Genomic DNA, 288,358 nt, shown 5'->3' with positions numbered 1-288,358 from the left:
CCACCACGCCAACCCAGGCCGGTCTGCGCCACGGCCCCGCCGCCCAGCCTGCAGGTTGTATGGCCCACAGATTTGCGTAAAGATGCATTTCAAACCACGTCTCTGAGCCCAGTGGGGGGCCCTGAGCCAAGAGCTGCCCTGTGAGCTTCGACTGCTTCAGCCTCTGCCACGTGCGATTGAAGCCCACCCAGGATCTGCCCAAAGGGAAATGCTTCTGGGGCTCAAGCCTCCAGCTGGGTGCCAAGCACTGGGCGTGCGGTGGGGACGACAGCGGGCAGGGGACAGAGTGAAACCAGACCGCCAGCTTTGGGGAGCTCTGCGTGAGCTCTGAATGGAAAGGGCAGGCACGAGATGTAACAATTTCCCCAGACCTCAGTTTACCTCCCCTGTGACATGGGGGCGTCCGTCCCTCTGCCCCACCTCCCACCCAGCCGGGCAGCTACAAACACACACTCTCAGTTCCACAGCCGGTTGCCCAGGGCGCCTCCGGCGGGGCAGCCCCTAGAGCTGGGACTCGGCACACCTGTCCTTGGCTAGGAGGTAATCGAGTCACCCCAAGCTTGACAGAGCGTCACAGATCTCGGAGCAACCCCACTGCTGCCCCTGCAGTGGGGCTTCCAGACTCAGAGTCTTGGGCTCCCACAGCCCAGAGGCTGCAGAGGGCAGATTTGAACTCAGGGCCATGCAACATGCAAGCCCAGCTCTCCCCGCCGAGGGAAGGAACGCGGTCACCGAGCACACAGCCTCTGGGCCACTCTGCCCCCGTGGCATCTTCGTCCGGCCACCTACCAACTGCGTCACCAAGGGTGAGTCATTGCCTCCCTGTGCCTCAGTTTGTACAAATAATTTTTCTACTTATAAAATAGATATATGCACCTTATTTGGGAAAAAAACTGATTGTATTTGTGAAAGAGAATAATAATAGCAGCACCTACCTTTTGGGATTACTTTGATGATCGATGGGGTTGACTAAGTTAGGTGCGTGTGACAGCGCGTGGACACCAAGCACGGGGCAGATACCAGCTGGCATCGCTGTTGCACCACCAGGATTGTCACCCACACGGTCCCCTCCCCTCTGAATAAATCTCAATCTCCTCAGAGAGACCCAAGGTGAACAATACAGCCCAGGTCTGAAAACTCCCGGATGGCAGAGTGTTTGCAATGGCCAGGACATGTCTAGAAAATAAATCATTTACAGAGGGTGTTTTTTGTTTGTTTGTTTTGTTTTTGTTCTTGTTTTTGTTGTTTTGTCTTTCATTCTTTCAGAGCTCGAACAGGCCACTTGAGAAGGAAAAGCAGCCGGCGGGTATCAGCAAATAATTCCGAGAGTTATAAATAGTCTTTGGATGCCTGAGCAGAAGAGCACTTGGAGGGAAATTCATCTAAGCCCCCCGTCCTACCGGGGATACCCCTCATCCGGGCGGAGAGACAGGGCCACCCAGTCGCCAGCGGCTGGTTCGCTCTCCTTGCCTGCGGAGGGATCAAGGGTTTTTCTTTACATTCCAACCGTTTCCATGTCCACACTCTGTCTTCGTAGAGAAACGTACCACCTGTTGATACAGAGCAGCCCGGGAGCTCCTGGGGCCCCCGGACCCTGGGTCCTGCAGCCAGGAGGGGAGGGTCTGATTAGATAATAACTGCAGAGCGCCAATGTCAAGGACGTGGGGTGGGCACAAAGCCCTGCCTTCCAGGGTCCAGCTCTTGGCTGTGAAGTGTTCTGGGTCCGGTTGACTCATTTCATTCGTAACTGCCCACGTCCCCTGGGAGCCTGTGCCCGGGGCCAGGTGTCCGCTCCAGCAATGTCGCGCTGGAGAACTAGTGTGGAAGCCTCCCTCAGCCTTGCTGAGCGCCGTCTTCACCCGGAGCCCAGGGAAGCCAGTGCAGGACGGCTACGCCGCACAGGACAGTCAGGGGCCACTTCTCGGAGGCCTGGAAGGAACAGGGAAGGCGACAAGGGGAGCTGCGGTGCGTGGGAAGGGGCACATTTTTGGTGGGGCAGGAGATGGGAGGTTTATTTGGGTTGTTCAGAGACCAGATCCTGGAAAACGGGTCTCTGCTCCCCTGCTTGTGGCTATGTGGCCTCAGACAAGTGACTTAGCCTCTCTGTGCTTTGATTTCTCCTCTGAAAACTCAGATCAGAAGTGGCACCTACCTGCTAAGGTGGTACACGGCTCACGTAGCAAGGGCTCACTGCCAGTCACCCGCTCCTACCATGGAGGAAGGCCCGCCTTGGCCTCTTAGCAAGATGCTCCCACCCCGACATGGGGTGTTAGTAGCACCCACTAGAAGGCTCATGCTGGCCATGGTTGGGGAGGGCAGGTGGAGCGGTTCAAGGGAGTCTGTGGCAGGTGTCTGGAATGTGCATGGAGGTCTGTGTGGCCAGCTGCTACCCAGCAGTCTCGGGAGACTGAGTCAGGGAGAGCCAGAGCTCCCAGAGAACTGTGGACTAGAGGGTGGTGGGATCTGTAGAGTCCCTGAGGATGGAGGGTCCCCAGGACCCAAGGGGGCACCAGTCAGAGGCCCTGGACCCACCACCCCATTGTGGGGGGACCTGGCCCCTACCAGAGCTGACAACGCTGGAATTGTCACCAAAGGCTTCCGGAGCCAGGGGCGGCCGTGCTCCTCCCCAGACTTGGGGTAGTCCACAGGCCCAGCCCCATCCTCTATCCCCGAACAGCCCTCCTCCAGGGCCTGGGTGGCTCTTGGCTGTGTACAGTGTGGCTTCTTGTTTCCAAGAAGTTCAGAAACATCTCCCGGCTGCCCACGGCAAGCAGAGAACTCTGCTTACTTAGATATAAGTAGATGTGGGGCGGGGAGTTCAGAGCCCGAAGGCAGCTTCTGTGCGGAGCAGAGCAGAGGCTGCTGAAGAGTGAGGCCGCCGTGTTCCCAGGACTCCCGCGGCTCAGCAAGCGCGCACAGCACCCATGCTCGCGCGTCTCCTCCCAGCCACACACACAGACACGCACACGCTACGTGCAGATACATGCAACCACGGGCAACACAGGCAGGTGTGCACACACAAGAGAGTCTATAGAGACCCGGGGGCACACACACACACCCGCAGCCCCAGACTTGCATGCTCAGCTTCCTCCAAGGAGGAACAGGACGGGAAGGTCCCCTCTGCAGGGGCCAAGGGCCACCTCCAGATGCTCCAGTGATGCTCTGCATGGCCCCAAGGGAGCCAACCGCATAGAGCACAGTGGGAAGGGCACCCCCAGGGTTGTGTCATGCTAAGGCCCTGGGAACACTGGAGCCACATCCCCTAGTGTCATAACCAGGGAGTCCACTTTGCCATTCCAAATATCTTGCCTGCAACTTTTGTCAGCTCTGTCCCAGACTCTATCTATATTTTCAGTCCTGGACTTCACAAACAACACCCTGATTTCTGTTCCCTATTCCAGAACTTACTCCGGAGAGAACTTATTCCCGGAATTGGGAGCTTGGGCCTGAATGGGCAGGGGGCAAATCCATTCAGGCTCTGCACCCTCCCTATTCTTCCCCCGTCCCTGGCCTTCTGGAACAGAGCCTGGGGAGTATCTGGGTGAGGTTACGGGGCCCTGAATCCTCACCGGGCCCTCTTTCAGAGTCGCCAGAGCTCAGAGTGTGAGTGAGGGACATTTCCTGACCCAGAGGCAAAAATACTGGGCGTCTTTGGAAGAGTCAGAACCAGGTCTGGAAACATGCTTCTCAAATCAAATAGCCTGACTCAGGAAGCTCCACCCATCTGTCCTGCCATCCAAAAATCCACCACCCAGCCACCCACGACCCATGCATCCACCCACACCTGCCCAGTCCCTCCGCCCCCGCCAAGTCAACCATCCAGTTGGCTGCAGTGGGGAAGACCATCAGCTCAACAAATAGATCAGGGCCCCTGTGCTCTGGGCTCGGCCCTGGGACTGAAATCATTAACAAGCCCAATATGGTAACCCTCCTCTACCCAAGCACTCAGAGGTCACCCGGCCTCTTGGCCTCCCCTGGAGAAGAGTGGGTTGCAGCTCCATTAGGTCCTCTGATTTTGGCTGTGAAACCCTAGGAGAGTCGTAAGGAAATGGGATTCCTTCCACATAAATACGCTTTACACATCCTGGGGACCCCATCTGTGCAGCAAAACTCCCTCCAGCCCTTCCTCGCCCAGGTTGCCGGGTGGGGCGCACGTGCAGCCCCCGTTCCCAGAGGAGAAACATTTTTATCACTTCCGGAAATGAGACAGAGCTGTCAAAAGCTCATGAACTCAGCTAGTAAATTGTGAAACATAAGTCTCAGCTCTGCTCGGTGCCACGGAAAACATGACAGCTGGTATCAATTAGAGCGGTTTCTGCCTGGAGTCCTGGCTGACTCCGCGGCAAGCGGGTTTCCTGCCGGGGAGCCGGGAGCAGGGGGAGGTGGAGGGGATGGGGCTGCCCCGCTCCACCCCTGCAGGGCACCTCCCTCCTGGTAGGGGAGGGAATTTCCCAGAAGCCCCAGCAGGGCGGGGTCGTGTGACTTTCCCAAGCCAGTCACTTGCTGGTGGGTTGGGATGTTGAGATGTTGGGGTTTGAGGGTGTTGGGGTTTGAGGGTGTTGGGATGTTGTTGAGATGTCGGGATGTTGGGGTGTTGAGGTGTTGGGATGTTGGGATATTGTTGGGATGTTGCGATGTCGTTGGGATATTGGGATGTTGCTGGGATGTTGAGATGTTGGAATATTGGGGTTTTGGGGTGTTGGGATGTTGTTGGGATTGTTGGGGTGTTAGGATGTTGGGATGTTGTTGGGGTGCTATGGTGTTTGGGGGATGTTGTTGGGATGTTGGAATATTGTTGGGATGTTGGGATGTTGGGATGTTAGATGGATGCACTTCATGGAAGGGAGGATGGCTTCAGGGGTCGCCATTAAGGAAACCTGAGAAATTTGCTTCTACCCCGTCCTGATAATCTGTGTCCTACACTCCACGTTTTAACTGAGCAGTTGGAAGTGAACATGGTTTTCATGTTCCCCAGCACCCCACCGCTCCTTCTGTGGACAGCATGCAGTGTGGCTCGGGGGGGCTGGTCCCAGCCACGGCGAGACAAGGCCCATGACCCAGGCCGGGCCCTGCAAACTTGCTGGAGGTTTGCTCTGTGGACCCTTGGGAGGTTGGTCAACTTTAGCTGTAACCATAAATTGTGACAAAAATATAGTCTGAAGCCTTTTTTCCCTTTTGTGCAGAAAGCCAAGAAAGGTGAGCAGGAAAGTGACAGAGAGAGAAGCTCAGTCCCAATGACACTGGTTAAACTCCTGGATTCGGCTGTTCCTGAAGCCAGAGCTGCAGAGACCTGACTTCTCACTTTAGGAAGACTTTTTTTTTTCCTTAAACTAGTCTGAGTTGTGTTTGTGTTGTTTGCACGAAGGTCTCTGATACATTATGGCTACGCTTTCCCAGTCGATAGGCATTTACTGACTACCTGTTGTATGCCAAGGTGTGTGCTAGGCACTGTCAGACAACAATGAACCCACTTTGCCCCATACAAACGATGGCATCCTTTTCCTCCCTCAAGGGGGGAGCTGAGAGCTCTGGCACCCCCTCTGTGCAGAGTTATTCCTGACACTTTTCATACATCTTCTCCTATTTGTTACAGCATCGCCACTGGGCTGTTGGGGCGTTGGGGTGTTGACAAGCCCCGCGAGCTTACGGTCCAGTGGGGCGGAGGGGCAGACCCGCAAATCAGCAGCAGGACAGCCTCCCTAGTGGTAAACAATCGTCATGTCTCTTCAGGGCCCGCCAGCGGGGAAGGTCTCGGGCAGGAGCCTGGTGTTGATGGATGGCCAAGAGGTGCCCAGGACATCAAAGAACCAAGCACCCACGGCAAAGAGAAAGCGGAACCAGAAGTGGGAATTAATATCAAAGGAGGAACCAAGTTGCATGAAATCCGTGCTCCAGCTCCATATGGTCCAGCTCCACGCACACGTGTGCTGATGTGTGCAGCCTACAGATGCGGAGGAGAAAGAGTGGAAGGAAGCACAGCATCAGCTGTGGCTCTCTCTCTCTGGTGAGAGCAATTGCAGATAATCCTCATCTCCTTTTTTATAGTGCGTACGTTTTCCAAATTTTCTATTATGGAGCTAGTTGGTTTTTGTTTTCTAATAAATAAAGCAGCACGGGACCTGCAGGATGGAACCCATCTTGGGCAACATCTGAGAGCCCCTTGCGTCCCTTCTTATTCCAGCCGCAACTGTGGTCACCAGCCCCACACGGCCGTAGCTCACCCGCATTGGGGCCACCTGATGGGGCCTCATCTGTGGGCCCCCCCCCAGTCTCTCTTCCTGCCCCCACCCTGGGCTTTCTCCTGGGAAACCCATTCTGTATTACGTGTGTCAACACAAAGTGCAGGGCACTTAGCACCCCATGGGCGACCTCTGACCACAGGACACAGCCGCGAACACTCCCCCTTGCTGCGGTGGAGGGTTGCACAGGATCCTAAGACATCATCACAGCTTTCTGGAGCATCTTGTGGGCCTGAGCAACTGGCACTCAAGGTGGGGACTCCCCTCCCTCCCATATCAGCCCCCAGCCCCACTCCCACCTCTAGGCCACCTCCCAAATAAAGCCCTCCCTGCACCCAAAGCTCTGTTTCAGGCTGCGCCTTGAGAGGCTCCGCTCAATGCCCAGATCCCACCAGCCAATCCCATGCTGGTGTCGCCAAAGCTTCTCTGCTCACTGTGCCCAAGCCACCCCCCACCCCGGCCCTGGAAGGACCCAGGCGGACTTCTCCTCTTCAGCTGTAGACATCTCTGAAACAAGTTCAGCCAGGGAAGGGTCTCCCCATCCCCCAGGAAGTCATCCTGTGTCCAAGTGGTGGCAGGTCTTCACCAGCCTGCACCACGCTGCAGGGACAGGGGAATGAGGCCCCTGACCACAGCGGCCAGTTCTGCTCGAGGGTAACTGTCTGCGTGGATCCCTAAAGCAACCCTGAACAGCCAGAGCAGTGGCCCGAGGGCGAGGAGGGCTGGGAGGGCCTGCCGGGGCCCCCCTCTAGGAACCACTGGCCCGGGCCCTGCGAGGAGGCAGGGCGGCCGGGGGCAGATGGGGTGGCAGCCTGGCGATCTGGGCCAGTGAAGGGACCTCCGTACCCCAATGGCAACCTTGGGCGCTTCCTGGCAGGCCACGGGAGCTCAGAAAACAGGCCTGGAGGGGTTCAAGGCAGGAGGCAGAGGCGTCAGTGGGGTTCCAAGGAATCTGTAGGGATTTCCTAGCCTGGGGTGCTGGGCTCATAGTGTGGCTGCCTTAGGTCCTGGGGATTTGCTGTTTTCCACGAGCGCTGACACGATCCAAGCCCTCGCTGCTGAAACGGTTCCACGCAGCCAACTTGCCCTTAGCAGGTGCCAGAGACCCAAGGCTCCGCAGCCTCGCGGGGCTGCGGCCAATGCCCATTGTCCCTGTACAGTGAGCCGCGGAGAAAAACATGCGTGTGCTGTCGGGGCTTTGCCGGGCGTCCTGGTTGCTTAGATTCAGCTGAATGCTCGCAGCTCCGAGGGGGCGCGACAGGATTTGGAGGCAGCAGAGCTGGCCCGGGTGCGTGCAAGCCTTGCCAGCTCTGCGGCCGGGGGCAAGCCAAGTCACTGGTGAGTCAGCCGCGAGGACAGGGCGCCTTCGCCCTCCCGCCCCTACGGATGTGGAGCCTTGGGTCACCCCGCCCGCCCCAGGCCTCCGCTTCCTCTTCTGTAGAATGGGGGCAGCCATCCCAATAAAAATCCCCGTCCCTCGGGGCAGGGGGGACACAGAGGGACATCATTGTCATAGAAAGCCAAGTTGATGACCTCTCCCGGCTGTGCTGGGCAGTGTCGTGGGCAGGACAGCCCTGGGGCTCTCTGGGGCGCCTCGGCTCCTGCCCCACCTCACACCTGGGCCGGAACCCCTTCCAGCCCTGACACCACACGGCTGCTGGGCACTCGTCTTCCTTCCTCCCTCCCTTCCTCTCCTTTCCTCCTTTCCTTTCTACTTTTTCTGTCTCCCCCACACCCTTCATTTCTCTATCACACTCAGCTGCAGAAGGTTGAGTGAGCACACGCTACTCACAGCACACGCTACTCACTGGTCCGTGCACGGCCCTTGGCGTCTTCTCCAGGCCTCTCCTCCCTGCCGGGTACAAAGGGCAGCCCTGCCCGGGTGCTCGGTGAGCCCCGTTTTGATTGCATGTGCTCGTGCAGACTGGTTCTCTATGTTTTGTCTGCATGTCATTTCAATTTACATAAACAGCTCTCTGTAGTAGCTCACATGCTTCTCTTACATTTTCCATCCAGCTCGGTGTTTTCAAGATCCATCTGTGTTGCTGTGTCTGTTTGGTTCCAGCCGCTGCTTGGTCTCCGTGGGGTGCGTCCCCACCTCTCACCTCCCCGCTCCTGCCCCCACCCACACCTCTGAGATGGACATCCTGGTAACTGCCCCGTGTGGGGTGGCTCAGGATATTTCCAGGAGCGGATCATTGTGCAGGTGGCGGGGGTGGGGGGCGTGTGGGTCATCCCCCCGCATCTCTACAGAGGGGCCGCACCAGTCTGCAGGAGGCCGGGGCAGCCATGCGTCACATATCCCCACTGACGCTGGCCTAACTAGCAAAGGTGACACGTGCAATCATAACAGGAGTCATGATCATACCAGCCAACGTCTGAGAGCTGCCAGGGAGCCAGACACGACCACCACCTCATCTAATCGGCACAACACCATAGAAGGCAGGTCCTTTCTTACCCCATTTTACGAACAAGGAGATCCAAGTTTGTGAAGGCTAAGGGCCCAGTCCAGTGCTTCCAATCCTCTCTCCTGCGGCCCCAGGTTCCCAAGTCAGAGAAAATGAGGAACAGAGGGCCAGGTTTGGAAGGAACTTGCCTAAGGCCCCTGGGTGAGCCAGCCCTGCAGCTAGGACAGCACCCAGTGGCTGCCTGCCGGCCTTCCCGGGGCCATTCGCCGCTTCTCTGAGCAACAGCACCCAGGCCTGATGAGGGTGGAGGGTGCATTTTAAGGCTTAAGGAGAGCAGTGCTTAACAGAGCAGTGAGACCCTAAAGTGGGGCTTCAGCTATGTGGCCAGCTCCCATCTGGCCCTGTCCCTCGCCAAAAGCAGGGACCCTGCACTGTGTAGCCTCTTCCAGCTTCAAGATAAAGAGGGAAGTCTCTCATTTCCCATGCAAACCACTTTCCCATGCAAATACTTGCATCCCTTTTCTCCTTTAAGAGGGGATCTTGCAGCTCTGGCACCAACTGTGGAGTGGGAATTATGTTGACACTTTTCATGCATTTTCTTAGCAAGAGAGGCACTGTTAGCCCCAGTTTACAGATGACACTGCAGAGACCCAAGAAGAGAGTCTTGAGCTTGCCCAAGTTTGCACAGAAAAGGGATCAGGAGTGTGGGAGGGTCAGGGGTGGGTCATGAAGACCCTGGAACCAAACCAGCTCGCTTTCCCCTCAGGACCCCAGGGTCACTAGAGGAGGCATTGAATGCAGCCTGGAGAGGAAGCACCATGTCCTGGAAACGACTCAGCTGTTGGGGTTCAGGTAAGAGGCAGTGACGGACCATGGGAAGGGAGTTAGCCTCAGATCAGCCTCGTTGAGGCTACATCAGGGGTCACAGAGGCCAGAACCCACAGACAAGCCCTTCAGAAAAGCCAATATCCCATCCCCAAGGGACCTGTGTCCCAGCATCCAGACCTCAGTCTCCGGGCACCACTTTCCACACTCTGCAGGAAGACCGAACATTCCCACAGGTAACTTTTCCAGATTGAGAACATCAAAGACAAAACCAATTTGGGTTAGGTGGAGGGGTGCCTAAGACAGTGCAAAGCTGAGGTTTGCACCATCTTCTGACAATGGACACCTAGGCCCAGGGATGTGACAGGGATGCAGTAGTGCTGTCTGCAAAGAGAGGACCCCAGACACCTGTAGGGACTGGGCAGGTAGAGGCTCTGTCCAGCCTCCCAGCCAACTCCCTCCTCTGTCCAAACCCACTTCTTTTCCCTCCTTTTTTCATGGGTGATAACCATCTTGCACCCCAAATCCATCTCAGCGTCTACCTCCAAACAAGACAGTTGGCACCAGGCAGGCCCACAACCGGCACTGAGCCCCTGACTGGTGGCAGGGACACAGTGGGTCAGGTGTTTATGCTGCCACCAGGAAGAATCAGGAGGGCAGTGGTGGGAGGCGAGCTCTGACATGTGTCACGGATCATGCATTTGAGACACGTGGAGGACACAGGAGACATGAGGATACTGGGGGTGGTGGCTGTTGCTAAGCACCACGGTACTCTATGGCAAGGTGACGAGGGCTGCGGGTGAGTAACAGGAGATGGGAAACCCGTGTGAAAGCCGGGGGCCTCTCTGAGGCTCTTGCCTCCTGCGAGGGCAGGACAGAAAAAGCCACAGACCAAGCCCGGGACCCAAAAGTCTGAGTGGTTAAAGTTCAAAGAAGACTAAACACCTGGCCAAGGCCAGGAAAACAGGGATCCTGACTTGTGGGAGGTAGGCAGATGCCCCTGAAGTTCCCATCCCCGGCACCCCTGACCCCTCAGAGCCTGTGGAAGCAGCTCACCCAGCCCTCCCTAACAAGAGCTAACAGTGAGATGCTGAGGGGGCCTGTCCCTCTCACAGCAACTCAGGCCCCCTCGGGAACTGCCACATTCCCGTCCTCCAACCTCCGCCCATGAGGGTTAAGGTTGCATTGGGCTTGATAAGGGAAGAAATGGGCTGTACCCCAAAGGGGCTTCAGGATGCCGCCTGAAGACAACACATGGGACTCCTGTTTGATCAGAGATTGAAACGTAGGGCTGTCCGGGAGGAGTTTGGTGATTCGATAGCAGTCTCCTGAGATGCAGAATTAGCTCCAGGAAGGGCCCAGGAGCTAGTGCAGACTCACTACCAGGCAGCTTCTGAAGCCTGAGCCGGTGGTGGCCCCTCGGATTGAAGTTGAGATGCTTGGCAGACAGTGACGAAGCACTCCAAGGCTGGGGAAATGTCCCCCCCCCCCCCCGGAGCGGACACACTATGTCAGGCCAGGTGATCACGTTCCAGGGAAAGGCCTGGAGATCTGAGGGGTGCTGGCATCACTAAAACATTTGTGGGGGCTTCCTCTGGCAGGAAGCCAGGGCTGATGGCAGGAATGGCGGTCACTGGACCTGGCCTGCTGATAGCAAGGGGGATGATGTAGGACCCAAGCAGTAAAGGCCAGGTGGCAGCCCCTATGCCACAGGAGCCATCACAATGGTGGGCCAGGTGGGAGGGCAGCCACGGAAGCTGGGCCTGCAGAGAGTTACCATCCAGAGGCCAGAGCAGACGGGACCAGGGCACTTCTGTTTTGTTCCAATAGAAGAAATCAAGTACAGATGAACCAAAGGCTGAGGGAGGACCCAGAAAGACAAGACCACAATCTCTTGCCCGATTTCCATTCCCTAGTCAATCTGTAGATGCAGAACCCATTGGCTAAAGGATTGGCTAAGCCCCAAGGAAGGGGGCCCCACAATATAACAGTAAGGACACATGGTAATATTCCCTCCAGTCTTTCCACCAAATGGGCCTACGGCCACTTTCTCAGCTAATAATGCAGTGGGGAAAAGGGGTCTCCCAAACATTTTGAGGACAGTTGGTTGCAGATCTGGAAGCTGATTTGATACCAGACACTTGAAAGTCCCTACTATAGCGGGACCTTGCAGGCCAGGGGATAATGGTGTCCCATCCGAGGTCCACCTTTCTGTGAAGCCATGGAGGCCACAGACCCACCTAGAAAATTTCTCTGATCCTCAGGTGAGTTGTTGGAATTGACATACTTAGCAATGAAAGCATTTCCTACATTGGGCTCTTGGTCTGTGGGGTAGGAACTGTAGGAGTGGGGGAAGCCAAACGGAAGCTGGAAACAAACCCCTCCTGGGGCACCTGGGGTAGGTCAGTCGGTTAAGCCAAGTCCGCCTCTTGGTTTCAGCTCAGGTCTTGATCTCAGAGTCATGAGATGGAGCCTGTCATCAGGCTTGTGCTGGGCGTGGAGTCTGCTTGAGATTCTCTCTCTCTCTCCCCCCCCCACCCCCATGCCACCCATGCATGCTCTCTCTCACACTCTCTTTTAAAAAAAAAAGGAAAAAAAGAAAAATTAAGCAGAAACAATGCCATATCCCAGACAGAGGATGACAGATTAGTGCCACTTTTAAGGAAATTAAAAAAAAATGCAGGTTCTGGTCCACATCACATCTCTGGTCAATTCACCACCCTGGGCCCTGCAGAGACCTAGAAGATCCTGGAGGATGATGTAAGCCACCGTGGGTTCCACTGAGGAACGGCCCGATTACATGACCATGTCAGAGGTGGTGCCTTTGTTAAAGCAAGCTAACATGGCCTTGGGGACGTGGTATACGGTCACTGACGTGACAAGTGCATTCTTTTTCTATCCCAGGCAAAACGGGGCTGGGGGAGGATCAGAAATCATGCACATTAAGATGGAATGAACAACAGTTCCATCTCCAGTTTCCTGGGGGCTGTGCTAACTGTCCTGCCCTCTGCCATTATATAGAACGAAGAGTCTAGACTGCCTTGTTCCATAAAAAGAAAAATCACAGTGATCGGTTTCATCAATGGGACCTGAGCAAGAAGGAGCCAGACCAGTAGGGGCTCAGACAGACACAGACACTCCAGAAACCAGGAGGAACCGTGATGACTCAGGGACTGCCGTGTCATCCTTTAAAGGGTGGAGTAGACAGAGGCATTCTGGGCCATCCCTCCGAGGTGAGAGACGAATGGTTTCACCTCGCACCTCCTGCCATGAAGAGGGAAGCAGAGTGCCCCATGAGTTCAGGTTCTAGAGGCAGCGTGCTCCGCACGGAGGGACACTGGTCTTGCCCACATCCTGCGCTCGGCCAAAGGCTGCATGTCCCAGCTGCAGTGCAAACAGCCTGCATCTTGGGCCACAGGATCCAGCAGACTCACCGGGGCGGAGGTCTCCACGGCAGGAAAAAGTGACATTGGTGTTGGTGGCAAGTCACAGTAAGATAATCACAACACAGGCTCCTGGGCTACTGAAGCAAGGCCAGGTCTTCTACAACAACAACAACAAAAAAAATCACATTTTAAACAATTTTTAATTTTATTTTATTTAAATTCAATTACCTAACATACAGTGCATTATTCGTTTCAGAGGTAGAATTCAATGACTCATCAGTTGCATAGAACACCCAGGGCTCACCACATCACCTGTCCTCCTCCATGCCCATCACCCAGTTATCCCATCCCCCACCACCCTCCCCTCCAGTGACCCTCAGTGTTTCCTAGAGTTAAGGGTCTCTTATGGTTTGTCTCCCTCCCTGATTTCATCTTATTTTTCCCTCCCTTCTGCTTTGATCCTCTGTTTTGTTTCTTAAATTCCACATATGAGTGAAATCATATAATTGTCTTTTCCTGATTGACTTATTTCACTTAGCATGTTACCTCTAATTCCATCCACATCATTGCAAATGGTAAGGTTTCATGTTTTTGCCGACTGAGTAATATTCCATTGAATGTGTACACCACATCTTTATCTGTCCGTCTGTTGATGGACACCTGGACTCTTTCCTTAGTTTGGCTGCTGTGGACATTGCTGCTATAATCATTGGGGTGCAGATGTCCCTTCAGATCAATACATCTGTATCTTGGGGTGAATACCTAGTACTGCAATTGCTGGGTCGTAGGGTAGCTCTATTTTCAAGTGTTTGAGGAATCTCCATACTATTTTCCAGAGGGGCTGCACCAGCTTCTTTCATTCCCACCAGCAGTGGAAGAGGGTTCCCCTTTCTCTGCGCCCTCCCCAATACCTGTCATCTCCAGCCACTCTGACTGGTGTGGGGTGGTATCTCTCTGTGATTTTGATGTGTATCTCCCTGATGCAGAGTGATGTGGAGCATTTTGTCATGCGTCTGTTGGCCACGTGTATGTCTTCTTCGGAGAAATGTCTGTTCATGTCTTCTGCCCATTTCTTGACTGGATTATTTGTTTTTTGGGTGTTTGAGTCTCATAAGTTCTTTGTAGATTTTGGACACTAGCAAGAATTATACTTTTGAGAAACAGCTCGTGGAGTGCTATTTGGCCTGATAGAGGCAAGATGCCTGACCACATTACACCAAGTGACCGGCTTCTCCAATACCCACCATATGCTCTATCAGATGCAACAAGTCATCAGATCAAATGAGCCGAGCAGCAGGCCCCCATCACAGGGAAATGGTGCAGCCAAGACCAAACGCCAGCAGGATCAGAGGGCACCCACTGCGGAAACAGATGGCCAACACCCCCATGGCATCTCCATGGGACCCACCCTCCCCCTGTTCGGGCCTGTGCCCATGCAGTACAGGAAATGCCTGAATCCAGTTCACAAATGGGTGGGTTCAGTCTGAGAATGTGAGCCAAAGACAGACACCGGCTGCTCTACACCTGCACTCAAGGATGGCCTTGATATCAGCAGCTCTTCAGGTGGTCATCTACCTTGCATGGAGAAAGAAACGGAAGTTATATATGGACTCATGAGTAGGGACAAGTGGCCTGGCCACTTGGTTAGGATGAATAGGAAAAAAAAGCCGGGGGGTGGGGCATTGATCAGAGGCAAGGGATTCTCAGGCAGAGCCATGACGCACATGTAGGAGTAGACACGAAGGGCAGACCAGCAAACAGCCAGCGTAAGAGAGGCCCCAGGTAAACGAGGAGACAAAATAACCCAGCCGCTTGGCACCAGCCAGCCTCTGCCATGGGCCACCCCAGAGCTGCCACAACTGGCACATGGATGAAGCGACCATGGTGGCCGAGACGCAGGGTACACACAGGTCCAATAGCATGGACTCCCACTTATCAAACCTGATAGCTAGACCTACCGCCACCACCGAACGTCCAGCATGGCAGCAGTGGAGACCGTCGCCGACCCTTATTATGGTGCCATTCTCACAGGAAACCAACCAGCCACCCAGTGGCACCTTGATTACACTGGGTCACCTCCATACCAGCAAGGCCAGTGGTTTGTTCTTCCCAGAGTAGACACCTATTTCGGGCATGGGCTTGCCTCCCTGCCCTCCAGACCTCAGTCAGCATCGCTGTCCGAGGGCTTAGTGTTTAACCCGTCAGCATGGAGTCGCATCATTCGCATCAGCCCAGGGGAGCCACTGTATAGCCAAAAGGTTGTGGGAGGGGGCCCAGGACGGGGGACCCTATGGCCGTGTCTCGCACCACACCTTTCAGAAGCTGATAGCCTGACGGTGTCAGATTGCCTACGAGAGGCGCCCCTGCAGCGCCGGCTTGGAGGCACTCGCACTCTGCAGGGATGGGGGGGTGCAGTCATCCTCCAGAACACAGCATATGTGCCACATCCACCTTCTCTGTGGCACCTGTGCCCAACAGGTAGTGAAAACCCATGGGTGCATCAGTCCCAGGATGGAAGCCAGGGCCCGATGACCCACTGGGAACTTTGTGCTTCCCGCTCCCCGCCTCTGGGCTCTGCAAGGCTGGACGTCCTCATTCCCTAAAGGAACAGCCTTTCACCAGGGGCCACAGAAAGTGTCCCATTAAATTGGAGCATGTGACTGCTGCCCGGGCAGTCGGGCACCTCGGGTCCAGCCAGGCAAGAAGAGCTACCCGTCCCGGCAGGATTGACTCGCATCCACAGAAAGAGGCAGGGCTGCTGGTACACAGCGGGGGCAGCAAAGATGACATGTGGGACCAGGTGAGACCCAGGGGCACCTCTTCGGGCTTCCTTGCTCAGCTGTGGCCACAGAAGGCTTGTGGACCCCAGGCCTCTGGGTCAGGCCTCGGGGCGAGTCCTGAAGCTGCACTACCAACAGGTGGGGGGTGGGGGGCGGATCTAGAACAGGTAACGGAACGGAGACGGGCTCGGTATCAGCCGTGGCCCTGAGACGCACTGTGGTGTCAGCTCTCCTCTGCCCCTAACCTCCCTCCTCGGAGTTTCCCCTCACGAAGAACGGTCACCAGGGATTCCGTTCCCGAGGTGTGTGCGGTGGGGCCAGGCTGAGCCCCAGGTGCGGCGGGCACAGGGGCGCCCTGGCCGGTGTCCCTTCCAGGAAGGACCGGGAGCCCAGGGTAGCGGCATGGCCAGGGGACCCCCCACAGCAGGCAGCCCCCGCAGGAGTCAGCGAGTGCGAGTGGGGCCGTGTCACCGGGGCCATCGGGGCCCAGCTGGGGGCCCTGCAGTGGGCAGTGCCTGGTCTGATGGAGGCACTTTGGAGTCTGCCACGCCCGGCGCCGCGGCCTCTCCCTCCACCCGGTCCTGTCCCCACCCTCCGCCTGTGGAAGCTGCCAAGCCCTGTTCCAGGGTCGGCCTCCCGACAACCCAACCCACGACGCTGGCCAGGGGATTGGCTCTAGCTAATGATTTTTTTTTTTTTTCTGGGGAAACTGACTATGTGCCTTTTTTTTTTTTAATTTTTATTTATTTATGATAGTCACGGAGAGAGAGAGAGAGAGGCAGAGACATAGGCAGAGGGAGAAGCAGGCTCCATGCACCGGGAGCCCGACGTGGGATTCGATCCCGGGTCTCCAGGATCGCGCCCTGAGCCAAAGGCAGGCGCTAAACCGCTGCGCCACCCAGGGATCCCTAGCTAATGATTTTAAGGAAGGGGACAGTGGAGGGCGGAGGGTGACATGGTCGGGTCGGCAGTTCAGAACATTCAGTCCACCGCAGCGAGAGGGGTGGGGGACAGGCAGCCAGAGGAGCCACAGGGAAGCAGCAGGCCCGGAAACAGTGGCCCCCTGGCCAGGGGGCAGGACGGAGGAAGGAGAGCAGGCACGTGAGGCAAAGTGGGCATCGAATCCGGGTCGAGGTGATGGACTGCATGTGGGGTGATGTCCTGTGATGTCAGGCTTGTCACGGGCTGCAGGGCCACCACTGAAGGCAGGGCGGGCAGTCAGGGATGGGCGACATTTGAGGGTTTCGAGTCGTCCAGGCAGAAAGGTCCTGGGGCAGGTGCACCTGCAAGCCCAGAGCTCAGGGCTCGGTCAGCGGGGCTCCGAGGGGTGGGAGTGAGGGAACGACAGCCACCGTGTGCCGGGCTCTCCCAGTGATGCGTGCCGAGGGCCTGACGCAGAGCGCCAAGGGGCTCCAGCGTATGTGGCTCGGGTCTGGGAAGAGCTCCTCTTCCCGCCGGGCCCTGAGTGGGGGGACAGAAGCTTCAGGCCACGCTCAGACTCGCTTAACCCCGCATCGCTCATTCGACATGCAATTACAGGGTCCCTACCGTGTGCCAGCACCCCCAGCCTCGACGTGGCCGGGGCACAGGCTGTAGAAGAGTCCAAGCCAACCATGTCGCGGCTCATGTCCTCACACCGAGGGGCCCTCGTGGTCTCTGAGAGGAAGAGGCTAGCGCCCCTTCTGAGGGCAACCTCAACACTGCCGTGTTGGGACCCAAGAAAAATAAGATACGGGGAGCCAAGGAGGGAAGAAGCTGGAGAGGCAGCTCCCAACCCCAACGTGACTCTCCACTGGGGATGTCCTCGACCCCTTTCCTGCTCCCAGGCACCTGCCCAGCCCTCCTCCAGAGGCCCGGTTCTTTGACACAAGAACTGAAGTAGCTCACAGTGTCCCCACTTCCATGAGTTTAAAGGTCAAGGCTACAGGGGCGCCTGGCTGGCTCAGTCAGTAGAGCATGCAGCCCTTGATCTAGAGGTGGCGAGTTCGAGCCCCACGCTGGGTATAGAGACTGCTTAAATAAACTTTAAAAAAAATATTTTTTAAGTCAGGGGCTAGAGCTCAGACATGTGGAATCGCAGATTCTCGCATCCCCAGAAACAGTCCTTTTTTTTCCTCCATGAAAACACAGCTTTGCGATGTTCTGTGTCTGTGGACATCTGAGATCTTTCAGAAGCAGAAGAGGGGAAGCTTACAAATACCGGGACATCACAGCCTTTCCAGAAAGTTGGGTTGGTCCCATTTCCCGGGTTCCAGAGGCCCAGGGAGTTGGGAATCCTGCCCCCTAGCTGATACCCAGGCGTAAGGAGAAGCTCAAGAGCACCTTCTGGGGAAGGATGGGGGGAAGAGGTTGTCTGGAGGACTGGGGGGGAGCCCGTCAGTCAGCACCCCTCAGCACCCCCAGGGAGAGGAGGGATCTGGAGTGAGGAGAGGAAATAAGAACACTCTTCCCTGGTTCCCACTGCTGTGCGCTGGACCAGGGGGGCCCTCACAGAGCCCACTCCCAGGGCGGTAGAGAGAATGGAGATTCCAGAAGCCCCTGGGACCAGGAGCATTTCTGGATGGAATCCCTGGTTCCAGCTACAGATACCCATGACAGAGGTGGCTCGGACTGAGTGCGCAGCCTGCGTCCAGTTCACCAAATCTACACTTGCTTCTGCCGAGGGCAGAGCAGCACCCGCCGGCCAGCCTTTTCTGCACCAGCCCCTCCCTTCCCACAATCCTCAGAAGAACTGCAGAAGAAGATGACATTTCCCCCATCTTAGAGAGAAGCAGGTGAGGCTCTCCTGCTGTGTCCCCAAGCGCGTGTGAAGTCAGAAATAGAATAAGATGGGAACGAATGTAGATAAAGGAATAAGGGCAAAAAGTCCCTAAGAGTAAAATTCCTAAAACTGGGCTCCAACTTTGGCACCGAGCTCCCTAGCAGCCAGAGCAAAAACAGATCCACAGTCTTTTCTGAGATTTATATTGCCCACAGGATGGAGGCCGGGCAGGGTCTCAGGAGAAGCCAGGGGCTCTAACTTGCCGGTGGTCCCCCAGCCCAGGAGTGTGACGGGTAGGATGTAGATCCCAGTCTCTCAACGGGAGCCCCAGGCACGCATCGGCTGCTTTGCTGAGCCCCTACAGTGCCGTGCCAGGCTCTGCACCACTGCAAGTGAGTCAAGCAGAAGCTTCCTTCTCCTGCAGGTCCCCAGGCTACCATCCACCCCATCCCACCCCTCTCGGCTGTCGGCTGCAGACCAGATGTGTGGACATGTCCAGGTTGCGACAGGAAAAGGAAACGCTGTGCTCAGGTTTCTGTTTCAAGACCCCTGGTGCTGATGAGGTGAGCAGAGGAGGGCCCAGGGTCCCTTCACGGCCATTTGACTCTCTGCGACAACCAGAGTATGAGGGTGGGGAGGGTAGCTCAAGCCTGTCACTGCCCTGCTTTGGGGACTCTGATCCCAGAAATGACCCCCCAAAAAGGAGGGAAAAACCATTGGCTACAAGATGAGACAGCAGCACAGCCCACCCCAGGAAAACTAGAAATTATCACAGCCCCGGAGGGGGGGGGGGGCAGGGAGCCCTGGATTCCCACCTGGAGAGTGGCTCACACATGCTGTGCGGTGCAAGGGGCTGTGCCTGCCAGAAGGTGGGGTGGGGGCACCAGGGGCAGGCGCAGAGACCCTGGTGGAAGGGAACCTCTCCTCCCCAAACTGATCCTGGCCCCAGAGGAATCCATTGCCTCCACCCTCACCACCCCAATCTGCTGCTCGGCCCATACCCTTGTCTCCAACAGAGACTTCCGGTTCTCTTTTCCCCTGGAGAATAGAACCCCTGATTCTTTGTGGGGCACACGGCCAGCCACAATAAAGACTACATTTCCCAGCCTCCCTTGCAGCCAAGTGTGGCCACGTGGCTAAGTTCTGGCCAATGGGATGTGAGCAGGAGCGCTCTCAGCGGCCACCTCTGGGTCATGCTCTTAAAGGGGCAGCGTGAGTCTGCTCCTCCCCTCCCCTCCTGCCCTCGCCCGCCGCGGGAGTGCTGCCCGGTGGGAGCCCTCCGGGACCAAGCCGATGAGGGCAGGACGCCAGGGATGCCAGGGGCCCTGACAGCTTCACCGAGCCCCGCTGGGCCTGCCCTGGAGACCTCTGCGGGGAGAAGCCAGGGCCTGCCTTGTGTAAGGCCCTTATTCTGAGTCTGCCCCAACCGATGTCCCCGATGCCCCCCTGGTGACCCAGGTCAGACCCCCAGGAGGTCTCCATCATTTGGCCAGACCCGTCAAAGAAGCATCACGACTGCCAGCTCCTGCGTGTTTGTTGCACGCGCTGAGGCCCTCACCTTTGCTTCCGCGTAGGCTTCTTGCCAACCCAAGAAGGAGGCATCGGGGACTCTAGATTGACAGTGGAAAAAGGCTGAGCCGAGCCTGGGGGGCTCAGTGGTTCAGCGACTGACCCTTGATCTCAGCTCAGGTCTTGACCTCGGGGTCATGACCTCAGGTCAAGCCCTGCATTGGGCTCCACACCTGGTGTGGAGTCTGAGAAAGCAAAAGGAAGGAAGGAAAGGAGGGAGGGAGGAGGGAGGAAGAAAGAAGGAAATGCCGAGACTCAGAGAGGTGCAGCAACTTGCCAAAGTCACACAGCAAATGACCAACAGGGCCGCTAGACTGGCAAGTCCATTCTGCTAGTCTCCCCTTCTGCATGTCCCTCAAGGCCACCCGCTCCTCTCCAGCCCGCCAGCTGCTGCCCTGGGCCTGGCCACCACAGTCTGCTCCCACCTCGTGGCCGCCTCTTACCCCAGCAATGCAGCCTCCACGCCCCAGGCAGTGACCTTTCAAAGACAATCTGAGGGCATCACCACCGCGCTTGAGCCTGCCATGGCTCCCCATTGCCTCAGAGCAGAGACACAAACTCTGTGGCCCTTGGTGGCCTGGTCCAGACCCGCCACCCCACAGCCACTCTGACCCACACCCCCTACCCTGCCCCACCCCATCACTTCCCATCATGGGCTGAGTCCTGTGCTAAAAGCCATGTTGGGCAGGGGCTGCTGTACCCACTTTACAGGGGAGCACACTGAGGTGCGCTCACCGGGGTTGGCTGGTTGGCTCACCGGGGACCCGTAGTCATGGATCCCAGGACCCGGGACTCGAGCCCAGTGGCCTGTCTTGTGAGTCCACTCACTTCCCATCTCACCTGATTCAGGAGTGAGGCCCTGAGCAGGGGCTGCGGGGCGCTTGGGTCCCCTTACGCAGGATAGGAGGCTCAGGGAGGTGAGGCGGCTGAGCAGGGGTGCACAGCGGGGGGCACCCACGCACCCCTGCCTGAGGCCGGCTTCACCCCACTTGCCTTGATTCACTCAACCAATAGTGGTCTGGCCCCAGGGAATTGTGGGTCTACGCAGAGAAAACACGCACCTTCCCTGTCATCCTGCCCCAAACCCAGGTAAGTCCCATTAGTTCTCTGAACCTCCAGTTCCCCACCTGTCACGGGGGGGGGGGGGGGGCGGCAGGGGGGGAGCCCTGCACACAATCGCTGTGCCCAGAGGACAGGGACCCAGGCGGGTGCCCACAGACCATGGCTGGTGGCTCCCGCGTGTCCCCAGGCCTCCCAAGGCGCAGGCATTCCCAGCAGGGCCTTGTGTGTGCAAGGGCGCAGGGCACAGCCTGGGTGGGGGGTGCGCAGGGGGAGCGGGCTTGGCAGGCTCCCCACTTAGCATTAAGCTCTCCCCGTGGGAGCCTCTGACCCTGGAAGTGCCCCACTCACTGAGCTGCGGGCTCCTGCTCAGACTTGCAGTCTGCCCCGCGAGTCATGCTCCAACAACGGACGTGCACGCCCTCCGGGCCTTCCCAGCCAAGTGTTCTGGGCACCCCCACCCTCACCTGAGAGTCCTGGGAGCGAGGGATGGGCAGGAGGTAGCAGGAGGGCCCAGACACAAGAGGGCCTCTGGGAGCCAGGCCAGGCACAGACCCCCTGTCTCCCCAGCTTCTGCCTCGGGAGGGGGCTGCCAGAGGAGACACAGACCCACTCCATGCCCTCTGGCTGCTCCCCATAGCTCAGAGGCCTCGAGAGCTCCTTACCCCTCTGGGCCTCAGTTTACCTAACTGTGACACAGAAACAGCAGGCCCTGCCCTGCCCTGCCTGAGGACCACCTGGGTTTAGAAGCGCCCAATGCCCCAAGCAGGCCACCACACAGCACCCTCCTGCCAAGAGTGGCACCCACAGCAGCTCTCACCCCCTCTCCTCCCCTCCTCTCCACTCACCCCTGCTAAGGGCTTCAGGGAGCACTGAGAGCAGGGACAGGGCCATGGGAGCATCCTGGCTCCCAGACCCTGGAGAGATGAGAAGGAGGAGGTGGGGCTGCAGGAATGGCTGCAGGCACCCTGGGAGAGCACAGGCTCTTGTGAACTCTCCTCAAAGTTGCACTGCCTCCTTGGCTGGCGGGAGGGCTGGGGGGGGTGCAATGTCACCATGGGGGTGACCCAGGGAGTCCTGACAGGCAGGCCAGTGGAATCCAGGCTCTCTGGCTGACACACCCCGCTGTCTCTGGGCAAGGGGCCCCTGCCTCCTGGCCCCACGATCTAGGAATGGAGTCTGCTCTGCAGGCTCCAACGGGGCTGCACAGGGAGCTCGATCCCAGGGGCCCACTCCACACTTGGCCCTGGGCCCCAGGACGTGAGCTGGGAGCCCAGAACCCGAGCCTGGGAAGGAGGCAGGAAGGGGAAGAGGGAGAGACTGAGGGAGCAAGTGATTTTTGTGCCCATTTTACAGATGAAGACACCCAGGCCCTGAGGAGCAGGGGCCTGGCAGGGACGCCCAAGGACCAAGGTTACTAGGATCTTTAAGCACTGCATATCCGCTTGCAGCCTTCTTGCTAAATTGAATTGACTGTGAGCCCTGGAAGGGAACAGAGGTCATCTGAGGACGGCCAGGGCCTGCCCACCGCACGCAGGGCCCTCCCCCTGCTTCTGTCCAGACTTAGGGCTGATCCTCCTTACAGGAGTTCTTCAGCCCTGGGTGCCTGACCTCATGGCAGGGACCACCGGGCAAAGAGAGGAGGAGGGAGGAGAGAGGAGGAGAGAGGAGGGCAGGAGGGAGAGCGAGGGGGAGGAGAGGAAGAGAGGAGGCAGGAAGAAGGGGAGGGGAGGGAGGAGAGAGGGACGGAAGAGAAAGGAAAAGGAAAGGAAAAGGAGGTAGATCAGGGTCAGTGCTCTCCCCTGGCTCTGAGGCTCTGAGATCCAAGTCCCTAGAGAAGCTACAAATCACAAGTTCCAGGTGTGGGGCCCTGCTGGCCACTTGACCAGGCCTAAAGTGGTAAGTAAGCCCTTCCCGTCCCCTGGACCCTTCCTCCGCAAACTCTTCTCCATTCACTCCTCCCTTGGCAAAAATCTCATACCTTCAAGGGCCTGGAGGCACGTGGCCTTTTGACTCATTCTTCACAGATAGATGGTTTTTCCTTTGGCTAAAATCGATCTGCCCCATAACTCTCCACCCTCACCCCAGCCCTGGTTCTGTCCACAGAGGACACAGAGAACAAGTCAGATCAATTTGTCCCTGAAAGTTTAAACGCTTTCGGTTTCTCCAGCCTCCCTTTATGAACTTCTATCAGAAATTCTCCCAATGGCATGTTTAAAACTTCTCTCCAACGTCATGTTTAAATCGTTCACAGCAAGCATGGCTCAGTCCGTTAAGTATCTGCCTTCGGCTCAGGCCATGATCTCGGGGTCCTGGGATCGAGCCCTGCGTCAGGCTCCCTGCTCAGCGGGGAGTCTGATTCTCCCTCTCCCTCTGTTCTCTTTCAAATAAATAAATAAAATCTTATTTAAAAAAATCATCCACCGTGAAGTTCTCTCTGTGGCTCTCATTTTAATCAGAACACATAAACCAAATTTCTCAGTCAAAACATACATTCGGGGAGAAGGCGCGAGACCACATAACTTTATGGTTTTACTGCTCAAACTCACTGCGTGACTCAGGTCACAAAATCCAAGACCACCCCTGCAGTGATCTTTTTAAGTTAAAATTTTAATTTGCTCTATTCCACAAACATAATGATGGCAAGATCTGAAGGCCCAGCCACACACCAACACTCATCCAACAGGCAAACAGGAAAACATGCGCATAAATGCAAAGCTCAAAGGGAAAAGCAGAGGGCACGGGTGATGATCACGATCTCTTCTAGCCTGAGTAAGCCCTGGCAGGTGGGGAAAGGGTGCTCCTGGCAGCAGGAACAGCAAGGGCAAAGGTTCAGAGTCAGAACGAGCTCAGCATGTCCCAGCAAAGAGGGAAGTAGAAGCAGGAGAGGTGAGAGGGCGGGTTGGACAGGGAGAAAGAGTGGGTCTCCATGGGAATCAACTGTGCGAATAACGAAGGCAGGTTTTCTCATCCTCGGGGCAGAGAAAGTGGATTAAAGAAGGTTCTGGGTGGGAGGGTGGGAGCACTGAAGTTTGCAGAAGGGATGGGCCCAGATCGGGAGGGCAGAGACCGAGGCATAAATCAAGACCTGCTCAGAGCTCTGGATGGGCTCCAGAGGCACCCCAGCCACTACCCTGGGAAGCTGTGGGCGACCCACAGGGTACCTAGAAGGGAGCTCAGACCTCTTCCCTCAGCAGAATGAGGAGCAGTAGTGAAGACCTGGGGTGGGGCCCTAGCTCTCCTCTCTCTCCGGAGGGGGTGGTCCTGGAGCACCCCCATTCCAGTTCCTCTACCCAAACCTTGCGGCTGCTCCATGCACCAGATTTCTGGCTCTGGCAGGACCTCCCCACTCTGGCTTGGCCTCTGAGGCCCAGGAAGTGGGAGACAGCTGTTTTGGGCTCAGATCAGGTCACCAGAGAGGCCGGAGCCCCACTTGTGGAGGTGCCTGATGATGTAGGGCCTTACACCTCCAGCCACACCTGCTTCTCTGCTTCCCACCTCCTTCACCTCCAACCCTGTCTGCAGGATTATGCCCTTAGCTCCTAACTCTGTCTTTCTGGCTGTATCTCTTGATGCTGTCTCGTACGTATTTCTAGGAAACTTGACTCGCACCTCACTCTCTCCACGCATTTGCTTGGCTCTTCCCACGGCCTAGAATGCCTGTACCATAGCTCCTTCCCCAGGAAATTCTTATTTATTCCTCAGAGCCCATCTTCTACAAATATCCTTTCTCAATCCCCACCACACCCACCCAAAAATGGCTGTGGTGCCTCCCTCCCCAAGGTCCTCAAGATCCTTACTGGATTCTGTTCTGACATTTCTGAGTTTTCAGAACATAGTGATCAGAACATAGTGATCACCATATAGATGACTACTGGTCACTAATTTTTCAGTGGGTTTGCAGGATTTTTATTGTAACTCTTTGTCTATTCTAGACATTAATCCCTGGTCAGTTTTGGATGTTGCAACTATATTCTCTTCATCTGTCACCTACCTGTTAAATATGCATGTGGCACAGATTTGGAATCATCAGATCAGCAATTTATTTTTTTTAAGATTTATTCATTTATTCATGATAGACATAGAGAGAGAGAGAGAGAGAGAGAGAGAGAGGCAGAGACACAGGCAGAAGGAGAAGCAGGCTCCATGCCAGAAGCCCGACGCGGGACTCAATCCCGGGACTCCAGGATCACACCCTGGGCCAAAGGCAGGCGCTAAACCACTGAGCCACCCAGGGATCCCCCAGATCAGCCATTTAAAATGACTGTGATAAGTATGCTGAGTTCTACTAGAAAAAGTAGACAACATGCAATAAGTGATAGGTAATGTTAGCCGAGAGATAGAAACTCTAAGAAAAAAATCCAAAGGAAATGCTAGAAATGAGAAACACTATGACAGAAAAGAAGAATGCCTTTGATGGGCTCATCAGTAGATTGGACATGGCCAAGGAAAGAATTAGTGAGCATGAAAATATGCCCATAGAAACTTCCCAGGCTGATATGTAAAGATGAAAAAAAAAATGTAAAGAATGAAAAAGAGAGAGTAGAATACCCAAGAACTGTGGAGCAGTTTTAAAAGGTGTAATAACTGCAACACCACAAGGAGAAGAAATAATGAAGCAGAAAAAATACTTGAAGTAATAATGGCTGAGGACTTTCCAAAATTAATGAAAGATAGCTAACCACAAATCCAGGAAGCTCAGAAAATACCAACCAGGAAAAATACTCAAAAATGTATACTTAAACATATCATATTTAAGCTGGGGAAAAAAAAATTTTTGAAAGAAGAGGAAAAAGGTGCTTTACCTAGAGAGGAAAAAGGGATTAGCATTACATCAGACTTCTCTTCAGAAAGCAAGAAGAGGATGGAGTGAAATATTTAAAGGACTTAAAGAAAAAGCTCACTGACCCATAATTCTATATCCAGCAAAACTACCCTTCAAAAATAAGAAATAAAAAGTTTTTCAGACAAATAAAAATTGAAGGAATTCATTACCACGAGATCTGCCTTGCAAGAAATGGTAAAAGAAGTTCTTCAACGAGTGCCTGGGTGGCTCAGTGGTTGAGCATCTGCCTTCCACTCAGGGTGTGATCCCAGCGTCCTGGGATCGAGCCCCACATTGGAATCCCTACTCAATGGGGAGTTTCTTCTCCCCCTCCCCCTGCTCATACTCTCTCTCTCTCTCTCTCTTTCTCTCTCTCTCATTTGCTCACTCTCAAATAAATTATTGGAATATTTTTTTAAATAAATAAATAAAAATAAAAGTAGATTGAGCAAACAAGACCCAACTCTATGGTATCAACATGAAAACCTACCCTAAATATAATGACACATACAAATTAAAAGCAAAGGGATGGAGAAAGTTATACAATGTTTGTGCAAATTAAGAAACTGATGTAGCTTTATTAATTTCAGACAAAGCTTCAGGGCAAGGAAAATTATCAGGGATAGGGAAAGAGGTTACATAATGATAAAGGTATTGATTCTCCAAGAAGTTGTAACAATCCTGGATGTGTTTGGACCTCACAACAAAGTATCAAAACACATGAAGCTGAAACCCATAGAACTCCATGGAAAAATGGACAAATTCACTATTATGGTTGGAGATTTTCAACACCCCTCTTTCAGTAATTAATACATGAAGCATACAGAAAATCGGGCAGGATATAATTGACCTGAAGAACACTATCAATCAACTCGATTGAAAGTGTTCTGTATGATATATGATACTATGGTGGTGGATACATGACATGCATTTGTCAAAACCCACAAAACTATACAGCACAAAAAAAATGAAATCTAATGCATGCAAATTTTTTTAAAAATCATTTAGGATGTCAGAGGATTCCAGGAAGGAATGCAGATTCTAAGAACAGATCTAGGTGTATTTATCAAATGTATAAAACAACCTCAGTGAAAGGGATTGAGGGAAAATATGCTAACCCAAAATAATTTTGGAGATGAGTGGAGCCTGTAGATCTAAAAGAAACTACACATAACACTGTACTCTTGTTGACCGCTGTTTCCCAAGGTGGGGCAGTATTAATTCTGATACTGCTATATGCGTAGAGTAGGACTGCACAATTAAGGCAAGGGTTGGTGGGTGGTGGGATCCAGGTTTCTCACTGTTGGAGTAGTAGAATGTGAGGAGGCTAGAATGATCCATAGGGTAGTGGATTGGATTTGGAGGCACCAGAATGAATACATGTTGAGTCCAGGATAGATACAGGTGGTTATATATACACGCACAGGTACGTGTGTCTACGCAGGTTCCTATGCACATGCATATCCCTTGTTATGTCAACTGAGGGGGGCCTTGAAGCAACAGTGAGTACATCCAGTATGCAGATCTTGGTTTTTGATACCATTTTCCAGTAAAGGGAACCATGGCTCCTTGAAACAATGACCAATCTGGAGCTGGGGTAGGAAGTATACAAAATGAGTCTGGAGCATCATATAGTGCCAGGAAGTAAGGAAGTGCTAACACAAACAAACAAACAAACAAAAACAAAAAACCTACCTGCATTGATGGGGCAAATGACACAGGAGCTCCTGTGTCCTGCTCATGTGTCCTGCTCCTGTCTCCTATTGGAAGAGCTCCCAATAGGCGAAGCGGAAAAAATGCAAGCAATGAGATTGATCACTAGTGGATTCTAATCCAAAGTACAAATAAATCTTCATGAGTCCTTACTGATATAAATAAATGATTGAATAAATAAATAAATGTAGGAGAAGAGACAAATATCCCTTGCAGAAGAATTCTAAATAATTTATGTAGATGTTTACCCTCAGGGAGTACACTCCTTGAGTGTGGTGGTGTCCCTCTTTACAATCACTATGGATAGGAGGAGTGGGTGACTTTACAATGGAGAAACCTGATAAATATCTCAGCCAGGTGACTGAGGTCGACATCAACAGTAATAAGTTGTATCAATACCGTGTACCCTTGATAGAATATGATGAGAATGGTACATTTGCTTGGTCTTTTCCCCAAAACTCCAGTCTAATCCCAGAAAAACATCAGAAAAATCATAACTGAGGAGCATTCTACAAAATATCTGACCAGTACATCTCAAGAGTACCAAAGTCATCAAAAACAAGAACAGTCTGAGAAACTCTCACTGCCAAGAGAAGCCTAAGGAGACATAAAAAGTAAGTGGTCTAGGACCCTAGGACAGAAAAGGACGTTGAATAAAAACTAATGAAGTCCAAATGAATCAATCACTAGTTAATGCTATGTGCCAGTACTGGTTTATTAAGTGTAATGGAATAAAAGAGGAAAGGGTCAGTAACCTCAAAAATTTCAATAGAAACCAGAGAGAAGTAGGGTTGAAAAGAAATGAACAGAGCTTCAGGGACCTGTGGGGCAATGCCCAAAGGCCATCCATAAGTATATTTGAAGCCACAAAAAGAGAAAGAAGAGAAAATGGGGAAGAATAAATATTTAAAGAAATAATGCCCAAGATTTCCCAAATGCAGTGAAAGGCAAAAATTTGATGATTCAAGGAGTTCAGCAGACTCCAAGCAGAACAGTAATTCTTAAAAAGTGCCTGAGCACACAATAGTTGAACTGCTAAAAGTAAAAAAGGAAAGTCGTAAAAACAGCCAGAGGAAACCACGATTGCATACAGTAAAACAAAAAGTCAAAAACCACTGATTTCTCACCAGAAACTATGGAGTTGAGAAGATAGAATAAATCTTTAAAATGCTGAAAGAAGAAACTTTCCACTCAGAACTCTATAACCGAAGAAAGTATCCTTCCAGAGTGAAGGTGAAGTAAGAACATTTTCAGAGGAAGAGAATTTGTATCCAGCACACCTGCCCTGTAAGAAATCCTACGGGAGGTTCTTCAGGCTGAAGAGAAATGATACCAGATCTTTGGAAAGGATAGAGAAGCTTGAAAATGATGAGTATCTGGTAATTTGTTAACTTCTTATTTCTTAAAAGTAAATAAGGCTTTTTAAAGCAAACTCCATTTTCCTGTTGTTACAATGCGCGTTGATAGATTACATATAACAACCATACATAAAGTAGAGGGGAGTGACAAATAGATGCATATGAGGTGCAAGATTTCTACATTGTACATGAAGTGGTAAAATATTCATTCTAAGTCAACTGGCAAAAGGTAAGAATGCATATTTTAATCCCTGGAACAACTACTTAAAAAAAAATTTAGGGGCACCTGGGTGGCTCAGTCAATTAAACATCCAATTCTTGATTTCAGCTCAGGTCATGATTTCAGGGCTGTGAGATTGAGCCCTGCACTGGGCGTGGAGCCTGCTTAGGATTCTCTCTCTCGCTCTCTGTCTGCACCCTCCCACCCTGCTCTCTCTCTCTCTCTCTTTCTCTCAAAAATAAATAAATTTTAATACAAGAAGGTAGAACTAAAAATGCTGATAGATAAGGGGTTTTTTTTTTTTAGATTTTATTTATTTATCCATGAGAGACACAGAGAGAGAGAGACAGAGACACAGGCAGAGGGAGAAGAAGGCTCCATGCAGGGAGTCCGATGTGGGACTCGATCCCGGGTCTCCAGGATCACACCCTGGGCCAAAGGGAGGCGCTCAACCACTGTGCCATGGAGACATCCCTGCTGATAGATAAGTTAAAATAAAACCATAAAAGATATTCAAATTATCCAAATGAAGACAGAAAGGAGAATCACAGGAAACAACAACAAAAGGGATAATCAGAAAACAAATAGTAAAATGAGAGACAAACATGAACTAAATACTACAATTAAAAGGCAGAGGCTGTCAGAATGGATGCAAAAGCAAATATCAACTATAGGCTTCTAAAAGTGATATTCTCTAAATATAAAAACACAGAATGATGGGAAGTAAGTAGATGTGAAGACAGAGAGAAAAAATAAGTGTAAGAACACTGGAATCATTATATTAATATCAGATTTTTAAAAAGACTTCAAGACCAAAGGTGTTACTGAGATAATTAAGACCAGTTCATGGGATCCCTGGGTGGCGCAGTGGTTTGGCGCTTGCCCTTGGCTCAGGGCGCGATCCTGGAGACCCGGGATCGAATCCCACATCGGGCTGCCTGTGCATGGAGCCTGCTTCTCCCTCTGCCTGTGTCTCTGCCTCTCTCTCTCTCTCTCTCTGTGACTATCATAAAAAAAAAAGACCAGTTCATAATGATAAAAGGGTCACTTCATCATAAAGACACACAAACACAAGGGTATTCATATAATAATAATACTTCAAAATACATGAAGCAAAGTTTCATAGAATTTAAAGGGAAAATGTCAATTCTTTAATAATCATTAGAGATTTGGGGCTCCTGGGTAGCTCAGCGATTTAGCACCTACCTTTGGCTCAGGGCATGATCCTGGAGACCCAGGATCGAGTCCCACATTGGGATCCCTGCATGGAGCCTGCTTCTCCCTCTGCCTATGTCTCTGCCTCGTTCTCTCTCTCTCTGTGTCTCTCATGAATAAATAAAATCTTTAAAAAAAATAATCATTAGAGATTTTAACTCCACTCTCTCAGACCTAAATGGCATAGGCGTTCTGAACAATACCATATATCACCTTGGCCTAACTGATATTTATGGAACACCACATCTAACAATTACAGAGTCCACATCCTTTTCAAGGGCATTCATCAAAATAGACCACATACTGACCTATAAGACAAAGTTCAATAAATGTAAAAGGACTTAAATCAGACAGAGTGTATCTGATCACAGTGGAATTACATCCAATAATACAGTACCTACGAAACCCACAGATATTTTGGAATCAAACAACACACTTCTAAATAATCAACGAATAAAAGAAATCACAAGAACTGAACAATGACACAAATACAACATGTCAAAATTTATGGGATTTAGCAAAAACATCACTTAGATGCAAATGTATAGCTTTAGATGCTTATAAAGAGAGAAGTATAAAAATCAGTGACCTAAGGCTATAAGAAGCTAAAACAGAAGAGCAAGGAAAGTGAAGAAAGAAAGCGGAAGGAAAGCAATAACATGGAGCAGAAATCAACAAAGTAGGAAACTGTGGAGAAAATTAACAAGGCCAAACACTGGCTCTTTGAGAAGATGAACACAACTGATAAACCTATAGCCAGACTGATCATGAAAAAGAGAACATAAATTACCCATACCAGAAATTAAACAGAGATTATCACTACAGACCCTGCATACAACTTTATGCCAGCAAACCCAATAACTTCGATGAAATGGCAAATTCCTTTAGGAAAAAAAAAAAAAAGTTGCAACTTATCGAAATTGACATAGATGAAATAGAAAATCTAAACAGTCCTATATTTACGCCAGGCCCAGATGTTTTCATTGGTGAATTACATCAAACATTGAAGGAAGAAATAATACTAAGTTTATGCAAACTCTTTCAGAAAATAGAGGATAAAAGGAACACTTTTTATTTTAGAGGTTAGTATAACCTTAATCCCAACCCTGATAAAAAACATTGCAAAAAAAAAAAATCACAGATCAGGATCTCTCATAAAAATATAGAAACAAATATTCTTAAGATATTAGCAAATAGAACCCAACAACATATTTAAAAGGCCCAGGGATTTATACCAAGGGAATAGAAATGTTTTAACCCTTGAAAGCCAACATAATTTATGCTATGTCAAAACAAGAGAGGAGAACATTTAAAACATGATCAATTCAACACACATGCTTGATAACAATCTCAGAAAACTAAGAAAAAGAGAATTTCCTGAGGGGCACCTGGATGGCTCAGTCAGTTAAGCCACAGACTCTAGGCCTCAGCTCAGGTCTCAATCTCAGGGTCATGAGTTTAAGCTCCGCATTGGACTCCACACTGGGTGTGGAACCTACTTTTTAAAAAGGTTGGGGGGAGGGTGGATTTTCCTAGATCCAGTCTAAGAAAAGCCTAAGGTAACCTCATATTTAATGCTGAAATATTGGCACTTCCCACCTAAGATTGGGAACAAAGCAAGGATGCCCACTTTCACCACTTCCATTCAACATTATCCTAGAGGTCCTGGCATTGTAATTAGGAAAGAAAAAATAAATAAAAGGCATCAAGATTGAAGACAGAATGGCAAAACCATTTATCTGGCAGATGTCATGTGTGTTGACGCAATAGGACACTCTCTCTGGCCAACCTGAGTGGGAGAGCCTGGGAGGCTGAGACCTGGGGTTGCCGGGAGGCAGGAGCTCGGTCCAGGGAGGAAAATTTGGGACAGAAGTCAGACCCTCTGACAACAATGAGGAGGAGGGAGCCCCTGTCCCCTCACTTGGGAGACAGACCAGGGCACACATGATGGGGAAAGGACTATGTCTCTCCTCTGCGTGGGCACCAGGTAGTTCCAAGCGGCAAAGTTATCATCACCACAGCACGGGCTGGTTCCCATTTTCCCGCGCTGTCTGGGTACCCACGTTCCAGGTCATCATCAACAAAGGACGGCCACAGCCTCTGGCAGCGGTGGAAGGGCCATCCCCGTGGGGTCGTGGGGTTGCATGGTGCTGTCAGCATTAAGTAGACGGTATCGGGGACCCACCGGGCCAGATGGGGGCTGTCAACCTTTCAATGCAGTTTCGGGGGGCCCTGGCTGTGAGTCCTGATGGCATCGTTACTGCTTTCTCCAGGTGGGAGGTCAGGAACCCTTACCTGGAACAGCACGGTTGACCCAGGGTGTGCAGAGATGGGTTGTCCCCAGACCTGAGCAGGAAGACACAGGTGTGCAGCCCAGCACCTTCACCTGCATAAGAGGAAGCACGTCCTCTCTACCCAGCACCAAACCACTGGTTTCTAATCAAGTTGCTGGTATAGACGGAAGGCCCACGAAACACATTTTTCCTGGGTCCTGCACACAGGGAACAGCCCTGGTTTCCTAAGCTGAGAAGTGGGTGAGCAGCATGCCCTCTCAATGGCGTGAAAATTGCTTGAAGGAGGAAGGTCGATGCCAGCAAAGAGGGCGCTCAACAAACACTAGTGTGGCTGCCGTTCCTGCTCCCCTACAACGGGAGCCCCTGGGGAGAAGGAGCCCCTCAATCAGGAGAACACCCCCTGCCCGACCCCACACCACTGCTCCTGCAGTTTCTTTTCCTGAAATGCCCTCCCCGCCTCTACTGCTTGGCCAAATCCTGTTGCTTCCTTCAGGCCTGGCTCGGCCATGCCTCCTCTGGGAATCTCTGTGCCCCCTGAGCAGGCAGGAGGAGGGCTGGCCATCTTGCACGCCTTGCACGAGGAGGCCCAGCCCCACTCCGCCCCACCCCCTGTGCTCATCCGAGGCACTGTCCTAGCCCAGCCAGTGAGGCCAAACCTGGATTCACAGACTCTGGGCTGTGAGATGTTGAAAAGCCATCCCCCACCCCCTGGGAACCCCAGCATTCACATGAGGGCCCAGAGGGATAAGACCCCACTCCCAGGGGCTTTGAGAGGATCGGGCAGGGTGGGAGGACAGCCTGTCCACCTCTGACCCTTCAGATGATGCTTTCTTTCATCCCTGCTGAGTGCCAGACCCAGGGCAGGCCTTGGGATAAGAAGCAGCCTCTGCCCTCGGCAGGGTGAACATCAACCAGAAAGTATCATGAAGTGTGAGGGCCTGAGGCAGCCTGGGAGGGCTTCCAGAAAGAGGTGACACCTGAGCCTCTCTCATACATTCAAACTTCTTAGGCATTGTGCCCGTGTCAGGTGGGTTATCTCAGCCATGCCTGCCAGCACCTGCAAGACAGGTACAATGATTACTGCCCCTGTTTTACAGATGGGGAAACTGAGGTTCGGGGGGGGATGTCCCTTGTTTGGGTCACACACGTGGTGTGTTCAGAGTCAGCTAGAAGAAGGTAGGCGTTCAAGGTGGAGGGGGCAGAGGGAGCAGCAGTGTTGGCAGGGGAAGAGCCTGGGTGCTGAAGGGGAAGAGGGGCCACTCTGGGCGGTTTGGCATGGCCAGAGCAGGGGGCACAGGCCAGTCTGGGCACCGGGGTGCAGGAAGCCATAGAGGGTGGTTGGCAGGGAGGCAGCTGGTCAGGTGGGTTGTTTAGATAAATGGGCAAGAGGCACCATCTCAGAAGGGAGACGAGGGAGAGGACCGGGTGGGCCTGAGGAGTGGCGGCCTGGAGGCTGAGGGTCACTGCTGGCTCTCAGGGCAAGGACGGGGCAAGGGGGGCGGGTGGGGAGCATCTGTTCCCAGCTCCGAGGAAAGCTTTAATTTTCCATCACTAGGACCACATCACCCCCAGCTCCAGACCCCCCGCCTGCGGTCGCCCCATGGGGTGGTGAGTGGGCAGCTCAGGCCCAAACCTGCGTCCCCCAGCCCCTCCCACCCTGCGCCGTCCCCGCCCTCCTGTCTCAGCAAATGGCACCTCCTCCCTCCCAGGGCTCAGACCCAAACTTGGGAGTCACCTTGGAACTTCAGTTTTTCACCTCTGCCTTCGACCCACCACGTCGTTCTGTTGTCTCCTCCGTGTCTGAAGTTCACCCCAGATCTAACCAGTCCCCACCTGCACGGCCGCCACCCCGATCTGAGCCATCACAGTGCCCCCCAGCCAGCCACCTGCCTCTGCCTCCCGGCACCCGGGAGCACCCTGGAATCCTAAGTTAAACCACATCACGGTGCATGGTCCTCACCCTATGGCCACAGCAGGGCTGCCCCCTACCCCACCCTCCCTCCTTGGCCTCACCATCTACCACTTTCTTTCTTTTGTTAAAAAGTATTTTATTTATTTATTCATGAGAGACACAGAGAGAGAGTCAAAGACACAGGCAGAGGGAGAAGCAGGCTCCATGCAGGGAACCTGATGTGGGACTCGATCCCGGGACCCCAGGATCATGCCCTGGGCCGAAGGCAGATGCTCAACAACTGAGTCACGCAGGCGTCCCTTCATCTACCACTTTCTTTCCCCACCATCAACCTCCTTAGTTTGCCTCACACCCATTGAGCAAGATCTGCCTCAGGACCTTTGCACTTGCTGTCCCTTGCCTAAAATATCCTCTCCTGAGACAGACATGTGATTTGCCCACTCTATTCTGTTTAAATGTCACCTCTTCAGTTCTTCTGGGACCTCCTTTCTTATTATCCTCCAACCCCTCACCTAGATTTTCTTCTTCGTAGCACTTAGTCTTCACATTTCATTAGGTAATTGTTTGTTTGTTCCCTGCCTGCCTCTCTTTCTGTCGATTGTCAGAGTCCTGACCTTACTCATTGCTGGAACCCCAGCACTTAGAAGGGCTCTGGCACATGGTAAGACAGAATATATAGTCATTGAATGAATGAATGAATGAATGAATGAATGAATGAATGAACAAAAGAATGACAATTGCAGTTGGCGTTCCTGGCTCTTTCTTGTCCATAGCATGGTTTTCCTGGGTCACCATGAGGAAAGAGAGGCTCACAGAGCATGAGAGACTTGTGCAAAGCCACACAGCTTAAACTCTGCCCCCCGAGTCTGCTTGGGCATCGTGTCCTCCCCTTGCAGGATTCGGGGTGTGTTTGGTGTCCCCAATGGCCTGTGGAGTAAGGAGAAAACTCATCTCATGCTGCAGGGGGCACGGTGCTGCCCCAGGGACACTGGGCAGGTGGACCACAGACAAGAGCCAGGCTGGAGGTCCCGCAGGCCTGAATTCTTGGTCCCTGGGCAAGTCTGGGTTCCCTGAGTGCCCATTTCCTCATCTGTAAAATAGAAATTCCTGCAATAAGAACAACACGATTAAGAAGAGAGAGCGGGCATGCCTGCGGGTTCAAGAGCATGGTTCCTGGTGGCAGGCTGCCCGGATCCCCCACCTACTGGCCACATGACCGGGGCTATGTATGTAACCACTCTGTGCCTCAGTGGTCTCATCTGCATGGTGGGCAGAGTGATTTGTACCTACCTGACAGGGCTGATGAGGATTAAATAAACTGATACACGGAAGTGCTCAGCATAACGCCCGGCCTGTGATAAAAACTCAGAAGATGTTAGTAATAATAATAATTATAATGAGAGAGAGACTGCACGTGGCTTTGGGTGGATTGAGCCAGAGGGAGCTTGGTACTGACTCCTGGTTAGTTCTCAGCAGCTCTTCAGGGCCCCAGAGAATAACCGCCACGCACACGGCGGCCGTAGCTCCCATTCATTCCCTGCCATGCCCCTCCAACCTCGTTGTCCTGACCAACCCGGCCTCCCCCACCCAGGTCAATCACGGCTTGTCTCCTCTGTGGTTCAGAGTAGGAAGCAGGGCGGAAGACACAAGGACTCACCCAAGGTCACGAGGGGAGTGGAGTGCCAGTGGGGGCCAGGGTTTATCCTCCTGAGAAAGGGTCCTCTGATCCCTGCCCAACCAGCTCTGGTGTCCCTGCCATATGCCCTTATAACAGCCTAATCCTCGCCTGTTAGCTCTGTCACCACACCTGCGGTCATGTCTTTACAGTGTGACTTCCCTGCAAGAGCCAGAGCTGTTCATGCAAAATTCCCTCCACTTGGGCCTGCCCCGAGCTGGTTCTCAGTAAACATTTATTGAATGGATGGGCAGATGGGCAGGTCAATGGATGCACAAATGACTGGAAGGCTGGATGAGTGGATGGGCAGGTGGATGGATGGATGGATGGATGGATGGATGGATGGATGGATGGATGGATAAGTGGGTGGATGGATGGATGGATGGATGGATGGATGGATGGATGGATGGATGGATAAGTGGGTGGATGGATGGATGGATGGATGGATGGATAAGTGGGTGGATGGATGGATGGATGGATGGATGGATAAGTGGGTGGATGGATGGATGGATGGATGGATGGATGGATGGATGGATAAGTGGGTGGATGGATGGATGGATGGATGGATAAGTGGGTGGATGGATGGATGGATGGATAAGTGGGTGGATGGATGGATGGATAGATGGATGGATAAGTGGGTGGGTGGATGGATGGATGGATGGATGGATGGATGGATGGATGGATGGATAAGTGGGTGGGTGGATGGATGGATGGATGGATGGATGGATAAGTGGGTGGATGGATGGATGGATGGATGGATAAGTGGGTGGATGGATGGATGGATGGAAGGATGGATGGATGGATGGATAGATGAGCTCCTGAATGAGTAGATGAGTGGATGGATGGGTGTGTAGATAAACAGATGGACTCCAGAAACAGTGCTCTCCCAGCGACATCTCACTGAGCCTTTCCCCAATATGTGAAACACAGAGAGGCTTGAATATTCCCTCAGATCTAAAAGAGACTCTAGAATCTTATGGGTCAAATGTGCCTGACCTCAACGGGCCTCCCTCAGTCTCCCCACATGTGAGAACACAACCAGCCCGCCTATATTTCCAGATTCCCAGGATGACCCGGTGAAAGGACGAGCACAGCAGCACCTGGAAAACAGTAAGTGCTGCAAAGAGCTTGTCAGACGATAATGTCAGCTTTGGCCGGGATGCCAAGGGCGCGTCAGCGAGCTGGGCCTGCCAGGCCTGCCCGGGGAGTGTGCATGGGCGTGCCCCGCTGACGGGCACTTGTGCTCTCTGACCCAGTAATTCCACTTCTAGGAACAGACCCTAAGGAGGTAATCAAGGATTCCCGCAGAGACCTAAGCACAGAATGGCCACTGTGCGTTGTCCACGAAGGGGAAAGCTTCAAACAATCACCGGCTCAGCCTCAGGAGCACCGGGCATGGCTCTGCTGGAGAATATTATGCAGCTGTGCAAACCCAGGTGCTTGAAGAATGGCTCAGTGACATGAGGAAATGCTTGGAAAGAACACTTGTGAGAAAATCGAGATAGGAAATTGCACATGGAGTAAGGTCTCATGTTTCTCGGAAAAGTCTCTTTTTGAGCATTTGCATGGATAAAGTCCTAGAGGGATATACACCCAAATGCCTGGCTGTCGCAGGAGTGGGTTTTCTTCCTGGGAGTTTATCCATATAGGGTGCAGACAAGAGGGGTGGCTGTCGATCTCTGACTTTATCCCTGGGGGGGGGGTGAGGGGGGGCAAGCAGGTGAAGACCCTGCCCTGCTCTTCCAGAAGCAAGTGTCTAAGGTCAGGTAGCAGGACAGAGGATGGATGCCCCTCTCTGCCCTTTAAATAGAGACCTCTCCCTCTCAAACCTCGGGGGTATAAACCCCCAGACCCCACCACTGTCTCAGGAGATGAGATTACGGCATCTTGCTCACTTGCCTGCTTTGCTGTCTATTTTGCTTTTAACCTTCCACATTTTTTACAATAAGCATGAACAACTTTTGCTGATCTGGAAAGAAGCAAAGCCACGGTGAAGCCAGCCAGGGGCGTTGGCCGGCTCTGGATTTATCCAGACCCCCGCCGCCCTCACGCCTGCCTGCACCGGGCCTGCTCCAACCTGCACTGGGGCAGAAGCAAGAACCAGCACTGGGAGCCAACAGACAGTGTGGAGCCTGGCTCTGCCCCTTGCCAGCTGAGGGTCACGGAGCTCCTTCCGCCAAGACTCAGTTTCTCCATGTGTGCAGCAAAGATACACGCCAACACTCAGTGGATATTCTTGGAAGGAAAGCATGAATGAAAAAAAGGGCATTTCTGACCCTCCCAGGCCTGGGGGCAGAGGCACACTTCCCAGCCCACCCATCCTGCTGAAGGAAGCTAGCCCAGGGGAGAGGTGGAGGAGAGAGGGAGAGGGGGCTTGCCTGCGAGGGGGTCCGGGATGGGAGGGAGGATGGGAGGGGGGACAGGGAGGAGAGGGGGATGGGAAGGGGAGGAGGAGGAGGGGAAGGAGGGGTGAGGGGGAGGAGTGAGAGAGGATGAGGGGGGACAAAGAGGAAAGGAGGGAGGGAAGTGGGAAGGGGAAGGAGGGAGGACAGGGAGGAGAGGGGGATGGGAAGGGAAGAGAGGAGGAAGCAGAGGGGTGATGGGGAGAGGAGTAGAGGGAGGGGGACAGGGGGAGGAGGGAGAGGAGGAGGGGCAAGGGGGACAGGGAGGAGAGGGGGATGGGGAAGAGGAGGAGGGGAAGGAGGGGGACAGGGGAGGAGGGAGGGGAGGAGGGGCAAGGGGGACAGGGAGGAGAGGGGGATGGGGATGGGGAAGAGGAGGAGGGGAAGGAGGGGGACAGGGGAGGAGGGAGGGGAGGAGGGGCAAGGGGGACAGGGAGGAGAGGGGGATGGGGATGGGGAAGAGGAGGAGGGGAAGGAGGGGGACAGGGGAGGAGGGAGGGGAGGAGGGGCAAGGGGGACAGGGAGGAGAGGGGGATGGGGAAGAGGAGGAGGGGAAGGAGGGGGACAGGGGAGGAGGGAGGGGAGGAGGGGCAAGGGGGACAGGGAGGAGAGGGGGATGGGGAAGAGGAGGAGGGGAAGGAGGGGGACAGGGGAGGAGGGAGGGGAGGAGGGGCGGGGGACAGGGAGGATCAGGGATGGAGCAGAATCAAACTGGAGCGGAGCCACGGCCCCACCCGCCCCCTCCCCTACATGCAGGGGGGGGGCTCTGGAAGCGGGAGAGCAGCTGGTTCGGGGCCAGAGGAAGGCGGACCGGAGGCCCCGAGCGCGGTGGGGGCCGGAGTCTCCGTAATTAACGCTCCGCTGTCTCCATTTAGGCGAAATATAGAAGACGGTGTAATTGCCTTTGTATTTTGGACACTCATTAGGAGAATAATAAACGTCGATATTTATTAATAGGGCAGTGAATCTTTCAGGTTTTTAAATGAAACATCAGAGCGCTCACAAATGCAATGGAGACCCCGGGCCGGCGCCAAGGAGCGGCCTCTGCGCCCAGGGCGCGCCTGGCCCTTTAAGCAGGCAGGGCTGCGGCGGGGTGAGGCGAGGACACGGCGGCTCGTGGGCACAGCCCGCCTCCTGCCGGCCGCTCGGGGGCCTGCGGGCCGAGCCGCTGGGGCGCGCAGAGCAGGTGCGGGCGCCCCCCCCCCCCGCCCCCCTGCAGGGCGCCACCACCCGCCCGCAGCTGGCCCGCCTGTGACAGCCGCCAGGCCCTGCAGCATCCTGAGGACAGGTGCGGGCATCCCCACCTGACCCAGGTGCACAGCCAAGCTCAGCGATGCTAAGTGACTGGCTGAGGTCACACAGCCAGGAGCTGGTGGGCCTGGAGTGCCAGCGCGCAGGGGGGCCCCAAGGCTGTGCTCTCCTGCTCCTGCGCGGCGGTCAGTCCCCGGCCACCCAGGCCCCGTTAGAAGCACACAAGCAGAGAACCCTTATGACCTCCCGAGGGCTGACTCTGCGGCAGGCACCAAGCCCCGGTTGCTTCCCAACGGAGTGGGCGCAGAGCCCTCTGCCCATCTCACAGACAAGAAGGCTGAGGCACCGACAGGCTTGGGTGCCGTGCCCAGCTCAACAGGGGGGACGTGTGGGAGGAGCTGGAACTGGGTCTTGCCAAGCGGGGGGCCTGACCCCTTGACCACGCCAAGACCAGACCAGTTCCTTCTGGTTCCCCAAAGGAGGAGGGAATGGCCCATCCCTACCACAAACACAGGGCCCAGGGCCCTCCTGCACCCTACTCGGGGAGCCAGCTGAGTTAAACCAAGAAAATGAGTCACTATGGACTTAACCAGCTCACGATTTGGGGCCCCGTGTCATTTCCAGCCCCCGCTGTGAACAGCACAACTGTGGCCCTCTTTGGGGAAAGGATTACTTCCCCCCCCCCCCCCCCAGGTCAAGCTACTGAAACCAAAGGTTGGCACAGTTACAGGTTTGGGATGCAAGTTATTAAATCGCCTTCTTGTAAGAGTATGTCAACTCACACTCATGGAGGGGGTCCTTTGAAGAGGGGACCCCGGCCTCCCCAGCCATGGTGAGCAGCCTCTGGAAGATAGTTAGCTGCCTTCCACAGCCAGGCTGGCATGCTGCAGAAACCCGGGGTGTCCATGATTCAACTTGTGGTTATTCGTGCCAGGTTTTTGGAGACAGGTAGGAGCCCCTGGAACCTGCTCCACTCACCCCCACTCCCTCAGGGGGTTGGACGTGGACTGGCACAGCCACGGCCACGGGCGGTCCCAGACACCCTCACTTCGCTCCCACGCTTGCTCCCCAAGTAATCCCAGCCACCCTTCGGCCCTTGACCACGGCTTCCCCATGTCGACCCCCCCCCATGTGAACTTTCAGGACTCAGTCGATTTAGGGAGGGTACCGTCCCCGTCTTCCTCCCACCCAGCACACTCTGCGTCCCCTACATTATCGTCATCGTGATTGCCACCGAGTGCTCAGTATTTCCCAGGCCTGGGGATCATAACAAGTTACGGCCAAACCGCAGGGCCGAGATCTGACCCCAGAGCCCATGTCCAGGCCACTTGGGTCCCCACTGCCTGCCCAGGCCAGGGCACAGCCCCTCGGACATCCTCAGGAAGTATCTGCGGAGGAAGAAGTGAATGAACACACGAAGAACTGCATTCTCCCCCAGCAGGCTGGCAGCCCCTTGGCACGTGGGATTGGACCTGCTTTGGGGCACACATCACCCCCACAGGGAGCTGGGATGGGACCCGGAGCCGAGTGCCTGCAGCGAGTCATGGCTCCTCTCTGGACTCGGGCTCCCCACCCAGGCGATGAGGAAAGCAGCAAGCTGTCCCCGCTGGCCCTGCCAACGCATTGCACGAGCTCGGAGAAACGGGGGCCCCAGGGTCCATTCCAGCCCCTTCCCGTGTGTCCTGTCCCCCTGGCCCTGGGATCCGAGGTCCCCGATCTCGTCTCAGCGCCCTCTTGCCCCAATACCCAGCTTGGAGGAACAGGCTTCTCAGCCTGGTATGACTGCTCTCTGCCCCCCTGCCCCATGCATCCCAACCCAGGACGGAGGGGACTTCGCTCCTGCCCCCACCCGCCCAGGTCCCCGCCTTGGGGAGGGGGACAGACAGAGCAGTCCGTGTTATTGCTGTTATCCCTGGGGGCTGTTCAGACGCCAACTCATTTGTTTCACTCTTGTCCCCTCCCTTATTGATCAATGCTGTAACCTAGCTTTGTGTTAAATGACTTGTTCCCATGGCAACCATCAGATACACGCACGGATCTGATGTGCCTGTTTCCTGAGCCAGATCGCCTCCTAAGAGCTCGGAGGGAACAAATCTCCTTTCATATCCGCCGCTGTTTTCTGAAAGGCACAGGATATTGTTCAGAACAAGTCATTTTTTTAAAAAAAACAATATTAAAAAAAGAACTTAACCAGGTTTCTCTGCAGATACAAAGCTGTTTCATAAGGTATGTCACTCTTAAGAAATATGAAATCAGATTTTTAAAAAAACCTTTGACCGAGTTTGTCTTTCTTCCGAGCCTCTCTCCTTAGGAAGTAAGCTGAAATCCGGGCACGGCTGTCTGCATACAGATACCAGCCGCGTCGCTCACAAAGAGAAAAATTGAGAACAGCCTAAAAGTTCGACAACAGAAGACTCCAATAAGCTGTGGTTCACACGCTCGCAGGATATTATGGAGATGTTTGAAATGCTACATAGAAGAGGGAAGCATATGTGTCAGATGATGTGAAATGAAAGAAGCAGGATAGAAAACTGTGTCTGCCAGGAGATCATAATGAATGTAAACAAACCTAAACGATGCAAGGGAAACCACTCAGAGAAAACACACACACCAAAATGTTGACAGAGCTGTTGCTTGTTGGTGGACCCGTGCTTTTTTCCCCTGGTTCCCTTCCGCAGATACTGCCACCACCGCCCCCAGCGCTTGCTTAGGGCTGGCCCCCATCGGGGCGCCAGGAGCCCCGCACTTATTTCTGCTCCTGCACTTTCCCAGATGTGTTTAGGGAAGGTGTGTTGCCTGTAACACTTTTCCGGTTGTTTTTTTTTTTTTTTAAAGCCTGGGTGCATGTTTCATCCGGCAGGTGGGCAGCAAAGTAAAGACCTGCTGGGCCCCAGGGGAGGATGCGGGGCCGCAAGCCCTGCTGGTGGAAGTCGGAATTGCAGCCACCTGTGCCCGGAGAAGTGAGCCCCCCACACACACAGGCCTCCCGGGTGCAACTGGGAGTGAGGCAGCCCCAAGTTGACACCTGCTTGTCTCCCTGCACCTCCGCGAGCATCCTCTGCAGCGGAGGAGAAGAAAGTGCTGGAAACTGGGCACCACCCGGGGCAAGGGCGGCATGTGGAAGTGCAGGGCGGGGAGGCCCCAGGGGCACGTGGGTTTGGGCAGGCTCCCATTCCAGGCTCCGTTGCCTTGGTGCTCCGGGGCAGCTCCCTTCACCTGCCTGGCCTCGGTTTCCCCATCTGCACAGTGAGGGCAGAGAGGCCTCCCTGCAGGCTGCCCGTGAGGACTACGCGTGTGCTTCCACGAGGCACCCACCCCAGGGCTTTGTTTTTGTTTGTGTTGCTCTTTGCTTCCTGAATGGGAACAGCAACAACAGTAGACTCAGGGTCACCGACAAGCTGCGAACGATGACCTGACCTCTCTCGTCGTTTCCTGCAGACCCTCAGGGGCCCGGAGAAGGGGTCTGGCCGTAGGAGGCCTCCCGGTGTGGGGGCGCCGAGGTGAGGAGCTTGCCCCGGGCCGGGCTGCCAGCCCTCGCCTACAACATGCACACTGTCTGGTTTTTCGCAGCCAGCAAACTCCCCAGCCTGACGTTCTCTGGTTTTGACACACAAGTTCCAGTGGAGAGAGAGAGTTCCTTTATTCCCAAACCTGTCAACTTCTCCTCCAGTCCCGGATCCGAGGACCACCAGCTGCCACTCCAAGCCCCTGTCCCCTCCAACCTGCCAGCGGGGGCCACCTGGGGCCCATTTGCGTGCTAGGTTTGTTCAGCTGCTCCAGGTTATGTGAAAACATAGAAAACCTTTTCTTTTAAAAAAGCAAAGTCCCATCTTTAATGGGAATGTAGTGTTTTCTTAATAATCCCAATGCAACATCTGCAGGAATTTTCCAGACTTGAAAAGAGACGAGGGAAGGGGTAGGGGGAAATATCACTTCTGGTTTCTGACAGAAGATGCACAATCCTGGCTGGAGTCTAGATCTAGAGCGAGGGGGAAGCGGGGCAGAGAGAAAGATTCTGGCTTCCGGGCCAGAGCTCCACCCTGGATCTCGATTTCGTAGGACGACCCTCCTGGGCCTGGCCCTGCTGGAGGGCTGTGATTCAGCGGTGCGAGCCCCAGAGGGGACCGGCATGAGGACGGAGGAGGGACGGCAGGAGGGAAGGTGGGGAAGCAGACGGTTCTTCGAGAACTTGCCACGTCTGTTCCACATAACGGCAGCCGAGGACCCGACCCTGGGGATGGGGGTGCCCGGCGTGGACCTGACTCTGAGCTGGGAGGACCTTTTCAGGCAGGTCCCTCCGGCCTTCCTGGAGGGCTCTAGCACCTCTGATCGCAAGCCTTAAAACCTGGCACGCCCCTGGATCCTGCAATTCCACCTCAAAGACTCCATCACCAGAAATAAATAAAGACAGGCAGGATGATGTAGCTACTCCCAGGATTATTGCCACAATGTTCCAAACGGGTGACGTGGTTCTCTGTTGACAAGAGCCCGAGCTGAGCAAATGCTAGTTCAGCCATACCCTGGAATACGAATAAAACATATTGTCGTAGGTGGTGCCGTGAAAAGGTGGTCTCACCAAAGCCTCCAGTGAGAAAAGCAGGTTACAAAGCACTGTAGACGGTATGTCGCCGATCACGTGCCATAAAATAGAAGGGCTGTCTAAGTCTCTAATTGCTGTGTAGGCGTATAAAGCTGGTCATTTCTGAGTGGCTTCTCGTTTCCAAGCCTCTGCATGTTCTGATGTTTCCCACAATGAATGAATGCATCTTTTTGTTTATTTTGGAGCAGGGCCTGGGAGACAGACCGCCTGGGTCTCGCCCTCTCTGTGTACCCTCGGGCAAGTTACTTAACCCCTCTGTGCTTCCGCTTCCTACCCATAAAACGAGGACAGCACCTGCCTCGTGGGGTTGCTGAGGTTAAAGCTAATATATGCAAAATGCTTAGCTCGCTGCCTAGAAGATAATAAGTACCCAAATGTTAGCTGTTTTTATTATTCACTTGTTTTTCTACATATAAACATGTCATTGCGCTCGGTGCTAAGAATCCGGCGGTGACAGCTAAACTCCAATAGAGACAGACATTAAACCAACACTCATGCACGATTAATTCACTGCAGTTAGGAGCAATGATTAATTCATTACAGTTAGGAGCAGTGCTATGCAGGCACTTACCAGGGAACCTTGTTGAGGAGTTTGACCATTTTCTTAAGAGCGGTGGGGAACTTGACGGTGAAGAGTTTCAGGCAGGGCGATGAGATCAGAAATGCAAGGCTCACTGTGCCCCAGGGAGGCGACTTCCAAGGAGGTGCTCTGGGGTGTGGACCAGGGAGAGGAAGCTTCTGGGACTCCACTGGGGACAAAGGCAGATGAGGCCAAGTGAACGGACGCCAGCGTCCTGGAGGAGGTGGGGTCCGAAAGCCTTGAGTGAGGTATTTGGAGGAGCTGGGGTATAGGGGTGACCCCAGGCTTCCAGCCTGATGGATGGTCCCCAGATTTGGGAGACACCGGGGGAGGAGCAGGTTTGGGGGCCACAGAGAGTTGGGTTCAGGAAATGCTGAGTTTAAGGTGAAGGGTGTCTAAGGGGAGAGGTCCTAGAGGCAGTATCCTCTGTGGTTGCTTTAAAGTTAGGATCCCACTGGAGGCCAGGGGCAATCCCACTGCACGGAGGAGACCCCCAGGGATGCTGACTCATCAAAGCCAGGATGACCGAGACCCAAAGCTGGGACCTGACCAGAGCCCATCAGGGAGGGTGCAGAGCCCAAATAGGGCAATGGGGCCTTTCAGACAGGGAGAGGCACTCAGGGCCAGGCAGGGACAGGAGTCAGGGGTGCAGGTGAGCTGGGCTCCAAGGGCCTCTCCCCCGGCCTCTAAGCCCTGCAAACACACGGGACAGCTCAGTCCAGCCTGACGAACCCCAGTCCGGACTGGGACACCCCGACACACACCCCGGCTGCCTCGGTGAGCATGTGGTCCTCATCCTCCTGGCCCAGGACTCTTCCCCAACCCAGAGCGCCCCCTGGATCCTTGCTGCCTTGTTCTGACGCTGCCAAAATGCCACCTCCTCCCACTGCCCTTACCTGACTCCCAGCTACCTGTCTCCTGCGCTGCTCTTAACCTCCCTTCCTGGGGGCTGGAACCCCAGGAAGGTGGGACCCCTAAGCGTGTTCCGGGTGGCACTGGGGGAGGGCCAGTGCCTGGCACCTCGTAGGTGCTCAGTGAACATTTGTGGAGAAATGACTGTAGATACTTGAGGGAAACAGAGATTTCCAGAGAGAGGGAAGCTGGAAAGAAGCAGCCCACATTGTTTTCAGCACTTCTCTCAGGGGGGTTGTGAGTAATTTTCTGTTCTAACTGATACACACCAGCACTTTCCAAATTTTCCACAGTGAACTGGCGCTTCTGATCGAGTCAGAAAACATGGGTGTCCAATCGTTGTTTTCGAGTGTGCATCGAACACCTGGATGCCCTGGGGAGGGAACCGGGCCCAGGTCTCACTGTGGGAGGTGAGGGGGACGCTCGTGGGGGCCCGGCCTGCTCCTCCCCTGCCTACAGGGGTCTGGGCACCCTTCTCAGCACCCCCGGAGTGGTGGGTGAGGGGCCCTCCCTGCAGCCTCATTCTGTTCGGGGATGCACGGACCCAAGGCCCCCGGAGCTGGCCGTGTCTAGAAAGGTGAGCTCCCCCCGCCCCCGCCCCGCTTTCCCAGTGGCTTATGTGTTTTTGTTGTTGTTGTATGTGTGTCACATGCACATACCCACGAGGACCCGGCCCCTTCCCTCCGGGTCACCCAGGGCCCAGCGTGATGTCACCTCCTAGAGGAGCCCTGGGGCTGTACCAGTTAAGAGCATGGACCCAGGACCATACTGTCGGGTGTGACATCCAGCTCTGGGACATCCAAGGACACCCCCACCCCTGCCAGGCCTCCTTTTCTTTAAACAGGCCTCACCCCCTGCCCCTCCGAGGGGCGGGAGAACTGCTGCCGGAGTGAGCGGCGAGCGCTGGGTGCCCAGGGTGCTCCTGCTCTCGGGGAGGCTCAGGATCAGGTGGGTGGACTCGCATCGGCTTCCCCCAAACTCCGCCTCCCGGGGCTTGCGGGGCTTTGCGTTTTGGCCCAGCCGGGCTGGAAGTTGTTGAGGATGACGTATGTCCCGGGGAAGAACATTTGACAGGCTCTGAGACAGCCGTGACAAGTTAATGAATCCTGCCATGGTCACCCAAGGCACACGTCTGGGCCACGCAGCCCGCCTGTCTGTGTGCTGACCTTTAAAGGTGAGCATTTAATACCCACCAATCACTCATGGTCTGATCGAATGTTCGGAAGATGAAATCTGTCTCCGAGAAGACTGATCACTTATTCCCCTTCCCGCCCCCACACAAAAACACTGTCATTCCTTTCTGAATCATAATAAAACTTTGCAAACCTGGGAGAACTAAGGCACTTAGTGGCACACCCGCCGGCAAGTGCCAGCCTGGCAGGGCTCCTTCAGCCAGCAGGACCCACACCAGCCACCTTTTAGGGAATGGGGTACTCCAGCCGCTCCACACGTAGCTTTTAGTTTAACTTCTTAATCACCTTCTTCTCACCCAACTTCCCAGCTATCTACTGAACATTCATTGAGGAGTCTCTGGCTACAGGAACAGAAAACATCCAGCTCAAGTGCAAAGGATAACAACACATATTCATATAAAAGATCCCAAAATCAAGCAGGTTTCAGGGTGGGCAGATGCAGCAGCCCTGCGTTGAGCTCAGAGACCCAGTTTCTTTCCATTTTTGTACTCTGTGTTCCCCTCTCTCTTTCTATTTGGGCCTCGGTGTTGTTTTCCAACTGAAACCAAGATAGTGGCTGAGTCTGAGTCTTCACAGCTGGCTCAGCCACTTCTTTCAGTAACTTCTTTTCTTTGGGAGGACCCCAGACTAGAGAACCTTCCATAAGCTACCTAAATCAGTTATCACTCTGGCACCTCGGACTGTACCTCCTCCAGCCCCTAGAGGCTACGCCCAATGGCATGACCCTGGCCTTCACACCAGTCAAAGTCAGATTATGAATTTACTCCCCCACTGTTTTATCAGTGAGATCCTCTGTTTTCTAAACATATGAAAATATTTACTTTTTCACTCGCTTTTATAATTTTTAATTCTATCATCAATGGTCAAATGATATTTTTTTCCCCTTATCTGAACGAGGGTGATGAATCTTGGTGCTAGGTGTTTCCAAACAAAGCCTGATCGACTTTGTTAATTTTCCAGATTGCTCTTTCATTTTTTCATTTATTTTTAAAAGCTGAAATTTACGATTAGCCAAAGTCTAATTCTTAATAAAATTTCATAATGAATTATTATTTGGTTTTAGAAATTAAGAAACAATGCTTATACATTTAAAAATAATTTAACATGCTTTAAGTAAGTCAATTCATTAGACGGGACTGAAGGCATTTGCAGCACTCGGAAAATCTATCTTTTCAAACTGTATTTCATTATACATATGTGTAGGTAATAGTCATATTTTGTGAATTTTTCAGAAATTTAATTCCTGAATTAAATACAAATCAACACTTAATACAACCTATTTTGTTGACTCCCGCTTAAGTTTATTTTAATTTGTATTTATATTTTTTAAACACAATAATGCAGACTTTAAAAAAAAAAAACCTTTGAAAAATTTATTTTCAGAAGCTGCAAAGGCCTCAGATGTCCTTAAGTATTTCATATCTAAATGGATGTATTTTTACAGATATTTATATCCCCTCCACAATGGACAACTTTTTAATTAAAGCTGGAAAGTTATCATCATCACAAGACAAGCAGCAATTGTGCCCAAAAGTCTAAGTCGTTAATTAGGCAACATAATGAGAATTGTCACACGTTGGGATCGTGTGCCCTGACAATTACCACCCCCTCGGCCTAAATGTCTTATTTGGCTGAGAGAATTACCCAGCGAGGAAGGGAGCCAAGCAGACCTCGCCAGCACCTCACCGGGCACCATGCGTGTTGCGCAGAAAAAAGCCTTGACCTTTTATCAGCATCCACAAGCAGGAATTAAAAAACAAAGTTCTTTGCTGAGATCGATTGCCCCGGTATCCGATGGAGCCCAAAGAGCTGGTTACGAGGTCGAGCAATTAAGAGCTACAGCCGAAATGACTCACATAATTGCAGAGTCGCTCATTTTAACAGCCTGATTGGAAATTGTCAACACCGTGTCTGAGTTTAATGAAGCAAAGGGAATGGAAAAGGTGACATTTTCGAATAATATTATTAGTAAACGAATTGACAATACGTCAGATGACAAAGATAACGCTGATTCAGGGGCTTATTAAGTCCAAAAAAGTTTTCATTGCAGATTGATGAATCTGTATATTAATGCGTCTAATTGGGCTCAATTAATAGCGCCAATTAGAATCTCTGAAGGAGAGAAACTGGGGAGACGCCGTTTGGTCCCCAAACAAATTACTGGGAACGAAATGTTCAAACTGGTAAATTAATACTTTGAGATGCAGATCTCACTGCAGAGGCCCTGCCCTGTCGTGTACAGATGTGCTGTGATGTTGGAAGGTATCACGGCGGCACATCGGGGGTTTGTTCTAGAAAGAACCGAGATTCAAGGAATGCATGGCATTATTCGCAGCCTCTCCTATAAAAAGTTTGCGTGCAGATCTGACTTTCCTGCTCAGTGACATATCAAACGGGTGATTCTAATACAACCCGAGCTGTGATAGTACTTGTGTTTCGACATCACCTGGGGAAGAGCGGCATCTGAATACCAGGCTCGGCTGTTCCGCACCAGCGTGGCTGTGCAAAGAATGGGATGATGTCAAGAGTTTAGGAGCTGAGAGAAGAAAAGCATGTGGAAAAGTGGCAATGACTCACTTAGCAAGTCTCCCCAGGCTCTGACAATTAACCGGGCCCCGTGGGGTACCTGCAGGAACTTAACTGGAATTGCAAGGATTATCAGGCCAAGCTGTCCCTCAACTACCAAGGCTGTGAAAGAGTCTCCAACTCGGGCAATAGCGTCCCGGCCAGCCCCCTTCTGGAGGAATCAGCTGGAAGGCTGGTGGCCAGCACTAGATGTGTTTAACTGTGGGTCTAGAAGAGTAACACAAAACTGTTATGTGTTCTGACAAAATAGAACACAATTTCAAAGGGGCGGGGAATGGAATAAATGCACCGGCTGCCACAGAAGTGACAGGTGTGAGGCACAGGACGTCACCAACGCTGCCACACCAGATGTTGGGCTGCACCTTCTGAAACTGCCAGTGTCTGACCATTTTTGACCTACAAAAATGCCACTTCTATGGGGCTCAAGCTAATTAAATGTTAGGAAAAGATATTAGAATAAAGACGGCCCCCACCAAACAAAAGCACAGGCTTCCCTAACTTGCAAAAGGGTTGCAAAAACAAAGCCATGTTGCTACATGGATACAGCTTGAGAACATCAGGCTAGGCAAATAAGGCAGACCCAGAAGGATAAACTGTTTGTTCCCCTTGTAAGTGGTACCTTAGAGTAGTCAGATCTGCACCCAGGAAGTAGACTCCAGGACCCCAGGGGCTGGGGAAGGGGCACTAGGGGGTTATTGCTCACTGAGCACAGGGTTTCTCTCTGGGGTGAGGAAAAGGCTCAAGGCTCTGCACATGGCTGGTGGTGATGATTGTGCAACACCCCAAATGTCCTTCATGCCACTGAATTGTACACTTGAAAATGGTTTAAATGATATTATATATGTTTACTACAAGTTTTTAAAAAAATTAATACTGTAACGTACCAAAAACCATTGAATTGCACACTTTAAATGGGTGAGTTGTAGGGTATGTGAAATAGATCTCAATAATGTTGTTTAATACCACCATCCCCAAAAAGAAGAAAATATAAGGATAAAAGAAATTGTGCTTTTAAAAAAAGGAGGGGGGAATCCCTGGGTGGCTCAGCCATTTGGCGCCTGCTTTTGGCCCAGGGCGCGATCCTGGAGTCCTGGGATCAAGTCCCACGTCGGGCTCCCGGCATGGAGCCTGCTTCTCCCTCCTCCTGTGTCTCTGCCTCTCTTTCTCTCTCTATGTCTATCATAAATAAATAAATAAATCTTTGGAAAAAAAAAAAGAGGAAAGGAAACGACACGTAGAGCAAGAAATAGAACAAAGTGCCGGATACATAGTAGATTTAATGGACAAGTGGCAGGGTGGACACCAGCCCATCAGTCATGGTGAACACAAACGGGCTTAATCACCTCTTAGGAGAACAAGATGTTCAAATCAGAGTGTAGAGCAAGCCATGCCCCTACACAGAGTAATTTAGGAAAATGAAAATCTAGGAGCCAGGCAAAGGTATATTGGGTCAGTGGAAACTACAAAAAAAGCCGGGGTCTGACTCTGATGTCAGAGAAGGTAGAATTTGGATCAAAAAGCAATAAATGTGATAAAGAGTTATGTCATTCGGGCCAAAGGAGATCTAACAGGAATTCCTATGCAACAAAGAGCGCACAAGCACCCTGACAAAGCAAAAGCTGCAGGAGATGTAGGAGGAAATGCACAGAAACACACTGCTGCCTCTTATCACGCCACTCTTGGTCAAGTAAATAACAACAACAAAAAATACAGAAAAGCTATTTCTAAAACTAAACAATATAATCAATAAGGAAGATTTTATGGTTTTGTGTGAAATTTACCTCATAATAAAAAAAGATATCCCTGGGGCCCTTGAGTGGCTCAGTTGGTTGAGCATCCAACTCTTGATTGCAGCTCAGGTCATGATCTCAATGTCTTGAGATCAAGCCCCACATGGGACTCCAAGCTCAACACAGAGTCTTTTTAAGATTTTCTCTCTCCTTCTCCCTCTGCCCCTTCCCCTACTCACCATCTCTATAAATAAATAAATAAATAAATAAATAAATAAATAAATAAATCTTAAAAATAAAATAATATCCTTTCTTCTCAAACATACATAGAACATTCACCAAGATGGAAATTTATACACACACACACACAGTCACAATGCTTTTTACAAAGTGGATATGATACAGACTTTGTTGATTAAAATGCGTTAAAAGTGGAAATTAAAAACAAAACAAAACAAAAAAAAACAACCAAATTTTCTCCCTAGGAATTTAAATTCTCTCTTAAACAACTCTCAGGTGAAAAGCAAAATGCAAACTGAAATTGCAGGGTTTCTTTCAGAATAATGACAATGCTACATATTAGTACCTTTGGGATACTTTTAAGACCATTGTCAGAGAAAAAAATTCATGATTTCAAATATTTTTATCAGTAAAAACCAAATAATGGAAACAAGGAAACTGAACCCCCAACTCTAAAGAAGGTGAGCAACGTAGGATACCAAAAGAATGCACAATAAGGACATAATGGAGTAGCAGAAATTAATGAGGTAGTAGGACTGGAAATGAAGCAGCCACTCTGGGAAAAGTTGGGCAGTTCGCCCAAAAAAGATAAATGCAGAGTTACATATGATTAAGCAGTTCCAGCCCTAGGTATCCACCCAAGAGAAATGAAAACACATGTCCAAGTAGAAACTTGTACATGAATATCCATAGTAGCATCATTCGTAACAGCCCCAAAATGGAAACAACCCAAATGCCTACTGCACTGATGACTGGAGAAACAAAGTATGGTCTGCCCACACAATGGAATAGCACTCAGCCATAAAAAGGAACAAAGTACTCATGCATGCCACAACTTGGATGAGCATCAAAAACATTCTGCAGAGTGAAACAAGGCAGACACAAAAGATTACAGATTGTATGACTTCCTTTTTATGATAGATCTGAAATAGGCAAATCTGTAGAGAGAGAAAGTAGATTGCCAAGGGGTTATGGGAGAGGAAAATAGAAAATAATTACTTAATGAGTACAGAGTGTTTTTATGGGATGATAAAAAAAAATGCTAAAACTCAAGAGAGAGGGGTGCTTTGCACCACATCAGAAACACTTGAAAATGGTTCGTTGTGTGTTGTGTGAATTCCACCTCAATTTTTAAAAAGAAAAAGAAGAAATTAATGAGTTGAAGAGAAAAGCCATAAAACTAATTAATAAATCGGAATTCTGGGGACACCTGGGTGGCTCAGTGGTTGAGCGTCTACCTTTGGCTCAAGTCATGATCCTGGGGTCCTGGGATTGAGTCCTGCATTGGACTCCCCACAGGGAGTCTGCTTCTCCCTTTGCCTATGTCTCAGCCTCTCTTTCTGGGTCTCTCATGAATAAATAAATAAAATATTTAAAAGTATTAATAAAAAATAAATCAAAATTCTGACCCTTTGATAATAAAATAAAGAAGCCCTTCATGGTCAAGAAAAAAGGGATGAAGCACATGGATGCAAAATAAATGATAAGGTAGTCCACATTGCAAGGGAGGGATTTAAAAAAATCATAGTACAGTTGACCCTTGAACAACACACGTTTGAATTAGATGGGTCCATTTATACATGGATTTTTTTGATTAATACTGTACTGTACATGTATTTTTTCTTATGATTTTCTTATTAACATTTTCTTTTCTCTAGCTTATTTTATTGTAAGAATACAGTACACAATAAATATACAAAAATATGTGATTATCAACTGTTCATGTTCTCAGGAAGGCTTCTGGTCAACGGTAGGCTATTGGTAGTTAAGTGATATGTGGGGTTTTGACAGTACAGGGAGTTGGCACCCTCAACCCCTGTGTTGTTCACAAGTCAGCTGTGGGCTACTTTACACAGCTCTATGAAAATAAATGTGAAAACCTTAGATGAACTGGACAGTTTGCTAAGAAAGCACAGTTTACTGAAATTGATCTAAACAAGAAGTTTAAACACCCTAATTTCACACACACACCACACACACACACACACACACACACACACACACACACACACACCAGAAAATCAGGAGGGTCTGCAAAAAGAAATACAAAGAATAAAACAAAAACCAATGAAATTGGGTAGCTCTAAGAGCAGAAAACCTTAAATGTATTTTTAAATGCTAAGACCTGCTCATAGTAAGGGAAAATGAGATTTCTCCAAACCCTTTTAAATGGTTTGACTCCTGGATCATGTTATTATATTACATATTCATAAAATTAAATCAGCAAGATTTGGGAGGGAAACCCCAGAAATTGAATACAAACAGAAACAAATGACTATAAGTACATGTCAGTTTGATAACATAACCACATAAAAGAAAAAAGAATTAATCCAAGTACTTTAACACAGGAATCTGTTTGCCTGAGGATAGAAGAATTAAAAGAAATTCTGAACTTTAATGAGAAGTCTGTTGTTGGTAGTGAATTTGGGGCTGCAATTCTTAAACGATTTACTGTGTATTGTAGGGCTGAGCAAAAAAAGTAAACATGGATGTTATTAAAAACCAGGGTTCTTTGTATGGAAAGAGAGATGCAAAAATGCAGTGGGGAGGATTGGAAGAACCCCAAGATGTTGGGATGAAATTAGAACTATCAATATGAACTAATTTTTAAATATTTACTTGTTAGCTCTCTCCACTGAGTGGCCTAGAAGTTGGTAACAGGCCTGGAGCAAGAAAAGTCAAAATTATTTGTGCCAGAAAGTAAGGAAGCATTCAAAACTCATGGAGACATGTCAAAATTTTATAAGAATTAGCCCAAGGAGGCTCCCATTAGGCAAATTGGGGGGTATTTTATCATCAAGGAGCATAAAGCATTGAATTTAAAAAATAAATTACAAAAAAATAAAAATAAAAAATAAATTTTAAAAAAGGAGGATTCCAGCTCCAGCCATAAGAGAATGCTTTGTAGAGCTAATCCTCTTATTTACAACAACTGGAAAAGGTGGATAAAGAAGATGAAACAACCATGGGAAGACACTAGAGAACAGCCAAGGCAGACAGAAGTTGATATAACCCATGAGAGGAAGAAGTGCGTGATAGGAATTCCACAAGCATCCCCACTTTTTCTATAGGGGCATTTCCATTTCCTAACGAGGCGATACCAAGTTCAGCCAGAAAACAGAAGACCTAGTGGAATGAGGAGACAGAGTTTGGATTTAGAGCTGCCAAATCAGCTGGGACTTGAGGGGTAAAATTTTGAGGTGGAGAAGACCATTCCTAGCATAAAATTCTCTGCACAAATTCCTCTCAAGTCACTATCTCAAGTTGTGATTACTTAGGGTGAGATCCTAAGACATAATGCAAAAAAAAAAAAAAAAAAACATTTGGTAGGCTAAGGAAGTAAGGAAGGACACACCAGCCATAAAGAACTGTAGAGGCAGATATTGGAGTTCACACCCTACAAGACTGAGAGGGTCTTTGAAAGACCTTCTGGACTTGCAGATGAGACTGCAAAAGAGCCACATCTTAGAAGCAAGGGCAATACTCCAGGACTACGTATCACATCAAGGAGTACAGATTATCCTAAGAGTGAGGGGAAATTAGAATAAGCCAACCCTAGCAGAGTTTAAGACCAATGCTCAACAAAGTCAAGGAGATCTGGTATCCTGCATACCAGAAGAAAAAGCCTCTTCAGAGAAAAACAACATTTTGCAGAGTCTCTCCACCTTTATAATATCTGGCATCCAAACAAAAATTGTAAAGCATATTTTTTAAATAATGGTCTAAATGACTGAAAACCAAAGGTTTCATTTTGGTGAAGAGACAAAATGGCAAATGAGACAAAAACAAACAATAGGTTTTGAATCAGAAATGATTTTTGTGAATTTTTGAATCATAGATGATTCAGACATTTGAGCTAGCAATGAAGGAATTTTAAAATAACTCTGATTCATATGTATAAGAAAAGAGAGGAAAATTCACTGAGAGCCTGAAATTTATACTTTTAAAAGATTCTAATGGAAATTCTAAAAATGAACAATATTAAAATTAAAAACTAAATAGGTGGTATTAAGAGCAAAAGAGAAAGAGAAAATCCAGAGTGAATCACAGATATTAAAAAAAAGCTTGCGATGTTTACATACCAATGTCCTGATGGAGAAAGAAGTCTCTCATGCAAAGAGAATAAATTACACCCTCAAGATATTCAAAACCAGAGGTGAACTCAAACTAACTAGACCAGTAATCCAGATCTGACCAAGGTCCTAACACTGCCTGCCTAAAAGAAAAAAGGGTGCATGTTCTCTGGGGGGAAACTAATATTTATTTCAGCCTTTATAATTTTTTAAAACAAAATACCTAGCATAAAGTCAATATTTGCAAGACATGCAAATAAGCAGGAAAAGGTGACCCCTGGATCAGGGGAAAAAAACTGTCAGAGGAAACAGACCAATAGATGACCATGATGCTGGATTTAGCAGTCAAAAACATTTAAATACTATTAAAAAAACATTAGGAAGACAAGATGGCTAACAAATATTAAAAGATGGGGAACTTCAACAGACAATGGAATCTCTAGAAAAAAATGAGATGGATAATTAAGAATTTAAAATATTATTATCTGACACAGTCATTAAAAAAAAGGATTAATGAAATGGAAGACAAGTCAATAGGAATTAACCAAAATGAAGCCTGAAGAACTGGAGAAAAATGAGAATACAACAATGGCATATATGAGACAATATCCAGAATATCTCATTCATGATACCCAAGATATCCAGAATACAATAGAAAATCCAGCGTTATACTAGAACCAGGAACACCTCGAGTGAAGACGAAGGCAATCAGTAGATGCTAAGAAGGAGATGAGAGCAATGTTGGAATTATTCAGCAAGGATTTTAAAGCAGTTCATCATAATGAGCAACTACAACCATACTTGAAACAAATAAAAACAGAATCTCAGCAAAGAAAAAGAAAATATAAAGAAGATCCAAATGAAAATTTGGAGACTAAGGGGTATAATAACCAAAGCTAAGAACTCACTGTATGGAATCAACAGAAAAATGGAGAGGACAGATGAAAGAAGCAGTGAACATGAAGGTAGAATGAGAGAAAACAACATACCTGAACAGAGAGAAAATGATGCAAAAGAATGAATAGACCCTCAGGGACCCATGGGATAACAACAACAACAAAAATCTAACATTCATGTTATTGGAGCCCCAGAAAGAAAGGAGAAAGAGCACAGAGCTGGAAAAACATTCAAAGAAATATGGCTGAAGTCTTCTCAAAGTTGGCAAAAGACATAAACCTACACATTCTAGAAGCTGAGCAAACTCCCACCATGATAAACCTAAAGAAATTGACACCACATCTCATCATGATCAAGCTTCAGGTAACTAACAACCAAGGAAAAATCTTGAAGCAGTTAGAAATGACATGTAACCTATGGGGAGAAACCGACTTGAGTGACAGCGATTTTCTCATCAGAAACCAGGGAGGCTAGAAGGAAGTGACCCATTTTTCAAGTGCTGAAACTAAAGAACTGTCAACACCAAATTCTATATTTTAAAAAAAATCCCTTCAGGAACGAATAGGAAGTAAAACAGTCTAAGATGGGGGTACCTGGGGGCTCATTTGGGTAAGCCGTCTGCCTTCAGCTCAGGTCATGAGCCTGGGGTCCTGGGGGGGAGCCTGTGTTGGGCTCCCTGCTCAGTGGTGAGCCTGCTTCTCCCTCTCCCTCTGACCTTCACCTTACTCATGCTTTCTCTCTCTCTTGCTCTCTCTCAGATAAATAGATAAAATCTTTTTAAAAAAAAAAAATTCTAAGATGAAGGAAAGCTAAGAAAATTTTATACCAGCAAATCTACCTGAAAATATTGGCCAAAGGAAGTTCTTGAAAAGGAAGGGAAAAAAAGAAGGAATCTTGAAACAACAGGAGGGGAAAAGGAACAACATAAAGAGTAAATAACAAGTATATATAATAGAGTCTTCTCTCCTGAGTTTTCTTTTTTTCCTCCTTAAGATTGTATTTATTTATTCATGAGAGACACTGAGAGAGAAGCAGAGACATAGGCAGAGGGAGAAGCAGGCTCCCCACAGGGAACCTGATGTGGGACTCGATCCCAGGATCCCAGGATCCCAACGTGAGCCGAAGGCAGACCCTCAACCACTGAGCCACCCAGGTGCCCCCTGAGTTTCCTAAATTATGTTTGATAGCCAAGCCAAAAAGTGTAACACTGCCTGATGTAGATTTTGATGCATGTAGAGGAAATATTTAAGACAATTCTACTTCATGTTTTTAAAGATTTTATTTATTTATTTGAGAGAGTGAGAGAACACAACAGGAAGAGAGACAGAGGGAGAGGGAGAGGGAGAAGCAGACGCTCCACCGAGCAGGGAGCCCGATGTGGGGCTCGATCTCAGGACCCCGGGATCACTACCGGAGCTAAAGGCAGACACTTAATCAGCTGAGCCACCCAGGCACCCCAGAACAATTCTATTATAAATGAGGGAGACCAGGGACTGAAAGGAAGGAAGTTTTGTGTATTTCCCTCAAGGTGACAAAATACGGAGCCCAACAGATCTTTGTGGTGATGGAAAGGTTCTGTATCTGGATTTCAGTTATGATGACACGAATCTCCATGTGCGATAAAATGGTATAGAGCTATATATACACATTGTACCACTGTCAGTCCCCTGCTTGCGATACTGCTCCATAATTATACAAGAAGTAATTACTGGAGAAATTGAATGAAGAGTACATGGGACCTCTGTGTGCTATCTTTGCAACCTCCAATAAATCTATAATTATTTCAGCATAAAAAATTCTTTTGAAAAAAAGAAAGAAAAAGATGAAGGTGACATAAAAGAAATTTTCAGACAAACAAAAGATAAGTAATTTTGTTACCAGCATAACGGCAGAACAAGAAATAATAAGCGAGTTTTTTCAGGTCAAATGGAAATAGCCCCAGAGGGAGGCACAGACTTATGGGAAAGAATGAAGAATATGGGAAGGAGCAAATCAATGGTTAAATATATAATTATATCATTTTTACGAATGCAGGTTCACTGTTCAAAACAAATAATAATGTGCCGTGGCGTTATAAAAGAGAAGTAAAAATATGTGAAAACATTCGTGTACAGAGCAGAAGGGGGGAAGCGTAGCTAAACTTTTCTAAGGTTCTTGCACCGTCTGGGGGGTGATCAACTGAAGCTAACTTAAGGGAGACTTTAGTAAGCCAGGAATGCATATTGAAATCTCTAGTCCATAAAAACCACTAGAATGAATTAAAAGTGTTTGACTCAAGATCTAATAGATCAAATGTACTAATACTTGATTATTCTTAAATAAAGTAGGAAAGGCAATTAAGGAAGAAGAAACAGATGGAACATATAGCAAACATGGTAGGATGGTAGACTTCCAGCTAGCTACAGGTTAATTTTATTAAACATAATGGAATAAATATTCCAATTAAAAAACAAAAATGTCAGACTGGATAAAAAATCAAGACCCACTGTGCAGTGTTTGGCACGTGCACATTCTACACAGAAGAATATCTGAAGGACACAGAAAGGTTGAAAGCAAAAGGCAGGAAGAAGATGCCATCATTAACCAATAATTCTGTCTTCTGCTTTGTCTAATCTTTTGTTAAATGCTCCTAGTGAGTTCTTTTATTTCAGATATTGTCTTTTTCAGCTCTAGAATTGCTGCTTGATTCTTTTTTAATGGATTCCAGTTCTCTTTTGAAATCCCCCACGTTTTCATGGGTTTTCTTGATCTTTTTCCTGTTGCCTTAAGCACATTGGTGCTGGTTACTTTAAAGTCCATGTCTGCTAAAAATAAATTAAGAAAACAGTCCCATTTATAATTACACCAAAAATAATAAAGTACCTAAAAATAAACTTAACCAAAGAAGTGAAAGACCAGTACTTTGAGAACTATAAGACATTGAGGGGGGTGCCTGAGTGGCTCAGCAGTTTAGCGCCTGCCTTCAGCCCAGGGCGTGATCCTGGAGACCTGGGATCGAGTCCCACATCGGGCTCCCTGTGTGGAACCTGCTTCTCCCTCTGCCTGTATCTCTGCCTCTGTGTGTGTGTGTGTGTGTGTGTGTGTGTGTGTGTGTCATGAACAAATTTAAAAATCTTTAAAAAAAAAAAACATTGAGGAAAGAAATTGAAGATGACACAAAGAAATGGAAAGACATTCTGGGCTCATGGATTGGAAGAACAAATATTGTCAAAATATCTATATGGCCCAAGCAACCTACAGTTTTAATGCATTCCCTTCCAAAACACCAACAGTATTTTTCACAGAACGGGAACAAACAATTCTAAAATTTGCATGGAACCACAAAAGACCTCAAATAGCCAAAACAATCTTGAAAAAGAAAAACAAAACTGGAGGTGTCACAATTCTAGACTTCAAGCTATGCTACAAAGTTGCAGTAATCAAAACAATATGGTACTGGCACAAAAATAGACACATAGATCAATGGAACAGAATAGAAATCCCAGAAATAAACCCCCAATTATATGGTCAATTAATCTTCAGCAGAGCAGGAAAGAATATCCAATGGGGGAAAAAACAGTCTCTTCAACAAATGGTGTTGGGAAAACCAGACAGCGGCATGCAGAAGAATGGAAGTGGACCACTTTCTCATACCATACACAAAAATAAATTCAAATGTATTAAATGTGACACCTGAAACTATAAAAATCCCAGAAGAGAAGATGGTCAATAATTTCTCTGGCATTGGCCATAGCAACATATGTCTCCTGAGGCAAGGGAAATAAAAGCAAAATTAAAGTATTGAGATCACATCAAAATAAAAGGCTTCTGCACAGTGAAGGAAACAATCAACAGAACTAAAAGGCAACCTACGAAATGGGAAAAGATTTGAAATGATGTATCCGATAAACGGTTAGTATCCAAAAAATATAAAGAACTTCTACAACTCAACATCCAAAACACAAATAATCCCATTAAAAATGGGCAGAGGACATTGAACAGGTATTTCTCTAAAAGAGACATCCAACTAGCCAACAGACTCATGGAAAGATGCTCAACATCACTCATCAGCAGGGAGATGCAAATCAAAACCACAATGAAATATCACTTCACACATGTCAAAATGGCTAAAATCAACAACACAAGAGACAACAGGTGTTGGTGAGGATGTGGAGATGGGGGGACCCTCTTACACCAATGGTGGGAATGCAAACTGGTACCGCCACTGTGGAAAACAATACGGAGGTCCCTCAAAATGTGAAAAATAGAACTACCCTAGGATCCAGTCATCACTCTCCTGGGTATCTACCTGAAGAATACAAAAAAAAACTACTTTGAAGGGATATATGCATCCCTATGTTTAAGGCCGTATTGTTTACAATAGCCAAGATGAGATAGGGAGGCAGACCAAGTGCCCGTCAATTGATAAATGGATAAAGAAGAGGTGATGTGTATGTAAGATGGAATATTATCCGGCCATAAACAAATACCATGTGATTTCACTCATATATGGAAGTTAAACAAAACAAAGGCACAAAGGGAAACAAGAGAGGGGGACAAACCAGGATTCAGACTCTTAAGAGGACAAACTGATGGGACACCCGGGTGGCTCAGCAGTTGAGCGTCTGCCTTCGACTCAGGGCGTGATCTCAGGATCCAGGATCGAGTCCCGCATCAGGGTTCTGCAGGGAGCCTGCTTCTCCCTCTGCCTGTGTCTCTGCCTCTCTCTCTCTTGTGTCTCTCATGAATAAATAAATAAAATCTTAAGAAGAAAAAAGAGAGCAAACTGATGGTTACCAGAAGGGAAGGGGGAAGTAGGTGACGGAGATGAAGAGAACACGCTTATTGTGACGAGCACTGAGTGATGTATAGAATTGGTGAACCACTATATTGTACACCTGAAACTAATATAACCCCGTATGTTAACCACACTGGAATTAAAATTTAAAAACTTGATAAAAAGCGTCTGCTAACTCCAGCACCTTGGTCAACTTTGATTCTCTTTCTGCCCAGTTTTTGCCTTGGTTACCAGCTTAGAGCTATTATAAATAACATTTTCATCAATATATATAAACATGTGCGTAACACGCTCGGATTTTTCTAGCTTAAGGTAGAAGCCGAGATTGTTGATCTGAGACCTTTCTTCTTTTCTAATTTATATGTTTACTGCTATCAATTTCACCCTAAGTAGGGCTTGTACAGCGTCCTACAAATTGAATATATTGTGTTTTCATTTGCATCCAATTCTAATTTCTGTTTTGATTTCTTCTTTGATCCATGGATTATTTTACAAGTGTGTTATTTAGTTTCCAATTACATGGGGATTTTCTAGAGATTCTTCTGTTGCTGATTTCTAATTTAATTCCATTGTTGCCAAAGAGCATATTTGATACGACTTGAATCCTTTTTAAATGTATTGAGCCTGGTTGTATGGCTCACAATAGTCAGTGTTGGTAAACGGCGTGTGTGCCCGTGGAAAAAAAAAATACGTGTATTCCGCTGCTGTTGGGTGGAGTGTCCTATAAACGTCCGTTAGGTCAATGTGGTTGATGGTGTTGTTCAAGTTCTCCACACCCACGCTGATTCTCTGTCTAATCGTGCTCGTAGGCGGTTGAAAGGAGGTGTGAGATCTGAGTGTGGTTGCGTCTCTATCTCCTTGCAGTTCTTTCAGACTTCGCTCCGTGTGCTTCAGATCTGTCATTCGCTGTGTACAGGTGTGGGATTGTCATGTCTCCTTGATGAAACGTTTCTCTTTGTAAAATGAGCTTCCTCATCCTTGCTAACATTCTTCACTCTTAAGTCCACTTTGTTTTACATTATCGTGCTGACCCCAGCTTCCTTTCGGCTAGTATTGGCGAGGCATACTGTTCTCTCTCCTCTCACTTTTAACCTATTCATCCATCCATATACGTAAAGCGAATTTCTTATGGACAGAAGATCGTCATCTCTTACATTTTTATCCAGCCTGACAGTCCCCGACTTTCATTTGGGTGCTTAGATCATTTACATTCAATTGTAGTTTTGATCACATTTAAGCTTATCTTGCTCACTTGTTTTTTTACTTGTTTTATCTGCTCTCTGTGCCCTTTATCCCCCTTTTCTGCCTTCTTTGGGATTACTTGTTTTTCATGATTCCATTTTATCTCTTTGGCCAATTAGGTCTCTGTTATTTTTGTGGGTGTTTTGTAGATTATAGTAAACATCTTTACCTTATACAATCTAGATTTAATGATCTACCGTTTCACGTATAAGAAACTTACACCGATACCTTCCATTTCTCTGCTCGTGATCTTTGCACTACTATTGTCATGCCTTTATCTTTAAAAATGTATAAAACCAACGATGGGCTGTTACTACATTTTTTCACCAAAGATTTAAAGAATTATTTCAACCTTACATACCTGCTGCTGTAGGTATGTAATATTTATAGTCATACTGCTCTTCCTCCTGTTGGTGGATCTGCATTTCTGCAGGGCACCATTTTCGCTCTGTGTGACGCTCCCCGTACCATTTCCTATAGTACAAGTGTGCTGCTCACCAACTTTCTCAGCTTCTGTATTTCTGAAAAAGTCTTTATCTTGCCATCATTGTTGAAAGATACTTTACTAGATATAAGATTGTAGGGCTTTTTCTTTCAGTATTTTGAAGATGTTGCCTCACTGGCTCCTTGCTTTGATGGTTTTTTATGAGAAATCTGCTGTCATCTTTAGCTTTGTTCCTTAGTACATAACAAGTCTTTTTTCCCCCCTCTGGCTGCTTTAAGATTTTCTCTTTATCACTACTTTAGAGCAATTTGGTTATGATGTGTTTAAAGTAGTTTTACTCAGGTTTCTTATGTTTGCAATTCAGTGGGCTCTGGAAGGTGTGAGTTTATAGTTTTCATCAACTTTGGAAACAATTTTAGCTCTTATTTCTTGAAATATTCTTTATGTTTCTCCTCTTTCTCCTCTCCTTCCAGGACTCCAACTACCTACCTATAGCTCACTGATTCTCTTTTCATGTTATAATTCTCTTTTCTCTGTGTGTTTCATTTTAGATTATTTTTATTGCCATGTCTTCAGGTCTTCCTCCTAATGTTTTCTTCCGCAATGTCCAGAAGTCTGCTGACACCGTTCACCTCACAAATGGTTGTTTCATCTCTAGAAGTCTGACTTGGGCCATGGATATTGTCCCTGTCTCTACTTGACTTTTGAGTATATGAAATATAGTGCTGGCAACTTTTTAAATACCTTTGTCTGCTAATTCTAACTTACATAGCAGTTCTGGGCTGATTTCAATTGATTTACTGCTCTCTTCATTATGGGCTATTTTCTTCTGTTTCTTTGTATGCCTGGTTACTTTTGCTTGGATAAAAAGTGTTGTGAATTAGTTGAATGTTGGCTATTTTTGTATTTCTGTAAATATCCTTGAGCTTTGTTCTGGGGTGTTGTTAAGGTCCTCAGAAATAGTATGATCTTTTGGAGTCTTCCTGGTAAGGTTTGTTAGGTTGACCAGAGCCGTGCTTGCTCTAGGACTAATTATTTCCCACTACTGAGGGAAAACCCTTCTGTGTGTTCTTCCTAATGCACCATCCATCTCTGAGGTTTTCCAGTCTGGGTAGTTGGAGCAGGCTCTATTCACAACCTGGTGTGAGCACTGAAGACTAGTACCTCTAACCTTTGGGTGGTTCTATCCACAGCTCAGGTCATTGCCTCCCAGGTTTGCACTGATCACTACTAGGCTGGGTACTGTGGGAGAGAAGGCAGGGGGAGATGTCCATGCAGGTCTCTGGGGTTCTACCCTTGGGCAACCCTTTCTTGTCAGGCCCTCTGTCCTGCAGACACCCAGTGCCCTGTCCTCAGACTCTTAGCTCCATCACCTCAACCCCAGGAGCCCACCCAGCTCCACCTCAGAAGCTGTCAAGGCAGCATGCTGGGGCAAACTCCATTAATTTCTCATCTCTGGAGGGATGCCTGGTGCTCTGTGTCTTGGAAGTCATTGCTTCACATATTTTGTCCATTCTTTGGCTGATTCAGATGATGGGACATACCTGATCCCCGTTATTCCATGTTTGTTCCAAGAAGAACTCTCTAGTCATTCATACATAATTATTAATATATTTAGGTTCAAATATACTAGTAATTACTGGCATGTTTAGGTTTAATAAATGCTTTACACTCTTCCACTTGATCTATATTCCCCTTGCTCTCTCTGACTACCTACTTTTGAATAAATTGCTTTTTATTATTCCATTATTCTACTCTATGACCTTGGAAGTTATGCAGTCTTTTACTTTTCTTTCAGAAGCTACTCTAGAGATTATAATTTGCTTCCTGAACTTTTCAACATGTAACATTAAATGATACCTTTATGAAGAATGCAAAAATGTCAGAACATTGTAACTCTACCAACCTGCTCACAAATTACAGACCAATGTCACCGTGTATCTTCAACTTCTCCATATACTTCACCCAACCCCGTATTATTGCTGTTACATACTATAAACATCCACTAAGATCCATCTACATATTTACTGTTTTGGTTTTTTTCTTTATACCTTTGTGCCTCTTTATTCTTCCTGAGATCATCCTTTTTCCTGAAGAATACCTCTTGGTATTTTCTTTAGTGTCGTTCTTCTTATGCCAAACTCTCTCTGTCTTTCCATCTGAAAATGTCTTTATTTTACCTTCAGTGTCGAAGGATATTTTCTTTGCATATAAAATAGTTCAACAGCTATCCATCTTGTAGCACTTAGAGATATTCTGATGCCCCCAAGTTCCTTTACTTCTGTTGAAAATTAGCTATCAGCCTAAAGAAAAGAGATGGGTGGTCTCTTGCTTTGGGTGCAGACCACTAGCTTGGTGTACAGAGAACCCAGAATTGTTCCAGGCTCTGAGGTGGAGGGGGAGTAAAATTCATCCCTGAATCATCTTTATACTCAAAAACTAGATTAAGGTAACCATAGAGTTTTGGTGCCCCCTGGTGCCTGGCAGAAGCAGACCTCAATCACATGGAGGAAGACTTCCTCTTGCATCCTGAAGTATTTCTATAATGTGACAAATACAAAGTCTGTCCCACAGTGAGCCTACAAGGGGACAGGACAGAATGTGTAGATGTACAAGTAAAAAATAGTAACAAGCCCATGGGCATCCATATATTTATATTATCATAAACTAGTATACGCATCTCAAAAAATATGTATTCATCAAGTAGATAAAAGGCAAGATTGAGAATTTTGGCAGAGATCTGAAAACTATAAAAAGAAAGAAATAGAATTGTATCATATGCCTCTTAAGATGAGTGCCGGCTCTCTTGGCTGTGCTCGTCCCAGAGCATGTGGCCATTGGTTTTGCTTCAACTGTCACGGTGGTAACCAGTCCTGGGCAGCCTCACCTGACTCATGCAGGTGCAACTCAGCATCATTGCACGTCAAGCCTACCCTGGGCACCACTTAGTTCCAACCCGAGGTCTTCTCAGTTTCCACTGCAGCATGAAAAGCTGACTCACTCAGCAATCACATTTGTACTATGTAAAGGTGGGCGAGTTAATACTCCCTGGGATGAACTTATGATGAGTGGGATTTGGGCACTGGCTTGTAAGTAAACTATTCCCCATTCCTCCTCCTGAACAGAATATGCTGATACTCGGCCTCTTGGAAGATGTTGCAATGAAATGGAATAACCAGTTGACTGATCTCCAGTCCTGCCTCTGCCACGCCCTGTGTCACTCCTGACTACCTGATTTCTCTCTCTAATACAATAGGAGCCCTGAGCCTTTGCCTCACATTTTCCTTCCCGGGTGTGTGAGTGTCCTGTGGCCGCCATAACAAAGTACCACAAACTGTATGACTTAAAATAACAGAAATGTCTTGTCTCACAATTCTGGAGCTAGAAGTCCAAGACCAAGGAGTTAGTCAGGCGATGCTGTCTTCAAAGGCTCTAGGGGAGAAATTTTCCTTGCTTTTTCCAGCTCCTGAGGGCTCAGGCATTCCAGGCTTGGGGCAGCAACCCTCTGTCTCCCTCTCCAGGTGGTGGTATCCCCTGTGCCCCTCATTGTCCTCCCTATGCCTGTCAGTCTCTGGGTCCAAATTCCCCTCTAAAAGGGGAACCAGGCATATTGGATTAGGGTTCACCCTAATGACCTCATTTTAACTTGATTAAATGTTGACTAAATTTAACCCCTATAAAGACCCTATTCCGAAATAGGGTCACATTCTGATATACTGAGGGGTGGGTAGGACTTCAATATAGTATTTGGGGGGACACAATCCAATTCATATCATCAGGCAACCCTGGCTAGAATCCAAATAAATAAATAGAAATTTCAAAAAAATAAAAATAAAAATAAAAGAAATTTCATTAACTAAATAATAATAAAATAACTGAAATTATAAATTCATTTGGTGGGCTGAGTTGCAAATTTTATAAGCTGGAAGAGAATATCCAGAATAAAGCACAAGGAAGGAAAAGAATGGAGGGGAGAAAAAAAGAGGTACTAAGATCTTACCACTCCTATTCAACATGGTCCTGGCAGTCCCAGCCATAGCAATCAGGCAAGAAAAAGAAATAAAAGGCATCCAAATTAGAAAGAAAAAATTAAGGTGATCTGTTTGCAGTTGACATGATCTTACATACAGAAAACACTAAAGAACCACCCTACACACACAAAAAAAAAAACTGTTGGGAGAACTAATCTATGAATTCAGTAAACCTGCAGAATACAAAAATTAACACACAAAAATCCAATGTGTTTCTATAGACTAACAGTGAACCCTCCAGAAAGGAAATTAAGGAAACATTCCAATTTAAAATAGCACCAAAAAGAATAAAATATTTAGGAAAAAAAAGCAGTCAAGGAAGTGAGAGATTTATATACTAAAAACCGTGACACTGATGAAAGAAATTAAAGAAAACACAATGTTCATGAATCAAAAGACTTCCCATTGCTAGAATGTTCATATTACCCAAAGTAGATTTGACATAATCTTTTTTTTAAAGATTTTATTTATTTATTCATGAGAGACAGAGAGAGAGAGAGAGAGGCAGAGACACAGGCAGAGGGAGAAGCAGGCTCCATGCAGGGAGCCCAATGCAGGACTCGATCCCCGGTGCGGGACTTGATCCCTGGTCTCCAGGATCACACGCTGGGTCAAAGGCAGACGCTTAACCACTGAGCCACCCAGGGGTCCCTTGACGCAATCTTTAGCAAAATCCCAAAGGCAATTTTTCCTGAAGTAGAAAAAACAATCCTAAAATTCATGTGGAACCACAAAGAATCCTGAATGGCTAAAGCAATCTCCAGAAAGAACAAAGCTGAAGGCATCACACTTCCTGATTTCAAAAGATACTACAAATACACAATAATTAAAACAACATGGTACTGGCATAAAAACAGGCCTGCTGGGGCCCCCAGGTGGCCTATGACCTGGTTTCAGCTCAGGTCATGATCTCTGGTTTGTAAGATGGAGTCCTGTGTCAGGCTCCCCACTCAGTGGGGAGTGTGCTTGGGATTTTCTCTCCCCATCACTCCCCAGCCAGCCACCCCCACCCCCGGCATGCATGCACTCTCTCTATATATATAAAATAAATAAAGAAATCTTAAAAAAAAAATACAAGCAGATCAATGGATCAGAACAGAGGGACCAGAAGTAAAACCACATATGTACAGTCCACTGATCTTCAACAAGCGAGTCAACAATACGCAATGCAGAAAAGACATTCTTTAGCAAATGGTGCTGGGAAAACTGATATCCACATGCAAAAGAGAGAAATTGGACCCTTGTCTGGCACCATATACAAAAATCAACTCAAAATAGATTAAATATTTAAATGTAAGACCTGAAACCATAAAACTCCAAGAAGAAAATATAGGAAAAATTTCATAACATTGGTCTTTTGGTCTTGGCAATGATTTCTTGGGTACGACACCAAAAGCACAGGCAACAAAAGCAGAAATCAACAAGCAGGACTACATCAAACTAAAAAACTTCTTACCATAGAGGGAACTATCAAAAGAATGAAAGGCAAGCCATGGAATGGGAGGAGATATTTGCAACTGTGTCTCTGATAAGGGGCCACTATTCAATATATGTGAGAATCTCTTAAACTCAGTAGCAAAAAAAAATCAAAAAACCTGATTAAAAGTGACCAAGGGATTTGTCTAGATATTTTTCCAAAAAAAAAATATACAAATGGGCAACAGGTACATGTAAAGATGAACAGATACATGTAAAGATGCTCCACATCACTAATCATCAGGGAAACACAATTCAAAACTATATGAGAGAATCAGTTCAAAGATGGTGGAAGAGTAGGGACCTGTGTTCCATCTGGTCCCTTGAATTCAGCTCGGTATCTATCAAATCATTCTGAACACCTGTGAATTCAACCTGAGATCTAAGAAAATAATTGCTACAATTCTACAAATAGAAAAGCGACCACTTTTTGCAAGTGGCATGAAAAACCCTCAGGGAACAAAAGCCAGATAGAGCAACCCAAAGCAGCTTACACTGAGCCCGACCCCCTGGCAAGGGCTGGTACTACCCTGTCCAGGCAAAGACACCTGAGAACCAGTGCAGCAGGCCCTGTCCCCAGAAGATCAACAGGAATATCAGGGGAATATCAAGTTTATGGATCACACAGAACTAAAACGTCCTGAGCCAAGGAAAAACAATATATAGAATTAGTGGGTTTTTTCTCATGAATCTTTAATCTTTCCATTTAAAATTTTCTTTTTTCTTTTTTTCCTTTTCACCTAGTTTCTTATTTTATCAACTTTTTGTTCTTGTCATTTTTAATTTTCATTTTATATTTATTTTTTATTTTTTCATTTTACATTTACATTTTATAGATATATTCTGCACTTTGGCTTCCTTTCACTGTATTCAATTTTATTTTTGTGTATATAAACAATTTTATTTTGTATATATGTACATATATATGTACTATATATATACACACACTATACGTATATGTTTTTCTTTTCAATTTTGGGACTTAGTGTCTTCTTTGTGTGTGTGTATATATATATATATACACACAATATCTATACTATATATATACACACACACAAAGAATATACATATACACACACATATATATATACATACTTTTTTTATTTTATTTTATTTTTTGAGATTTAGTGTCTTCTAACAAACAGACAAAAATATACCCAGGACCAAATAGATCACCCTGTTTTGTCTACCTATGAGATTATAGTCTCTCTTTTTTCCCTCTTTTTTTTTTTTTTCTTTTCTGTTTTGGTCTGACCTCTTTAGATTTGTCTAGTATGTATTTCACTGGGGTCATGGTTGGCATTTTTTATTTTGTTCTCTCATTCATCTATTCTTTTCTGGACAAAATGACTAGAAGGAGAAACAACAACAACAACAACAAAAGAAAGAATCAGAGGTAATACTCTCTGCTATAGACCTAATCGATATGGATATAAGTAAAATGTCAGACCTAGAATTCAGAGTAACGATTGCTAGCTGGGCTTGAAAAAAGCATTAAAGGAGGGCACCTGGGTGGCTCAGAGGTCCAGCATCTGCCTTCGGCTCAGGGCGTGATCCCAGGGTCCTGGGATCGAGGCCCAAATCGGGCTCCCCACAGGGAGCCTGCTTCTCCCTCTGCCTATGTCTCTGTCTCTCTCTTTCTGTCTCTCATGAATAAATAAGTAGAACCTTTTTTTAAAAAAGGCATAAAAGACTCTAGAGAATCTCTTGGTACAGAAATAAAACCTAATCAGGCTGAAATTAAAAATGCTTTAATTGAGAGGCAATCTAAAATGGATGTTCTAACAGCTGGGATAAATGAGGCAGAAGTCAGTGACATAGAAGACAAAATGATGGAAAGGAAGGAAGCTGATGAAAAGAAAGAAAAACAACTAATGGACCATGAGGGGAGGCTTTGAGAAATCAGCTATTCCATAAAGTGAAACAATATCAGAATTATGGGGGTCCCAGAGGAAGAAGAAAGAGAAGTGGCGGGCGGGGTGGGGGACAGAAGGTATATTGATCAAGTCATAGCTGAGAACTTCCTGATCTGGGGAAGGAAACAGACATTCAAGTCCAGGAGGTACAGAGAATCCCCTTCAAATTTAATAAAAATAGATCAACACCCTGAAAAAATATAATAATGAAGCTTGCAAATTTCAGAGATAAAGAGAAAGTCCTAAAAGCAGCTCAAGACAGGAGATCCTTCACCTACAAGGGTAGAAACAGCAGCAGACCAATCCATAAAGACCTGGTAGGTCAGAAAGAACTGGCATGAGACATTCACAGAACTAAATGAGAAAAGCATGCAGCCAAGAAGAGTTATCCAGCAAGGCTGTCATTCAGAATGGAAGGAGTGATAAAGAGCTTTCAGGACAAGCAAAAACTAAAAGAATTTGTGATCACTAAACCAGCCCTGCAAGAAATATTAAAGGGGATCCTGTAAGGGAAGAGAGAGCCCAAACATAACACAGACCAGAAAGAAACAGGGACAATATACAAAAATAAGGACTTTACAGGTAATCCAATGGCACTAAATTCATATCTTTCAATAGTCACTATGAATGTAAATGGGCTAAATGCTCCAATCAAAAGACACAGGGTATTAGATTGGACAAAAAAGCAAGACCTGGGGCACCTAGGTGGCTCGGTCAGTTAAGCATCTGCCTTCAGCTCAGGTCATGATTGTAGGGTCCTGGGATCAAACCCTGCATCAGGCTCCCTGCTTGGGGTGGGGGGGTCTGCTTCTCTCTCCTTTGCCCCTCCCCCTGCTTGTGCTCTCTCTCACTCTCTTTCTAAAATAAATATATAAAATCTTAAAAAATTAAAAAGGCAAGACCCATCCATACACTGTCTACAAGAGACTCATTTTAGACCCAAAGACACCTGCAGACTGAAAGTGAAGGGGTGGAGAACCATTTGTCATGCTAATGGACCTCAAAAGAAAGCTGGGATAGCCATCTTTATATCAGACAAATTAGATTTTACACCAAAGACTGTAGTAAGGGATGAAGAGGGACACTATATCATACCTAAAGGGCCTATCCCACAAGACGATCTAATAATTATAAATATTTATGCTCTTAAATAGGGAGCAGCCAATTATATAAACCAATTAATAACAAAATTAAGGAAACTTATTGATAATAATACAATCATAGCAGGGGACTTTAACTCCCCATCCACAGCAATGGACAGAGCACCTAAGCACAAGATCGATAAGGAAACAAGGACTTTGAATGACACACTGGACCAGATGGACTTAATGATATACACAGAGCATTCCATCCTAAAGCAAAAGAATACACATTCTTCTGGAGTGCACATGGAACATTCTCCAGAGTAGATCACATACCGGGTCACAAATCAAGTCTCAACAAGTACCAAAAGATTGGGATTATTCCTGCATATTTTCAGACAACAATGCTTTGAATCTTGAACTCAATCACAAGAGGAAATTTGGAAGGAACTCAAATATTTGGAGGTTAAAGAGTATCCTACAAAAGAATGAGTGGGTCAGCCAGGAAATTAAAGAAGAATTTTTTAAAATTCGTGGAAACAAATGAAAAGGAAAATACAAGTGTTCATACTCTGAAAAAAAAACAAAAAGAAAATACAACTGTTCAAAACCTTTGGGATGCAGCAAAGGTGGTCCTAAGAGGGAAGTACATGCAATACAAGCCTTTCTCAACAAATTAGAAAAATCTCAAATACACAAGCTAACCTTACACCTAAGGGAGCTGGAGAAAAAACAGCAAATAAAGCCGGAACCAAGCAGGAGAAGAGAGAAAAATAAAGATTATAGCAGGACTCGGTGAGATAGAAATCAAAAGAACAGTAGAACAGATCAATGAAACTAAGAGCTGGTTCTTTGAAAGAAAGAATAAGTTCGATAAACCCCTAGCCAGACTTTTCCAAAAAGAGAGAGAGAGAGAAAGGACCCAAACAAATAAAATCATGAATGAAAGGAGAGATCACAACCAACACTGAGAAAATACAAACAATTTTAAGAACATATAATGAGCAACTATATGCCCATGAATTAGGCAATCTGGAAAAAATGGATACATTCCTAGAAACTTATAAACTACCAAAACTGAAGCAGGAAGAAATAGAAAACCTGAACAGACCCATCACCAGCAAAGAAAATGAAGCAGTAACCAAAAATCTCCCAAGAAACAAGAGTCCAGGGCTGGAGTGTCTTCCCGAGGGAATTCTATCAAACATTTATTTTTTTAAGATTTTATTAGTTATTCACAGGAGACACAGAGAGAGGCAGAGATGCCAGCAGAGGGAGAAGCAGGCTCCAACGTAGGATTCGATCCCAGGACCCCGGGGATCACGACCTAAGGCAGAGGCAGACACTCAACCACTGAACCACCCAGGTGTCCCTCTATCAAACATTTAAAGAACTAATACCTATTCTTCTGAAGTTGTTCAAAAAAAGAAAGGAAGGAAGGAAGGAAGGAAGGAAGGAAGGAAGGAAGGAAGGAAGGAAGGAAGGAAGAAAGAAAGAAAGAAAGAAAGAAAGAAAGAAAGAAAGAAAGAAAGAAAGAAAGAAAAACAAAAGGAAAACTTCCAAACTAATTCTATGGGGCCAGCATTACTTGGATCCCAAAACCAAAGAACCCACCAAAAAGGAGAATTACAGACCAACATCCCTGGTGAACATGGATTCCGAAATTCTCACCAAGACTAGCCAATGGGATCCAGCAGTACGTTAAAGGGATTATTTGCCACGACCAAGTGGGATTTGTTCCTGGACCACAAAGGTGGTTCAACATTCGTGAATTGATCAATGTGATATAATACATTAATCAAAAAAAAAAAAGGTCAAGAATCATATGATCCTCTTAACTGATGCAGAGAAGGCTTTTGACAAAATACAGCGTCCTTTCTTGATTAAGACTCTCCACAGTGTGGAGCTGGAGGGGACACACCCCAATATCATAAAAGCCATATACAAAAAGCCCACAGCAAATACCCCTTCAACGGCTTCTCCCCTAAGGTCAGGGTCACGGCGGGGATGCTCGCTCTCCCGCTGTTGTTCCCCAGAGTTCTGGAAGTCCGAGCCTCAGCAATCAGACACCAAAGAGAAATAAGATGCATTCGAACTGGCAAAGAAGAAGTCAGACTCAGCCTTCGCAGATGACATGACGCTCTGTGTGGAAACCCTGAAGACTCCCCCTCGCAAACTGCTAGATCTCATGCAGGAGTTCAGCAATGTGGCGGGATATAAAGAAGGGTGGCTGCGAGGGGGGGGGGCGAGAGACATGGGGTGCTGCTCCGCAGGGAGAGTCCAGTTCTAGGAGCCGGGAGAGTCCTGGAGATCTGCTGTAGGACGGGCTTTCTACGGCTAATAATACTGTTCTGTGCATGTAAAACTTCGTTGCAAGGGTAGGTAGGTCTCAGGGTGAGTGTTCTGGTTTGTTTGGGTTTTTTTTAATTAAAAAAAAAAAAAAGCTCCCCTCATCCAGCTGTCGGTGAGCCACAGATAAGAAGTCAGGAAGTGGGGCGCCTGGGTTGCCCAGCGGTTAGCGCCTGCCTTTGGCCCAGGGTGTGATCCTGGGGACCCGGGATGGAGTCCCTAGTCGGGCTCCCTGCATGGAGCCTGCTTCTCCCTCTGCCTGTGTCTCTGTCTCTGTCTCTCTCTCTCTCTTAAATAAATAAATAAATAAATAAATAAATAAATAAATAAATAAATAAATAAATAAAATCTTAAAAAAAAAAATTGGGAAGGATGGAGCCCACACATGGAGGTGGTGAGGGCAGTGGGAAGATCGAAGGCTCCGACCAGGGAAATGGGTGGCCCAGGAGCACCACCTAGCGTCACCCGGTCCACCTACACCTCTAGCTCGGTACATCTCCAGCCTTCTCTCCTGGAAACAGCCTCTCCCCTTCAGCCCTTCCTCCCCGGTTCAAACCCACCATCCACATCTGCATCAGCCCCCAGAGTTGACTCCATGCTTGAAAATGTTGTGGATCTCGCTCCCTGTGGCCCGGAAAATAAAGTCCCAACTCCTCCCGAGGGTGGAGCCTGTAGTGAATGAGGAGAGAGCTGCTGGCCCTCGTTCTGCACCCAAGAGGCGGTGCTAGAAGCCCCCTGCCAGGAGGGCCAGCAGGAGAGAAAGAAACCAGGACACACGGATGCTGGATCAAGCCACACCTGAAGTTGGTGCTGGAGCCAAGGAAGTCCTTGTATTGTTTAAGGCGGTTTGAGTTGGGTTTCCTGTCACAACCAGGAATGGTTGTACGGCCCCATTACAACACAGACTCCAGGACAGGACTCTGTCAGCCTTGGTTACCCTGTAACCCCAGCACCTAAAACCTAGTAAGTGCTAAATAAAAGTCGGTAACATGAGAGATTTCCTTAGAAGGAGGCTGAGGGGAGAGAGGCCCAGAGCCGAGGGACAGGGGGTGTGGGAGGGAGCCTGAGGCTCGCGCTGTCTGGTGCACCCCCCCAAAGCCAGGGCACTTCCTTCTGCTCCCTGGCCTCTGTAGCCAAGTTCTGATGCACCCGGGGGCCAGGCCCTTCCCCGGCCTCCCTGGAAACCTCTCCCAGTTCCCTGACACCCGTCTGATCACAGGACACTGCACCGCGGCGGGAGCTCGAATCAGAATCCGCATTTGATGACCAGGCCGTGGGACCACGGTGCGCGGTTTGAGGAGCCCGCCGGATGTCACAATGAAGCGCTCTTGAACCTGAGCAGGCTGCTGGGGCCGCCGGGCCCCCATCTCACCCCCACTCAGCAACTTGGGCTCTGCTGGGTGTTGGACACCCCGTCACCTGGCCCCAGGGCCCTGTCTTCGCCCAGGTGGGTATGGCCAGGGCCTGGAGCCCCCCCCCCAGGGCGGGGAGACGGCGGGGGGAGGGGGGGGCCCACTGTGGCCCAGAGCTGGGCCTCGCCCTGCCTGACCCTCGTCATTGTCCCAGCGGCTGCCCCCAGCCCCCGGCAGCCCAGCCTCCTCCCCGCCCTCTAGGGAGGCAGCAGCGTGGACCCCCTCGGACCGGGTGAGGAGGGAGCTGCTGTGTTCCAAGGGCCACCGATGCACAGCCAGCCTCAGGCAGGCCTCAGGGCACCCCCGGGGGGTGGGGGTCACCTGGCCGCAGCAGCTCCCACCTGAGAGCTCAGCCCACCAGGACACCCACGCCCATCCCTGCGACAGGCACAAAAGCGATTCCTCCCCTTAGACAGTCATTCCTTTGTTTTACACTTTCAGCCCCTTTAAAGGCGGCTGTCCCTGAGAGCGGCCACACAGCTGGGTGCCACTTGGGAGGCTGAGCAGGGAGGAAACAGAACAGAACATGCCCACCCAAGGGGCTCAAGGAGGTCAGGGCATCTCTGGGGAGAGTTTCCAGGTGGTCGCTGGCCCCTGGGGAATAGAAGGCCAATGAGATTCGGGGCCCGTGGTCAGGTCCCAGGCACTGGGATGACCAGAGGGTGGCTGGGGGGGGGGGGAATGACCCCAGGAACGTGGTCCCAGCTCCCCCTGAGGGAAAGCGAAGGGCATGTGCGCCCTCTGCCCGTGCCATGAGGACCCCGTGGGTGGGTGGGCTCTTGACCCGGGACCAGGGGACAGATTCCTGAAGGGCCCCAGTGGCCCCCAGGGGCTGCCCACCATCACCAAGCGAGGCGTCTCTCTCAGCACCATGGTCACCATCTACCTGGGCAGAAGGGGGACATGTCAACCGCCCAAGAGTGGGTGCCTTACTCAGGCCAACCCAGACACAGGTGCACCTGGTTGAAGGGAGACCTCCAACGCCCTCATGGGGTTCACAGTCCTAACCCAGGCCCACTGACCTACCTACATGCTCTCTGCTCCCCAGTGAGCCCTGGATCTTCCAGCTTCCCTGAGGTTCTCCAAGCTCGTGTCATCTCCATCCCAGGACTTGGTCTCTCCTTCAAAAACAGGGAAGTGGCCTCTGTGACCTCCCTGGGGCTGTACAGTTCAGCCTAGACACTCCTTACCCCCAGGGAGGACCCTGGCCCCTGGGTCAAGGTCTAGGGGTCAGGAGTGGAGAACCCAAGGGAGCCCATGGGCCTGGGATCTATATAGGAGCCATGACTAGCAGATTGGGGTGGGGGAGCACAGACTGGGGAGGAAGCACCCGAGGACCCCGTGACACCTTAGGGGCACAAGGACACCCCCCCCCCGACTCAGCAAATGTTCGCTGCCAACTCCTGGAAGCCAGTCCCTGGGCTGCGTGCTGGGAACACCATGGTGGAGCAGGCCATCCGGGGAGGAGGGACAGACTGCGACACAGACCCTCCTGGAAGTCAGATGATCAGAGAGGTCGCCTGGGAGGAGGTGGCACCGGCCAGACCTTGAGGGATGGGAGAGATCTGGCCTTTACAGGCGCACCCCGGAGACCCCGCAGGGTGGGTTCCAGGCCACCGCGAGAAGGCGAGTATTGAAACAAAGCACGTGAGTTTTGGGGGCTCTGCTTCTCCCTCTGCCTGTGTCTCTGTCTCTCTGTGTGTCTCTCAAATAAATAAATAAAATCTTTAAAAAAAAAAAAAGAAAGAAAGAAAGAAACCTCATTGCTGAAAACGCTCACCGTCATCTGAGCTCTCAGCCAGTCATAACCTCTTTGCTGGGGGGTCTAGTCCCCACGGGGCTACCTGCCGGCTGGTCAGGGTACTGGGTGCTGGAGGCTGGGTGCTCGGGGCAACTTCTTCAAATAAGACGAGAAGGAAGTTTGCAGCATAGACGGGCCCTTCCTTCGGGGACGATGTCTCCGCAGCGGGCGGCCTGCTCGACAGCATTTTACCCACAGAACTTCTTTCAAGGTGGGAGTCGATCCTCAAACCCTGCGGCTGCTCTTCCAACTCGGGTCACGCGACCTGACCAAGTCGGGTCCTTGGTTGTCATCCCAACATCTTCGCAGCGTCCCCACCAGGGGTAGTTTCCATGTCAAGACGGCAGGCTCCTTGCTCGGCCCAAGAAGCCGCCCCCCATCCCTTGAGGTTTCATCACGACATTGAATCTGTCCCCTCTCCCGTCCTCGGGGCCACCTCTGGGCCCGGTTCTCTCGCTGTCCCCACTGCGGCTGCGGCGACTCTGCCCACTCAAGACTTGAGCCCTCGATGTCACCCACGAGGGCTGGAATCCATGTCGTCCACACCCCTGGGAATGGTGTAGCTGTCCCGGGAGTCACGGAGGATTTTTTTTTAAGATCTTATTTATTTATTAAGGAGAGACACACAAAAAAAAAAAAAAAAAAAAAAGGAGAGACACAGAGAGGCAGAGGGAGAAGCAGGCTCCCTGCAGGAGCCTGATGTGGGGCTCGATCCCAGGACCCCGGGATCACACTCTGAGCCGAAGGCGGACGCTCAGTCACTGAGCCCCGCGGTGCCCCAGGAGTCACGGAGGATCGAGGATCTCACCCGCACCTGGAGCGCTGAATCCCCTTCAGGAGGCTTCCATTTACCTCGCCGAGACCCACAGAGGAGTCACCAGGTGCGGAAGCCACGGCCTGGCGACATGCTTTCCTCTTAATAAGACTTGAAAGTCAAAATGACTCGGTGATCCTTGGGCTGCAGGACGGGGTGGCGGGGGCAGGTACGAAGGCTGCACAGTCCCGTGAGCATCCCCATTGGAGCTCCGGGGCGCCCAGGTGCACCGCCCCGGAGCTGTCAGGCTGTGACTGTTGTTTCAAGGTTGTACTTAGGTATTTGAAAGGGGGGGGCAGACGGAGGGGGAGAAGCAGGCTCCCCGCTGAGAAGGGAGCACATGCGGGGCTCGACCCCAGGGCCCGAGATCGTGACCTGAGCCGGCGGCAGGTGCGCAACCACTGGGCCACCCAGGCAGCCCTGAGCAGTGGGGTTTTGTTTTGTTTTTAAGATTTTATTTATTTATTCATGAGACACAGAGAGAGAGAGAGAGAGAGAGGCAGAGACACAGGCAGAGGGAGAAGCAGGCTCCATGCAGGGAGCCTGATGTGGGACTCGATCCCGGGTCTCCAGGATCACTCCCTGGGCCGAAGGCAGGTGCGCAACCACTGGGGCAGCAGGTCTCAGCAGCGGGCTTCCAATATTCCATAAACCACGTGGCGGACAGCTGCGCCGTCCCCGAGGCTGTGTCCCGGCGGCAGAGCACGGGGTGGGGGGGAGCAGGTGCGGCGAGGGAAGGGCCTGGGGCCTCGAGTGATCGAGTGACCGAGTGACAGCGGCGGCCGCGGGGAGGCCCAGCTGCAGGGCGCCCGGGAGGAGGTCAGCCGTCCTCGGAAGCCTGGGGCCAGGGCCCGGCCGGCTCCTTCACCCCAGGGAAAGCCGTTTGGTCCCGGAGGCCCCGCGACCTCTCCAGGACACCGAGCTGGGCCTCTCCGTGCACTCGCATGGCCAGCAGGAGGGCGCATGGCCCGCGACAGGAGAATGAGCCACCTGTGCGCAAGCTCGGGTGTGATGCCAAGTCCCCACACCAGATGGCGGGTGGTGATCATCTTTGCTTTTAGCCCGCAGCCCAATCCTACTCACGCTGTCGCAGCGGAGGGGACGGAAGGACTTCTGCTTTTTCTTTTCTTTTTTCTTTTTTTTTTTTTATTGGAGCTCAATTTGCCAATATATAGCATAATAGCCAAGTGTCCTCCTCAGTGCCCGTCACCCAGTCACCCCAACCCACCACCCACCTCCCCTTACACTACCCCCTGTTCGTTTCCCAGAGTTAGGAGTCTCTCGTGTTTTGTCACCCTCAGTGATATTTTCACTCATTTTCTCTCCTTTCCCCTTTACTCCCTTTCACTAATCCTTATATTCCCCAAATGAATGAGACCATATAATGTTTGTCCTTTTCCGATTGACTTCTTTCACTCAGCATAATGCCCTCCAGCTCCATCCACGTGGAAGCAAATGGTGAGACAAGAATCCATCAGAATCCTAGAGGAGAACACAGGCGACACCCTTTTTGAACTCGGCCGCAGCAACTTCTTGCAAGATCCATCCATAAAGGCAAGGGAAACAAAAGCAAAAAGGAATTATTGGGACTTCATCAAGATAAAAAGCTTCTGCACAGCAAAAGGACTTCTGCTTTCTGATTGCTCCACACGTGCCAGACACTAGGGCGAGTGTGTTTCTTCTTGAACCCAGGCCTCACAAACACCTTCGATTTGTTGGCTGTGGCCGATTTACAGATGAAGAGCCCAAGGCTGAGAGAGCCTCAGACACTTGCCTGAGCTCACACAGCAGTGAGTGACTCAGGGGAGCAGGATCAAACCCACACCTCGACTCCGGAGTCTGCAGTCTGTACCCATCGCACGGCTTCCCATTTGCCCTCTGTGAGGTCTCAAGCGTTCGAGTTCGTGCTCTAGCAAATCTCTCCCTAAAATGCCGAACTGTTGTTTGAAATGCTAGGGGATGAGCAGCATGCACCAGAGGCAGGCCCACCCCCCACATCCTCCTTCCAGTGCTTGCGGGGGGCAGGGCAACTGGGATGGGGGGACAGGCAGGCTCAGACACAGGGCAGCAGCAGCAAGGACAGCAAGGTCCGTTTGGGGACCTGCCCATGGTTCCAGGGAGCCGGCATGGGGCGTGGCCAGTGCCCAGGAGGGTGAGGCTGCAGCGGCAAAGGTCCCCACAGGAAGCCACGGGGAGGAGCTTGGGGGTGCCCTGCAGCAGTCTGGCTCACAGAGCCCACCATTATTTCCAGGAATTCCACAGACCAGTTGGTAAGCACAGCCACTATTAAGCACTCAATTATGCAAACTTACAATTAAATTACACTTAATAAGAGGTCATACATACTCAAAATGTATTGCTTCCTTATTGTCTTACCACGCTTCGCTGTGGTCTCTACCCTTGAGGTTATTTGCAGCTGCTCATCTTAGAGAAGCAATACTACATAAGGTCTTGCGGAGTGCCTTCCCCGCCCCACCCTCAGGGACCTCAGGGCTGTCCTCTGAGACCGCCCCGCGGGCACATTTACACCAGGAGATTGGCAGATGCTGCAAACGGGCTTTCTCTCCAGGGTTCAGCACTTATCCACAGCACAGCACGCCCGCGTGTAGGGTACAATACGGTGAGATCTGCACTCTACAAAGGTCTTGAGAACAGAGGGGTCAGGAGGAAACTTTCAGGTTTGGGAGCCGAGCAGTGGAAGCAGGATGGGTTTAGCCCATGCAGTGGGGCAGGCTCTGTGAGAAGCTGCTGGCTGACACCCAGACCTGGGAGCCTAAGCCACCCCAAAGCGGGTCTTCTCTTGGCCACCACGACATTGTGACAGCTGGCTCAACTTTCAAACAGGTGCCCCCACGGGATCCCAGCCTGCTCTGACATCTGTGTGCTGCTCCGCCACCCTGGCCAGCAGGCTGGGAAGGGGGCCCTGGGCCACCCCCCACCTCCACCTCGGAGCGTCAGCACCCACGTCTGGGGGAAAAGTCACTGGGAGGCCAGTGAATGCTTCCTCTGGCTGCCCAGATGCAGGCGGCCCTGCTGGTGAGCAGCTCAAAGTGGAAGGTGAGGTCCCCATCCCCCCAGGACACCTGTCAGGTGCCTCCTGCAGGTAGGGTACCCCCACCCAGCCGCATGCAGTGGGGCCCTGAGTTCCACTTCCACTTCTTGATCATAGTGTGACTCCTCTTTCAGCCTGTTTCCTCCCATAAAATGAGAAGTGTGTAGTTTTTAGATTTTTATTTACTGATTTTTTTTTTGCCAGTGTTTATCAGTTTTGAGACACATTGGGTGGCGTTTGGTGGTATCCTTCTGGGGGACCCCACAGCGCCTGGGTCCTGCTCTCTCAAAACCATCCTGGGCCTTCCCAGGAAGACATCCTTTGGGAACAAGGACAAGAAGGACACAGAGAGCTGTTGGGTCCTGGTGGCCAGTGTCCGGCAGGGCCTTTCAAGAAAGCCAAGCTCAAGGGCACTGCTTAGGCTGAGCCGGTGCTGGCCTACAGTCGGGGGGAGGGGGGGGTAGGGCAGCCACCATGTAAAACCAAGGGAGTGGCAAGGACACTCAAGGGCATTCGTCGGGTTCCCTTGTCCGCCTGCCTTACAGAGATTGGAGGCCACACAGAGCCATATGTGACCCCCTTAGAGTGAGAGCAGAGCTGTGGGAAGGGGTGGCAACTTCTGGACTTATCAGATTTCCTTCTAGGCCATTTTTTACAACAGCTTTAGATTCACAGCAAAACTGAGCAGAAGGGACAGAAATGTCCTGTAAGGTCCCTGTCCCCACACATGCACAGCCTGTCCATCACCAGCATTCCCACTGAAGTGGAACATTGGTTACAATCAATGAGTCTACACTGACACCATCAGCCAGTTTGCATCAGGGCTTCGTCTTGCTTTCGTACGTTGCGTACGAGCAATTATAAAGCGACACATATCCATCATTACGGTCCCACACAGAGTGGTTTCACTGCCTTGCAAATCCCCCACGCTCTGCAGTTTATCCCTCCCTCCCCCCAGCCCCCCTCGGCGACTCCTGATCTTTTTACAGTCTTCGTGATTTTGCCTTTTCCAGAACGTCACACAGTCGTGTGTCATTTTCCGATTGTCTTTCACTCAGCAATATGCATTTAAGTTTGCTCCGTGCCTTTTCACGGTTTGATCGTTCATTTTCTTGTTAGCACTGAAAACCATTCCCTTGTCTGGATGGACCCCAGTTTATCCATTTACCTACTGAAGAACATCTTGGTTGCTTCTGAGTTTGAGCAATTATGAATAAAACTATTGTGAATATCTAGTGCAAGTTTTGTGTGGACATAAGTCGTCAGCTCCTTTGGGTAAAAACAAAGGAGCACGGCTGCTGGATCACGCAGTGTGAGTATGTTGAGTTTTATAAGAAATTGCCCAAGTGCCTTCCCCAGTGGCTGCACCATTTCCCATTCCCTCCAGCAGTGAATCCTCATCAGCTCCACATCCTCACCAGCACTTGGTGTTGTCAATGTTCCAGATTTCAGCCATTCTGATAGGTGTGTCATGGTAGCTCATTGCTTTTGTAATTTGCGTCTTTCTGATGACATGGGATGTGGAGCAACATCTCATATGTTTATTTGCCATCCATATATCCTCTTTGATTAGGTGTCTGCTAAGAAACTTGGACCATTTTTTAAATTGCATTGTTTGTTTTCTTATTGTTGAGTTTTAAACGTTCTTCGTACATTTTGGATAATCCTTTATCAGATGTGCCTATTGCAAATATTTTCTCCCAGATAGTGGCTTGTCTTCTCATTCTTTTGACAGTGTCTTTCACAGAGGAAAAGTTTTTTTCATTTAAATGAAGTCCAGGGATCCCTGGGTGGTGCAGCGGTTTGGCGCCTGCCTTTGGCCCAGGGCGCGATCCTGGAGACCCGGGATCGAATCCCACGTCGGGCTCCCGGCACATGGAGCCTGCTTCTCTCCCTTTGCCTATGTCTCTGCCTCTCTCTCTCTCTGTGACTATCATAAATAAATAAAAATTTAAAAAAAAAATAAAAATAAAAAAAAATAAATGAAGTCCAGCTCATCAATTATTTCTTTCACAGATCAAGCCTTTGATGTTATATGCAAAGTGTGGTCAAACCCAAGGTCATCTAGATTTTCTCCTATACTATCTTCTAGTTTTATGGTTTTGCATTTCCCATTTAGGTTCATGATCCATTTTGAGTTAATTTTCGTGGAGGGCACAAGGTCTGTGTCTAGATTTATTTCTATCCATGTGGATGTCAAATTGTTTCAGCACCATTTGTTGAAGACATTGTCTTTGCTGCATAGTATTGCCTTTGCTGCTTTGTCAAAGATCAGTTGACTGTATTCACAAGGGTCTGTTTCTGGGCTGTTGCTTCTGCCCTATTGATCTATTTGTCCATTTTGTTGATAATACCACATTGTCTTGATTACTGTAGCTTTATAGAAAGTCTTGAAGTCAGATAGTGTCAGTCCTCCAACTCTGTTCCCTTCAACATTGCGTTGACTATTCTGAGTCTTTTGCCTCTCCATAGAAACTTTATTTTATTTTTTTCCATAGAAACTTTAGAATCAGTTTTTCAATATCCACAAAATAACTTGCTGAGATTTTTATTGGGACTGCATTTAATCTATAAATCAAGTCAATAAAAAATAAATAAATAAATAAATAAATAAATAAATAAATCAAGTCAAGAACCAACATCTTAGCAATTGTGACTCTTCCTATTTATGAACATAGGATATCTCTCTATTTCATTCTTTTTTTATTTCTTTCATCAGAGTTCTGTAGTTTTCCTCATATAGATCGTACACATATTTTGTTAGTTATAAACCTAAGTATTTCATTTTGGAGGAGGTGCTAATGTAAATAGCATTATGCTTTTACTTTCAAATTCCACATTTCCACCGCTGGTATATAGGAAAACAATTGACTTTTGTACCTGAATCTTATATCCTACAACCTCGCTGTGATTGTTTATTTGTTCCAGTTTTTGTCAATTTTTTTCATATGTTCTATATAGACAACCACATCATTAGTGAACAAAGGTAGTTTTATTTCTTCCTTCCCAATCCGTATGCCTTTTATTTCCTTTTCTTGTCTTATTGCATTAGTCAGGACTTCAAGTACTATATCAAAAAGGAGTGGTGAGAAGGGGCATCCTTACCTTGTTTCTAATCTTAATGGGAAAGCTTCAGCTTCTCGCCATTAAGTATGATGTTAGCTCTAGGTTTTTTGTAGACATTCTTTATCAAGTAGAGGAAATTCTGTCTGTATTCTAAGTTTACTGAGAGTTTTATAAAGAATGGATGTCAAAATTTATCCATTAATTTTTGATCATTGAAATGATCATGTGATCATTTGATCAAATGATTCTTCTTTAGCCTGTTGGTGTGATGGATTACATTAAATGGTTTTCAAATGTTGAAACAGCCTCACACATCTATGAAAACTCCCACTTGATCAGGGTCTATTCTTTTTATACATTGTTGAATTTGAATGTTTGGTAGGATTCACCAGCAAACCCATCTGGACTTGGTGCAGTTTTGGAAGACTATTAATTGTTAATTCAACCATTTTAATAGATACAGTCTTATTCAGATTGCTATTTCTTTGTGTGTGAGTTTTGGCAGATTGTGTCTTTTGGAAAATAGATCCATTTTATCAAAGTTGTGAGCACAGAGTTTATAGCATTTCTTTCTTTGTTTTCCTTTTTTATTGGAGAGTGAGTGAGAGCACCAGGAGAGAGGCAGAGGGAGGGCAGAGAGAGAATCTTAAACAAATTCACTGCTGAGGGATCCCTGGGTGGCGCAGCGGTTTAGCGCCTGCCTTTGGCCTAGGGCATGATCCTGGAGACCCGGGATCGAATCCCACATCGGGTTCCCTGCATGGAGCCTGCAGCCTGCTTCTCCCTCTGCCTGTGTCTCTGCCTCTCTCTCTCTGTGACTATCATGAATAAATAAAATCTTAAAAAAAAAAATTCACTGCTGAATGTGGAACCCAAAGAGGGGCTCGATCACATGACCCTGAGATCATGACCTAAGCCAAAAGCAAGAGTCAGACACTCAGCTACTGAGCCATCCAGATGACCCTCCTTTGTTATCTTTTTAATGATCTGTAGTGATGTCCCCTTTTTCATTTCTGATATTAGTAATTTGTCTTTTCTTTTTTCCTTGGTTAGCCTGGGTAAAGGCTGATCAATTTTCTTGGTAGTCTCTAACTCTCAAACTTTAAATATGTCACTCCACTCTGTTCTTGCATGATTTCTGAAGAGAAATTGAATGTAATTTTTTTAATTAAAGAATAATTGACATGTAAGGTTATATTAGTTTCAGGTACAACATAGTGATTCAATATTTATATACATTACAGAATGGTCACCACTACAAATCTAGTTATCATCTGTCACCATATAAAGTTGTTACAAAGTTGTTGACTATATCCCCTATGCTGTACATTACATCCAGGTCTTATTCATTTTAAGGATATAATTCTCATCTTTGTTCCTCCATAGGTAAGGTGTTTTCTCCTTTGGCTTCTTTCCGGGTTTTTTTCTTTATCTTTGATTTTCTGTACTTTGAAAATGAAATGCATAGATGCAGTTTTCTGGGTATTTATCCTGCTTAGTACTCTCTGAACTTTGTAGATCTGTGGCTCCATGTTTGGTGTTAATTTGGGGAAATTCTCAGTCATTCTTGTTTCAAATGTTTATTCTGTTCCTTTCCTCTTTCTTCTCCTTCTGGCCTTCCCATTACACCATGTCACACCTTCGTAACTGTCTCACAGTCCACAGATATTCTGTGGTATGTTTTTTGGTCCGTGTTCTCTTTGCTTTTCAGTTCTGCGGGTCTCTATCGAGATATCCTCAAGCTCAGAGATGCTTTCCTCAGTCGTGTCCAGTCTACTAACAAGCCCATCAAAGGCATTCTTCATTTCTCTTACAGTGCGTTTGATCCCTCCCATTTCTTTTTGGTTCTTCCTTACGATCTCCATCTCTGCTTCCATGGCACACCTGTATTTGCAGGCTGTCTACTTTATGAGGGCCCTGAGCATATTTATCGTTGTTTTAAATTCCCTGTCTGATAATTCCAACATCCCTGCCAAACCTGAGTCTGGTTCTGATATTTGCTCTATCTCTTCAAACTGTGGGGTTTTTTTTTCCTTTTAGTATATTTTGCAATTTTTTTCTTGCTAGCAGGACACAATGTACTGGGTAAAAGGAACCGCTGCAAGTAGGCTCTAGTGATGTGGTGGTGAGGTGTGGGCAGGAGAGAAGACTTCTGTAGTCCCGTGAGCAGGTCCTGGTTTTTGTGTGAGCCTGTGCTCTGGACTCTGAGCTTCCCACGTGCTTCTCAGCACTTCTCCCTTGGGTGGGACGGGCTGGCTAGAGCCGGCTGGAGCTGGGTGTTCCCCTGCCCCCGGGTCAGTTAGGCTCTGATAAAACCCCAGCAGGTTAGGCTCTGGGTAACTGGTTCCTCCTGAGTGCAGGCCTTGTGCTCTGGGGTACTTCAAGATGGTTCGTTTCCCCTTCTCCTGCCAAAAACACGAGGGGATTTCTCCCCGATGTTCCTGGTAAGAACCTGGAGGTGAAAACTTACAGATGGGGGAGGGCCCTCCTTGACGGGTCCCCCTGGAGTTTTGACTCCAGGGTCGTCCACACTGAGCATCCAGCAATTCAAAAGCTCAGGTTTTCCTAACTTAGCACTGGCTCCCACAGAGGTTTCTGCCCGTGGGCCCCTGCCCAGTACGTTGGGATTCTCTGTATTCACCTGCCAGTCTCTCCAACTATAGGGGCAGCAGTTTACCCTGTGACCTCCCTTCTCTTATATATAGATCTAAGTGTTGCTGCTTTTACCATCGGTTCAACTATTTACTTATTAGGACAGAATAGCAACTTCAAGTTCCTTATATGCTGGACCAGAAACCAGAACCCTTTACCTACTATTAAGGCATTCTGGATGTTCTTTTTGTTTATTTGAACACAAATAAGCATGGAGTCAGCTAGAGGTGAAAAGCATGGAGTCAACTAGAGGTGTGGTTAATCCTCTACTGAAAGAATCCATTCCCACCTTCTCATCCACATCCTCCAATGCATATTTACCCAGATTCCTTGGTTTTCTTCTAGAACCAAAGAGATGTTCAATTCTGATGTCCCCAAAAAGCCTCTGAAATGGATCAAAATAGGACGTCCATTATCTTAATTCTAAACCACACCAAAGCCATAAAAATTCAATCTTACCTCCTGCTTGTCTATCTCCCACCTGAATGATCCCCAATATTGGGGGAGTCAGGGGACAGCCCAGCCCAAATTATCCCAATGCCAAAGCAAAGCAAGATGAACCCCTGTGATGCCCCTCCCAGCAGACTTTACCATAAAGAAGTTAAAAGTCAAAAATTCCCCCACTGAAGTTAAAGTCGCAGTGGAATGAAAGCCTCCTGAACCATCTGGCACAGAGACTCATCTATCAGGATCAGAATGTGGGGTGAAGCCCAGCGGGGGCTGGGGCTGAGTCATCTTTCACTAACCAGGTGGTTTCAGGAGCACTCCCACAGCAGGAATTAACCCAACCTCAGTTCCCCAGAGTGGCCAAGACAATAGGGAGAGGCCCCCACATCAGATTCAGCCCAAGGGAGGCCAGGGTCTCCCCTCTGCCCTGCACAGAGCAGGGGAGGGACCAGGGACCCCCTGGGTGGAAACAGGAAGCCAGGAGAAGGGAACCCCTGTGCTCATCAGCACCGAGACGAGACGCCAGTTGTTCATAGTTCACACCTTGTGAGCTTAAAACTCAGAAGAAAATCTCCAACCAGGAAGCAAGCTGTGAACCACCTTTATGTGGCTGCTTCCCTCGGAAAACAGGATCCAAAACATCCCCCCTTCTTCAGTGGAATGGGGGATTTTGCCACTGTAGGTGGTACCTCAAGCCCGATTTCACCTCGTCCTCTGAGGTGAGGGTATCTGCTGCTTTTATGCCCCAATATCAGTCCTCACGGCAGCTGGACCCCACTTTCCCTTAAGGAACACCACTCTCTCTTGGCCATGCCTGTGGTGAAGCCACTGGACTAAAAGGAGGTGATGACCCAGGGACAACAATCTAGAACATTCCATCTGGTCAGGAAGGGGCACAGGACCCTGGGCTTCAGTTTATAAGATTCTGCAGCTACAGGGCCACTGTCATGTGACCTAAAGAAGCCCAGCTGAGATCCCTGCTGACCCCCCTGGAGCCCCAGTCAAGCTGGACCTGAAGCCAGGTCTAGGCTTTTCCAGGTTTTGTGAACAAATAGATTCACTTTTCACTTAAGCAAGGCTGAGTCAGATTTTCTGTGGCTCATACAGCTAGAGAAGCCTTTCTCCTCACAGTTCTGGGTGTCTAAAAACTCTTTTGGGGACACCTGTGGGGTCAGCAGTGGAGCGTCTGCCTTTGGCTCAGGTCGTGATCTTGGGGACCCAGGATCAAGTCCCACGTCGGGTTCCCTGCATGGAGTCTGTTTCTCTCTCTGCCTGTGTCTCTGCCTCTCTCTCTCTCTCTCTCTCTCTCTCTCTCTCTCTCTCTGTCTCTCATGAATAAATAAATAAATAAAATCTTTTAAAAAACACACACACAACCTCTTTTTATTTCCCCTTTAACACACCTCCACCCACATACAACGTGACACATACATATATACCCACAACAAGAAAGCCTCCAAGGAAAAGTTCTAGACCTCAAGGCCCCTGAGCCAATGGCCTGCTATGCCTCTGTGCTTCCCTGTGGTTCCCTCCTCTTCTAGAATATTCTTTCATAGATGAGGCTGCCCCAAGGCAGAGTTCTCTAGTGGCCCAAATTCATCCTCATTGGAAAGTGACCCTCTGTGTATTGACTCCCCACCCCCCACCCCCCACCCCGACCTAGCTGATGCTCAGCTCCTGAATTTCCCTTGAATTTCCCAGGGGCAGCTGAAGCCTCCTCCTGCCACTTCTTCTTCCTGCAGATCTGGGCTCCCCTTCTGTTCTTCCCCCTTCTCCCACTGCTCGGGACATCTCCTTCTGCTTCTGCACCTGCCACATGGACAAACGGGATGGAGGGAACAGTGTTGCTCCTGTGTTCCCCATCTCTGTTTTGCCTGTAGGACCAATTCCTGGTTTTAACTTGGACTTGGTGCCCCCCAGAGAGGCTGGTGTCCTTCTCCTCGTGGCCAGGTGAGTTTGTGTGTGAACCACCTTCTGGGGCCTTCCCTGCTTCTGCATGGCACACCTGACAGGGGCCGATGGTTCCAGCTTTGGGCCTTTTTTTTTTATTTTTAAGATTTTATTTATTTATTCATGAGAGAAACAGAGAGAGAGGCAGAGACACAGGCAGAGAGAGAAGCAGGGCCCATGCAGGGAGCCCGATGTGGGACTCAATCCTAGGACCCGGGGATCATGCCCTGGGCCAAAAGCAGACGCTCGACCACTGAGCCACGCAGGCATCCCAGCTTTGGGCCTTTTCAATTCCTTTCTTATGTTTTGGGTTTTGCTAACGTTCCCTGACATGGTCCTCTGCCTCGGCCCAACAAGCAAACGGGAGGGTCAGTGATATCTTTTCCCTTTACCTGGTCGTGAGTTAACCACCCACCATACCCCTGGGGCCCGCACCCACAGACCGCATCCCAAGACGAGTGACTCTTCAGTCAACAAGTACTCACTGAGGGCCTGCTATGTGCCAGGCACGGTTCCCGGTGCTGGAGCTGCCTCTGTGAACAAGGCAGATAAAGAACCCCACCTGCACGGAAGCACAGACAACAGACCGTAACCATAATTAACCTGCCAACCCTCCGACGGGCTCAGTGAGTGCTACAACAAAAACAGCGCTGGGGAAGGGGCACAGGGGCCGGCATCGGGCTGGTTGCAAGGCTGAGGTTGGAGCACAGATTCGCAGGCGGCAGCACTGGCAGGAACAGCAATGAGAGCCAGGCAGTGGGAGCCCTGAGCCAGGCCAGGGGCTGGTGGCCAGCGTGGCTGGAGCCCAGGGTGACAGATTTTCAGGTGGTTTAAAAGATTTTGATTTTTACTGTTTTTTTTTTATTTGTTTTTATTGAAGTTTGATTTGCCAACACACAACACCCAGTGCTTGTCCCATCAAGTGTTGGTTTTTACTTGGAGTGAAGGGAGGAGCCATTGAAGGCTCTGAGTACAAAGGCACATGAGCTGACTTGCAATTTAACAGAACCAACCCCTCGACCATTAAGAAATGAGTATGATGCCTCCAGGATCCAGACCGGAGACCACAGCGGCTGGACCACGCGGCAGCCAGGGGGGTGGTGAGAAGTGGCCAGATGCGGATGCGGATATGTTTTGAAAGAAGGCCCAGGGGGGTTTCCTGGTGGCCTCCACATGAGGCATGAGGGAGGAGAGGGGGAAGGAATGGCGCCCTGGTTTGGGCCTGAGCACTGGAAGGGGCGGAGGTGCTATCCATTGCCTTTCATTGTCAGAGAGGTGAGGCTGCAGGAGGTGACACAGCTGGGTTTGGGGTGTGAAATATGGGACATCATCAGCCACAAGGAATCAACAGCTGGGGTGGATGGGAGACGTCAATGTGGGTGCGCTTGCCATACAGATGAGACCCCCGAGGGGTGAGTGTAGATAGGAACCAAGGACTGAGGATGGAGAGGAGCTGAGAGGTGTGGAGGCATTGGTGGGAGCAGAGGACCCCCCTCAAAACAGCTCCGTCCAGGGCTGGAGACGCGCACCGAACAGAAAGGGGACTTGAGTGAGGGGGGCACGTCCTGCATATCGGGGGTGCCATAGACCACCGACGGGGAGGGGGGAGACTGGGATGTGGGGACAAGAAGACAAGCCTCTGTGTTGGGCTCACCAGTCCGCAGCCCGCACCTGAGCTCCGCCTTCATTGAGATGAGGTCTCCCTGACCCCACAGCTCCACCCCGCTGTCCCCTCTGTCCCCGCTGCCCTGCAGGGTGACACAAGGGAAAGACCACCTACCGGGTGCAGAGAGGGAACCGGCCCGGCCCCCCGGGGGCCTACCTGGAGCCCTGGGGGGACAGCAGCCCAGGCCCTGGGGACAGGTGCCAGGGCCAGGCCGGCTGCCCCTCTCCTGGCCTGCCCGCCGGCAACTCAGGGTCCAGGGAATGGGAGGGCACAGGTGGGCTTACCTGCGGAGACCCCGCGGACGGCCATGCCCACGCAGACGGCGGAGCCACCTGCGACTCCTGCAGCCAGTCCCATGGGCGAGGTCCCCCCACCGGAGCCGGGGCCTCTTCCCCCACCAACAGCACAGGTGGGTCCCAGCAAGACGCAAGCGACAGAGGCGGAGCTGCCAGGCTGAGAGGCCAGGCCCCAACCCCCCCCACCTCACCCACCACCCCACACCACCACCCCACACCCCCACCACCCCCACACCCCACACCCCCACACCCCCACCCCACCCACCACCCCACACCCCCACCACCCCAGCCCCCAGCCCACCCACCACCCCACACCCCCACCACCCCCACACCTCCACCCCACCCACCACCCCACAACCCCACCACCGTACCCCACCCATCCCACCCCACCCCCATCCCTGAACTCCACCCCACCCACCCACCCCCAATCCCACCACCCACCACCACCCCCCATCCCGCGCCCACCCGGAGCCCACTCTCCAGGAATGTCCCGGGTGCTCTGCCGGTGAGAACGCTGGAGCCCAGCCAGTCCTTAAACCCACGCGGGCAGGTGGAGCCTTCACTGCACAGAGGAGGAGACCGAGGTTCAGAGGGGTCAACTCATGGGCCTGGGGCACACGGCCCTGGAGTAGCCGACGGGCGTCTCCACGGTCCGGCTGGTTCTTTACGCAGTTTTCCTGGGTGCTCCTCCCCAGGCCCAGGCTATCTGCCTGGGAAACTCATGCTTGGTTTCCTCTAATTATTTCTTATTTTATTTTATTGTTTCTATTGTATTATTTTTAGCACCAAGAGCCCAGGGCTACTTCCTGTGCCTACCGCAGTCACCGCCCCGCATTGGGCACCAGGGCCCAGCCTGGCATAGGAACCCCGGTGGGTCAGCTCTGCCTGCCTCTTGAAGGCTCATCCGGTCATTGGATTTCTATCATCAGGACCTGTCCTTGAGCTCCCACCTCGGGTATAAAATTAAACAAGTAAAATGTGATTGTACCCAACCAAAACAATGCGAGCAACCCAAAGGAAGCTGGGCTCTCACACCTCCGGGAGCTGGGTGGACGCCAGCCGGCCGGTGCTCTGGGCTCCCATGGCCAAGGGAGGAAAAGCTGACTCCCAGCCCCAGGAAAGGCTCCACTGGGTGCTGGCGGCATCCTCCTTAGCTGCCTCCAAGGGCGGCTCCGGAGGCTCTAGGCGCCCAGCACTACTGCGTCCCCTTGTCATTGGGCCCTCGCTCACTATCTCCAGAGGAGAGGAGGGAGAGGAGGAAGAGAGGGAGGGAGGGGCAAGGGGATGAAGGAACCCAGGAAAATGAAAGCCAATCAGAGCAAGGTGTCTGGGGTCACAGGTGGGAGACGTTCCTCTGTCTGGGGAGCTGGGGCAGCCAGGGGCTCTCACAGAGGCGCAGAAGCTGGGACTCAGCTGGTATTTGCCAGAAGCTTCCCCAGTGTCTGGGGCGGCCCCTGCTGCCCTGGAACCCAGAGGGGCGGGGGGGGGGGGGGTGTACGGCCGAGGGAGCAGGTCGGCTCAGCCAGGTGGCCCCACAGGTAGTCTCACACGCCACCACATTTCCTTCCCACTCTTTGAACAAGTCCGTGAGAAGATGCCGGGGATCCCCGGGCGCCACTTTTTGGGGCTGAGAAAGATTGATTCTAGTTTCGGGTTGGCCGCCCACTGCCTGCTGGGGATGTTAGTGAGCCCCTCTCCCAGGACAGCCCAGAGCTACAGCGTCCTCAGGCTGCTACCGAGCCAGTCTGAGCTGAGCCGCATTGTAAATGCAAGATACACTCTGGAGTGTAGACTTTGGGGGGGGGGGGGGGATGCAGAATTTCTCTTAGTACGTTTTGTATCGATTGCATGTTAAAATGATGTTTGGGGTGTATTGGGTCGAATCAAAGATATATTAAGATTAATCCACCTGTTTCTTTGTCAATGTGGCTACTACAACATTTTAAGCTACATATGAGGCTCTCATTCTATTTCTGTTGGATGGTGTGGGTCTAGAGAGTTCTAAGGTCTTTTGATGTGAGTGTTGTATGAGCTATGCTACTCCTCCCCGCCCCCCCCCCACACACACACACACAATAAGAAGAATCTTGATCTTGTTTGCTGGTTGTCTGATGAGTTAAGTAAGTGTGATGTTACAGTGGGAAGGACCAGGCAGCCGGGATGCAGCAGGGCCGTGAATGAAACTTTAAGAGGTTCTTGCCTACACGGGAAAGGGGAGAGGCTCCTTGCCTTTCTCTCTTCTGGGTCTTCCCTGGGAAGGCAAGGGGAGGGGCTGGGCATACCAGTAAGGGCTGGTGCAGAGAGAAGCATCCAGTTCTGGGAAGTCTGTGGCCCCCAGCAGTCCCCAACTCTTCTCATGGAGGGGCAGAGGGTGTCCAATGGCTTAACCTTCCAGAGAGATTTTCCTGAGGAGGTCACTTCCTTCCTATGTTCTAGAGCAGGGCCCTGTCTACCCACAGCCTGGCCAGTGCCAGCCTCACAGGGGCGGGAGGTCACGGCCTCTCAGCCTCAAGGTTCATTCATCCCAAGGTAGGCTGGTGGCACAGCTTGATAGATGCATGTCTCCAGGTCCCAGGAACCCAAGGGTGGTTTGGAGAAGTGGAGCTGCCCCTGGAGAAAAGCCTAGTTCAGGGGTCAGGGCACCTGGGTGCACAGAGGTACCTCAGTGAAACAAGACTGGCTGGGGACAGGGTCCAGGGAGAGAGTGTGGGCAGAGGGCCTCCCCTAGCAGGAAGCTAATCAAGCCCTTCCCGGGCTCAAAGCAGACCCCTCTGGCCAAGTCAACACGCAAACCAGGGGCTGGACACCTTTGCACACATGCTGGCTATGATTTGTCCTTTCCATGCAAAGTTACTGTGAGATTTTGGTCCTCCCCATCTTTCACCCAGTGGCCACTCCTGGGGAGCATCCCTCAGCTTCCAGAATGCCTGCCTCCGACCCCTCCTCAGCTGGCCTGCAAAGTCACTGTGCCAATTAGGAAGGGACACCCCTGGATGGTTGTGGGGCTCGGATGCAGAAGGAGCATGGCTGGGAGTCAGCCCTACACGGCGCCCACTGATGCACAGCCCACCACGCTCTTTGCCATCTGCTCTTCGCGTGTCCGACTGTGGGCCCTGCCCTGGCAGCGATGGGTCTGCTGTGCTCACCGCTGGCTCCGCAGGCACTCGGCAAAGCACGTTGCATGGCAGGGCCCAGGGGATGACTCAGCAGGAGTGGGACGGTGCGGGTGCCCCCAGAGGGGCCAGCCCGGGAGACGCTGCTGTGTGGCAGGGTCCAGAGCACACTGCTGGACTTGTGCAGAGCTGAGACAAGTGACCATTTAGAGACAAATAAATTAGAGACTACGCTGAGCTGCCATGACAAGCACCACAAACTGAGTGCTGTTAGGGGCTGAACAGCGCCCCTCCCCCAGCCCCCAGGACCTCAGACTGTGACTGTTGCTGGAGATGGGGCCTATAAAGAGGTGAGCAAGGCTGAATGAGGTCACGTAGGTGGGCCCCGATCCAACAGGACTGGGGTCCCTTTAGGAAGACGAAATCTAACACACACAGAGACACAGCCGTCTGCAAGCCAAGGAGAGAGGCCTTGGGAGGCACCAGCCCTGCCAGGGCCTTGATCAATCCCAGACCATTAGCCTCTGGGACTGTGGGAAAACAAATGTTGCTTCAGCCACGTGGTCAATGGTATTCTGTGATGGCAGCACCAGCAAACTAGCACCGTGGCTTCCAATAACGATGTATTGCCTCAGAGGTCTGGGTGTGGGAACTCCTAAATCCAGGTGCGGGCAGGGCCACCTCCAGGCCTCCCTCCCAGCGTCTGGTAGTTGTTTGGCTTGTGGCAGCTCCATGCAGTCTGCATGTGGCATCCTCTCTGAGTGGGTATCTGTGTGCAGGTAGACACTGGTCGTATTACAGTAGCACCCACCATTGTGACCCCCTCTTAACTTACTTATGTCTGTAGAGACCTTATTTGCAATAAGATCACATCCTGAGGTGCTGGGGGTTAGGACTTTAGCACATGAATCTAGGATGGAGGACACAACTCAGCCTGTTATGGATTAACTTGTGTCCCCCCAAAATTCATATGTTGAATCCCAAACCCCCACTGTGACTATATTTGGAGTTTGGGCCTTTAGAGAAAAATGAGGTCATAGGGGTGGAGACATAATCCTACAAGGCTGGTGTCCTTCTAAAAAAAAAAAGAAAGAAACACCAGAGATCTCTCTCTTCATGCACACACACATAGAGAAAGGTAAGGACACAGCAGGAGGGCAGTGTCTCCAAGCCAGGAAGAGTGTTCTCTCCAGAAACCCTCCCTGTCAGCACCTCAGTCTCAGACTTCTGGCCTCCAGATGGTGAGAAAATCAAATTCTGTCGTTGAAGTCAGCCAGCCAGTCTGTAGTGTTTTGTTACAGCAGACTGAGCAGATTAAGACACACACCGTAACGGAGTCTTGTCCAGCAGATAGTTAGTTGCCAGTGACAGAAACTCAGATTAAATCACTTTAAACAAAAAGAAAATGTCTTAGGTCAATGACAGAGCAGTCCAAGATCTGGGTGCCCCAAGACCCAGGATTTCTTCTGGCTCTTTCTTTTTCTCTTCTGCATCTGCCTCTCCTGGCTCCTCTTTCCTCATGCAGGTTCTGTCCTGGGGTAAGTCTCCTCAGCAGCAGTTTTGCAGAGGGGAAGCACCTCCTGTAGGGGGTCAGGCCCACGCTGCTGAGGGGCTTAGAGGCCAGGCCAATGGGCTGGCAGAGGGGCAGGGTTGTCCTCTCAGAACACAGAGGCTGACCGTAAAATGCAGAGCTCAAAAAAAAAGATTCCAGCAATGATGACAAGGAGACCCTGGAGCGACGGAAAGAGCTCCCAACGCCAAAGGCGGATCCATCTGAGCAACAAAATAACCTCATATTGGATTAGAACCCAAAGTAAAAATAAATAAATAAACAAACAAATAAATAAATAAATAATCCACGAGTTTATATTGCTATTGATGATCAAATAAATAAATGTGACAAAAGAGACAAATCACCCATGCAGAAAAATTCAAAATAATTTGTATTTTGAATACAATAATTTGGCAGATACTCCACCCTCAAGGAGTTGGAGCATGACTCCCCACTCAAATGGGGGCTGCGAGTGACTTCCTTCCAAAGATAGCAGTGTGGATGCGGGGAGGTAATGTAGTTTTTGTCAGGAGAAAGCTGACACACGTCATCTCAGCCAAGGGCCCAAAGTCAGCATCGACAGTGATGCATCGTGTTGATAGGACGTCCCTTGAAATGATGTGATGGAAGTCAAACTTGACTTCTGTGCTCTCCTCCCCAAATCCCATAACCCCAGCGTAATCACAAGAAAGACATCAGACAAAACCCAGTCGGGGGACATCTTAGAAAACATTCAACGAATCGTTCTCAAAATGTCAAGGTCATAAAAACAAGGAAAGTCTAAAAAACTGTCACAGCCAAGAAGAGCCTACGGAGACGTGAGGGCTAAATGTAATGTGATTCTTGGAGCAGAAGGACAATAGGGAACAACTAAGGGAATCTGAATCACGTATGGAATTTGGTCGATAAGAGTATGGCAGTAGAGGTTCAGTAACTGTGACAAGTGCACCATATCATAACAGCCAGGGACGCCCTGTGGAGCGTATAGGAACTCTCTGTGCTATCTTCATAATAATTCTGTAGCTGTAAAAGGGTCCTCAGGTAACAGGCTTATGTAAAACTAAATAAAATCAGGACCAGGTCCTGTGATGGTTACTTTCACGTCAACTTGACTGGCCACATTAAAATTATTTCTGGGCGCATCCAAGAGGGTGTTTTGGGATGAGATTAGCACTTGAATCTGTGGGCTCGGTGTAGTGGATGGAGCGCTCTCCCCAGTGTGGATGGGCACTGATGCAGCTGGCCACAGTGAGCCCCTAGATTCTTTTTTTTTTTTTAAGATTTTATTTATTCATTCATGAGAGACACAGAGAGAGAGGCAGAGACACAGGCAGAGGGAGAAACAGGCTCCATGCAGGGAGCCCAACATGGGACCCGACCCAGGACTCCAGGATCATGCCCCGGGCCAAAGGCAGGCACTAAACTACTGAGCCACTCAGGCATCCCCGAGCCCCTAGATCCTGATGTGTTTTCTGTACCAGTGGAAAGAGTCTCCCCACCCATCAATGGTATTGCCTCTCCACCCAATGGTATGGGACTCTCCACCTCCATCTGGGGGGATGAGCCCTGCATTGTCCGAGAATGTCATAACCATCCCCCCCTCAGCAGGTGTCATGCAGGACCATGCTGATTCTCAGGAGCCACCTCCCCAACCCCCCATCTTTGCTTCTTGACTTTCAACTAAGCTCTAGCTCCCCCAGGTAAGATTTAAAATGTGATTCACAAGGAGGTGTGTTACATCCCAAGACAACTGCCTGAATTTTCTAATTTGTACATATGGAAATATGGGGAACACATGTGGGAATGGACCCTAAGGGTGTGGGATACGGTGAAAGGAACATAAAGTTGGTCAAGCCCAATATTCTGACATGTGCTCACTAAGCAGAGCTTTTGCATTTAATGTTGCAGCCGGGGATGTTAGGAGGGGCTCCCGGGCCTTGGTTGATTAATGGGCTGAAACACAAGCCCAAAGGTGGCCCAGTGTGGGTAAACCAGACTGTGCTTTGCTCTAATGTGCGGAAAGGGCTCAAAGGTCCCGAGATATGGGGCAGTTGGAATGGATTGATCATTTAAGATCTACTCACCCCACTGGGAGTGTCCAGAAGTCACACCTCTCACTAATACTTTGAGGAATGAATTGGTTAGGGGAGCCCCTGCATCCTTACAGAGCCCTGTGATTGTCCTTGTCTGTGGGCCAGCCCTCCCAGGGGGAACTCTGGTCACTTATCAAGGAAACGTAACTGCCGTGGGAGTGATGGGAACCCGGGTTGGCGGGGACCAAGTGGCGGCACACAGCTGCCAGAGACCAGGTGGGCGTGCTTACCGCAGCAGACAGCAGCGTCAAAGCAGCGATGAGAACAGTCTGACTCCGGCAGACCCAGGCTGTTGGCTAAAAGATCACGACGTTCCTGGAAGTGAAATGGAGCCTACTCCATTCTTACTGGGTCTGTATAAGCAGAAAACTTCTAAGTGAACAAAGGTCTGATCTGAATCATAAAAACAGAAAGTCACAGCCCGTCAATCAAGCACCGGCCTTGAGCTGGTTTATAGACTCAGGACCCCTTGAAGCAAGTGGGGGCCAGGGCCCCTTGAGGAAAGCCCCAGCACACTGCTGAAAATGTGTCCTGTCGAACTTTCTCCCAGACTTCCTCAAAGGGACAAAGGGCCCCAAAGGGTTTTTCCCAGGGTAACTATACATCAAGGAGGCAGTGGGGGTGGGAATATCAGATCTTCGGAGGACTGCTGGATCCGGGTTCTGAATACTGATTCCACAGAAAAGACCGCGAATAGCCAGGGGAATTTTAAAAAAGAAAACCATAGCTGGGGGCATCACAATGCCAGATTTCAGGTTGTACTACAAAGCTGTGGTCATCAGGACAGTGTGGTACTGGCACAAAAACAGACACATAGATCAATGGAACAGAATAGAGAACCCAGAAGTGGACCCTGAAATGTACGGTCATCTAATATTCGATAAAGGAGGAAAGACTATCCATTGGAAGAAAGACAGTCTCTTCAATAAATGGTGCTGGGAACATTGGACATCCACATGCAGAAGAATGAAACTGGACCACTCTCTTTCACCATACACAAAGATAAACTCAAAATGGATGAGAGATCTAAATGTGAGACAAGATTCCATCAAAATCCTAGAGGAGAACACAGGCAACACCCTTTTTGAACTCGGCCACAGTAACTTCTTGCAAGATACATCCACAAAGGCAAAAGAAACAAAAGCAAAAATGAACTATTGGGACTTCATCAAGATAAGAAGCTTTTGCACAGCAAAGGATACAGTCAACAAAACTAAAAGACAACCTACAGAATGGGAGAAGATATTTGCAAACGACATATCAGATAAAGGGCTAGTTTCCAAAATCTATAAAGAACTTCTTAAACTCAACACCAAAGAAACAAATAATCCAATCATGAAATGGGCAAAAGACATGAAGAGAAATCTCACAGAGGAAGACATGGACATGGCCAACATGCACATGAGAAAATGCTCCGCATCACTTGCCATCAGGGAAATACAAATCAAAACCACAATGAGATACCACCTCACACCAGTGAGAATGGGGAAAATTAACAAGGCAGGAAACAACAAATGTTGGAGAGGATGTGGAGAAAGGGGAACCCTCCTGCACTGTTGGTGGGAATGTGAACTGGTGCAGCCACTCTGGAAAACTGTGTGGAGGTTCCTCAAAGAGTTAAAAATAGACGTGCCCTACGACCCAGCAATTGCACTGTTGGGGATTTACCCCAAAGATTCAGATGCAATGAAACGTTGGGACACCTGCACTCCAATGTTTCTATCAGCAATGGCCACAATAGCCAAACTGTGGAAGGAGCCTCGGTGTCCATCGAGAGATGAATGGATAAAGAAGATGTGGTTTATGTATACAATGGAATATTACTCAGGAATTAGAAACGACAAATACCCACCATTTGCTTCAACGTGGATGGAACTGGAGGGTATTATGCTGAGTGAAGTAAGTCAATCGGAGAAGGACAAGCAGTGTATGTTCTCATTCATTTGGGGAATATAAATAATAGTGAAAGGGAATATAAAGGAAGGGAGAAGAAATGTTGGGAAATATCAGGAAGGGAGACAGAACATAAAGACTCCTAACTCGGGGAAACGAACTAGGGGTGGTGGAAGGGGAGGAGGGCGGGGGATGGGGGGGAATGGGTGACGGGCACTGAGGGGGACACTTGACGGGATGAGCACTGGGTGTTTTTCTGTATGTTGGTAAACTGAACACCAATAAAAATTAATTTAAAAAAATGAATACTGATTCCAGGAGACCCAAAATGTCACTGTGGCTCACCAGTCAGAGCAGGTCAGGCAGTCCACTCACTTTTAGCTCAAGCATGTCCCACAGTGGGTCCAGAGGGGCCCCAAGCCCACCTTGTGTTTCTTTCCCCATTTCCAGATGGCACCATTGGAATTGATACACTTGGTAGCAGAAAGACGTCCCCCTCCCCTGCCAGTGGCCCATGATCTGTCTACAAGAGCTAGCATGGTGGGAAAGACCAAGTGGAAGCCCCAGGACCACAGCTACTTGGAAAAATAGTATACCAAAAGCAATATCTCATCTCTGGAGGGATGCAGAGATGAGCGCCACCAACAAAGCCTTGAAAGATGCAGAGTGGTGACCCCCATCACTTCCCCCACTCACTTCACCTATTTGGCCTGTTGCAAAGACAGATGCATCCTTTTTTTAATATTTATTTATTTATTTGTTTATTTATTTATTTATTTATTTATTTATTTGAGGGAGAGGGGACAGAGGCAGAAGGAGAGAGAGGATCTCAAGCAGACTCCCCACTGAGCATAGAGCCCAACGTGGGGCTCAATCCCAGGACCCTGAGATCCCAACCTGAGCTGAAATCAAGAGTCAGCCACTTAACCCACTGAGCCACCCAGGTGCCCCAAGACCGATGGATCCTGAGAATGACAGTTAATTATCATTGGCTTAACCAGTTCATGACTCTTGTTGCAGCCACTGCACCAGATGTACTTTCATTGCTTGAGCAAGTTAACACATCCACTGACTCCTGGAATGAGCTCTTGGCCTGGGAGATGCACTTTTCTCCATCCCTGTGCATAAGATCCAGCAGAATCCAGCTGCTTTCAGCTACCAAAGCCAGCCATGCGCCTTCACGGCCCCTTCCTCAGGGATGTATCGGCTCCCTCATTCTGTCATAATTTAGTTCACAGGGATCCTGACTACTTATCCCTTCCATAGGATGTCACACTATTCCATTTTATCGATGACATTTGCGGATGGGACCTATTGAGCAAAGAGCAACAACTCCTCTAGAGTTATAGGTAAGATGCCTGAGAGTGGGAAATCCAACTCTCAGGAGGCTTCTACCTCAGTGAAATTTCTAGAAGCCCAGTGGTGGTGGAAAGGGAGGTGGGCAGGGGATGGGGGTGACTGGGTGACAGGCACTGAGGGGAGCACTTGATGGGATGAGCACTGGGTGTTATGCTATATGTTGGCAAATTGAACTCCAATTAAAAAATTTTTTTTAAATAAGGTAAAGGGTAAGTGTTGCACCTGATCCCTCCTACAACCGAGAAAGAGGCACAATGCCCAGTAGGCTGCTTTGCGTTTTGAAGGCAACATAGTCCTCATTTGGGTGTGTTGCTCTGGCCCATTCACGAAGTCACCCAAAAAGCTGCTAGTTTTGAGTGGTGCCCAGAGCAAGAGAAGGCTCTGCAAAGGCCCACGCTGCTGTGCCAGCTGCTCTGCCTTTTGGGCCATGCGATCCAGCAAATTCAATGCTGCCTGACGCATCAGTGACAGATAGGGATGCTCTTTGGAGCCCTTGGCAGGCCCTTAGAGGAGAATCGAAGCACCGGCCCTTAGGATTTTGGAGCAAGGGTCTGCCATCATCCACAGATAACTATTCTCTTTCTGAGCAACCGATCCTGGCCTGCTATTGGGTCTTAGTAGCGACTGAACACTTGCCCATGGGCCACCATGTGCCCTGAGTCATCCACCGTGAGCTGGGTGTTATCTGACCCGCCGAGCCATGGAGCTGGGCATGCACTGCAGCACTCCATCATCAGATGGAAATAATAGGTATGTGAGCAGGTCGGAGCAGAGCCTGAAGCCACAAGGAAGTTACCTGGGGAAATGGCCAAATATCCATGGTCCCCACCCTGCCACACTGCCTCCTCTCCCAACTTGTACCCCTGACATTACTTGGAGATCCAAACAATGAGTTCACAGGGGAAGAGAAGACTTGGGGCTGGTTTACATATGCTTCTGCACAATCTGCTGGCACCCCCAGAAAGGGGACAGCTGCAGAACTACAGCCTCTCTCTGGGACATCCTGAAGGGCTGTGGGGAAGGAAATCCTCCCGGGGGAAGAATGTTGAGCAGTAACTTAATGGTTCACTTTGCTTGGATGCAGAAATGTCTAGACATACGATTATATCCCAGTTCATGGGCTGGGAGACAATGGTTTGGCTTGATGGTCAGGGACTTGGATCCTCACCAAAGGATGGCCTCAGCAGAGGAGCATTTTAATAATCAAGTAGGTAGATTTTAATAATGAAGTGATGGCCACTTTCCCCAGCCACCCCTGTCGTGCCCCAACAGGCTTGTGAACAAGGTGGCCATGGTGGCAGGGATGGAGGTTATGCGTGGGCTTAGCAGCACGGACTTCCACTCACCAAAGCTGATCTGGTTACCGTCTGGCAGAGTGCCCAATCTACCAGCAACAGAGACCAACATTGAGCCACTCATATGGCGCCATTTCCTGGGATGATCAACCAGCTGCTACCTGGTCACGGGTTGATTACATTGGACCATTTTCCCTGTGGAAGAGGCAAAGTCTTATTCTTACTGGAAAAGATGTTTACTCTGGGTATGGATTTTCCTTCTTTGCACACCCTGCTTCTGCCAAAACTACTACCTATGGGCTTACAAAATGCCTTATCCACTGTCAAGTTGCTTCACGCATCATTGCTTCTGGTCAAGGAACTCACTTCCTAGCAAAGAAGTGCAGCAATGGGCTTGTGTTCCTGGAACCCACTGGTCCTTCCATGTCCCCACACTGTCCTGGGGCAGCTGACTTGAGAGTGGGGTCAAATGGCCCTTTGAAGCATTAGTTATGGTGCAGCTAGGTGGCACTACCATGCAGGGCTGGAGCAAGGTTCTCCAGAAGGTTGCATATGCTCTGGACAACATCCAAGACATTGCGTGATTTCTCCGATAGCCAGGACTCGAAGGTCCAGGAATTAAGGTGTGGAAATGGGAGTGGCACCACTCACTATTATCCCTAGTGACTCGTGAGCAAATGTTTGCCTCCTGTTCCCTCAACTTTATGTTCTGCTGGCCTAGAGATCTTACTTCCAGAAGGAAGAATGTTTCCACCAAGAGACACAATGACTCCACTGACCCGGAAGTTGGGTTGGCACCCAGGCACTTTGGGCTCCTCGTGCCTTGGAAACAACAGGCAAAGAAGGCAGTTATGGTGTTGGATGGGGCGATTGATCCTGTCCTCAAGGGGAAATTAGGCTACTCCTCCACAGTGGAGGTAGGGTATGGGACGCAGACATACTAAGGGCGTCTCTTAGTGTTACCATGGCCCACAGTCAGAAAACTGCAACAAGCCAATCCAGGCAAGACTACCAGTGGCCCAGACCCTTCAGGAATGAAGGTTGGGGTCACCCCACCATATAAAGAAACATGACCAGCTAAGGTGCTTACTTAAGACAAAGGGAATAAGAATGGGTAGTAGAAGTAAGGCATTATGAATACCAGCCATGACCACGCGACCAGTTACAGGGACAGGGACTATAGTCATCATGTATTTCCTTCTTATTTTGCTATGAATGTGTGTGTATGTGTGTTTTTTCTTTCTTATTCCATTATCGTGTTACTTAAGATATAATGACTCTGTATCCTAGTAGTTAAGAATTGCTAATTTTAGGGATGCCTGGGTGGCTCAGGGGTTGAGGGTCTGCCTTCAGCTCAGGACATGATGCCGGAATCCCAGGATCAAGTCCCGCATCAGGCTCCCTGCATGGAGCCTGCTTCTCCTTCTGCCTGTCTCTGCCTCTGTGTGTGTGTGTGTGTGTGTGTGTGTGTGTGTGTGTGTGTGTGTGTGTCATGAATAAATAAATAAAATCTTTAAAAAAAGAATTGTTGATTTTACATCATGGTATTTATGTTACAGAAAATCAAGGAGAAGAGCAAATATCACTCAAGGATATTACCTCCTCATCTGGGGATGGAGTTGGCATGTTTTCCGTTGTACACAGGATAGCTGTATTGTGTCGGCGGAATTATGACCTTGTTCATGTTTGTTCGGAGATAAGTATGGTTTAGGAGATTCAGATGCTGCCAATTTGACCAAGGGTATACTGGTGAAGGTGAATTTTATGGCCATGGGGTGCCCAGATTAAACGTTATTTCTGAGTGTGTCTGAGAGAGTGTTTGTGAGTGAGATTAGTATTTGAATCAGTGAACTCAGTATAGTAAATTTCTCTCTCTTACGTAGGTGCCCACCATCCGATCCACCGAGGCCCTGAATAGAACAAAAGGTGGAAGAAGGAAGAATTTCTCCCTTTTCTCCTGCCTCTCTGAGCTGAGACATCTCACCTCATCTTCTCCCACCCTCAGACTGGGATTCGCACCACTGGCTTCCCTGGCTCTCAGGCCTTCAGAACTTCACCTTCAGCTCTCCCGGGTGTCCAGCTTGCAGACAGCAGACCATGGGATTTCTCAGCCTCCAAAACTGTGTGAACCAATTCTTCATAGTAAATCTCCCTTTATATACGTGAATATCCTATTTGGTTCCACTCCACTGGAGAATGCTGACTGATAGAGTTCCTAAAGTCATGTTGGGCATTCAAGAAACATGCAAACCTCACATCCAAATAAATTCTGGATTCTATATAGATGTAGGAGAAATATATATATATAAAAGTACCAAATGAAAATGGTGGTAAACATTTGCAGAATCTTAAAAGAAAGAAGTTTTTCCTGAATATGTCTCCAAAAGCAAAACCCACGAAAGCTGGCTATGAGTATCTGACGTATAACCTCTGTGTGGCCGGTAAGAAAAAATAATACAGGGATCCCTGGGTGGCGCAGCGGTTTGGCGCCTGCCTTTGGCCCAGGGCGCGATCCTGGAGACCCGGGATAGAATCCCACGTCGGGCTCCCGGTGCATGGAGCCTGTTTCTCCCTCTGCCTGTGTCTCTGCCTCTCTCTCTCTCTCTCTCTCTGTATGACTATCAAAAATAAATAATTAAAAAAAATAAAAATAATACAGATACCAATTTTTAAAAAGCAGATAATTATCTCATATTCACTGTACTCCAGGAACTGTTGTAAGCACTTTATTAAATCATCCAATCCCCGTAACAAGCCTACAAAGTGTTAACTCGACTTCCGATTACAGATGAAAAATAAAGGCTCTTGTAGGGGAAGGAATGTACCCAAAGTCACACAGTTAGGAAGCGATAGGGCAGTGTGACTGCGTGTGTGCTCTTAACCACAGAAACACACACCACAGACTGGAAAACCTGAGAACATTTCTTGAACCATACACAAAAAGCAAAGATTGGTATCTTTATGACGGTAATACATATATGCACTCTTACCAACGAGAAAAAGACAAACACTTCAATAGAAAAACAGGCAAAGGAAGTAATATAAGAAGACAATCCACACAGGAAGTAATTCAGTGAATGCTTGTTAAAAAAAAAAAATCACCCCCCCCCCCCAAGTTATCAAAGAGAGGCAAATTTAAACAAGGCAGCTTTCCACTCGATTGAACTGGCTGAGATCATAAAGAATTTGTCTCCATGGCAGAGAGCGTTGCAAGTTGGGTCCTTCCAGAAACAGAGTCTGAAATGGAGTTAGTGAGCAATGGGGTATTTATTAAGGACTGGCCCTTGGATCAATACCTGTGGAAGGGAGGTGAGGGAGGCCAGGTCAGAGAAAGAAGGAAAACTTTGACACAGACATGGTGATAGCTCCCACAGGGAATGCCTGAGCTGGAATGACCCATGAGCAGTGTCCTCAGTTGGGTGGAGTTGGCTGATCTCTTTGCCCCTGCATTGATATATCACTGAAGGGAGCTGCCCGGTGGAACGGTCATGACTTTGGATGAGGTGGCTCTTTGCAGCTGAGCAACCTTGAAGAGGCTGACAGCTGAAGGCACTCCCAGCAGCTGGGGTGACAGGTCCTTCCTGGAAGAGGAATCTGGGTGACTCATCACAAAGATACAGAAAAATGCATATTGGAAGTCCTTTCAATATGCCACCCATTTCTCCATGCTCCATGACAGAGTTTAATGGGGGCTAGACTTCTCATTCTTGTAAGACCTCCTCTACTTCTGCCCCTCTACTCTCACATCCCACCATGTCTTCTCTGGAGACAACCAGGGCCTCTCCCAAGATCCCCCGTACCTAGTGCTCCACTTCTGGGAACAGCGTGTACTGTTGGGAGAGCCAATTGCTCCTTTTTCTGACATTCTGCATTCTGGTTGTTAAACCATTAGTAGCTTAAAATGAGCCATTGTAGGAGTATTTATACCATGGAAATGGGCAAAGGCTGTAAGTCAAGTCAAAAGAGCATTGTTAACTGTTCAGTTCTGTTCTCCTCATGGAGCAAAACTGCCCAGGCTTTTGGACCATCTCTAGGGACCCTAATCCCCATAAGGCTCTGCCCATCTTGGAATCCAGCCCCATCCTCTATCCCTCCTCGACTACCAAAGGCCTTTACTGTGCCCCCTACACCTTAATATACACCATGAGCAAGAGAATCTCTCTCTTCTAAGTCTTCTCCATGGTCTTGCTCTGGCTGGAGCTCAGCCCTCTATGGCACCACCCTTGCTCCTCATGTTTCCTTCCAGATTACCACCCCCCCCCACCTTCCCCAAACTCTCCAGCTCCTGGTTGCAACTGTCTGCTAATCCCTCTTACTTGTTCCTAGAAGATTTCCACTCCTGGCTCATTGTCACTTGTCCTAACCGCTCCTGTCCTAAATCGTGGTGATTTAACTATCTACAGAGATGACCTCTCCATTCTTTAACCTCCATGCCTCCAGTGATCTTGTCCTCCACACCTTCTTAGCCATTCTCCCCACGGTCATTCTCTAGCTGTGTGCTGTCCAGCTCAGGGGCCACAAGCTGCTTGAAACTAGTCCAAAATGAGATGTGCTGTCAGTATAAAATACAGATTTCAAGGCTTAGCATAAAATGTTTTAAAATATCTCATTAATACTTTTGAAAGGTCTTGATTAGTCTTAAGATTTCTTAAAACTTTTTTCCAGCTTTAGTGAGGTATAATTGATGAATAAGAATTGTATATATCACAGTGGATGATGTGATGCTTTAATACACGTGTGCATTGTGGGAGGATCACTACAATCAAGCTAATTAACATATCCATCACATCATATAGCTGTGTGTGCGTGTGTGTGTGTGTGTGTGTGTGTGTGTGTGTGTGTGATGAATGAGAACATATAGGACCTACTCCTTTAGGGGCCTCTGGGTGGCTCAGTTGGTTAAGTGTCCGACTCTTGATTTTGGCTCAGGTCATGATCTCAGGGTTGTGAGATCAAGCCTCAGATCTGTCCATAAATAAAGGAGTCTGCTTAAGATTCTCTCCCTCTTGAAAATTAGCAAGGCAGGAAACCACAAATGTTGGAGAGGATGTGGCGAAAGGGGAACCCTCTTGCACTGTTGGTGGGAATGTGAACTGGCTCAGCCACTCTGGAAAACTGTGTGGAGGTTCCTCAAAGAGTTAAAAATAGACCTGCCCTATGACCCAGCAATTGCACTGCTGGGGATTTACCCAAAGATACAGATGCAGTGAAACGCCGGGACACCTACACCCCGATGTTTCTAGCGGCAATGTCCATAATAGCCAAACTGTGGAAGGAGCCTTGGTGTCCATCGAAAGATGATGGATAAGAAGATGTGGTCTATGTATACAATGGAATATTCCTCAGCCATTAGAAACGACAAATACCCACCATCTGCTTCAAAGTGGATGGAACTGGAGAGTATCATGCTGAGTGAAATAAGTCAATCGGAGAAGGACAAACATTATATGGTCTCATTCATTTGGGGAATATAAAAAATAGTGAAAGGGAATAAAGGGGAAAGGAGAAAAAAATGAGTGGGAAATACCAGAAAGGGAGACAGAACATGAGAGACTCCTAACTCTGGGAAACGAACTAGGGGCACTGGAAGGGGAGGTGGGCGGGGGGTGGGGGTGACTAGGTGACGGGCACTGAGGGGGGCACTTGATGGGATGAGCACTGGGTGTTATTCTGTATGTTGGCAAATTGAACACCAATAAAAAATAAATTTATTTAAAAAAAAGATTCTCTCCCTCTCTCTCTGCCCCTCCCCCTTCTAAAAAGAAATATCTACTCTTTTAGCAAATTTCGAGTATACAATAGAGTATTATTAACTATAGTCAAGTTGCCGTGCTGTACATCTAAGCTTTAGGCCTTACTCATCCTGCATAACTGAAACTTTGTAAACTTTGACCACCATCCCTATTTCCCTCATCCCCAGCCCCTGGACACTACCATTCTATTCTGTCTCTATGACTTGAACTTTTTCAGGTTCCACATATAGATGAGGTCATGCAGTATTCATTTCTGTGCCTGGCTTATTTCACTTAGCATGATGTCCTCCAGGTTCATCCACATCGTCACAAATGAGAGAATCACCTCCTTTTCTATGGCTGAATAATATTTCATCATGTATCTATATCCCATTTTCTTTACCCATTAATCCTTTCATGGACACTTAAGTAGATCTCATATGCTGGCTATCTGAGTAATGCTGCAATGAACACGAAAATGTGGAAAACTCTTTGAGATACTGAATTCATTGGCTTTTGATATATACCCAGAGTGGGATTGCTGGATTGTATGGTGGTTCTGTTTTTAATTTTTTGTGGACAGTGGGTGCACCAGTTTGCATTCCCACAGTGGGTGCATCAGTTTGCATTCCCACCAGCACTGTGCAAGGGCTCCCTTTTCTCCACATCCTCGCCAACTCTGGTTATCTTTTGTCTTTTTGGTCATTCTAACAAGGTGAGGTGGTATCTCGTTATGGTTTTAATCTGCATTTCCCTGATGATTAGTGATGTTGAGTATTTGCTGACATACCTGTTGGCCATGTGCATGTCTTCTTTTGAGAATATCTATTCAGGTCTTTTGCCCATGTTTTCATTGGGTTATTTGGTTTGTTTGGTATATATATATATATATATATATATATATATATATATATATATATATATATAGAGAGAGAGAGAGAGAGAGAGAGAGAGAGAGAGTTAAGTTCCTTATACATTTTGGATCTGAACCTCTATCAGATGTATGGCTTGCAAGTATTTCCCCCCATGCTGTAGGTTGTCTCTTCATTCTGTTGATGGATGGCTCCCTTCACTGTGCAGAAGCTTTTCAGTTTGATGCAATCCCATTTATCTATTTTCACTCTTGTTGTTTGTGCTATTAGGGCCAAAAACAGCACTGCCAAAAGCAATGTCAACAAGCTTTTTTCCCTATATCTTCTTCACTAATAATTTATAAAATTTAATTGCATGTTGGAACGATTATCTCTGGGATGTATTGAGTCAAGTAAAACGTGTTATTTAAATTATTTTTGCCCATTTCTTCTTGCTTTTTTAAAAATTTTATTTATTTGTTCATGAGAGACACAGAGAGAGGCAGAGACATAGGCAGGCTCCATGCAGGGAGCCCGATGCAGGACTCGATCCCAGGAGTCCTGGGATCACGCCCTGGGCCAAAGGCAGACGCTCAACCGCTGAGCCATCCAGGTGTCCCTCTTTTTGCTTTTTTAATGTGGCTACTAGAGAACTTCTAGCTGCCTATGTGGCTCACATTTGTACCTCCCGCAGTACCTCTGTCAGACCACACTGCTCTAAGATCTTGCCATTTACCCAAACTGTCACTCCTTCCATAATCTCAGTTTCAAGCATGCCACCTCGACTACCATCTCTCATCATTCCAACTCACGCCATTAGTGCCCTTATATCAACAACTTTCAAGCCCACTGAGATCTACAAGTCATCAGTTAGCCTTTCCACTTTTTACCACCACTATTAACTCTATCTTATGTCTTCACTCCCGTTCTTCCCAGCTGGAATTCTGCCGTCTGTCATCACAGCCCTGTCTCATGTGTATCTTTCAGCTTCCTCATCTGTCTCTCACTGCACTGGAAACATTTGGGAAAACCTCTAACCTGGTTAATTAGAACACCATGCCAGCACCTGTTAGGCTGAATGAGGCTGCAGGAAAACTCACAGACATGGTGACTGGTCTCATTTTAAATTTCATATGCTGAACTCAAGTACTCCCTTAATGCAGACTGGCCATCCTACTACATTTCTACTCCTTTCTCCTCAAAATCCCAGCATTTCCTTCCCCGTTTCAACACTTCATGCTCAGCTGATGACTTATTTCCTATTTCAGTGAGAAAGGGAAGTGAGACAAGGAGAACAATGAACAGCTCCCCACCACATCTGCCCAGCCACCCTGCCCCGTCATCTCCTGGCTGTGCCCTAAACACCAACCCCTCACTTATAAACTAGCTCCCCACCCCCTTCAGCAACTTTCTACCATCCATCATGTTCCCTCTCTGTTGGATAACTCCCATTATATCCCATTTGAAAAAAAACCTCTGGATTTCTCATCCAACTTCCTCTTTTCAGGAAGAGTCTTTGAAAGTGTCAATTCTCACTCTCACCAATTCCTCTCTTCCCATTTTCTCTTAGACCCATTTCAGTCAGGCTTCTGCCTCTTACTGGTGCAATAAAACTCTTCACTGACTCCTCTATTTCACAAAAGCTAAAGGACAAAAGCTAAAGTCCTTACAATGGCCCATACGCCCTATATGATCCCTACATGATCTGGTCTCCCATCATTATTTCCCCTCAGCAGCCACCATTCTATGGAGCAGTCAGGCCAATTATTTTGCACCCAATATCAGAGAGAACCTGGAAAACATGTGTGGGCCAGAAGACCCTTTTTTTCTAGCCACAAGAGGACTCAGAAACCGCCCACCCGATATGCCCCCACAGCCTCCAGTGGAGGAATGGAGGACATGGGGCTGTAAAAATCTGATTGACCATGCATTTTAACCTAAGAAGCATGAGTTTCTTAAAGAACTATTTGGATTATTGTATTAGACTAAGGTCACTACACTGGACTCTCATTGTCTCCCCTCCTTATTACCCAGCAGATGGTACCTCCCAAGAAAGATCAAATTAAGTAGGAAAATAAAGAAACTCTGTTTTCTTTGTACATCTTATATATTTGTGAGTGATTTTGTGACCCTGCTACATGTACACATATGCTTAGGGGAAAAAAGGTGACAAAATATAGACCAAAATGTTAACAGTGGTTATGAATGAGTGGTTATGTTCTTCTCTATCTTTTTGTTATTTTCTGATTTTTTCATGAGTGTGAGCTAATTTTATAATTAGAAGAGTATTTTCAATTTTAAAAGAAAATGGAAGCTTTCACCCTCAAACAAAATGAAGTAATAGACACTAGATTTACCCTCCTTCCTGAAACAACCAAAATAACCTGGACCAAGTGTATGAAATAAAAGTTCTCGACTCATTGGGTATCAGACAATAAAACACAATAATATTTGAGAATGTGGGAATAAGTGGCATGAACTCCAAATTATCTAATCTTTCTTCCTTGAGAAGATTTCCAAGCCACAACAAGGAAAGGGGTACCCAGTAGAATTTGGCAGACTTCTTGAGTTGAGGAGACAGAGTGGAGAGTCTAGGGAGAACATGATAGCTAGAACTCTTAGGGTAGAATATCAGATAAGAGAGAGCTGAGCAGAGATAGAACCCAAAGATCTGCAGAGTCCCCCTCAAGCATTCAGTAAATAATTGATCAGCATATGCCTCTGAGAAAACAATCCAAAAGGGGATTGCAGGAACCATCAGAAAGGACTAGGGGTGACAGTGCCTGGTATTCACACAGGGCTGAGAATAGTCTCTCTTCCAACTAACCAGCCTGGAAAATTCCTACCTATAAAGCATGAGGTAAAATATTCAAGAAGACCTTGCCTCAGTAGTGGGAAATAATTAGGCCTAAAATAAAAGCTATTATATGCCCACCTAAGGTATCATAAATCAAACCCAGAGGGGGTCAAACTGTGTCTAAGTAACTTAACGTATTCCAAAACAAAGTTAAAGAACACTTATAACAATATAAAATATCCAGCACCCAACAAGATAAAATGGATGATATCTAGCATCCGATAAAAAATTTCTAGACATGCAAAAAAGCCAGAAAACACAATACTGAGTATACTTGGTGCACCTGGGTGGCTCAGTTGATTAAGCATCCAACTTTTTATTTCAGCTCAGGTTCTGATCTCAGGGTTGTGAGATCGAGGTTTGCGTCAGGCTCCACATGGAGCCTGCTGAAATTCTCTCTCTCCCTTCCTGCCTGCCCAACCTCCTCTCTCTCCCTCTCTAAAAAAAAAAAAAAAAGGAGGAGGAGGAGACTACTCAGTCAATCAAAATCACCTCAGAACTGAGATAGATGAAAGAATTAGTACACAAAAACAGTAAAAGTTATTAAAACTGTATTCCATATGTTCCAATGTCACGTAGAGACACAGACATAAAAAAGACCCAAGTCAACTTTTTAGAAATAAAAACTAAAATATGTGAAATGAAAAAGAACACTTGATGAAATTAATGGCAACTGACATTAAAGAAGAAAAGATTAGTTAATTCAAAGACAGCAACAGAAACTATCCAAAATAAAACACAAAAGGATAAAAATAAAAGTGAAGAGAACATGAATAAGCTATGGGCAGCTTCAAGTGGCCTAACATACATATAGTTAGAACCCCCAAGTGACAGGCAAGAAGGTTCAGAAAATTTTTAAAAAATAATGGCCCCAAATCTGCCAATTTAATAATAACTATAAATCCAAAGATCCAAGAATCTCTCAACAAATCCAAAGTCCAAATAACAGGATAAAAACTCGATGAAATCACATCATATTCAAATTGCTCAAAACCAGTAATAAAGAGAAAAATCTTAAAAGCAACTAGAGGAAAACAAACACATCATGCGCAAAGAACAAAGATAGAATGGCAGCAGATTTCTCACCAGAACAAATGCGTGCAAAAACGGAATAGAGCAACATCTTTAAATTACTGAAAGAAAATACCTGTCAACCTAGAAGTCTAAAGTCTATGCTGAACAAAAACAATTTTTTAAGGAAAGCAAAATAAAGATAATTTCAGACATACACAAGCTTAAAGAATTTACTAACAGATCTGCATGATAGGACATGTTAAAGGATGCTAGTTAAGGGGAAGGAAAATGATTTCTGGTAAAAATATGGATCTACACAAAGGAATGAAGAGCACTGGAAAGGTTTACATGAATTAATAGCTAAGATTTTTTTCTTATTCTTTACTATTCTTTAAGATGTAATTTATTATCTAAACAAAACAAAAATGATGTGTTGTGAGATTAATAACATATGTATGAATAAAATGTATAACAACAACAGAAAGGCCCCAAGGAGAGCTATGGCAGTATTCTTATATGGCAGGGTTCTTATGCCATATGTGAATATACATGACATAATATCACATGGAGGGAAACTGTAAAAAACAGCAAGATTATCTAATATCAAAATCGATAATCAAAAATCACACTATATGTAAATGGTCTAAACACCCTAATTCAAAGGCAGAGATGGTCGGATTGGATTAAAAAGCAACACCCAACTATTTGTTGCTTACAAGAAATGCAACTTAAATACGAAGAAATTAATAGGCTAAAGGTAAAAGGAAGGAAATACCCATACCATGCCAACACTGGTCAAAAGAAAGTTCAAGTGGCTATATTAACATCAAAGTAAATTTTAGAGAAAAAGGTATTTCCAGTGATGAAGGAAATCATTTTGTAATGACAAGGTGCTAGTTCATCAAAAGGACATAAGAACCCTAAGTGCTGATGCACTTAATAATTGAGCTCTAAAATACAAGAAGCAAAAACTGCTAGAACAGCAAGGAGAAATAGACAAATCCACAATCATAGTTGGAGATTTCAACAGCTTTTTCAAGAACCAATAGAATAAGTGGACAGAAAATCAACAAGAATACATCAGATGTGAACAGCATCATCAACAACTTGACCTGACATTTATTAAACACTTCACCCAAAACCCAGAAAGGTACACATTCTTTGCAAGTGCACATGGAACATTTATCAAGATAAATCATATTCTCGTCCAGAAAACAAGTATCAATAAATTTTAAAGAATTCGTGTATGCTCTCTGGCTACAGTGTTATCAAATAACAAATGAATAACAGAAAGATATCTGGAAAATCTCCGGGTTTTTGGAAGCTAAATATACTTCTAAATAACCATGGATCAAAGGATAAGTCCAAGAGGCAAGCAGAAAGTTTTCTGAACTGAAGGAAAATGAAAACAGAATGTATGAGGATTTGGGGGAGGGCAGGTGCCGCTCATTGTGGACTGAATTACGTTGCTCCAAAATTGAAGTCTTGACCCCCAAAGTGACTGTTTTTGGAGATGGGGCCTTTAGGGGGGTGATCACAAGTGTTAAATCCTATCATGACAGGGCTGGTGTCCTGAGAAGAGGGGGAAACACCACAGGCTTCTCTCTGCACACACACAGAGGAAAGGCCATGTGGGGACCCCGCAGGTCACTGGGAACAGAGCTCTCCTCAGAAGCCAGCCCTAAAGTCACCTCAATCTTGGTAGTGTAGCCTCCAGAACTGTGAGAAAAATAATTTCTGTTTTTAAGCCACCGGTCTGTGGTATCTTGTTATGACAGTGAGCTGACAAATATACCATTAAAACGGTACTCGGGGGAAATTTATAACATTAAATGCCTAGGCTAGAAAAAAAAAAAAGAACAATCTCAAATTGATGACCTAAGCATCCACTTTTAGAAACCAAAGAAAGAAGAGCAAATTTAACCCAGAGGAAAGAAAATAATCATGATTAAAGTGGAAATCATCGTAATACAAAACAGAAAAAAAAAACATATATTAAAATCAATAAAACCAAAAGCTGATTCTTTGAGAAGATCATGGAAATGAATAAGCCTCTCACCGGACTGATCAGGGAAAAAAAACAAACAAAAAAGACACAAATTACCAAACTCAGGAACAAGAAGGGTGATATCACCAAGGACCCTGCAATATTAAAAAGATAGTTAGGCAATATTATGAAAAATTTTATTTTTTTTAAGATTTCTTTATTCATGACAGCCACAGAGAGAGAGAGAGAGAGAGGCAGAGACACAGGCAGAGGGAGAAGCAGGCTTGCAGGGAGCCCAACGTGGGACTCGATCTCGGAACCGCATCACGACCTGAGCTGAAGGCAGATGCTCAACCCCTGAGCCACCTAATCGCTCCTATGAACAATTAGACAATCCAGATGAAATGCGCAAATGGCTTGATTGACATAAACCATCAATATTCTCTAAAAAAGAAGTTGATAGCCTGAATGGCTTCTTCTATCATCTGTTTTTCTATCTAGTCTCTATCCTCATCTTTTTTGACGAAAGAAATAGCATCGACAGTGAAAGACCTTCCCTTAGAGAAAACCAGTGAACTCTACAAAGGAGGCGACCACACTCATTCTATAAAAATTCCTCTGGAATACCTGAAAAAGAGATTTCCCAACTTATATGAAACCAGTATGACCTTGATACTAAAACCAAAGGTATTACCCCAAAAAAAGGAATAAAAGAAGAGACTCCAATATTCCTCCCACACCTAGACACAGAAATGCAAACAAAATTGTAGCAGATGGAGCCCAACCACCTACAGAAGAGGACAGCATGTCACGGCCAGGTGGGGCTCCTCCAGGATACAGGGCTGCGTTACTGATACGTGCTCCCATAGAGATGAGCCTCAAGGTCATGATGCTGAGGGAGAGGAAACAGACGTAAAATGAGGATATACTCGACTTATGTAAAATTCTAAGAAATTCCATATAATATATAGAAGAGAAAGCAGATCAATGGTTTGCCTGGGGTTGGGGGACCAGGAGAAGGACAAGGAGGACCCTAAACATAAGGAAACTCTGGGAAGCCAAATCTGTTTGTTATCTTGATAATTCTAAAGACTTCATAGGCGTGTGTCGATGTCAAAACCTAGTAAATCCAGGGCGCCTGGCTGGCTCAGTGGGTAGAGCCTGAAACTTTTGATCTCGGGGTCATGAGTTAGAGCCCCACCCTGGGTGTAGGAATTACTAAAAAAAAATTTTTTTTAGTAAGTTGTACACTTTGAATACATGCAGTTTCTTGTACATCGGTGGATTAGAACTCAATAAAGCTATTTGTAAACATAAAATGAAAGATCCCACACAAGAATGTTCTCTCCTGACTCCTAACTCTGGGAAACGAACTAGGGGTGGTGGAAGGGGAGGAGGGCGGGGGGTGGGGGTGAATGGGTGATGGGCACCGAGGGGGGCACTTGACGGGATGAGAACTGGGTGTTATTCTGTATGTTGGCAAATTGAACACCAATAAAAAATAAATTTATTATTAAAAAAAAAAAAGAATGCTCTCTCCTGTCCAAAACCTGCCTCCCTGGCTATCTGCTCTTGAATGTTGAATCATTGGACAGGCTGACCCTAAACCCCCGCCCCCCGCAAGGATGCCTGCCCTCCACAGGTTCCCAGGGGGATGGGGATGGGGCAGGGTGCACTCAGGGCCCAGCTTTCATTTGGTTTAAAAAGCCAGAGTTCAGGGCACCTGGGTGGCTCAGTAGTTGAGCATCTGCCATCCACTCAGGGCGTGATCCCAAAGTCCCGGGATCGAGTCCCACACCAGGCTCGCCGCAGGGAGCCTTCTTCTCCTTCTGCCTGTGTCTCTGCCTGTCTCTGTGTGTCTCTCATGAATGAATAAATAACATCTTTAAAATTAAATTAAATTAAAAAATAAAAAGCCAGTTACTTATTTCTAAGGGCTCTAAACCTGAGGCTGCCCACAGTTAGGGCCAGACTCTTTTCTCCTTACACTTTGTACATTTTTCTTCCGGAATTCCTGATGGCTTTGCACCTCCTCCCAGAGACGATGATTTGGGTGTAACTCCAAAAGAACCCACGCCTGGCTTTTAATGCTCTTGGCGATGACAGGGACCAGAGCTCATCCAACTTTGGTGCCCATCGGCATCAGAGCTGGGGGTGGGGGGATGCTGTTGAGTAAAAGCTCTGCGGTAGACCCAAGAGTGTTTGTTTTAACAAGCTCCCCCGCAAGAGATTCTGTTTGCAAACCCCTCGCTTGGGATCTGGATGCCCAAAACCAGTGATCATGGCTTTGTCCCTGACTACAGTGTGGAAATAGGCTACGTGTCCCTGAATCCTCCCCTACGTGGAGGCCCAGAAGATGAGCCAGAGGAGGCCAATGTTCAACAATAAAAGGAAGAATTGCTTCAGTGGAAGCATTTCAGGCATGAGTCACAGGCCAGGGACATGAGGGGTGTGGGAAGAAGATGGGCTTCCCAATGCTTCAGTGCCCAGCAGGGACCAGACAGCTTCGGGGTGACCAGATGGAGCCCATTTTTACCTTTCAGGTGGAAGAGAAGGCCACCTGTTGCTAGCAGAACCATCATTCTCCCTCGCCTTCCTCATTTGTAAATGCTTTTGAGAGGTGCCAGGAGGGAGCTATAGGCTGGGACATACCCTTTGCCCACCTGTGAAAGCAAAAGAGGAGCAGCCTGAGAGACACACGAAGGCAGTAGGATGGAGGTATCCCCAAGTAGCAGCAGATGCCAGTGGGTTCCCACCATGTGGCCTATGCCCTGGAGATGCTGCAGTGCCAGCAGCAGCCAGCCACTGCCCATCCTGCAGACCTGCCTCCTCGGAAAGTGATGCTTCTTCCACCTGGACCCAACAGCCTGCTGTTGCCCATCATACAGGAAGACCTTGGTGTCGCAGAAAGATCTCGGACTTTGCATCTGACGCTCCCGGGCCCAAATTCCAGCGTTATCATTTACAGGCTCCAAGGTGCACTTACTGGGAGCTAAATAAGCTTTACTGTGCGGCCCCTGCCCTCCACCGCCTTCCCAAGGCCCTGGACCTCACTTGGTAATTTGCATTCTTTCCCTGCACGGATCCTCCCTAACTTAAAAGCTTTAGGACCCACAAACCTGGAGCCACCCCTAAGAGGTGCCCGGGTCTACAGTATGGTGAGATAATTACCATCTTGGAGGGTTGTTCCGGGGACCCACCAGAAGGCCTGCGTGCTGGTGCCTGATGTCTCACCAGAGCGCACTGCATTACCCTTGAGCACAAGGATCCATGTCGTTTGGATCTTTCTCTAAAATCTGAGATGCTGGAGAGAAATCACATCGCAGGGCTACCTTTGCCAGTACATCTCAGCAGCTTTGGGAGGCAACACGTTTCAATATTTAGACACCACGGTCTTCTAATTGGTGCTGGGACCGGTTTGCAAAGGGAGAAGAATAGAAATCAGCAGATTTATTATTTCACAGATTGTTCCTCTCAGGTAAACATGCCTAATAATATCTGCGTAACTGATGAACCCTACATCTACCTCCACATCGTCTCCGGGGCCGGTGCTCCACGGTGCTCTGCATCTCCATGGCAGCCCACACCCACCCGCCGCAGAGCGCCGCTGCTAATTATGTGGGGCAGATGCAACTAGGCGTCTAATGTGCACCATCGTGTGTGAGAGCTGAAGCGTGGCCCGTGTAAACCACCGGACACGATCAGCCGTGCTCGCTTGGCCGGCTTGCATTCTATTAGCCCCATGTCCATCGATTCCAGTTACTTATTACTGCCTAACGACTCACCCCAAAACTTAGCAGCAGAACAACAATAAGCACTTTACAATTAAGAATTGTGTTATCAGCTCCCGGGCGTGGGGAGGGGGTGCAACTGGGCTGGACCAGGCAGTTCTCGCCCCCTCGGGGCCTCTCGGGGACTCTGAGGTCTGGGGCCAGGGTTAGAGCCTCCAGAAGCCTCCCTCACCCATGTGGCTGGGCTGTGGGTGCAGCTCCCCTGTCGGTTGGGGTCTCAGCTGGGGGTGCTCCTCGTGGGGAAGGCATGGCCTCCCGGCCCACACAGGAACTTGCACAACTCCAGGGGAAAGCTGCCCTGGTTTTATTAAGCCTGGAGTGAGGCACGGGATGGGGGTAAGAGATGAGGCTTAAAAGCCAGCAGAAGCCAGGTGCCCAAGGGCCTCAGAGGCCCAGCCAGGGGGCTGACATCATCCTGAAGCTGCCAAGTTTCAGGTGGGAAATGACACCATCAGATTTGGGCTTTGGGGATGGGAGGGCACCTGGGTGGCTCAGTGGGTTACATGTCTGCCTTCAGCACAGGTCACGATCCCAGGGTCCTGGGATCGAGCCCCGTGTCCGGCTCTTTGCTCAATGGGAGTCTGCTTCTCCCTCTCCCTCTGCCTCTCCCCTCCGCTCATGCTCTATCTCTCTTTTTCTCTCTCTCTTTCAAATAAATAAAATCCTTAAAAAAAGAAAAAAAAGGAGAGAGAGAGAGAGATTTGGGCTTTTGATGGGTGGTTCTGGCCCTGGTGCAGTGAGACCAAAGGAGAAAGGAGTGACTTTGGGGGAGGGCCGGATAGGCACTGAGAAGCGGGCAGGATTCCCGGTTTGAGAAGCCATGGTGAGCATCGGATCCAACACATTGGAATATACCCTCCAACTACACTTAGATTTAATTCTGCTTTGTGATAAAATGTATCTGATTTTTTTTTAATTTGCTTTTGAAATTCTTTGGTTGGGAGTAACACACTCCATTGAGTCTTGGCTATAACTCACTGACGGATTACTGTGCGTGCCTGCACACCCGCTCCTCGCGTCTGTGAGGCCGGGGTGAGAGTGTGGGTGGAGGCAGATCCCCGTCTACGTGGCCCTCATGCCCACATTCCAGCACCTTGCCCCTTAAGCGGCTGTCCCCTGGCCCTCCGGCCTAGGCTGGCGCGCCCAGCGGTGTGATGGTTTCTAGGAGGACCCTGGAGAGAGAGAAGTCTCCCTAAGTAGGGTTTGAGAAGCAAGGAATTGCAGGCCCCAGGTACCCAAAATGTGGTCTAGAGGGGCACGGGGTGTGGGCTCCCCGTGGGCTCGTGCCCCAAGCCCTCCAGGCCAGCTAGTTCTGCTGAAGGTGCTGGGTCAGTGTGGAGCCCTCAAAAGCGCTGGGCCCTGAGCATGAGCCCCCAAATGCCCCCAGGTTTCAAGGAGGTAATGTTACCCTGAAGAATCCTTACAAAATAGGAAAATCTAACCCAGCAACTGTTTTCAAGGTAGCTTTCTGCTAATACTCAATATAATCAATCCATAAAGTTGATGTAACATCAACATAGGTATTTATCGGTCCCCGACTTTCGTGGAGGCCCCTGACACACTCAGCCCCTAGTGTCGCGGTGGCCTGGCTGGGACCCCAGCTAGGGAGGCTGACGCGGTGACCCCGGGAGGGGAGGGCTGGCAGCAGGAGCTGAGCTGCCGTGCTCGGGCTTCACCACACGGTGCTCGGAACACCGCCTGCCTCTAAACCCTGTCGGCGTTCCTAACCGGTCACAGGCACTTTGCAGAGAAGATGACATCTGTCATCTTCTGTTTGCAGTACCCTGCCCGCTGGTGGGGGAGACAGGGAGGCAGGGCTCCGTGGGCTCCCGGGCGGCGGAGGGCAGGAGGCCTCTCCTGTCTGGATGCTGCTTCGGACGATGCTGGGCACACCGGCTCTCTTCCAGCTTGCAGCACCCTTCCTGGAGGGAAGGCTCCTACCTCCCTCCTCTCCGGAGGAATTCCTTCTGCCTCCCACTTATCACCTCCAGAAAACCTCTCCAGCCCATTTTATGACTTTGAACTCTTCCAAGACTTAACTCTGCTCGAGGTTCAGGGCGTGAACTATTTTCTCATAAACTACCCCTCCCTGTCACCTTTGGACTCCTAGGCAACCCCTCCCCACCTTTCCCCCACTTATATCAACTGCCTGGGGCTCCCCCCACACACACACACCCAGGATTTAGAACTCGGTTGCAAAGGAGTTCCTACCTGAGAGAAACCATTCCCACACTCTCGATTGCCAACATGAGCTCACCTCCAGGCAATGTTGGGGATGTGATGCGGACCCCACTGCCGGGGCCTCCTCTCCACAATGGCTCATGCTCCCTCAGGGCGCACTGTCCCCCTGCCTCATCTGCATGGAGGGGCCTTGTGGACGGTGGAAAGTGTGGGGACTCAAAGCAACGGGTTCTCATGTAAACTCATCCTAGTCATGTGGCCTGGACCAACTGTTAACTCTCTCTGACCCCAAGGCCACCAGGTCACCTCTCACACTGTTATGGGTTGAATTGTGTCCCACCTCTCCCCCCAAACTACACGCTGGAGTCCTGCCACCTAGCACCTCAGAGCGAAACCATATGTGGAGATGGGGTATTTGTAGAGATGATCAAGTTGAAATGAGGTCAGGGGCACCTGGATGGCTCAGAGGTTGAGCGTCTGCCTTCAGTTTGGGGCGTGATTCTGGGGTCCTGGGATCAATCCCACATCGGGCTCCTCGCAAGGAGCCTGCTTCTCCCTCTGCCTGTGTCTCTGTCTCTATCTCATAAACAAATAAAATTTTAATTAAAAAAATTGAGGGCAGCCCGGGTGGCTCAGCGGTTTAGCACTGCCTTCAGCCCAGGGCCTGATCCTGGAGACCCGGAATTGAGTCCCACATCAGGCTCCCTGCATGGAGCCTGCTTCTCCCTCTGCCTGCATCTCTGCCTCTCTGTGTGTGTCTTTCATGAATAAATAAATAAAATATTTTTTAAAAATTGAAATGAGGTCATGAGGATGGGTCCTAATCCAATAGGACTGGTGTCCTCTTAAGGATGAGAAGCTGGGACAGACACACACGGATAGTGGGATGACATAGGGAGAAGATGGCCATCTGCAAGCCAGCGGGGGGTGGGCTGGGACGCCTCCTTCCCTCAAGGCCCTCAGGAGGCAAGCCTACTGACACCTTGATTTCAGACCCCTCGGCTCCAGAACTGTAAGCCAATACATTCCTGTTGTTTAAGGACCCCATTTTGTGGCATTTTGTAATAGCAGCCCTGGGACACTAATACACCTGCCCTGTTGACATATGAGATAACCACATGGAGGTGCTGGGCAGGGTGAGTGCTGTCAATTCATTCATGCCAGGAGCAACCATGGAGCACCTACTGTGTGCCAGGGCCTGAGTCTGGGTGCCCGGGTCTGCAGGACCGACTTCACGATGTCCTCTATTTGCCCCTGACATGAGCCCCTCTCCAGCCACCAGTGAAGTGGAGCCCATGGAGTCCTCACAGTTCAGAGTCCACCTGTCAAGTGGAACCAGGAGTCCTCACGGCCCCTGGCTCATCATCAAGCACAGAGTAGGTATTGAACAAATGCCCATAAAATTGATTTAATATGGATTTGTAACAGCTGCAGGTTATTCAGCATACAAGTCGTATGTGGGTGGGCTGAGTATTTTATAGCCTTCAGCAACATCCAGAAAAACTAATCATAGTTTGGGTCCAAAATAGCCTCGTTTATTTTGTGCCACCACAGGCCAGCCTCGTTTTGTGGGGTGTAGGATATTGGGCTCCGAGTGACAGCATCTGGCGCACTCTCACGGCCTCACCCCACCTTGCACGGGGCAGATCATGGCTTTGGAGCATGTTTTGAAGTGAAGTTATGTCTCTGGTGTAGCCTACTGTAGATTAAAGGCATTTCACGTGATGCTTCATGCAGAATCTTAATAATTCAAATACCTCTGGAAGTTATTTTAAACTGGTCTTTTGAGAGCTCTGCTTTATTATTCAATAAAAAGGAAAGGAAAGAAGAGGAAGGGAAGGGAAGGGAAGGGAAGGGAAGGGAAGGGAAGGGAAGGGAAGGGAAGGGAAGGGAAGGGAAGGGAAGGGAGCAGATGAGCAAATATTTGTGGTGAAAGCAGCCCCTGCGGCGGGTGGACACTGAGTGATGCCGGGCAGAAGGGTTTTGGGCACGACGAGAACGAGAATGCCAAGCGCATAAATTAGAATGCCATCTTTTCCCTGCAGTGAATAATTATAGACGCCGAGCATCTCAGGGAAGATCTGTTGGGCATATGGCCCCTCTTTCCCTTCATGCCACTTTTCGATGCTCCTGCGGGATGCAAGGAAACCAGCATGAGTCAGCAGTTGGCCACAGCGTGCTGACACATAAGTGAGGCCATGGCTTCAAGTTCCAGAGGAATGCACCCCATGTTCAGTGTGAAACACATTTACTGAGCGGCTACAATATGCCAGGTGCCATGGGAATACAGGAAGCATCTTTCATGCAAGGAGCACACGACTTGCCTGACAGCTCAGTTCCACGATCGTTGACTGGGCAACTTCTGCATACCACACACGGTACTCGGAAGGGGAGGGGTGGGGTGGGAGGGGTGGGGAGACCGAGATGCGTGTGCTGGGATTCCTGCCCCTAACAGAGTTACAGATGCATCAGGGAGAGAGATTCAGAGTCACACCTTGTCTTTTTCATTCCAATGTCTACAGGAGGCACAAATATTATGCCCATTTTACAGATGTGGCAACCGTGGCTAGAGGTCCAGCCTTTCCCTGCGGTGGGGGATAGGAAGTAGAGAGCTGGTGTGCGGACCCAGCCTGGCTCTGCACAGCGGGCTGCAGTAGTGAGCCCAGCACACAAGAGGCGAGAGATCCCAGGCAAGAGATGGGGGGTGGACAGGTGAGAAGCCCACAAGAATGCCGGAGAGGGCTGACAGGTGCTAAGAGGAGCTTGAAGCCACAGAATAGGGAGTGGCTCCCAGAGGAGAAGGGGACAAGTGGCAGGGATGGAGTGGACTTTGAGCCGAGTTTGAAGAACAAGGAGGATTTCAACAGGTCAGGAGGCTGGGGAAGCCCAGCACAGGTGGAGGCAGGAGCAGACCACGCTGGTGGCGGGAAGGGGGGGTGGGGTAGCCAGGAGGGCAGTGGATGGAGCTCGGGCGGGGGCAGAGCTCACAGGGCCCTGCTGGCATGCCTCAGAGTTCGATGTGTCTTGCTGGTGCCATAGAAGATGCTGAAGATGGATGTGACCCGATCCAGCCCGTGTCAGAGGAAGGCCGCTGACAACAGTGGGCAGAACTGATCAGGGGAGAAATCGATGGATGTCCAGGGGCCCCTGAAAAGACTCCTGATACTTCAACTCTTTCTTCTGGGGAGTAGATGACCAAACCAGGACGCTGACCGAGGAGACTGGGGCCGGACCCCAGGGGTCAGAACAAGGGATGTTCTACCCAAGGCAGCCAGTGGTGGAAAGATCTGGAAGGAGAGTCTGAGCCAAGGCTCCCCTTGGCCACCAACGCTGAGTCAGGGCATCCATGTCCACCAGCCCAGAGATGCAAACAGGAGACTCTGGCAGAGTCAGACATGCAGGGCTGGAGGATGACCCTGGACTGGAGCCCCTCGTGCCCCTGGAGGGTCTCTACATCAGCAACGTGGTGGTGGGCGGTGTGAGATGCACATATGGTCTCGGAGAGGAGCCCACTTGGGGCTCAACAGAGGGAGAGATTAGGGGCTCCGATGAGGAAGGGGAATAAAGGAGATTGTGATACGGGGGCAGGAGATTCCAGAGAAAGCCCATTTCCTGGGCAGGAGGGTCCACAGACTGAGCCGCAGGAGCAAGTCTCGGTGCCATGACTCACAGTTCAGCTGTGGAACTGCAGGGTTAGTGTGATCACATTCATGCCACACACACACACACACACACACACACAAACATATATGCACTGGGGAAAAAACTAGAAACACATACACAAGACAGGGAAAGCAGTCTTCAGAAGATGGGGTTATAAAAAATTATGAACATTTCTTTCTCTTGTTTAGCTGTGCTTGCCCAAATCCGCACGATCTGTATTTTCCTTTTGGCATGAGTTGGATTTTGAAAAAAGAAAAGGCACACGGCTGTAATGAGGCCTTCCCCATCACGTCAAAGCCAATTCAGGCGGCAGTCTGTAAAATGCATACAGTATTACCATGCTGGTCAGTGTCCTCTCAGCAGCAGAATGAGCCCGAAAATAATGAGGACGTGAAATTATCCAGTCAGTACCAGCAGCAATTTATGATGGAAAAAATAGCTCAAGTCAACTTGATGCCCAGCCACGATCGCTGTGAAAGCTGCCAATTAGCATCCCAGCTTCTTCCACCCACCCTCATCCACATCTGCCCTGGCCCTTCAGCCAAAGCGACGCTTTCATGGTCTAAGTCAGACTGCACTGCCGATGTCAATTTATGCCTCAGGGCCTTTGCACTGGTTGGTCCTCAGGCTGCAATGCTCTCTCCTGATACCTGACATGGCTGACTCCCTCATCCGACCTCCAGTTGGTTTATTAAGGAGGCTCCATGGAGCCCAATGCGAGGCGTGAACTCACAACCCTGAGATCAAGACCTGAGCCGAGATCGAGTCAGACGCTTAACCCACAGAACCACCCAGGTGCCCCCAGTTTTTCTTTAAGTTAGCTTAGAGCGGTTCCTATTCCTTGGCACGGAGGAAGCCCAAGCAGTGCTGTGTGCATGCCGGGGACAGAGCTCATTGCAGATCAAAAGGGTAAAGCACGGAAAGATGGTCCAAACGGTCCTACTTCTATCTCAGCATAGATGCGTTACGCACTCTTCTCATAGAGCAGATTTGCATTAGGGCTACGTAAGCAGGAAAGGAAGGCACAAAGGGACGTCAGGGTCACCCAAGGAAAACTTGCTCTTGCTTCAAAATTTTGACTCAGGCCAGCATCTGGAGTCACCATGAAAAGCTGAGGGCATTGCTGTCTCCAGAAGCATGATCTCGAGAAAGATGCAACAACCTCAAGCAAATCAAAGGAAACATCAGACAACGGAAATTAGGAATGTTCAAATATAAAATGGGAGGAGGTGCTGTACTCTTTTAAAATGTCAGTATCAGGGTCGCCTGGGTAACTCAGTCAGTTAAGCATCTCTTGATCTCAGCTCAGGTCTTGACCTCTGGGTCATCAGCTCAAGCCCCATGTTGGGCTCCACACTGGGCATGTAGCCGACTTGAAAAAAAAGTAAATTAATTCTTTAAAAGTTTTAATTAAAAAAATAAATTGTTAGTATCAATAAAGACAAAGAAAGGTTATAGAAAAATTCCAGATAAGGAGGCTAAGGAGACATGACCATTCAGGGCAACACCTAACCCTGGGCTGGATCCTACGCTGGAGGGAAACAGTGTGGTGGAAGGTCTACCTTGGTCAACTGACAAAACTAGAATGTGAGATGTCGGTTCCGGTATTGTATCAATGCAAACTCATGTGTCACGCTTATATAAGAGAATGTCCCTATTCTTAGGACATACAGACTCAAGTATTTGGGGAGAAAGCGCCATAATACAAGTGACTTGTGCTCATATGGATCAGAAAAAAAATTGTAGACAAAGCAAATGGGGTAAAATGTTAACAATACGTGAATCTAAGTAAAGGGTATATGGGTGTTCTCTACACTGACTTTATTTTTGCAGCTTTTTGTAAATTGGAAGGAACTTCCACACACACATGTGGGGCCCCTTGTCCAAAAACAGTAATAATTTCAAGATGATAATGTCTGAGCATTAACCAAAGCATGGTGCGTTCTGCACGTGGCCCAGAGTGACCACACAGGTCACAGACCCATGAAGCCAGCTCTGACCAGACCTCGCGCTGGGAACTCTATATAAGTTTTTTCTCATCTCTTACAAAGATCTTCAAGGGGGCATTTTTTAAAATTTTTATTTTAATTCCAGTTAGTTAACATACAGTGTGATGTTAGTTTCGGGTGTACTATATAGTGATGCAACACTTCTGTACACCATCTGGTGTTTATCACAACAGGTACACTCCTTCATCCCCATCCCATTTCTCCCTGGCCTTCAAGCGGGCATTTTTAATCTCCATGGAGTTGATGAGGAAGCCAAGCCCCATAGTGATTAAGTGAACAAGACATGGCTAGTAAGGCTCAGTAAAGAATGAATGGGTGGCTGGAGAGATGGATGAAAGTGGGATATGGCTCTAACTTCAAAGTCAGTGCTGTTTTGGCACATCACAGGTTCACTGAGGAACACCCCTGAGGACTCTAGGAGCCCTGTTGGGCCAGTTGGTGGAATCCTGGGTCCAGCTGTTTTTTTTTTCTAGCCTAGGTAGGTTATCACAACTCTGAGAAACCACAGAAACTCAGCCCTGCAAACTTGCACAAGATGTGCAAACAGCAAGTGGCAGGACTTGGGATCCTCTGTACCAATTCTCTGTCTTTCCCATGAATTCACAGCTGCCAGGGCCTGCTGACCTCCCTATCTGGGCGCTTACCAGATGAAAGACCTTCTGTCATTAGTCCTGGATCTATCTGTCTACTGTGAGTCAGAACTCATGGTTTGATAAGGCTGCTGCACGTCCACGTCCTATTACATACCTGAAATGGTGGCAACTCTTCTTTATCTTCTGAGTATATTTGCTATCTGGAGACACCAGAAGTCATTGTATGCCAAGTTAAGTTGAGAATATTGTCAAGGTTTGCTTGTTTTTGTTTTCTTTTTTCTATTTAAGAAGAAAATGTACATGGCAATAAAGTAATGACTTCAGAGCTTACTCTTCCAAAACCATGTTCTAATAATCTTCTGAGGAAAGTACATGGTTATAAAAAGTGCATAACTTTTGAAAGTGAAGGACTAGTCCTCTGGAAGGGAAATTTGTTTAGATGCAGAAGTTAAAATATACATCCTGAAAAGACAATCTCATCGAATCAACAATCAAAAACCTCTTGACAAAGAAAAGCCCGGGACCAGATATCTTCACTGGTGAAGCCTACCAAACAAATTAGAAGAATTAACACCAGTCCTTAAATTATTTCAAAAAACTCAAGAGGAAAGAGAACCTCCAAACTCATTCTATGAAACTAGCGTGATCCCAAAGCCTGACAAATATGCTATAATAAAGAAATTATAGACCAATATCCCTGACAAATATCAATACAGCAATCTTCAACAAAATACTAGCAAAAAGATTTCAGCAGCACATTAAAAAGACTATGTATCATGGCCAACTCGAATTTATTTCTGAAATGCAAAGATGGTTCAACGTACGAAAATCAATTGCTGTAATATACTACTCAACAATATAAAAGAAAAAAGCACATGATCATCTCAGTTGATGCAGAAAAAGCACTTGACAAAATTTAACACTCCCTGATAAAAACACTCAATAAACTAAGAATAGAATGAAACTACTTCATTACAATAATGGCTATATATAGAAAGCCAATAGTTCACTTTATACTCAAAGGTGAACAACTGAACATTTTTGCTCTAAGATCAGGAAGAAGACAAGGATGATGGCTTTTACTGGTTCTATTCAGCACAGAATAAAATTCTGGTTCCAACCAGAACAACAGGGCAAGAAAAAGAAAGCAAGGGCATTCAAACTGGAAAAGAAAAAGTAAAATTATCTCTGCAGACAACATGCTCTTACAATACAGAAAACCCTAACAATTCCATTTTTAAAAAATGGTTAAAACTAATGGATGAATTCAGCAAAGTTGCAGGATACAAAAATCAATATATAAAAATCAGTTGTGTTTATATGGACTAAACACAAACGCTCCAAAAAAAGAAATTAAGGAAATAATTCCACTTATAATAGCATCAAGAAGAAGAAAATACTTTAGAATAAACTTAAACATGTAAAAGATTTATGCACCAGAAACTGTAAAACACTGCTGAAAAAATTAAAGGCAACACAGATATATTGAAAGACATCCTGTGTTTATGGAGTGAGAAGCTTAATGTTCTTAATATATCAAAACTACCCAAAGCAATCTGTAGACTTAACGCAATATCTATCAGAATCCCAACGGAATTTTTTAAGAAATAGAAAAATTCATCTCAAAATGCATGTGGAATCTCAAGGGATCCTGAATAGCCAAAGTGATCTCGAAAAAAAGAACAAAGTTGGAGACCTCACACTTCCTGGTTTCAAAATATTATGCAAAGCTACAGTAATCAGAAGAGCAGGCTGGCATAAAGACAGGCATAGGAGAGAGCAGACTAGAATAAAGAGCCCCGAAATAAATCCTCACATAGACAGTCAATGGTCTTCAACAAGGGTGCCAAGACCACTCATGGGGAAAAGGACAGTCTGTTCAAGAAATGGTTTTGGGAAAACTGGATATTCACATACAAAAGAATGAACCTGAAATTGACTCAAAATGGATCAAAGATCTAAACATAAGAGCTAAAACTATAAAACTCTCAGAAAAAAAAAAAAAGGAGAAAAGCTTCCTGACGTTGGAATTGTCGATGATTCCTTGGACAGAGCACCAAAAACACAAACAGCAAAAGAGAAAAATGGACGATGGCAAAATTTAAAATTTCTGTGCATCAAAGAACACAATCAACAGAGTAAAAAGTCATCCTACAGAATGGGAGAAAATACGAATCAGACCAGGGTTCACAACCAGAATATTTAAGGAACTCCTACAATTTAACAACAACAAAAAAAATCAAACAATCCAATTTAAAAATGGACAAAGGACTTGACTAGGTATTTCCCCAAGGAGGGTATAAAAATAGCAACAAGCATATGAAAAGATGCTCAATACACTAATAACTAGAGAAATGCAAATGAAAACCACAATGAGATATCACCTCCTACCAGTCAGCTTAGCCATTATCAAAAAACAAAAAAACAAAAATAAATAAATAAATAAAATAAAAAAGCAAGTGTTGCTGAGGTTGTGGAGAAATTGGAACCCTAGTGCACTGTTGGTGAGAATGTAAAATGGTGCAGCCACTGTGGTGAACAGCATGAAGGACACCCAAAAAATTAAAAATAGAATCACCATATGATCGAGCAACTCTGCTTCTGGGTATATACCAACGAATTGAAAGCACAGTCTCGAAGAGGTATCCGCACACCCATGTTCATAGCAACATTATTCACAATAGCCAAGAAGTGGACGCAACCCAAGTGTTCATCAAAGGATGAAGGATAAACAAAATGTGGTCTACCCACACAATGGAATATTATTCAGCCTTAAAAAGGGGGTAAGTTCTATCACATGCTACAATGCGGATGAACCTTGAAGACATTACACCAAGTGAAATAAGCCAGACTCAGCAGGACAAATACTGTATGATTCCTCTTATACGAGGTATTTAAAGTTGTCAGATCCATAGAGATGGAAAGCAGAATGGTGGGTTCCAGGGTTGGGTGAAGCAGGGAATGAGGGGCTGTTTCAGTTTCGCAAGATGAAAAAATATTGGATGTGAAGATATGAATATACTTACCAGCACTGAACTGTACATTTTAATGGATAACGTGGTGAATTTTATTTTTTTAAGATTTTATTTATTTATTCATGATAGACACAGAGACAGAGACAGAGAGAGAGGCAGAGACACAGGCAGAGGGAGAAGCAGGCTCCATGCAAGGAGCCTAATGTGGGACTCGATCCTGGGTCTCCGGGATCACACCCTGGGCTGCAGGCGGCACTAAACTGCTGCACCACCAGGACTGCCCGTGAATTTTTAATTATGTGTATTTTACCACAATTCAGAATGTTTTTGGAAAGGCTGTCTCACCACCTTTCAGCTCTAACGCTGATGGTGGCTAGTGCAGCTGTCCTGGGAGGCGGTCAGGACCTGGACTGTAGCAGAGTGTTGCTCTCATCTTTCTAAGACACAGCTGACCTTTTCTTTCTCTAGGTTTTCTGTCAAGGACAGAAAAATGATATAAGAGAGGGGGAGAGGGAGAGAGAGAGAGAGAGAGACTGTGTGTGTGTGTTGCATTCAGCAAACTATAGAGTTCTGTCCAGATGGACAATTTCTTCTTAAATGAGGCCTGTAAACACAGTTCTGGCTTTCACACCCAATACCTTCTGCAGCTCTCGGTAACCACAAAGGGGAAAGGGTGGATTGCATCACATCCGTTTGCCGTGGGTTTAGACCCGGGTTTCTCCATCTCAGCACTGTTGACATTTGGGGCGGGAGGATGCTTTGTTACGGGGGGCTGCCCTGTGCAGTGTAGGATATTTAGCAGCATCCCTGGCTTCTAACCACTAGATGCTAGTGGCATCCTACACACACACTCCCAGTTGTGACCATCAAAAATGTGTCACAGCCAGATGGGGAACACCTGCCAAGTGTTCCCCTGGGGAACAAAATCACCCCTATTTAAGAACCATCAGGTTGAGGGTTTGAGTGAGGAGTGGGAATAGGGACCGCTCCCAGACTATCAGCCCCAGCACACTTTCCTCTCTGTCTCCCGTTTGTTTGAGCCCTGTATGCCTCTGTACCTAGGTATTTCCTTCATTTATTTCTAGTTACACCTTCTTGACTGGGCCATCTGTCCTGCCTGAACCAGTAAATCAAAATTTAGGACAGGAGGGATCCCTGGGTGGCTCAGCGGTTTAGCACCTGCCTTTGGCCCAGGGCGCGATCCTGGAGACCGGGGATCGAATCCCACGTCGGGCTCCCGGTGCATGGAGCCTGCTTCTCCCTCTGCCTATGTCTCTGCCTCTCTCTCTCTCTCTCTCTGTGACTATCATAAATAAATAAAAATTTTTTAAAAAAAATTTAGGACAGGAACTCAAACTGGCCCCTTGAACACACTGCAGATACTTAGGGACAACTTGCCTTCCAGCAGGCTTCCTGCTGCCTGCGTCTCTGAAGGAGCCCTCCTCTCTCCAAAACCTCCTTATCCAGCATCTCTAACGCTCTGAGGGCAATCTCTCTCCACCTTGGGTTATTTCTGTCCTGTCTTATTGCTTCCACTGGACTTGGGGATTTGGGAGGGAAAAAGGAGGGGACTGTTTTTCATCCCACTCACATGAAAATGAAATTAATTTTGGGATCATTTCCCTTCTTATTTACTACTTGCATAAGAAACTTATTGAAATATTTAGAACATTTTTTTAGAACGTTCACAGATTGTTTTAGAACCAACCTGTGAAACTTTTAAGTTTTCAGAATCTCCCTAGAGGTTTTAGTTTCTTAGGGAAGTTTCTTAGGGAAGACTCTGGGCATGATGTGCTGCGGGACTGGGTGGTGTTTACTCCCAGCTAGCAGGAGCAACTGGCTCATGGCATTTGTCAAAGCTCCTCAAGAGCCAGGCAGGAGGCTTTTCTTCATCTAACAGAGCTCTTTGGGTGTTCTTGGGCCTTGAGGTGGCAATCTTCGGGGGTGTCTTTGGAACTCAATAGCACCACACATCAAACCACTGTCCACTTGGTGGCAAGTAAGATTACTGAGTACTGTAGGCCTCTGGACCTGGATCTTTCCTTCTTTTATTTCCAGTTAGACCTTTTTTTTTTTTTTTTCAGTTACTGCCTGAACCAGTAAATCAAAATTTAGGACAGGAGGGATCCCTGGGTGGCTCAGCGGTTTAGCACCTGCCTTTGGCCCAGGGCGCGATCCTGGAGACCGGGGATCGAATCCCACGTCGGGCTCCCGGTGCATGGAGCCTGCTTCTCCCTCTGCCTATGTCTCTGCCTCTCTCTCTCTCTCTCTCTGTGACTATCATAAATAAATAAAAATTTTTTTAAAAAAATTTAGGACAGGAACTCAAACTGGCCCCTTGAACACACTGCAGATACTTAGGGACAACTTGCCTTCCAGCAGGCTTCCTGCTGCCTGCGTCTCTGAAGGAGCCCTCCTCTCTCCAAAACCTCCTTATCCAGCATCTCTAACGCTCTGAGGGCAATCTCTCTCCACCTTGGGTTATTTCTGTCCTGTCTTATTGCTTCCACTGGACTTGGGGATTTGGGAGGGAAAAAGGAGGGGACTGTTTTTCATCCCACTCACATGAAAATGAAATTAATTTTGGGATCATTTCTCTTCTTATTTACTACTTGCATAAGAAACTTATTGAAATATTTAGAACATTTTTTTTAGAACGTTCACAGATTGTTTTAGAACCAACCTGTGAAACTTTTAAGTTTTCAGAATCTCCCTAGAGGTTTTAGTTTCTTAGGGAAGTTTCTTAGGGAAGACTCTGGGCATGATGTGCTGCGGGACTGGGTGGTGTTTACTCCCAGCTAGCAGGAGCAACTGGCTCATGGCATTTGTCAAAGCTCCTCAAGAGCCAGGCAGGAGGCTTTTCTTCATCTAACAGAGCTCTTTGGGTGTTCTTGGGCCTTGAGGTGGCAATCTTCGGGGGTGTCTTTGGAACTCAATAGCACCACACATCAAACCACTGTCCACTTGGTGGCAAGTAAGATTACTGAGTACTGTAGGCCTCTGGACCTGGATCTTTCCTTCTTTTATTTCCAGTTAGACCTTTTTTTTTTTTTTTTTTCAGTTAGACCTTCTTGATTGGGCCATCTGTCCTGCCTGTTTGAACCAGTAAATCAAAATTTAGGACAGGAACTCAAACTGGCCACTTGAACACACTGCGGCTACTTAGGGGACAACCTGCCTTCCAGCAGGCTTTCCTGCTGCCTGCGCCTCTGCCATGCCCTGGCACACACCTGGACCCTAACTCCATCCTGGTTGCTCTCCTAATGGTTGCTGCCTTTACCCCACCCACAACATGCCTGCCACAGATGTCTTCCACGTGCACATGTGAGTATGTCACTCCCCAGTTTAATATCCTTCAGTGACCCTGAATCACATTCCAAAAAAAAAAAAAAAATTGTCCAATTCCTTGGCAAGGCCAGTCAGAGTCTGAATCGGAAGCGTCTGACCCTTTGCTCTCATCTCTAGCCATGACGAAATACTCCTGCGCAGGGCTCTCGCGTGCTGCTGAGCCAGACCCTCTCGGCCCAGCCCACGTGGACTTGCGGAATGCCACATCCTTCTGATCGCTGGCGTTCTTGCTTCCACCTCCAGGATGGGGCGTGCAAGCCGACAAGGGCAGTGCCTTGTCCCTGGTGGATTCCCCTGCGCCGTGCTTTGCACACAGTGGGCATCACACAAATGTCTGCTGAGCGACTGATGCGCGACACGCAGCAGGAGCTACAACACGAGGATGCCCGAGGCACAGACATGCCTCCGAGAAGACCCTCGGCTCCCTTAGAGCCTCATGGTCACACACAGGTGCAGAGCGACTCCTTTCCGATACGGACGTACGCTAGCACGTGCTTTATTTTAAAAACGAAGCGTGAGGGATCCCTGGGTGGCGCAGCGGTTTGGCGCCTGCCTTTGGCCCAGGGCGCGGTCCTGGAGACCCGGGATCGAATCCCATGTCAGGCTCCCGGTGCATGGAGCCTGCTTCTCCCTCTACCTGTGTCTCTGCCTCTCTCTCTCTCTCTCTCTCTCTGTATGACTCTCATAAATAAATAATAAAAAAAAATTAAAAAAAAATAAAAAAATAAAAAAAAAAACGAAGCGTGACTAAGTTAATGGAGGACACTCTTCTACACCCCCTGTTGTTTGCTTTTTTTTTTAACTATTTGTTTTTGAGCAACGATGAACCCACTTAAAACCGCCTCTTGTGCACAAACGGCCGTTTACCTGCCCACACCCGCCTGCAGACGGGGATTCAGACACCTGCGGGCAGCACTTACTTTCAGGACCTCCCACGACACGCCTCACTTTAGATCTTTTCCTTCTGCTTCTTGTTAGCCCTCCCGTCGCGGCGAAGAACAAAATAACCGAAAATGCTTTGCCTAGCAACTTTCAAGAGCGAAAACCGGGTGCCCGACCGGGCGCAACGACCTCCAAGCGCCCGCGGAAGATGCAGCCGGGCCCCCGCGGCGGCAGGGGCGTGGCCGCGCCCGGCACACGGGAGCCCGTCCAGTCCCGGCGCCTCGTCGCCCTGCACGTTTCTGGGCGACGAGCCTCCACGCCTCTCAGGAGCGGTCCCCGGAGTTTCTGCCCCCAGACAGGCTGCGGAAGGGGCTCATCAGAGTCGCCCTCCTTCTCCGGGAGAGCTCCGGACCCCAGAGCGGCGAGCGCGGAGAGGCGCGTCACGTGACGCCCTGGTCACGAGGCAGAGGCCTCCTCACGTGGTTTACGATCAAGCCTAAGCGGAGAGTAAACTCAAACCCCATTGGCGCAGCGGGAGCCTGACCCGCGGGGCGGGGCCAGACGTGGGAGGAGACGGAGGGGGCTCGGGGGCGGGGCCTCCGGCGTCGTGTGGGCGGGGCCTCCGGCCGGGGGCGGGGCCGGCGGGGGCCCAGCGAAACCGCCGCTCGCGCGGCCGCGGGCCTCCGCATCCCGTCCTGAGCGCCGGCGCGCGGGCGCCTGGGAGCCTGGCTAGCGCGGCGGCGGCGGCGGCGAGGTCCGGAGGCCTCCGGTCGCGCCTGCCCACGTCCCGCCGGCTGCAGAAGTTGCCGCCGTCCGTTTCAAGCGTGCCTGTTGCACGCCTGGCTCGCCCCCCTGCTGTCTCCGTCCCGCGCCTGCGCCGCGCGCAGCCCCACGCCCGCTTCCCAGCCTGGGCTCGGCTCTCCCGGCCGCCCTGTCGCCGCCGCGGCGCACCGGCACCGCCGACAAGGCCCCGGGAGCGGGAGCGGGAGCGGGAGCGCGGCGCTGCGCGGGGAGGAGGGCCGCGGGGGCGGGGCCGCGCGGGGGCGGGGCCTCGGGGGGAGCGTTGGGGCACGTGAGGGCGCGTCGGCCAATGGCGAGCGGCCTGGGAGCCGGGGGGCGGGGCCGGCGCGGGGGCGGGGCGGGGGCGGCGGGCCGGGGCGGGGGCCTGGGCCGGGGGGAGGGGCGGGGCGGGGCGGGCCGGGGGAGGGGCGGAGAGACGCCGCCGCCGCCGCTGCTGCCGCCGCCGCCGCCGCCGCGGCTGCCGCAGCCTGTGGGAGCCTGGAGAAGGGGAAGTGCGAGCGAGCGAGCGACTGAGTCCCCGGGCGGCGGCGGCGGCGGCGGCCGGGGGTCGCGGGGGCCGGGGCGGGGGCGGGGGCGCTGCTGCTGCTGCTGCTGCTGCTGCGGGGCGCGGGCGGCGGCGGTCCGCACCAGCCATGCCGAATAAAAACAAGAAGGAGAAAGTGAGTCCGGGCCCGGGCCGCCGGCCGCCTGGGGAGGGGCAGGGGCCGCGCGGGGCGGGGTCCCAGGGCGCGGGGGCCGCCCGGGGCCGGGGGGTCGCGACTGCCCGGGGCGGGGGCGGGGGCGGGGGCGGGGGCGGCGCGCGGGCGGGGCGGGGCGGGGGCAGGTGCGGCAGGTGCGGCCGGAGGTGGTTGGCCCGGGGCGGGGCTCGACGGCTGCGGGCTCCTGGAGGGACCCCGGGCCGGAGGAGGGGAGCCCATGGACCCGGCTCCCCGCTGCGCTGCAGACCTGCCTCCTCTCCGGGGGGACGCTCTGAAACACCGTCCTTGTCCCGGGTGGCGGCGGTGATGGCTGTGAGTGCGCTGCGTTGCCTTTGGGGGCGGGGGGCAGCGTGTCGGACCCGCCCAGCAATCCCAGCTCTCGGGGTTCGGGGTGGGAGGCCAGAGGGGCCGAGCCGGGGACCCCGCAGACGGGCGCTCGTCTGCTCCTGCTCGAGCTTCGACCAAACCCAGGAGCACGCAGGGAGGGTCTGAATCTGGGGGCGGGGGAGCCGCGTCGCCCTGGGGCGTCTCGCACAGGAGTCGGGATTTCTCGGTGGTGCCGATGGAAAAGGCCAGAAGCGCCGGTTAAACAGCGCGAATCCGTGTTCAGAGCTGCCCTTTGGTCTGTCGGATGGGTCGGCGCCTAAAGACCGAGAAGCCTAATTGATTTGCTTGCTGTTTCCCAGGAATCACCAAAAGCAGGGAAAAGTGGAAAAAGTTCAAAAGAAGGACAAGACATAATAGAATCAGAGGTAACTGCTCTCCGATGTTCCCTTTCCTTTTTTTTTTTTTTTCTTTCCTCCCCCCTCCTCATGAACACGTTTTAACGAAGGGCAGGAAAACAGTGTGGTGGGAACCAGGCTCTTCTGCACGAGTTTTTCCTCGTAGTCTCCCTCGTGACCTGAAACGTTAGTTCTATCAGTTTTTATTATTTCGGTCTGGGAAAAGAGAGATGGAAGTTGTAATCTGGGCGGCTGGTATTAAGTGGCTAACCCCCACCTCCTATCTAGCAGCCCTCCTGCAGAGACTGGTTTCTTTTTTTTGTTTTTTTTTTTTTATTATTTATGATAGTCACAGAGAGAGAGAGAGAGAGGCAGAGACACAGGCAGAGGGAGAAGCAGGCTCCATGCACCGGGAGCCTGATGTGGGATTCGATCCCGGGTCTCCAGGATCGGGCCCTGGGCCAAAGGCAGGCGCCAAACCACTGCGCCACCCAGGGATCCCCAGAGACTGGTTTCACCACTGTTGTTCACGCTCCTTTTAGCTCTCAGACCCTCCCCTTCCTTCCTTCACGAGCAACCAGGTCAGGTCCGTCCCTCTCCGTGGCTCCTCCTCCCATCACCTTTGCTACCCTGGTGCGGTCTTTGCTGCTTCAGTCTCCCACTGGCTCCTCTGTTGATGTCTGATTCCCAGAGCCTCTTTCCCCAGTAGCGTTGGTACCTTTCTGTTTACAGTCTTCCCTCATCCTTTCACTCTCTCCATTGGGCAGTGCTGACTTCTTTCCCTTCTCACCTGTGGGCTCAGTGAGGACTGTGTCTACCTAGCGGGGTTGATGTCATTGTTTGGCGCAGTTGTGCCTTGAGGATATTTGCAGAGCCAGCACTTTGCCTTTTCTTCCTTGTGGAGTAGTTGTTGAACTAGAACCTCAGGCTAAGGATTCTGGAGCCGTCTGGACCCAGGCAGAGCTGAGAGGCCCTTTTGGATCATTGGTAGCAGAGAATTGCTTGATTGTCACGTTCTCCAGAGCCGGATCATCGAGGTCCCTGGTCTTATCACAGATGACATTAATTTGCAAGTGTCAGACCCCTTCTTATAAGTCGAATTAGAATGAGTTCAGAGTCGTCTGGGAAACACAGTTAACTGCTGATTATAGGCAGTAGCCTTTTTTTTTTTTTTTCCTAACCCGGCGGGGGGGGGGGGGTATCTTTTCCTTATCATTTGGTGCATTCCAAGCCTCCGTCCTCTTGAGCAGGTGGTCTGTTCCAGCAAATCTGTCACCCTCCCCAAAGCAAAAAAGCAGAAATCCAAAAGGTTCCTTAAATATCAGTAGTTGGGGATTATCCATGCCAGTTTTTCCCTGCCCTTTATTTTAGCACATAATCACGTTTTACTGTGGTATTCCTGCTTTTGACTTGCTTCCTTTCGTGTCACTTTTTTGACTACATTGATTTAAATGAAATTTGGCCACCCCGCGAGGGTGTTTTTTCTTTTTTCTTGTTTACTGATATTTCACTAAAACTGCTAAGGCTCCCAGCCCTCCCCCAAACCTTTCTTGCTTACGTACCTGTCTCCTCTCACTGCTGGTGTGACAAAGAATATCAGTATGTATGGTTCATTTATTCCTGTTGTAGCAGAGAGAACGTGACTATAAGGATGAATGATTTTGAGTCTGAACCTCAAAAATCCATCAGTTAACTCAGAGATAATGAAACCGCTAATAATTAGAATGCGTGTTTTTAAGGTGGATTGGGTTCCTAGACTGTCAGATGCTTAAGACTCTTGAGGTGTGGCCTGCAGTGCCTGAGTGTGATGCCCCACTTGTCTTTTTGTATTTTTTCTAGTGCTACTAAGAGCTGGAGCTACAGAGCTTGAAATTACCACCGAAAAATACTGAAATGGTGGGCCCTTCACTACTTCCTCATAAGGATCCCAGAGGCAACATGGCATGTTAAGCATGACAGTTGGCAGGTCACTGTGTAAATTATTTTTGCGGGAACACAAATTGAGGCACTTCAATTCATATGAACTTCGGGCTGAGCCTGTTTTTTTGTTTGTTTTGTTTTGTTTTTAATTGTTTCCCTCCTCAGCCTTCATCTCACTTCATATGTGGTTCCACCCAGTGACCAAATACGATTGACCCACTCAGGTGCATGAAACCCTCATTGTGCACTCTTTCCCTCTCCTGTCAACGTTACTCTGAACATGAATATTTTAACCTGAACAATTCAAATAGGACTGCTATTCCCGTGCTGCTTTTCAGACCTGTTCAATGTCACGCTACTTTCACAGCTGGCTCTCCCTCGGCTCCGCCCATGAACTCACCTGTGTGAGAGCAGTTACCATATTCAGAGCTTCCCAGCCCGAGGGCCACACAGAACAGGTGTCCATCCAGGGCAGAGTAGCCAGGCTTTTGGGAAATCACCTCAACAGAGAAAAACAGAACAGAACCTGGCCTGTGGTGGTTTGACTTAACACACCACTTCAAGAATGGGAAAGTCCTTGTACTAAAATTCTGGCTGGCTGTAACCTAGGCTTGTGGAAAATGAAGAAACGAGTGGCTTACACTGCAGAACGCTCTTTTCTTAAAAGACAGCCTGGGGAGGTTAGTCGGAAGGATGAGGGGCATGTGTTTTCAGCTGGGGATTAGGTAGTAAAAATGCTGACTCCTGATTGCCACTAAGTGATGTCCCCTGGCTTCTGTGGCCCTAGTACCTCACCTTTAAAAATATGGTGAGTCTCAGATTTGGCCATTTTTAACTATATGGGATAGATGAGGCATGGCCCCTCTTGAAAGAAAGGAATTTTCCCTGCAGGATGTGTGGCAGAGAATATCTTCTGCTGTAACAAAATACTATTAAAGGTCATAGCTGCTGCTGTGCACGCTTTTCTAGAAATTTCTTGCTTGAATGATGTGTATCGGTATGTTTTGTTTTGTTTTATTCTCTTCTCTTTCAAGTAGGATGTTTAAATTTGACTTACCCACATGTGTCCTGGAAACAAAAGTTTGCCCAGTCCTAATGGGTCTATTTCATGACACGCTTCTGGGGAGTGAGGCCGCAGGTGGGCTCCTGGGGAACGGGAAGTTGGAGAACTCAGCTCTGAGCACCTGTTCTCAGTGTAACCTTCAGAGCTGTGCAAACATAACTAGGCACGCTTTATCAATATCCAGAATCTTAATAAATCGCTCAGGTTTGTAAAGTCCGTTTTGGAAGATCAGACCATGCCACAGTAATTTTTTTGTGTAGTTGTTTTAATTTGTATACTGTGTCCAGTTTGCTTTTAAAAGTGTTAATAGTCTTTGTAAAGTGATTTGTTTTAAGCACATTAAAGGTTGTTTTGAGTGTTGTTCTCTGGTCACGAATTTTATGTCCTGCTTCAGCTTAGCTTTGTTTGAAAGTCTCTACAGCAACTTGTACATAACATCTGTTGTTTGAAAGAAACTTGAATGGCCCTCTCCCCAACTTGTTAGCTTATCTTGACACGTTCTACCTTTAGTAATGACATTTTTCTCTCTATGATCTGTCCCTTTGCCTCCCCTCCAACCCACCTTGGTGTTGCAGAGAGCAGGGGCCAGGCTTACTGAAGTCCCGTAGGTGTAGCTGGTAGATTTATGTCTCAGAAATTAAAACTGAAATTTCAATAATAGTAATTCATCTAACAACACCACCCATTACATGGTAACATAGATAACATTTTTGTGAAGAGTATCTTTTTAAGAAAATTGGACTTTGTAATCTCGGCTGTGTAGCAGGAATTTTAACTTGAGTGCCGGAGGACAGTGGAAGTGGTTTGTTGGTTGGTGTGTTTCCTGGGGAGGAGGCAGCTGTGAGCATCACCTCCTGCGATGAGAGTCCCCAACTCCTCTCCCCTATAACACCAAAGCCACGGTCTACAGGCTGAATTCTGAGCCCGGGCTGTTGCAGGGCGGGGGAGTTTCCCGCCACATTCATTGCCCATCATTCTCTTCCCACTTTTTCTCCACACAACCCTAAACCGGACTCCAGTGAAACTCAGGACCCAAAGAACCAGTACTTTAAGATTTTTTTTTCAATTTCTAAGTAACTATTACATATAGGGGTAGAATTTCCTGCTTTTGATCACCATGCCTTGGCCCACTTTCCCAGCCACGCTGCATCGTCTTTGCTTAGAGTCCTGGTGTTCAGGACAGAGGCTCTGCAGAGGGGATAATCAGCAGTGGATTGGAGGGCATGTGAGTTAGGAGCAGATTCTGTGAGCTTCCCATCCCTTTCCAGGGCTTGCTCCTGCTCCATATGAGAAGCAGGGCGCTGGGCAGACCCTGAAGTGCCTCCCAGGTGAGATCTGCTGTACTGAACAGGCACCCCACCTTCAGGGCTGTTGACACGTTCCAGATGCTTCCCGCAGGGCTGCCCTGCAGACTGTGCACTGGCGGAGGTTTGCCAGCACTCCCGGCCCTCCTGACAAGATGCCAGTGGTCCCCCCCCCACCCTCCAGTTTTGACAACCCACAGTGCCTCCAGACATTCCCAGACATCTGGAGGGCAAAAGAGCCCCCAGTGAGACCACTGCCCTAGGAAAACGCCTCCACAGAGGATGTACGTTCACTTGCAAATCATGCCTGACACACATTCCTCCTTTAGAATAGCAGTGTTCAAACCAAAAGAGTATCAGCACTTTACACTCTTAAAAATTAGGACCCCGAAGAGCTTTTGTTTAGGTCAGCTTTAGCTGATAACTTTTCTTACTAGAAATTAAAACAAATTCTAAGAATATTCTTGAATTCATCTAATAGTAACACACCCAGTACATGTTGACATAAGCAGCATGTTGTTACGAGAACTAACCATTCACAAAAATTCTCTGAGAAAAATGGCATTGCACCATGTTTTTGCAAATTCCTTTCATGTCTGGCTTCATAGAAGCTAGCTGGCTCTTTGAGTTGCTCCTGCATTGTCTGTTTTGATACCTGTGCCTTGTAGCCTGTGAAAAATTGGCATAATGATGGTTATAAAGGCAAATCATGTCTTTGTGTTGTAAAAGCACGGACTCTAGAAAGTGTCTCCAGGAGCCCCCAGGGCTCCCCAGGCCTTGTTTTGTTGAACGCCCTTTACGTGCTCATTGGCCCCCTTACTCCGTTTGTCGTCTGAGTTCCAGCTCAGGTTCATTTATTCTGAAATTTAAAGGAAGCTTTTCTCACCTATGTTTTTTCCATTTTTTAAATTAGAATAACAGTTACTGGCTCTACCGGTCACTTATCATTTATACTGCCTTGGACAACTTTTGTTTATCTCGATCTGCCTCCCTAACTAGATTAAGCACTCGAGGACAGCATTTTAGCTTGGTGCTTCTTTGCACTTGCCGTGTATGTGAGGACCTGGAGGCAAGAAGTGTGTATTGGTGGGTTTTAAAAGTTCTCAGGAAGAAAGGGAGCTTCAAATCAGTGAGCTTGCTGGTTTTCTGATATGATAAATTAGAAAGAAAAAAAAATATGTTTATCTTTCGATCCTCTAAAGAAATTTTGATGCAGAGTTTTCTTTCAGTTCAATCTGTTTTAAATAAACAGCAGTGGACTAAAGCAAAAGATTATGGTACTTGGGTCTTTTTCTAATGTCCTGTGAACATTTTAAGAAGAGGGTTTTTGGTTTTGGTTTCAGTTATTAGCCTTTATATAGCACCAGAGGTTGGTGGTAAGATGTATAGTCTCAAAAGATCTTGTTTTAATTAAAGCAGTTCAAAATAGGATTTATCTTTAAGTAGGTTTCCGATATGATTTTCAGTGCTTTGTATTTTTTGTTTTGAGTTTATTTGGAGAACTTTTCTCAGTAGAACATACATACACATGAACAACATAGGGACTAGGGGTCCCAATCACCACCACCCCCAGCATACACACTGAAAAATCTGTTGTGTAACTGTTGATTCTCCCATAACAACTACGAATAGCCTATTGTTGACAGGTAGCCGTACCAGTAACATGAACAGTCGATTAACACATGTCTGATATCGTACAGGTATTGTATATTGTATTATTACAATAAAGTAACCTAAAGAAAATGCTAACAGAAAATACATATAAACATAGTGAACTTACTAAAAAAAATTGTGTAGAAGTAGGCCTGCACAGCTCAAACCTGCGTTAAGGGTGAACTGTTTATTTTTTAAACTATTTTATAAATTTTATATATATATTAGAAAGTTTTGTGTCTTGCTGTACAAACACTGGGAAAGACAAAAAGAACATTGTTGTCACCTGTTAAGAACTTAAATGTTGACCGTTTCTGGTGTTAACAACGTGTCCCACCCATTGCTCATGGGCATTGGGTAGGCTTGGGAGTGAGTTGGCCCTCCACCCATCACACCCTGCAGCTGCTGAAGACATGGGACAAGATGGAGCACATTTCTTGTAAAGACCCAACCAGAGGAAATAGATGCTTTAAAGCCCCTCAGCAAACACAAGGTCACCATTAAATATGGAGCCCCAGAAAGTGTGTTGGACCTTAGGCATGTGTTGTACCCCTCTCCCTCTTCAGGAAAAGCTCCATTTACAGCATACATAATTCTAGAAAGAGTTCAGTGAATGACATGAAATCATTTATAAAGTTTTCCAATTCATGGAAAAAGCACAGAGTTCCCATGTTAAAGCCGTTGCGGGGTGAGTGCACGCCTGCAGCCCTGCGTGTCCGGGTGCAGAGCTCTCCACCTGCATCTGCTGTGTGAGTCAGTCTGCCACCAACATGAATCACGGTGATATTTCCCCAAGTCACAGGGAAAATTCATGTGAAAGATTTCCACTGTAAAAAGTCTCCAGTGTTTCTTTAAAACATCAGGTGCCCAAAGGTCAGGGCTCGGTGGTGTCTAACTTGACACAACGTTGTAGGTGATGGCCTTGCACCTTCCTGCTGGTATGTTGTGTTCAGCTAAGACTTCCGGGGCTCTGCTTCTGGTCCGGTCAGGTCTAGGAAGGGCCACTGCAGGGAGGAGGCCCTGCTGCCCAAATCCAGGCAATGCTGTCATCTTCGTTTCCTCCACCTGGGGGAGTGAGAGGACAAGGCCAGAATCGAAGGGGGGTTGGATATTAGTTTGAGGACATTGGATTTCCTTCATTTTAAATATTTTATTAAGATGAAACTTAGCATGATTCAAGCGGGATGGTAGCTCTGGCCCCGTGCTGTTCGGACCCAGCAGGAACACCAAAATGCCTGGAGAACGCTAACCATTAGCCACATGTGGCTCTTGAAATGGATAGAACTCAAATTAAATTTGAAAATTTAGTTCTTCGGTCGTACTAGCCACATTTCGAGTGCTCAGGAGCCGCAGGTGGCTGGTGGCTACCCCACTGGACAGCAGGTAAAGAATATTTCCCGCTTCACAGAAAGGCACGGGTAGTGTTTTCCAAAATAATTTCAATTCAAGTGCGTGTGACTTATTTTAACTTCATCGGCTGTCACTCCTAATACGAAGTATTAAATTTAGATGGAAGTGGATGAAGTTAGGGAAAAGTGGATGGTAGAAGAGAAGGGAATGTGGAGGTGAGAAGGAGGGGCCCTGCTTCCCACCAGCCCAGGACTGCCTGAGTTGCAAAGACTTACACCTGACACCCGGACAATGCCTCGCCGTCTCCCATAGGAGCAGGCCTGGGGGAGGCCCAGGGGAAACAAGGTGCTTCCCATCTTCCTTTTTAGAAATTTTATCTTTATTTTGGGGATCAAAACACACATGGTTAAAAAAAATAAAATAGCATAAAACTCGATACTCTCTCATTTCACCCAGTGTACCCTTAGGAGCAAGCTTTCTTACCTGCTCTACTGATTGGCATCCTGGTCCAGATCTTACGGGAGGAGGTATCGCATGGCAGAGGGCAGGCCCTGGAGGGTGCCCTGTCCATCATGGGAGTGACCTTTCTCTCTCCCTAAGTCCTTTTCCTCCCTGGACGCCATGCTTTGCCATCTTGCAGGCTTCCCTCCAGGTGACCCCTTCCCAGTCACAGTCACCCCACAGGCACACTCTGACCCCCTCCCGAGTGCTGGGTGCCATCATGGGTGCTGGGGGTGCAGCGCGGGACACAGCAAGGCCCGTGCACTCGCGCAGTTTGCTTTCAGCGAGCGCCAGGTGCGCTGGTGTGTGTAAGGGGCACTGTTGGCATTTAGTTTGTCTCACCCTATGGAGCAGTGGCCCTGGAGCTCTCAACATCAGGATCACCCCCTGACCCCTGTGATATCAAAGCTACTCACGTTTCCAGAGGCTGCTTCAGGTGGCCCGGGATGGTCTCACCAAGGAGAGGATGTTAGAGGTGACTCCCGAATGTGAAGGAGCCAGTGGTGCAGAGATCTGGGGAAGGGCGTTCCAGCCAGAGGAAGCAGCTAGTGCACAGGCCCTATGGCACAAGTGAGCTTGTGTGTCCACTGGAAGGGAGGCCAGTTTGGCTGAAGAGAAACGAGGGAGGCTTGAGCAGAAGGGACAAAGAGATGGGGACAGGCAAGGAAGGTCCAGTGGGATCTCGTCAGCAGCCCTTGGGTTTTATTCTTAGGGTGACAGGAAGCCATTGAGGGTCAGACTCTGACCTGGGCTAGTGGGTTCTGCAGTGCCATTGACGTGGTTTGAGCAGGAAAGGAGGAGGATCTGACATGTATTTAAAAAGCTCTCTGCAAAAAATAAATTATGCAGCTGCTGTGTAGGAAATAGAGGGACAAAAGTTGAAACCAGGGGACCCCCTGGCAGCAGTTCCATCAGATGCCCGGGTACCGCATACCCAGAGCTGAGGCCGCAGCACAGCGGGCCGTGGGTGCTGGACTTGGGTGGGCTTGTCAGCAAACAGCTCGCTTGGCAGGTCTGAGCTGAGAGCTGGCTCTTGTGGCTTCCAGCCCTGAAAGGCCGAGTGCAGGGAGCTTTGCTCTGAGGGGCCAGCTCCTACACTAGCAGCCTTAGTTTTTCCTAGACAGCCTGGTTTCTCTGGAGACCACCTTTCTTGCCCTCACACACTCGAGGCTGACCGTGCCAAACAGCAGGGCTGTCCCAGCACCACTGGTTGAAGAGTCATCTCCCATCGAGTGGTCTTGGGTCATAATTCTGTTCCATCGACCTCTGTGGCTGTCTTTATGCCAGTACCATACTCTTTAGATGAATTGTTTTTTCAAGATCTTAAAAAGTGTGCAAATACTTCTTGAGCTCTGAATCACGGTCTCTGGCACACAGTGGTGATAGTCCATCATAGTGATCGTCTAATTGCAGAAGGGGAGAATTTTAGAAGAAATTTAGAAGATATTGGAGCGTAGAATTGCTGGGATATGGGACACAAGGGAGGTGGTGTCTGAAGTCCAGGGAGCAAGCAAGGTCCAAGCTGGCATCACTGCTCCCTGTATGATCCCAGGAGATCACACTGCACCATGGGGCAGGGCACTGCAGGGCCCTGGGGTAACAGCACCCATCCCGGCTCAGGCTCAGGACAGCAGCTGGCCATGAGTAGGTTGGGGGGTCCCAGCGACTGTTCTGTGTAGGCAGTGGGCCCCCTGGGCACCGACCACTACATGTCCAGTCGGCTGCTGGTATTTGGTGTTCAGAGTGTGTCTGTTTCTCTGGGCTCCTGCCTCTCTCTGCTGTTCAGGGACCCCTTGGGGTCCTCACCTCCTCAGGCCTCGCCTCCCTTCAGAGTGCTTCTTGCAGGTGACCACATGTGTCTGTGCACACAAGGGAGGCCCTCAGATATCTGACTCCCTTCCGGCCGTCAGACTGACAGCTGTCCTGTCTTGTCCATCCTTTGTCCTGTTGTCACTGCATGCCAGGGCCCAGATCTCGCTTGTTCCGTTGTCACTCAGCCGAGCCTTGGTGGCCTCCCAGTCAGCACCCAGCATGGTCAAGCCTCTTGCCCTCCAGACAGTCCGAGGTCCCTCCTGAGGCTCTGCTGCTTGCCCTGACACTCTTCCCCGCTACCTTCCCGAAGCTGTTACAGGCCTCCCCGCCTTGGCCTCAGTCCGGCAGCCTCTCCCTGCTGCCCCACTGCCCTCAGCAGCCTCCACCAGCCCCAAAATGCCAAGTCCGAGTCTGCGGACTTTGGCTTTGAGTGCCATTTGGTGGGTTGACCTCCTCCTTCTTCAAAGACTGTCTTTTCTCAGCCTCATCCTTCTCCTCATCCCCTCGCCCCTCCACCTCTTCCACTCTGCACGCCTCTGCTGGGTGGCCTCCTCATTCGGTGACTTCAGTGACCATGGAGACGGGTAACTGCAAAGTTCGTGTTCAGCTCGCACAAGGTGTCCAAGGGCTAGATGCACAGCTAGGCCCTGGGTGGGTGGAGAAGGCAGCCGAGGGCAGCCAGGTGGTGGCCAGGACACCGAGGACAGCAAGCACTCTGGCCCTTTTCCACAAAGCAGAGAGCTCGGGGGGCAGTGAGGATGGGTGTCACCATGTCTTTGACTCAGACCCAGCATGCTCACGACCCAGCTTCTTGGCCCACTTCTCCTTCTCATCACTGTGACTGGTGACCCCAGCCGCCCATCCGCTGGTTCCCCGGGCCTCTGCCATGCCCCCCCTGGAACTCCCCACACACCTGCTAGCCACTGGTCTGCTGCAGCTACTAGTCCCACCTGTGGTCTAGACCTCTAGCCTCCTCCTTTCCCGTCTGCAGGCCACACTGCAGCCCGAAGCACCTTTTGAACAGGAAGATAAATTCATACCGTCACCCTGCTCAGTGCCTCCTGCGTGGCTTCCAGGTGCCCATCAGGCAAGGGTCAGACTCTGACCTGGGCTAGTGGGCTCTGCAGGCACCTGTGGCCCCCAGGCTCCCTGGATGCCTGCCCGCCTGTCTGCAGGGAGGGTGGTCACACTGACCCCCACTCTTAGTGGCCCTGCCCGAATGCTGTCCCCCCAGGACACACACACATGCCCTCGGAGGGGCCTGCCTGACCTGGCTGGTGTGGGGCAGTCCTTGGCTCTCACAGAACAGGACAGCGTGGCATCCAAGCCCTCATGGAGCTGACATCCCATTGAGGGAAAGACCAGACAGCCACCTTGTAGCAGAGCTCAGCCAGGCAGGCGGCAGCCCACAGAGTTGACCACACTTCTTGGAGGCCTCAGGGAGCTGCACTCAGGGTGAGCAACGCACTTCCTTGCTCCTCCCCTGAGCGGACCGGTGCAGGAGCTGATGACCTGAGCTTGGGGCTCTAGAGACCACTGTTAAGCCAGTGGGCTGAAGCTGAGCCCTAGGAAGTGACTACAGTGGATTAGCCTGGGTGATGGGACTAGGTCTTCTTTCTACAAGCTCTCTCTGCCTGTCCCAAGGACAGTGCTCGGAGGAGGGCAGCCAGCAGGGCCCATGCAGAAGAGCCAGTGGCTCAGAGTCAGCAGGTCTTAGGGATAACGTTTTTCCCTGTCAGACATTAGAAGCCTCGCCTCAGCGTGTGTTGTGCATGGGCTGTGGATATGCATGGAGTTAATTCTGTTTATGAGCCTGCCCCATCACCCAATGCCAGTGTTTCAAGCTTTGTTGCAGGAGATGGCCAGTCACTCCTGTCTGGGAGGGAGCGGCACGTGCCCTGTTGTCCTCAGGGTCCTCATGTGTGGCACATGGGATTCAGCATTATAGAAGGTGGAAAGGAGGTGTAACTGTACTAGACACATCCGTATATAACTTAACATTTTAAGACAGGTACATGGCCTAGGAAGAGCTGTTTGTGACTGGGGGGTGAAAACTAGGGCTTCTGGGGAATTCTGGGGAGGAGGAGAGGTATGAATTGGGTTTTTAAGGATGAAGACCCAAATTTCACAGTCAGGTGGAAAGAATGACACATGTTAAAGATGACATCCGGGAAAGCCCTTTCAAGGGAAAAGCTGCCAACTGTGGGAGAGGAGGGAGCCCAGGCCCTCGCTCCCTATTCAGAATCCTGTGTATGTCTGGGCGTCCTGCATCTTGGAAAACTCTTGCCAACTATTCCTAAGCACCTTCTTTTAAAATAAAGCTGCTCTGACTTCTTAGTAAAAATTCCATTCAAGGAGGAGAGCAAATCGTCGGATGCTTAAGTTGGTGCATCTGCTCTCGTAACTCATGTGATTAGAAAAGGCTTGGTGGGTTTATGTTTCTAGGGTGAGTCTGGTAGGCTTTTGAAAAGCGCCTACGTGCACATACAAACTCCATTCCTTTGGGCAGCCTGGAGGTGTGGGAGGAGTGAGCGGGTTGCACAAAGGGTCTTGATGGTCTATGCTTCATTGACCCTCGCCCTGGCGTCCCCACAGGGGACCATGCACACCTGAGCAACCTGGGCAGCAGGACCCCCGACTCTGCTGCACATGCTCTCGATGCGCACCGCCATCTGCTTGGGTGTTTGCACAGCTCCTTCTCCCCTTGCGAGCTGGCCACTTGTCCTCAGACAACCCAGGTGTTGCAGTGCAGAGATGAACGCACTAGATTTGGAGCCTGGAGATGGATGCAAGTGCGGGGAAGCTAGAAAGAAGAGCATTTCCTGAGGCTTGAGGGACAAGCACTTTTCAGTCATTATCACAGATTGCTGAGGGCTGAGTGGTGCGTCAGCAGAGAAGGTGTCTGCTCTGCAAGATGCCTATGGCTGCTGGACAAATGATCACCAACTTATTACAGTTCCAGAGGTCAGAGGTCTGAAATGGGGCTGAAATTAAGGTGTCAGCATGGCTAGTTCTTTCTGGAAGCCCTGGTTGAGAGTCCGTTTAGGTCTCTTCCAGCGTCTAGAGGCCTCCTGCGTTTCTTGGCTCACGGCCCCCTCTTCTCCCATCCGAGCCAGCAGCACGGCTTCTTGCAATCTCTCTGAGGCTCTCACCTCTGCTTTGTCATCTGCTTCTGTGTTGCCTTGTCCTGTCTTATCGAGACCTTGTGTGATTATACAGGGCCCGCTTTGACAGTCCTGGATTTTTACCGTGTCCCATTTCCAAAGTCCTTTTTGCCAAGTAAGGAAGCATATTCAGAGCTTCCAGGGAGTCGGATGTGAACATCTTTGAAGGGTCGTTATCATCCGCCTGTGTATACAGGCATCAGCCTATGTAGTAAATGTTTAGAAGTAAAAAGTTTGAAGGAAGCCGTGAGTAATGAGGCATCTCTGTGAATCCCTTGAAATCCAGCATCCAGAGGTGGGATCCAGCTTCCACTCAGGCCACTTTAAGGAACGACGTTTACGGCCAAGTGGAGGGACTGTCCCTGAGCAAAACTCATATAGATTTTCCAGATTCTAACTGTGCTGTAAACCACGACCGTTTGAGGTATGCATTTGTTTCTGTTTTTATTTTGGAAACAGACTTCCAGCAGGAAAAACAACCTTGCTGCTCCCCCGTCTACAGTGTCCAGCAAAATAAAAGTGCCAGTCCCTCAGCCCATAGTGAAGAAAGAGAAGCGGCAAAATTCCTCCAGGTTTAATGCCAGCAATAACAGAGAGCTTCAAAAACTGCCGTCTCTAAAAGGTAATCTCTATTATGTGTCTTTTAAAAGTCAAAGTGTGCCTGTTTAGGGAGGAGGAGTGTTTGGAGAGTTGGCCTGCTTCTTCCTGCTTCTGCTGTATTTATGTTTCATTCGGGTCCTCCTTGTTGAGGGTTGTTGTTGTTGTTGTTGTTGTTTTTCAATTAAATGCCGCTAACTGATTTACCCAACTGATATTTCAGATTCCGGAGCTGTTTGAGATAAAAATGTAATCGAGAATGTGTTCTAGCTCTAACACGCTAGAAAAGACAGGGGAAGACATACATCTCTTAACGTAACTGAGCTAGCTGGCATTCCCTTCAAGTCAGTCTTCTCTTGCATTTGTCACCTGTGGACTCTATGATTCAGAAAGGAGCCACTGCAGGAGACAGGTTATAAAAGCTACAGTAGAGCCTCTTCACTTTCCTGGTATTGGAGAAGTGAGGACTGTGACCGTGGTCTTTTGTGGACCGTGAGTCCCTGTGAGTCATATAGGGATTACACTGCCCAGGGGTTTCCTATTTGAGATTAGTCAGGGAATGGTGCCCTTTGCTTCGAATTTCCCCCCAAAATGGCACAGTCACCTCTTTCCGTCTGAGGGTGTTCAGTCCCTAAACGTGCTCCCCTAGGAGATGTTGACGTTGAAGTTCATAAAATCAAGGAAAGTCAAATTTGACCAAAGTCAGCCATGAACCTCTGAAAACCTTTATCTTTACTAAAACATAAGACTAGCATGATAAATAAAACATCAGACATTTCTCATACCTCCAATTCATAACAGGTCTTTTGTGAGACACATGAACCCAGAGCAGGAAGTGCATCCTCTTTACAGGTGTGTTCCAGCGCCTTCCACACTGCAGGGCAGATAGCAAGGGCTCAATGCAGAGGTGCCAGACGTGTCGGGGAGGAGGAGGGAAGAAGGAAGGGATGGAGGGAATGAGCAGTTTCTGGATTCACAAATGTACTTCCTGCCCCTCACTTGCTAGGACTCCAGGTGTCTACTCCCTGCAACTTGCAGTGCATGGATCTGGCTTACATTTGGTTTAGCTTCCTCATAGATAATATGCATATGAAGTCATTTTGGGGAAGGATGAATAGATGGAGCATAGGATAGTTTGAAGACAGCGGACCTATTCTATACGATACCAGGATAGTGAGTATGTGGCATTTTGCATTTGCCAAAACCCATAAAATGTATGACACAAAGAACACACCCTCCTGTAAACTGTGGTATTTAATTAATAATGATATATCAGTATTGGCTCATCCATTGTAACAAATGCACTCACTGTAATGCAAAATGTTAATATTGGACAACAGGTGGCAGGTAATATGAAAACTGTACTTCACATTTGATTTTTCTGTAAGCCTGAAAGTTAAAGTCCACTACTTTGAAAGAAAGAGAGAGAGAGAGAGAGAAAGGATGGAAGGAAGAAAAGAAAAAATAAAAAAAAGAAAAGAAGTGCTACTTTTTCCATCTTCTGAGACCCTCCTTTGTTGGATCTTCGAATTTTTTTCCAGCCATTAAAAATCCTCCATAACAGTGTTACTGTCATATTCTGTTGGTGATCGTTTGGATTTATCCACTTATTTATTACTTTATTCTTCATTCCTCCTTGCATCTTCGACTTTCCTCTGGGATCACTTTCTTTCTATTAGAATATGTCTTGTAGAAGTTTCTCTAATGAGTCTAGTGGTGGCAGATTGTTTATCTAGAAAAGATCTTTATTCTGCCCTCATTCTTGAAAGATGTTCACTGAGGATTGAATTGCAGGTGTAGTTATTTTCTGTGAGAACAAGGAAGATAAGCATTTCATCACCTCTGACTTTGTTACAATTGAGAAACCAAAGTTAGTCTTTGAAGGGACTGTGATTCTGGCTACTCTTCTGATTTTTGTCTCTAACATTGATTTTTCAGTAGTTCCACTGCTGGGTGTCCAAATGTGGATTTCTTTTCAATCAGCCTTTTTCGGGATTTGTTGTACATCCATAGATTATTATACTTTCCTCAGTGCTGAAAGGCTCCCAGCCATTATGTCTTCTACATTCGTCTTTGGCTTTAATCAAACACGTATTGGACTTTTCCATTTACCATCTTTCTTTGTAATCCTCACCTGTATTTTTCACTTTTTGTGACTTCCCATGCTATGTTCCCATTGAGAGAGTCTCACATTATCTCTGATGAAGGACCAGGATTTTTTTTCTTGATTTTCAACCCTTCATGGACTGATACTTCTATAAAATACCGTGAAAATGAATAACTATACAAATGAAATGTAAAATGCAGCCTTTTTGTATTATTACAGCCAGTAGATATAAAATTGCCTTGCTGAGCTGCTGTCAGAATCTCTGAGCACCATGCTTAATTTCTGTTACCTTGCTGGGAATCTTCAGGTCTGTCTAGCATGTGCTAAAGTCCCCTTTGTTGAGCTTTTTCATCTCATATCCTTTTCCATTTATTGCAGTTACATTTTTATTTTTTTTTTAATTTTTATTTATGATAGTCACAGAGAGAGAGAGAGAGAGAGAGAGAGAGAGAGAGGCAGAGACACAGGCAGAGGGAGAAGCAGGCTCCATGCACCGGGAGCCCGACGTGGGACTCAATCCCGGGTCTCTAGGATCGCGCCCTGGGCCAAAGGCAGGCGCCAAACCGCTGCGCCACCCAGGGATCCCTGCAGTTACATTTTTAATCTGCAGTATGACTTTCTCGTGTTTTCCTGTTCTGTTGCAGATCATGCTTGCCATTTCTGGGGGTGCAGTAAGCACAGCTACTTCGAGTTCTGTGTCACATGGTATTATCATCCTTGTCACAGTGTGCTTGTGTTGTCTTATTTCCTTGGGTACCTGACTGTTTTCTAGTATAGGCTGGTCATTGTACTCAACTATTTAAAATAAGTTAAAACCTAAAATGAAAGTATCTTCTTCAATAGGGATTTGTTTTTGCTCCTTCTACCAGATACCTGGTTCGCTAGCAGTCTGGGAATGTTGTAAGTCGCAGCACTAGTTTATTATGACTTGTTAAATTAGTCAGGCCAGTTGTCATGTAAAATATCCTGCTTATTCCCTGCAGTTCCTGTAAATAGAAGTTTTTTTTGGATGGAATACATCAGACGTGTTACTGTATAACCCGGGAGACATTGGTGGTAGTGCAGGAGAATTGTTCGATCTGGTGACTGTCATAAGTGATACCAGATTCTACACCGTGTTAGGGTAATGATAGGTTGATCTCTCCATCAGACCACGATGCTTCCCCCTGTGACTAGGCTGTCCCGAAGTACTGATGGCGATCTGCAAGGTCTGTTCCCCACCAGCCGTGTGCTAATGCCATGTATAGCATGAGAGAGTCCTTGCTTGAGTCAGCAGTGTCCCTAGAGAGTTAACATTTAATCTGGCATTCTTCTGAAAGCAGAGCTGTTTCTTACAAACTGGAGATATTTGGTTATCTTGACATATAGTTCCTGCGGAAAGTCAGAACAGGTGTAATGCTCTGCATTTTAGTTAGACTTTCCCTCAACTGGTGGAAACTAGAGATTTTTTTCTGGTTTTCTTTTTTTTGAATATCATTATGGACTTAGGTATTTCATTGATTTCAGTGTGCTCCAGCCAACTAAAATTACTGTTTTTCTGATGTGTGGCTGCATAACTTCAACCATTGGGTATTCTTGAAGCTCTCTTCTGTGTATTTTTTGACACGAACACATTTATTTTTGATTCCTTGATTTCTAACACAATAAGATGTCCCCCAGCCTCATTTTGTACCTTCCTTGCCCCAGACTTGGAATCAGCTATTTTCAAAGAGCCCTGATTCCTTTCAGTGGGACCTGATTTTAGAGACCAAAATCTGGGTACTAAGGGTGCTTGTTGCTATTGGACTGGTGTTGCTTTTAGGTGCTGTCAACGGAGGGAGATGGAATATAAGTATAAATATAAATATGTATTAGTTATACATTCATATTGACATTTTCAATTCAATTTTCATTATGGGGTTTTCAGATGATTCTTGAATTTTCAGTTTTATCTCTTTTACACTGAAAATCTTGCTTTCTGACATCATTGACATAATTATTACTGTATCCTGTTAAAATAATTCACAACAATAATGCTGATATTATTACAAACAGAAGGAACTTTGAATTGGCTCATTTCATTGCAGAAAAAGTGGTTGTGCTTTTATCTGGATCCTATCACATTTTTTAAATGTGCAGGAAGGATTGGCACCTTGAGAATGTTTTCATCCTCTGGCCTAAGAGTGTGCTATGTGAAGGCCACTTTCATTTCTCTTTGGGTGTTTTAAAGTTTCCCTTGTGTGGGTTTTGCACATTTCTTATTAAGTTTTACACCTGTTATTGTTGCTGTTGTGTCTTCTGAATAGTTAATTATTTTTAGGAAGGCTGTTGATTTCCGTGATTGCTTTCACCTCTGCTTTCTTACTGAATTATCTTATTGTTTGCAGTAGTTTTTCCATTGATTTATTTTGGTTGTTCCAGGTATCTAATTAGATCTGTGCTTAAAGATGGCCTCACATTTTTGTTCCTAATTCTTGTACCTCTAGTGTCTTCCTCTTGAACTGGCTGAAAACTCCGGTAAGGCGTTATAGGTGGTGGTGCAAGCAGGCATGTTTGTCTTGTTTCTGACTTTAATGGAAGTAGAAGCAGGATTTTTTTTTTTTTTTTTAACGATTGTGTTATTCCATTGTGTGGTGAAACCTTGGTTTTAAGTCTGTATAGATTGTGGCATAACGTAAACCTTTCATTGTTGTTCACATCTTTAAACCTTTTCTTGGGCAGCCCCGGTGGTGCAGTGGTTTAGCGCCGCCTGCAGCCCAGGGCGTGATCCTGGAGACCCGGGATCGAGTCCCACATCAGGCTCTCTGTGTGGTGCCTGCTTCTCCCTCTGCCTGTCTCTGCCTCACTCTCTCTCTCTCTCTATGAATAAATAAAATAAAATCTTTAAAAAATAAAAAATAAACCTTTTCTTAAAGTGGGCTCAGAAAGGAAGTACTGGATCAGAGCCTGTGTGTTTTCACAATCCCTGAGAGATACTGCACAGATACTGTCCAGAGAGGTGGCACCGTACACACTCTACCCAGAGCAGATGAGACACCTGTCCTGTCGCACCTTTTCCAGACTGAAGTCATTTAACACCTGAGTCATTTGTTAAGTGGAAAGTAGCATTTCCTATTTTACTCATTTAACAGTAAGGCCGAATGTAGTCTTCAGGCCTTTTGCATTTAGAGAGCTTCCTGAGTTAGTCCCTTCCTTACGGTAGAAGCGGATGCTAATTGAAGGGAGATGCTTTGGGTGATGTGTAGGAGGGGTAAATCAGTTGCCCAGTTTGTTTCTTGGGGCCATTCTCCTGATGGAAAAGAGCCTGGGAGGAGTCAGGTCGTAAAGGAACAACTAGGACTTAACAGCAATTAGCTGGAAACCTTGGGGCAGAAATTTGGTGTTGCTAAGCACTTGGGCTTTTGTGAAAGAAGTTGCTACGTTATTATTGTGAATCCTTAAAACTTGGGTTTTGAATGGCAGTTAAAATCTTACATCTCTTGCCCTCCTTTAGTGAAAATGCAATACTTCAGCCTTATTCATAACAGTTCATTTTCTGATACAGTTGAAAGTTTGGCCTTACAGGTCATTTTTACTGCCTAAAGATGAATTGTGCGTGTATTTAGGGGAGCTTTGCCTCTTGGCCGTTAGTTGCAGAATTATAACAATGGAGTATGAGCAGCTGCCAGAGTGCCTGCCCTAGTTCTGGTGGCCTGAGAAACTGCTCTCATCACTCCCGTCTTCTGCCCTATGCTTGGATTTCTGTGTCTGCTCCTGGCTGCGCACCATGACAGAGGAAATGGCCCCCAGTGCCAGTTCACAGCAAATATTTCCTGACCATCCAGGTTGTCTGGAGCATAGGGAGATGGTCAGGACAATGACAACGGCCAGAGGTGGCCCTTGCCCTCCAGGAGCCAGCAGACCCAGATCCACCGTGCTTTCCCGACTCAGGCTCCTCTTGGCTACCTTCTGACTGCAGCTGGGCAGCAGAGACGCCACCAGGGCCACTCGTGTGCATAACCCAGAGCTGATGCCACGTCGGCCAGCCCAGTCCTCCTGAGACCTTGCTCTCCTGTCTGCTCTCCCTGGGCCACAGACGCGGCTTTTACACAAGGCTCAGGCTCAGGCCTCTGCAGCCGCCCCGGGGCAGAACCTGGGCGTCTGCTTCCAGCTGCCAGCTGTATTCTCACACTTCGTGCCTGGCTCAGGCCTCGCCCACACCTCACCTCGATTTCTCACGGCACCTCGCATTCGGCTCATGACCGCACACACATGCCATTCCTTGGAAGGGCCATCCTCTGTCACCCTCAGCACCTGGTTTTCCTCTGTGCTCTGCCAACCTCAGAGGCAGCCGCTGTGCCCTGCTGCTTCTGCCCACACCGATGTGTCCTGCACCACCTGGCTCGAGCCTGCCTTATCTATGCTTGCAATTGTGGCAAAATCTGCATAGCGTAGTGTCTGTCATCATAGCCACTCCTAAATGCGCATTTCAGTGGCATTAAGTACGTTCCCAGTGCCGTATGCCCATCGCCACTATCTCTTCATCCCCAACTAAGCCCTGTCCCTGGTAAACAGTGCCTCCCGTCGCCCTCCCCCAGCCCCGCACCTGCCGTTCTACTTTCTGGCTCTCTGATTTCAACTCCTCCAGGAATTGGGATCATGCAGAATATGTCCTGCTGGCTCTGGCTTATCTCTCAGCATAATGCCCTCAAGGATCATCCTTGCTGTAGCCAGTAATGGGATTTCTTCCTTTTTAAGGCTGAATAATATTTCATCGTATGGCTAGACCACAGTGTGTGTATCCATCTGTCTGCCGATGGACACTCAGGTGGCAGGAGGTGCCACAGGTGCTGCTCTTGGGTGAAGTGCCACCGAGGGCAGAGCTGCTCGCATGTCTGTTTTGGAGCATCTGCCAAGGATGGAGATGCGCTCTACGGGAGGAGTGGAGAGCCCTCCAGGCCCTCCGACTGCTCCTTCCACACGCCCTTCCGTTTCCAGAGAACTGCCATGGCCTCACCGCTCCTCCACCTCAGGTTCTTCTGTGTAGAGGAGGTTTGTTATTAATAGCTGACGTGAGAGCACCTTGATATGTCACGTGTGCCAGAGACACCTTGTGTGGGCGCCCTGCCTTCTTGGAACAAGGAAGGGCTGTGAACACTTGCTCTGCTTTAAAGCTTTCCAGCCCAGCTGTGGGGAGAAGCCCAGCAAGCACTGGGGGTGAGTTTTACTTGGTCTACTCCACTCACCCCCACCAGCCTTCCCTGGGGACCAGCCCGGCCACGCCTTCTACTCACAGGACTCTCAGATCTGCAGGGCGACAGGCCCACAAGCGCCTGTCCCTTTGTCCTTGCTTTTGGCAAGCAGAAGTTCCCTGGCAACCTTTGAACACAGCTGAATGTTAGGTATCTTTGATCTGCCTAAGGAAAAAGTCTATTTTAAACTCTAAGTGAAGCCAAATGTTTTAGGTTAGCTCTCTTACCCAACACAACATACATCACCCGTGCTCATGCAGTTTCCAGTTAAAAAAAAATAGTGCTGGTCAGAACAGCGGCCTTGCTTTGCTGAGACGGCGCCATGGCTCTCTAGGTTCAAAAACAACTTTCTTTTAACGAAAGAAACTATAAAACTTCTCCACTAAAATATGAGCAGATTTAATTTGCCTACAAAATTGCTGGGAGATGAAAAATAAAAACCTTAAGCCAAATTTAGAAATGAAAACTGGAAAGTTTTATTCAGAAATGCTAAATCAGAAATAAAATCAGTGGGATGTATTTACAGGCAGTTTGCTTTTAAATAAAGACCAAAACAAAGTGACAGAGGGACCAGAGAATAAAGAGTAATTCCTTTTAAAACCTTCACTTTGGTGCAGCACAAAGTTGCTTGTATTTGCATCTCTGATGGGAAAGTGCACGGGGAACAGTGGGTCTGTTTGCCGGCCTTCTGTTCTGGAAGGCACACCGCCCTGAGCCCAGAAAGGTGCCTTTCCCCCCTCGGCATTAGCTCAGGCCTTTGGTGGCACAGCTGCAACAGCAGGAAAGGGGAGGGGGTGGTCATCTCTGGAGAGTCAGGAGCCCGGTTTGAGGCCATCCTGGAAAGCAGGGGGCCCCATCACAGGTGGTACTGGAGGGCACAGTGGGACAGGCATTGTGTGCCCAAGAGACAGGAAGTGTTACTATCCAGGCAACTAAGTGACATGTCCATTTTGGTTATGTGCTACAGGGAAGAGGTTTAAAGAGTAGTAAGGGGGTTTGGGAACATCAGAATAAGTGTTGCTGCTTGATTTGTCCATCATTCAGTATATTTGGTGGTGCACATGCTGTGTGCCAGGCACCATCTGGGAGCTGGCCAGAGGAGAGAGTCTGTGGCCTGGGGTGGGAAGTAGGAAGGCTTCTGGGGTGGGGGTTGGGGTGGGGGTGAGGGTCTAAGCAGAGATCCCACTGCAGCCTGGAGATCTTTCTGAAGCACCATTGGTAGAGGCCAGTGTTCTTCGGGTGGTTTCCAGCATGACACCTCTAATGGCTGGAGCCACTCCCTCCCAAGCTCTGCCCCTCACCACAGCAGGGTGGTGTACTCCATCTGTGACATTTATGCCTCCTAACAACCGAGGAGATGGAATATCACATATACCTCCTTTTCCAAGTGAGGAAAGAGAACCATCCCAGGGTAATGCAAGGTGGCAAAAACTGCAGCCCAGTGACAGGGGTGTGGCTGCAGTAGTAGCCTCTTCTGGGAGCATCCACTGAGTGCTTGCTTCATCAGTGAAGACAGTACTCCGGGGACTGGTTGAACCCTGATAGCTTGTGTGTGTACAGAATCCAAGCAAAGGTGGCAGATGTGGGAAAAATTAACTAGTCCATGACTGAATCTTTGGGACAGGGACTCCACATCCTCTAGTTTGTTGGTTCAATTTGTCCTGCCCAACTTAGGCCAGTTTTTGTTGGTGTGTTTTTACATACATGAGGTCATAGATGTATCACAGTGAACAAACCTTTGGGGATCATACATCCTTCCCATCACAGACCCTTCTTGATTCTTCACCTACACCCAAGAGGCAGTGTTCGTTGAGGGTTCCTCCTTGTGGTAACTTCATTTGGATGTCTTTTTAAAAACTGTTACTTGTCATTTTTATCAAAGTATTATATGCTGATATTAGCAGTACTGAAAAATACACAGAAGTTTCAGGAATAAAAACCACCCGTTGCCATAACATTCAACAGTGACTACTGTTGTTGTTTGGGGAGTGTTTCTTTTTATGGATCATGCTATTTTTGAAACTTACACACTGCCCTTTTCAGTTATTTTCATTTTATATACTTATAAAGATTTTTGGTGGATGTGTAATATTTCATTGAGTGGGATCATCCCTTTGACATTTAGGTGGTATCTGGTATTTTAGAATCATAAATAAAAATGTGATGCTCTCCAAAAAAAAAATTATGAATTAGCCAAGGAGGTAAAAGACTTTTGTATTTTGTACACTACTTCAAGACACTGAAGACAATGCCAGTCACTGGACAAACGTCTGTGTTTGTGGACTGGAAGACCATATTGCTAGGCTTATCAAAATCCTAACAGTGTTTTTTCCAGAAGTGGAAAATCCATCCTAAAATTTACATGGTATCTCCAGGGACCCCCGATGGCCAAAGCAGTCTTGAAAAAGAACACCACACTTGGAAGTCTTAAATTTCCTGATTTTAAAACTTTCTGCAAAGCCACAGTAATCAAAACAGTTGTGATACCAGCATAAAGACAGGCATATATACCAATACAGAGTAGACTGGAGAGCCTGGAAATAAACCCTCACATAGACGGTCACATGGTTTTCAATAAGGGTGCCACCCACTCAGTGGGGGAAGGACAGTCTTTCCAACAAGTGGCCCTAGAAGAACCAGATGTTCAGAATGAAGTTGGACTCCTACCTCACACCATATACAAAGAGTAACTCAGGGGCACCTGGGTAACTCAGTCGGTTGAGCTTCGGACCCTTGGTTTTGGCTCAGGTCATGATCTCGGGGTCATGGGATCGAGCCCCCCATCGGGCTCTGTGCTCAGCGAGGAGTCTGCTTGAGATTCTCTCTCTACCCCTCCCTCCATTCATACTATCTCTTTCTCTCTCTAAAATAAATAAGTATAGTCTTTAAAAAATAAAGTAGCTTAAAGTGGATCAAAAACCTAAAGATAAGAGCTGAGAATACAAGCTGTTAGAAGAAAAGCTTCATGAAATTGAATTTGCTCGTGATTTCTTCAAAATGACACCAAAAGCACAGCCAATGAAAGTACCAATAGTTGAACAACATCAAAACTTAAAATTTCTGTGCATCAAAAAATATAATCAATGAGGTGAAAAGGCATTCTGAAGAATGGGGGAAATAAGGGTCATTTATCTGAGAAGGGATTAATATCCAGAATACATAAAGAACTCCTATAACTCAACGACAAGAAAATCAGATTCAAAAATGGGCAAAGGACCCAAAGAAACATTCTCCAAAGAAGACATACACAAAGCCAGCAAGCAGATGAAAACATAATCAGCATCACCAATCGTTAGGAACATGCTAAACAAAATCATATTGAGATACTACTTCACATCTGTTAGTCTGCCTACTATCAAAGAAAAAAAAACAGAAAACAACCAGTGTTGGCGAGGATATGGAGAAATTGGAGCCCTGTGCACTGTTGGTGGGAGTGCAAAAGTGATCCTACTGCTGTGGGAAAAATCATGGCAGTTCCTCAGAGAGTTAAACATAGAAATGCCATATGTTCCAGCATTTTCACTTCTGGGTGTGCGCCCCAAGGAACTGAAAGCAGGGACTTAAAATAGATACTTGCGCACCCATGTTATAGCGGCTTTATTCACGGTAGCCCGAAGGCAGAGGCAGCCCGAATGGCCATCTGCGGATGAATGGAACAGCACATTCACACAACGGAATATTACTCAGCCTTACAAAGGAAGATGCTGACACCTGCTATGGCAGGGACCTTGAGGATGTTACACCCAGTGAGGTAAGGCTGCCACAGGAAAAATCCTGCCTGAATCTGCTTGGATGCAGATCCCCAGACACAGAAGTAGAATAGGGGTGGGGTGCTGGGGAATTAGTATTTAATGGGGACAGAGTGTCAGTTCTGCAGGATGAAGAGAGCTCTGTGGATGGACGGTGGCAGTGGCTGCACAACGACATAAGTGTACTCAATACCACTGAGCTATACACTTAAAAGTGGTTAAGATGGTGAATTTTATAAAATGTGTATTTTAGCCCAATTTAAAAAATATTAAAATGTGATGCTACACTCTACTACTATGTTTCTAGAGTAGAAACATTTCTAGAATAGATTCCCAGGAGTAGAATTACTTAAAGAATCTTGATCCATCTTGCCAGATTATTTTAATTCTGAAAGGATCAAAACAACTTACAGATTTGTTGGCAGGGTCACAACGTGCCTTTACCAGCGTTGAGTAACTACCATTTGTTAAAATTACTGTTGATTTGATAGGTAGAGAAATGCTTCTTTATACAATTATGATCGGTTATAGTTCTTTTGTGAACCGAATCATTTAAGCATCAAGGACTCGTTTTTTTATAATCAACTCTAGTGTGTTATTAATTCCTTATATTTACAGCAGTTATATTTCCTCTGGTTTTTTTGGAGAGAACATCAGAAATTTGTAAATTTTTTAATGTGAGCAATATCCATTAAGGGTTTTTCCATAGTTTTTAAATGTCCTATTTTCTTGATACTCCTCTTCTGAAAGCCTTAGGGATTTACAGGGTGATTTGGATTTGTTTGGTTTTTTTTACTTAACTCCTCTCAAATTTTATTTTGGTGCAAAGACTTAAATTCGCTTATTCCCACATAGCCAACCGGTTATCTAATTGTCCCCTTTCCACTGATTTGGGAGTCTTTCTTTGTTGTAATAACACACTTGGATGCATGTGCTTCCCGCTCTGGGGGCTGTAGCTTTGTCCCACGGACCTGACCTCCTCTTAGGCCCTCATCCCACAGGCAGGAATTCACAAGCTTTCCAGTGGGTGGGACTAGCCTTTCTCACAAGTTATCTCATTCTCTTGCTTTTTATTTTTCCAGGGGAACTTTAAAATTGTTTTTGTCAAGAAAAAACTTTCTGGACAGAAAAATAAAGAGACCCGACCAGATTTTGACCAGAATTGCTTTAAACCTGCCAATCAATTTGGGGGAAAATTAACACCAGCATGTTTATAGTATTTATACTTCAGTCCAGGAGTCTGCCTTCTGTGTATTTGTTCAAGTGCTTTTTTCCTCTCTCCATATTACTTGTTTGTTTGCTTATTTATGTTTAGGATGTGTTTCATGACTGATTTCCAGAGCACAGAACTTGAGTTCTTTAAAGAATCACTTTATATGGACAAGGCTTCAAAAGAGCATAGAGGGAAATCACTAATAAAGTCTAGATCCTTTGATCTGAGATCATTAGGAAAAATACATCAAGGAATGTCTCCACTTGTTCGTTGACTTCTAATCTGTATATTTTATGGAAAGATTTTAGGAGTCTTTCCCCCTCATCTCTTCATTTTAGATCATCAGCGCAGTCTTGGGACAGGCGCATTACCCCTTCTCATCCTGTATGATATATCAAATTATTTGAGGGCAGGTCTCTGTCTTTTAATTTTTTTTAAAGACTTTATTTATTTATTAGAAAGAGAGAGAGAGCGTGTGCAAGGGAGAGACAACAGGCAGAGGGAGAAGCAGGCCCCATGCAGGGAGCCCGACACAGGACTCGATCGCGGGTCTCCAGGATCACACCCTGGGCTGAAGCCAGGCACCAAACCACTGAGCCAACCAGGGATCCCTTTTTTTTTTTTTTTTAAGATTTTATTTATTTATGAGAGATAGAGAGAGACTGTCTTTTTAAAGTACAGATCTACCAGAAGCATCTGCCCCGGACCCCTTAACCAAGCCCCCTCGTTCCTAATTGCAGACCCGTCTGAGTTCATCTAGCATCAGTCTCTGGATGAGAAGGTGGTGGTGATCCTAGGGGAGCCGTCCTCTCCCCCATCTGACAAAACCAGAGGGTCAACGGCCAGAACTGAAATCCAGACTGAACATTACCTGACTGAAAGCACAGGCAGTTTTTGTTGGACTAGCAGAGGAGCCAGGCAGGGGTGAGGCCAAGTGTGTGTACAGGCCAAGTGTCCACAGGACTGGTCCCCATTGCCTGTTGTAGATAATTGCGTGGCCAGTTCTAGAATCCAGCAGCATCCTTCAGCTCTGTGAAAGAGGCGGGCCGGGGTGGGATTTAGTTGGCTTTTACTTATTCTCGTGATCGGTATTGATGCATGTTGGAAAAACTACCTTCTTGCCGGTGAGGGGGCCTTACTGAGCCATTGTAGTGGTTCAGTCATTCCTGGAAATGTACGCTGAGCCGGCCCACGGGTGTAACTGCTAACGTCACGTGCACGTCGGGTGCTGCTTACTATTGTGGATGAGGTTTGGGAACCAGGGGGCTTTTGCGTTCTTGTTCATACAAAGGAGTTGTATGAGACCGCGTGAAAAGAGATGGGTTTTGGACAGACTTAGTCGTGTGTGTCAAGAAGTGAGGAATTTGTTTACGGTTGTATCTGCCAGAGGACTTTTCCCGTAGTTTATTTGATGCTGCTTTTTGTTAGGGGATCACCTCTTTGAGCCCCTCTTCATACTCCAGAAGCGTCTTTCTCATAATAGCTTTTTACACGAACTCTTCTTGAGGGTAAGAAACAAGGATCTGAGTAATAGCTTTTACAACTAGCCCCATAAAGATACGGGAAATATCCTTTTTTAGCGTAGAGATTTTAAACGTACTTAAAATTTCTAAAAACTTAAAAGTATGTAATGTGCTGACGTCTTTGAGATACAGAAATGAACACTGCCATCTCATTTTATGGCTCTCTTTTAACTGCCTTTACTCTGTAGCGCTTTCTAGGTATTCGACTTAAGGAAGCTTTCGCGCCCCGTGTAATTTTTTAACTAAGTTTTCCCAATGAAAACCCTAGATCTCGGGAAAAACTGGCATTTGAGGATCAGCTCATAACTCGGCAACAGGAGGGGCTGAGCTCGAGTCCACAGTGGCGATCTGGGATTGCATAATGTTTGAACAGCGCGAGACCAGGTTGCCCGCGTGCCAGCTCCACTCGGGGTGTGGGAGCACCCGGAGCCGGGGGCAGCTGGCGGGAAGGAGGCGCCCCTGACTTTGGGGGGCCGGCCCGGGGCGCCGGCGCTGGAGGTCCTGCGGCCGCTCCCGGTCCGGCGGAGTAGGGGTTGGGGAGGGGGGGTCCCCAGGCTCAGCCCCGCACCCTCGGAGCTGGGCTCTCGGGCTGCAGGTCGGCGGGGAGCGGAGCCTGCGGGAGGCGAGAGCCGGGAGCCCGGGGCCGGGAGCCGCGCACACTGACAGCCGAGCAGGGCGCTCTCTCCATTTGCAGTTTTTTTAGTGTCATTTTAAGTTGCAGCTTCCGGCCAATCAGCGAGCCCCGTGCCTGCTGACATCACGGGGCAGCCAGTTCCCTCCAGCTGCAGAGAGCTTCAGTTTGTCTTTTTTTTTAAACTAAAATGGAGGCTGCCTTCTTGCCTTAAGGAGTACATTGCCTTCCCGCTGGAGCCTAGATGTGGACATGTAATAAAGCGGGCAGCAGGATGGTGGTGGACGCGGCGAACTCCAACGGGCCTTTCCAGCCCGTGGCCCTTCTGCATATTCGAGGTGAGTTATTGTGCGTTTCGCTGAATCGGAACCTTCCGTGGTTAGTCGCTAAATGGCTATTGTGCTTCCGAGGCGACGGCCAGGCAGTCCCCGCGGCCCGCGGCCCGGCGCTGCAGACCCGGCCGCGGGACGGGGGCCGTGTCGCCGCGGCCCGGCCTGCCCCGAACGCCTCGCCCGACCGGAGTCTTGAGAGAGGCCTCGCACGCATAGTTCAAAGCTGGTTTTTCTGCTTTCTGCTCGCGCTCCCATCCCCCTTTCCGAGCCGTGCTGATGTCAAAGGATGTGAAGTCACTGCCCGGGGAAGGTATTGGGTGGAGGTGGGAAGGAGAGGCGGGCGGCAGCGCCCGGCCAAGTTGTCGGTCCGCGGAGTTGCTGTTGCATCTGTGCCGCTCGACGCTGCGGACGGCTCATCGGGGGCACGTCTGTGTAATGAGGCCGGGTCGCCGCAGAAAATATGCGGACATAATCCGGAAGAGAACTTGCTTTTTCAAAGGATTGCTTGCATCCCTGCTGCGGAGCCTCAGAGAGAAATAGGCTCAAGCTTCGCGAGGCAGGAATCTATTGTGGGTCACGATTTCTCAGACGTTAGCGGGTTCGTGGACTAGTGGGAAATATTTTGCATTTCGGTAGGCTCTGCGTGACGCTTGACTTTAAATCTTAAAATGGCAACAAGTTCTCGGCGTGCACGTACATGCTTCCTGTAGTTTATACGAAATGCGGGCTCAAGATGTAGCTGAAAAACGCAATTACCGGGGTGATTAATAATAATTTTTTTAAATAATAATTATATTAAAGTGCGCATCCCAGGGTAGTAGGATACTTGCTCCGAGTTGGTATTTTGAAACCTGTGTCACATAAAAAAAAATTTTGTTCACAATCGAGACAGGAAAATGGATGTTAAGCTTTATCAGATCACTTTAAAATGTGTAATGTCACAGCTCCGCCCTGACAAAACAGTTGTCACTGTCAGAATCTCCTCTGAGGACCTGTGTTAAGGAAGGGTGGGGGCAGCATCTCTAGGTGACTAATAGTCCGTGTGACTAAAATGCCGGACAAGATTTTTCAGATCGTAGGGTGTATCCAGGGAAGATAAACCGTGCGGATAGTCAATCTGTTGGAAGAAAATGGGTGTTGCTTTGCTCTCCAAACCCTCTTTAATAAAGCTGGTGAAAATTAATACCCACAGCGAGCAACTTGTAGGTTGGGCTACGCATTCATCATTTTATAGCGTGTGTCCAGGAAGGAGCCCGTGGTGACCACAGACACCATGCAGATACTTTAATGGCAGGAACCAAACGGGTAAAAATAAAATGCAATTGTGTGTAGGTTTGAGTTCGTTCTTAAATGCTGACGAGTTAGTAATAAGGTAACTTTATTACACGTAAAATACTTTTTTACAGTTTTAAGGTATCTTATAAAAGATTTTTTGTGAGTTTTTTTTTCTGATTTTATTAGGCAGTGATGGTACTAGCCATTTTTTGAACTAACTTTATTCTGAAGTGGAATCATTTGGCTTTATGACCTATTATAGCACGCTGATTTGTTTGTTTGCTTAAACCAAGGCTTTATTATAGCCAGGTTGGGTTTTTTGCCTTTGCTTGAGCCATTGGTTGCTTGCTATCGAACCGTGGAGGGAAAAAGTAGTGGAGTGTACTAACCTGAAAGAGACAAGTTTTTAGGAGGCCGGGTAACTTGTAGGGACCAAACGGTAACTTTTCATTCCAACAGGGGAGTAATTTTTAATTTCAAAACCTGAAAAACTCTTTGTTTACCCCTCACTACTTTTTAGAGCAAGCATGTTAGTGTGCAGTTTGGCAAGATTTGTTTTGCTCATACTGGTTTTCAGAGTCCTGACCGATCAAACATCCCATCAGCCGCTGTCCTGCGTGCGTGTCCAGTGCTGAGGGTCAGTATCCGTGACTGAGAAGCACAGCCCCACCCCAGAGCCCAGGATTTTGCAGGGAGACGCACCACCAGCAGCACTACTACCCTGGGGCCCTGGTGCTGGAGGGACACACGAACGCTAACTCTGGGCAGGTGGGCTGATGCGCAGATGCGCAGGTGCAGGGTAGCAGGGACTGATGCGCTGCTGCTGGGGAGAGGCAGCGTCCAGGAGGGGGCGACACTGAGGGCCACCCCTCTGCCGGTGCGCTGAGGTTCCCATTTAGGGAGGAGGGGTCTTCCACACTGAAGGGTAAATGACCTTCCAAGGTCACACAGCCCACACGTGGTCAGGCCAGAATCCAGAGGCCAGGCAGTTGTGTTGTTTCCTTTGGCATCTTTAAAAAATAATTTAAAAAAATAATAAACCAACTTATTTTTAAATAGAAATTTTGGCACTTTGTAGAACCTTTTGTCACGGGATCATACTTGCGGTTTTTCCCAGCACCTTATCAACTTTCATCTGTTTCATTGGCCTCTTGTGTGTGACAGTTCTGTGCCCAGGGCTCATTTCTTCATTTATTTTACAAAAATTTGTCAGTTCCCTGCCACACCGTGCGAAACAGGTCCTCAACTCAGGACATGCAGCAAGCCAGCACTGTGGCCCAGCCTTGGGGGTCTACAGCCCCCAGCAGGGTGGCACAGTCAAGTAAACAAAAACATCCGTACATCTCTAAACTGATCAGTAGGTCCCAGCTGGCTGGATAGTTATCTCCTATTAAATAATCTAGAGTTTGCAATTCATGCAGTGAATTAGCTTATATAAAAAAAAAAAGTTCAAGTGTGAGAGGAACATAAGGTTGAAATTGAAATTTATCTAAACTTTTCTGTCTGTAGGAGAGAACGTCACCTGAACTCAAAGGCTGTAAATTTAGCTCGATGACTTAAATCCTGATCCCCTAGTGCCATCCAAGAGAACTGCCTGTGTTGGTGGCAGTGTTCTCTCTGCTGGCCACTGCGGGGGCCCCTGTCGCGTGTGACCGTGGAGCACTTAAAATGCGGCTCGTGCAACTCAGAAACTGGATCTTTGGGTTTATTTCATTATAGTTACTTCAACTTTAAATAGACACTTGTGTCTAGTGGCTCCTGTACTTGGCAGCACGGCTCTAGCCTGGGATCGACACTTTTTCCAAAAAGGGCTGGATAGTACAAGCGAACCTTGGAGACGTTGCAGGTTCTGTTCCAGACCACTGCAGGAAAGCTAGTGTCACATTAAATCAAATCTAATGAAGTTTTTGGTTTCCCAGTGCCTGTAAAAGTTATGTTTACACCCTGCTCTGGTCCATGAAGTGTCCGGTGGCACCACGGCAGGAAAAAAACCAATGTACATACCTTAATTTAAAAATACTTCATTGCTAAAGCAAATGCTAACCATTGTCCGAGCTCCCAGAAGGCTGTGATCACAGATCACCATAACAGATATAATAATAAGAAAGTTTGGCATCCTGCGAGAATCTCTCAAACTAGGCCACAGAGACACAAAGTGAGCAAAATGCTGTTGGAAAAATGGTGCCCCCAGACCTGCCTAACACAAGGGTGCCACCAACCTTCAGTTTAAAAACTCAGTATCTGCGAGGCGCAATAAAATGAGGTGTGCCTGTAAATAAATCTTTCTGGCCGTGAAAGCAGGCTTAGGCAGTAAGTGAGTAGGCATGCCTGTGTTCCAGGATAGCTTTATTTACAAAAACAGGTGGCAAGCCAGATTTGGCCCTTGGGACCCAGTTTGCCGACCCCCCATTCTTGACCGTTCCGTGAGTTTTGACCGTTCTGTGGGTTTTTGTGTAGTAAAACATGTTACTTCCAGAATCAGGTTTAAGGCAAGAATAGCCAAGCCAAAAAGCTGTTAATGGCAAGAGAAGAGAGAGCTCTTGACCCTCCTCCAGCTGCGTTACTCTGGCCTCAGGAGAGTTAACTGCTTGCATCTTGTTCTAGTTGTTCGCAAACTCCCTCGGTTGAGGAGTCTGGCTTGGTTGAGGAGTCAGGAGCCAGTTAGTCCTTTCGTGGAAACCCATTTTTCCTGGGACATTGAGGTCTGACTGCAGAAGAGTTTGTTTTCTCACGAGTAAAATGTGCCAGAGGCAGCGAGGAAGTCCAGCTCAATCCCGTGGCTTAGCCAGCACGGCTGCACCATGCAGGTGGCCGGCCAGACATCGGACACTCGCGTGTGACGGGATGACAGCAAGCACCGTGAGGACGGTACCCAGCAGCCCCACACTCCCCAGACGTTTCAGTGGCGACCAAAGATAAAAGACCTCCCAAAAGCTCAGACGGTGAACCTCTCTGCACAGCTCATCCGGTCAGCTCAGGAGTTTTACTTCACAGACATCTCTATTCTGTGCACCTGTGCTTCTCTCTGAAGCAGCTTAGAAGTACACCTTTAAAGCTTACCTGTAGTGATCCTGTATGTAAAGATGTTTCTCGCGTACTCCCCAGGGTGCGGGGAAGGTAACCAAAGTAACGCAGCTCCCTTGGGGTGGGGGTGTTTGCATCAAGTCTGCACACCTTTCCTTCATTAGCCTTCCCTTGGACTTGGGTGTAATATCTCCTAAGAGTTTTCTGACCGTGACTCTTGCCTTACAGCAAAAGCTAAACTCCCAGAATTCTCTCACTAAAATAGGAAGAATGAGAGAAAAAGACATGAGGTTGACAGTCAAGAAAAGGGTGTGTGTTTTTAAGCCTTGGAAGAGGACAGACTCCTCACGGGCTGAGTGGTTGGGGTACATCCTCCTCCTCATCTGGCTTCTGGTTCCATACGTCAAATACGGTTGCAGAGTGGCGCTCTTCGAGAACACGGACTGGTTCCTGCCAGCATTCCTGCCTGGGAGGTGAGCAGGACACGTGCCAGTGTCTCCCGTCCCCAAGGTCACCAGCCTGTAAGGCCGAGTCGGTGGGGGGGGGGGGGGAGCGGATCCTGCCCCTGGTGCCAGCTACATGTCCCCAAGCTGCTGCTAGTGGCCGTCCCAGGAGGGGAGGCAGCATTTATGGAGAGTGCAAGGCCTTGGCCACAGAGAATGAAGGAATCAGAGTCTCAGATCATGCTCTCCCCTCTGCCCCACATCCAGGTGTTGAGAGATAATCATGAAGCTTCCACATCACATGCGCCTTCTGATTGTTACTGTTTTCCCCAGCGTAATATATTCGAGTGTCTGGAGTTCAGAGCTCATCTCAGGTCCACATGAGAGCTTGCTGCATGGCGCTCGTCCACTTAGTGTGATCATCCCCCTCCCTGCTGTCCTGATTCACCACCTAGTCTGCCAGGTGTTGATTGTGAGCTTCGTTTTCTTGCCTCCTCCACGGATCATAAGTATCCTGAGGAAGGGCACAGCCAGCTGGATAGTTCCCATGACCTCTAGCATCATCCCGAGTGTGAAAGCACTCACTGTTGGCAGGTTGAAAATAAAAAGCTGTTTCTCTGAAGGATCATCCAGATGGTGTTTATTTGGTGTGTTTTTTAGCTAATTACTTGATCAGATAGTACTTGTCAGGCTCATGAGAAGCTGTACAAGGTACCTGATTTAAAAAGTGGACACAGGTAACCACTCTCTGCTGGGCCTGGCTTCGGAGGAAACCTCTTCCCTACCAGATGGAGATAGTCCCACCAAAGATGTGGAGATGCCGTGAACTCAAAAATGGGGTGATCGGTTTTCTCTCACTAATGTACTTAAAGGAAAGTCTTTTAATCTTGGAAGGACACTGACCGGAGCCCATGAGGACAGAGAACTATAGATAGCGGGTGAAGTCTGGTTTTGGTTTGGGTCCTTAAATTGTCCATAAATCAAGAGACAAATTGTTACAAATACAACAAATGAATATACATCAGATCTTTGTTCTAAAAAAATAAAAACAAAAACCTACAGAGGACATTTTGGGCACAGTCGGAGAAGGTCGAGTGCAGAATGACATGGAATGCTGCGGAATTAGTTTTGGGCGCAGTAAAGGTGTGGTCCTGTTGTAGGGACTGTCCTCCTTGGGGACTGGAGGTGGGATTATTGAGGCGTGCAGTGTGATGAGCTCTGTAGCTTTCTTGAAAGGATACACAGAAAAACTCCGTAAAGCGAGTACGCCGAAATACGAACAACCGTTGAATCTAGGGAAGCGGGTATACAAGCTGCCTGGAGGCATAAGCTTTTCCATAATGTCCCGAGGGATCCCTACGGTGTTCAGCTTTAGGGAAAATGCACAAAGGAGGTGTAATTATTCAGAAATTGTTTCCTAAACAGTGAGCAGTGGTCTTTATGTTCAAGTTCCGGCTTTTCCTCCTTTTAACCTTTATGCCAGTTGACAAATCCGTGGCCGTTGGTGGACTCATCGGGTGAGGGATCGGCCGCCCCGGGCGGGGCAGCGTCAAGGCCCTGCAGCCCGGCGCCGGGTGCCAGCGGGCCCGGTTGCTGACTCCTAGCGGCTGCGCAGACAGCAGCACCTTCCTACCAGACGGTGTTTTGGGGGTGTACACCTTTTTGGACGTTTATTGGCATTTTTATTGGTCTTTTAAAGCATAACAGCCTTTAAGGCACACACGCAGAGAAAACCAGGGTTCCCTCTGAACACGAGAGGTGGGGTGCCCCGGGCTCCCCACCCCGCACCCCAGCGCTGGCTGGCGGAGCCATCCTGGGCGGGCTGACTCACTCTGTGCCTGGAAATGGGAATGCGATGCCCTGCCTCCCTGGGTTTTATGAGGGTAAGAGGAACCCATGCAGATGAAGTGTTAAAATGGTGCCTGGAGCCTTGCGAGGCTCCCCACAAGTTGTCACCCCTTTTCTAGATAGACTTCAGAGCCCAGCATCTTAACCACACTTTTTTTCCCCTTCCGCTGTATTACTTGGTTGTTGGTTCATCTTGAAGCGTATCTGTTTCTCTCTCCCTCCCCCACTTAGCTAGCCTTTTCTCGTCTCCCAGTTGGTTTGCCTTTTCACCAGCCTGAAGAAATTAGCGTCATCAATAATCCTGGAGCATGCATGTACCGCGTCCCACTTACAGACTGTGTAAGTCCCTAGTAAGCCCATCACAGGCACCGCCTCCCGGCCTCGCTGGCCCCTGTGCTCATCCTGCAGCTCCCTTTGGTCCACTCTGCTCCACTAAACAGGAGGTCAGCGCCTGCTTAGATCCCTCCTTCCCTCCCCACCCTTGTTAACACTTTCGAAAAAGGTCTTTCTCTTTTTATTTATTTATTTATTTATTTACTTATTTATTTATTTTTGCAAGAGAGGGAGAGAGAGAGAGAGGAGAGAGCGCACACCAGTTGGGGTGAGGGACAGAGGGACAGAGGGAGAAGCAGGCTCACCGCTGAGCAGCTTGCTGACTGAGCCACCCAGGTGCCCGAAAAAGGTCTTTCAGTAATGTTCTGGAAGAATGTTATTTTCAGAGTCAAAGGTACATGATATGTGATTAGTCCCAAACAGGGTGACTTCCCTTGTCATTCCCCTTTAGTTGTGTTTAAATGCAGGTGAGGAATCTGATGCTCTAGAAATTTGACTTCTGAAAGTTTACAGTCTTGTTGTCAGATCCCACTACATTAAATTCCTCTGAATTCCTTTTTTGTGTTGAGATTTTTTTTTAAGATATATTTATTTGAAAGCAGGTGGGGGGAGGGGCAGAGCTCCCTACCCAGCAAGGAGCCTGATGCCAGGCTCCATCCCGGGACCCCAAGATCATGACCTGAGCTGAGCCCAGAGCCCAAGAGTCGGATGCTTACCCATGGGAGCCACCCAGGCACCCCTTGCTGGGATTTCTTATTTGCAATACCCATGGGAGCCACCCAGGCACCCCTTGTTGGGTTTTCTTATTTGCAATAGTATTTGAACTCAGAGGGATCTCAACGGTAACCTTAGATCTTACTGTTGTGTTAATGCTGTGGCGTTTACAATAGAGCTTGAGCTGTTTTAACACTGGCTGATGGGGTTCTTCGGGCTCTCCTTTGTCACTGATGCACGTGAACTTTTGTACTACTTAAGGATTGTCTGCTGGTTGTGTCATTCAGGAGCGATGGGTTCTAATTTCAGTCTTCTGACTTAAAGTTATGAGAATAGTTATGTTTCAGTGGAGGGAACAAGCCCAGTTCTTCCGCATTGCGGGTTCCCCTGTTCATGGTAGGCCTCAAGGAGGAGGAGATGGGGAGGGCATGTGCATGCATGTGGGTTTGCTTTGTCAACAGTTTGGTTTTCTCACCTTCATGGAGTAGATCCATCTGATGACTGTTTTCAGAAATCTGAAGGTGTGAAGGTGCTCAGTCTCTGAGCAGGGCAGGGTTCACAGGTGTGGTCCGGGGGCCCCTGGAGTCCCAGAAATGCTTTCAAGGGATTTACAAGGCCAAAACGGTCTTCACAAGAATGCCAAGGCCTCGTGCCTCTGTCACGGTGTAGCCACGGTGGGTAAAAGTGCTCCTTCCACAGAGCTAGGTGGTGGGTTGTGTTCTATCCTGTGCCCACCAGCCTGACCTCGGAATGTCCTCGATGAAGCTTGACCTGGTTAGTTTTAGGAAGTTTCAATCCCTGCCACCAATCTTGATGTCTGTGATGGACTGCGGAGACCTCTGGCATGCCAGAGCATTGGGGCAGGGGGGCTTGTCTTGAGGAAAACCAAATAGTTATATGAGTTACAAGCTGAACTAGCCACTTTTCAGGCTCAACATTCTTACTTCAAAGAACAAAAGGCAGACAAACGGTCTTGAGAAGTAATGAAGCAAATCAGTCAATTCAAAGGAAACAGCAGTGACATTGATTGTTGCCCATGATAAAATCCAAGCTTGCAAGCAAAAAATAGAATTTTGGAAAACTTGTATCTGCCAACGTGAGCTTGACAGCTCCTCATGCTGATGGTCCTGGTAATATTAACAAATGGAGCTTCTTGATGTTTCCGTGACAGGTCTGCATGACCCCACACACCAATACGTTCAAGCAAGCAAGAAATGATGCTACCAACACATGTAGGCAGAAGAGACATTCAAATGTAGGACTACCATGGGGTTTGGATGTAAAATGTCCATCACTATAGTTTTAGGTCTGTATTGCAAGTAATTTTTGAGAAACTACCATTTGTTGAATATTAGCAGAGACTCAAAGAGGAATAACCACAATTTTTTGAGAAAGTCATCAAAATGCCTCTGTTCTTCAAATAAACATATCTGTGTGAGGGTGGGCTCCTCCCCCCACACACACATACTTCAACCAAAACAGCACATCAAACAAATTGAATACAGAAGCAGAAATGCGACTCTTTTCTGTCCTGTTAAGTCAGACATTAAGAGAGACACAGAAATGTAAAAACAGGTTTTTTTGGGATCCCTGGGTGGCGCAGCGGTTTGGCGCCTGCCTTTGGCCCGGGGCGCGATCCTGGAGACCCGGGATCGAATCCCACGTCGGGCTCCCGGTGCATGGAGCCTGCTTCTCCCTCTGCCTATGTCTCTGCTTCTCTCTCTCTCACTGTGTGCCTATCATAAATAAATAAAATTAAAAAAAAAAATTAAAAAAAAAAAAACAGGTTTTTTTGCTAATTTGGGAGAGAGGTTGTTTTCATAATATTTAAGTTCACACAAAATGAGCCTATTCTTATTGCTTTAAATGAATTCGTAAATATTTTAAACATTCTCAGGGCACCCAGATGGCTCAGTTGGTTAAGTGTCTGACTCTCGGTTTCAGCTCGGGTCATGATCTCAGGGTCATGAGATCAAGCCCCACATCAGGCTCTGTGGTAGGTGTGGAGCCTGCTGAAGATGCTTTCTTCTTCTCCCTCTGCCCCTTCCCCTCCTTTCTCTCTCTCACACACTTAACATGTGTGTGTGTGTGTGTGTGTGTGTGTGTGTGTGTGTGTATATAAACATCTTCTGGTCAATATCAGTAGATGTAACCCACATAATCCAAGCTCTCTAGGGCCCTCTGGACTTTTTAGAATGTACATGGGTCCTAACACCAAAAAAAAAAAAAAAAAAAAAGGAAGCCACTGGCCTAGGAAATCTTTCTACCTTGGGCTGGATGTGACCTTGGCCCTATTTTTACCAGGCCTCTATTTTTTTCTCTCCCCCACCTCCCAAAAAAATCCAAATTAAAGTCAGCCACCTAATGTTGTGAACAGGTCTCCCAGGCCACAGGGACTGGGTAATTGAGCTCAATGCCTGCACCGCAGGTGGCGGCAAAGTAACCCCAGGACACAGAATTCCCTTTCCACCATAGTCTGCTTCCTTGTATCTTTTTTTAATCTTTTTTTTTTTTTAATTTTTTATTTATTTATGATAGTCACAGAGAGAGAGAGAGGGGCAGAGATACAGGCAGAGGGAGAAGCAGGCTCCATGCACCGGGAGCCTGACGTGGGATTCGATCCCGGGTCTCCAGGATCGCGCCCTGGGCCAAAGGCAGGCGCCAAACCTCTGCGCCACCCAGGGATCCCTCTTTTTTTAATCTTTAAAAAAAAAAAATCCATATGCGAAAACTTTAAAATTTTGTTTTATTTACAAATCTGAAAATCTCTCTGGCTTTATCCCCCCCCAGTCAGCCTCCTTCCTTTCATGTCGCCTCAAAGTGAGTTGTTTGGGTTCACAGTGTCTCATTCCAGACGTGCACTCGTGTTCACGTACATAATGTAGTTATTCACAGAAAGTATGAATTTTTTGTTTTGGTTAAGAAAAAGATTGACACGAGCAGTTTTAGAAACGTAAATGTTTTATGGGTTTTTAGTATTTGGCCGCTGTCTATGGTGTTTTGATGTCCTGGAGTAACACTGTTACATTATATCATCCTGTGTATTGTACCTTATATACATATATCGCATAAATTCTAAGTGTGATCTCAGACATCCTTCTGCTAATTGGGTTTAAACTATTGGCCCAGGTGGGCCTCTGGGAGGAACACCCCGTGGAGCATCTACCACATGCCTGGGACTGTCCCAGGGGCCGTCACAGACACTCAACGCCCACAGCCTGGCAGGATAGAAAAGCTCTGGGCTTGTTTTACAGGCATTAGAAACCATCCCCCGAGTGCACCTGACTAAACAGTGAGTGCAAGGCCAGAAGAAACCTCGCGCCTAGAACTTAGGCCACTTCTGCTACACCAGGCTGCCAGAAATGTGGGTTTTTGTTTTTCCCTGCTCGAGACCTGGTCCTGAGGAGACATTTTCCTATAGAAAGCATTGCCGACCCTTCTGTGTTTGCTCTTAAAATATTTCAGTAGAGGTTGGAAACATTGAGGTCATGTTATGTTAGTGGCCCGCCTCTTCCTACCAGAACCCAGAGCTCTCAGATCCAGTCACTTGCTGGTGTCCTTGCCCAAGTCTCTATACCTTCCTGAATCTGCAAATGCCTTAAAGATGCATGAGAAGGGAGCCTGGCTGGTTCAGTCAGGGGAGCGATGCAGCTCTTGATCTCAGGGTCCTGAGTTCGAGCCCCCGTGTTGGGTATAGAGATCACTTAAAAATAGGCAGGTAGGTAGGTAAGTAGATAGGAAGATATGCATGTGATTAAATTACTTATTTTCAAGGATTTTAAAGGTGCTTCCATTTCTGTTCATCTGGTATCTCTGAGGACAAAAGCTTGTCAAGAGAATGAGCAATTTCCTCCCTTTTCTTTATTCTTAGCAGAAATGCTTCGCCTTCGAAAACTTCAGTGACTGTCCAGTGAGTAAGGGTTTTTTAAAACTCTGATAAATCCAGACACTTTTCCTCTTTACAATAAAGTCAGTAATGAATAAAATTGCATTGAAAAGATGTTCATCTTAAAGGTTAACTGAAACTTGTACTTTCAGCCACGTTAAATTTGGGCTGCCCTGAAATTCTTTCCTTGGAGTCCCTGCCCTAAAGCACTCCTTTCTGTCCTTTGTTTTCTGTCCTTTGTTTTCCAGATGAGGCCTTCACAAACTGACCTCCTAAGGCTCCTCACACTTCCTTTGGGTTGACTTTGCTAATTCAAACAATGCAATACCAGGAGCTTGAATCCTGTATTTTTTACCTCTGAATTTTGTGCATCAGTTACATGTGAACATATATCAAAATATTAATCCTGAAAATTTTTGTGCATTTAATTTTGATCTCAGTTGTAATTTTGTGTATTCAATTACACAAACATAGATTGCCCTGCCTACGGAGGTTGGAAAAATACCTTTTGATGGGGAGGGTGTGTTTGAGTGCCTGTGTGCATGAACGCATGTTTATTTAAAGCCTGATATCAGCTTATAAAACCAGTTCAGTCGACAATCTTGTTATTTTAGTATATAGGCTTGATCATTTGCCTGTTTGAGCCTTTTCTCCGTCTGAAGAAAAGGAGAGCCTCCTTTTGAGTGAAATATAAGCTACACTTGGAGCCTCCCATTCCAACCCTCCCCCCAATAATTTTCCACGCCAGACTTCACTTGTGAATATTAAAAACAATAATGACAAAGGGAAGTTTAAGGAGCATGTTCAGGCAAACATTCTTTGACAGAAAAACAAGGGACATCTCAGCCAGTTGATAGCCTTCACTGTGGCACCCACCCAAAGAAACTGAAACTCATGCCCATGGAAATATTTATGCCAATGAGGAGTGTGCAGACCTGAGGCAGGACAGCGCAGGACCTGGTGCAGGTCTGGCGGCTGCTGCCTGCGTGTGCTTTCTTGCGTTAGTCATCTGGTACCCTAAGCATTACTGTCATCCATTTCTTCCGGGGCTTTTCAGAGCTGTGGAGCTGTGAGAAAAAAAATGGTTTAAGGACACCAGTTTAGTAGGAGCAGGCCGGGACTGCCAGCTGCTGCAGAGTGGGCACCGGAGGAGGACACGTAGACTGTTATTGTTTGTCATTAGCACCCAGGAAACTTTTTCATCTTCAAAGCTCCTTGCATGTGTTCATTAACCATCTTCTCTCCTACGAGGCAGCAAAGAGGTATTATTAGGCCCACCTTTACAGCCGTGGAAACCAAAGTAGAAAGGTTCACCGCCTGGCCTGAGGTCCCACAAGGAGTTGGTGACAGACCAGATGAGCACTGGGGTTTTCTGACTCACCGTTCTGGCCTCTCTCGCACCTCTCCGAATGCGCACCAGGGCGGCTCTTACAGGTTCCTCTGTCACCGAGATCCATCTACACGGTACTTTCTGCTCTCGGTTTTTTGTTTTTTGTTTTTTGTGTTTTATCATGGTGTGTGTAGAGTGCAGGGCTGCGGAAGCCAGTGTTGGTTGAGCTTAGGGCATCATCTAGAAAGGAGACACAGATTCTGAGCCCTGAATGTCGGGCTGTACCTTGGGAGGTTGTGGGTCTACGTGAACTTGAACTCAGGGGAGCCTCACATGGGCTCACTTGCTCTCGGCCCAGCCCAAAGCTCCTACTGGAGAAACTCGGATTGACCATTTTCCACTTGGTTTAAGGACCTCACACATCCTGAGACACTCAAATGTGAGGTTGCATTTTCAACAAAGGCAACAGAAGTGATTTCAGTGCTGAACATAAACTTACTACTGGTGAAGATTCCTCTTGAGTAATTCTTACAGTTTAGTATGAAATTGCATCTATCGTCCTATTAATAATAGTATATATAGTATGAGGGTCTGGATGGGGAGAGGCCTGTTTTATCTGAAAACTTGGTATAGTATAGGCATTTGTCCAAGGGGAAACAGTAGTAAAGACAACTCTTTCTTGATGATGTATACAACCGAGGGGATGTTTATGTTGTAGTAGAAAAACAGTCTATGAACTCAAGTTCCTCATTTTCATAAAGCTCTGCAAATGTTTCCTTCCTCGTTCTTGGCTTTCAAGTACTCTGTATGTGTGCTCTTGTTGATACAAGCAGTGTGGCCGCCCTACATCCTTTGTTGTACCGAAGGGGGCTAAAATTAAGACTAAAAATTGTTAGTGAAATGAGTTCATTTCAGAAGGGAGGAAACCTTTATGGAGTATACCTAACACAGAAAGAACAACAAAATTTCCTCTTGACCTCCTGCCTCATGTCCATCTAAAACTGTGTTTCATTCCTTTGGCAAATATTTAGAAATCACGCCTTGGGTGCTTGGCAGTATACAGGGTGTTGGGGGTGCTTGTCTACACCTGCTTCAGTCAGGCATGCAGGAGGGTAAGCAGGCCTAGTGGGCAGGACAGGGCCCCCCAGGAGAAGTGACACCTGGTAAGCCCATCGGTGGCCCCCAGACGCTGCTGGGGGCCGGGGGATTAGTTGACACACTAGAGAGTATGTTGGGATATGGGGTATGGCTATGTGGTGAGAGAAATCTGAGAAGAGGGCTTCTATCAAATAGCATCTCTCTATGGACTGGTTAGTGGAGAGCGTCAGAGGTCAGAGGGATCGAGGGGAAAGAGGGGAAAGGCGGGACACTCTTGTCAGCCCATGGGGGAGGGAGGAAGGCCTCAGGGTGCATTCCTGGGGTTCCGTAGGGAAGCTCAAAGGGCAGACAAACTAAAAGCGATACCTTTGGTGAGGAAATCTGAGGGTTTTCACCATGAGTGTGTGTTTGTGTGTGGATTCGAGCCATGCGAACGTATTACCTACTCAAAAATTTAAGAACGGGCATAGCATTAAAAGTGGAGGCTTTATACTGATGCCTGACCTTCTCAGATACTGGGGCTGCATTTTTCTGTGCCTTTGAAGTTACTGCTATGCATTTAGTCCGCTCACTGGAAAGCCAAAATCACGGATTTGTGCTGTGCCTTGGCCAGAACTGAACTCTGCTGGTGCTTCTCCCCAGGGGCACACTCTCACCCTTGCCTGGCCCCTTGCAGTGTGCACCCCTATTCATGAAGACAGCAGAGCACGAGGGTGCAGGTGGATCGGCAGGTCAGTCATCCCCTAGCCTTCCAGCCAGGGGCTCGCTCACGGCCTGTCACGCTGGTTGGTTATTGCATCTCATTAGGTGAGTGAACTGGTTTTGCTCTATTTCAGACCCTGTCACTGTGCGGTCAGCCCTGTTCCTTTCTTACGTGTGAAATGATAAGGCTATCAAAACCAGATCTGCTGAAACCCAGATGTTCGGGGTCCTCTTCAGCACATAGGGCTTTCAGAAGGTTCTAGGGAGGGAGGGGAATTTGAGAAGGAACCTGGGGACGGTAGGGCACGATGGCTTTGGTTTACCTGGTGGCACCAGAGGGGAGAAGGGGACGCCTCTGCCAGAAATCCCCGGGGGAACCAGTGAGGTGGGAAGCATGAAGATTGAAGAGGAGCTGACCTAGCATTGGTGACGTGCTGAGGGGCCTGAAAGATGCAGGTGGAAGTGACAGTCGTGACTTTGTCACCGCACAGTCTTTGTGGACCTGGACCCAGACGGCGGTCCCTTATCATGGCTGGAGTTTGCAAATATTTACTGCCAGTCTGTAGGTCATCTTTTCACTTTCTTGATGATCTCATTTCCAGCTCAGGAGTTTCTAATTTGGGCGAAGTCCAGTTTATCTGATGTGTCTTTTGCTACTTGTGGTTTTGGTGCTAAGATCTAAGAAACCACCACCTAATCCAAAGATTTGCTCCTATGTTTTCTTCGAAGGGTGCTGTGATCATAGTTGGTCTTTGATCCATTTTGAGTTAATTTTTGTACGTGGTATTAGGTGAGGTCCAACCTCTTTCTTTTGCAGGTGGCATCCAATTTTCCTAGCACCATTTGTTGAAAAGACCATCCTTTCCCCCCCATCAAATGGACTGGCATGCTTGTTAAAAATCAATGGACCGTAATGTGAGGGTTTATTTCTGGACTCTCTGCTGTTTCCGTTGGTCTGTATGTCTGCCGCCTTGATTACTGTAGCTCTGTCAGAAGTTTTAAAATCAGGAAGTGGGAGTCCTCCAGCTTTGTTCTTCTTTTTCAAAATTGTTTTGTATTCAGGGTCCCGTGTTTCCATGTAAATATTAGAACCAGTTTGTTCGCCCTCCTGGCCTCTCTGCAGCCCCGTCTGGCCTGGAGTTGGTCAGATCAGGATAGCCCCGTCCACACTCTCCCTGGCGGCTCCTCTGACTCTGAGCCAGGACAGCCCACTCTTAGCAGAGTCTGGGGCCTTGGCCTGACTCATGGCTCGGTCCTTGAAGAACCCCCAAAGTGTTGAAGTCTCTGAAGTCTCAGGTTTTATCCTAAAAAGCTTGGAATTTTGTATTCTATTTCATTATCATTAGAGTTAATGTGAAAGCGTTTAGCACGATTTAACTGCATCGTCAAACCGATACTCCAGGAAGTGTGTCATGTTTATCCTGTGGCTTTGCGCACCCCCCAGGTTGCATACCCCAGTTTAAAAGGCCAAGTTCGGGAGAACCTGCCTGTCAGAGCTCTGGTATTTATTTGTAAAGGTTGTTGCTTTGGCTGCGTGCTGTGTAACCTCTCCAGACCGCAGGCTGGCATCCGTCCACACTGGGTGAAGTGGCATTCCCTGATTTACAGTATGTTGATGTATTTTGCAAAGCTACCGTCCTTCTTGATTCTTGAGCTAGATTTAGATCTTATCATTCTTCACCGTCAAAAAGATTCCTTCTTAGAGGAAGAAATCCACCTCGTTCCTCAGGTTGTCTTTGTGGGGGAGCTCCCTTGGGCCAGGGAGCATGCGTACGTAGTTTAGCTGCATTCACGTGCACCCAGGATAGTGGCCCAGGATCAGTCATTCCCAAAAGCCTGTGCCCCTCTCTCCCAAGGCTCTCACCTGTCCAAGGCAAAAACCAAGGTGATGTAATGTTGCTTTTTAATAAGGCTACATTTTTTTCAATTTACAGGACTCTCCTTCATTCTAAGATTTGTCCTCTGTGCTATTAAAATATCTTTTCTGAAAAAAAAAAAATATCTTTTCTGTTGGGAATTTTTTTTTTTTAACTTTCTTCTTTGTCAGGGTGGTAAACCAACGTCTATCATGAAGATTCTTTGTGAAATTTTACCAGTTTGTGAAATCCTAACTCCAGAGCATCATTTTAAGCCACAAATATCCAATTTTTACCTTGTTTACATTTGGGATTACCATGTAATATTAGGCAATTCGTGTAACTTAAATGCTCATCTTAAAAATATTTCTTTTATATGAAACATCTGGTCTAGGCAAATTCATAGAGGCCGGAAGCAGATTAGAGGTTGCCAGGGATGGAGGGCGGGGAGTGAGGCGCAATTACTGGAAGGGGTGAAAAGGTGTGGGAACGGGAAAGGGTGGCTGCACGTCGTGAGCACACCTCATGCTGCTGAGGGTAGTTGCACACTTTATTTATTTATTTTTTTTTAATTTTTATTTATTTATGATAGTCACACAGAGAGAGAGAGAGAGGCAGAGACACAGGCAGAGGGAGAAGCAGGCTCCATGCACTGGGAGCCCGACGTGGGATTCGATCCCGGGTCTCCAGGATCGCGCCCTGGGCCAAAGGCAGGCGCCAAACCGCTGCACCACCCAGGGATCCCAGGGTAGTTGCACACTTTAAAATGGCTGGTTGGATGTCCTGTGACTGCACCTCCAATTTCTAAAAGCCCACTCCACTCACTGGTGTCATTATGTAGGAAGCCGGAGGGCGGGAGGGGGTTATGTGAATCCAGGTGAGTGTGGGCCACACACTCCCCCGCGCCGTGTGCTGTGCTTTCGTGCTTCCACGTGTCATCATCCAGAGCTGACAGGTGGACAGACTTTCTGCTCTGGGACAGCAGGAAGGTTTGTTCTAACCCTGCACCCAGACTTGAAGGTACTCTATATGCTCACCTCAGAAACAATACATCTTCTCCAACTTCTTGCCGCCTTTCACCCTGGAAAGCCGAAGTTTTGAAATCACCTCCTGGAGAAATCCAAATAAAGTTTCTGGTATTGCTCCTTTCGGTGGCTGTGTTCCTAGTGTTGACTGGGACGCCGGCCACCATGCTAAAGGCAGCTGGTTGACTTCTGTCCTGTAAACCCTGGAAGGGGAGGAGCGTGGGATTTGGCCTCCTCACTCCCACCCCCAAAAAGAAGGGACCAGGAAAGGAAAGGCCCTACATTATTTTTAAGGGAGCAAGAATTCTTATGAATTCTGAGTACGATATTTTTTTAAGACATTCTCTTGGGATCCCTGGGTGGCGCAGCGGTTTGGCGCCTGCCTTTGGCCCAGGGCGCGATCCTGGAGACCCGGGATCGAATCCCACGTCGGGCTCCCAGTGCATGGAGCCTGCTTCTCCCCCTGCCTGTGTCTCTGCCTCTCTCTCTCTCTCTCTCTGTGACTATCATAAATAAATAAAAATTAAAAAAAAAAAAAAAAGACATTCTCTTCTTGCTGCTTCCAGAAATGCTGGGCTAGGGCCCTGGCTGCCCTTGAGGATCTAGGGCGACCTGAACACTCACTACTGTCCAGATTTCTTAGTTTCCTGAAAGAAAGCTTGTCACCTTAACCTCTGTTAAAGTATGGATTATGCTTTACTTAGAACAGATCTCTTTTAATATTCCATTTAATTGGAACTTCTCAAGGAAGATGGTTTTTCCACTGAACTTTGACTCACTCCATCTGTGAATGTTTGTGCTTCGTTGACGTTTCGATGGGTTTCCACGCATCGCCCCTGGTGGCAGAGGGCCAGGTGGGGCACTGGGGTCCTGCAGGGGGTCGGAAGGGACCATAGCTCTGCATGGCGGTTCCTCACCCCCACCCCCAGCACCCTTGGAGGCGCCTTCGGATTGCACTTGTCTGCGGGGCTCTATCTCCGTAATTTCCTTGTTTGCAGTATTGACTTGGTGCTCCTAGAAATCCAGCACTGGCTTGGTGCCCATGGTGACAACAAGGGAAAGTTCTCGAGAAGTGCTTGTGTTTAGCCCCCACCTAGCTGGGAGCTAAACGCTGGGCCCTCCTGCCCGGGATGCTGGAGCAGAAACGGGACCCGTTTGCTCCTGTCGGGGGGGCCTCAGAAGCCGTGAGTGCCGTGTGCGTCAAGCAAGCACCTGCCTTCAGCCTGTCGTCGATGCAGAAGCTCCCGTTGTTTGGCTTTCTGACCCAGAGGACATCCGAAGTGGAATCCCTAAATGTGCCCAGGTGTTCTCCCGCCCTGCCCAGGGCTCAGTACCTGCCAGTCCACAGGAGAGCAGGTTTCCAAATCCATCCATTGGCATCTTGCCACCCCTGTAACCTTTTATTCCCATGAACCACCGCCGCCACCACCACCACCACTCCCCGTTATCCCTGGCAGCTACGTGGGATTGATGAGCCACACACGGCTCTCCCGACACGAGAGCAGGGATGGCACTCACAAGGGATGATCTACCCCAGGACTAAACAGAGCCTCAGTGTGGCTTTGAAAGCTCTGACCTGATTTGGTCCCACTTGGTGGCCGACGACAGGCCCAGAGTGTTAGCAGTGTTGCTATCAATCCTGGAAATAGTCTTTTTTTTTTTTGTAAGATATGTGAATGAAGTGTTGGTGTCTTCACCAAAAGGTGGCACCTAAGGGTTCTGAGGAAATAAATGTATAGACCCTATGTACAGACTTGTGTATAAACAACTTTTGTATATACATAGAGGGTAGCTTTTTTTAACTTATACAGCTGTACATAAAAGTAGCTGATACTAGTTAAGCCTGTGTCAACATTTTTTTTTTTCCACTTGTACATTTGGGACTTTTTCTTTTGGTTGATTAAAGTTGCATATGCTAAGTGTGTGAATGAAAAAAAAAAAAAAAAAAGCCTTGGGTGGCCAAGGGCTGGCCCAGAGCAGAGAAAATGGGCCCACGCATGGTCTCCCTTAGGGAGGGACCCGGCAGTTTTGTCTGTGCCCTGAGCGTGCGTCCCAGCCAATACCTAGCAAAGGCACGTAGTCAAAACAGGACGTAATGGCATTACTCTATTGAAAAGAAACCCGATTTCTGCTGAGTTGGGTCAGGGTATTAGCGGTTGTATCCGATGCTTGTGTTCACAGGTGTAGGTGGAAAATGCAAGTCTATAACTATAAAGCAGGGCCACAAAGATAAGGAAGCCGGTGAAGGAAGGTGGGAAGAAAACAGAAGTCCCTGGGATGGAAACTCACATGCCAGTGACACTCAAGCCACAGGTGCCATGGGGTGAGGGGAGGGAGAGCCGCTGAGCAGTCATGAGGACGGGTTTGGGGCGTGGGGGGTTTTGGCAGAGCAGACTGCGCGGGGCAGGGGGGATTTGAGGAACTGGCAGGGGTGGCGGTAATGGGGTGCAGCGGTTGGGTGCATGGCTGTCTCACCGTTGGCGTGTTCATCTGGCACACGCCTCTCAGCACTCCTGTGTCCATACCTGCTACACACCGGTGAAGAGTGTAAAGGCCAGCAATCCGTGTGCAAATACGGCGCCGTGCACACGTGCAGGAAGTAAGCCTCGCTCAGCTCTGGGCAAGAGAGGTGTGGTGTGGTGGCGTTCATTTGTTTAACCACTAATGAAAGAGGGTTCCTCTTCTTGGTATCTGGGATGTCTCAATGTATATGAGATGTGCTTGCATATTTTGGGGGGTGTTACTTATATTTTGGCTACCTCTAAAAATGTGATGTGGCCTAAAGTAATAGAAAATATGCAACAGTCTATTAAAGGGAAAAAAGGGACTAGAAGCCACTGTGGAGGGCCAGTTCCGCTTCTGAGTGGAGTTGTGGAACATGGTTTCAGGAAACTTATATGACTGATGGGCATAGCCTCTTTTTAAGCTGCCTTTTGGCTCGTGATACTAAAACCATTGCAGGTGAACCCAGGAAGATGTTCCCCTTCCTGTCCGTTTATTAGATGGAACAGTCCTCCAGACAGTGGTACATTCCCAAAATAAGGAGATTTAGCTAGCTGCTTACACTGGCTAAAGTTGAGCTTAATTTGTCCAAAAGCAGTCTTATTTTTGAAGCAGTATTTTTTTTTAAGATTTTATTTATTTATTCATGAGAGACAGAGAGAGAGAGGCAGAGACACAAGCAGAGGGAGAAGCAGGCTGCATGCAGGGAGCCTGATGTGGGACTCAATCCCAGACCCCGGGATCATGCCCTGGGCCGAAGGCAGGCGCTAAACCACTGAGCCACCCAGGGATCCCTGGCAGCGGTATTATGACAGAAATTGAGGCAAACCTTAAAAAGAAGTAGCTACTTGGGGGACACCTGAGTGGCTCAGTCAGTTGAACATCTGACTCTTGGTTTCAGCTCAGGTCATGATCTCAGGGTTGTGAAATCGAGCCCTGTGTCAGGCTCCCTGCTCAGCACAGAGCCTGCTTGAGAGCCTGTCTCTCTCCCCTTCTACCCCTCCCCACATCTCCACCTCCCCCGTGGGTGTGGTCTTGCACAAGCACATGTGTGCACTCTCTCTCTCACAAATAAATCTTTAAAAATTAAAAAAAAAGTGACTACTTGGTAGCTGGGGTGGATGGAGAGGCTCTTGCACGGGGTCCTAAGGAGTTTCTGGTTGTAGAACCAGAGACCACCAGGGGGTCCGTGGAGGCTGGGAGGTGGTGGCCATCTGGTCTCCGTGCAGCAGTGACAGTGAGCTAGGATGACCTTCTTGCCTCCTACTCAGGACAGTAGGTGGAGGCCTCAAAGCCTGCACTTTATGGAGTGATAAGCATCAACTTAGAAATCCATAAATAAGGCAAAAGATGGGGGAGTTCTCATTTTGTTCTCTCCTTTATGCTGTGGGGCAGTCCCGATTCCTCCCAAGTGTGGTAGGTCCACACTGCTGGTGGCACAAGAGATGATCCAAGTGATGCAGCGTGGGACATCATTTTAATGGTTATACATTAACGAGTATAAAAATATATAATTAGCATGTCAAATCCATGATTTCCTGGGTTATTATTGCCGAGGACAGAGCTCAGTCAAAATTATGTCTGTTTAAAGAAAAACGCCAGGTAATAGCATAATTCTGCACAGACGTGGCAAGATCCAGAAGGCGTCTGTGAGTGAGTGGGCCCCCTCCGAGTTCATTCCAACAACGCGCTCCCCCGTGTCTTCTGTTTGGCTCCAAGCGCAGTGAGCACAGTGGAGCTGGCCCATGGAGGCTGGAGGGTGGCCTCCACCCTGACCCCGGCCTCCCTGCCGCCTCCCAGCCTCCGCCGTCACAGCCCCCCGGTGCCCTCCTTCGCAGATAACTGCCCTGCGTGTCTCAACTTTTGCTCAGTGGTGTGGCTCCAGCAAGTTACGTAACCTGCTGAGTAACCGTTTCTTCATTTGCAAAATGGGAATAATAAATCTCCCTCACGAAACATTGTGGGCATTCAGTGACAGGAGGGGTGAGAGGACTTGGCACCGAGTCTGGAGCAAAGTGGCATCAGACACGTCCGGGGAATGATGATTAGATCTGCTGGCTCCGCCCCGTGTTTGCAGATCCAGATTCCAGTTGGTGAAAATTGATTGATGGTAGCTTCAGCGTTTAGGACAAAAGCTTTGATGTGGCCAAAGTATTGTCCCCAGGTCAGGATATTTATTCGTGGCCCGAGCTGCCTGGGAGTGCGGCCCAGGTGTCACCAAAACCCACAGCCTGAGCAGCGTCTGTGGCTGATGGAGGGGCCAGCAGGCGCCGCTACCACTGGCCGGAGTTGGGGTGTTCATCCGTGCGAGCAAGGAGGTGAGCTCCGCTCTAGAACCGCTCTCACCTCTGGTGGTTCGGAGTCAGCCCGCTTGTTCTCACCGGAGCGGATGTTTTAGGAAGATAGGGTCACAGCAGGTCAGCTGGGAGAGTTCTAGACTGTGTGCGGGTGACAGAGTGCCCCGAAAGGATTGATTTAATTACGTGGTTTGATAATTCTTCAGGAGCTACCTCCCGGGTAGCCCACCCTTCTCAATCCTGGCTCCGATCATCTAGCCCCAGAGAGCCCTCCCTTACGTCCCTTACGTGCATTCGGTATCTTCTGGAGAGCACACAGTGAGAGCAAGTAAAAGGGCCGGAGTTGGATTTCCATCTCTGTTAACTGTCAAGTCTGTTAACTGTTCCAACATAGAATTTTCTCGTGAGATGGTTCTAAGAATCAGGCAGCGTGATGTTTGTAAATACGCTGTCTAAAACATCAAAGTACTATAAATAACGGTTTTGTTTTAAATTTCACTCCAGTATGACCGGGAGTGCTTTTGGTTTTGACTTCCCGTCCTCGCTGAATCCAAAGATTGAGGATGGCCTCTTCCTCTGGTTGCCCAACTGTGGCCCGGCCGGGTGCCTGCAGCACATGTGAAGGGTCCCCTGGGAGCCCGAGCAGCAGCGGCCCGTGCACCTGGCCCTGGAGCTACTGAGGCCCGTTTCAGGACCAAGTGGTCTTTTCGGTCAAGATGAGAAACAGTCTTCCCCCCAAAAGAGGAGGTGTGGAAAGATCACGACAGTAAGTGGCCCTTGGCTTGGGCACCTGAGAGTCGCTGCTGACACCCCAGGGGCCACCCGTAACTGACGGAGTCTGAGGAGGTGTTTTCCTGTCCGGCTCAGGCGACTGTTCCAGGGGAGAACTCTCTTCCCAGACTCGGCGTCTCGTAGGTGAAACCTCAGAGGCCCGCTGCCAGTCCTGGCTGTGAGCCTCGTAAAATTGTGGGGTCCCATAATGTGAGCTTAACGCTCGAGGGCGGTCAGGTTGCTTGGGGCATTTGTACAAAGAATTTATGCATTAAGATACCACCGTGTTCTTATCGGCAATCTGGATGGGGTTAGAGGAGTGAATCTGCATTACACGCTGGGCAAACCAGAAATTAGCCCTATAATTGACTGCTACCACCCTTTCCTCTCCCAAGACAGCTGCCAAAAAGCTCTGAGAAAAAGTCCTGAAATCTTGGAGATTCACTTTCTTAACTTTAGCTTGCCTGTGAGCACATGACAAAGAAAGCCTCAGAGAACGGGTAGGTCTGGCAAGATCTTCTGTTTTGCTTTCCTTTCTTGCCAGATTCCTGGAGAAACATTTTACTTTTAGGCGTGCATTCAAAGCACATGCACAGTAAGGAAAAAAATGCAGCCCCTGTCTTTTGACTCCAGCCTGGCTGGTGGCCTGGGAAGACCGTACCTTCTAGCACAGAGAGCACGGTCCCTTGGCCTAGACCTTCCAAGGAAGACTGTCTGGAAGATGCAGCAGGTGACCATGTTCATGGCCAAGGGGGCCGGGGGACAGCGGGCCTGGGGAAGAGCCCGGGGTCTGGACATGGGCCGAGAGCTTGTAGGTGAATTACACCACGGACCTGAACCGTCTGAACTTCACCCTGGCGTCCAGCTTGGGGCACATTTTGCAGTCTGCTGAGTATTCAAGAGAAGGAAGAATTGATGATTTGGATTTGGGTGGGTAGTAATGTTACCAAGTCAGACTTGGAGCTAAGGCAAAATCCCATTTAAGTTTGTGTAAAGGGTTCCTTTAACCATCCCACCTTCTCCTCCATGCTACCGGCTAATGGGGAACTTGGCCCACATCAAAGTTACATGTACTAGGCACCAGTGATTTTAATTCACAGATCTTTTTTTTTTCATCGAGGAGCTCTAAGTCCTTAGGATATTTTTTTTCAGGTTTCTGAAGTCTCCTGGGGCCACAGACACAGGCTTTATCTGGAGCAGGGGCTATGAGGCCATGCTGCTCCCTGGACGGGGTAAGCAGCGTGCAGGCGACCACCCTGGGAGGTTTGGAAGGGCTGCTGGCCAGCTGGACAGTGCCAGTGTGGAGGCCAGAACTGTCCCCTCGCCAGGGAGCTGCTTGTTTCCCGGAGGCCGTTGAGAGACTCTGAAACCACACTGCCCTGGCTCAGACACCAGCCTGTCCCTTTGACCTCTTGTTCATGTCGCAGGAAGAATAGCAGCCCCTTGGTGTGGTGCTACGAGCATCCGAGGGCTTGGAGGAGTTAGAGGGATACCTAGCCCATAGTAAGTACTCAGGGTGGTGAGCTGTGTTCCTTAAAACGATCAAAAGTGAAAATAATATAGAAAGTAAGACAAGATACAGTGGGGAGATGAGATTTTCAACATGTTTAAGGAGATTCTTCAATCCTAGAGCAAAAATAAGAAGCTGAGACTTCCAGCAAAAAAGCAACTGACATGCTCTATGCGTTTGAGGCTGCAGAGCCGACAATGTGTTGCCTGAACTGTGGGCAGAGAGCTGCGGGCTGGGAGTCCCCTGCCATGCAGCTGCTGCAGAGAGCACAGGCATGCAAGCCCAACCGTGGCAGTGGTCGGGGGCTCCCCTGCCTGTATCTTTCCTGCGCTCCAGACCTGCAGGTCGTGAGACCAGCATCAGAGCACCTAGGTCACGCACACCCTCGTAGCTAGTGTTTGTGACATTGGTCAGTTGTTATTGCAAATGGGTCATTTTGTTATTTTGGAAATTTTTATCTCAAGTATCGGAAGATAGTTTTTTGTTTTTTTTTCAAAATGCTATTTAATCTGAATAAATTTATTGAACTATATCTCAATGCCAAATATCTAGCTGAGGTATTGCACACATTTTTCTAGGTGACCAAAATTTAAGATCATTTCCATAATTTTTTGTATTTCCATAATTTTATTTTTTTTGTTTTTTTTTTTAAGATTTTATTTATTTATGCATGAGAGACACAGAGAGAGACAGAGACAGAGACACAGGCAGAGGGAGAAGCAGGCTCCATGCAGGGAGCCCGACGTGGGACTCGATCTCGGGACTCCAGGATCACACCCTGAGCCGAAGGCAGGCGCTAAATTGCTGAGCCACCCGAGGATCCCCATGTATTTCCATAATTTTAAAAGTTACATTTACCTTTATATATGCATTGTTTGCATTATTATATATATCGTGTATGTTACAATATTATATATTTTATATACACAATTTATATATACGTATGTTCCTGTATATAACAAACACGGTTCATCTAACTTTGGCTTTAAATCCTAATATGAGATGGATAAAATGTAATAGGGTATTATTAAAAAGAAGATAAGGGATATGCTAGACCCAAAAGAAAAGTAGGGAGCATGTCATTAATAGCAGGTGAAGCTCAATTCAAGGCAAAAAAGCATCACTGAGACAGAACTGCTTCGCCAAGCCAGCCACGGGGTCCCCAGATAGCAGAACCACCAGGGACGTATGTGTTCTAGATGACGTAACCTTAAGAGCTGGTGGGACTCTAAGACAGAATAGATAAGGCGGGTGGTGGTGGGAGACACGGCCAGACCACATGGCCCGTCCAGGGTCAGGTGGTGACGACACGCGGTAGCCATGAGCCAGGAGAGGCTTCCGGAGACAGGTGGTCACAAGGTTGTGCGTTTAACATTTAGTTCCCAGGGAAAACCTCTGCGGTTTCCAAAAAAAATTGAAATAAGTAGAAACCGTAGGCTGTCATCATAATGCAGTAAAAACCGCACTAAATACAGAGTGAATGAACCAAGACACTAAAGAGGAAGAGGCCACTGAGGAGCAGGTTTTGGAGGCATAGCCACGGCGTGCAGGGACAAGAGGGTGACAGGGAGAGCTGGGGCTAGCCTGGTGACAAAGAGGAGAGAGACCAGAGTCGACAGCAGGACATGCTCCATGGGAAAACGCAGGCGCGTCTCCGTACGCCCGAGGGTGGCATCCAGTGAGACTCAACTTCTTTTCTCAGCTGCTGGTTTGTTCATTTAAACTTTCTGAAATAATCCCAAATGTATAGCAGAGTGAAGGACGGTGTAAAGAATTTCCTTTATCAGGACGCCTGGGGCACTCAGTCGCTTGAGCATCCCACTCTTGATCTCAGCTCAGGTCTTGATGTCAGGGCCATGAGTTCAAGCCCCGTGTTGGGCTCCACACCCAGTGTGGAGCCTGTTTGAATTAATTACTTTCCTTTATCAGTGTTGCCCACTTTCCCCACATCTGCACATCTGCTCTGTCAGGTCTCGCACGTGTGTATTTATTGTCAGGGTGGGGGGGACTCCTTTCCCACCTTCACGGGGGGAGGACAGACCCCAGGTGCAGGGCCATCCATCCCTTTGGGTTCTTGTCATCTTTGCTTCTTGGTCCTATAATTTCTCACTACTTTAACTGCTTACAGTTGCCCTTTAATCAGAGTCTTTGTATATGTATTTGTTGTTTCAAGCTTTTCTTGCTGCTCCAGTGGGAGGTCGGCTGTTACCTACTCCCCCGTTCCCAGAAGCAGAGTCCCTCATGGGACAGGAGCCAGCGTTTGGCAGTCCAGCTGAGGGGTCTGTGGAGGACGGCGAGGTACCTTTCCACCGGCCTTCCTGTGCCGGGCCCGTCCACACCCCTACTTGGTGGTGCTTGTGGCCATCCTCACCGAGGCCTTGGGGGCTTTGCCAGTGTGTACCAGCTTGCTTCTCCGCCGTCCCACGGCCACACGGCTGTCCTCCTGGGTGTCGGGCCAGCCTCCCTCCTCCAGCTCAGCAATCCTTTACAAAATTCACCTTTTTAGTTAAATCTTAGAAGGGAGCAAAACTAAATCAATGTGTTCTTGTTCTATTTATTGATCTACAGGGCATTCTTGACGTAAGGTTGAACACAGTAAAAAAGAGAGGAGTGTATGAAGCCTGGTCCTCAGTGGTACATTGATGTGATGCAGCACATCTGTGCACGCAGGAGACCCCTAGGTAGACATCAAAATGCCAACAGTGCTTAGCTCTGAATTTTCCTTTCTTATGTCTGGAGATTTTTTTTTTTATGGTAAGCATGTATCACTCTTCTGAAAACAAAATCCTTTAAAAATATGTATTACATCAGATGTTGGCAGTTGAATACTAAGTTCAAATTTCATTTAAAGACCAGTGGTCAGCTGTATGCAGAGAAAATGATCTCACATATAGGTTCAAGCCCTTGGTTTTTTATATGTTCCTCCTCATGGTTTTCACTCTCCTGAAAAATAAAATCATGCTATTCTGTGTAGACCCCATTTGTGTCTTGAGACCATGTCATATTTCACCTTTTCCCATCTGTAGGAAGTGCTGCTGGCTCTCTAGTCTTTGAGAGGAGTGTTCTTTCACAGTCTCGGAGAGCCAGAAAGAACTTCATTGTTCAGATATGGAAACTGAGGCCCAGAAATATCAAGCAGGTGTGACAGCGGTCTCAGAGCAGTGCCCTCCCACTGCCCTAGGCTTGCCACCTTCCACTTTTTTATCTTCTTACCCATGTGAGCTTCCAGCACCCATCGCCCAAAACACTAGTTCCACCATAATCCTTGATAAATCTATGAAACTCAAAGGATATTTCTCCATTCAAATCTAATTATGCCACAAATTGATAGTACTAAGACGTCCCTGAGCTCGTCCAAGAGCTTGGCTCCTCCATGACCTGGCAGGCACATGTGTAGTAATTAGATTTGAGGTTCACTCAGCCTCTTGCAGAGAACATTTAAGTAGCTACTCTTGGGCTGCACTGTCCTAAGAACCAGAACGGCAAAGCACCATCACTGTGCTCGGTTTGCCAGGACACCCGCGTAATTGAATTATGCACAGCCAGACACCATCAGATTGAGATTCCGCCTTTTGTTAGGTACAGATTTAGCTGCTGAGTGCAGTGCATTAGTGGCCTGCTTGGAAATGCTTGGAGAGGATGAGAAACGTTGCTTCCGTAACAGACTTTTTTTTTTTTTCAGGATAAGAGCATAAACAAGATTGAGTGATAGAAGCTAACCGCATCTGATTAGCAAAAACACAAACCAGTAACTGATTGAGGACACGCTCTGTTTCGGGCATCGCTCTGGGTACATGACATGTGATCATTCACAACAGTCCAGTGCATTGTGGGGCACAGTTATCCCCAGTTTCCAGCTGAGGAAACAGAGGCCCGGAGAGATCGTGTATTTTGCCCTAAAGCCACAAAGGTAGTAACAGGTGGAGCTGGGACTCCCAACCTGGGATTCCCAGTCGCTTTCTGCCAAATGAAGAACTCAGTGTTAGAAGCGAGGGGCAGCTGTACCTGGTGACAGCCTCAAAGTGCTCTGAGCATAAGCTGTTCTGATCTAAAACTGGGACCATAAAGAACAAATCCTTGGAAGTACTTAGAACAGGAACATCAGCTTTAAAGGACTAGGCGAGAAGGTTTGCCCAAATAGCTCCCACTCGGATCACCAAGTCTATCCACGGCCCCAGCTTGCCTCAGGGTTGCTCCCCGTCCAGGTCTGTGCTTACTCCGGGTGTCCAGACAAGCATTTCCCAGGGTGGCTGCACCCACGTAGTGTTCTCTTTGTAATAAAATCTTGCAGTTAGAAAGAGTGGTTGAAAGTAAAGGTCCCCAGGGAGACAAGGAAGGGAAGTGCCTGCCAGTCAGGGACCCTCTGGGGCTGACTGGGGGCATCACTTGAAGTCCTGCAGGTGTTACTGGTAGGCTGCAGCCCTGCCGCGTGCTCAGGTGCGGAGGAACATGCACCGCCTGTCCTGTCCCCTCATGTTCCACCTGTCCTGCCTTAAAGACAGCAAGGTTTAGAGCCCCTGGGTGGTTCAGTGGTTGACCATCTGCCTTTGGCTCAAGTCGAGATCCCAGGGTCCTGGGATCGAGTCCCACATCGGGCTCCCTGCATGGAGCCTGCTTCTCCCTCTGCCTGTGTCTCTGCCTCTCTCTCTGTGTCTCTTATGAGTAAATAAATAAAATCTTTAAAAAAAAAAAAAAAAAAGCGAGGTTGGAGCTCCAGTGTTGGAACTTCTTGTATGTGGTTCTTCTTGTCACAGAAAGTTCTTCTTCCCAGGCCCAAGAAGAGCCAAGCACATTTTACCCAACAGATTTTGCTCTGTGGATAGAAGTATGCACACGTGATTAGAAGCAGCATCTCAGTTTCCCATGCGATATGGGATCAGATATGCAGACGAAGATCCGCTAAATGTCTTCAACACATACCCAACACTAGAGTGTTTCCTGTTTGAACTAGTAATAAAAACATCAGATATTTAGGTGGCATGTTCTTCTCCGAGGGGGAAATGAGCCTTCTGGTTGACTCTTTGGATAATGCACTCAGTGTATTTAGATAGTGTGTGATTTGGGGAGCGTGATGTAATCAAGGCCCTTTTATAAAGCAGCAGGCGGTGCGTGCCATCCACAGCCAACTGTCTCAGTGCACACTTGCCTCCCCTGAAAAAAGGAGAGTGGGGGCGCCTGGCCAGCTCAGTCAGAAGAGCATGTGACTTTTGATCTCAGGGTGGCGAGCTTGAGCTCCATGTTGGGTGTAGAGATTACTAAAAAAAATAAACTTTAGAGATAAAAGGATGAGGGTGTGAAGCACTCCTGGTGGGTTACCTTGCCTCATGGTGGGCTTGTGTGGTTGATGAGCCACCACTGAGGGTTTCTTGGAGAAACAGGAGAGCCAAGAGCCTGGCTTTTGGCCTCTGGCTGTGTGTGGTTCATCCAAAGACCCACCTAGACTCGCTGCCCAGCCGCAGCATCCCTCATGCCAGCGATGAGGGAGAGGGCTGTGTTGTGGAGCTGTGTGTCACCACTAATTACCCCTGCCACCTCGCCATCGAGGAGCCCACGTCTGAGGAGGTGCGGGCGTGGGCAGGCGTGTGGCACTGCGCGTCAGCCAGCTCGCCCTCCAGTGTCACGGATCTGGGGCCAGGCCCGCAGCCCATCATGCCTGGTGGGCGCAGGTGCACAGGCCTGCCTTCTCACCCCGGCAGCCTTCCAGTTCTTCTGTCTGTCTCTACTCTCTGAATTTAAATCCTTCACTTTATAATTTGTGTATTACTTGCGACAGTAACATGACAGGTGTAAGCAGCGTAGAAGGTTTCCATTTACGCCCAGAATGCTCTCTGGCTCCCCCCCCACACTGGATATCCCCTCCAGCCTGGCCCCTGGCTTGCCCTGCACAGAAGTGGACAAATCCCAGGTTAAGAGCACCTGGGGTTGGTCTCACCAGCATCGTAAGCTTACGTGGTCCATCTGTGGAGCGCCTGTTACGGAGTATGGTGGAGGTGCAGGAGGCTGTGTCCTCTCTTTGCCTCTGCCTTCCTCCCCAAACAGCCACCTGATGACAGTGATGAGGCCAAGTTCTGTGCCGGAGCCAGTCAGAAAGCCCCCAGGGCAGACCTGTCTGGTCCCCAGGAGGGCGTCGGTCACTCCCCTGCCATCTGGGTGCCACCGTCCCTTGGGGACCGGAAGAGCTGTCATCCACCTTTGCTGGCTGGTGGCCCTAATACTGTTGGCCTTTAGGCAGACATTAGTTGATGGCCCAGTGAGATGAAGACTGGAACCCAGAACAGAAAAATGTTAACACTAATTAGCACATACTAATTCTGCAGGGGTGGGGCGATGGGTGTGTGCAGAGAGAGATTAGCAGGTCCCAGGAGGGAGACTTGAGGGGCCTGGCCCCTCTTTTTATCTGTGTCACCTCCCTGGAGGTTGGACATGCATATGCACATGGTCCCCGACTACATGGTTTCCCAGGTCTCTGTGACCCGAAGGCTCGTTCTCTGCAGGTCCCAGCACACGGGCCCTGAAGAGTTACTGAGCGTGGCCTTCATTGTCCCTGCTGCAACTCTGGGCCAGACATCACATGCGAAGAGCCCAGAATTCATCCTAAGACTGCTCATGTCCAGAAAGAGCCACTCTTTTCTGAGACACTGAGAAAAGAAGTAGAGAATATAAAATCAAAGCTGAAAAAAATACGTACGTGTTCTCAGTATATCCTTCTCACAGCTCTACCCTGTTCTGCCAGTAAACATATTAAGGGTTCTGGAATCTTCCTTTGGCAATCTCTTATATGTCAGATGTAATAAAAGCAGTGACTTTTTCTGAAATGCTGCCTGCCCCTGTGCTTTCGATAAATGAGCTCCTGTGTTGCTGGAGCTGTTGGTCGCCAGATGCAGTAATATTGTACAATATTTCATCAGAATTGCTAGTCTAAGTGGAAGATAAAGTGACATAACCAGAGGTGTTGAACATTCACTAATTTGTACTAATGGTAGCTGTCTAACCTCATTCCCCACAAGGCACTTTAGAACTAAATTCTTAAGCAGGAAATACGGCCTTGTGTCAACAAATCACAGTTTTGGATTTATATCTTTATCCCTGGGAGTTTGACTTGTCGTCATCTTTCCCTTTTAAAAACAAAACAAAAAACAAGGTTTCAGATTCAACTAATGTCTCTTGAATTCCTCATGTGTATTAGTAGGAGGTGGGGACACATTCCTGACTACACACGTGTGTCCCCAAGCGGTTTTATAGCTTCAGGAACCCGAAGCTTAGAATGATGCTGTGACTTCACCGTGTTCTTACGGTGAAGTCTCCACAAGAAGTCAGTTTGTTTCTCCCATGTGATTTCCTTCACTGAAGAGTTCATGTGCCTCGGGGATCCCCGGGTGGCTCAGCAGTTTGGCTCCTGCCTTTGGCCCAGGGCGTGATCCTGGGGTCCTGGGATCGAGTCCCACGTCAGGCTCCCTGCACGGAGCCTGCTTTCCCTTCTCTCTCTCTCTCTCTCTATGTCTATCATAAATAAATAAATCTTTAAAAAAAAAAAAAAAAAAGAATTCACGTGCCTCGATGAAGAGCTTTCCTGAAGAAACCAGTCTCTCCTGGTCCCTGTCTTATCTCCTCCTGACCTACTGCTTTAGGCTGTGCTCACCCTGCTGCCTCCCCCACCCACTCCCTGGTGGAGGCTGCTGGTTCTGGAGGCCGAGGGCATGAATGGACTACACCCTGGCTCCAGCCATTGCTTTTTGAAATGAAAATATCTGCCTTATTAAGTCGTGCTGTAATTCCATGAGACAGGGTGGTGGGCCGGAGGCCAGTAGGGGACCCTTTCTCTGTCTTGCAAATGTAGAAAAACCAAAAGGGGGAGAGGATCTCAGATGTCTGAGGAGGAGCGCTGTCAGGTTTGTGGGGAAACACTGGGCTGTGGGATTTACACCACACCTGCTGTCCCGAGCAGACTGCCACCCCAGACTTGGGCCTGGGGTCAGCAGATCTGTCCCCTCGGGAAGGAAGGAGGAATCTAAACTTGGTGAATGTGTGCAAGAAAGCTGAAAAAAACTGCAGAACCGGGATCTGAAAGGGAACATTCATAATGGACTTTGAGCCTTGGATTGCCTCTTAATAAAACATGTTTAAGGCAAAAGTGTAACTGTAGAAGCTGCAGGCTAGTCTTACGTTACCAAATCTGTATTCAAAGTAGTTTGGCAGGCAGAGCTTCCATTTTGTGTGAGTCCTGACATCCCAGCCACAGGGAGTGGGAAAGGATGGTCCCAGCATACTCACAGCAGGAAAGGATGCTCCGTGCCTCCCGGGTGACCCTCCTGGAGTACCACAAACACAGGACAGGTGCAGGCAGCTAGCGCTCAGCATTCCCACACACATGCGTGCTCTTAGCTCCGACACGTGGTTCTTCAAGTCCTACTTCCAGTTGCCAGTGGTGACTTCAGCTCCTTTGTGTCAGGTGGTATAGACAGAACATGGGCAGGTGCCCCCGCGCCGTTCCTGAATGAAGTAACACCCACTGAGAAGCCTGGCCACGCGCACAGGGCATGTGGTGAAGCTCAGGTGCCATGTCGCATCCAGTCTGAGACACTACTGATTGATTGTAGACCAGGCGTGTTTAAGGATTACCAAGAAAGAAAGGAAGAACCATGAAGTGAAAGACACAACTTGATTTGGGGGCATTGATGTGGGAAATGGACGCATTAGGAAGGATAGATGGTGAAACTTGGCATTTTTGTCATTGGGAAAGCTTTATTATGATTTTGAAAATAATCGAGTTAGGTACAGATTGAGAGGATTAACTCAGTTCTGAAATTATGCAGGGACTAAGGGTCAGGGTTTGAAGTGAGTCTCCGTGAAAGTGAACATTTCACCCAGTTGTGTTTATCATGCTTTCGGGTTGTGGAAGTTTGGATTTGCTGGGGTAAGCGATAAACTGCTCCCAGAAACGGTCCCTGTCAGGCCAGCACCCTGGGGAACCAGAGCTGGGTGTCCTGGTTGCCTCACAAGACACAGATTGGGTCTAGGCTGTACTCGGCCCTTCTCGTGACGCGGGTCTTCTTGCTTCCAGCACCTTCCTTTCAGTCCCTCTGTCACTTGTGAAGAGAATGTTCTTATTCCCAAATCAGGCTGTGTGTGTCTGTGGTTCAGATCTGTGCTCACAGTCATGTCAGGGTACCTCTGACAGTCCCGAGTGCCCAGAGGCCCACACAGGCGGGATCTTTGAAGGTCTGGATGTTATCTTGAGAGTTTATGGAGACTTTGCATTCTATTCTGATACATTCGGTGTTAATGTTAATGTAAATGTGTTTTGAATTACGGTCCCTCTCGGTTACAGTACCCGAGTGTGTTCCCTTCTGTTGCTCTGTTACTTCCACAAATATTTGAGGGTCACATATGTGCTGGCCCAGTTTCAGATCCTGAGGATAACGAGGTGAACAAGACAGAGCCCCTCCTCCGATTAATTGGGGGTTTGTAAAACGTAAACAGCGTTCTGCTCATTTAAAGTTTTGTCTTTTTCAGGAAAGTTGATTTTCCTGTTTAATTTGTCCCGTAACTTCAGGGCCCTCTGATTGGAGAGGTAGGGACCTAGAGATACACTCCTCCCCCACTGAATGTGGCCCCAGGCCCTTCACAGCAGAACTGACTTGGCGCCTGCTCCGCTCCTAAGGCCAAACTCAGGTACTCCCCAGGGACACCTTTCCCGAACCTGTATCCCTGACGTCCATTCCCCTGGGTCCCTGTACCCCTCGTAAATCTCTGTCCATGGCCCTTCTCATGTGGTTTAGTCCTTTTTTCTTTTAGATCAAGTATTGTGTTTTTTTTGTTTTGTTTTAATGTTTATTTATTCATGAGAGACACACAGAGAGAGGCAGATACATAGGCAGAGGGAGAAGCAGGCTCCTCACAGGGAGCCTGATATGGGACTCGATCCCCAAACCGGGATCATGCCCTGAGCTAAAGGCAGACGCTTAACCGCTGAGCCACCCAGGATCCCCAAGTACTGTGTTTTAATTTACCTTTGTGTTGTCAGAGCCTAGTACAGTGCCTGGCATGTATGAATTGGGTGAATTTTGCAATGAATTCCTTACGCTACAGACTACATAGTCAGGGTTGGGGCCTATCCTGAGACATTAGTTTCTATGCCCTGATTGCTTCATATCAAATGTTTTAGACCTGATAAACAACTCATACTACCATTTTACTGTTATACATTTGGGATCATAATTGCTGACCTTCAAGAGAAAAGGAGAGGAAGGAGCTTCATATAAATAGAAAAAAAAATAGAGGTCACTTAGAACTTTATTTTTGTTTTTTGTTTTAAGATTTTATTTATTTATTCACGACAGAGAGAGAGAGAGGCAGAGACACAGACAGAGGGAGAAGCAGGCTCCACTCAGGGAGCCCGACGTGGGACTCGATCCCGGGTCTCCAGGATCACACCCTGGGCCGAAGGCGACGCTAAACCGCTGGGCCACTGGGGCTGCCCTAGAAACTTCATTTTGATTGGGAAATGTTTTCAATTAAGAAATAGATATCCGGAGCTTAAGTTCTCCAATGTAAGCACTATGTACAATAGAGAATGTGTTAGGGTTTTGTGGTGTGTATGTTTGTATTCTAGTCCCAAGTAAATCGAGGGTAATTTAGAATTTGTCAGTGTTGATTCATCTAAAGCCATCGTGGAAGAGACTTAGATGTATTGGACTCCTACCCTGGGGACAGTGGCTGCCTTTGGGAGGGGAGATGGAGGCAAAGGATAGGGATGGAGGAAGGAGACTCATCTCTCTGTGTTCTTATGTGCCTTTGAGGGTTGTTGTGTTTCTGTGTTTTGCTACATGTACTTTGTAGCCTTTTTAGTTTGAAATACAACTCATACACAGAGCACTTAAAACAAAGTGTAATGAATAATTATAAAGCAAATACATAACCACCACTCATACTGGGTGCCCCCACAGCCCCTGTGGGTCTTGAATAGGTTGAGGGAAGCCTGTTTCTGTACTTTATAAAAATGAAATCATACTGAATAAATCCTTTTATCTTCACTTCTTCATTCAACAGTGTTTTGTAAGATTCATTCATATTGTTTAGGGCTCATTCATCTCTGTAGTTTCAGAATGTTCTAGAACATGCACTGCTGATGCATGTTCAGGTTGTTTGCAGTTTCTGCTGTTAGTGCTGATGTGAGCATTCTCTTTACCTGTGTTGTGCTGCGTGTGCGTGAGATTCATAGGTTGTGCCCAGGAATGCAGTTCCTGGCTCACAGAGCAAGAGTCTACTGGTTTTATGTATTTAAATAGTTCCCTACTCTGTCATTTTGGGTGACATCATGAGGAGGAAAAATATCTGATCTTATATATTCAATTTATCAGTCTTTTAATGATTATTATGTTTGTGTGTTAAGTTCTCAAAACCAAATAAAATCAGAAATGAAAGAGAAATAGCAACCAACACCACAGAAATACAAAAGATATGAGACTACTACAAAAAAAAAAAATTGTATGCCAACAAATTACCTAGCCTAGAAGAAATGAATAAATTCCTAGGAACATCCCATCTTCCAAAGCTGAATAGAAATAGAAAATCTGAACAATCACTAGTCATGAAAGTGAATCACTAATTCCAACCCCCCCCAAAAAAAAAAAACCCAAAAAATAAAAATCCAGTACCAGATGGATTCACAAGTGAATTCTTTCAAAGATTTAAAGAATTAATGTCTGTTCTTCTCAAATTATTCCAAAAACAGAGAAGAGGAAGGAGAGCTTCCAAATACATTCTACTAGGTCATCAGTACCCTGATACCAAAACCAGACAAGGACACCACAAAATAAGAAAACTATAGGCCAGTGTCCTTGAGGAACATAGATGCAAAAAAAAGTTTGGCAAGGAAGAAAAAAAAGAAAAAAAATATTTGGCAAGATATTAGCAAGCTGCACACAACAACACATTAAAATGATCATTACCATGATCAAGTGGGATTTATTCCAGGGATGCAGTCATGGCTCAACATTTCTGAATCAATGTGATGCACCACGTCAACAACAGGAAGGATAAAAATCCTAGGATCATCTCAATAGATGCAGAAAAAAACCTGTGACAAAATTCAACATCCATTCATGATAAAAACTCAACAGAGTGGATTTAAAGGGAACATACCTTAACATAATACCTTATAGCCATATGTAAAAATCCACAGATTAACATCATACTCCATGGTGAAAAACTGAGAGCTTTTCCTCTAAAAGACATATATATTCAGTCTTGCCGCTTTTATTCAACATAGTGCTGGAAGTCCTAGCCACAGCAATCAGACAAAAAGAAATAAGAGGCATCTAGAAGAAATGAAATGTTGTTAGCTGATGACGTGATACTATATGTAATAAAGACCTCACACACACACAAAAAAAAAAAACTACTAGAAGTAATCAATGAATTCAATAAAGTTATGGGATACAAAACTAATACCCAGAAATTAGTTGCATTTCTATACACTGATAGTGAAGTAGCAGAGAAATTAAGAAAAATTCCATTCAAAAATGCACCAAAAAGTATAAACTACCTAGGAATAAACTTCACCAAGGAAGTGAAAGACCTATATTCTGAAAACTATAAGACATTGATGAAAGAAATTGGAGATGACCAAATAAATGGAAAGATATGCCATGCTCATAGATTGGAAGTATTAATATCATTAAAATGTCTAAAAAAAAAAAAAATTAAAAAAAAAAAAAAAAAGGGATCCCTGGGTGGCGCAGCGGTTTGGCGCCTGCCTTTGGCCCAGGGCGCAATCCCGGAGACCCAGGATCAAATCCCACGTCAGGCTCCCGGTGCATGGAGCCTGCTTCTCCCTCTGCCTGTGTCTCTGCCTCTCTCTCGCTCTCTGTGTGACTATCATAAATAAATAAAAAAAAAAAATTTAAAATGTCTATACTGCTCAAAGCAATCTGCAGATTCAGTGCAATCCCTGTCAAAATACCAACAGCATTTTTCACAGAGCTAGAACAAATAATACTAAAATCTGTATGACACCACAAGAGATCCCAAATAGCTAAAGCAATCTTGAGAAAGAAGAACAAAGCTAGAGGTATCACAATTCCAGATTTCAAGTTCTAGTACAAAGGTGTAGTAATCAAAACAATATAGACGACATAGACACATAGATCAATAGAACAGAATGGGGGGCCCAGAAATAAACCCATGTTTATATGGTCAGTCTGTGATGAGGTAGGAGTATACGTGGAGAAAAGACAGTCTCTTCAATAAATGTGCTGGGAAAGTTGAACAGCTACATGGAAAAACACAAAAATAAAATGCAAATGGATTAAAGACCTAAATGTGAGGCCATAAAACTGCTAGAAGAGAACAGGTAGTAATTTCTTTATTGGCCATAACATCGTTTTTCTAGATAGGTCTCCTAAAGCAAGGGAAACAAAAGCAAAAATAAACTATAGGGACTTCATCAAAATAAAAACCCTTTGCACAGCAAAGGAGACCGTCAACAAAACAAAAAGGCAACCTACTGAATGGAAGAAGATATTTCCAAATTATATACCCTATAAGGGGTTAATATACAAAATATGTAAAAAGCTTATACAACTCAACATCAAAAAAAACACAAATAATCGGTTTACAAAATGGGCAGAAGACCTGAATAGACATTTTTTCAAAGACATACAGATGGCCAACAGACACATGAAAAGATGCCGAACATTAGTCATCATCGGGGGAAAATGCAAATCAAAACCACAATGCGATATCATCTTACACCTGTCAGAATGGCTAGTATCAAAAACACAAGAAATAAGTGTTGGCAAATGTAGAGAAAAAGGAACCCTCCCACACTGTTGGCGGGATGTACATTGGTGTAGCCACTGTGAAAAACAGTATGGAGGTTTCTAAAAAGAAAAAAGAAAAGAAAAGAAAAAAGAAAAGAAAAGAAAAGAAAAGAAAAGACCGTAAGATCCAGTATCCCACTAGTGAGTAGTTACCCCAAAAAATGAAAACAGTAATTCAAAACCATATATGCACTTCTGTATTTACTACAGCATTATTTACAAGATGTGGAAGGAACCTAAGTATCCATTGATGAATGGATCAAGAAGATGTGGGATATATATCTATATATATATAAAACGAAATGTTAGACATTAAAAAAGGATGTGATCTTGCCATTTGCAACAACACAGACGGAGCAAGAGGGCATATTGCTAAGTGAAGTAAGTCAGAGAAAGACAAATACCCTATGATCTCACTCATACATGGAATCTCAAAACAAACAAAAAGCAAACTGAAGCCTGTAAATAGAACAAACTGATGGTTGCCGGAGGGAATAGGGAGGGGAGGATGGACAAAAATGAGGGAAGGGGATGGGGCGCCTGGGTGGCTCGGTTAAGCGTCCAACTCAGTTTGAGCTCAGGGTTGTGGGATCAAGCCCCTCTCTGTTCTCTGTGCGGAGTCGGCTTGGGATTCTCTCCCCCTCTCCCTCTCTGCCTCTCCCCTTGCTCACACTTGCTTCCCCATCACCCCCACCTGCAAAATAAATCTTTCTTAAAAATGAGTGAAGGGAAATGGAAGATACAGGCTCCCAGTTATGGAATGAATCTGCTGTGCGAACCAAAGAGCACAGGGAATATAGTCAATAGTATTGGATAGTGTTGTCTGGTGACAGATGATAGCTACACTTGTGAGCGTAGCATAATGTAGAGTATAGGGTTGTTACTGTCATATACCTGAAACTGATGTCACATTGTGTGTCAACTATACTCAAAAGAAAAAAAGTCCTCTCCATTTCTTTCTTGACATAAGATTGTCTTCCATATTGTTTTCTAAAAGCATTAGTTCTGTCTGTTGTTTTTTTTTTTTTGAGTTTTGTCTTTCAAATTTAAGTCATAACCCACCAGAAAGGAGAGAAAATGAGTGGGAAATATCAGAGGGAGACAGAACATGAGAGACTCCTAACTCTGGGAAACGAACAAGGGGTGGTGGAAAGGGAGGTGGACGGGGGGTGGGGGGGTGGGGGTGACTGGGTGACGGGCACTGAGGGAGGAGGCACTTGATGGGATGAGCACTGGGTGTTATGCTATATGTTGGCAAATTGAACTCCAATAAAAAGAAATTTTTAAAAAAAGTCATAACCCACCAATAGCTTAATTTTCATTTTTATATGTAGTGGGATCCAACTTCTTTCTTCCTCCCTCCCCTCTTCCTTTCTGTCCCTGGGTACCTAGTTGTCCCAGTGTGTTATGTTTAAAGACTGACTTTTCTTTGCTGTTCTGGAATACAGTTCTGTCGTCAATTGAGAATCCACGTATGCTCATGCCTGTTTCTGGTCCCTGTTCTCTGTGGCTTGGCTGTTTTCATTAATAAAGCTTTACAGTAAGTCTACTTACTAGTTTCTGGAACCAGTTGTCCCACCCTGTTGTTCTGGGCCTAGTTTCGTGTTGACCCCTTATATTTCCTCTGCATTTTAGAATCCACTTACCCCGTTGCATAGAAGTCTCTGGTGGACTAGGGGTTGAGACAGCACTGAATGTATCAGTTTCTTCATCTGGTGAACGTTATCTACAGAGTCCAGTGTATCCATCTGGCCCAGTGGGATCTGGCAAGAGCTTCCCTCTGAGCTGGGAGAGGCTGAGGGAGCTGCTCCCGCCACATCCTGGCACATTGCTCAGGCAGGAAAAAGAACACCATTGGTCTTTGCAGATGAAAGAATGGTATTCACAGAAAAGATTTACGGATAACAGTATTAGAATTAACAAGAGTTAAACAAAGGGTAGCTAGATACAAAAGTAATGCCCCAAATCTTTTTTTTTTTTTTTTTAGTGCATCGCGGCAGCAGTTAGAAAATTAAATCTTTTTAAAGATAACCGTTTACAGTGGCATCAGAACATAACAAATACCTAAGAATAAATCTAAAAAATATGTAACACATTTCAAGAGAAAGTGATAAAACTTTATTGAAAGGCATTTAAGGAAAACTTGAGTTTAGGGAGAAATAGTCCACATCCGTGAATCAGAAGACTCAGTGTTACAGAGACTTCCATTCTTCCCAGATTGATAAAGGGAATTTAAAGGGCCGTGAATAGTCAGGGCATGGAACAGAACAAGGTGAAAGGAGTTAGTCCAACAGATACAGTCTGAAAGCTCTGGGAGCTAAGGCTGGTATGGGGCCTGGGAGGGGCGTCCGTGCAACAGCAGAGCGATCTGTGCCCACAGACCCTTCAACTAGGACAGAGGGGACGCAGGCAGCAGTGGAAAGAAGGGTCATTTCCAAAATGGCACATAAATTCCTTTTTCGCAAACAAAATAGTATTGCTGAACTTTTGTTTTCTGGTGGGAGAAACTTGCCATCTGCCACGCCTCCTCGTATAAGAACTAGAGCTAAGTGGAATTCAGCACATATTAATGAAGATTCCCAAATCTACTCCCTGTTGTCAGTAATGGAATCCAACTTTATTCCCACTCACCTGGGACTGAGATTAGATGTTTGGGAGAGACAGGATGACACCATAGCTGAGGTTTGGCTCTTTCCTTCTGGAGAGAATTGCTTGTTTGTCTCCGTTGTGTGTGAACTATCTCCTGACTGTGGGCTCACGACTTACGGATTTTCACAGACCCTCGTGAAACCCGTGTGCCATGCCCTTGAGGGCTCACAGAGATGCTGTGGTTGCACGGTGGTCACTCTGCTTAGAAACCAAGCCGCGTCAGCTGCTTAGCAAATATTCGGTGAGCAACCACGAAGCAGTTCACAGCTCAGGAGTGTGTGCCTTTGGGGGGAGCATCTCTTGATGTGACGTTCTCTGAGCTGACGGTTTTGGCTATTCCGTCCTTTACATGTTGGGGTCAAGATTATTTGGAAAAAGCCATCACCGGTATACCACAGAGGCCTGGTTCTGCCGTCTTTCATGCTCTCATGCTAAAAGTTGGTTCTCTATTGTATCTTGTCCTGTTTCTTTTCACCACCAAGACTTGTCAGGTGCAAGTGGGCTTGGTTGGCTTTTTTAGTTTCATCACTTTTCTGTCCACGGACAGTTCACATGATGCCTCCTCCCATTAGCTACAGCTCAGTAGCTCAGCCTTACCATACCATACCGTAATTCGGTTGCTAAAGTGTGTCGTGTCAGGGCCCTGCCCTTAGAGTGATTGAGGCACACCTGGGAAGCTGGCTGTGAAACGATTAGCCCCTTAGGACTCACTTGTGAAGGCCTGCAGTGGTCTCCAGATGCCACCGCACATGCCGGCTGCAGAGCGGTCTCAAGCACACACCTCCACTATGTGTCAGACCGTGGATTACGTGTTGGTACAGCTTACGTTTTATTCTTTGCAGAAGAAGAAAGTTTAGGTACCTAGAAGCTCTGCTGTTACCACCCTGGGTGCCCCTGGGAGTTCATCCCGGCCTTGGAGGTCAGGGATCAGAGGAACAAGCCGGTTCCCTATGGCTGCTCTGGTGCTGTGGGTGTAGGCATGCTGCCCTTCCTCACTTTGGGGACCAGGAACATTCATGAAGCTAAAAATTGCCCCCCCCTCCTCTGATGGTAACCTTCATTGAGCAGCCCTGTCAGTTACAAATTACTGGCTTCCTTTTAGTAAATACGTATTGAAAAGAATGACACAGGCTTCTCTCCACCTTGTTTATGCTGTTTCCCGATGGGTTAGTGTCCTCCTTCCCCTCTCGCCCTACAGGTTTGGCATGAGTGCGTCCCTACATTTTGCTCCTAGGTATCATTCAGGATGTACCCGGAAACAGTTGGGAAGTGTCTCCAGTTCACAATAACCGAGTCACGAGGCCGCTTGGGGTCGGGGGGCAAGGGCTAAAAGATTAATACAGACCCAGAGTGTTTGTGGTATTATCCGTGCAGAGTGTAACAACTCTTAAGAAATAATAAAAGAATGTTCTCCAGCCAGAACTGTGATCATCAACTTTATTTCCCTCTTCCTCTTAGCAGTTTCGGCCTGGTGTTGGGCTTGTCATGGGCAAGTGTACTTCTTACCCCGCTCCTAGCCAAAGGGCCCTGTCACTGGGGGGTCCTGGCACCACCAACAGGCTACAGTTGTTGTTGCCTGTAGGGATGCTGGGATCAAGAAAGACTCCATTGACGCATTCTGAAACAGGTTTGTCCGTGTTACTAGTCTGTGTGCAGTTTACGATAAAGCAAACCATGGTCACTGGTGAGCAAAAATTCAAAGCCCATTTTTGTTTTTTTATTCTGCTGCAAGAAAGAAATTGTAAGGTTTGGGTCAAATCCAGGGTGGTGGTTTATTAAGAGCCGGGCATTCTTGAATACCGAATGCCCAAGTGTAATGCACCAGCAGTGCCAGGCCTGGTTGGTTCTGTAACATTCGGTTTACGTTACAGGGATAGTCAGAGGAGTGGAGTCAAGTACAGGTTCAAATCTGTCATACCTCTTTTTTCTTCCAAGGTTAGCGATGCTAATTTAAAATTTTCTTCAAACCTTTAGACTGTGAGATTGTAAAAATAGCCAACGAGGTTCTAAAAATTGGAACTCAGGAGGTTTTAATCACAGACTTTTTAGAAACTATAAATGAAAATAGTACAGTAACACCGTAGCTGTCTGGTACCCTGGAAGAATCGACATAATTTCCAGAAAATTGGAACTTTATTGCCTTTTAGAAGAATTTTAGATAGAAGACTTGGAAACTATTTTAGTCCGTTCTTCCTTCTTAATCGGAATAGATTTGATTTAGTATTTTTGGTGACAACCTTGTCTTTATTCTGAGTGTCAGTTGTGATGCTGTATTAAAGGAGTAAATGATGCTCTCGAATGCTTTCAATATGTGGCAGATTTGGCGGCACCTCAGTGACCCCAGCTATGCCCTTGCTTTTGAGTACATCGCACTGTCCTATCTGTGCTGTGCCACTCAATGGCATGGTGGCCCTGGACAAGCCGTTTGAGCTCTCGGTGTCTGGGTCCTCAACAGGCGTCCCTTGGGGTAAACCCAGGCTTTCTCACTTTCTATGGTGTCAAGAACACGGGAATGCCAAATAGAGTCCAAACATACAAGCCATGATGGCAAACTGAATCACTAAGGTGATCCTAGCAAAATGGAGGGGGAGCAAAACTGGCATGGAGTGGGGATAGGAGTCAAGTGAGGAATTCAGAAAAGAAAACCGTTGGCAAAAGTTGGACCCAAACACTGTCATGATCGTCACTCATTTAAAATGATGCAACAGGGGATCCCTGGGTGGCGCAGTGGTTTGGCGCCTGCCTTTGGCCCAGGGCGCAGTCCTGGAAACCTGGGATCGAATCCCACGTCGGGCTCCCGGTGCATGGAGCCTGCTTCTCTCTCTGCCTATGTCTCTGCCTCTCTTTCTCTCTGTGACTATCATAAATTTAAAAAATTAAAAAAAAAATTAAAATGATAAAATAAATAAAATAAAATAAAATAAAATAAAATAAAATAAAATAAAATAAAATGATGCAACAGTCACTGAGCACTCCAGTGTTCACCAGTTGGGTTCCCATGGTCTCCTAAGTCTCCCTTGGGCGACATCTCCTAGTCCCCTCCCCTGCCCTGTGCTGCTTCTGTGGGAACTACAGTTTCCCACCAAATGGGCCGTTTCAGATGGTAGCGTCTATGTGGCCTGCTGTTTGCAAGGCCCATTGCTGGGCATTAGAGAGTATGGAGAACTAGAAAACATCATCACCTGGCCTGAGCCCTCAAGGAACATGTGTGGGGAAGCAAGAAACACTCTGCAGGACAGCTCACTGCTTAAAGCAATGGTAGGTGCTGAGCGCCTGGCTCAGAGCACGGCACCCCATCCAACTAGGAAGTAAGCAAAGCCTTTATAGAAGGACCCTGAACAGGAAGTGGGCATGGGACAGTAGGGGCAGGAAGGGGAAGGAGGAGCAGGGAGGACCCTCGGTGTGAAGAGGGGATGACATGAGTAGCTGAAGGCGGGAAAGCCCAAGGACCCAGGGGCACACATTGGGGTGCAGGCAGGCGCGGGGCAGTAGGTCTCAGCTTTGGGCTCAGGACCCCTTCACACTCCTAAAAATTACATGGGACCCCCAAGAGCTTTTGTTCATGTGGGCTTAGCTACCAGTATGGACCAGATCCCAAATCAAAGCAGAAAAAATAAAGCATATGTTAATTAATTCATTTAAAAATAATAAAAATAATAAACCTGTGTGCTCGCTTTGGCAGCACGTATGCTAAAATTAAAAATAATAGGCCTTAAAAATAACATTTTTAAAGAAAAGAGCCATGTTTTATGAAACGGAAACAAATTAATGAGAGGGCGGCATTGTTTTATATTTGTGCAAATCTCTCTAATGTTTGGCTTCCTAGGAGATCACTGGATTGTCCTGTCTGCTTCTGCATTCACTCTGTTGCCCTACTGAAGTGTACAGATACTCTCTTCAGATAGTAATAGGCATTTTCTGTGATGTTATACCAGCCCTTAAATGGGCAGCTTCTTGAAGGAATCCGCACTGTGGAGTCTGCAACCCTATAATGAGCCATCTATCCATCCATACATTTTATTCCATTAAAACCCAGTAGACTGACTTGCCCTCTGAGTGGTTCGCTTGCCCTTGAATATCGAAACACGAATTATTGATCATTATGAAAATACTGGTTCACTGAGTTGTGCAAATCTTCTGAGACATTTTGCAATGTTGGACACGTTTCTGTGTGTATATCAATAAATCCCTTTCATTCGTGTCACCCCTGAGCTCCTCTTCACCCCAGGGAAGCTGTCACGCTCACACGGGCAGATAGTTTTCCAGACTTGCCAGAACACTGGGAGATTGTACAGAGCTCCTTCACTTCCCCGCCCTGAGATGACCCTCCAGACTGGTTTCTTATCTCTGTTGTGTCATGGTGAGATGACATGAAAGAAAAAAAATGTGTAAATATGGAGAAAGCCTTTAGTATGGTCCCCGGCCCAGGCAAGCCCTCACTAAGTAAAGCGAGTGTTATTTATTATTTGCGCCGTTTCGATACTGCTGTCGTCATGAAGACCACCAGGCAGCCTCTGTGGCATGTGTTGACCGTGTCCCAGAATGAGGAATGAAACGTGCTTTGTGGAGCGCCAGAGTGGCGGCTCCATGTGTTTGCAGCCACTCAGTCCGATGCCACTTGCTCCGTGTGTCCCAGCCAGCCAGGGGACACCCACGCGCCCTGTCTAGAACAGGAGCAGACCTGAGGGAGCATCCCTCCCCCTGTCACTGTCGTCACCTTGCCCCTCCCTGCATCCGCAGGTACCACTGGTGTGAGTGTCCGCGCCCCTCGCCCCAGACTGGGGCCTGTGGTTTGGCTCTCGCTCCGTTGCCCAGCGCTGCACCAGCATGTGACAGGTGGCCCTCAGATGATCCTTGATGAATGAGCGCATGCGTTCAGAGGGTTTATGCTGGACAGTGCTCCTCCGCCTGTGGTTTCAGAGAGTACCTAGTACAGAAGTTTTACCGTAAGAAGCACACGAGCTGGGTGACTGGCTGTCTTCTGCTCGGCGGCTGTTCGACCTCGCTCCATCCCTAGCCCGTCTCTCATCTTGAATCTCCGTTAATTCAAAAATGACCGTAGGAGGAGGCTTAAGAGTGTTCCACGGTAATTCTGGGTTAAGCTCTTTGCGATCAATATACTTTGCTTTCTGCCTTTCAGATGTTCCTCCTGCTGATCAAGAGAAGCTTTTTATCCAGAAGCTACGTCAGTGTTGTGTCCTCTTTGACTTTGTTTCCGACCCACTAAGTGACCTAAAGTGGAAGGAAGTAAAACGAGCCGCTCTAAGTGAAATGGTGGAGTACATCACCCATAATCGGAACGTGATCACAGAGCCTATTTACCCAGAAGTAGTCCACATGGTAAGTGGTCGCCGTTTGACCGGTGCGTCCCAGCCCGGGTGCCGGACGGGGCTCTGCTGGTCCCGGCGTACGCCGAGCCGACTGAGCCTCACACGACGCTTCCCACAAAGAAGCCTCCCTGTCGCAGGACTTGCACTCGGAGGACGAAAGTCTTTATAATGTGTCCAGTGTCATAGCGGCAACAGGGAGAGGAATTGTACCTTCTAGGTCCAAAGTGTCCTATGCGTTAACTCATTTACTCCACGCGTACCCTACAGGCCAGATACGTCAGAGCACTCATTTGTATTTACGTTTCTACCCTCTTTATTTTTTTTTTTTTTCGTTTCTACCCTCTTTAATGTCCTGGTGCCAATTATAATTTAGAGGTAAACGAGTTGTCCATGCATGTGCAGGAAAATGCTAATAACGGCGCAGAGTTAAAATAGTGATGGGACCAAGCTGTTGTCAGGACAGGCCGCCCTGTTGGCCGGTGGCCTCCACTGCCAGTACCAGGGTCAGGACAGGCCACCCCGGTTGGCCGGTGGCCTCCACTGCCAATGCCAGTGTCAGGACAGGCCACCCCGATTGGCCAGCGGCCTCCACTGCCAATGCCAGTGTCGGGACAGGCCACCCCAATTGGCTGGCGGCCTCCACTGCCAATGCCAGTGTCGGGACAGGCCACCCCAATTGGCTGGCGGCCTCCACTGCCAACACCAGGGTCAGGATAGGCTGCCCCTGTTGGCCAGGGGCCTCCACTGCCAATACCCGGGTCAGAACAAGCTGCCCTGGTTGGCTGGTAGCCTCCACTGCCAATGCCAGTGTCAGGCCACCCAATTGGCTAGTAGCCTCCACTGCCAATGCCAGTGTCAGACAGGCTGCCGCATTGGCCGGGGGCCTCCACTGCCAATACCCAGATCAGAACAAGCTGCCCCGGTTGGCTGGTGGCCTCCACTGCCAATGCCAGTGTCAGACAGGCCGCCCCGTTGGCCGGGGGCCTCCACTGCCAATACCAGGGTCAGAACAGGCTGCCCCCGTTGGCCAGGGGCCTCTATCATCCTGCATTTAGTTCTCTCTTGGTTTCATTCAGCTCCCAAACCTCAGTCCTCTGTCTCCTACTTTGCAGCCTGTTCCCTCCAAGCCTTCTTCAGGATCCCATTTCAAACTCCTACTGTTGGACCCTGAACTCATTTTTCTGTTGAGTGTTTTTGGAATGGTTGGTGTCTTATCCAACTTTGAAATTAGTACTCCCTGATTATAACGGAGTCCTTGTTGCTTACTATAAAATTTTATATCCTGATTTTCGTTGAACTCCTCCTTAAGTTACTGATTTTTCCCCAAACCTATATAATTCAGAATTGACTGATCCCATAACCTAAAATATGTTAATTTCTCATTTGCGTATTTTGCTTTGGGAAAAGAATTTGAAAGTAATGTTCCTTTTTGTAGTTTTCGTAATCTGTTGTGTCAGAAGTTGAGATCAACTTGATTATTTTAGCTTGTTAACTCTTAAAGTTGAGAGTTTACTAGCATGTGGCCGGCCCGAGTGTACAAGGACCACATGGATACCCCTCCCCAGACCCAGCATGATGTGTGCCCTGAGCAGTGAGAGCCCTGACACTTTCCTCCTTCAGACTAAGGAAAACAAGAGTCTCTTTTTTTTTTCCTCCTTAATTTCAATTCTCATTCACTCTGGAAGGTCCCCCAAATCCTCAAATCTCAAAGAACAATCTAATATTTTCTCCCAACACCTTCATAATTTTGTTGTTCACAGTACATTTTATAATCCTCCTGGAACTTTTTTTTTTTCTTAATGGTACAGGGGAGGGATATAACTTTATTATCTTGTAAAATGACTGACGAATCACTTGTCTCTACATCATGTATTCCCTTTCCCCATTAATTTTTTTTTAAGATTTTATTTATTAGAGAGAGAGAGTGCATGTGCATGTGCACACATGCCCAAGCAGGGGGAGGCACAGAGGCAGAGGAAGAGGCAGGCTACCCACTGAGCAGGGAGCCTGATGGGAGGCTCAATCCCAGGACCCTGGGTTCATGACCTGAGCCGAAGGCAGATGCTAAACTGACTGAGCCCCCCACCCAGGCACCCCCTTCCCCATTGATTTTAAAAGCTTCTTTATTGCATATTAAATTTATTTTACCTTTAAATCCATTTATTAATATATATTACATTTGTAAGCACATTAATTTGTTACGTATTAAATCACATGGTTGGAAGGTCTTTCCATTTTTAAGGAGGAAAGAGGGAAGAATCTGCGGAGCGTGAGGCTACCGTTGGCCTGGTTTAGATCAGATGCCGGCCCTGAACCAGGCCCCACTCCCCTGCTCAGATCATGCTCCCTTGCATTTACATAGCAGGTGCACATTACCAGAACTACTGAGGATGCTTAAAGCCCTGGAACTTTTTTTTTAGATTAAATAATCATTAATCTAAAAAATAAATAGATAAATAAATAAAATCATTAATTTCTCTCCCTGTTAACAGTTGTGTCCTAACTGGGTTCTCTTCATGCTGTATTCACTTTGTCCCCACCCCAGATTTCAAGTTGGTCTTTGGAGTACTGGACAGTTGGCCATCCACTGTGGGCCAGAAACTTTTTTAGGAGAGGAAATAGAGTGGTGAACATTATTTCTGCCCTTCCAGAGCTTTTCTTTCCATGGGGACAGGCATGAAGAAGAAAGAGTAGGGAGGGGATGATAGCTGGCAGTGGTTTCTTGCCCTCTCAGAGGTAGAAAGTGGGTACAGAACCCGAGGGGCCAATAGAAGGCCTCTACCGCAAGCAGTGCCTGGATGCAGCATGGCAGGTGGAAGAGATGTGGATGCTCCATGCTTTGCTGACCCTCAAGGCAGCACTTAGCCAGCTCCCTTGAGTACGCCTGTTGTGTGTTTCTGTGCATGTGCGTGTGTTCTGTTATGGTATTTTTAAAGATCTTCATTTCCACTCACTTTAAAGAATCCAAAGCTCTGTAGATGTTATACTCCTTATGTTATTTCTTTTTTTTCTTTTTAATTTTTATTTATTTATGATAGTCACACACACACAGAGAGAGAGAGAGAGAGGCAGAGACACAGGCAGAGGGAGAAGCAGGCTCCATGTACCGGGAGCCCGACGTGGGATTCGATCCTGGGTCTCCAGGATCGCGCCCTGGGCCAAAGGCAGGCGCCAAACCGCTGCGCCACCCAGGGATCCCTGTTATTTCTTTTAAATATGTTGCCTCTTAGACGGGCTACTACATGGTTTTTTAAACAAACGTATTGAGAGAGAATTCCTATACCGTGCAATTCACCCATTTAAGATACACAATTCCTTGGTTTTTAGTATATTCACAGTACTGTGCAGCCATCATCACATCTAATTTTTTATAACATTTTTATCCCTCTAAAAAATAAGCCCCATATCTGTTAACGGTCACTGCCATTCCTCCCTAACCTGTCACCCCCAGCCACTTACTACTTTCCTATCTTTATAGATGTGCCTGACCTGGACATTTCATGTAACTGAAATTATATGATACATGATCTTCTTTCACTTAGCCTAATGCTTTCAGGATTCACCCGTATCATAGCATGTGTCACTAGTTCATTTTATTGCTAAATTGTATTTCATTACGTGGATATGTACCACATTTTTATTCATCCCTTCGTGCATTGATGGGCCCTGGGGTCAGTTCTGCTACTTGGCCGTTATGAATAATGCCACTGTGAGCGTTCACGTGCAAGCTGCCATGTGCATGTGTGTTTTCATTTCCCCTGAGTATTTACGTCGGAGTGGGGCTGCTGGGTCCCATGTTAACTGTGTGTGGCTAATGTTTTGAAGAACGGCCAGACTGTTTCCCGCAGCGGCTGCACCCATATGCATCCCCACCAGCGGGGCACGAGGGTTCCAGTTTCTCCACATGGTCACCACTGGCGGTTGTGTGTCTTCTGGATGACAGCCGTTCTCATGGGGGTGAAGTGGGATCTCGCTGTAGTTTTGATTTGCATTTCCCTGGGGATTGATGACAGTGAGCATCTTGGTCATGTGTGCAGTATGTTTTTAGACGTCATAGACTTTGGTCCTAGAGCACAACAGAACATTACAGATCATTCAGTTCATTTATTTTCAAATTAAAAAAAAAAACGAGAGATGAGGATGAAAAGGAGCAGTGGCCACGGGGGAGCTCCTGGCATTGAGAGTCGCAGGCCTAAATCACATAAACTCCATTATCTCTTAATTTCAGTCATATTTTAAATATGATCAGCCATCTGTTTTTCCTATTCTCTAGTTAATCCGTTTTTCAGGCATTGGCATTTGTCTTAGAGTCAACACGCTGACAGCAAAACCACTGTTTCCACAGACACCATTTTGACGTTACGACACTCACAGACCCACTGGTCACTCAAACAAACATTAGCGAGCATCTTCTCAAAAAAGTGACACAAGAGTGCCACTTAAAGGGAAGTAACTGACCGTGTTTGTGGTCAGGGACAAAGTTTGAGTTTGGGAGCAAAAATCTGGATTTTGGAAAGTTCGTGCCCTCCCGTGCAGGTGTCAGCTTCCCGGGGCTGCAGGCTCTCCAGCTGAGGCCAGTGGAGATAGGAACCAGCGGGGGAAATGAGTCCCCACCGGGAGATCTACATAATCCAGGGGACCAGTGCTCTCCAGATGCCCAGTAAATAATGTTCTGTAATCATTCGTGGGCCAGAGAGCCATTCAAAGTGCAAGACACACTATTGGGTCTTGACGTAGAGACCCCTCGTTGATCAGGAAAGCACCATTTGTCAGGTTAGGGTGTAGTACCACGCAGGTCCTCAGTTACCCGAAAGGACTATTGATTACTTGATTAGCTCCTGTAAGGGAGCTTCTCTATTTCTTTCTACATTTCAACCAAACCAACATTCAGAATGTAGAAGCAGACATGGGAATCCAGCTGTCTTCTATTTAGCCAGATAGTAAAGAGATTAGCAAAAATGTAAAAAACGCCACTCTTCTCCCTAAATACTTACTCGTTTTGGGAAATGCAGTTGATCTCTGAACGGCACAGGTTTGAACCAGGAAAGTCCAGTTTTACATGGATTTTTTTTTTTTAACAAATATATTACTGCACCATAAATGTATTTTCTCTTCCCTAAGATTTTCTTAGCATTTTCTTTTCTCTAGATTGCCTTTTTTTTTTTAAGGTTTTATTTATTTATTCATGAGAGAGACAGAGAGAAAGAGAGCAAGAGAGGCAGAGACACAGGCAGAAGGAGAAGCAGGCTGCCCGCGGGGAGCCCGATGTGGGACTTGATCCCAGGCCTCCAGGATCACGCCCTGAGCCAAAGGCAGACGCTCAACCACGGAGCCACCGAGGTGTCCCTAGATTGCTTTTTTGCAAGAATACAGCATGTACTACATATAGCATACAAAATATGTGTTGTTCAATCTTTATGTTATCGATAAGGCTTCCAGTGAACAATAGGCTCTTAGTAATAAGTTTTTTGGGGCAGAGTCAGAAGTTATGTGCAATGGGTTGACATCTCCAACCCATGCATTGTTCAGGGGTCACCTGTATTCTGTGACATATGAGATTTTATGAAAGAACTAACATTAATTGTCATGAAAAATGATTTTTCATAAATGTATATTTATATTGAGACAGTGGGCTTGTTATTTTTTAATGGGTTCATGGTGGTTTTTTTTTTTTTTCTGGTTTAATTTCTCATACAGTCTATCTACATCAACGGAAAGACTTATACACAAAAGTTCTTTGGGGTCCTTAGTAATTTTTAGGACTTTAAAGAATTCCTGACTTTAAAGAGTTTGAGAACCACTCTTCCAGAAGGGCACTGCTCAAAGGCCACAGTGTGAGCACCACCAGCTGCTTGTTAGAAATGCCGCTTCTCGGGACACCTGGGTGGCTCAGTGGTTGAGCATCTGCCTTCAGCTCAGGGCATGATCCTGGTCCTGGGATCAAGTGCCACATCGGGCTCCTCTAGGCTGTAAATCCCAGGAGAGAAAGACTGATTTTTGTCCCCCCATTTCTTCCTCTGAGTTTGGCTGGTGCTTTTCATAAGCTCAGTCGACATTCATTCGGTACGGAGCTTTCTACATAGACAAAAACATCAGAACTGGTCTTAGGTCTTAGTGGTGATGCAGAGAAAGAATTGGTTAGATTGGTAGCGGGATGGGCCAGGAGGCTCAAGGTGCTTTGCATCAAGTGGCCCACTCTAGAACAGCCCACACCTGCAGTTCCGGGTGACGACTGTGGATGAGACACTGTACCCCTTACTCACCTAGGAGACCACATATATTCCAGAGGAGTCTAGTACAAGCTGTGAAGAGCAGCACTTTTGGATGGTGTGGCTATGCAGATTTGTTCTTGGTGACTACCCAGTAGTGCCTCACGACATTGATGTACCACAGCTTACCCATTCCCCAGTGGAGAGGCATCTGGATTATTTCCCATTTGGGGCCATGAAACAACTAAATGTTCGTATGCAAGGTTGGGACACAGGTTTTCATTTAACTCAGGTAAACATGCAGAACTATTGGGTCACTGTCATATGTTTAACTTTCTAAACTGTGTGCCAAAGCCACTGTGCTGTTTTTGCACCCCTGCCAGCAGGGTGTGAGAATTGAGGTTGCCCTGCGCCTTTGTCAGCATTTGGGATTGTCAGCCCTTTTGCCTCATTTTGGCTTTTTTTTCTTTTAAAGATTTTATTTTGGGGGGCACTTGGGTAGCCCCACCAGGTGAGCATCCAACTCCTGGTTTTGGCTCGGGTCATGAGATTAAGCCCTGCTTCAGACTCTGAGCTGAGTGTGGAGTCTGCTTAAGACTCTTTCCCTCTCCCTCTGCCCCTCTCACCTCTTTCTCTGTCTCTCAAGTAAATAAATAAATCTTTAAAAAAAAAAAAAGATTTTATTTTTAACTAATCCATAATCATGCTGGGATGCTAATCCCAGCATGAGGCTCGAACCCAGAATCCTGGCATCAAGAATCTCATGTTCCACCAACTGAGCCAGCCAGGCATCCCTCTCATTTTGGTTTTGATTTGCATTTCCCTAATGACTAATGATGCTGAGCACTTTTTTTCTTGTGCTTATTTGTCATTTGTAAGTCTTCCTTGGTGACGTGTCTATTCAAATTATTTGCCCGTTTTTTAATTGGGTTTTCTGTTTTCTTATTATTGAGCTTGGGACTTCTTTACATGTTCTATATACAAACCTTTGCAAATCTTATGATTTGCAAATATTTTATCTCAGTCTACAGCTTGTATTTTTATTTTGATGGTGTCTTTCACAGAGTTTTAGTTCAGATGAAGTCTAATTTATGATTTGTTTTTGTGGACCATGCTTTTTCTGGTGTCATATTTGAGAAGTCTTTGCCTAACCCGAACTCATAAAGATTTTTCCTCTAAAAGTTTTATGGTTTTATAGTTTTACATTTCATATTTAGGTCTGTGATTCATTTTGGCTGAGGTTCATTGTTTGGCATATGGATGTCTAAGTATTCCATTCGTTGAAAAGACTAACCATTCTTTCAAGCGCTTTTGCACCTTTGTCAAAAGTCAGTTGACCATACTTGTGAGTCTATTTCTGGACTCCATTCTGTTCCACTGATTACGATCTGCTCACTGATACCATATGGTCTTCATTACCATCACTTCACAGTATATTCTGAGGTCAGGTAGTATGAATGCTTCAATGTTTTTCTTTCTCAAAGTAGTTTGGCTATCTAGTTATTGTACCTTTCCATATAAGTTTTAGAATCAACTGTCACCTACAAAATATCCTTCAGAGGTTTTGATTGGAATTGCATTACTGTGTAGATTCTGGCAGAGCTGATACCTTAGCAGCGTTGAACTTTTCAGTCCATGAACATAGTATGTCTCCATTTTGGCATTCCTTGTTTTGTGCCTTTCAGCGTATGGATCCTACATGTATTTTTTTTTTTAGACTCATAAACATTTCACCTTTCAGTGCTGTTGTAGTTAGGGCTGTTTATTTTCTAATTGTCTCTTTTTTTTTTTTTTTTTTTTTTTTGCAGTTCTGTCCAGTTTTACATCGTCTTATTCAGTGCATAGATACTAGTATTTATTAGTTGGTTCCTCTGTCATTATGGAGTGACCCTCTTCATCCCTGTTCATGTTACTTGCTCCAAAAACTACTTTGTCTGATGTTCATATAGACACTCCAGCTCTCTCTTGACTAATGCAATCCTGATAGGGTTTTTTTTTTTCCTTGCTTTTACTTTTGACTAGTTTGTATCCTTATATTTACAGGGGGCTTGTTGCACATAGCATGGAGTTGAGTGTCACTTTTCTATTCATTCTGAGAGTTTCTGCTTCTTGATTATAAGAGTGTGTAGACCACCGACTTTCAGTGTGAAGGCTGTCCTGCTGTCCGTGTGCCTTCCCCAGGGCGACACCTGGGCTCTATCAGGAAAGCAGATCTGAACTAACCTCACAAATGAATAAAGGCCCAGAGTTTCTCTTATGATTGCCACAGGGATTTTTATTATTTGCCTAAATTTTATATTACGTTCTTCAAGTTTATATTACGTTCTTCAAGTTCAAAAATCCAGTTAGAATTATGTTTAAGAGTGTATTCAGTGTGCAGATTGCTTTGTGGAGAAGTTATCTTTATAATAGGATGCCTCCCCCCACTGGGGCACAAAGTTTCCTCTGTTCACTCATGTAAGCTAGCGTGCCCTTTATTAGGGTTTTTATGCTCCCCCACTGGGGCCTTGTAACTGAGCAGTGGGCCCTTGGTCACTTCTGGGACTGTGTCCCTGGGCTCCTCCCATTAATCGTGTTCCCTAATTACATTGCTGTTTGTTTTGTATTTATATTTTTGGATTCTGTACCATAGCCCAACTGCAATGGTCTGCTATCGTCTCTGTTGGTTTTTCCAGATCCGCTGTAACATTTACAAACAAATATGGTTTTCTGTTAAAAAAAAAAAAAAGTAATAATGTTGATGGGCTCCCTCCCCACTTCCCCCACCCCTGCCAGCCCCAAAGTGTTATCTCCTGTGACTCTGAGAACTTAGTGTTTCTGTCTGTGGGAGGAAGAGCCTCTGGAGGAACTGAGATTTGGCCCTTGGTGGACTCACCTTTATAAATCCTGTTCTTGTGAATAACACAGAATATATCAAGTAGAGGAATAACCTTTGTGATTTAGAGGAAGAACTGAATGACCAACCTTCCCTGACTCATTGTCTCTGAAATTAGACTATCAGTGTTCTTTTGTGTGGTGTCCCTTCCTATCCTAAACCTTTCTATGTTCTGCCATAGTGCAGTTCCCTCATGGCGTGAATGTCTTATTACTTCCCCGCTCTGGACGTGAATGTCACAGACACAGAAAGGCTTCATGATACTGCTGAATCGCAGGAATTTCCCACAAGGTTGCTTGCTTCTCAAGCCGGTGTGGTTTGCATCTAATTCAGTAAATTTAGCACTCCGGAGAGGAGCATCTGCGCGGCTGATTTTAAGTACTGAAAGTAGGAGTGTGGAGCAAGCTGTGAAAGCAGGTGCTTCCTAATATTACAGAGTCCGTCCACGCCCCGCACGGCCGTGTGCATCACGTACGTGCACACCCGCGTGCATGGTAACCACACAGGCCCAAAGCAGAGAGAAGATTCACTCTCTTTCTCCAAGGCGTGGGCAGGTTTTTTTGGTGCACAGTTCCTGCTTCTGGGGAGGAAGAGCGCCGGGAGCCTGTCCCCACCCAGCCCTGCTGCCCTGGCCACATAGCCTGATCCTGGCCGTGTCCACACCTCAGGGTGCGTGGAGCTAAGCATGTGTGAGCTGAGGAGGGTATAATGGGTCCATCTGGTCCATCCGACCTATGGTACAAACAAGGTTCCCTCGGTTTCTATGGCCCAAGGATGACAATGACCACCTTCCGTGGTGCGCGTGGCCGCACAGCTTGGCAGCCCCTCTTGACGGCGCTCAGCTGGCCTGACTCTGAAGCTCTTGTGCTCAGAATTACTGAAACCCAAAAATAATTTGAGATGGCATGCCATTTGCCTTCTGCTCTCTTTTCCAAATGTTAGTTTTATACAGTTATTTCCAGAGAGGAGCACTGAATCAATGCAATGTACTGTGGTAGGAAAGGTGGGTAGAAGCTCCAGCGTGAGATTATTTTGTCATGTGCAAGGGATGACTTCGTATCAACCCGAGGTGGCTAAGAGAAGACTTCCTGGGTCTGAGGGGTCCTTCAAGGATGCTGAAAAGAGGATTATTGCCTTAAAAGCAAGGTGGTCCAGCACCCCTGCAGACTCCCGACTCTGGAGCTGCTGGGATTTGGTGCCCATGCAGGCGCTGGGGACGGGCCGTAGGTGACCCCACACCGCGGTCAGGGCTTCAACTTGAAGCTGGGACAGTAGCTTCACTACTGGTCGACTCTAACCAGTTTACTAAGAATCTTAACTAAGCAGATGTGTCAGAGTTCAGTCAGAGAAACGACCAGTAAGAGAGAAACAGAGACAGCCTGAGAGATGATTTCCAGGAACTCCCTGGGGCAGGAGCTGAGGCTGCCCCCACAGGGGGATTTTCTTCCTCCTCGGGGGAGAAACCACAGTTCTGCTCTTCTGACTTTCCAGCTGAGTGGATGAGGCCACCCACGTCCTCCGGGTACTCTCCTGTGCCTAAAGCCAGCCGATGGCAGATGCTGACCACGGCTACAAATACCTTCCCGAGTGATGCTCAGATGAGTGCTTGATAACGGGGTGCTCCTGGGCAAGCCATGACCCCTCAGACCTTGCTTCCCTGCCCCTGCCCAGTCTCTGCGGGGACGGCTGCCCCACCTGGTGTAACGCGTCAATCCCCAAGGGCCGCCTGGCCAGCGAGGGACCTGCCAGGGGGCAGCCACCACCCGCATGCGTGCTGCCTTCCCGGGTGGGCCTCAGTCTCTGAGCGAGGCGGGCGTAGTGTGCGTCCACCTGGCTGTCTTCAAGGCACCGCCGCCCCCCCCCCCCCCCCCCCCCCCCGTCTCAGGGTGACTGTCTTGACACCCCCAGCCATTTGGCTTTGAGGGAAAGGGCAGAAAACCCAGTGCAGGAAGGCCACACGCCCACGCGGGCCCCAGGCTCCATCTGACTCCACTCTCCGCACTTCCCTAGCCCGGAGGGAGGGCTGAGGGCCCGGGGTGACGCAGTGACAGGGCGGCCTGCTGCCCCTCACCCGCCTGTGGCCTTTCCTTGGCGAGGGAGCTCCTGCTGTCTCCTTGTTCTCTTCCATGGCCTTTGGGATCATGCCAGGAGAGCCCCTGCTGCCCCGTCCCCCGGGGGCCAGTGACAGGACGTGCCTCCCGTACCTCGCAGCACCTGTCACCTCCGTCGCTTAGTCACCTGTCACTTGGGAGGCCTCTTCCAGGACCCTGTTCACAGCTTCCAGACCTGTTTACTTTCTGTGTATGTTTTAGGAGTATTACTCTTGGTTTTAGAAAAGGATTTTTTTTTTACTTGTTTCTGGATTTCATTTTTTTTTTTCAGTACCTTCCATTCCTTTATTTTTTTTTTTTTTAAGATTTTATTTATTCATGAGAAATGCACAGAGAGAGGCAGAGACACAGGCAGAGGAAGAAGCAGGCTCCATGCAGGGAGCCTGACGTGGGACTCGATCCTGGGTCTCCAGGATCACACCCTGGGCTGAAGGCAGGCGCTAAACGACTGAGCCATGCAGGGATCCCTGGTACCCTCCATTCCTGTTCTGAGTCCTTGCATCTACTCCTCCTCTTGGACAGCACAGACCACAGATCTTTGAGGCTCGGGGCTTTCATAGCTGATGGTGTAAAATGGGAGCATTTTCCTTCCAGGAACATGATGTTAGGGGGCTCAGAGTTCACCGTCAGTAACAGCCAAGACCAGAAGAAACAACGGATGACCTTGAGATTTAGCTCAGTCTCTACGAGACTGGTCACCTGAGCAGCAGGTTTGCCCTGGACTGTCCGCAGCTACCTCCCACTCGTTGTCATGGAGCTGGGTCTTACCTTGCCTGGCAGGTGTTTGGATTTTGTGCTTTCGGGGGTGAGGGGGCGGAGGCCTTCTTTGATTATCTGTGAGAGCCAGTCAGCAGAGCCCAGGCCTGTAACCCACATACGGCAGGTACAGAGCTTCTGTAAGGTAGATAATCACATTTAAACTTACTACAAAAGAAGAATAAGTTATAAATTGATGATATACAAAAACTAAACATTTATATCACAAATTTATCAGTATATGTTATGCTTTATTTAGAAATTAACCATGTGAGGAAAAAAAAGAAATTAACCATGTGGACATTAAAGTATACCTGTGCTCCAGAGAATTCTAGGTTTTATGTAGAAACACCTGTAAAACACTGACTTTTATGAAGTTGGAAATAAACGGAGCATAGAGTGGGAGAAGGTGGTGAAGGACAATATAAAAGAAAGTCAGGTAGCAAGTTGTACGAGGAGGTCATTCACATTCTCAAGAAGTCTCTTCCGAAGCCATTTCCTTGTGAGTCCAGAGAGACTAAGGCCATGAGCGTCCTGCCCTGGGCACACGGCCGGCTGCCCTCTGATGGTTCTCTCGGTGCTGAATGCAGGCACTTCTGGGGCAGGAGACCAGTTCTTTAATCTCTGCTGCTTCCTGCTCAAGCCCATCCTTTTCTTCCCAGCACTACACCCACCTCCTTGCTCTGCACTTACTGGGCACAGTGAACTCACCGCTGCCCCCCAGCACTGGTTGGTGCTGGTTGTCCATGAGTCTGGCAGCTCAGAGTCGAGCAGGAGTCTCGGTGGCCATCTGTCCCACAGGCCAGGTTTCCTGTTGCAGCTTTGACCCACTCTCATTGGGGAATCCACACTGCTTCTGAATCTTCAGAATAAGGACGAGCCAGATAACCACTGGGAGCAGCTGTTGTTAGAATTTAAATGATTTCTGTAAATGGTCTTTTTTTTTTTTTTTTGTAATGTTTTCTGTAAATATCTTGAATGTCCTGGTTATAATTCAAGAATATGTGGATTTTAGTTTGCAGTTAACATGTTTCGAACGTTACCACCTTCCTCCAATCCTACGGGAGCAGAATTTGACCCCGAGGAAGACGAGCCCACGTTAGAAGCAGCCTGGCCTCATCTACAGGTACTGAACTCTGGGAGTGCCCCAGCAACAGGGGCGTGAGTTAAGTGTGTGCATTCTCAGGGTTTTTTCTCTAAAGGAGTGAACTGGCCCTAGGGCCTCACTCCAGCTGATTGCACGTGAACCGCTGACCTTGCAAACCTGTGCAGATAAGAAAGGTATTTTGAGAAGTGAGAACATTGAATGGGTTTTTTGTCTATTTGGAATTGTCAGTATGTTTGTAATGAAAGTGACCCCTTTGTTGATAGCCATCAAATCAAGGCCTTTTGCAGATAGATGCTTCCCTAGTTTTCAGCACTTAGATTTAACACACCCAAAGGCTCACCTGCTGACTCACCTTTTTCTGACACATTCATAAGTAGAAATTGCTCATAGATCAGGCTGGATGCCTGAGAAGACACTGAGCTCAGCATGAGCAGAGTGTGCACAAGCCACGCACACCTTGGGGCCTGGGTCGTCCACAGGAGGGGAGATGGAGAGGTGAAAGTTGGGAACGAGCTAGATGGGGACCCAATTACAAAGGGGGGGCTGACTTGGGGACAGAACATCCCCCAAGGCATGTGGGATTGCCGTGTAACCGTGACAGCATACAGCCACTCATGAAGGGGAGGAGCATCCCAGCCCCGGGTGACTGTCTGTGACCCGCTCACCAAGCAGTTCCAGCTTCCTGTCCCCCAGGCCCTGGCAGGACACGTGCTCATGGTGGGCTGCAGATCCCGCCCCTCACTGTCGTCTCCCAGCCACGTCAGTTAGGTGCCAGTGACCCCAGCCATGGGTATCATTTCGTTTAAATGCCGGTTAAGGGCATAGTCCGTGGTTCTGAGCTAAATAAAACAATTACCGTCATCAATTATAATTAAATTAAGCCATGGTATTTGGTATTAATTCTGTAGATAAGCGGCTTTTTTTTTTAAGGCTAATATTTTCAGAGATTCAACTCGTGGTGTACCTTTAGTCTCCATCTAATAAAATACCATATTATTTGACTCATTGTTGTTTTTTTTTTCCTCCTAGCTTGTTTATGAATTTTTCTTAAGATTTTTAGAGTCTCCAGATTTCCAACCTAATATAGCGAAGAAATATATTGATCAGAAGTTTGTATTGCAGGTAAGGTACAAATTAGCTGAAGCTACGAAAGTCCTAATCTGCAGAGCAGGAATACTGATCCACTAAGTGTCTTTTTCTTCTTGAAGCTTTTAGAGCTCTTTGACAGTGAAGATCCTCGGGAGAGAGATTTTCTTAAAACTACCCTTCACAGAATCTATGGAAAATTCTTAGGCTTAAGAGCTTACATCAGAAAACAGATAAATAATATATTTTATAGGTAAGTCAGCGTGTGGGTGACATTTCTCTCTTTGCATGATGACGATCGCGATCTCACTCAGTGCCCCCTACCCCGTCATTCCCTCTTTGCTCGCTCCCCTCCCTCACCAACCCAGCACCTCTGCACACGTCCTTCCTCTGTTTCCATTTTCACCCAGCTGTCCCGTTACCCTGGGTGTGGGGCCATCCAGAACCTGTCCAAAGCCAGCTGTCACTCCTTTCACCTGCGGGTTACTTCATCCTCCCCAATAGCATCTCAGAGAGAAGGCAGGAGTGGGGAGCAAAGTGGGGACCCTTAGAAATGCTCACAGGCTGGAGAACCACACTAGAGGTCTGGAAACCCTGGCGTCCCAGGCCTGCAGGACCGCAGAGACTGGTCCGTCTGGGGAGCTGGGTGCAGAAGTTGCCCTGTCTGGGTTTCTGTGGAAGAGGGCACAGCCCCATGGCTCGTGAGAGGATGTTCTGTGGCATTCCAAGTGCAATATTCACCTTAAGCCCGCGCCCCCGCCCCCCAGTCCTGGCCACCGCCTCTCATTGATTCTTAAGGCCTGAACACCCTTCCACCCACCCGCTGACATCTGCGCGGTTCTGCTGCTGTCTGAGTCACCCGGGGTGACTGGCCATGCTTGGATGGATGAGCCCCACCCCTGGGCGCTGCCGTGTGTGGGTGTGTGGGTCCGGGCGGGCCTTCTCACTTGAGTCTCTGCTCATCTCCAGGCTCCTTACCCACCAGTGCCTCCCAGAACATTCTTTCCAGCTGCCTTTCTCCACAGCCTCGCAGGCTTCTAGACACACCCCCTCCCCAGAAAGCCTCCCTGGCTTGGCAGGCAGGTCTCCCTCTGGGGCAGGCATTGTGCTAGCGGCTTTATCACACTTCCAGTGACCGCTTTGCACCTGGCCTGTGGTGGCACCAAAAGAATGTTGATGGATGAAAGACTTAATGTTTCTTATCTGTCCCTGGAAAGTTTGCTATGAGCAGTTTATTCCAAGAATTTGGGCTTGCCTGGGTCATCTTGCCCTTGAAGGCCCTGATTCCAGGATGGCTAAGGTAGTGAAAATCCTAGCAGTGACAGGTCCCCTTGTGAGGTAAGAAAGCAGGTGGGTTTTACCCAGTCTAGCCATAGAGCCGGAGGGAGAGTGACGTGCAGGATTGCCAGGAGCACCACAGAGCCACGTGGTTCCCTTCTTAGGCATCATGACCCAGCAAGGGAGACAGGGGAGGTAAGACAGATGGAGACACATGGGTGTGGGAAATAAGATCCCGCCACGGAGACCAGCAGCCTCTGGGGATTCTGGAAGTCGTCCCTCTCATCCTCGGCGTCCCCTACCCTGCCCTCCGCAGTCATCGGGGCATCTGCTCCTCTCTCTCATCTTCACACTTGATATGACATCCAGTGTTAGAGCTGCCAGTTCCTTTGAACCCGTTCCAAGTCCCCCACATCCCAGAACTGGGCACCACATATGATCAGAGAAGGACATCCCGTTTCCTGGGTGTTGTGTTCCCTAGTTCATGCTTCTTGGTATCATGATTCCTTTTGAACGAGATCATTACGTGGCAGCAGTATTTATCAAAACATTCTATACATTATATAAACAGCAAAGAACAGGTGCAATTTAAATAGCCTTTTAGGCCGAAAATTAAAGCTCTACGTAAAGTGAGGTTTTGTTCGTCAAAATATAGGTTTTGTTCAGATCACAGAATCACAAATCATGAAGAACCTCAATAGAGTAACTAAAATATATAAATTATTTAGAAATGATTGCACATAATTTAGTTTGTTCTCACTGAGCGCCCAGTGCTGGAGGGTGGCGCTTTTGTGTTTTAGCGATCTTTTCTCTATCATTCGTGATCTGTGCAATCAAAACCAAACAGGTTACATGGATCTAGTAGTTGATTTGGTCTCCACCTTCCACACCACTCATACCATGCAGAAAGGAGGTAAGGAGAAAGACCGTGAGAGAAGTACCCCGCTCATCGACATTCGTGGCACGACCCCATCCGAAAGAAAAGAGAACTCCAACCTGTTCGGTCCGTCTCATCAATAACGTCAACATAAAGTCCCTGTTTGTGCAGTTTCTCCTTCTAATGAGCGTGTTCAAGGTGTGAGCTACACAGAGATCTGCACCGTTGATAACCCAGCCATGGTGAGCTGGAGCCCAGGTGGATGGGGCGGACCAGGGCTTCGGATCCGTCTGCGTAACAGACGGCCCCACCCTGTAGCCGCTGCAGTCAGCAACCACGGATCACTGACCGCAGTTCTGTAATCGGAACTGGACTCTGGGCAGTTCTGCTGCCCCACATGGTCTGCGGGGGCTGCCCCACGGTGGCTCAGGGCAGGCCCTCAGCTGGTTTCCAGGACCCACCAGTCCTCTGCAAGGCTCGGCCCATCTCTGGCACAGACCCGCTTCTACCTTCTGTGCTGCTAAAAGCTGCTCACAGGAAGACAGAGCCACAGGGAGGGAGACAGATTCCACCTCTCCCCGTGAGACTCGGGGCCCATCCCACCAGGAGGAAAGGTATCAATCGTGTCTTTTTTAGAGACTGTCTCCAGAAGCAGGTTCTGGCTCCATTTTTAGAGAGTCCCAATCCCTTTTTGCTGGAAGAGTGAGAAACTAGACTATTCTCCATGCGTCTTTATGGCTTTCAACCCATTCTGCACCCTCTTCTCTTTCCTCTTTTGGAAAAAGTAAAGAGAAGTACGCCCGTTTTCTCTTTTTTAGATCTGCTTCAAATCAGGTCAAAATAATTAGAAACAAAGAATTTATCATGCCAATTCCGAGGGGCACCTGCACCCCCATCCTCGTAGCAGCAATATCCACAATAGCCAAATTATGGAACGAGCCCAGATGTCCACCGACAGATGAAGGGATAAAGACGATGTGGTGTATATATACAATGGAATAGTACTCATCCATCAGAAAAATGAAATCTAGCTATTTGCAATGATGTGGGTGGAACTAGAGGGTATGATGCTGAGCGACCTAAGTCAGTCTGAGAAAGACAATTATAGGATTTCACTCATGCAGAATTCAAGAAACAAAACAGAGGAGCATAGAGAAAGGAAGGGAAAAAAAGATAACAGAGAGGGAGAAAAACCATAAGAGACTCTTAACTCTAGGAAACAAACAGGGTTGCTGGAGGGGAGGCGGGCGGGAGGATGGAGTAACTGGGTGATGGGCACTAAGGAAGGCACGTGATGTAATGAGCACTGGGGGTTTTATACAACTGATAAATCACTGGATTCTACCCCTGAAACCAATACTACACGCTGTATTAACTAACTTGAGTTTAAATTTAAAAAAAAAAAACCCTGTTGAAAAGAAACGAATCTATCAGTAAGACTATAGTCCTGCTGATTTAGGAAAACAAAATGGCTTAGAGCTGAAGGCCGTCCTTGTTCGAATGGGAGCACAGGAGCGTCTAGATCCCGAGCAGGGCGGAGGCCCAGAGCCCAGCCCCGAGGTCTCCGGGTGCCCCCCAGGCTGCCGACCAGGGGAGCGGTGACTCAGGTGGCGTGGCTGCACTTGATACAGAGCTATAACTTTGCACATGGAAACTGAGAAAACACGCGATGCACAAGGGAGCCCTCAGGTTGAATCTCATAAATTAAAGTGTTTCTCAGAGCAAAGGCACCATGGAGAGGTGGGGACTCCTTGGTGCCAGCTTCCCGTCTCCAGGCAGGTGCAGTGTGAAGGGCAGCGGGGAGCCGAGGGGCCCCGTCACCTGCAGTACGACCACACTGCCCGTTTCTCACCACCCGGGTGCCCGGGGCCATCTGGGTGACCCCACCTCACCCTGGTGCATGGCCAGACTCGTCTCTGTGGCACGGTGGTTCTCTGTTCCGGTGGTCGCAGCAGACCCGAGTGAGGCGCTGGAGGCCCCCCTGCATGTCTGCGTCGCGGCCTGCTCCCCGCTGCGTTTCGCAGACCTCCTCTCCAGCCCTGCCCTCCTCCTCCTCCCCATCATCCAGACATCTTTCAGACCCTCCGAGGATTCTGCTCATTCGAGAACATAGAGGCCTTAAGGCCCACCCTTTGGGAATATTTCACATCCTCTAGATTGTTTGACCTCTTCTTTACCTTGAGGTCTCGATTCCATTGTTGCAAATGTGGACAATGACACTTCAGAGTCAGATTTTTTTTTTTAATCATCATAAACTCTTTATTTTTGGCTTAGAGCAGACTCTTAAACTGCTCGTTGTTGGCCGAAAGGCAGAAGCCTTTTTCAGACACCACTGACGTCAGGCAGGCACCCGTGCCTTGGTTGGGGCGGACTTCAGGCGAGCGAGGTGTGGGCAGGAGTGGGCTCCTGGCTTCTGAGGAAATCCTCGGGGTAGGGAGAGACCGCCCTGCTCGGTGTCCCTGTTCCCTCTCATCGTCGCCAGCCTGTCAACACATGTGTTGCAAGCAGAGGACAGATGCCAGCCCCAGTCCTAGCACTGGGGACACAGTGACCAAAAGTCCTAGCCCTGTCCTTAGGCTGACCTCGGGCACAGCAGATGCTGCAAGGGCCCCAAGGAGCCCACCGGGCAGGCACAGCAAAGAGGCTTCTCCAAGGACACAAATCGGCTGCTCATATTGAGGATTCTGGGAGGTGGTGCATGAAGCCACATGGGGGCCTTGCAGGGTGTCTGTGAGGCAGTAGGCAGGACGGCCCGAGTGGGAAGGAAAGAACTTCTGCCCTTGCACACACTGGGCAAGTGGAGGCTTTAAAATTGAGTAAGGCGTCAACTTAGGTTGGCACAGAGCAAAACAGGCCTGAGGGATGGGTCGCGGGATGTACATGTGCTGGGGCAGATGGCAAATCCCTCGTCGTCACATCTGAGTGGCTCAAGTACAGGTGTTCACGGTGCAAACCTTGCAGCCTTTGTCTGGCTGAAACCTTCCAAAATGTTGGGGGGGAAATTTGAGCAGTCCCGTGCACTCTGACCTCCGGGTCTTCACACCCCCCAGCTGTGAGGACTCCTTTACTGAGGATGACCAGGTAGGGGTACCTGTGGCTCCCCCCACCCAAGCACACAGTTTTCTTAGAGGATTTAAGTCTCTCCAGCTCTTCTTTCAGTGTCTAATTCTAAATGGCAAATTGTTTCTTCTAGGTTTATTTATGAAACAGAGCATCACAACGGCATAGCAGAATTACTGGAAATCTTGGGGAGGTGAGTCGTCTCTGTTGCTGGCAGCGAGGGGAGTTGATTCCAGGATGCTCCAGTTCACTGAGTCCGGCAGCCCTCCCCAGAGCGAGGAAAATTGAAACCATTTCCAAAGGAACTAAGATCTCACTTGATGGAAGGGGTTGGTGAGGTCTAGGGTCAAAAGCCACAGATAGGAAACCCTCCTGTGTGCCTGGCTCCACGCGCAGATTCTGTTTCACACACCTCATCCAAGACCATTACCTTGAGAAGGTTTATGTTGACACTTAGAAGAGTGGATCATTTACCCTACATTGGGAGTATTGAGTAAATGCTAATATTTCATGTTGCTTGGATTTTATAAACTTTTCATATGTGTACTTAAAAATAATAGACATTTCAAAAATTTCACCATCTTCAAGTGAAATTCTTGCTTGCTATCATTTTTTTTTAAATCAGTGACCCATGGTTTTTGTTTTGGTTTTTGTTTTTTAAGATTTTATTTATTTATTCATGACAGACACAGAGAGAGAGGCAGAGACACAGGCAGAGGGAGAAGCAGGCTCCATCAGGGAGCCTGACATGGGACTCGATCCCGGGTCTCCAGGACCATACCCCAGGCTGAAGGCGGCACCAAACCACTGGGCCATCGGGACTGCCCGACCCATGGATTTTATATCAGACTTCCAGCCCTCTATTCCCGGGGTTCCACAGCTGAAAAGCTTGGAAGGCTCTCTTCCAGCACCTTCCTTGGGGATTGAGCTGCATTTGCAGCTAAAAGGTTCTGAGGGACCTGCAGAGAGGGCACCTCTGTACATCCCCAAAGCTTTGGGAACACAAGCCTCTCTCAGGCAACAGTGTTGTCATCTGGTCGATCTGTGCTCCAGTGGTGAGAAAACTCTCCTTGCTATTTTAGATATAATTTGAAAAAACCGTTAGTCCTCGTGGACCAGTTTTGGCACACTCAGCGGGTTTCTCCCACTCAGTAGAGCGTGGTGAGCGGTCAAGGGCCCTTCCTAGGTGTATGACCTTCCTTAACTACTCTTGGCTGCTGTTTTCTTAGTAAGAGGGTAGGGATCCACTCACCTCCTAAGAGTCGAGGAGGGTGTGCAACCGTGTGAAGCGTCCATGCAGCCTGGCATGTCACGCACAGGCAACTCTGTGCTCCCTGCTGCTAAGATCGATAATTTTATCTTTCCAGAAGAGGTGTTTGACCTTGACGGTCTCCCCCAATGTGAATGAGCAGGCCACCCCTGGTGCCCACCTCAGACAACCCCTACCTGCAGCGCTCCTGTACCCAAGGCCCCTGGATGGTGTGGGTCGGTCTAGAAATTGCCTTAACTGCTCTGTAGCTCTAACACGTGTCTGTGCTTGCCTAATAATAAAACCAAATAAATAGTAAGAAAGCCCACTTGCCCAACTGATAAACCAGTAGATAAACTACTTGACGTTAGAGACAAAGCTTCAGTTTGGAGTCCAGGAATAAGACCCCCTTTCTATATAGAAGGGAGCAGCTTCCTGGCTGATTCTCACCCAGCTCCCACTTGGACACTTGGACTCTATCCCACCAGCATTAGAATAACAAGCCCGAATCTCTCCAGGGAAGCGTGAATTCCTAAAAATAGGCAAAGGTCAAGGGAAGGTGCCGGGTGTGGAGCGGGGACCCCACCTTAGCCTCCCGGCCTCCTCCGCCTGTCTAAAGGAGGCTTTGCCCCCGGGGTCATGCTCTTCTGGGTAATGCCCTGCAAACCCAGAGTTTTAGAATTATCTTACACTTAAAGAAATGACAATGCTTCTTGGAAGGTTTTTAATTTTCTTTTTAATTTCCGCTAATATGTTCCTCTTTTGTGCAACGTACATTTTGCTTACTGATTTTTTTATGCTGGGGAAAAAAAGGCAAGATTTTTTTTTAAATCTGGAAGTTGTAAATATTCAAACTTTGAATAAATTCTGTTTTCACAGTATAATTAATGGATTTGCCTTACCACTAAAAGAAGAGCACAAGATTTTCTTACTGAAGGTGTTGCTACCTTTGCACAAAGTGAAATCTCTGAGTGTCTACCATCCACAGGTAAGGGGTGCTCCGCAGGACACGTAGGTGGGGACGTGCGCTAGCAGGGCATCTCCATGTGAGCATTGGTCTAAGACACAGAATTCCAGCCTGTTACCTGGGAGCACTGTCTTTGTCGTGTCCCATTGCTGATGTAGGTTCTGGTGCTAATTGAAAGGATACAGGGGTAAAGAAATTCCCTTTTAAGAATATCAGAAAACTCTCAGGAATGGAGAATTTCAGAATTAGTTCTAAACGCAGAGAAGAGGGTGACTCACTTGATGCCCCGCGTCAAGAGATCTCAGAGGAAGCTTTCTGTCGTGGGATTTAAAATCTGACTCCTTTAGGAAACTGAGTGGGGAAAAATCGGAGAGGAAGACAAACCGTGAGAGACTCTGACTCTGGGAAAAAAAGACCCCGTTGCAGGAGGCGGGGGTGTTGGATGGGGTGACTGGGTGACGAGCACTAGGAGGGCACTTGCTGGGATGAGCACTGGGTGTTAGACTATATGTTGGCAAATTGAATTTAAATAATTTTTTAAAAAACATAAAATCTGGCTCCTTTAAGAAAAAGCCTCTATGTCTCTGGCCAATGACATGGTCTAAGAAAAAGTTGGGTTTTTGTTGTTTTCTTTTTTTAAGTAAACTGTGGGCTTTCTGCAGTTGTGGAAATCTAATGACAGTTACCCTGAAAATTTGGCCAGTGAGTGATTACTACCTGGTCGGGCGGCTGCACGGACTGGGGAGACGTGGCCTCCCCTTCACTCTTGCACTTGTGAGCCCTGCACGGACGGGTGCTGAGTGTCGGGGACAGGGCGGCCCCCAGCTGCGGTCGGTCCCCTGCAGGATCGCTGGGGGTCTGAGCAGGTGCAGGCCCGACAGCCAGCGGGCACAGCACAAGTCACAGGAAGTGAATTCTTTATGTGATAATAAGGACGTTGGCTTCCTGGGACGTATTTTACTTTGAGGTGGGTTTTTTTTTTTTTCACCTCCTTTTGCTGTTAACCTGGTGATCGTAGCTTTACATCTAGCCAGATCGTTATCTCAGCTGTTCAGTGGTTTAAGGTGGAACCAGATTTTAATTTGGTTTTTCCCCAGCTGTTAGATTCCTCGTTCATTGTATTCTCTAAAATAATCGTGAGGGAAATCCCCTTCAAACCCGGGCTGACCTATCGATGTTAAGCCCAGAAGACCGTTTGCTGATATTTTTAGCTGTTGGACCTGGTCCCTGAGAGTCCCCCTGAGAGCCCCAGCGGAGGCGGAGGGCGCGGGGGCAGCACAGGGCACCAGGAGGCAGAGCAGCGCTGCCGTGTTAAAGCGAAATGCTAATACCTCCTCTCCGTGTACTTTGCAGCTGGCGTACTGTGTAGTGCAGTTTCTAGAAAAGGACAGCACCCTCACTGAACCGGTGAGTACGCGCCCCGGCCGGGGCCTGGCCCTGCTGCCAGCACGCCGCAGGATGTGGCGCGTGGGCGTCCCCAAACGGCAGTGTCACCGCAGCTCTGCTGGCCGAGTAGTGGTTGAAACCACTTTTTCACCTTAAGTCACACAACTGATAAACACGCCGGTTTCCCTCGCGTGTTAGGTGTTTTTCAGAGTGTGGTCACTTGAGTTACACGTTCCTCTACTGCGGGGATGACGTTACGCCGTCAGACTCGGAGTGGCCGCGGCCGCCCGATGGCGTGCCCTTGAGCACTTTCCCTTCTTGGTTTAAGGACACGCAGCTCTCTCGGGTCCTGCCGGTTGAGGTGACCTGCGACCTTCCCTCAAGGCTCGGGGCTAGCTGCTTTGTGATCACCCGTCGCCAGTGCCAGGTTGCAGCCGTCGAGCGTGTAGATTTCCAGATTCCTTGGCGTATCACGTTTATTAGAAGTAAAAGGCTGTTGTGGCCTAGATGAACCAGGTGGAGCGTGCCGGGGGCCAGGTTAAACATTTGAATATACTTTTTTTTTTTCAAATAGCTTTATTCAATTATAATTCACGTACCCCACAATTTACCCATTTAAAATGGACAACTCAGTGGCTTTTTGGTATATGACATTATTTTAATTGTGCTTAAGTACACGTCACATAAAATTTGTCATTTTCAATGTACAGGCGAGTGGCATTAACTACATCCCAGTGCTCCGCAGCTGACACCACTATTCCCAGAGCTTTGTCACCCCAGACAGAAGGTCTGCACCCACAGACCCCGACTCCCACTTCCCCTCTGCCCACCCCAGGACCGCTCACCTGCTCTGTCTCTGCTGAGTTTGCCTCCTTGGGGCACCGGGCATGGGCGGAAACGTGCAGGATGTCCTCAGGGCTCAGACAGGCCACGCCCGTGTCAGAGCTCCATCCCTGGATGTGGCTGGATAGACTCCCTGGTGTGTGGTTCACACGCTCCCGTCAGTGAACGATGGGGCTGCTTCCACCCCCTGTGAATAATGCAAATAATGCAGCTGTGAATGTGGGCACGCAGGTGTCTACGCCAGTCCCTACTCTTGGAACTGCTCGATCCGCTGGTGATCCTGTGTTTGGCTTCGTGAGGAGCTGCCCCTCTGTCCTCCACAGCAGCTGCACAGGGACCCCGCGTTCTCCACATCCTCGCCAACACCTGGTATTGTCCCTTGGTCTGTTCTAGCCTCCAGTGAGTGTGCACAGGCATCTCTTAGGGGCTTTTTGATTTGCATTTCCCTCATGGCTGAAGATGTTGGGCATCTCTTCATCTCTTCATGGTCTGTTGGCCACCTGTGTGTCTGTGGACAAACATCTTCAGATCCACTGCCCTTTTTTTTTTGAAATCAGCTAAGCTGGGTTTTTTTATGTTTTTTTTTTAATTTTTTAATTTATTTATGATAGTCACACAGAGAGAGAGAGAGAGAGAGGCAGAGACATAGGCAGAGGGAGAAGCAGGCTCCATGCACCGGGAGCCCGACGTGGGATTCGATCCTGGGTCTCCAGGATCGCGCCCTGGCCAAAGGCAAGCGCCAAAACCACTGCGCCACCCAGGGATCCCAGCTAGGGCTGTTTTTTACTGTTGAGTAACAAAGTAAGAAGTCCTGAGTCACTTTTGGTGTTTGAGCTGTTGTTTTTTAAGTTACTGTGGAATAAAAAAGGCAGATGTCATTCCAGCATAAATAGTAAGAAAGCCCACTTGCCCAACTGATAAACCAGTAGATAAACTACTTGACGTTAGAGACAAAGCTTCAGTTTGGAGTCCAGGAATAAGACCCCCTTTCTATATAGAAGGGAGCAGCTTCCTGGCTGATTCTCACCCAGCTCCCACTTGGACACTTGGACTCTATCCCACCAGCATTAGAATAACAAGCCCGAATCTCTCCAGGGAAGCGTGAATTCCTAAAAATAGGCAAAGGTCAAGGGAAGGTGCCGGGTGTGGAGCGGGGACCCCACCTTAGCCTCCCGGCCTCCTCCGCCTGTCTAAAGGAGGCTTTGCCCCCGGGGTCATGCTCTTCTGGGTAATGCCCTGCAAACCCAGAGTTTTAGAATTATCTTACACTTAAAGAAATGACAATGCTTCTTGGAAGGTTTTTAATTTTCTTTTTAATTTCCGCTAATATGTTCCTCTTTTGTGCAACGTACATTTTGCTTACTGATTTTTTTATGCTGGGGAAAAAAAGGCAAGATTTTTTTTTAAATCTGGAAGTTGTAAATATTCAAACTTTGAATAAATTCTGTTTTCACAGTATAATTAATGGATTTGCCTTACCACTAAAAGAAGAGCACAAGATTTTCTTACTGAAGGTGTTGCTACCTTTGCACAAAGTGAAATCTCTGAGTGTCTACCATCCACAGGTAAGGGGTGCTCCGCAGGACACGTAGGTGGGGACGTGCGCTAGCAGGGCATCTCCATGTGAGCATTGGTCTAAGACACAGAATTCCAGCCTGTTACCTGGGAGCACTGTCTTTGTCGTGTCCCATTGCTGATGTAGGTTCTGGTGCTAATTGAAAGGATACAGGGGTAAAGAAATTCCCTTTTAAGAATATCAGAAAACTCTCAGGAATGGAGAATTTCAGAATTAGTTCTAAACGCAGAGAAGAGGGTGACTCACTTGATGCCCCGCGTCAAGAGATCTCAGAGGAAGCTTTCTGTCGTGGGATTTAAAATCTGACTCCTTTAGGAAACTGAGTGGGGAAAAATCGGAGAGGAAGACAAACCGTGAGAGACTCTGACTCTGGGAAACAAAGACCCCGTTGCAGGAGGCGGGGGTGTTGGATGGGGTGACTGGGTGACGAGCACTAGGAGGGCACTTGCTGGGATGAGCACTGGGTGTTAGACTATATGTTGGCAAATTGAATTTAAATAATTTTTTAAAAAACATAAAATCTGGCTCCTTTAAGAAAAAGCCTCTATGTCTCTGGCCAATGACATGGTCTAAGAAAAAGTTGGGTTTTTGTTGTTTTCTTTTTTTAAGTAAACTGTGGGCTTTCTGCAGTTGTGGAAATCTAATGACAGTTACCCTGAAAATTTGGCCAGTGAGTGATTACTACCTGGTCGGGCGGCTGCACGGACTGGGGAGACGTGGCCTCCCCTTCACTCTTGCACTTGTGAGCCCTGCACGGACGGGTGCTGAGTGTCGGGGACAGGGCGGCCCCCAGCTGCGGTCGGTCCCCTGCAGGATCGCTGGGGGTCTGAGCAGGTGCAGGCCCGACAGCCAGCGGGCACAGCACAAGTCACAGGAAGTGAATTCTTTATGTGATAATAAGGACGTTGGCTTCCTGGGACGTATTTTACTTTGAGGTGGGTTTTTTTTTTTTTCACCTCCTTTTGCTGTTAACCTGGTGATCGTAGCTTTACATCTAGCCAGATCGTTATCTCAGCTGTTCAGTGGTTTAAGGTGGAACCAGATTTTAATTTGGTTTTTCCCCAGCTGTTAGATTCCTCGTTCATTGTATTCTCTAAAATAATCGTGAGGGAAATCCCCTTCAAACCCGGGCTGACCTATCGATGTTAAGCCCAGAAGACCGTTTGCTGATATTTTTAGCTGTTGGACCTGGTCCCTGAGAGTCCCCCTGAGAGCCCCAGCGGAGGCGGAGGGCGCGGGGGCAGCACAGGGCACCAGGAGGCAGAGCAGCGCTGCCGTGTTAAAGCGAAATGCTAATACCTCCTCTCCGTGTACTTTGCAGCTGGCGTACTGTGTAGTGCAGTTTCTAGAAAAGGACAGCACCCTCACTGAACCGGTGAGTACGCGCCCCGGCCGGGGCCTGGCCCTGCTGCCAGCACGCCGCAGGATGTGGCGCGTGGGCGTCCCCAAACGGCAGTGTCACCGCAGCTCTGCTGGCCGAGTAGTGGTTGAAACCACTTTTTCACCTTAAGTCACACAACTGATAAACACGCCGGTTTCCCTCGCGTGTTAGGTGTTTTTCAGAGTGTGGTCACTTGAGTTACACGTTCCTCTACTGCGGGGATGACGTTACGCCGTCAGACTCGGAGTGGCCGCGGCCGCCCGATGGCGTGCCCTTGAGCACTTTCCCTTCTTGGTTTAAGGACACGCAGCTCTCTCGGGTCCTGCCGGTTGAGGTGACCTGCGACCTTCCCTCAAGGCTCGGGGCTAGCTGCTTTGTGATCACCCGTCGCCAGTGCCAGGTTGCAGCCGTCGAGCGTGTAGATTTCCAGATTCCTTGGCGTATCACGTTTATTAGAAGTAAAAGGCTGTTGTGGCCTAGATGAACCAGGTGGAGCGTGCCGGGGGCCAGGTTAAACATTTGAATATACTTTTTTTTTTTCAAATAGCTTTATTCAATTATAATTCACGTACCCCACAATTTACCCATTTAAAATGGACAACTCAGTGGCTTTTTGGTATATGACATTATTTTAATTGTGCTTAAGTACACGTCACATAAAATTTGTCATTTTCAATGTACAGGCGAGTGGCATTAACTACATCCCAGTGCTCCGCAGCTGACACCACTATTCCCAGAGCTTTGTCACCCCAGACAGAAGGTCTGCACCCACAGACCCCGACTCCCACTTCCCCTCTGCCCACCCCAGGACCGCTCACCTGCTCTGTCTCTGCTGAGTTTGCCTCCTTGGGGCACCGGGCATGGGCGGAAACGTGCAGGATGTCCTCAGGGCTCAGACAGGCCACGCCCGTGTCAGAGCTCCATCCCTGGATGTGGCTGGATAGACTCCCTGGTGTGTGGTTCACACGCTCCCGTCAGTGAACGATGGGGCTGCTTCCACCCCCTGTGAATAATGCAAATAATGCAGCTGTGAATGTGGGCACGCAGGTGTCTACGCCAGTCCCTACTCTTGGAACTGCTCGATCCGCTGGTGATCCTGTGTTTGGCTTCGTGAGGAGCTGCCCCTCTGTCCTCCACAGCAGCTGCACAGGGACCCCGCGTTCTCCACATCCTCGCCAACACCTGGTATTGTCCCTTGGTCTGTTCTAGCCTCCAGTGAGTGTGCACAGGCATCTCTTAGGGGCTTTTTGATTTGCATTTCCCTCATGGCTGAAGATGTTGGGCATCTCTTCATCTCTTCATGGTCTGTTGGCCACCTGTGTGTCTGTGGACAAACATCTTCAGATCCACTGCCCTTTTTTTTTTTGAAATCAGCTAAGCTGGGTTTTTTTATGTTTTTTTTTTAATTTTTTAATTTATTTATGATAGTCACACAGAGAGAGAGAGAGAGAGAGGCAGAGACATAGGCAGAGGGAGAAGCAGGCTCCATGCACCGGGAGCCCGACGTGGGATTCGATCCTGGGTCTCCAGGATCGCGCCCTGGGCCAAAGGCAAGCGCCAAACCACTGCGCCACCCAGGGATCCCAGCTAGGCTGTTTTTTACTGTTGAGTAACAAAGTAAGAAGTCCTGAGTCACTTTTGGTGTTTGAGCTGTTGTTTTTTAAGTTACTGTTGGAATAAAAAAGGCAGATGTCATTCCAGCATCTCTCTGTCCCCCTGGCCGCCTTCCACAGCGGTCCCGTGAGGTTGTGAGTCTTACAGTGGAAATACGTGAGGAATCTTTAATGCTCTGTATCTGATCTCTGCTGAACTCCGTGCATGGACACCCCAAGTCACCCACCCAGGAACCGCCGCATCCCCCAGCACCTGCCCCACTCCCCTCCCCGAGGTCCCCACATGCCTCTGCTTCAGCTCTGTCTGAGATTCTGGAAGCTTCACCCCCCAGGAAAGGCACCACACTTACCAGTCTTGAGTATCAAACCTGGAGTGTTTACTCCCGGTAGGTAGGGTTCTCTTTATTCCCCTGACTAAACTGGAGACGCATCTAGGTGGGGAAGCCCACCTGAGGTGGCCTCATGGTCCTGTGGCTCCGCACTAATGGGTGAGAAGCGTTACCAGAGACGGTAGTGTGGGAACAGATTTGCACACACCCTGCCTTTGCCTACCTCAGAACTAAAAGGGAAAGGAAAACATGGAAGGAAGAAAACGCATGCACTTTTCTTCATGACTGTCCTCAGTGTGTATTTCTCACACTCCCCAGGCTCCAGAATCCACCAGACATGGGGCTGCGTTTACCCCAGGCCAGACCCCCATGGTAGTGCCCTGGTCCCCAGCTGGGTCCGTCCCAGCCCGAGTCCCAATCCTGTCCCAGCTCACCTCTATGCCATCCTTCACCTGGGAGTAACGTGAAGGCCCACAGAGGTTTGCAGGAGCGGGAGCCCTTGGCCACACTAATCCGATGGGAGGAGCGAGGCGGCTGCTGGCTTCCACCAGGTCCTTCCATCCTCGATGGGAAACTCTGAGGTGGCACAGGCAGAGAAGCTTCAGGCCCCCGAACACCCAGCCTCCCAGGATCTCCACCCAGATTCGCTTCCTGAATCTCCTGCAGCCCAGACAACAGGCGGGTGCTTCCTTGACCAGCAGGTTTTGTTTTCTGCACATTAAAAATGTTCAGACCCCCGCCTTGGTGAACTCCTTCCTTTGAAATCCCCGTATCATGAAAATACAGAGGCTGGTCTGTCTCCCTTCAGCATTGAAAGCTTGTCGATGATTAGGCGAATGGGGTAAAGTCCTGTGAAGGTGAGTGTCCCCTCGGCAGCCCTAAGGAGGACGCGGCACATGCGTGGCTCTCAGGGTCCTGGACCCAAGGCTCTCCAGAAGCCAGTATGGCTAAGGTCAGGAATGTTTAAAGTACAGTCCTTTTAAAAGACCTGCATCCTTCCCGTTTAAGGTCTGCAATTAATATTTTTATTTGTTAACTGCACTTTACAAAGCTCAGCAGCTTTCTGGGCACATTGAACATGTACATTATCATATGAAGAATAAGAGCCCATCGGACTGAGGACGGAAGTAAAGTCATGTTCTCTTGTCGTCTGCCTGTTGCTTTAGGATAATCGGCTTTCACTACAGGGCCTGGTGGGAACCCTCTTCTTCCCTGGGGTGGCAGGGAGGGGACAGAGCCGCTGGCACACATGCTCAGGCCCACCTGCCCTCCCCAGCCCTGACCAGAGAGTGGCAGCCCATTGAGTCCCCGAAGGACAGCCCGGTGTGTGATGTGCCCAGCAGCAGGCTGCCTCTTTTGCCTAGATTACGTTACCAGACAGATCCTTGTGTTTTTTTTTCTTTTTTTTTTCTTTTTTTTTAATCTATTCATGAGACACAGAGAGCGAGAAAGAGAGGCAGAGACACAGGCAGAGGGAGAAGCAGGCTCCATGCAGGGAGCCTGATGTGGGACCTGATCCCGGGACTCCAGGATCACGCCCTGGGCCAAAGGCAGGCGCCAAACCGCTGAGCCACCAGGGATCCCCTAGACAGACCCTTCTTTTACAAAACGCTGCTGCACTCTGAAACCGTGGCATCGACCATAAGTCGCTCCAAATAGTGTGAAAAGTAGGTCCAGCGTGGGGCTCCAATTCCAGAAATAAAACCTTTTTCAGAGACGTTAAATAGCTAAACCAGTTGTAGTTTTTGTATCTCACATGTTGATCTATTTTTCCTACTAAAATACCATTTGACAAGGAAGAGTGGATTTGTGACATGACTGGCATCTGCTGTATTCTTAACAGTGGTCCCCACACCGGGGAATAGTAGGTGCTCACTAAATGTCTGTTCAGTGGTTTTGAGCAAAAAGTAGGACAAAAATCATTGAATGCTCATTTTTTTTTAAGAAATTCCCTTTAAAGACAAATCATGTTGTAAATTTTTATGTCGGACCCCGAAACTAGGAGGCTTGTCTTTTTTATAAATGTTGGAATTTTATAAAGTGTAGTATCATAAAAGGTTATCCAGGAGCCTGAAGGTCAAGAGCATTAAGTAGAGTTGTTCTGAATGGATGTTGTTCAAAGGCTGGCCGTGTTCTTAGCCGTAATAACGATGGAGCAGTTGGCCCGCTGAGCGGGGAGGTGCTGTCTGCAGAGCTGCAGAGGATGGGCCAGTGGAGACCACTCGCCAGCCCGAGAGAACTGGCACTTGGGGTGATTTTCGTGGCAGTCCTGATGCTAGCTAGGGCTGGGACAGTAGTCCCAAAATGGCCCTGGTGGGCTGCAGTCGTACGTGGGCAAGCGCCCTTTAGATAGCTGAACTCTAGAAACGTTCCTAATCCTTACCAAGTCGAATCTGATACTCCGGGTGGACGCTCTTTACTGATACGGTTGTGGTAGGAAATTCGGAAACTCTAGGAGTGAGATAAAGAAAGGTTGCCCCGCAGAAGCTCTTCTACCTGTCTGACGTGGGCCAGAAACATAACGTCCAATCCTGTGTGTGTGAGGAAGCCGCCGTCGACCAGCTGAACACGGCTCACGGGGGCAGGCCACGCAGGTGCGCTCTGGCAGGGTCCCAGCTGAGGCCACACTGCCGTGCTCCCGGCGGGCCAGCCCTCCTCAGATGCAGGGTCCTCGCAGCGCAGGGTCACAGGTCACGCGCGCCAAGAGCAGTGAGGCCCGACCCCGGGTCCCTCTGCAGCCCTGCATACGTGAGCTGACAACATTGGCTTATGTCATGTCTCCCTCTTCTGATATATTCTAGCACAATTTAACACAATCGAAAACACCACGTGTGGTCGTGTAGAGCCATATATGAATGATCAGTTTGAGATAGAAACGGATTGTGCGTATGTGTGACCAGCGGCCCCAGAGCTGGCGACTTCTGCACAGAAACAAATACACCATGTCCTAAGCCCCGTGTTTCTCCATTGTTCTTTTTCTCTCTAAACCCTCCTAACTGCTTGTTTTTTATCTTTCTGTTTTCTAAAGGGGCTGACTGCAGTCAGTGGTGGTTCATCAGAGAGAGTGGGTCACATACATTAAAGTTGTGGTTCTTAAGTATATAAAATGAGCTGTTTCTCTAGTTCCCAAAAGCCCACGTGCTGATTTACCATGCAGCTGTTCTGTCTACAAGGAAGAAAGCACCGCCTTAATTTGTTGCTTTGCTTGGAGTGGGGGGGTCACAAGGGGGGGGACACCTCAATGAAACACAGATGTCGGGCATCACAGACGTCACGCTGTGTGTTGTTTCTTCGGCAGGTGGTGATGGCACTTCTCAAATACTGGCCAAAGACCCATAGTCCAAAAGAAGTCATGTTCTTAAATGAACTAGAAGAGATCTTAGACGTAATCGAACCATCAGAATTTGTGAAGATCATGGAGCCGCTCTTCCGGCAGTTGGCCAAATGTGTGTCCAGCCCACACTTCCAGGTATGGAGGACAAGTTGGGAGCAGCCTCCAGGGTGACCCCATCACCAGACATGTAGTTTTCGCTAAAAGTTGTTAGAAATGGCTCCTCCGTACAAGTGCCTTTGTCTTTACGTTCGGCGCACCCCAAACCCGTAGAACCCCGCTTTCCACACCTGAGAGGTGGATGCTTGTAGATGAACTGTTCAGCCCCGAAACTCCCCGTCCACAAGCACTTTATTTCTGACACACACACGTTCCTGTTTGAGGGGGCCTTGGTCACACACTGCTCTCCTGTCCTCGGCTCCTCATTCGGGCCTTCTGGCCTTGTTCAGAGGTCGTCTCCAGGACCTCTGTGCCGTCCGTCTGCCTCCCGTGGACCTGCTGGCATGTATCGTGAGCTCACAGTGGGCAAGGCAGCCCGGCCAGAGGGGGTCCCTGTGTCAGCCCCACTCCCATCCCCCCAGCCCTCCTCCTGGCCCCCTTCCTTACGGCCCTTGGCCACATGGCCTGTCACTTCAGGAGAATGAATTCTCCCATCACTGTCTCCCCTGCCAGAACGTAAGCTCCACAAGGGCAGGAGTTCTGCGTCACCTCAGTCACTGCTGACACCTCAGCACCAAACCCGTCCCAGACCTGTGATGGGAGTGGGTGGGCGGGAGGCAGAGGGATGAGCACATCTGGCGGGTGTGTGGCCCACGTGTGGCCCAGGGCCCAGCATGAATGTTTATTAAACGAATAGAGAAATGAATGATTGTATTCTTGATGTACAAGAAACCCTCTGCCTCCCTGTCGGGGGCTCCTCGGGGTTACAGTCTAGAGCGTGCTGAGGTTGTGAAAATGAGTCGCTAATCCAGTATAATTCACCACGTACCCACAGAGTTGTGGGCATGGTCCTGCTGAATGAATGTTTGTCGTCACGGCCACATCAGTTGTGCCGTCTGTCTTCCAGGTGGCAGAGCGAGCGCTGTATTACTGGAACAATGAGTATATCATGAGCCTAATCAGCGACAACGCAGCAAAGATCCTACCCATCATGTTTCCATCCTTGTACCGCAACTCCAAGACCCACTGGAACAAGTAAGAAACAGCTGGCTGTCGCCCACTGGGGCATTTTAACATTTCACGTATCTCGCTGAAACTTCCAACCAATTCGGATTGAAATCCAAGTCCGAAATAGCAGTTAGAAAAGAAAATGTTGCTTTTATTGCGGGCTTAGAATTAAGGAGAAGTGTGGGTCGTATCTGTGGCCTTTTATTGCCTCCTCACCCCCATTTCAAGCCAATACGGAGGCACGTCTGTTGGCACCCACCATTCCCGGCTGCATCGGCAGTGGCATCTTCCAGGCTTCATCTTTTTTTTTTTTTTTTTTTTTTTTAAAGATTTTATTATTCTTGAGAGACAGAGAGAGAGGCAGAGACATAGGCAGAGGGAGAAGCAGGCTCCATGCAGGGAGCCCGATGGAAGACTCAATCCTGAGACTCCAGGATCACGCCCTGGACAGAAGGCAGACACTCAACCATTGAGCCACCCAGGCGCCCCAGGGCCTCATCTTAGATCTCCTCCAGCTAAGGTCACTGCAGAGCCCTCAGAGCATGGTGGCCACCCTGTTCTCGGAGGCGCCCAGGCCTCCACCATACACCCTGTTGAGCCCCTCTGAGAGCACGAGCTGCCCTCCTGTCCTCGCTGCCTGGACGGCAAGGGGCGAGCAGGTGCTGGCACACAGCCTGACCGCGTCCTCTGTCCTGTCACTTAACAAGGATGAGGAGAGGACACTAAGCAGTGGTCTTCTGACACCTTCCAAGGCACGGTCAGGGCAGACTCCCTGTCACTGTGGGATACCGACTGGTTTTCGTGTCCTTTACATGAATATGGGTACCAGCGCTTTGCTCTCCCCTCCTCCTTTCATTTCTTTCCTTTCCGTGTTATAATCATTATATCAGAATCGAAAGCAGGGAGAGCAGAGCCCCGATACCCATCCTGCCCCCTTGTTTGCAGGCGAGGAAAGCCAGGCTCAGGGCGGTGGCAGGTGGGCCACACTCGCGGGCTGGCTGGCGGCTGCCTGGCTCACAGGGCCCCCTGCACACCCTTCCGCTGGCCCGGCTCACGTTCTGGCCTCATCTCATTCAGTCAGTGGCCTCATCTGAGAAATAGAGAAAACGCCGACACCCACCTTGGTGTTTTGTGCTGGCTCATCAAGAAAACGTTAATATACATGAGCACTTCGCAGCGCCCTTCACCCTATTGTGAAGGTTAATGCAGGTCAGGTTGATATACAGAAAGTCCCTGGCACCCACCAGGCATCCGAGCAGCGTTCGCCATCAGCGCGGAGCCTGCTTGCACGGCCCAGCAGACCTCGTCTGTGTATCGACTTTCAGCAGCCTCTTCTTGGCAACATTCATTTTTTATTGCACTCAGCAGGTGGTAACAAAAGCCTCGGAGCTCAGCCATCGTCCCCGTGTGTCATTTAGGATATGATGCGAGGGTCAGCGGTGACTACTGACTGGCCACAGACCCCTGCCCACTGCAAAGAGAGACGTGTCGCTTTAAATGTTTCCATATACGAGTTGGGTTTTATTATAAACTGAGTTAAGAAGTCGCTATGAATCCTGCGACGGCAAAAGCAGTAGTAGTCCTGGCAGCAGTGAGAGCAGTTACGGGGAGACAGATGAGATTTCCTGTGGCTTCTCACGAGGCCGCGGGGCAGTTGTCCCCGTCCCACCAGGGGTTCCCGTGTGGCTGTCATCAGATGGCCAGTGGGACTGGCGTCATCTCCAGGCTCCATTAGCTCGCAGAGCAGCTGGGCCTCCTCCCTCTCACGGATGTCAGAGCGGGGAAGCTGAGTTCCATTAAGCCATGCCGTGGCAATGTTCTTTTCTGCCTTCCAAAGCTCTGTTTCGGCATTATTAGAAATTGCCCTGCCCTTAATTAGTAAGATGAAAAGGAAACTGACATTTATAAGGAAATAAAATGCTTCCACTATCGTTCCCTACACATCGTGGTTTGTCTGCATTACACTTCTTCAAGTTTTGACGTTTTTTTTTTATTCCGTGTCCATGGAAGATGGCTTTTGGCTGCTGTCAGCCAGGACAAAGAGCTAGGGGCCTGGGGCGGGGGGTGCTGGGGTGCTCAGCGAGGAGCTGGCCAGGAGCGCTCTGCAGGCTGCGTGCACGCAGGTGCATCCAGCACGACGGGCTCTCGTTGGAAAGCCCGGGAGGCGTGGGGCGGAGGGCCGTTGCAGTCGCTGGAGAGTTGGGGAGCAGCGGGTTGTGTCTGAGGAGGGCAGGGAAGTGGATGGAAAGACGGAGTGTTCGGAGCATGAACGTGAAGCTCTGCTTACAGGACGATACATGGCTTGATCTACAACGCGCTGAAGCTCTTCATGGAGATGAACCAGAAACTATTCGACGACTGCACCCAGCAGTTTAAAGCAGAGAAACTGAAGTAAGTTGCCCCTTTCGGAAGCTGCTCTTTCAAGGATTTTTGTCTCCCTCAGTTCTGAATAAACCTCTTGCTTTGGTTTGCCCTAAAACGTTCTGCGTTAAAGTAAAATCGGTTCTTGCGTACTTGGAAAGCAAACGAAACCATTTGTTAACCTCTTCCCGGAGAACATCGCTGTTCTCTCCATTACGTGACCAGTTTAATCACTTAACAGAAGTTAATCACTTCTGCAAAACGTGTGTGCAGGCAAGACGTTCACTTTCAGAATGTTTGCTTTTCTCAGGGAACGCTGAAAGGCCGGAGGTGCAGTACCTTTTCAGGTGTATAAGGCAGGAGTCGGAATTCTGTTCCATGAGGTGTACGCGAAGGAGCAAGCATCTTCATCTCAGCGTAGCTTTGTCGCGCCCACTGAACGCGGGCCTCCTCTGGAACGTAGCCTGTGTCCTTCGCGAGACCAGGCCTGCTCTCAGGCTCCGAGGACTTCAGAGTCGAGTCTGGGCAGATTTTATTCTTTGCCTGTCGCTTGAAGCAGGGTAGGGGAGATAAACTTTGAACGAGTATAATTCAAATTATGGGAGGCACATAACCAGCTCTCATGTCCATGCTTCAAGACGGTTCCTATGTGTTGACCTGGACCCCAGGCCCCGTTGTAGGTTCTGGCGGCACAGCAGTGAATACAACAGAACTCCCTGCCCTCACGGGTAGCGTGGAAGGGAAAGACAGGGAAACGCGCGTGAGGAAGACGCGCTGCGCGCAAGGTGGTGGTCGGCAAGGCAGGGAAGGGGCCCGGGGACAGGTGCACACGGGGCCCCCCGGGCTCCCGCAGAGCTGAGCACAGTGTTCACACATGCCGTCGGCTTTTCACACGGCGAGTATCTTGGCTTTCTGCAAAAGATCTTAAAGATCATGCAGCGTCTCCTCCAGATTTTAAAATAAACAAATGAATAAATAAGTTGGGTCCAAGTTAAGCGATTTGCTCAAGGTCATGTGACTCACTGGCCGTATGATGCAACGAGAATCGGGTCTGAAGAAGGTTCCTTTTTAAAGCCGTCCACGTTAGGACTTTGGCCATTCACCCCGGTTCCTATATGCCATGGAAGGGGCTCACTTTTCATGGCTTCCTAGGCTTGTCTTCACAGTTATGTAGGTCCTCTGAAGAAGCAGCTAAAGCAGGAGGGATGGAGACCTGACAAGTCCTCCCATAAGCGTTCCTGAGAACCTGCAGTCTTCAACATGTTAAAATTGTAGCCTATTTATTTGTTAAATTTTTTCCCCCAAGTCTGGCTTGTCTTTCGCATTTCGTTTTCCGTGTTACGTTACCCTGTGATCACCACGGTGAAGTATGTGGAGTGAGACCAGAAAGGGACAGAGGAAAAAGTAGGTGATTGTGTTGCTGGCCATGTCCGTTTTGCCTCTCGCCTTCTCTTGCATTTGATCCGTCTCTCTAATACCAATGACGTTTTACTATTTTTCAGAGAGAAGCTAAAAATGAAAGAACGAGAAGAAGCGTGGGTTAAAATAGAAAATCTAGCCAAAGCAAACCCCCAGGTACTAAAAAGAGTAACATGAAAATGTCTAGGGTATAACTGAGTGTTTCTGTGAGCTAGGAGTGTGGCTTCATCACAGGCGGGGAGGGGGGCGGCCTCTCTCTCTAGCCTTGTATGTGGAAATGTCTGCAATAAAAGTACTTCTCAACTTCTGTACAAGTAACTTATTTTTGCCCCACCAAGTTTTTACCACAGAATTGACCTTTTTTGGCCTCTGCTTTTTCAATGAGCTGGAAATCTTATCAAGACACTGTGGTAAAAATAAAACCAGGATACAACCTCTATTTTGGGCCAAGATTTCAGTTTGTTTTCTCCCCACGAATGTCGTAGATGCTGTCGCTCAGGAGATACGTCCCTTCCTTTCTGATATCAAAATGATTCAAAAAGAAAGGGAGTTAGGCTTGGAATAGATGAAGCGTGCAGTGGGTGTCGTCTCTCCTAAAATCGGGTTCCTATAGGCTGAGCCTCTAATTGTCAAAAATTGCCTGACTTGTGCCGTGTTCGCCACTAACGCTTTCTCCTGTCGTAGCGAGGAGGCTCCAGGGCGCCCTGGCACGCGGTGCGTCCTCCAGAGCTGCCGGCAGGTGACGGCGTCCTGCGTGGCGCCGACTCTGGGACCGGCTCCCCGTGTGACAAGCGTCCGGGGGTTCTGAGTCGTGTGGTCCTTGGCGTTAGGTCCACATGGACCGGAGCGCTGTCCTTGCAGGCGCTCCTGGCTCGAGGCCTGTCTGAAAATCAGGGGCGCACGCTCCGCCAGAGGAACGGTCCCCGGGCTGTCCTCAGCCTCCCCGAAGAGAAAAGATGGTACTTTATGAGAACCACTCAGCTCCCCGTAAAAATCCTAAAAGGTTCGCTGAGGGGGATCTAGATGACAAGCAGTCCGTGTTCTCTGGTGAGAGGTGTGCATAAGCTGTTCAGGCTCTGAGGTCATCGTGCAGGTTTTTAAATGTGACGTTTCGGAAAAAGGGACACGTGAGCACAAAGCTTGAAGGTATATGTTTAATCTGTGTGACGTATTGATTGTGTTCCGCTCGGAAAGAAACCACATTCAAGAGACTTAAACCCTAGGGAAATCGCATGACGTTCCTAAGTGAGGTCCTCGTCCCCGCGTGGAAGAACTCAGCATCTGTTCTGTGCTCTTCCACGGAAGTGCTGTCGTAAGGTTACCGTGAACCCGTGAGCACCTCGTGGAGCTAGACAACCCGGGTATCTGCTGTAGGGAATGGAATGTGAGGGACGCCTGGGTGGCTCAGCGGGTGAGCGTCTGCCTGCGGCCCAGGGCGTGATCCTGGGGTCCCGGGATCGAGTCCCACACTGGGCTCCCTGCACAGGGCCTGCTTCTCCTTCTGCCTGTGTCTCTCATGAATAAATAAATAAAATATTTTTAAAAAAAGAAAAAAAAATGGAATGTGAGGTTGAAATACTGGCATTTAAGACACAGCAGAAGCGTAAATCTGAGGCAGGTGGAGGCAGAGGGGCCTCTGGGTGACAGCCCCGTGCCAAGGGTAGTCAGACAGGGTCCCAGTTAGGGCCATTGGAGACCTCGCCCCACATGCACCCAGAATCAACACCCTGAGAAACATAAAATGTGCACAAATCAGAGAGTCCGGTTTTACGCATTCTATTCTAGGACGTAGAAATCATGATCTCACAAAAAACCGCACGAGGCTTTCATGTCACAAATGAAGAAGAGCTGGTTGGTTGTGTAACAAGCGTGGCCTGGTTTCACTGCTGTGCTGTCACAAGTGTCCCTTCTGAAATAGACACTGTTCTCATTTCCCTCTGGCCGAGCTTCCCCTGAGTTCTCGTCCCCCCGGGGCCCCCTCTGCAGTGGGCCAGGCGGGCAACTCCGCAAGCGCCCCGGCTCTCTGGGGCTCCCCGCGCTGTGCTCCCCGTCTCCCCGGTGGAACCGTGTGTGAGTCAACCCCCGTGAGTCCCGCCCGCATGCCCTGACATCCCCCCCCCCCCCCCCCCCGTGCATGTGTCCAAAAGGAAAATACTTCATGGGCTCAGGTCTCAGAGCTGAGAAGCAAGGACTCGGGACTTGCTTTTCACTTGAGAGAGAGGGAATCTTCGAAATTCCTGTCCCTGGCTCCCGTCGGGGTTTTGGAGCATGGCTCTCCATCTCAGATCTGCCTTCTTGAGAGTGAGTTCAGAGCCTCTTCTGTAGAGTGGACCCCCCAGAATCCACCGCCTGCTCCCTGACCTGTATCTGGAAGTCTCCGCGAGGCTCACCTGCTCAGACTCGGATGGGCCCCATCCGTCCCTCTGGGCTTGGGGACTCTGCGGCGCCTCCAGAATCTTGGGTCGTGTTTGTTGTAGCAACTGTGGCAGCTCCGTTGGAGTTGCTTAACGTCACGCGTGATTTAGTTTAAATCATGAAATATTGAGGATCTCTAACGTAAGTGTGGTTTCCTCCTCCTCCAGAGAGGCCAAGGAACAGTTTACTGCTTGCTCCTCCCGGACTTGGGTGAGAATTGTGTGAGCGAAGCGAGGCAGGCACTCCTGTGCACCTCGGGGCTCCCGTCCTGCTGCGGCCTCGGGCCCAGTGTGCGGGGAGGCCCGGGGCGCAGGACGCGGCTGGCTGCTTTCCTCCGAGAGGTGGGCTTCTCTGGGGGGACGTTGTGTTCCTTTACCCTGCTGTGGACTCCAGCCCCGACAGAGGTCTCTATTCCCAGTAAGAACCCTCCCCTGCCAGGGCCTGCTGCGGCACTCGCTTTGCTGTGACCATCGTGTAGCGTTCTTGTCCATCCTTCTCCTTGCCCGGAGCCCCAGCGAGGACTCAGAGCCCCGCGCTGCCCTGAGCACCGGCCGTTGGCAGAGTCCACGCAGGGCGCCACCTGAGGAGTCGTGCGGTCACTTGTGTTTCTCTGAGCCCCTGGAGGCGCGGTGCCAAGCAGGCCGCCGCCTCACTTGGCAGATGGGCGCCAGCTGGGTGTCCTGAATCATGGAACTCTCCCGAGATCCAAAGATGAGAGCCGGACACAGCTTCGAGGAGCTTAGGATCCGAGAGGGGAGCCAGATGGAGGCAAAGAGAATTCATTTCAGGTGGTCAGATTATAACACAGATGAGATGATGCTAGAGAGGAAGGAAGGCAGGAGGTCTTCCTGCCTCTATCGGGGATGCAGAAAGACACGCTGTGGGACGGCCACAGTCGAGGTGTCCCCAGCAAGAGGCTGAGCCCCTTGGAGAGGAAGTGTCAACCAGGGGAACCTACCCAGTGTGAATTCGAGGCAGAGAGAGCAGAGTGAGGAAGCCGCGTTGTTCAGCACAGGTGGATTGTTAGCTGTGCAGGAGGGGCTGGGTGTGGTCTGGATTATTCGGGACGCAGCCGGAGAAGTGACAAATGTGGATTTCATCCCCTTGAATGGGCACAGGTGGTAGCGTCGTAAAGAGTGAAGTGGCCTAGTCAGACTTGCATTTCAGATAGTTCTTTCTGGCAGCGACACGTCTGGTATACTGGAAGGGGCCAGTGCACCCAGGGGCTCCTGTAGATGTGTGGGCAGCAGCAGGGTTGATGGGGACGGCAGACTGGTGCCCAGTGGCATGGAAAGGAGGAAGCCAGCCGAGCCAAGGCTCCAGTGAGCGAGTGGCCATAACAAGGATGATGTCCTGGGGGCCCAGAACCAAGGCTAGGCCACAGCCGGGAAGGCACAGCTGCCCCCTGCAGGCCGAGGGCATGGGTTAGTGAGAGCTCTGGGGAGCAGGGAGTGGGGGGGGCGTACAGGGAGCCACTGGGCACAGGCAGGGAGGCAGGGAAGCAGCAGAGGAATGCCCCTGCGGTAGTGGTGGTCCATCCGTTGTGCCCTTCATGCCACAGAGAGGCCCAGGAGGATAAAACCCAAAAACTGGCTCAGCAACCGAGAAGTCACCCAACCCTGGAGCCCATGGTCTCATCAGAGGAGCCAAGGGGAGGAAGTAGGGGTGCTATGTGGGCAGAAAGGGGGTGGGCAGGTCAGGTGGGTGAGTGAGCCCCAGCTCCCCCAGTCCCCTCCTATCAGCCCAGTGACAGTGTTTACCTCGGGTTTGCTGCCACGTATGACGTGCTTGCGGTGGCACCCCACTCGCATCTCCCCCACCCATGTGCCTTCTTTCCCTGTCCTCACCCTCACAAAGGGCACACTTAGCTCACTTTAACCACCACAACGGCCTCCTCTGGAGTGACCTTCCCCCATGTCCCACTCAGAAATGGAGAGGCCAGCAGCCAGAAACCTGCCTGTGGCTCACAGAGCCCTGAGAGAATGGGTCCCAGGGCTGCCCCGCAGAGCGCACAGCCGGGTCTCAGAGTTTGGCTAGAGGGCCAAGACGCCCAAGGTGTAGACGAAGCGGTGGGATTGCTAACAGGGTTCCAGCTAGTGTGAAGGAGTGAGGTCGGCAGGTGTGCACAGCCCGGGGGGGGGCGGGGGGGCAGGCGCTGTGAGCGGTCCAGATGAGCACATGGACTCAGGTGCCAGGTTGCCAGGTGGGGTGCCGCCCCAGGGACCAGGGAGGCCTTGGAAGGGATGCTGGAGCCTATGTCATAGTCCTCGCCTGGTGCCCCTGGTGGCCTAGGGGAGTAAAAGTGTTGTTTCTGAGGCGCTGCAGGTGTAAGCTGGTTTAATTACCACCCAGCAGGCTTCATTCAGGAGAGGGCCCTGGGGAGGGCACCAGTGGGAAGCCATGCCCCTGGCCAGGATGAGGCCCCGGAGTCCAGAACCCGAGCGTTAACAGAGAGAGTGATTCCACACTTTGCATTGCAGTACGCAGTGTATAGTCAAGCGAGCACCATGAGCATTCCGGTTGCAATGGAGACAGATGGGCCTTTGTTTGAAGATGTGCAGATGCTGAGAAAGGCCGTGAACGAAGAGGCTCGCCAGGTAAAAGCACAGAGCTAAGCCGGGACGCACCATGTAGAGTTGCTTAAAAAACGTGTAGGGTTTTAGGAGCTTATATGATCTACAGCAGGGCCTTCTGTGCAAAGCTGAAGCTGAAAACTAAGTTCGGGTCAGCCCATAGGAGGTACTTCGTCCATGCATCTCCGTGATCAAACACTAGAAGTCATTTTTGAGGCTTGAGTATGTGCCTGAGGTTTGATTATGTTCTTCATTTATAGTTAACAGTGATAGTCTCAGCTCCTCACCAGTCCTCAGATGTTCACCTGAACAGAAAACCCAACAGTCCACAAGGGTGGTGTCTTTGCACTGCCTTCCCTGTGCACCCTCCACTCGTGCTGTGGCGCAGAGGCGCCCCGGGCAGTTCCCCACAGCAGCCACTGCTGCCCCTCGGCTTCAGGACACCAGGGCCGAGCCTCGTCGTCGTCTTCCCCGACAGCAGAACCGCACTGCCTCGCAGGAAGGGTCAGGAGCCGGGTTTCCCCGCAGGCTGGGGCTTTGTCAGGACCGCCTCACCTTAACACCTGTGTTCAGGTGGTTTGTTTCCAAGTGGTGGAGATACATAGTCCCATCCCCACCGATCCCGAGACCCTTTAGAGAGGGTACGTGTCCTGCCGGGGCGTGAGGAGCCTGCCGGTGACGGTGCTTCCGAGCGTACCTGCCTCTCTCCAGTTCATGGAAGCTGGTGTGGTCTTGACCTGATGGGGATGCGGAGGGGCGAGGGCCTTTCTGACTCTGAAACTTTAATCCCCTTCGGCCTACTTGAGAATTCCTAACGCCATCCGGCGCTAAGATTCTGAAGCACAGGCCAGAGCGGCCAAGGTACGCTGTGCGCTGGACACAGGTGGTTCACCAGTGCTCGTGTCCCTTGGAACTCACTTAAGCAGAGGTTTTAATGCAAGTAAAGTTCACTCCCCACGAGATCAGATGGGATCGGGCGTGAGCAGGAGCACAGGACCTCCACCACCCAGGCTGCCGTGTCCCGACACGCAGCCACAAGCCACACGGGGCTGCTGAGCCCTTGCGGTGTGGCCATCTCCTCTAAAGCACAGGGATCCCCACGCTCAGTAGGAAGAAAAGAATGCAAAAACATCTCGTTTGTAACTTTTTACTACTAATTACATGTTGAAACGATAGCATTTTGGATATATCAAGTTAAATTTTAAAATGCTATTAAAATTAAGTTCACCCTTTGCTCTCTTTTACTGTGGCTGCTGGGAAATTCGGAGTTCCATACTTGGAACACGTTATTTTTTTATTGGACAGCACTGGTCCAGCCTCCTTTTTCACAGAGCTGCCCAAAGAAGGCGGCCACACTGACCACATTCGTGCCTCTTCCTGCCCAGCCAGCTCCCAGCCTTAGCGTGAGAACAAAACTTGAAAATACCAGAAATGCAGTGGGAGAGACTCCATACGCTCCTAGCGAATGTCAGTAACTTGTTTTTACTTGATTCGGTTGGAGTCCATAGTTGTTAGCAATGAACAGATTTAATCAAATGCAAAAATCCTTCTATTTTTCTCCATCTTGGCTATGGGGGCTTTAATTTTCCTACTTTGTTTTTTGTTTTTGTTTTTTTTTTACTAGGACAGGAATTTGAGGTCGTTTTTTAAATTACCATTTCGATTTTATGTCTTAAAGTGTGCTAAAGACATGAGAGGGCAGCCCCAGTGGCACAGCGGTTTAGGGCCGCCTTCAGCCCAGGGCCTGATCTTGGAGACCCAGGATCGAGTCCCACATCGGGCTCCCTGCATGGAGCCTGCTACTCCCTCTGCCTGTGTCTCTGCCTCTCTCTCTCTCAGTCTGTGTCTCTATGAATAAATAAATAAAATCTTTAAAAAAAAAAAAAAAGACATGAGAGCTTGCCCATTACTTGCAGACACAGAGGATATCAAATTAGCACCCCTCCTGCCAGGAAACCTACTCAAAAATCTGTGACCATATTAGTTTTTAACTCGTGTAGACCATTTAGAGATGGATAGGAAACTGATGATTTACAAGCCAGTTCTTACGCATTAAATATTTGGGGATTGGAGGTTTGGGGGGTTTTTTAAGAACATCCTTTGGTCCAAAAAATAAAAAAATAAAAATAAATAAATAAATAAAAGAACATCCTTTGGTCCAGTACAGATCATAATCACTGCTAGGAAAATAATGACCTGTGTCCAAAATGTAACGTAAATTATGGTGATATTTCTAATTTAAGGTGACTCTATGAGGAATCAAGTATTTGATCAAAAAGGCAAACCAAAATAGCATTCCCCTCTTGTGTGAAGTCGGCCCTAGTCTTTATGAGATAGCCAGTCCCGAGAAAACTTCCACCCGGTTGATCTGTCCCCTGCCCTTAGCACAAGGTGTATCTCCTTTGCTGCAACCCGAAAGGCAATCTCTACTCCCCAGACAGAGCATTTCCTGGAGGACTCTTGTAGCATATTTGTTTCCATGACTCTTCTAATAAGATCATGTAACTAAGTTTTCCATTAATTGACAGCCCTACAAAAAACATTCCCCCGCTCTTACCTCTTAGATTTCTATGATCACCTTCCTGGGTCTGAAAGACTCGATGCCGTTAAAATACCATTTCCCCCTGAATTAATGTGATCTCCATCAGAATCCCAGCATACTTTTTTTTTTAATGACATATGGATTCTAAAATTCATATGACAACACAAAGGACCCAGAATAGCCAAAACAACTTTGAAAAAGAATAAAACTACCCAAGAGTAATATTACCCAACTTTAGGACATATTAAATATTTCTATGGATCAATTGAATCCCCATCTCAGGTTATCCAAATGAAAATATTTATAGTATAGTCTCTTAAATATAATATTTGATTTAATAGATTCCCCTGAATTGGAAAAATGTCGGCATCCTATTCCTGAAATTCTCAAAAACATTGTTAAGGCAAAGAGAAAATACCTCGACGGAGGAAAACTTTATGTGCACAATTTAGAGACCAAATTACATAAGAAGTTACAGCTAAAAATTAAAGTCTGAGTATTTTCGGTAGCCTTTTAATTTTATCTTCAGCTCATTTTATTTTTCCAAAATAACTCCACGTTTCCTTAAAATGACTTGAACGTTGGCCAGAACAGGACATGGGTGAGAGGTAAATGACAGGACTGCACGAGGGCAGGGGAGGAAGTCCTCGTGGAAGTGGGGTGCAGTTGGTTGGAATTTTGTGAAATTCAATTATGTGTTGACCTGTCAGAACCATGATTTGCTTTTTTTTTTTTTTTTTGAGAAACTTGTCTAACCCTACCTAGAACATCCCAAGAAAAAATAGTAAAATTTCATGTGAATGACATTTATACCGGAGACGTTTACAATGTTTACAATTCTCATTTTTAACAGTCGGTCGGGAGAAAAGCAGTGTCAACCATGCAGATAAGGAAGGTGTAGACACGGAAAGGTGGGAAGTGAAGGTACTCCTTACCCGATACGTGGAGTGTGTGTAAGGCTCGCGTGCTCAGGACGAGCCTGGACAAACGAACGTTGCGCACATGAAGTATTTTCCCTTCTCTCCCTGTCATCCCAGCTGGTGATGGTAAAGACAAATCTGGTCCCTCAAGACATCTCGATTAGCTGTGTCCTCAACTGCATAGCACAAACGTGCACGATTATGTTCACCCAACCCCTCCTGTTCTGCTACCACTTACTCTATGAACTTAGCCTCTTAGATCTGCCCACACGCGGCAGAGAGGCTGTGCCCTGCTCTCCGCCCGCACGCCCCCGCCGCCACCTGCATGCCCCCCAGCACCCCCCCACTGCCCGCATGTCCCCCCACTGCCTGCACACACACCCCCGCCCAGGCCGACCTCACCCCTCCCTGCCCACTGTGTTCCTCCTCGTGTGGTTCGTGAGGCTCATGCTCTGCTTTACCTGCCAACCTAAGATGCCGACGCACAGAGGCCCACACGTGTCCGGCACACCTTGTGCCCTTCCAGACGCTACTGGGGTCATGTCCCATCCCTCCCACTGGCATTTACTGGTTCCAGCCCCCCGGTGTCCCCCTGGCCTTGGTCTTTTAAAATGTTTCTTCCCTTTGGAGTGCCTATTTCAGCAGCGATTAAATATCTCGAGTAGGGAAAAGCCTTGGGTTTGTTTGGCTTCGCTTTGCTTTGTTTCACAGCTCAGCGTGGAAGGGACATAAAATCCAGGGTAGAATTTTCCCTCTTGAGCTCTCGGGGGGCGAGAGCAAACACGCTTCAGCACCGTGACTGAGGTCCCTCGGGGCGTGTGCCCAGCCCTCACAACCCCCTGATGGGGGTGGTTCAGCCGAAGCCATCTTACACTAGTTTTCAGGGGGGAAAGCAAAACTCCTGCCTTTACCATAAATGAATGTTAATATTCACATAACGTTTCTAGAACTATTCCTAAAATGTCACACAAAGCTCTTCCTAAGCCTCGGTGTTCTTGCTGTTTCCACAGATAAATTTGCAAAGAACCCTAAGAAGCATTAGCTCTGCAAAAATGTGAACTTTTCATGTCTGACTTCTGCAGGTTCTGGAGTCATTTTAAAAGTCAGGAAAAGTATACTTTATGCTGAGGCTAGATATCCAGAAACCACGAGAGGTGGTTGTGGTTTTGCCCCTTTTGGTGTCAGATGATTGACTTAAAACGAGTTTTTTCCGATTAGACGTTTGTTCACCACCACAAAAGTCATTTGTTCTCTCTAAAGCCTGTCTTCTCTTTGATGGAGACGCCAGGCAGAAAGGCTTGGTTCTGGTTAAAGTCCCTACCTAATTGGCAGTCTTCTGTACACGCTGTTTAGATGACTTCGATGGCTGCTTTTGTTTCAGAAATACTGGTATTAATGCAGTGGCCCTACCTCAAAACTGAGTGACCTGTTTAACTGTTATTCCTGGAAATGGGTGCCTTTGGTGTAAACTCCCCCATATCAACCCCCTACACACACACACCCCACTTTCTTTGCAGACACAATTCTCCCAAGTCCTCATGCAAAAATAGGATTCTTTTTTTTTTTTTTTTAATTTTGAAGTAAAACCTCAATGTTATAAACTTCAGGAAGAGAATGGGGGTGGAAAAGGGAGTCTTTTACTCCTTAATATTAGGAAATTTTATGTAAATAACCAAGTACAGTTTTCCCGGGTCTCGAGGGTTTGCTCCCCAGAGTGATCCACTTCATACCTCTTACTTTAAGGACCTTTTTCCCATTCGACAGAAGTTTTAGACATTTTTCTTGACTTTAAATCCAGCTTTATTGTGGTTTTCATTCATTTTTATGCACCTCCAAAGGACATTTCCATCTTCTGAAAGGCTTCTGTAATGGACATAGCCGCTTAAATGCCTTCAGTGACACTGTGTAATCGGAGGCTTTTGCTGTTGATGACATTTCCTAAAACTGGTGGCTTTGCAAAATAGAGGTGCCGAGTCCTCTGTGCAGAACAGCACGTTTTTAGGGTCCCAGGTGCCAGTGGCGCACACACAGCCCTTCGCCGCCAGTCGCTAGCGGTCTCCTAGTGGCCGAGACCGATTTGGGGGGGACAGCTGGCTGTGCCCGAGCCACAGAGAGAGGTCACAGGGCAGCCCTCGAACGTGGGCGCTGGGCACCCGGCTCACGGCCGCCCTTTGACTTGGGACGCGGACGTGAGCTCACTGCCCCGACGGCTTGGTCTGTGGCCAACACCGCTGCCTTTTTCCTTGCAGGCCCAGAAAGATCTGAAGAAGGACCGGCCTGGCGTGCGCCGCAAGCCCGAGCTGCCTCAGGACCCCCACACCAAGAACGCCTTGGAGGCCCACTGCCGAGCGGACGAGCTGGTGTCCCAGGACGGCCGCTAGCCCCCCGCGGGCCTGCCCGGGCTGCCCCGGATTCTGTAGAAAATACATCCTTTTTGTGCCATACAAATCAGTTACACTCAGAGTCAGAGCTTTTCTTCGACCCCGTTCTGTAGGCAATAACGCGCTTCGGCCTCAGCTCGAGATTAGGAGTTCAAACAATGGTGGCTTCTCCTGCGGCCGGGGCCCCGCCGGCCACCCTGCTCCCAGGTCAGCGCTAAGGACAGCCCCCTGGCCAGCCTCTCCACGTCCTCCCCGGCCGGAATCCGCCGTCATTTAAAATAAAATAAGTGGTTCTAGGAGAATATCAATGTTCTTCAAATCAAAGGAACAGTTTTAAAAAAGTATTACATATTTTTGAAGACTCTACAACTTGTTCCATTGTTTCTCCATGATTGTTACGCCAATAGCTTCTCTCTCTCTCTCTCTCTCTCTCTGTTTTGTTCCTTTCTTTTGATCTCATTGAGATGGTTCTTTGCTGTCATCGTTCTAACATAACTTACTGGGAAACGTGACATGACAATCCTCAGCCGCTGTGTTTTCCGATGGTATCTCTTTACTTTGATTAGTGACGCGTACGCGGTGTCACTTGTGTTGTGTAGAGCTAAAGCCATATTTCCAAGCCCGGGGTCCAGCACCAGGGGCTCCGGGAATTAAGCTCATAGGGGAAACTTACTTTAAACAGAGCTTTCTCTGTCTACCTTGACCGGAATTGGAATTTTAAAATGATGTGTCCATTTCTGTTGTCGTTTGCAGGCTCTTATTTTTCTCTACTTAAACATTATTGCCCTGTAACAAGGCTCTTGAATTAATAAAAGTCATCATCTCTAAGAATTCATTTTCTACGTTTTCTAGCAAGTAGAAGGAGGTCATCTTGAGTCGGGCCAGTTCCTGGCCTGATGAGAGCTGCAGGTGCCTCTGGGCAGAAAGTAGCAAGAGGCCACGGCCAGTGCCGGGCGCTGCCCCGATGTCCCCTGGCTGCCGCGACGTGGTCCCCGGACCTCAGACGGGCGGCCGCGGCAGGAGGGCTGCAGTGAACCTCTGAACCGTGTCCAGGCCTAAAGAGCACACATTCTAAACTCCTCATAAGGAAAATACAGCGTCTAAGTTCCCATCGGTCTTCAAATGCTGCTATTAGAGTTCACGGACTTCCTTGCATGTGTCGAGCTTTTTGTTTGGGATGGAATAGCACGGAGAGAAAACCCTTTACACCTAGTGCTTCGTCTGCTCTGTATTTCTCTCAGGGTGGCCAGTATTTTGACGTCTTTTATCCCGCTTGAGAGCTGTTTGAGATGCGTACTGCTAGTGATTCTAGGTTCTTTTGTCTCTGGCATAAGGCTATATTAAAGTTCACGTTAAATGTCTTGATGCATCAAAGATAAAAATGTGGCTGCTTTTAGGATCTGTATTTTAATCGAGGTCTCGGGTGTCCATGGAAACATTGTGGAAAGCCGATGTGGTGTCACTTAACATCCACCCGCGATGTTTATTTCCTTGTGTCCCTGGAGGAAGATCACGGGGGGGGGGGGGGGGGGGGGAGGGGGGGGTGGTTCTGGGTTAGGAGCCAAGTACTAACTAAAAAGATCGCCCCAGCTGAAAGTGGGAAAGGCCACTTTGCGAGAAGAAACACTTCCTGAGAAACTTGACAAGTTACCTATCCATTTTACCATTATGAAATTTATAATTTAAAAAAAAAAAAGTTTAGATGCCTTCTCCTTTTGAGGGAAAAAGGGTGCTTTTTATTGTATAAAGCAGCGTCTTATGTATTTTGATATACCATTGTTTGAACTTCTGTCTTTAGCTGATAGACTCTCAAATATCCTTGATTTTGGATGTTCAGTATGTGTGTGAGAGAGGGTTCTGGGAAGACTCTCTTCTGCCCTAGATAAAAAGCAAAATATCCACGATTGGGTGATTGTATAAAGCTCAACCTGTAAGAACACCTTTTTGTCGAGGTTTTATTTCTGCTCTTTATTGAAGACAAACATTCACCAAAAAGGGGGGGGGGAAATACGTTTTGAGAGAGACTAATTTTCTTTGACAAGAGTATTATTTAATATTTTGGCCTATTAAAGTTTTCCTAGTTAGTACTCAGACTCCCTGTGCTAATTGTTCAACTTATATATTATTATATAGATACACTGTTTATTCTGTACCAAACTGATTTCAAAAGTACTACATTGAAAATAAACCGGTGACTGTTTTTCTTCATAAAGTTCTGCGTTCTTTCGGCATCTTCACTCTTTCCAAAATGTATCTGTACATCAGAAATGTCACTATTCCGAGTGTCTTTTTAGTGTGGCTTTAGTATGGCTTCCTTTTAATATTGTACATACATTGTATCTTTGTTTTATGGTAATAAGTAATAAAAATGTAGACTTCATATTTTGTACAAAATGTCCTATGTACAGAATAAAAAAAAGTTCATAGAAACAGCAAAAATAGGTAAGTGGCACAATTATTTTTCTTTAGAAGATATCTGTAACTTTACGCTTTAGTGAAATGTTAAGTACCTACATATTTTTTAACATTTTGTAATTCAAAACTTTTTGTTCTGACATTGTTTATGAAGAGAAAACTTCATACACGTGCCATTTAATATGCTCTTTTATCCAATTTTAAAAAAGAAAAACCTCTAAAAATGGTGTATTATATGGACTAAATAAAGAACATGTGAATTTTATTGCTCATCATGACACTAAATTTAGCCATGGTGTTGGGCCAGCGGGGCCTGGTGGTTCTCAGGCTTCCCTTGGCCCTTCCGGGGGCTGCTGTTCACCTCCCTTGGGGGGAAGTAGAGGTGCCTTTCCACCCCTTCTCCACTTTGCGTAGACGAGTGTGAGAGCAGTTTATAGGATTATTTGAGCCCAAATCGTGACGTTCGAAACGATTCTTGAAATTACTGTCCTGGAAACAGAGTAGAAGCTCTGGGAATCTGAACTTGGAGTCTGGGGCGGACCCACCCCCGTCTTCATGGGGGACCTGCCTCATCCTCACTGACGCCGGGAATGAACAGTCAACACAACAGGCCGAGAATCGAGCTCTTCCCCCGAGTCATTGCCACAAACCACCCAGAGCCCCGTGGGAGTTTGGAGAACCACACGTGCCCCACTTCCCCCCGGGGGCAGGTGCACTGAGTCAGAGGACCCCTTAAGTGTGGTGCAGCTGGGCCCTGGCCGTGTCCGGTGGCATCTGCAGCTCAGGGGTCCCCGGGAGACTCCGTAAAAGGGGGCGCACGCCGTGAGCCCAGCCTCGAGCTGCTCCTGGCCCCAGGTAGCAGGTGGAACCGGTCCGTGTCCTTCCAGGAGAACCGGTACCTTGTGCCAGGGGCTCGGGAGGCTGGGCCGCTTCACTCAACTCCCACGACCGGCCAGAGTATTTGCCGCTGTCCCCCTCATTGACAGGTGAGGACATGGGGACACCAGAGGGCACGTCACTTGCCCAGGGTCACAGAGGTGCTGAGTGGAGCCGGGCTTCAGCCCAGGCAGCGTGATCCCGGAGTCCATCTGTCCGTCCCCTCGCCGCAGCAGGTGGGACATCTAGAGAAACCCCTGGGTCCTCCCAGGCCAGGGCGGGGTGCAGGGGGTGGCTCTGAGCACGGGAGGGCTTCTCACCGTGCACTTGGCTTCTAGAACTGGAGGGACCGAGGAAGCATCCAGCCCCGCAGCCTTCGCACTTCGGAAGCTACGTTCTTACATAAAGTCAAGGTTTGTAATATTTCGATGACAAAAAAAAACCAAGCACGTGACACCAACTTTCCCCCCTGCGGGGACCAGCAGCGTGGCGGCTTCTGTCCCGGGCGTTGGCTTTATAACGTCCCTATAACGTCCCGAAACGAACCTGCAAGTGTATCAGGACTTCGGCTCGGCGACGGGGTTTATGTAAGATTTCCTTTGGGGAGGAAAAGCCGATTCCGGTGTCCGAAAGTTGCAGACCCCCTGGACGGGCTGTCTAGAGAAGGAAATGGGAGCAGCGGCGGGAGAGGCGCCCGGCCCCATGCGCGCTCTGCCCAAGCCTGTGTGGGCCCCACAGCCTCGTCCACCTGCCTCCCGACAGGGCGGCCTGGGGAGACCCCAACTGGCTCCCCAGGGCGCTTCTAGAAACCGCTCAGCACGTGTGGTTTATCTTAGAGGCTGATGCGTCGGTGGTCACTCGCCGTCGCGCCAGGGTTCCAGTCCCCCGGGGACGCGGGGGGCGCAGCAAAGTGCGCTCCAGGGCCCTGCGGTGGCTTACGGGGCTACCGTCGGGGACCACAGGTATGTCCCAGCCCCCCCGCCGGCTCACTTGCCCCACAGAGGACCTGGGTGCCCTGCGAACAGCCAGGGAGGGACGTCCTGGGAGCACGGAGCCAGGCGCCTTTGGGCCGCGGCTTGCATGCAGCAGCCGGGTCCCCGGGGCGTCTGGTCCTGGTCCGGGTGCTCGGCCTCGCCCCCCCCCCCCCCCCCTGCTCCCAGCACACAGGATCCGCTCACGGTCGGGGTAGGGATGCCTGGGACGTTGGGCGGCCCCGCACCCTGGAGCAGCACACCGAAAGGTCGGCCCCGGGTGGCCTGTCCCTGGCCCAGCCGCGGCCACCTCCTTGGCATCTTTGTTTCTGTCTCTGAAATGCATCTTGGAGAAACCGGCCGCAAATTAATTGTGAACGTAAAGGCACCTTGTAGCCGGTGACTGCGCCACGGTCGTCGCCTGCTCTGCCCTGCTTGGGGTTTTCTCCAGGAGCCCACGCTCTGCCCCTAACATGAGCATGTGGGGGTGAACACGAGAGGACAGAGTGTTTAGGGTTCCCCCAGCAAGAAGTTAGTCCAGGGATGCCCGGATGGCTCAGCGGTTGAGTGTCTGCCTTGGCCCAGGGCGTGACCCCGGGGTCCTGGGATCGAGTCCCGCGTCGGGCTCCCTGCGGAGAGCCTGCTTCTCCCTCTGCCTGTGTCTCTTATGAATAAATAAATAAAATCTAAAAAAAAAAAAAAAAAAAAGTCCAGACGGAGCACGCTGCCTGAGACCAAAGCAGAGTCGCCTCCTGAACAAGACTTGGCCCTGAGGAGGCCGGGCAGATGTTGGGGCACCGCTGAACCCACAAAAACCAGGCTGACCCCCTCGGCCAAACTCCGTGGCTGCTCTTGAGCCAAAAAGCAAACTACGTCCCCAGTAAGTCTTACAGTTCAATAAATCGTTCTCTTTTGTTCCGTGTGGTCGAAATCCAGATGGTTCTGCGGCAGAAGGAGAGCCGGAGGTCGCTTCTTGCAGAACCGTTTCCCTCCTGAGCTTCAAGAGACCAGAATAAAAAGCGTGTCACGTGCGGGCCGCGTGAGCGGGGTCGCCCAGCGTCAGGTGCAGAGGGCCCGGCTTCCCGGAGCCTGAGTGGCCTGGTGGCCCAGGGCGCGGTGGCACAGGGCTGCTCCCATGTTAGGGACACCCGAGACCATCCCAGGTGCGTCCTTCCCTGGAAGGACCCAGAAGGAAGCAACACTGCTACTCGGTCATGGTTTATGACAGCGAGGACCCGGGTCGGGTCAGCCGCGGGAGAAGGGGCGTCGGGCGGCCCCCCAGAGAGGCTAGGCCCGCAGCCCGACGGCCCCTCCCAGGGCGCTGCTCCCGGCCGACCGCGGGGTGCCAAGCGGCGAGGTGCCCTGGAGCCTGGCCACCCAGGGTGTTACGGGCCGAGGCACGTTTACTGGCTGCTTTGTGCCTCATCCCCAAGGCCGGCTGACACCGTGCAGCCCACAGCCGCCCCCAGCCCCGTTGGCAGTGTGGCCAGGACAGCGTGGCCCAAGGACCCCAGGAAGGAAAAGAGGCTCGTCCGGCAGGACCTTCCCAGGGCTTGGGGTGACCTGTCAGGAGCTGGGGGCAGTGGCCGGACGGAGGTCCTTGCAGCCAAGGGAGCGGGGGTGCAGAGAGGTCCCTAACCGGCGTCAAGGGGCCGGGAGCCCGCGGTCCCTCCGGGGCCTCTGACTGCTCCTCCCACGACACGACACAGGCGGGCAGAGGACGGGCCTTCGGGCTCGGTCAGGGGACCCGCTTTCCAGTAACCCATTGGAGAAGGTGGAGGATTCCAGGGCCGGGCTCCCAACCTGCTGACGGAAAAAGAACAGGCCCTGAGACACATGGGCCGCTGTCAGCAACCCTGGGGGGACCCCGCTCAGTTCCGTGTGGCTGCTGGGGGTCACTTGTACGCGACGTCAGAATTAAATACGGGACACAGAACCTCACTTTCAGGCACGGCCACTGTGCCACCAGCACCTAGTACCTAGCAACGTAGGCGCCCAGCCAAAGCCTCCAGAGTGCAGGAATCCCCGGCAAAAGAAACCTCATTCATTCACTCATTCACTCATTCACTCATTCATAGGCAGCATGACGAACACCCTGGGTCCCCTGCCCAAACTAAAAAGCAGTCAACAGGGGCAGCCCGGGTGGCTCAGCGGTTTAGTGCCACCTTCAGTCCAGGTCCTGATCCTGGAGGCTAGGGATCGAGTCCCGCGTCCGGCTCCCTGCATGGGGCCTGCTTCTCCCTCTGCCTGTGTCTCTGCCTCTCTCTGTGTGTGTGTCTCTCATGAATAAATAAAATCTAAAAAAAAAAAAAAAAAAAAAAGCAGGCAACAGCAACTAACATCCTCTCTTACTAGCATTTTCTCCAGCCTGGAGATTGGCACAACTTCAAGTCCAAGCAAGCACGTCATCGGGGAGGAGACCCAGGGCCACCGAGGCTCGGGCAGCGTAGAGCCCGTGTCTCCAAGTCCTGACGCCCGCATGGCACCAGGTGAGACCCGAAGTCTCCACCCAAGTGACACTGGGCCTGCGTCAGGTCTCTGTTGACCGGGCGCGGGTCGCCACCACCCATCTGCACCCCCAGAGCATGACTGAGTGCTTCATGTCCTCATCAAGGGACGAGAAAGGTCCAGCCAAGTCGGTTCCTCGAGAATGAATTGCATTAAAGCCTTATTATCCTTCAACGGACATGCTCTTCCTCCACTTCTGGCCCTACAGTGTACCTTCATGAAATGGCAAACATAAATTATAGTAGTTTCTTCTATAATTCCATACTTGGAAAGGGGTGGCGATACTGTGTCTTCCTCCCCAATCCTACTCTGCTCCTGACCTATGAAATCCAGAATTCTGGGAACCCTGGTCTACTTCAAAGTCCCTGTTTTACGGAAAATGAAGTAGACCCAGAGAAAGAAAGCCCCTAACTAGTGAGTGCTGCAACCCAGCGGGTTGGACGTGGAGGTTTGGGGGTTTCTTTTTTTTTTTTAAGATTTTATTTATTTGATGGGGATCCCTGGGTGGCGCAGCGGTTTGGCGCCTGCCTTTGGCCCAGGGCACAATCCTGGAGACCCGGGATCGAATCCCACGTCGGGCTCCCGGTGCATGGAGCCTGCTTCTCCCTCTGCCTGTGTCTGCCTCTCTCTCTCTCTGTGTGTGTGACTATCATAAATAAATAAAAATTTTTAAAAAAGTAAAATTAAAAAAAAAAGATTTTATTTATTTGAGCATGAACTGCGGGGTGGGGGTGGGGGCAGAAGGAGAGGGAGAGAGAATCACAACCAGACTCCCCGCTGAGTGCAAAGCCAGAGGCAGGACTTGATTCCCACAACCCCAAGATCATGACCTGAGCTGAAATCAAGAGTTGGATGCTCAGGACGCCTGGGTGGCTCAGTGGTTGGGCGCCTGCCTAGGGCCCAGGGCGTGGGATCGAGTCCCAGGATCGAGTCCCGCATCAGGCTCCCTGCATGCAGCCTGCTTCTCCCTCTGCCTGTGTCTCTGCCTCTCTCTCTGTCGCTGTCTCTCATGGATAAATAAATATTTAAAATAAATCACTTTAAATAAATAAATAAAATCTTAAAAAAAAAAAAAAAAAAAGGTTGGACGCGTTTAATAGGACCTCAGAGTAGTGTAGCTGTGGGCAGTCCCTTATGCTGCTGCCCCTGCGTTCTTTCTAGGTTGTGGATTTTTCTTTTTTTTTTTTTTTTTTTTTTTGGATTTTTCTTAATGCCTCGAGGAATTGCATATTTGAAAGGTTTGTTTGAGATAGGTAGTGAGCCTCCTATGGAAACATTTTTACTAAGTAAAAATTCAGATGTTTCCTGTATAGAAAAATTGTCCCATATTAAAACCTAAGTTTCCCAGAACATTTGGAAGAAGCCTTTGGAATCATCTTCGGTCTGTTGTTCAGGATGGACCAGAAATGCTCAGTAATCTATAGCCACACATTTTCTATCTTTAAAAAAAAAAAAAAAAAAAAAAAAAAGTGCCCATATTTTCTACCAGTTGACCTTGTAAAACTCGAGTACAAAAAAAAAAAAAAAAAATCAAAATTAAATCCAGCCTCCCAGCATGAAAATTTTACCTCAGTGAGGACAGAAGGATTCCAGTCACCAGATGTCTGGGCCTGCAGCCCCTGGGACCTCAGGGAGCCTGGGACGATGTCCTTAACACTCATGCCCCCCCAGCCCCGCCCTGCCTCTGTCTCCATCTGGTGGTGGCACAGCCCCACACCCTCGGCCAAGCCAGAAACCCAGCCTGGAGTCGTAGATCCTGGAGATTGTGCCTCCAGACCCATCTCTCTGCCTCCCTGTCCCACCTTTGCTCTTGGCCTCTATTCTTCCCTTGACGGCATCTCAAAACAGTGATCACGTCCCCCTCTTGTTTAAAACCCTTGAGGGGCTTCACATGGCACTCAGATGAAGCCTGAACTCCTTCCCACGTCCCATCTGTCCATCACTGGCCTCTCTTTCTCACCTCTTTTCCACCCCAGGGCCTTTGCACAGGCCATCATTGCCCACCCCATCCCGAGTCGCATGGCTGACTTCTTTCTATCCTGCGCGTGTAAATGTCAGTGTTTTCTCCTGAGAGAGGCCTTCTCTGACCACCCTGTCAAGCTTGGGAACTCCCCATTTCCTTCCGAGCCCTGATACAATCTGTAATTATATTTGTTTCTTAGTCAAGTGCTTCCACCAGTAGATGGGGACCTCGGCAGCTCTTTCATTTGTCCCCTAGTACTCAGCTCCATCCCCATGCAACAGGGTACTTGGCTCACTGGGTGAAGTGGGTGAGGGTGCAGAGGGCTGGGACACACACCAGGGACAGTGTGTCTGCAGCAGGAAGGGTCGTGGGAACAGGACGCCTGCTCGTTGCAACATTTTGATGCTCAGCAGCGAGGTGCTGATGAGCAACACAGACATCCCACTTCTGTGTAACCAGGACAGCCCAGCAAATCAGGTTCAAACGTGCATATCACGACAGGGAAGGGCAAGACTACAGGGGGGCTCCCCCCGTGAAAGTGGGGGATGTTCCAAGCAAAGGGATACATAAAAGATCCATGGATGGGGGAGGCATGAAGTTTTGCTGGGTTAGGCTGTCACCAGAGTGGCCAGGGAGAGTGGCCTCGACCCTGCAGGGCTGGGTCACTGAAGCCCACCAATTCTTCTAAGGAATTTGGACTCTAGCCTTCGGGCAGTGAGGAGGTGGTAAGGAATTCTATGCAGGGGGTCGATAAGGTTAGAGGTGGCAGGTGACACTCCAGTCCCTCAAGTGGAATGTACCCTTTGATCACCGGGTCAAGGCTGAAGACTGGGAAAACAGGCCCAGGGGGCTTCATCTGACATCTTGTGTTAAGCACAACGGAGCAATGTGTTCAAGATTTCCAAGAAAATAGGAGGCAAGGATGATTAGGGGGTTTTTGTTTGTTTTTGTTTATAGCCAGTGAATCTACTAATTGGCTTTGAGAAGCAGAGAAAGAATCACAAGGATGCAAGAGTTCCTTCCCTTGAGCCCTTCCTGAGGAACGTCCTGCAGAACAAGCTTCAGAAAACCACAAAATCAGGGCGTCAGGTGGTGAAGCATCTGCCTTCAGCTCAGGTCATGATCCCAGGGTCCTGGGATCGAGCTCCGCATCAAGCTCCCTGCTCAGCCCACAGCCTGCTGCTTCTCCCTCTCCCTCTCCCTCTCCCTCTGTGCCACCACCCCTCTCCCCCCACTCATGCTCTCTCTCTCTCTCTCTCTCAAATAAATAGATAAATATCTTTTAAAAACAAGGCTTTTTTTTAAAGAAGGAGGCTTTAATGTCTCTCAGATTCAGACATCAAATTAAAAAGAGAAAAAAATTTTTTTAAATTTAGAAGCAAAGTAGATCTAAATAAAATAAGGTCGATCATGCAGATGGACATCAAACTCTAGTCTTTAAATCAGAGAACACTGCTTTTTAAGTTCACCTGCAATATTTATGAAAACTGATCATACACTAAGCCACAAAAATCTGGAATTCCAAACAGAATAATACAACAGCACTCTGCCTACCATGTGACAAAACTGGAAATTAAGAACAAAACGTCCTCAAAGGTCTTTCCACCTAGAAATTTTTAACCCACCAAGTAACTCCAAGATCAAGAGAGAAATACAAATTCACTGCATTTCTCAGAATAATAGTAACTAAACAGTGACATATCAGAATCTGTGGGATGCAGCCAACATTATACTTAGACGTAAATTCATAGCTTTCAAAATCCATATCAAAAAAATTTAAATAAGTCGAATATCCAACATAAAAAGCTGCAAAAAGGGGTGTCTGGGTGGCTCAGTTGGTTAAGCATTGGACTTATTTCAGCCTGGGTCAGGATCTCAGGGTCGTGGGATCAAGCCCTGTGTTGGGCTCCACATTCAGCAGGGAGTCTACTTCTCACCCTCTCCCTCTGCCCCTCCCTCTGCTCACTGTCTCTCTCTCAAATAAATAAATTTTAAAAAAATTCTTTTAAGATTTTATTTATTTGACACAGAGAGAGAGCACACATGCACAAGCAGGGGGAGCTGTGGGCAGAGGAAGAGGGAGAAGCAGGCTGAAGGCAGATGCCCAACCGACTGAGCCACCCAGGGGCCCCTAAAAAAAAATTTTTTTAAGTTACAAAGCAACAAGGTAAAAAAAAAATTTTTTTTAAAGGTTAAAAAAAAAAAAAGCAACAAAGTAATATTTTTTTTGTTTTGTTTTTTAAATTTTTATTTATGATAGTCACACACAGAGAGAGGGGGGGGGGCAGAGACATAGGCAGAGAGAGAAGCAGGCTCCATGCACCAGGAGCCCGACGTGGGATTTGATCCCGGGTCTCCAGGATCGCGCCCTGGGCCAAAGGCAGGCGCCAAACCACTGCGCCACCCAGGGATCCCGCAACAAAGTGATATTATTAAAAGCAGAAAGTAAAAGGATGTCTAACATTAGTTATTAGGGAAATGTAAATTAAAATCATTATAATCTACAGCTATGTGAATAACTATAATTAAAAACCTGACAACATCAAGTATTTAGAAGGTAGAGTAACAGGAGCTCTCATTCATCGCTGGTAAGGATGTGAAATGGTGTGGCCACTTTGGAAATCAATCTGGTAGTTTCTTTCAGATTAAACATATACTTTCCGGGATCCCTGGGTGGCGCAGCGGTTTGGCACCTGCCTTTGGCCGAGGGCGCGATCCTGGAGACCCGGGATCGAATCCCACGTCGGGCTCCTGGTGCATGGAGCCTGCTTCTCCCTCTGCCTGTGTCTCTGCCTCTCTCTCTCTCTCTCTCTGTGACTATCATAAATAAATAAAAAATTTAAAATATATATATATCTCTTAATTAAGAGATATAAAAAAATTTAAAAAAAAATAAACATATACTTTCCACTTACCATATGGCCCAATCATTCCATTTGTAAGCCTTCCTAAATACCAGGGGAAAAAAGTGTTTACCCAATAGAAGTGAAATCATATTTCTTCCAGTCTTATATCAGAATGTTTAGAGCAGCTTTGCTGGCTTTTTTAAGGAGGCTCAAACTCACAACACTGAGATCGAGACCTGAGCTGAGGGCCAAGAGTCAGATGCTCAACCACTGAGCCACCGAGGCACCCTGCAGCTTTACTTTTAATTGCCAAAAATTGAAACACAAAATACTACCAATTGTGAATGAAAAACAAGTTGGTTGTATCCATACAATGGAATACTCCTCACCAATTAAAAAAAATTTTGAATGAACCACTGATACATTTAATGTGGATGAATCTCAAAAACTTTATTCTAAGTGAAAAAATTTAGATACCAAAAGCTACATGATGTTTGATTCCTTTTGCTATGATCTTTAGGGCAGAGGAGCTCTAGAAATCTGATCAGTGGTTGCCAGGACCTGGGGTGAAGAAGGAACAACCACAGAAGGGCATGAGGCAGCTTTTTGGGGGGTGATGGGGAAACTCCACATCTTAATTGTAGTGGTGACCACACAGCTTATATGTGTTTGCCAAAACTCACAGAATACTATGTTTAAAGGTGTGAATCTTGCCATATTTAAACTATATCCCAATAAACCTGCCTTAAATAAATAAGCAAAAATTTTTAAAAAATAAAAACTAATATTGGGTCCAATGATCTGATGGAACACCAAGGGTTGGTCTGAAAAGAAAGCAGAGTGTAACAACAAAAACATTTTTTATTATTCTAAAAGCAATAATTCATTAACAAAAAGAAACTGAATTTTTTTTTAAAAAGTAGGAATAAGGGATCCCTGGGTGGTGCAGCGGTTTGGCGCCTGCCTTTGGCCCAGGGCGCGATCCAGGAGACCCGGGATTGAATCCCATGTCGGGCTCCCAGTGCATGGAGCCTGCTTCTCCCTCTGCCTATGTCTCTGCCTCTCTCTCTGTGTGACTATCATAAATTAAAAAATTTTTAAAAAGATATTCAAAAAAAAAGTAGGAATAAAGAAAAAAGGGTTGAAATTTAGTGAAGTTTGAAACCAGAAAAAAAGTAAACTGATCAATTACTTTTCAAAAAAATCAACAAATAAGTCACTAGCCAGTTTTTGTTTTATTTATTTTATTTTATTTTATTTTTTTATGATAGGCACACAGTGAGAGAGAGAGAGAGGCAGAGACATAGGCAGAGGGAGAAGCAGGCTCCATGCACCGGGAGCCCGACGTGGGATTCGATCCTGGGTCTCCAGGATCGCGCCCTGGGTCAAAGGCAGGCGCTAAACCGCTGCGCCACCCAGGGATCCCCAGTTTTTGTTTTAATGGCACATGTCAACCCCTAAATATCCAAAATAAATAATAACAAATGAAAAATAAGCATTAATACAGAGAACATTTTTTAAAATCATAAGAGACTGCTTTGCACAATAATTGTAGATAAATTTGAAACCCATTTGAAATGGATAATTTTCTAGGAAAATATAACTCAAACTAACCCCAGACAAGAAAGTCTAAACCAGAAGTGATTTTAAAAAATGCTTGGGGATCCCTGGGTGGCGCAGCGGTTTAGCGCCTGCCTTTGGCCCAGGGCGTGATCCTGGAGACCCGGGGTCAAGTCCCACGTCGGGCTCCCGGTGCATGGAGCCTGCTTCTCCCTCTGCCTGTGTCTCTGCCTCTTTCTCTCTCTCTCTCTCTGTGACTATCATAAATAAATAAAAATCTTTTAAAAATGCTTGAAGAAGCTCCACTTAACCATGCTGTATTAATCAGGGTTTTCCAGAGATATAGAACCAATAGGTTCGATGGACGGATGGATGGGCAGATGGACAAACAGATTTTAAGGAACTGGTTCATGTTATTAGAGGCTGGCAAATCCAAAATCTGCAAGGTAGTCTGGCATGCCAGAGATCCAGGGAAGAGCCAGTGGTGCAGTTCAAGGCTGAAGGCCATCCGCTGTCAGACTTTTGGTCTATTTAGGCCTTCAACTGATTGGATGAGGCCCATCCACATTATGGAGAGCAATCTGCTTTCCTCAAAGCCCACGATTTAAATGTTAATCTCTTCCCAAAACACCCTTACCGAAACATCCAGAATACTTTTTGACCATATATCTGGGTACCATGGCCCAGCCAAGTTACCATAGAAAACGATCTATCACAAGTCCACCCCATGTCAATGTGGCACCCACAAGCTTCTCCTTAATCCATACTTAATCTCCAAACAAGGACAAAAACAAGGTCATAACTCCACACATGCTACATGTGAAAACACCCTGCCAGGATAGGGTGTGCTCAAAGAAGGAATGCGTTAAAGAAGAATGTTATAAGTGCACAGGAGTCAATTTGTAGAGGCTTTCGCTGTTCCAAATGGAGGCTGATTTGAGCACATCTATGTTTGGATGAAACAAGGAAGTTCCAAAACAGTGGGCATAGAATCATAGTATGTGCATACCCATATATATAGTAACTTAAAATGTAATATATACCAAATATCATAGAATGTGTGTGTATATTTATATATTTATATATATAAAACGTTATAAGTTTCTTCACCTATTAACGTTATATATATAACATTATATATAGAAGTATTCTAAGGACGTCTATCTTTCTGGAGTATTCTGGAATACCTGCACTGATTTTACAAACAGACATCACCTTATTAAGAAATCGTGTCAGGGGATCCCTGGGTGGCGCAGCGGTTTGGCGCCTGCCTTTGGCCCAGGGCGCGATCCTGGAGACCCGGGATCGAATCCCACATCGGGCTCCCGGTGCATGGAGCCTGCTTTCTCCCTCCGCCTGTGTCTCTGCCTCTCTCTCTCTCTCTCTGTGACTATCATAAATAAAAAAATAAAAAAATAAAAGAAATCGTGTCAGGGGATCCCTGGGTGGCGCAGCGGTTTAGCGCCTGCCTTTGGCCTAGGGCACGATCCTGGAGACCTGGGATCGAATCCCACATCAGGCTTCCGGCGCATGGAGCCTGCTTCTCTCTCTGCCTGTGTCTCTGCCTCTCTCTCTCTCTCTCTCTCTGTAACTATCATAAATAAATTTAAAAAAAATTAAAAAAAAAAAAAGAAATCGTGTCAGAAAGGGAGACAGAAGATGAAGACTCCTAACTCTGGGGAACGAACTAGGGGTGGTGGAAGGGGAGGAGGGCAGGAGGTGGGGGTGAATGGGTGACGGGCACTGAGGGGGGCACTTGACGGGATGAGCACTGGGTGTTATTCTGTATGTTGGCAAATTGAACACCAATAAAAAATAAACTTATTATAAAAAAATAAAAAATAAAAATAAAAAAAAGAAATCGTGTCCTATGCCTCGGTACAGCATCCAAAACAGCCAGGCCCAGCTTGCCTTTAGGCTGTGATGCAGACTTGTAATCCCCCTTCTCACCACCAGGGGTCACCAGGAGGCGGGCCACCAGCATCTCCCTGCCAAGCCCCCTGCATATGGAACACCTGCTTTGAGCCTCCACCCCTTCAACCCTTGTTACATAATCCCTTGTCGGACTGTTCCTTAAACTGAACTCTCTGTCCTCCTCGACATGTGCTTCCAGGACCACACATTCTAAAGGACTTTCAATGAAATTAAACTCTGTGGGATAAGAGGAACAAACACCAGCTAATCAGTTACATTTCTCCTGCCTGGCAGTCACCGGCTCTTCAAAGCCCGAAGAGGGGGAAACACAGTCAGAGCACTTCCTGAGCACCAACAACAGGCTGGACTCTCCCTGTGCACGCAGCGTCTTACTGAATTCTCACAGGCTGCTGGTGTTCGTCCCCATTTTTCAGATGAGAACACTGAGGTTCCGAGAGATTATGTGATTAACCCAAACTCACTAGTCAAAGGTAGAGTCAGAATCCAGAGGCAGGCCAGTGGGCTCCTAAGACCTTGCTTTGCCCTCTGGAAAGCCCTCACTGGTCCCCAGATCTACGGATGAAGCAACTGAAAACCAGTGTGTTGGTGGCAGACGCTCGGGCCTCAGGTGTCCAGGTATGCAGAACTTGCCCTTGCTCGTGCTCCCTGCGCCTTCAAGTCCGGTAAGTCCCCAGCCACGGCCAGTGCAGAAATATGAAGGCCTGACGTCTCTCTCGGACTTGCCGTACTGGTCAAAATTCAAAAAGAACAACAGTCCGGGACGCCTGCTGGCTCAGGGGTTGAGCATCTGCCTCTGGCCCAGGGTGTGACCCTGGAGTCCCGGGATCGAGTCCCACGTCGGGCTCCCTGCGTGGAGCCTGCTGCTCCCTCTGCCTGTGTCTCTGCCTCTCTCTCTCTGTCTGGGTCTCTGTGTTTCTCAGAAATAAATTAATAAATCTGTAAAAAAAATATAAGAATAAACAAACCCTCATCTACCTGCCGTACTGCTCAATCTGAGTCAGAGGTGGGAGGACCCTAAGGCCCGGGAGGACAACGCCCGCGCTTTGCAGATGGGGAAGCCGAGGCCCAGAAGGCCTCGCCCACGAGCTCAGGGTCCGGGCCCAGCCGTGGCTCAGCTGTTGCTCCCGCCGGCCTCGCACTAACAGGCTCGGGCTCCGGCTGCGTTCAGAGCGGCCTCCCCCGCACACCGGCCGGGCCACCCCGCACTCTGCCCAACAACCCTCCGAGGATCAACCGCGGGCTCTGCCGCCGCCTCCTTCCTAGGAGAAGCCCGGTCGTGGCAACGGGGAGCCTCCACCTGCTACTCGGGCCTGCCCCCGCCCCGGCCGCTCCCGCACCAGCTCTCCCGGTGCCCAAGGCAGGGGCGCTCATCCCTGGGCGCCCGGCCCGCGCCCCTGCCCGCCGCAGCCGCTCCTGGTGGTGCAGATGAAGGTGCGGAGGCGAGCAGAGCTCCCAGGGCGCGGGAAAATGACGCAAGCGGCGCGCGACGGGCTCCCCGAAACGCGACGGCTCCGCTCCCGCCCGGGGCACTATGGGGATTACAGGCCCCAGCCCGACTCCGGGTCTCGCGGGGGTACGAGATTCACGCGGTAACCTGCGAGCGGGAAGGGGCGGGCAAGGCTTTCAGGCCTCCGCGCAAAGTCCCGCCCCCTGGCTGGGATGGGCCAATCCCGAGGCCTCTCCGTTCCGGGCGCAGGGATTGGTCCCCTTGATCACCTGACCACCGGCTCTCGGTCACGTGGCCGCGGCGGAGGCGTTCTCCGGTTGCCTGTGGCGGGAAAGGGCTGCGGTGCTGGGCCCCTGCCCGGAATGGAGGACGGCGGCGCCAGGGGGCTTCCCGCCGGTGCTGGGGGGCCCGGTGGGTCACCTGCTGGGGGAGGAGCCCGCCTGCCGGGCCGCGCGGTGGCCCAAGCGGGGCCTCGGGGGCTGACGGCGCAGCGGCGTGCTGAGCAGGGCGGGGCCTCCGTTCTCGGCCCGCTTCGGCCCGGGCTCGGGTGCCGGGCCCCTGGCGTTCGTCCTAGTTCTGTGAGACGCAGCTGGGTGAGCTCGAGGATGGGACTCAGCCATTCCCCGCGGGCAGCGTCCGCCCCGCCAGGTAGGAAGGAGCGCCGAGGGGCTACTAGGAAGCGGAAGGGGCCCGGAAGGGGCAGCTCCTGGCGAAGAGGGGATTGCCTGCCCCTGGGGAGGGCCAGGGGTCTGCCGGGCACATGACGCCAGCGTGCTGGCCGGCTAGTCCCAGGTCCCCTTCGTGGAGAGGCTGCAGGTGCAGTCAGGTTGGGTATTAGGCCGGGGACCGCCTAGCACAGGGGATTTCACCTGGGGCCTGTTTGTTATTTCACGTTACTAAACCTTGACAGCAGCAGGGAGTGGCTGGTAGTGTAGTTGAGGCCCACAGATGGGGCGGGAAGTGGAGGAGCCGGGGCTGAACCCAGGCATCAGCCTGACCAGCCTGCTGACCCGCAGCCAGGTGGCTTCTACAGCCTGAGAAGCGAAGGTGGGCGCGCCAACAGGAGCACCCCCTCTCCGTGCCTTTCGGGGGCATCCGAGCCCGGATGACACCCTTTTTGCTCACGGGATTGATGACCTTGGAGGATGGAGCCAGCTGCTTCCCAGGCTCCACTCCCGACTGGGGCACGACTGTCTGGTGTCTTGAGGCCATTAGACCAGGAACAGGAGGGTCTCAGGCAGAGCCAAGAAAAGAGAAGCAACGGGAGTGAGGAGCCTAGAAGCCAGACCTGGAAGGAGACGTGGGAGAAATGTGCAAGCCCCCGAGAGAACCACATGCAGCTTCATTCATTCAGTTCGGCAAGTATCTATCAAACACCTGCTCCCAGGCCCTTCTCTCTAGGCACTAGGGATATAGCATTGAGCAAGGAGGTAGAAATCCTCACCCTCCCAGGATTTACCTTCTAGTGCAGGAAAGAGACAATAAACAAGATGCAGTTCATACTGTATTAGAATTGGTGAGATCCACTGGGGGAAAAACAAAACAGAAGAGGTCCAGGGGCTGGGGACAGATTTACATAAAGGACAGGGAAAGCCGTACTGAGAAGGGGAGTTTGAGGGAAGTGATGGAAGAGCATCCAGGCAGAGGGCACAGCACTTGCAAGAGGTGGGTGGATACCTGCAGCGATTGTCGGTTTGAGGATAGGCAATAGAGAGGTACAGGTGGCCCCAAAAAGGACTTGGAATTTTAACCGAGATAAATCCATTATAGGGCTTTAAGACAGCTACACACACACACCCCATGAGTTGCTTTGTCTTCTTACCAAGCTGGACGCCCCCCAGAGTCAGAAGGCAGGTTGCCTTCTGTTCCCAAAACCACACTGACATCTGTCATTTTTGCCTGGGACAGGGCAGCAGCCGTCCTCCTTCCATTTGATCTTCCCATCTTTGATCCCCACTCTAGGCTGTGGAATCTTCATGGGGAAAAGCTGGCCCTGACTGGTCCCCATCTTCCTCTGCATCATTCATGGCCCAGGTCTCTGAGCTCTGAGGCTGCCACGCAGGGTGTACACATGCTTAGATGGCCAGTACGGGTGAAATCTCCATGTGGTGTGCCCTAACAACGCCCAGCCTATGGTCTCAGAGGCTTACCGGTGACAGTTCATGCCAGAGGTTGCAGGAGGACCATGCCGCACCTCCAAGAGGGACTCAGCCCTCATCCTGGAGACCCCACCTGTCACTTGTGTTCCCAGCCCTGAAATGGGACTGTATACCCATCATCAGCCCCAGTATCTGGAAACCTGGTGCTCCCAGGTCTCAAAAAGCTTGTGGTCTGGGAGTATAGTTGGGGTGCTGAACCATGGGCCCAGAGATGTGATGCTCACAGCCAAGGGCGGGCCTGCTGCCGTACAATGGAGCATGGCCACTTCACAGCCTTTCCCCCAGTCCCAAAGCCACCCACCAGCCCCATCTGGTCTTCAATAGGAGGGGCTCGCTGGCTGGGCGATCATCACGACACCCCTTGCCTCGCTTTCTCTGTTTTAATAGACTTTATTTTTTATTTTTTATTTTTTTTTATTAACTAGAAAGAGAGAGAGAGAGAGGCAGAGACACAGGCAGAGGGAGAAGCAGGCTCCATGCAGGGAGCCCGATGTGGGACTCTACCCCGGGACTCCAGGATCAGGCCCTGGGCTGAAGGTGGCGCTAAACCACTAAGCCACCCGGGCTGCCCTTAATAGAGTTAAAAAAAAAAAAAAAAGTATTAAGACTTACAGGAAAATTGAGAGTGCAGAGTGCTCATATAACCCCACTCACAGACACGGTTTGTCTTGTTATTAACGCCTTACATTAGTATGGTACATTTGCTACAATTGGGGAAACAATGCTGATACTTTTTAATTTATTTATTTTAGAAAAAGCGAGTGTACAAAAGGAGGGGGGGACAGAAGGGGAGAGAGAGAACCCCAGGCAGACTCCCTGCTGAGCACAGGGCCCCTGAGATCACCACCTGAGCCGAAATCAAGAGTTGGACACTCAACCCACTGAGCCACCCAGGTGCCCATAGATGGATTATTATTAACTAGGGTCCATAGTTCAGATTTTCATACTTTTTTCTTAATTTTTCTGGGCCAGAGTCCCTTCAAGGACACCACATCACATGTAGATGTCCACCTCACTTTTTTCTGAAGGTGCCATATGCAGAGAGCAGGTTAAAGCAGCATGTAACTGCTTACCTTTTCCTTGGCTTTAAGTCTGTAAATGCTGGGGATGGGGCTGCGTTTTGGTGTTCTGCATGACAGGAGAGCAGAGTAGGATGCTGGGTCCTTGCACAGGCAGGACACTGAGAGGAACTTCACCCTCCAGTGTCCCTTGTCCGAACTCTCCCTTGGGTTGTGGGTGGCGGGGAGCAGGGTTTAAAGGGAAGCGAATTTCTGTTTGGGATGATGAGGACATCCTGGACATGGGTGGTGGTGGTAGCTGCACAGATTTGCAAATGTCCTTCAAGGATTGATTGCCCGATTGCACACTTACACGTGGTTAAAATTGTGAGGTTTATGTATTTTTTTTTAACCACAGTAGTTTTTTTTTTTTTTTAAGTGAAGAAATAAAGATGCAATATAAACAAGACATCTGGCACTCACTTCGGCAGCACGTATACTAAGCAAGACTTCTGCTCTTTGCTCTTCAATAAAGGAAACCCGTATATTTCAAAACAAATTGAAAGTGCCCCTTGGAGGCCTTATAAGTAAATTTCCTCCATAGACCTGAGATCGGCGATCTGTGCAGCCGGGGTTCCAGCATAATCACCATTACTATTACTACTAATAATGGCATTAGTAGGGCTGCCTGTGATGGACCACTCACCGTGCTGGCAGCTTTACCACTTGGTCTCCTTCATTCCTCGCACAGCCCCAGGGGCAGGTATGTGCATTAGCCTCATTTAAAGAAGGGGCACTTAGCACAGAGAGGTTAAGGGACTCACCGGAGGCTACACAGCTGGTAGTAGCAGTGCCAGGATCCTATCAGAGCCAGGCCCTTCTCACCACCCACTGCAGGGCTTGCAACCAGCCCGAACTCCAAAACCATCCTCATAACAGAGGTGTGTCCTTCGACAAGCCACGGGTTGAGGCTGGTGTGTGGCTGCAGGATACTCCATCTGGTCAAAATGAGGACTAGCAGGACATCTGGGTGGCTCAGCGGTTTAGCTCCTGCCTTCGGCCCAGGGAGTGATCCTGGGGTCCCGGGATCGGGTCCCATATTGGGCTCCCTGCGTGGAGCCTGCTTCTCCCTCTGCCTGTGTCTCTGCCTCTCTAATGAATAAGTAAAATCTTAAAAAAAATGAGGACTAGCAAAAGGAGGGGTTAGTCACCTTCTTAAAACAAAAATCCTGCAATAATGGCCATGTTTATTAAGCACATCACTCTCTATTGTAGGATAGTTTCCCTAAGTATCACCATAGATCTCTAACCCCACAGGGACTGGGCTTTGATGTTCCCCCCAAAAAGAGCCCCATAGCAAGTAACTTGGGAGATGTTGCACCTTCCTCTGCCCCCCAAAGATTCAAAGGACCTTTTAGAGGCTCTGAAAATTCCTCTCGTGAAAAAAACTGGTTAAGCTTTGTCTAATCCAGCGATTCCTGATCTTACTTGACCCCAGCACCCATTTTCATTACAAGAGCCATTGACCGGGGCACCTGGCCAGCTCAGTCGCTACAGCATGCAACTCTTGATCTCAGGGTCATGAGGGTCATGAGCCATGCCCACATTGGGCATGGAGCCTACTTTAAAAAAAAAAAAAAAAACAGCCCCAGGCCTCCAAATTGCCATGCACACCTGCCTGTGCCATACCGGGCAACATCTTTGCAGTATGGGGTCCTGCTTTGTTTTGTATTCACTCTAGGTGAGGAATGGAAGTGCAGGGAGGCTCGATGTCTTACTCGTGGTCCTCTGCTTGCTCAACTTAGAAAATACTAGGGGTGCCTGGCTGGCTCAATCAGTAGGACATGCGACTCTTGATCTCAGGGTCACAAGTTCAAGCCCCACATTGAGTACAGAGATTAACTGAAAAATTAAATCTTAAAAAATAAATACTAGAGTTTTCAACATAGAGAAACACCAACTGATGTCAAACTTAAAAACTGACTGGCAGTGCCAGGAGATGCCAGCAGCTGCTGAGATAAAATTATAACATCTTCTGATAAGCCATTTTATGTCCTATCCCTTTTAGGGTGAAGAAGGGTTTTGTCTTGTCAATAAAAATGTACACATGTTCCCCTGCCTCCACTCATGGTGAAAATGACCGTTGCACTGAAGTCAAACAAAATCCTAACCTAGCAGGACACTGTGTCCTGTGCTTTGCACCTCACCAGACCCAGGGCATTCTGCTGGAATGTTGTGGTTGTCTCTGTAAAATTTTACATTCTTTGAAGTAGGAGGTTCTTTCTTCCAAGTAAACACTTGTATGCTTAACCTGAGCAGGTTTTTGGATGGTCATGTGGTTGCTTTAGGCCAGCAGTAGGCTTCCCTCAGCAAGAAGGAAGGAGATTCAGCCTCTGCCCATCCCGAGGTCCTGGGGTGAAAGGTCTTATGGAATTTTTGAAAAAGATTTTGGTTATTTATTTGAGAGAGCACAAAGGGCAGAGGAAGAGGGAGAAGCAGACTCCCACTGAGCAGGGACCTCGATGCAGGACTCCATCCTAGGACCCTGGGATCATGACCTGAACAGAAGGCCGATGCTTAATGGACTGAACCACCCGGGTGCCCCATATCTTATGGAATTAAATAAAATTGAGTAAATATCCACCAGAGCCTATTCAGTTTCTAGCCCAGCACTACCCTGCTGGCAAGGAGGGAAAGTCAACGAGGGCAGCAGGCAGCTATAGACACCCACACACACACTCCCCTCACCTCCCAGGGATGGAGAGGAACAGGACCAGGGCCTTGGAGTTTGGGGGTCAGGGGCTGGGGCCTGCAATTACACTGAGAAGCCACTAGGTGTCAGGATGCCTCTGGCTTGGGCTGGGTCCCCGCAGGCTGACAGCGGCACCTGTTCCTCTAAGCGCCCTCAGATCACGGTTTGCACCAAGTTCATCCTCTGTAGATGGAAAACAAGCTCAGGGAGCAGGTGCTGGTCAACATTTGGGAGAGAGGGAGGGAGCACTGGAGGCCGGCCCATGCCTGGTGCTACACTGGGGAATGGTAAAATGACGGAACAGGATCCAGCCCATGCCCTTCTAGGGGTTTACAGTCTCCAGGCAAGGACAGTATCTGAGTCTGAACCCCTGCTCCACCTCATTACCCGTGAGACCTTAAACAATTACTTCTGCTCTGAACCTGCTACCTCCACGTCCTCAAACTGCAGCAGTAATTACTTCCCGTCTCTAGTGCTGTGAATGTAGCGGTTCGGACCGGCCAGCTCATCACAGTGGTGCCACAGGCCAGGCATCACGGGCACGACTCCAGCCACAGACTCGGGGGTGCAGGCAATCCCACGGACTCCGTTCCTGTAACAGCCTCGCTTCTGACCCAAGCCTCACATTCCACGATGCCATGGGCAGCGCACCACGGACACCAGTTTCAGAGTCCTGCCCCTTCCTAAGTCAGGACTCATGCAGGGATAGGGCCCTGTGGGGTGCCTGCTGCCACGGCCTATCTGTCCACACTGCTCATTGCCGCCCCCATGGGGTCCCACACTCCAGTGCTGTCCGCAGCCTTGCTGGGCATGTGGGCCTCTTTGGGCAGCCTGCCTGCTAGGGTCCTGTCACCTGGGTGCCATACCCCTCCTGCATCATTCGCTGGGCACTGGAGGCAGCAGGCCCAGAACCTCCTCACTCCAGACCAGGGGAATGGCCCCGTGGTCCAAGATGCTTCATCAACCCTGCTTCTCCAGGACACCTTGCCCACAAGGAAGACACGAGTTCTGCTGTCCCTCTTCCATTCCCCTTTGTTCTCCTAAGGGCTTGGGTTTGGGGGAAATAAAAATAAAGTTCAAAAGAGCCACAGACCCCTTCTGCTTCAGCCCCAGGCCAAGAAGTCCCCCTTGAATGCAGAGAAGGAAAAGCAAGATGGGGGGGGGGGGCAGGATTTCAACATACGTGGTCCCTGCTCTGCATGGTTCAAATACGCAGAAATTTTCATTACTACGGTCTAATAAGATCACATTAGTCCTCCAACGACTCAGTTCAAGTACCAGCTACCCTGTGTCTTAACCGAGTAGCTGCCCCAGGTACAGACTTCGGGGAGCTCTCCAGCGTGCAGATCACTCCATGAATGACAGCTGTGCATCGTGATCAGCGACCGTCTGGCGCTTCTTGCAAAGTCCATGGGTCACTGGTCACCACGCGTGCTCCTCGGTTCCCACACAGCCAGCGAAGTCGGTAGGTGTGCCACCTTCCATGACACTTGATATTTTACAGAAGTGCATCCCGGAAGCAGGGACCTGGCTGTCCCAGGTGAGAGAGCAGCGAGGAAGGGGAGTGTTAACCCTGGAGGTCACAATCGGGGCCCCAGAAGAAAGCACCACCGAGGGGCCTGGCGAGGCCCACGCCACGAGAAGGACCGTGTCCCGAGCCAGTGCCATCGGGAAGACTTCACACCAAGGGAGCCCTCGGGGATGCTTCCCACGGCTCCAAGAGCACAGGCAACGCTGGAGCTGATCTCAACCCGGGAGGGCCGGTGACAGCTGGGAAAGGCCCAGAAGAGATGCTCGCAGCGCATCCTAGGTTACACCACGGAACAGGCAAGCCCTGCTCATACTGCTCCTGGTAAGTTGTTTTTCTTATAATTGTGGTTAAATCCTCATAGTATGCAGTGCACCACCTTAACTGCTTCCAAGTGGCCAGTTCTGTGGCATCAAGTACGTTCACACCGCTGGGCAGACAGGGACTGCTCCACAGACTTGTGTGTCCATGTTGTGCAGAGACACGCTCATCTTTCTGGGTCGTTCCGATTTTACCACCTGTGCTGCTTTCGAACAAAGAAATAAGCACCATCACTCTCCATGCCTCTGATATTTTAAGTTAGAGTGTACTAAATAAATATTAGTTTTACTATTTCTATTTGCCTGTGTATTTATAACCAAGGAGAAAGTTTGTAATGCTTGGGAAGTCACTGAACAATCACACTGGTCCGGCAGATTTTTTTTTTCTCTCCACATGTCCATTTAAAAATTACTTTTATGGAGATAAAATTCACCATTTTAATCATTTTAAAGTGTATGATTTGGGGGTTTCTAGTGTATTCACGGTGTCCTGCAACTATCAAGATTGCTTTGCATGGGGACGCCTGCGTGGCTCAGTGGGTGAGCGCTGCCTTTGGCTCAGGGCGTGATCCTGGGATCCTGGGGTCGAGTCCTGCATCAGGCTCTCCGTGGGAAGCCTGCTTCTCCCTCTGCCTGTGTCTCTACCCCTCCCTCTCTGTCTCTCATGAATAAATAAAATCTTTTAAAATAAAATAAAAAATAAAAAGATTGCTTTGCATAATTTCAGCTTGCAGAATCATTTTTACTGTCCTGTATGTCTTTTGGTGGACACGGTTCAACCCCCAAAAAATGACCTCCCCAAGTCCCCAGATATCCCAACAATCTTCATGAGGATGCACTGAGAACTTCGTATTCATATCCCCTCTTCTTAAAGTCTTGAAGAGGGGCAGCCCGGGTGGCTCAGTGGTTTGGCACCGCCTTTAGCCCAGGGCCTGATCCTGGAGGTCCTGGATCGAGTCCCACGTTGGGCTCCCCGCATGGAGCCTGCTTCTCCCTCTGCCTGTCTCTCTCTCTCTCTCTCTCTCTCTCTCTCTCTCTCTCTCTGTCTCTCATGAATAAATAAATAAAATCTTTAAAAAAAAAAAAGTCGGGATCCCTGGGTGGCGCAGCGGTTTAGCGCCTGCCTTTGGCCCAGGGCGCGATCCTGGAGACCGGGATCGAATCCCACATCAGACTCCCGGTGCATGGAGCCTGCTTCTCCCTCTGCCTGTGTCTCTGCCTCTCTCATTCTGTGACTATCATAAATAAATAAAAATTAAAAAAAAAATTTTTTTTAAAAATAAAAAAATAAAATAAAATAAAAAAATAAAATAAAAATAAAAATAAAAAAGTCTTGAGGAAAGGAAGGGGTGACATTTCGATCAGGAATGGAGGTAAACTGCAAAGGCCTGAATAGACCCAGGGTTGACGTGTGTATATGACACATGGGCACTTAGTGCGCATTTGTAACGTTACAGAAATAAGCTGCGACAGGTTAAGAAGAAGAAGAAGGCTTTGATGTGTATATAACTTAGTTGCTGAATAATACTTTTTTATTTTCTTAGTTTTTTAGTTCTGTTAGAATCACCGTGTAATTCACCTGGAGAGAACAAGCATACTCTGTTTATTTACTCATGCCCCAAAGATTTATTCCACAATAAATGGGAGAGCAAGATGCAGTTCCAAGCACAGACATACTAAGATTTGCCATTATCAAGAGAAAGTCCTTGACCTCATGGAATCAGATTCTAGTTGGGGGCATTCACCATGAGTGAGAAGCACAGATAAGTATTGTACAGAGAAACATGCTCTGAAGACAATAAGGTGATAAAGGGGCAAGTAGTGGGGAAGGTGGTCAAAGAGGTCCTCTCTAAAGGGTCACACTTGAGCAGACGGCTGATGAAGAGAAGGTGCTGATGAAGAGAAAGCGTGAACCCTTTAGGGCTCTGGAGGAAGAGCATTCTAGAAAAAGGGAAAGACCCCCAGGCCGAGGCATGCTTGGTGTCACTGGGGACAACAGAGGGTCAGCACACCAAGGTGGACAGAGGTAGGTGATGGCTTTGGAGGCAAGCCAAGGACCAGATCACTCCGGGCCCAAGTGGGCAAGCCAAGGACCATTCTCCAACTAAGGGGTGTGAAGCCACAGAGAACTGACCACTTTGACCTATGTTTATAAAGACTGTTCCCCTGGGGCCTACGGGTAGCTCTCAAGCAGCCCAGCCAGTAGATTGTCACATAGGATTTTTATTTTTATTTTTTTAAGATTTTATTTATTTATTCATGAGAGACACAGAGAGAGAGAGGCAGAGACACAGGCAGAGGGAGAAGCAGGCTCCATGCAGGGAGCCCGATGTGGGACTTGATCCCGGGATTCCAGGATCATGCCCTGGGCCAAAGGCAGGCGCTAAGCCGCTGAGCCACCCAGGGATCCAAACATAGGATTTTTAAAAAGCAAAAACCAACTATGTGCTGCCTGTAAGATACCCTCTTTAAATACAAAGGCCCTAATAAGTTAAAAAAAATAATAAAGGATGGGAAAAGACAGACCATGCCAACACTGATCAAAGGAAAGCCAGAGTGGCTATGCTATAAATCAAAGTAAATTATGGGGCAAATAACACTATTAGGAATAGAGGAACAGGGAATCCCTGGGTGGCTCAGCGGTTTAGGGCTTGCCTTCGGCCCAGGGCGTGATCCTGGAGTCTGGGATTGAGTCCCACATCGGGCTCCCTGCATGGAGCCTGCTTCTCCCTCTGCCTGTGTCTCTGCCTCTGTGTGTGTGTGTGTGTCATGAATAAATAAATAAAATCTTTTAAAAAAGAATATATAGAACAGGGCACCTGGCTGGCTTATTGGTTAAGCATCTGCCTTCAGCTCAGGGTCATGATCCCGGGGTCCTGGAATCAAGTCCTATGCGGGGCTCCTTGCTCAGTGGTGAGTCTGCTTCTCCCTCTCCCTCTCCCTCATTCTCTCTCTCTCTCTCAAATAATTAAATCTTTTTTTAAAAATGGCTAGAACAAGTAGAAAATCGGTAAGGATATAGAAGACCTAAACAACACTTTAAACCAACTTGGCCTAATTGGTATTTCCTAGAACACTCAACCCAACAGCAGCATAATGAATCTCCTAAGATTGGGAGGTATCTGTGTCTAGATGTATGTTCAAAGACATGGGGCCAGGGGAGGTCACCTGGGGAGGACTGTTAGAACACGGAAGTGACCTGAAGACTGCATCGGGCCACTCCAACCTTTAGTTGGAACGGCGCCTGCCCGCCTGGCTCAAAGCTACTGGAAGGTCAAAATCCAAAATCCTTTAGGAGTAGGGAAGGGGGGGCGTCCAGCAAAGGAGGTGGGGGGGTAGTTTGAAGAGGTGGGGGATCCCTGGGTGGCTCAGTGGTTTAGCATCTACCTTCAGCCCAGGACATGATCCTGGGGTCCTGGGATCGAGTCCCACATCAGGCTCCCTGCATGGAGCCTGCTTCTCGCTCTGTCTCTCTCTCTCTCTCTCTCTCTCTCTCTCTCTCTCTCTCTAATGAATAAATAAATTAAATCTTTAAAAAACGGGGGGCAGGTGAAGGAAACATTTAAAGGGGATAGATAGGGGATCCCTGGGTGGCTCAGTGGTTTAGCACCTGCTTTGGCCCAGGGTGTGATCCTGGAGACCCGGGATCGAGTCCCACATCAGGCTCCCTGCATGGAGCCTGCTTCTCCCTCTGCCTGTGTCTCTGCCTGTGTGTGTGTGTGTCTTTCATGAATGAATAAATAAAATCTTAAAAAAAAAAATAAAGGGGATAGATAGGGCCCCCCTGTGTCCAAGCTACCCTGCGGTCCAGCAAGATGAGAACAGATCATTGGATTTGGCCATGCAGATGCCAGCGACGCCCGGGACAGGAGCGCCTGATCGTGTTCAAGGTAGAGTGAGCGCCAGGCCCACCCTTGCTCATTTTCAAGACATTTTGCTGGAAACGGCAGCGAAGAGGTGGAGGGGGGCGCGCCGGCAACGCGGCAGGGTTTTCTTTCCTTTTAAAGAAGAGATGCATTCGAGCAGGTTGGGCTTCGCTGGAAAGGATCCAGGAGACCGTGGGAACTGTCCCAAACCACATTTGGGAGCCAGGGGAGAATTCGGAGGTGATGCCCGTGAGGAAGGATGGGGTCCAGGGCACGCAGGGAGCCGTGGCCGTGGTGGGGGACACAGGTTGTTCTTAGGTGAGAGAAGGAGCAGGACACCTCCCGAGAGGAGCACAGACAGCATCAGGGCTCTCTGAGGACCTGTGCGCAGGAGGGACCGTAACCCGCTGTCCTTGCACGCAAACTTCCTAACCTCCCCAGTGGGCGGTGGGATGCAGGCCAGGCAGGCCACAGGCTGGCATTCTCCTCTGGCCACTCCCACTGCTCGCTCTGTGGCCAAGGGCAGGAGGCCCAGGTGACTGCGGGAACGGGACAGGTGCGCCGCGGGCGGGGGAGGGGCTCCCGGAGCGCGAGGTCTCCTCCGCGCCGCCAGGGGGCGCCAAAGACCGCTCCGCCCGCTCGCGGCGCGGGCCCCGGGGGGGTGGGGGGGGGCGCCCCGACCGCGCCCAGCGCCGCTCCGGCCTCCAGGAGCCCGAGCAGGCTCCAGCCTCCTCCTGAGGCCCCTGGACGGAGCCGCGAGGTGTGGGGGGAGGCCCAGGATGAGCTCAGGAGGAAGCTCACCTGCACGAGCGAGAGGCAGGTGCAGCCCGCCTGGCCCAAAGCCGCTGGAAGGTCAAAATCCAAAAGGCGCCCTGTGGCCTGGCGGCGGCCCCTCCGCGCGCACCGGCTCCCTGGCTCTGCTTCCACAGCCACTAACCAAGCACCTGCGTGGGGCCGGGCCCCGATGCGTTCCTGGAGGAACGAGCCATGGACCGACCGCTGAATGAATGAGTGAATGAACGAATGAATGAATGGGCAAGCGCACTGTGGTACGTGGAGGCAGAGCAGGGGCGATCCCGGGCGAGGAGCGAGGATGCAGGGCCAGCCGGGTCGGTGCCACCCCAGGGTCGTGGGGGGCAGGGTGGGGATGGCACTGAACCCCCAGCGCGCGCCTGAGCCACCCAGGGAGGAGGGGCGGGGGTGGACGCGATCTCCGCCGTGCACACAGCTCGCCCATTTCTGATAAGACACAAGCCGCCCAGCAGCCACT

At 48.7% G+C, this 288,358-nt stretch overlaps 1 protein-coding gene and 1 long non-coding RNA gene across 16 annotated transcripts; one reads left to right on the top strand and one right to left on the bottom strand.

The window, feature by feature from the left end:
* Positions 1-115,254: 115,254 nt before the first annotated feature.
* LOC121493913 lies at positions 115,255-134,916 on the bottom strand. The gene is made up of 3 exons (XR_005988583.1): positions 134,404-134,916; positions 117,460-117,586; positions 115,255-115,815 (listed from the first exon to the last, which is right to left on the bottom strand). It is a non-coding gene; the product is annotated as an uncharacterized LOC121493913 (long non-coding RNA).
* Positions 134,917-135,658: 742 nt separating this feature from the next.
* PPP2R5C (protein phosphatase 2 regulatory subunit B'gamma) lies at positions 135,659-261,624 on the top strand. 15 transcript variants are annotated; one of them, XM_041759333.1, is made up of 17 exons: positions 135,659-135,825; positions 136,551-136,616; positions 149,813-149,975; positions 210,942-211,141; positions 224,098-224,208; positions 225,220-225,312; positions 225,399-225,529; positions 230,625-230,684; positions 232,620-232,728; positions 234,061-234,114; positions 243,134-243,304; positions 244,233-244,360; positions 246,623-246,724; positions 248,197-248,269; positions 253,009-253,125; positions 256,497-256,554; positions 258,813-258,949. In XM_041759333.1, the coding sequence occupies exons 1-16, from the start codon at positions 135,799-135,801 to the stop codon at positions 256,542-256,544; spliced, it is 1,653 nt and encodes a 550-aa protein (XP_041615267.1). In that variant the 5' UTR covers positions 135,659-135,798; the 3' UTR covers positions 256,545-256,554; positions 258,813-258,949. The 15 variants fall into 15 exon arrangements, with proteins under 15 accessions (XP_041615267.1, XP_041615266.1, XP_041615263.1 ...); XM_041759332.1 differs by having other exon boundaries at positions 256,497-256,567; XM_041759329.1 differs by lacking the exons at positions 234,061-234,114; positions 256,497-256,554 and adding an exon at positions 237,834-237,887 and having other exon boundaries at positions 258,813-261,624.
* The last annotated feature ends 26,734 nt before the right edge of the window (positions 261,625-288,358 follow it).

This window comes from Vulpes lagopus, chromosome 6 (assembly GCF_018345385.1).
Source record: "Vulpes lagopus strain Blue_001 chromosome 6, ASM1834538v1, whole genome shotgun sequence".
NCBI classification, from domain to species: domain Eukaryota; kingdom Metazoa; phylum Chordata; class Mammalia; order Carnivora; family Canidae; genus Vulpes; species Vulpes lagopus.
This window is presented reverse-complemented; position numbering and strand designations above follow the sequence as displayed.

Bases quoted from the DNA above. Each gene is read 5' to 3' on its own strand.
- PPP2R5C (XM_041759329.1), top strand. From the start codon at position 135,799: ATGCCGAATAAAAACAAGAAGGAGAAA. The intron at 135,826-136,550 runs GTGAGTCCGGGC...GCTGTTTCCCAG, and splicing joins ATAAAAACAAGAAGGAGAAA to GAATCACCAAAAGCAGGGAA. The intron at 248,270-253,008 runs GTACTAAAAAGA...TTTGCATTGCAG, and splicing joins TAGCCAAAGCAAACCCCCAG to TACGCAGTGTATAGTCAAGC.